This window comes from Lepisma saccharinum, chromosome 6, assembly GCF_977018435.1.
Source record: "Lepisma saccharinum chromosome 6, izLepSacc3.1, whole genome shotgun sequence".
Taxonomy (NCBI): domain Eukaryota; kingdom Metazoa; phylum Arthropoda; class Insecta; order Zygentoma; family Lepismatidae; genus Lepisma; species Lepisma saccharinum.
In genome coordinates this window covers 31,102,398-31,390,755 of record NC_139234.1, presented here as the reverse complement: position 1 = coordinate 31,390,755, position 288,358 = coordinate 31,102,398, and the positions used below count along the sequence as shown (strand labels likewise).

The window sequence follows — 288,358 nt, the reverse complement described above, 5'->3', positions numbered from 1 at the left end:
TTAGACTATATTTTGTCCAAGTTCGTAGTATTTAGAATAATTGTTATTGACTTGTAGATGTAGGGAGTAATAATCCTTTGCAAGATGCCCTATACTTTAGTCTGAACATTATTCTTAGTGTTCACTTTTGAAGCCTTAATATTCTGGTAGTATTATTAATGTAGAGGTAAATTAGGCTGAAATGTAGGCATTTTTCTGATAAATTATACTCACTTAGTTGTTTCAGCAGGTAGAAGTTGCATGATGGTTTACTGCTGATGATGTTAATTTGCTCTTCTTATGTACTACGTATGATGTAGCTTACTTGAGTAATTGGAATTTTCTACTGAAAAAGGATTGCTTGTCTATTTTATTCCTATGTTGTTGAGTTTGTCCATAAGCAAGCCATGTTTTTACTCTATCCTATGCCTTGGAAGAATCTAGATATATTGTGTTTGCAGTTTTATGTTTCTCTAAGCTTTCAGCTATGTAGTTTTTTAAACTGTGCTATGGGTGTGACTACTGATTTCTTTTTCTGGATGCCATGTTGGTTTCTGTGTATTCCTCTTGCTGCTTGAATTTGACTTAGGTTGTTTGTTTTTTTCTTAGATCTTTATTTGTTTATTTGTTCAGTATTTTTTATTTTTTAATATTCTTTTACATAAAAAAATTCAAAGTACATTGTTAAAGTCAAAATGTGTTAAAATTCAATTTTTCAAAGTTGAAGTTTTAAAAATACAATTTTCTAAAATTAAAAGTTATAATAGTATATTTTTGTTAGTAGAAGTTTTTATACTAGGGCGAATTATTTTGTTGTTAATGTAAAATTTGTTAGTTAATGTAAAATTAAAGTAATTAAAATCAATTTTTCAAATTTAAAGTTTTAAAAATATAATTTTCTAAAATTAAAAGTTATAATAGTACATTTTTGTTAGTAGACGTTTTTATACTAGAGTAAATTCTTTTGTTGTTAAAGTAAAATATATTAGTTAATGTAAAATTAAAGTAATTAAAATTCAAAAAAATAAAAAATACTGAACAAATAAACAAATAAAGATCTAAGAAAAAAACAAACAACCTAAGTCAAATTCAAGCAGCAAGAGGAATACACAGAAACCAACATGGCATCCAGAAAAAGAAATCAGTAGTCACACCCATAGCACAGTTTAAAAAACTACATAGCTGAAAGCTTAGAGAAACATAAAACTGCAAACACAATATATCTAGATTCTTCCAAGGCATAGGATAGAGTAAAAACATGGCTTGCTTATGGACAAACTCAACAACATAGGAATAAAATAGACAAGCAATCCTTTTTCAGTAGAAAATTCCAATTACTCAAGTAAGCTACATCATACGTAGTACATAAGAAGAGCAAATTAACATCATCAGCAGTAAACCATCATGCAACTTCTACCTGCTGAAACAACTAAGTGAGTATAATTTATCAGAAAAATGCCTACATTTCAGCCTAATTTACCTCTACATTAATAATACTACCAGAATACTAAGGCTTCAAAAGTGAACACTAAGAATAATGTTCAGACTAAAGTATAGGGCATCTTGCAAAGGATTATTACTCCCTACATCTACAAGTCAATAACAATTATTCTAAATACTACGAACTTGGACAAAATATAGTCTAATACACAACACAAGAAGAAAAATAATTACAAGTAAAACAGCAGACACTCAATATCTCAAAACAATCATGTAAAAATATTCTACAACAAACTGCCTCATAACATAAGACTGCTAAGTCCCCAAAACATATACAAATACAATCAATAAAAACTAGTTGAAATGGGAAAACTGACTACAGTCTCACAGACTTGATGTAAAATAACAGCAAAACTTAGAAGCATGCACAGTCAATAGTGCTCAATTTGCATACAGTTCACATGCAAACTCTCATGAAAAGGTTCGAAACAGTCTCCCAGCTCAGTTCTCATCTATACTTGGACAACAAAATCCTGCAACAAATTCTCAGAAATCCTACCTTTCCTACCCTTGCTTAAATAGCTAAAGTGCAATCTTCATACTAAAATATTGAAAAAAGGCATATCTATTTACATAAAAGTGTGTACACATGTGTTTGTCTGCGTGTACTCTTAGATAAATTGATAAAAAAAGCAATATAGTTATAAATCAAAGACTATACCTAATAATATTAATTTCAAAATAAGCTGATAGAAAAAGATATAATAACTACAGTATAAGCTTTTAATTTTTGTTAATTACAAAAAATAAAAGTTAAATACAATAAATAAACTTGGTCCCTTAGATTGAAAAAGGAACATAAATTGAGACTATTTAAAAATAAAATCCTTAGGAAAATATTTGGACCTAAAACAGATGAGGAGACAGATGAGTGGAGAAGGTTACATAATTTGGAAGTACATAATTTGTATTCATGTCCAGATATTATTAGAATGATTAAATCAAAAAGACTTAGGTGTGTAGATCCTGTGGTACAAATGAGAGAGTAAAAAAGAGTATACAGGATTCTTGTTGGGAAACCTGATGGTAAAAGACCAATAGAAAGACCAAAACAAAGATGGAGGGATAATGTAGAGATGGACCAAAAGGAAATTGGTAGGGAAGGAAAGGAGTATATAGATCTTGCTCAGAACAGGGACAGATGAAAGGCATGTGTTGCTGCAGCCATGAACCTTCGGGTTTAAGAAGGCTAGAGAGTTAGTTAGTTATACATTAAATAAGCATAATATTTGAATTGTAAGTAGAGAATATAACAAATGTACAATGCATTGTGCGAAAACTATGTCAACTTTGCATTATAAGCAGAAAATTAAACCAGTTTGCCTTTGAAATACATTTTAAAAATAGCCCAAAATAGCATGCGTAATAGAAAATTAAAAAAACTTTCTGAAGCATAAAAGTACTGACTAGTGCTGAATGAATCAATTACTGTAAAATATTATTCTCTGATTCAAGTAATTTAACTGTAAACATCATCTTTTGTGTGTAAAATATAATTGTTAGTTGAACTGATAAGTACAAATATTAACTTTATACGCCTTGATACACTCTAAATAACATAACTTTGATATATAAATTAGTAACAATTTGTTAAAATTAAGTTAAACTGTAGAATTGTTTTCTTAAATAAATATAAATATAAAGTAAAAATAATAAACAAATAATTCCTTCTTTTCCTATTTAAAGGATGCCAAACAGTGTAAATCAGTTGTTAGTGGCTAAATAACATAAAATTTGAAGGCAGTAACAATATTTTTAAAAAATACTGCTTTTTATTTAACTTTGTAAATTAAATACTAGTACATTTTGTCAAATCATAAATAAAATATACCTATTTCTTTGGTATTTGTACTAAAGTGAAGAAAATGTTACTAAAACTTGGCTAGTACAGCAAATCTAAGAGTTTTAGCTTTATTTGTCCGTAACTGGATATAATTGTAACTTGTTAATCTCGCCAAACACAATTTTTACCTCAATTTTGGAAGCTAGCTGAACTTTAGCGTTTCGAATTACATATAGTGAAGACCTCTATAGTGGAAAAATACACCCAGTCTGTAAAAATTTGGAAATGTTGTCTCCTTCTCTGTCGAACCAGACCAAGAGTGTTCTCAGGTGTTTCAATATATTTCTTAACATAACTAACTTTTTAAAAATGCAGGTAGCTTAGTTTGTATAGCGCTAGGCTTTTAACCTATCTGTCCAGGGTTCAAGTCCCTGGCAAGGTTGTTACAATTTTAGATTTTGTCATCGGATCTTGTGCAGACTTCAAATTTCATAAGTTATAAGCAATCTAAGTTAATTTTGGGAGTGGGCCAAATTGGTTCCTCATATAAAAAGCAATGACCAAATTGGTCGTAGCGCCTATGACCCTACTTGGGTTCATCCTCCAAAACATCTGCTTCGAGTCTCCGATGCCATGGTGGAGCCCGTTCAGGTTCTACCGCCCACAAGTGCGTTCCTTCGCCAATCCAGCGAAGGTGAGAATAATAGAGCGCAACCCTCTATATATACATTCAGCTCACTGTTGGTCACCCCTTGATCTAGTTATTTTCATGCAATCACCTACATTTAGTGAATTTTGCCGTCTTTCTGTTTGATCTGTTAAATAAGCCAGTCAATAAAAATATACTTACATAGAAAAATCCTGATATAGTTGGATTCTCAAAAATATATACAATCAGTGTTCTTGATACATTTAGCACCTGAGATAGTATAAATCAAAATCTAGTTAGTGTTGGCATGTGTGCTTCTGGTACATGTAGTTACTTGAAAAAGCAAATATTGGTTGTGTAAAAAATAGCCTCCTTGTGAAACAATGAAAAATTAACATTATATCCTCATAGCATTAGTTGCAACTGCTTCTTGCAGATTAACAAAGCTCTGACGTGTGGTCGTACGTCACCTATAATCCTTTGTAAGGTTCGTGTTGTCCTATAAATTGTCGATATACATGCTAAGTCCCTAGTTACAGCCTAAGCTTTTAGCTTCAATAAATGTATTTTAGTCCTCGGAGACATATATTGATCTTAGAGTAAAAAATAAACCTCGTATAATAAACCAAATGGAAATAACCCAAGTGTTGATGCACCCAAAGAAGCCAGTAATACTTCAAAAATACCTTGAAAAAGGCTATAAATCTAAATAATTCTTCTAGAATAGTAAAAAAGTTTGGAAAGTGGACCTAGGCCCCTAAGCCGTCTGTTAACTTCGTATTGTAATTATATTGTTAAATTGTTATATGTAAGGGGGAAAAAACAATATTAGTAAGCGTCCAGTTATGGACCCATCGGGAAAGGGGTTTCAGACCTCATAGACACACAATAATTTTCGTTACACTAAAAATTTGGCTTCGTATAAAAGCAAATAGTTGAAATGTTAAACATTTCGTGTACTTTATCCAGTAAGCCTTAGCTAGAAATACAATAAATGCGTTACAGACATAAAAATTAAGCAAGCTTTGATATTCTAGTGGCACATAATAAGTATAAAATATCCTTTAAAATACTCTGACAAATAGTTGTGGGTTGTCTGAGATCAAAATTTTCAAGTCCTCTCTCCTTTCTCCTGCATAAATAGGCTCTAGAATTCACTAAGCCTCAAAATAATATTGGGTACATAAAATAAAAAGCAGATGGAGAGTGGTGCTGATCGCATCATCTCCAAAATAGCAAAACAAAAGTATATAGAGCTCTATCTGGTATATTTAGAAAACTTTTACCTAGTATAGCAGTAACAAAATACTCAGCAAACTCTAAAATAAACAAACTTTCCAACGTGGCAGGCGTAACCTGCCCTAAATAAATACATATAGAAATACAGAACCAAAAATAGCATAGTGGAAATCAGTAAACCCTAATAATAATAATAATAATAATATATTCTGTGGCTTACATTTTAGCTAAAAGTACTTTTTTTTAGTGTTTTTGAAAAAATTAAATAAATACTAAACTCTAAGTTAAAAATTTGTAAATGTATATATGATACAAAACAAAATAAATAAAAATTAATACATACCCTGCAAAAAATCAATAAAAAAGTTGAAAACCTCTCTTTGTGCATCCAAAATATAATAACAAATCCTTCCTGACTGGATTAAATTGTGTTATTTGAGTAATAATAAGCCTAAACTTGTAAAATAAAAGGGTAGAACTTGTCAAAACATACTTTTGCATCCAAAATATAGTTCAAAACACATCTAAATTGTGTTATTTGAGTAAACTAGAGAATAATCCTGTAAACTTGGAAAAAATCTCTCTCTCTCTCTCTCTCTCTCTCTCTCTCTCTCTCTCTCTCTGTGTGTGTGTGTGTGTGTGTGTGTGTGTGTCTTTGAGAGTCCAAAATGTAATAAAAATGGTGCCTGAATAATATAAATAGTGTCATTTGAGTAAATATTAGGCTAAACTTGTAAAATAAACAAATAAAAGTTGAGAACACACACTTTGTGTGTCGAAAATGTAACTAAAAATCTTTCCTGAACAGATAGAATTGTGTTATTTGAGTAATAATAAGCCTAAACTTGTGAAATAAACAGATAGAAGTTGAGAACACACACTTTGTGTGTCGAAAATGCGACTAAAAGTCTTTCCTGAACAGATTGAATTGTATTATTTTGGTAATAATAAGCCTAAACTTGTGAAATAAACAGATAGAAGTTGAGATCACACACTCTGTGTGTCGAAAATGCGACTAAAAGTCTTTCCTGAACAGATTGAATTGTATTATTTTGGTAATAATAAGGCTGGACTTGTGAAATAAACAGATAGAAGTTGAAAAAACACACTCTGTGTGTCGAAAATATAACTAAAAGTCTTTCCTGAACAGATTGAATTGTGTTATTTGAATAATAATAAGCCTAAACTTGTGAAATAAACAGATAGAAGTTGAGAACACACACTTTGTGTGTCGAAAATATAACTAAAAGTCTTTCCTTAATAGTATAAATAGTGTTATTTAGGTTAAAAATAGGTACAAAATTGTAAATAATAAGTTAAAAAGTTGTAAAAAATGTCTTTGCGAGTCCAAAATTTAATAAAAAATGTTGCCTGAATAGTACAAATAGTGTTATTTTGGTAAAAAAATTAACATAAAATTGTAAAATAATAAGTTAAAAATTGAAAAAATGTTTTTTGTGAGTGCAAAATTTAATAAAAAATGTTGCTTGAATAGTACAAATAGTGTTATTTTGGTAAAAAATTAACTTAAAGTTGTAAAATAATAAGTTAAAAGTTGAAAAAATGTCTTTGCGAGTCCAAAATTTAATAAAAAATGTTGCCTGAATAGTACAAATAGTGTTATTTTGGTAAAAAAATTAACATAAAATTGTAAAATAATAAGTTAAAAATTGAAAAAATGTTTTTTGTGAGTGCAAAATTTAATAAAAAATGTTGCTTGAATAGTACAAATAGTGTTATTTTGGTAAAAATAAGAATAAGCTGTGAAAATGTTTGACATAAAGTCAAAGTTTGGTAAAAAATAAACTCAAAATTAAGTTAAATAGCACACAATAACATACATTTACTACCTAAATCAATAATCAAAGGGTCCTAGGTTCGTTACCCCGTGATAAAAGCAAATGGTGAAAACTGTAGGCCCCGTCCCTAATAGCTCTCCCTTCTTCATAGTACAGATAAAAAAAACCTGCGCTAAAGCGTCCTGTGCCTTGGAGGCAAACCTGAGCGGAATATTAATTGGCGGCGGAAACCGCATAGCTTCAGAGATTTGACCATTGCTGCGCATTCTCAGACATCCTTTGTTGTCTGGTTCAATCCCTCCCCTGCCCTACGGCATTGCATAGCTTTCCCCTGTTCTTGCGTACTGGTTAACCTTGAAAAAACCGGTTCTGAAAATCTACCGACGCGTTCTCTGATTGGTGATTCAGATTCCTTCTTTGTTCTGACGTTCTGACGTCATTTGACCTTCAACGCAGACTCCCCAAATTCCTTTCTCGTCTACCTGCGCGGAGTTCAGATTCTGAGACAGTATTCTGTCTAGCGTCTGAGACCACCGTCTTTAATACAATAATAACATACATTATTACATAGTACTAATTAATAATATTACATATCGCGGGTTCGAGTACCGGGACCGTCTTCTTTCGTAATTGGACCTGTACCTACACCCATTACCACCGTTCATAGCGGTTCATAAACCATAAACTCTTATTTTCAATACTATAAACATTAATATTAACATTTTATACATTACATACTTTGCAGTAATGAATATAAAACCATATGCACAGCGTTTAGTACCTCTAATTACCTTCTATATACATATTTTTCATAAAATAAATAATTATATATTCATAAAAAGTTATAAACATGCAAATACATAAATGTAAAGTATTCTAAGTACTTGCAAATGAATTCTAAGTACATGCGAATTAATTAAAACCCGTGCAAATAAATTCTAAGTACGTGCAAATGAATTGCGAATATTAAATAGCGACAGACGTTATCGTAGATACCTACTACTTTGGGGCTCACGTGAATGTTTTTTGGGGCTAACGTGAATGGTTTGTGGGGCTAATGTCAATGGTTTGTGAGGTATTAGCATAATTTCAAATCCGGGCACGAAAGTAGGTATTTTCCGGTGAACGACGTTGCAACACTGCATAAATCGACAAAACACTCACAAAACGCGCCCTGAACCAGTACGCTATCGCCCGCCATAATGTGTTACAGAATCGAAATAACAAGTAACAGTAACTACTCGTAAATGTAAGAAATAGACATTATCTTAGAAATGCATTATTTCACCTTAGGAAATGTTCCGCATTCCAAAATAGTACGTTAGCAATGTAAAGAGGTCCGAAATATATGATTTATAGTTGTCTCCCCCATACTATAATAGTACCCAATTTTTAACAGTAGCTTGTCTTCTTGCACTTTTTTTTCCCATATTCCTTCCAGTTAGTTAGGAAAATTTTGAGATAATGATGTGTAAAAAACTTTCTAATACTGGATGGACTGCTATACCTTGTCCTAAAACATGATAGCTGAGGATACTTGCTGTTAAGAAATCACACTGAGAAAACATAGGAAACAAGTAATTAACGAAGTATATTGTTTGTATTGCAGATATGTCACACTCATTTCTTTTATACCAAATCAAAAATTTCAGAGCGACGCTCATTTACTTGAAGTATATTTCTTATTATGTATGCATTCTCTTACTAACTTACTGCAAATGTAACCAAAGGTAGCTAAAGGAAAATTACCAGTCCTTATATAAGAAACCATATCCAATGACATGAAGCAAACCTAACTAGCTTCGCCAAAACACTTAACCGCCGAGGGCTAGACCACAACTGTTCTTAACATCAGTTATTCAGCAATTGTAAATTAGGTTTCCAATAAAATGATGAGAAACATTTGTATACCTATTGATGAGAGACTTGGGAAAAAACATGGTATTGAAGATCTCAGAACCATCCAGCAAATTCAGCACAATTAGTTAACAATAGATTATTAGTGTTTTAGATAAGAGAGATCCTGTCAATGAGCCTCCCCCAGCAGTTACTCAAAGTTATACATCAGCAAAAGAAATGGTAGGCGAATTGTCCAGTCCATTACTATTTTCATTCAGCCCGTTTTCCACAACGTGATGGTCGTGAATTTAAATAAAAACATCAATAACTAGAGGGCAACATCTGTTTTAGGACCATGAAAATTCCATTTCTTGAAACAAAACAGGATGCAGAATAAAAAAAGTATAAAAATAGCGATGGACAGTTTGTCTACTACTAGCTTTGCTGTTGGCTACAGTAATTACGTGTAAATCACAAAGGTTAATCATTATAATTGTAACCAATGTTGCATGTATAAACTAAATCATTTCCATCAGACCTCATGACGTAAGCGCCACCATCCTAAAATAAAAACACAATATATTTTTCAGCTCAACAGAGATGACTTCTTGCCACAAAGCATATGCTACAAATGTTTGGCCTCATTGGATGACACATACGAGTTTTGGAAGAAGTGCACAAACTCAGATACAATCATGAGGAAACACGTTCGCTCTAAAGCAGATACGCTGAGTACCGTGTCGTCAATGAAGAGGGTAAGTAATTGTTTGTTTCAAGTGCAGCTCAAATTATTTCTGATTTGTTTTTAGCGTGATAGTCAAATATAAAGCTTTAATTCTCAACAAGGAGGCGTAGCTAGAGATTTCCATGTCGGTGGTGAGAACAGAACTCGCGACCTCTGCACACAATTTGGATATCCTCCATCAGCCAGATTCATTCTCCTTCTTTAATCTCTCTCTCTCTCTCTCTCTCTCTCTCTCTAACATTCGAGAGCGGAAACAGCAATAGCACTATGATCTCTTGGTGCTAAGCCTTGTCTATCAACAGAAAGTAAACTGTCCTTGCCCGCCCTCCAGATTTTGACACCCAATCACCGCTACTGAAGCTTGATCATACCCGACAGCATATAATGAGTTCACTAACGAAAGACATGCAATAATGTTATAGGTATTTGTTACTGCTGGGTAAAAAAAAACAACAGAGTAATACATATTAAATACATTGAAGAAAGGAAACTCTACATCACTGCAACATCCGATATATCCTTGCATGAAAAAGACGGAGTTGGTTAACTCTTCCCGATATTTAATTTATAAAGGTTCAACAAATGCTAATTTAATTTATTCTGAAAAAATGTTATTTTGTTGTGGAGGAACAAAATGAGTAATACACGAGTTGCAAAATAACAATTCAGGAAAGGAAAGAAAAAGATCAGTGCGGATTAACATTGGAGCTGTGAAAGCTCTGTTTGATGAAGTAAATGATTCCTTATGTAAACGCCGTCATCTTGTAATCAAAAGGTCCTGGGTTCGATAAGCTACCCGGCGGAGGCCCATAGTGGTTCGGATCAGGGCCGGATTAAGGTGGGTGCTATTGATGCTGCAGCATTAGGCCCATTCCTGAAATAGGCCCAGATGAAAACAAACGAGAATTTTCCAAAAGCCTAACAGTTTTCTTTTGCTACATTAACCTGAAAATAAATCTTAGAATGAAATTTGGAGCCCCAATTTCGGTTGCCTAGACACAGCGTTACTTATTATACAGGTAGTATTATTCTTTGCGCTGTAACGTAACTATAATGTCGTTGTGTTTAATGTTCACCGAAGATTTCAAGCATCAGGCCCAATTTCATCTTAATCCGGCCCTGGTTCGGATCCCGCTTTAAACTGTAGGTCCAGTCCCGATTAGCCTTTCAACAAACAATTCCTTGTGTTTTTTTTTTTTATTTATTTCGTCCTGTTTTGCTTTCTATTTCATTTAACCATGTTTGTGTATAATTTTTTTTAGTATATTAAATTTGGCAAACTACGGGCTACATTTAATAGTAATAGAAGTAGTAATTTGCTGTTACTTAATGTTAAGCACAACAATGGCCAGATACAGCAGATGAACAAGAAGCTGAGAAAATTTTCTTGCAAATATATGCATTTCTCGTTTATTCCAACATCCTCTAGTGAATATTATACACTAGGGGGTATCGAAAAAAGCAAATTTTTTAAGATGCTTTTGGGGTAGAGCGGAAAAGTTGCCTCTATACATAAGTAACTTCTGTTCAAAATTTCACCACCCTAGGATAATGTCTTCTGTTCTGGCAAGGGACGTGAAATTTCAAAAATTTAGTAAAATCGGCAATTTGTTTGTTTTTTTGAATTTTTTTTCAAATTTCACAGCACTTTGCGGTAGTGTGCAAAAGTTGCACCTATGTATGGTTAATTACAGTGCAAAATTTGGCGCCCCACGGACAATATGTTCTGTTCTGGCAAGGAGCCTGAAATTACCCAAAAATCGACAAATGCACTGTTTTTTCATTATTTAACGAACATTCATTAAACATAAACCAGAATTGTCATTCACTCGCATACTATTAGATATAAGAATTGAGAAATAAGTATTCAAAATTAAAAGTACGAAAATGTGTGTTTTGTAGGTAATAATAATGTAAAATATGTGTCTTTAGGTTTTGTACTGTCTCTTGCACCTAAATTCAGGCATGGCCTTTCTCGATTTCAGAGTGCAGCGAATAAATCCATCCCGTTTTTTATGACCACACACTTTCTTTGAGGCCTCCGTAACCAATTTTACTGTTCTTTCCACAGCTTGTGTGTGGCATGGGAACTTTGTAAAAGTCCAGTCAATTGGCATTGGTTCTTTCAGCATACTTTTCAAATCTTGTGTAGTCACATCATTCAGTATTGGTGGTGGAGTTACTTCGCTGGACGACCAGTCAATTAGTTCGATATAGTCGTTTGCTTCGAAGTTTATTTTTGGAATATCGAACTTTCTAATCCCAACGTGTCCAACCGTCTCACATGATTCTCGTGCTTTTATGACTCTTCGAATGCCAAGGGCTCTGATATGTGTTCTCTTATCAGTCAGCATCGCGAGCAGAATGTTTTCTGGAGATGCGAAGTAAGCATTCCGAGAAATCACTGGGTCGATGACGTTGCGGTTAACTTGATCCAAGTATCTGGATGACTGAATGAAATGGTAAAGATGCCGAGCTCAATCCTTAATTGAATGATGGATTTTGATGCGGAACCAAGATGGCACATACACCCTGATTACGAACTCTACTATGGTACGTAAGTTCTCTGATGGTTCCGTGGTGGAAACATACAGTCTTAATATCCTGTTGGTTGTTGTCAACCAGCGGGACATGTTTAGGGGACCTGGATCGCGCTTAGCAAGACCTGGAGGACACATGCCTGAGCTAACGGCGAGAGCAATATCCCTCAGATACTTCTGGTCCTTACTCAAAGTGGATATATCATCTGATGGCAAGGTGCAGTTAACTGGCTCAAATGTTACCACTGGAAGCAGCTCACACGCCTTCAAAGATTTTCCAATGCAACCAGTGTAGGAATTGGGTCCGGAGGTGGGACCATCGAGGGACTCGAACAAGTGGCGGAGAGGCAATTCGTTGAAATGTAGTTGACAAACAGCCCATTGCACAGCTCTCCCGATCTTCAGTTCAAGACGACGCAGTACCCCATTGTGAACTCCAGTATTTACGACCGTTCCATCACACCCTAGAACAAGAATATGGTTTAAACCTCCGGGCACTTCTGCTGTGATATAGTCGTAAATACTTTCAGCAATGGCCAGACTTGATCCTGAAGCTGGTGTAACATGACCAACGTAGCTAGATCCTGGTTGTTTCACCAAGGAATAGTGTTCCTCTACAATTGTTCTTTGGTAGTATTTATCATCCTCCTTTTCTGTTGACAATGTCTTGTCACGTCGGCCATCGAAGTAAAGACCTGTTAAATGATCATTGTCAATGTCCGAACTCTCACTTTTAAGCTCTTGCATGGTTCGATACCTTTCTCTAGCAATTTTGTTCTTATCAATCACTAAAGATGTATCCGATTCAGAGACTAGGCCTACGTCGTGCAGAACGCTAGAAGTTATGGCAGCCGTGCCTTGAAGCGATACCCCAAATCTTTGGCTTATTAAGGCGGTATTTGAAAGTTTCTTTCGCATTTGCGAAGAGGATGAAGTCGACGGTCCGGGATTGTAGTCGTAGTCATCAGGTTCAGGTTCCTTATCCTCATCCATTGCCTCAGCATCTTCTAAAACGTTGATGTTGATGAGAGCTCATCACCATCAGGCTGCGATGAGCAGGACGCAGTAGATTTAGAACTACGAAGGAATTTTTTTGTCTTCCTTTCAGCACGTGCTTGGAGCTTTTTGGTTTCTTGCAAATCGAGCGATCCAATGCACATTAGGCGCTTTGTTCTCTGATCAGCAAGAAATGTCTGTTCCTTAAAGGGGACCTTGGATTCCTTCGGGCAATTGCAGTCTGTAAACGTGGAGCACTTACAAGCTGCTATATCAAAAAGAAAGCATGATTCTTCTTTAAACTTCTCCACCCTTGCTTTAGTTGCCATGCTTTTCTCTATTCTTTTATAAACAGCCTTGATATCGATATATTTCTTGTGATATGCATGAATCATATCAAGGACACGTTTCTTTGAAACTGTCGGAATGGAAGCATCAGAATACAGCATTTGCAGCTTTACACAAACTTGCTCTGCGATGTAAGAAAAAGCGGGTTCCTTGTTACCAGTTGTTTCAGATCCAAGACGCCACCTTTCGTAAATGCAGCATTTAATAACATCCTCTTTTGTTGGAAGCATCCCAGCAAAATCTGTCGGTGATCCGAAAATTGGGCAGTCTAATGCTCCTCGCTTTGAAAATTTTGAAGATTTTGCCATGTTTTGTTGCTCACTGCTAGCTCAGTTCACGACCCGTAACAAAAAAAATAGTAATAATTAATAATAATTAATTAATAATCATTAATTAGTGGTTAATGATAATCTGGAAAATCTGCTGCTAACATAATTGTTAATAAATCATATTTATATCTAAAAGTATAATGAAAAAACAGTGTATTTGTCGATTTTTGGGTAATTTCAGGCTCCTTGCCAGAACAGAACATATTGTCCGTGGGGCGCCAAATTTTGCACTGTAATTAACCATACATAGGTGCAACTTTTGCACACTACCGCAAAGTGCTGTGAAATTTGAAAAAAAATTCAAAAGAAAACAAACAAATTGCCGATTTTACTAAATTTTTGAAATTTCACGTCCCTTGCCAGAACAGAAGACATTATCCTAGGGTGGTGAAATTTTGAACAGAAGTTACTTATGTATAGAGGCAACTTTTCCGCTCTACCCCAAAAGCATCATAAAAAATTTGCTTTTTTCGATCCCCCCTACCCCCCACAAAAAAAACAATAACAAAAAATACTATGAATTCGTTGTGTATAGCAATGGTATTTCTTTTACTTACAGAGTGATCGTGGCAGAAGACAACTCTTGTCCGACCAAGCACCCTTCCAACAATTTCTGCAAACCAAGATGAAAACCGAGTCACCTGAACAAAGGAAGAAGGTTGAACCATCGCACCAAAGTTCGTGCGACACGATATTTGACACTCTCACCGACTACGGCGGTTCTCGCCACTCCAACTACGGCAACGGAAAGAACAGGGGCGACAACCGTTATCCTTTCGATGGAAGCCACCTGAAGTCCAATGAAGATGTCTTCTCTGATTTTGTGGGAGACATAGAGATCGAATCGCTCGTGGATTCTCCCGTTGCCAACAGGGGTGCAGCTAATCAATTTACCAGTTTGAACATGATGGCTTCAAGACAGGAAGATGCAGATCGGTACAAAAGACCTGATAATCATCAAAAGAAGATGAATAATACGTGAGTATAGAATCAGATGTGTTGAAAATATCACTGCAACCGAATTGCGCACACTTTAGATCCAGGATTGCGCACAAATCTCACTGACCTTTTTTCCGCACAGATTTTGATTTGACGTTGCTACTTTGATAGCTTTAAAGTCTATCCGCAAAACTGTTTTTTTCTTTAGACAAGAAGAGAGAGAGAGAGAGAGAGAGAGAGAAATTAGAAATAAAATAGTAAATCTCTTAAGGATTAAATAAAAAATATAATTTGACCAGTAAATGTAGCAAGTCAAGATACAATTTTCATACCAATTTACCTACAGTAAGTCACTATTGATGTTTTCAAGATACAATTTTCATACCAATTTACTGAAACTCAAAAGTTAGGTTAGGTTAGGTTAGGCTAGAACATTTTACATCTGACAACATCGCCTCATTTTTTTGTGCGCAATCCTGTACATTGTGACAACTTGTCAACGGATTATCAGATACCACTGATAAAACCGGAAAAGTGTGCGCAATCCGGTTGCAGCCGAAAATATTTGCAACTGTCCGAAGTACAGATCGTTCGAAATGTCCTCGCATTGAGAATTTTTTGGCTCATAATTTATTGAACTTGTCAAAGTAATGAATACATGCATTTGTTAACTATATCTTGATATACACAACAAATAATTTGTGAACTAGCCTAAATGTGAGTAATACTGCAATCTCTGAGGTCGGTAACACACTGACATGTATGTGACATACTCAAAATATGCTTCCAACATAGCGATTCTCTGTGTGCGCATCAAGCTTAACGCGGAGCAACGCGACAACAGAACGCAACAGACACGTTTCCGTGCGTTTCCCTGTAGTGGGCGTTACACATTTGATTTCAATAGAAGCAGACAACAGAAGTTCTGTTGCTTTTTGTTGCCGCCTTTCTCCGCGTCCCAGTGGGAGATGTGCTTAAAAGATATTGTTGACAAACTGTGATGTTACGTCTCACACTGTAACAGCGGCACTGCTCTAAATATAGCATAAACTCGTTCTTCAAGGTCACACCAATCCCTCCTGGCGGGCTTGCCAACTCATCCAGATGAATTAGCCTGGTTTACCAGACGTCCGGATTTTCCCGAACATGTCCTACATTTTTGCCTTATGTCCGGCGTCCGGGAGGAATTTGAAAAATATCATAAATGTCCTGCATTTTGAGCGTCACTTAATATTAATTAGGAAAATTCGTGATTCAGTTAAAGTGAAATTCGCGATTAAAATTACCACCCGAGCGCTAGTGTCGCTTCCAATATGGCCGCTCTATGTAGGATAAATCTTTGTTTACGTTCAGGAGTAGTACGAAATAGCAGCGTGTTGTCATGGCTGGTATGGTAGAAACGTTTATATTACGCGATATTTTTAAATATTGCGAATGCGATGTGAATTCCAGGAACTCTAACGAAGGTGAAGCTGTGCTGAGAAAGAAGCATTTAATTATGATAGGCAAAAATTACACGGAAAACGCAGACGAAACTAATGTATACGCACTGGTTCTTCAAAGCAGTGCTATATCATCTGCACCTCATGTTGAAGTGAGGTTCTCGGAAATTATTTGAAAATAAAGCATTTGAAATTGACCTGTACTTGAAAAGCTGGGACAGGAGAAAATTGCGAACATATCGTTGCAGTTCTTTCTCGAAAGAGAAAGGATGGATTAATAATACTATTCACGATTTCATGATCAAGCTATCCTCACTGAAAACTGACAACGTACTGAATGAAACAGCAACATTACCATGTCCATTTTCCTTTTGTAGTTACATTTGACATTAATTTATTCTCAAACTATTTATTTTCATCTTCTCTCTTAATCGACTCGCACCTGTTCCAAATTTCACCCATACATAATTCATCGATGCATTGGGTAAGACGCTTCATGACTTTCCGAAAAAAAAAAGAACTTCATTTATAAAGTACAATTTAAAACTTTATTTTCATGGTAATATATATTTCTCTCTTGAAAAATAAAGTCAGCAGACTCGTGCAATCTTCGTAATTCCCTTGCCGAATTACAGTGTTATCCCTCATGCCAATCTTCTGTCAATCAATTACGTTTTCCCTCATTTATTTACAGATTTTATTTTGTTGATTCCACAGGGTGGAAACACAAACACTTTTATTTTGTTCTGACCCATAAAACGATTTAGAGCAAAATAAACCTGAACAGCAGACGTTACTTTTTCGCATATTCCTCATGATTAAAACTACTTCAACACAATGTATCCTACATAGAGTAGTTCCTGAAAATCTCACCAGATGGCACATCGGTTAATTTTAATCGCGAATTATGCAAGTTACAAGTATATGGACTGCACTCCCAAACTCAATAGTGAAATTTATTTTGATGCAGTCATTGCCCAAAGAGAAAATAAAAGTTTCTGCTAGAACAAAAACGGAAGCAGTTTTGGGGCCACATTCTGATGATGTCACTGTTCAGTGCCTGAGTGGACTTTCTTGCCTTGGTTTTATACTGATGGAACAGGTGTTTCCCATTCTTATTCAATGTTTTGGTTGTAAAGCATGGGGTATAGAGAACAAAGTTATTGAACTAAAAACTACTCTAGATGAAACTTCTGAAACCAATTCAAGTAACGGCAATTGCTCAATATTTGTTTGCCATTCCAGGTCATAATGAGAGAGTACTTTCATTACCATCAGCACAACGGAGTCATGATAGAAATATATTTTTTTTTCAAAAAGTCTGTAAAAAGTTTGGTACTGGAGTTCAGTATAATTTCAAAGAGTTCGACTGTTCAGTCTCTTAAACTTAAAAATTTTGATAAAAATTGGCTCTTCTGAGAAGTGCGAGTTAAAACATGTGTACTGAGAAGTGTATTTTTTAGTATTGATTACAGGTTTGGAAATTTTGCATTTAAGAATTCATTGAGAAATCATGTTTTTTAAAAGCTGCAATGTGTAAACTTTACATTACTTTCTTACGTGTTCTAGATATGTGTATTATTTATTGTGAATCTTAAAGTGTTCTACATTTTAACTTAAAGCCCTACATTTTGAGACATTATGTCCTACTTTCCCTTCATAGTGATCTGGTAACCCAGCAAAGCGAGCTACTCTCCTCGTGTAAACAACTGGGGAGAGTACTGGAGCCAGTACTCGCTCTAGTGGTCAGGACAATCGAGTTGCTTCCTCTCCCAAAGGTTTTTTTCACTCGCGCGTAAAGTCGACAAACCACTCGATCAATGTAAATGCTTTCTGAGGAGAGTATGGAGTCTGTACGGTGGTAGCGTGTTGTGATTTTGCATATTAATTGTAATTGTATTTTATTTTAAAAAATTCAACCATGAACAGGAGGTGATCCAAGTCTGACAACATAAAGTTTGTAGAGGCGTAGGAGAAGTAAAATTGAAAATAAAGAATTTACGTTCTACGTACAACGTGGTACAACCAACAACAATTGAAAAAAGAAAAATAAAGGAAGTTAGTTTCCTTTCTAGACTTGTTCTCGTGCATTGTTGTATTCATTTCTCGTAAAAAAAAAGTGTGAACTGTTTCAGAGCTATTTTTTTTTAAAATCGCCAACGACGTCTACGTGATCATATTGTCAAAAGAGCACCAAACAGCTGCAGCTGCTAGAAAGTGTGTAAACAGCTACTCGCCACATAATGGTCGAGTCGAGCAGACAAGCCAGTAACTCGTCCCAGTAACTCTCCCGCTTACTCGACCAATGTAAACCTGCCTTTGGTACCGCAATGTAATATGGTAGTCGTTTTATGAACATTGTAGGCGTCGGCAGCGGGGTGGGGGTGTCGAACCTGCCGGTTATTAATTTTAAATTACAAAAAGAAATAAACGTATTATGTTGATAGCCAATAACAGAATTAATATTCAATTAATTAGAATTCTAGCTGAAAATTAGCTCAAAGAATTGGGTGCAAAATTCAGGGGCTTGATCAGTAGAATGAATTCAAGAAATTCTGTAATTCAAAATTCTAGAAATGAGATTTTTTCATGTGAAAGGTCGCAGAAAGTAAACTTTATGACTTTCCCTTAACTTCCAAAGCCTCTTCTTGAACGACGTGTGTAATAGTTAATAACAAAAGAGATTAACCATGTTTATAACTATGTAGCCAATTTTTGTACACATTAAATTTGCCAAGTATCGATGTATTGCTTTTGTGTTTTCGTGTATTTTGCATGAAACAACATATCGTCTTCAAAGTGTAACTGTTGAATTAAAAACTTATTTTATTATTTAAATTATTATAATGTTTGTAGGTCCTTGCAGGATGGTCAGAGGCGATTTATTTCCCAATTTTGGAAAGACAATCCACGAAATATTCTTCAATCAGCTCAGGAGAAGGACAACAGTGCGAACAAAAGCAAACTGAATCATTCAACGAACCAAGCCGAGTCAATGGACAGCTCTCAGCAGAGCTCGATCCGTTTGTACAGCAGAAACCGCCCTCCCAGAAACAACAACAAGAAACTCCTCAGCATCAACCTGTTCGGCTCCCAGCAGAACGGGAAGGATGATATGGAGGAACCCGACAATCCTTGGGCCAAGAAGTTTTGTTCCGACTTTTCTCGACGCTTGAGGTCCGACTCTAGCAAGAGCGCGTTCAATACTTCCATGCAGTCGGACAAAGATTTGCCCAACAACATCACCCGAGGAGGATTCGATGGTAAAACGATGGCAAGGAATTTAAATTTCTGCAATGAATGCAACATTCTACTAACGCCTGGCACCAACAGGTTGCAACATTACAGAAAACATCTAAATGCTAATAGTAGAAAAAAGTGAGAGCTTCTGAACAGAATTCCAATATAAATAGTCTCACTTCGCAATTTCCAATACGAGATTCCAGATTCAAGAAGAGAAATATCAATAATTATTATATAAACAAAGGAAAACGTTCATACTATTTGGTTTTAACTGATATACTTTTCCAGTATATAAAGTGGTAATATTTTCAGACAGGAATGGGTATGGAAATCATACCACAACTTTCCACGTAGGTAGTTCATAGTGTTTATTCATTAAGAATTTCTTAAATAATGTTTGAAATTAGTAAACTGTGGATATATCTATCGCTTTAGTTTTTCATAGACATTGAATGTTAATGTACATTTATTTTTCTGCAACTTCCAATAAAATATTTGGAGTATGTATTAAATATAGTAATAATACAATAATAATGAGCAATGTATATAATTGTTCGTGAGTTTATTTTTATATATATATCTGATTAACTTTATATCTAAATATTTTAATTCTTCATGTTAATTGGTTTTCAATTGAAAATACAATGATATATTTTAGTATCTTTTCCTTTCATTATATTCAGCAAAATATGATCTCACATATAATGTTACTATATATTTGCACTATATAATTATAGTTGTTCTTTAGGATAGTTGTCACATAAAATGTATATGAAAACATTTCGATTGTACAATAAAATAATTATATAACCTACACGTACGTAAGTAGAATGGTTTATTTCACAAAAATATGGAAGTGAAAAATGTTTAAAGAAATTAGTTGAAAGAAAGTTTGGTTTCGTATCTCTCACACTATTTAAAGCTTGCCAAAGTTTTAATTAGGTCCACTTTATGCTCACATAAGTTAATCAGGTCTGCACTACTATGCAAAAGGTCACCAAAGGGATTAAATAGAACCTGGGTCATATCTCACCCAATCCCTGATGGTTCTCATGGGAAAAATTCAAATAAGAAATTTGTGCAACATAGAACATTTCTTGTTTCAAGCATTAAACTCCATTTCATAAGAATTTGCATTACTTTGGTTCGCAATTAGGCAAAAGTGGCACAAATGCGAAGTAAAATAAACAAAATCCATCTATAAATCAATCAATCGATGCATTGCTTTGAAGAGAAAACAGGAAATTATGTACTCGAGATTCGTGTAGTAATATTTGATGTTAAAAAATATATTAGGTAATTTGAATTCGGATACTCCATATTAATTTGAATGAGTTGTTTATTCTTATTATGTGACGTTCAGGTATATAATATCTATGAATATGTATGAATTACAACTGATATATGTCACAGAGTTCTGAAATCATTGCATGCATTTCTTCGCGGAAACCCGCATTGGTGTTGAGTTTAGCTTTAGCTACAGAAACTTTTTCAACAAAATACATGCTTTCGAATTTCTCCTTGTCATTGTGACTGGTGGGCAGTATTTCCTCCCTCAGAAGCATCAGAGGTTTGAAGCCAGCACTTACGAGGACACCGTACAGCCGCACAGAGTCGTAGTCCTTCCTTACTTGATCTACTTGTAGTGATTTGACAGATATGTTGAATTTCGCAATACTTTTGTTGAAAGATGAAGCATATTCCTCCAATATGTCGTTCAAATGTTGGTTTCTAATTCTCTTGCTTCCGCTTAAATGCAGAAACTGGAGGATGTCGGTGAATGGCGATGCATAACGACCAATCTGCATGTCGACGATCTTCACGTCTATAGGGTAGCCATTATCGTCAAAACGAAACATCATATTGTTGAGCCAACAATCCGCGTGGCATAATACGTTCATCTGGTCGGTCCTAGGCTGCACCAACTCCTCAAATTGTTCCCAAATGGTGTCCAATTTTTCCTTGAGAGTAGCGACCAAATGTTTGAACTCGGAAATTTCCTCACAAATAGCAAGTACCACGTTCACATTTTCAGTTATCATAGACTTCAGAGTTTTAGACGGAGGTTTGGAGAAAAGCAGGTCTTCCTTGTAAATAGGGAACATTTTGTCTATTGTCTGCCCTACTTCTATCTCTACTGCTACAGACGCTGCGTGGAGCTTGGCTAGTTCTCTCACAACCAATTTGCAGTGCTGAAGTTCTAGAGGGCAGTCGAACCCGAGAGTCTTGAAGTTTGAACTCTGCAGGTCTTCAAGTATCAAGACGTCATTGGAGCCATCATGCAGAGCGTAGTAGCAAGTGGGCAACGGAAAGGGTGGCTCACAGAACCTCAGAAACTTCGGAACGACAGTCTGGTAATAGAACACTTCCCTTGCAAATACCTTCGACATCAACTTCAACTGCGCTTCAACGATCGGCAGGTGTTTGACTATGAGGGACACGGTTCGAACTTTTCCACCGACAGTGAAGTCCACACTCACACGCAAAATGATGGAAGTGAATCCTTGTATCTCGTCAGTGGCTCTGGTCACCCGCATCTTCTGAATGGAGAAAGGCTCATTGTCGACGAAGTTCTTCACCGCTTTCTCGATAGTTTCTTGTGACACTAGGTGGCTCACGTCCTCTGAAGACATCTTCACAGCAATATCTAGATTCTATATCATTTGCTTCTGTAGTAACAAGGTAAGAAAAGGTTTCCCTACACAATTACTTCGCACAAACACATCCTGTGTGAGAATGGAAGACGTTAAGGCTGTACACAATCTTGGAATGAGCACTTGAAATGGATTACGTAACAGCATGTAACTTGGACTCTGTTCCTGATTCTACTCTATTGTTCTGTAGGCTGATATGATTACTTCAGCACTTTGATAATAAATTATGTCCCTTGAATTTTTTAAGGAAACAGTACATGTAGTTATCATATGCTGTGCTTAAATGATAAAGTTGATTGGATGTTCTCTTCTGTTGATTTTTGCAAGTAAACCACTTAATTGGAATCGCAGTGGTCTATTTCGTAGGGCATCCGATTGCCACGCAGCAGATCCAGGTTTGATTCCAGGGGTGGCTGATTTCAGGTGGGAATTTTTCCAGCAGTGTTCCGGGAAATCTGGGATTCACCTAGCCTCTAATAAACAGATACTTGGAAGCAAACTTGGGGGTAAAGGAGACAGGAGCGTGATGATGATCGCATCACCTCCACAAATGGCACTATATGCACATCGCCTCTGCACCTTCAAACATATGAGGTGCAATGATCATGGAGTAACTTTTACCTTTACCTTAAACCATTGACTTTATTATCCAAAAGAGAAATTATCTGAAATACTGTCAATAAACAAACGATTATTTTCGTTTCTACATAAATGAACGTCGTGAGTATTTCTAAATAATGTGCTTACTTTCAATCCCGTCAATTTTCAAGTTTGTAATGCGAAACCCATACATTTTTCCTGGTTTCATTTAGGTGTAACTTAGCGGGACAAGGGGAGCACTTGCCCCCAAAATTTATCACATTTGTTAAAATTTACAGGTTAAGGTTTTTCATTAACCTTCTGGGAAGAAACGTTAATTTTTATGACATTTCAAACGGAACAGTTATTTAGCAAAATAGCCCTGGACACTTATTTATGGGATGGAAAACTATTCGATTCTGGCCCCTCCCCAAAGTAAAGTCCCAAGTAACGCCCAGGCCCAGTATTATTATTATTTTTAACTTTCTAGAAAACTTAAACTGCCGTTCTTTGAAAATGTAACGTTTTGTGATGCGTAAAGTAATAAGGTTTTACATAGACAGTGTTCAGTCGGAAAGAAATATTAGTAACCTGCAAGTTCATTTATCTGACAGTAAAGAGCACTTGAAACAAACTTTTGCTTATCATTTTCCTTCAAAAGTGGTTTAATTAACCTCAACTTAATTTGAAAAGAGAGAGTATAAACTAACTTTTCTTGATTTATTAGACTTTCATTTGCGATAATTTTGATCCTACACTATTCAATGACTGGCCTAGTTCTAACTTCTAACTCTATGTTCGTTTTTTGGCCTAATGTGCCACACAGATACGAAGACGCATTTTTGTGTCTCCAGGTTATTACTCAAGTTTAATGCCCAAAACCTTTGATCACACGCTACTCATCAATATTCCATGAATACAAATTCACACTTATTTCAGTGGAACAGAATTTGCAATACGAAGAGACGGAAACGTATATCCATTGTACTTTGTACAAGTGAACATATTGTGAAATATTTTGAACTCGTCTTTCGAGCAAACCGAACAGGTACCGATCCCCTTATCACGTTGTCACGTGTAAGGTTGAAATGATAATATTGAACGAATAGTTACTTATCTCTTGATAACGTAGGAAAGTAGACAACGGATTGCTTTAATCAAACACTTAGCTCAAATATGTCGAGGGCAATGTATGATATCGAAAGTGTTTACCAATGGGCTGATTTGAAAAGAACTTTACTTCTTAAAGATATAAATAAATAACATTTATGCACGTACACCAATTCAGGTTACGAAAGTTACTGTGGCGTGCCGAGCAAAGGGTTCATAAGGTTGGGTTTATACCTTTTTGTAGCAGTTAATCTTATCCTCTTTCATTAATCCTTTATCATTCTTTTTCTTTTTCTTTATTTCTGAAAATTTTGGTCAAAGGGTGTAAGCATATGATCACAACCAACCCTCTGGATACAGAGCTGAAAATATTACCTGGTTTCCAAGATAATTTAGAATATGGAAAACCTTTACTTCGAGGATGGAACGTGTTTAATTATGGGCAATTCCACGGAAATGTCAACCTCCAGTCCAAAAACTGAAAAGCTTTGTACATAAAAATGAAGATGATATTATATAAGAGTTATACTTGTAGTTAATGGAACATGCCGTTGTTTCATTATAACAATACGGCAGGTGGTTAGAAACAGTATTTTTCAAGATGGCCGCAATACACATGCCATGATATGTTAATAGCGCATTTCAACGATTCATGAACTCACTGTATATGGCAAGAAGGAACTAATATGATAGTACGGTAAGATTAATGTGCCCTAGAAGAACAAATCTGTGTATTTCGCCACGTTATTGTATGTATGTAAACTGAGATATACATGTCTTTTAATACACAAGGCAAAATGGTAATTTCGTCACAATTTTTAAGTTTTTTTCGCATAAAAACGTGGGTTAATGATACACGGAAGTAAAACTTTTCCTGCGAAGGTAGGTTTTGATACTACTCACATGTGTAACACTTACATGTACAGCAATGTTCATGGAATGGCTGTACATCACCGTGACGGAATTACCAGCGGTGTGTGATGGAATTACCAGTGACACCTGGGAATTGCTCCAAGTGGTATTTGTGAGATATCATAATGTTAGCTAATTATCTACATTTTGCTAACTCATTTTCAGTTTAATCTGTAACGTTTCTGGATTATAATGGCTAAGATAGCAGATTAATGTCAATGCAGAAGTAGGCAGAGAAGGAACAAAATTGTTATGATCAAATAAAAGGGAAGACCCATGAACGGAAGCGATTGAAGAGGCAGCACATGAATTCACAACAACTCATGAGATTAAGGGAACATAACCAAATGGCAGTAAGGTGCTATGGACACTCCAAGCAGCTATCTCGCAATGCAATTGGCTGTCATTGATTTTTGGAGTTGCTTTTGCAGGAAGTGTTTTCATTGTACCCTGCAATCCAAGATGTTAAATTCTTCTCAGGTAGCCACTTCAACCAAAGATACCTGTTTGAAAATATACAATAGTATTCTCAGAAACATTATTTAGCTTGACTCTCATGGGATGGAATTTCTTTGCCAGTTGATTGAAGGAGATCGTTTAACACATCTTGACCAAGATCCCAACAAACAGTATTGTTTGTTTTTGAACAGTGTGTTCGATATGGTTTTGAGAGTCCAGTAATTGAAACTTAGACCTATCAAAACAATTATGCCAATATACTTTTCAAATATGTAGATTTCGTTTAAAAAAAAGTGAGAATTTTGGTTTACTTTGTGATTCTTTCTTACCTGATACCAAATATGTTGTCATATTGTTATTGCATTGTTCAGAAGACCTATATTGTATTGCAGTACGATCATTAAAATCAATTTTCAGTTGGACTGCATTATATTATTTTGAAAACAACCCAATTGAATACCCCGATGGCGTAGTGGTATGGCCATCTTCTGAAATCAAGGGGTCCCGGGTTCGATACCCGATGGAGGCACATAGTGGTTCGGATCCCACTTTAAACTTTGGGTCCAGTCCCGATTAGCCTTATTGTGTATAAAGTGAACTTAAAACACTAACTCAACCAATCAATCAATGACAATTTCATGTGTATAGCGTACTTGGACAAATGGTAATTCCGTCACACACTGTTTGGGATAAAAATAAGTATCAGAATACACAAACAATTTCAGTTGTGTCCTGGCATGATGAGTATGCTTTGAACTATTTTCCCAATATTAATATTTCAGACAAAAGTTCATAATTCACAGGAATTGGAAAATGTGAGTATGCACCTGCAAAGAAGGTTTACACGAAGGTAATTCCGTCACACGGATTTTAAACACAATTATCTGCCTAGTACATCCAAATAATTTACATTTTTTGCAAACTAGAAGTTGTACTACTTTGTGTCAATACATATAGCACGACAAGTCACATATTGTACTATATATGTAATCGTATGAGGGAAATATGCAATTACATAGCTGTCCAAAAGGTAATTCCGTCACACATGGAATTGCCCTTATACACTCCTCACAAAAAGTTTGGAATATTGTTATATTAGGCACAACAAGTTTGGAATATTATTATATTAGGCAGTAGGTGATAGTCACAGTGGCATATGTCGGCGAAAAGACGAGAATGTCCACCAGACAGATATCATCGTTGCATTCCGAGGGCGTGTCTATCACCTATTGTCTAACGTAACAATATTCCAAATTTTTTGTGAGGAGTGTATTACATATTTAGAAATTTTAATATCTCTGCCTAGTCAAATACATCTATCGCAGCTTTGTTATAATAAACTGCTCGCCATTAAAAATGCAACACCCAGAAGGAGTAATCGGAATCGGACGAAATGTGCACAGTGTGTAGAGGAGAGGTGCAGAAGGAAATGATTAGGTGTTCAAGGCCGTCATGCGTCATGTGCGCCTGCCATGCCATCTGGTAAGTGGTACCTGTAGCAGGTCAGATAGGTGCAGAAGAGCAGTGAAAGTACATGGTCGTGAGTGTAGTGTGTTAAAATCGGTCAGCAATGCCACGTCGTCGAATACGGCAGCGATTCCAGCAGGTTTCCCAGTTCGATCGCGGCCGAATTGTTGCATACCGTGAATGCGGATTATCCTACCGTGAGATCGGTGCCCGTGTAGGACGGAATGCATCCACAGTGATCCGTGTATGGAACCAGTGGGTCCAGGAAGGCACTGTAGAGGTTCACAACGTCCGCGTCGGACGACGGAACGAGAGGACAGGCGTCTGATACGCATGGCCCTTAGAGACAGAACGGCCACGTCAACGAGGATTGCGCATGAAGTACGGGATGTTTTACAACGTCCAGTGTCCCCACGAACCGTGCTTCGTCGTTTGGCGAACCGGGGAATTTTTTCCCGGCGCCCACTGTTGCGGATTCCTCTGACGCTAGAGCATAAGCGTTTGCGTCTGAGATGGTGCCAAGACCGTCGTGCATGGATGGCGGAGTGGAATGCTGTAGTGTTCTCTGATGAATCCCGCTTCTGTATACAACATCATGATGGACGTACACGCGTGTGGCGGCACCGTGGCACTAGGCTTCATGACGCCTGCATCATGCATCATCACACAGGGCCTTCATTGGGTATCATGGTATGGGGTGCCATCGCCATAGGTGTTCGTTCGCGTCTCGTACGCATTCAAGGGACATTGAACAGCCAACGGTACATCACACAGGTTCTCACCCCTGTTGCTGTCCCATTAATCCATGCACTGCATAATGCCACTTTTCAACAGGATAACGCGCGCCCCCATGTTGCAAGGAATGTCCTTGCATTTATGGAAGCTAACCACGTGCCCCTGCTTCCTTGGCCAGCACGTTCGCCGGATATGTCGCCAATTGAACATGTCTGGTCCATGGTGGGTCGCCGGCTGGCCCAACTCAGGTTTCCGGCACGTAATGTTGAAGACCTCTGGCACCGTGTGGAAGCCGCTTGGGACGCCATACCGCAAGCAGACATCGATAGACTCATTCTGTCCATGCCTCGCCGTGTTGCAGCAGTTATTGCCGCCCGTGGAGGCTGTACACGCTACTAGCTCCTTGGGGTTATGCAACCATGTTCTACGTGTCACATGTCACACCACCGAGCTCTAACTGTAATCATTTTCTTATCTTATTATGAACTACATATTTGCCAAGTTTCGTGTTTCTATCTCATTTCCTTCTGGGTGTTGCAATTTTAATGGCGAGCAGTGTAGGTTGAAAGTGTGCCACCTTGAAAACTTTGACTGATTAACATTGGAATGCAATGTACAGGATCGGGTACATATAAGTTAACAGTCATGATCATCATTTGTTAGTTTGTTATTTCGAGCGACAAGCAATTTGTTCAGTATCATGTATGTTAATTCATATGATACCTATCAAAAGATGGAAACCTTCTTAATATGAGTGTTTTCCCAAAGAGAAAGAAAGGGTTGATAGGACTGCTGTCCAGATGCTATGAAAATTCCAGTATAAAATCTGTTTGTTTTACTCATAAATTGTAGCCCACGTGATTCGCAAAGACTTCTATACACACATTTCAAAATATCAGCATAGTTTGGAATACCCACAACTGTTTCTGCTGCACCAAGAGGGTGATTCTGCAATGTGTACTTTTATATCAAGAGGGATTAATCCACACTTAAGAGTAATAACTACTAAATTCAGTGATCTGAAAATATTTCGTTCTCGTTGTAAAGCCTATACATCAGCGTGACTTGCTAACAATAATACCTGGCAAGTTTGGGGCAGGTGCTCCATTGACCCCCATCCCAAGTTACGCCTATGTGCCAATATGATTAACTCGTATATGGCATGGAGTTTCAGCAACGGTTGAATATATTCTTTACAGAAACCATCATTAAAATTGAACCTAGCTTTTGCTGCAGAAGACCTTTCACCAAAAAAAAATATTTGATCCAATTTCTCGTTTCCATGAACGTGGCATAAAAAAGGAAAGTTTGAAAGATGCATACATGACACCACATAATCAATTTGCGACCTAGTCCAACATGAAGGCTACGTACCTCTACTACTTCAGTGATATCACAAATCAACACACACACAACATATACGAGGCGTGTCAGGAAAGTAAAGATACAACTGATACATTATTAGGGAAAATAAGTAGGGCATAAGTTGAAAACACTGAGAGTAACCTTGATCCTTACTCTTTCCAGCAGCGTTCATTCGCAGCGTTACTATGAGTCTTGTGAGAGTCACACGTGCTGGAAATGGCTGCTGTGATAAAAAATCCTGCCAAACGCAAAGTGCAGGTTATGATACGGTTTCTCTAGAAAAAAGGCGAATGTCCAGCAGACATTAATCGTCAAATGGCGGTAGTTTATGGCAACATTATGAATCGTCAAAATGTGACGAAGTGGTGTCGTGCCTTCATTGACGATGAATGTCTGCCGGAGAAACCTTATCACAGCCCGCACTTCGTATTTGGCGGGATTTTCTATCACAGCAGCCATCATTTCCAGCACGTGTGACTCACACAAGACTCATAGTAACACTGTGAATAAACGCTACTGGAAAGATTAAGGATCAAGGTCACTATCAGTGTTGTCAACTTATGTCCTACATACATGCCCTACTATATATTTTTCCTAAGATATAATATCTTTACTTTCTGAAACACCTCGTACATTTAGTAAAGTTCCCCCTGCGTATAGCACCGTGCCATGAAGGCACATTTGGGGGATGTGGGGTAGGGCCCCACACATTCTCAATCTCGGCCATTTTGGAGGTGATGTGACCAGCACCACGCTCCGGACCTTTTTACTCCCCATGGTTGCTCCCAGGTACCCATTGATTTGAGGCTGGGTGAGCCTCAGAGCCGGTTTATGCGAAAACAAGGCTTAATTTTTTTCTTTTAAGAAAAAGGAATACCCCTAAACTGTAGTATCCCCCGTTATTCACCATTTCTCAATTTTTACATATCTCGTTCTTTCTCAATTATCAGTTTCTTATTTGGACAAACACAAACATCAATGTCTTCCCAGGATTTGAACCCGGGACCCCTGGCGTCGCAGCCCGGGGTTCTAACCACTCCGCCACGAGTATAGTATATAGCTATTGCTAGAGAGAGATTGATTGACTTGCTTTATTTTACTTCGCTTTTTGTGCCACTTTTGGCTAATTTTCGAAGATGGGGATAAGGGATGATATGATGAAATTGATGAATGGTCACTCACAAATATCCATGCTCAGGCCAGGATTCGAACCCGGAACCCCTGGCGTCGTAGCGCGATGTGCTAACCACTCCGCCACGGGGCCGGCAGAGAGAGAGATATATATATACCAATACCTTTTGAGATCTATCAGCATGAAGTAGGCCTCCCCGTGGGTGTAGTGGTATCTTTGTCGCTTTGAAATCAAGAGGTCAGGGGTTCGATACCCGGCGGAGGCACTTAGTGGTTCGGATCCCACTTTCAACTATAGGTTCAATCTCAATTAGCCTCTCTGTGCATAAAGTGGTTGTAAGAACAAACTTAAACAAGATATCAATATGTTACATTACTTTAATTGTTGTCTGTTCTCTTTATCTTTAAGGATCCCACTTTAAACTGTAGGTCCAGTCCCGATTAGCCTTACTGTTCATAAAGTGGACTTAAAAACACCAACTCAATCAATCAATCTTTATGTTTAACTCTATATTAGGTTCCTAGATACTGACAGTTGAAACAGACGGAATAAAATCCGCACATTAGAGTAGATTTGCTGCTTAGTATTAAAAACGAACACACTGCAATATAAATGATTTTCTCTAATGGAATTGTCCAGAATTCTTCACAAATCTGAGTATTAAAAGTTTAAAGCGAACACATTTTCCATTTAAAATTCTATAGTTTAGTTCAAGATGGAGGCTTCCAACATAGAGAAACGGAAGTTTCAGTCAAAATGTTTGGTGGTTCCCTACTTATAACAGAATAATTGTACTGGTAAAGTAAAATATTAAGAAAAGAAATGGAAAATATCAAATAAAGATATTTCTTCCACTAAATATGAAATACTTTACATAATGTTTTATTAATTTTGAGAAAAAATTTTAAAAATCTCTAATCCCAATGTTCTTTATGAAGTGAAATTACTTATAAGATTTGAATGTTCGACACGAACTTACATAAAAACCTGACACTGTTTAGTTCTTGTTCCACAACCTGTGTGATTATGTAAGCACAGTCTCGAAGTGTATAGGATTCATAACTTATAGATGTCACAGATTTCGTCAATGATAGCTATCATTTCCTTGCGAAAATCATCACTGGATTTCAATTTGGCCTTAGCTGCTGAAGCCCTTTCACGATAGAGAAGTTTATCGAATTTGTTGTTCGTGTCATCGTAATTAACGGGCATAACATCGTTCCTCGTAAAAAACATAGGCTTGAAAATAGCATATATGAGGACTCCATATAACTTCACTGCATCGTAATTCCTCTTTACTTGCTCCATTTGTAAGGACTTGACAGGTATGTCGTACTTCTCAATATATCTGTTGAAGGATTCAATATATTCTTCTAATATTTCGTTCAAATGTGGAACCCTAATGCTCATGTCTATAAAAGTATGGAATGTCAGTGAAGGTGACGCATAACAAGGAAGCTGCAGATCAAAAAACTTAACATATATTTGTTTTCCATTATCATCGAAGCGGAACATCATATTGTTGAACCAACAATCGCCATGGCACAATACGTTCATCTGGTCTGTTCTGGGCTTCAGTAATTCGTGTAATTGCTCCCACATCTTGTCTAGTTTCCTTTTGAGAGCAGGAACCAAGTGCTTGAACTCAGGAATTTCTTCGCACACAGCTAGTATCACATTAGCACTTTCGTCAATCATAGACTTCATTCTGTTTCCCTCGGTGAACTCAGTATTGTCCTTGAAAATGGGGAAACACTTGTGCAATTTTCCACCTAACTGAATCTCTACTGCTACGGATGCTGCATGTAGCTTGGCAACTTCTCTCACAACTACCTTGCAATGTTGAAGCCCAAGAAAAGAATCGAACCCGAGTTGCTTGAAGTTCGAACTTTGCAGGTCTTCAAACACCAGAACGTCGTTCTTACCGTCATACCGCGCATAGTAACAGTCCGCCAGTGGAAAGGGTGGATCACTGTACTGCATCAACTTTGGAACCATGGTCTGATAATACAAAGTTTCTCTTTCAAACAGGCTCACTTCCGACATCACCTTCATTTGAACTTCTGCAACAGGGAGACGTTTGACTACGAGGGTCACTATTTATATTTTGAGCCTTGGCAACACTGATTGAAGTTAGGCGCGATTTGACGTTTGCACGGAATCGTCTGGCATTATTGACCATAACGTACTTCAAATGTTTTGTCAATAGCTTCATTTGTGTTGTTTATGTTGCCTTGGAGATTGCGCGAGAATAATAAAATGGAATTAACTCGTGAACATTTTCGTGCCATGATTTTTTACGATTTTCGACGTGGATTATCAAGACAAGAGTGCATCGACCAACTTACTTCCACATTTCGCGATGAAGCCCCATCCTTTGCCACTGTGAAACGCTGGTATAACGAATTTAATCGTGGCCGCCATTCGCTCACCGACCAGATTCGCGAAGGTCGTCCAAAATCAGTTGTTGTTCAAGAAAACATTGATGCTGTGCAAAACCTAATACTGCAAGATCGTCATGTGACATACTGTGAGATTGAGGCAAGCATAGGCATTAGTTCCACCAGCATATATAAAATATTACATGATCATTTAGCTGTGAGAAAGGTATGTTCTCGTTGGATCCCACACAATTTGACAAAAACTCAAAAAGACGCTCGCGTCAATTGGTGCAAACAAATGCTCAATAAATACAATCGTGGTGCTTCAAAAGACGTATATAAGTTTGTAACAGGTGACGAATCATGGATATATGCATATGAGCCGGAACGTAAACAGCAGTCGACTGTGTGGGTGTTTCAAGATGAACCCAATCCAACAAAAGTTGTTCGCGCTCGAAGCACATCGAAACAAATGGTCGCCTGTTTTTTCGGGAAAACTGGTCATGTGGCAACTGTGCCTTTAGAGGAACGTAGAACGGTCAACTCTGAATGGTACACAACAATTTGTTTGCCAGAGGTCTTCGGTCAAATACGGAAAACAAACAAACGCCGTCGGATCATTCTTCATCAAGACAATGCCAGCTGTCACACATCTCGTCTCACAACCGACTTTATGAACAGTCAAAAAATCGAATTGATGGGTCATCCGCCGTACAGTCCTGATTTGGCACCCAATGACTTCTTCTTGTTCCCGAATGTCAAGAATAAATTGCATGGACAACGATTTTCGTCGGCGGAAGACGCCGTTGATGCGTTCAAAAACCATATTATGGAGGTGTCTCAAGAAGATTGGAAAAACTGCTTTGACAAATGGTTCGAACGAATGCAAAAGTGTATTGACCATAAAGGAGAATACTTCGAAAAACAATAACGCAGTTTTCAATGCCAAATTCCTGTTTTTTCATTGTTAGGCTCAAAATATAAATATTGACCCTCGTATGAGAGATACGGTTCGAAGCTTTCCACTTGCAATGAAGTCCACACTCGCACGTAAAACAATTGAGAAAAATCCTTGTATCTCATCTGTGGCTCTGGTCACTAGCGTCTTCTGTATGATGAACGGCTCTTTGTCCAAGTATGTCTTCATTGCTTCTTCTACGGCTTCTTGTGATACAAGGTGACCCAAGTCCTCTGATGACATATTCACTGCAAATATTCAACCTGGTGAAGGGGTTTCTGAGACGGGAGTAAAGACAACTCACTGCTTAGTAACAGGCAAGATTATGACTCAACACTGCGAAAGAGAAAGTAATGCACTTACCGATTATGTAAAAATGTTCAACACAGGTGTCCTTCATGCTGACATTGATGATAATAGCGGCACGTGTGTGAATATAGGATCAAGAGGGAGACAAGCTCGAAGTTCAATCTTGTAGAGGTGGCGCAAGAATTAAAGGATATAATTGGAAAGTATCTTATTACCAGAGCTCGGATTCTTATGTAATATCAAGGTACAAAATATGTACATAATTGATACAATATGTACCTAAATATCCATTATCAAAAGGATGTGTAGATAAATATGTAGTATCATAGAAAATGTAATATTAATAATAATCGAGAATCCAAGCAATTTCAAGAATTCTGCTAGATATTTATTTTATTTGAACACATTCAAAGTAATTTTAAAGGCATAAGTTGTTCAAATTAAAATTTGTATCAAATTTATAAATTCAAAAAAGCACAGCAACGTGCATATATTTGGGAAACCAATTTTGTCAACTATTATTTACTTTTCACATCGCAAATTATAGTAGAATATGTAAATATGTAAGAGAGCTCTTCGTAACACATTGTAAAAAAAAGCGTCTACAGAAAGAACAATCGATTGAAAATACATAGCTACTTTTGTACTTTTTTGTACAAGGGAACATATTGTGTAACTCGCTACGTATAGGAAAGTAGCTTTCTTGCCCACCGATGCCAAGTTTCTAGGTGCTTTGCCTAAACCTAAAAGCGAAACGAAAATATGTTACCAGAAGAAGAGAGGGGAGAGAAACTGCAGGATCTTTGGATAAATAACAGTTCCAGTAATTATTTTTTCTTCAGCCTGTCTTTCGACTTGGCCGTCAAATTTAGGTGACCGTATGCACTATGCATCTCACTGATTTGAAAATATGACATCACATGTTCATGTTTCAGAGATCGAAATTATGGGGAAAAAGGATCAAGATACCTGTAGGAAAAAATTGCCGAAATATGTTGTCCTATGTAAAGTAAATTAGCAAATATGTAAAATATGTAATATCCTGGCAAATATGTAAAAATATGTAACATAAAACTTATGCAAAATGATGTGTTAGACAACTCGTTAACATTTTCGTGTTCAGGGTATGTATCTAGAAAGGAATAGAATATGTAATTACATACAAATCCTAGCTCTACTTATTACACATCGACATAGCCACACGTTTTTATAGTTGTGGGTCAGGTCGTTGTGATGACTTGATATACACAATGTGATTAAAATAGCGCCCACGGACCAAAAGAGCATATAGAGGATATTAAGACGTACAACTCGTTTCAGTACCATCTTTGTCGTTGGTGAGTAATTTCGGCGCCACGAACGTTCAAAGAGGACCGTTATGTGCCTGTATGCTTCCAACCCAACATAACATTTGATTAGGTCGGTGCTTCTAGCGAGTACAAATATATATTTACGCTCTATCAATATTAATTTTCAATATTAGTTTAGCACATTTAAATGTAAACCTTCTTCGTTACCAAATTGAAGGAGGATAGAACAATGATCATATAAGTATATCCATGGCACAGACTTACTTTTGTTACTGAAAAGTATAACAAAGTACACAGGCAAACGCAGAAAACTGTATTTATCCTGCAAGAAGTTTTTTGGTGGGATATGTTGGCGGTGAAGGTCACGCCCTCCACTCGCTAAGAATGAGAAACTTGTAACCATCGTTAAATTCTCCTCTCTTCACTCGAATCACTGACACGCAATGTTGCCGGTTCCACTAACTTTCTGGAGCAATTTGTATGCAAAGGATCAGTCGATGGGAGACTAGTAACTTTTTAGAAAACTGTCAGCAGGTTTTGTACTTTTGTGAAAAATACTTATTGTAATAATAGAATACTTGAACATCAAAGAGGCACGTCCAGTTCATGTTCCAAATATTTCATGTAGCTACATGAAATGTAACCTAATTTGTATTTTTGTTATTTTCCGTCGCTTTTCTGCCACTTTCTGCAAATTGTGACGTCACTAGAAAAGAACACCCATGTCTTGGCCGGGACTCGAACCCGGGAACTTCGGTGACCAAGACGGCAAAATGTAACATAATCCATTTTTGACTGTATATGTACATATCAAAGGTAGCTTCTAGTCCCTAATTGTCAGATTTTGGCAACACCCATGAGATGGTAGAAAAAGGGCGAGTAACCCACAAATTAAACATTCGTCAGTATTAGAGTGACAGTACTGTATATTTGAGAGTAATAAAAGAACATTGCATTGTGTATAAATGCAGGCTCGGTGGCCTAATGCTTTAAGGGGGAACTAAAGCCATGTTAAAGCATAGGCTCAAATTTCCAGACACAACCGTATCACTAATAGAGTGGCAGAAAACCGAAGCTAAATTTAAAAATGCAAAATAAATTGTGTATATTAAACAATTTAGCTTTACAATCAATTTTTGTCTCCACTTTCCTCTTCGGTGCACTCATTGAATAAGGTAATGCATATCACATGACTGCCTTAAAGTCAATCGGAGAACTACACAAATATATTTTTAAACGTTTATAGTGGGAATCAAGGCGTTATAATTACGCATTAGACAATTGACTGCAACTTTTGAAGTATGTTACCATACTCGTCCGTCATTTTGAATTGAACTTGAAATTTTAAATGGAATGGTGGTCGTATAAACTCTTAAATTCATGTAGATTTTCCCAACAAATCCACTGGCGAATTTTTAATTTATAATTATATTCTGTCCCAGGTATCTCTGGAACAAGCGAACGAAAACAAGTCGCTCCGCAAGTAGTGACGACTCCACCAATGAACACGTGAGAGGGAATGGGATTGCGTGGAGGGGGAAAGCGACTGTTGTTACCAGGCTTCGCAGCAACGTGTACTCCTTCGCTCTTCTCACTCGATCCTCCCCTTCTCTGCCGCTATGCGCAGCTTTGCTCCAGAGATAACCAGGACAGAGTATATTTGTTTGAAAATTACTTACTTTGTTAGAACAATCGCAAAAATTACACAGCATTTTGAGAGATATTTAACACATGGTATTCCGAAATTAATAAAAGTAAAGGAAAAGTAATTTCGTCTGTGGATTTGCCGAGAACTCTTGATAAATTTAAGTACTCACGCGACTACTTTTCTATTTAAAATTTTAAATTCGAAATGAAGAAGGCAGCTTCCAACATGGTTACAGGGTCATGTCAAAGTTATAGCCATGGACCTAAGACATAATGATTACGCTTGTCGACCTTCGGGGCACGGTTGTTAGCACAGCGCGCAGCGATGCTATAGGGGTCCCGAGTTCGAATCCCCATCTGCGCATGGGTGTTCTTTGTAAGTGTCCCTTCACAAATTTCATCATACCGTCATTCATTCCCCTCGTAGCGATTAGCCAAAAGTGGTAAAACCGACCATATGTGAAAAAATTAAAAAATAATGATTACACTTATATAATCACCATTTTACACGTTCTAAGAAATCAATGGTTCTTGACTGTTGACAGAATAATTGATTTGCTAGAATATCGAATTCCCACATGCATTTTATCCACAAACTGTTAAATATTTTACATAAATATCCACTATTTCTTATTTTGAAAAACCCATGAAAAATTTTAATCATAATGTTTGTTATGATGTGAAATTACTTACGCGATTTGAATGTTCCACAATAAATTAAAGTTATTAACTTGATTTACCAACTAACTATACATAATCTTCAAATGCTTAGAATTTACAACTTATAAATGTCACGGAGATCTTCGATGATTGCATGCATTTCTGTACGAAAATCTTCACTAGAATTGAACTTGGCCTTTGCCGCTGAAGTCCTTTCACCAAAATACATTTGGTCGAATTTTTCCTCCCCGTCGTTATGATCCGTGGGCATGACGTCAGTCCTCATGAGAAACATAGGCCTGAAAGCAACGTCTATGAGGATACCATATAACTTCATTTCGTCGTAGTCCCTTTTTACTTGATCCATTTGTAGTGCATTGACAGGAATACTGAACTTCACAATGCACCTGTTGAAAGACGAAATGTACTCTTCCAATATTTCGTTCCAATGTTGGACTCTAATGTTCCTGTCTAAACCCATATGAAGAAAGTAAAGGATGTCGGTGAAAGGTGAGGCATAGCGGGTTATTTGCATGTCAATTAACTTAACGGCTATTGGTTGTCCACCATCGTCGAAACGAAACATCATATTGTTGAACGAACAATCACCTTGACACAATACGTTTATTTGGTCTGTCCTGGGACTTACCAGCTCTCCAAATTGTTCCCAAATGGTGTCCAATTTCTTCTTCAGAGCAGGAACGAGGTGCTTGAACTCGGGTATTTCTTCACAGACACCAAGTATAACTTTGACACTTTCACTTATGGTTAACTTCATCCCATTGGACTCAAACTTGGGAAACAACGCATCCTTTTTGAAAATGGGGAACATCTCGTTTAGTTTTTCACCGGAATACATCTCAACTGCTACTGATGCTGCGTGGACCTTGGCTAATTCCCTCATGGCCACTTTGCAGTGTTGAAGTCCGACAGGAGTGTTGAACCCGAGCGACTTGAAGTTTGAACTCTGCAAGTCTTCAAACACCAATAAGTCATCGACACCATCACACTGGTTGAAGTAACAAGCGGCCATTGGAAAAGGGGCTTCACAGTACTTTCTGAGTTCTGGAACAATGTCTTGGTAATATAAAGATTCCCTTTCGAAGAAACTCATCTCCGAAATGAACTTCAACTGCACTTGCACTACTGGAAGGCGTTTCACTATGAGGGACACGTTTCGAACCTTTCCACCAACCGTGAAGTCCACACACACACGTAAAATCACGGAAGCAAATCCCTGTATCTCTTCAGTGCCTCTCGCCACCCGAGTCTTCTGAATGGAGAAAGGCTCATTTCCCACGTAGTTCTTCACTGCTTGCTCGATGATATCTTGGGATACAAGCTTGTCCGCGTCGTTTGACGACATTTTCGCTGCAACCTCGAATTTGGTTCACTCACTTCTAATATCGGCAGTTACGAGCAACGGCAGAGTGAAGAAGCTCTCCACGCCCACAGGCGATAACATAACGGGGCGTGACCATGACTCGCTCGGCGAACCACAAGGAGTTCGTGAATGCGTCAAGTTACGTAATAGAACGTAACTTTGTCCTTGAAATTCTTGTTCAGGGAGAAAGCAAGTTGGAGCTGCGTTTACTGCGTAACCGCGTTATGATCCATGAGTGCTAATCAAAATCTATCATAATCTGAAGAATAAGTTTTAATTACGCCATTAACTTTTCAAATATGCGTAAACATGGGATGAATCATCCTGTAAAGCCTAAACGAAAATAAAAAAACAACATTATGTCAGTGTCATTTCGTGCAAATCTGTGAAGGAAACAAACCACCTTACACGAAAATTCCTAAAAACTAGTAATATCATGGATATGATGTGCTAATTTAACCATCATTACCTCGTTAATGACAAACTTTTATTGCAACAATTTGTGGTTCTACACTCCTGTTCAGATAAAGCGGCACATGTTTCAACCCAACTGTTAAACCGTACAAAGTGTGCAACTTTATGTGAACAGGAGAGTACACCCAACAGCAAAAAATGATAGAGGCGAATTGTCCATCACCATTTTCATTCAATCTGTTTTCAACAATGTGACCATCATGAATTGAAAAGATAAACGTCAATAAGCAGAGGGCAACATCAACTTCTTATTAAAAGAATCCCATTCTTTAAAACAAGACAAGATATAAGAATAATTTATAGAATGAAATAGTGATGGACAATTTACCCGTTATTTACTTTGCCGTTGGCAAAAACCTTATTTAAGAATTTAAGAAGCTTAAAAATTTGTTGCTTTATCAGAATAAATACGAGGTGGTGAATTATATTGTATTATGTAATTTAGACAGAATTATACCCAATTTGAGACAGAACATAACATATCGTAATAATCTATTATTTGAAACAGACTATTACAGACAATTTTACATTTGTATTTCTCGAAGTCTTATAAATAGTCAAATCAAGATAACTAGTGTGTTCCGAAATCATTATTTTAATGAAATTTGACTCCACGAAATATAATATTTATGTTCTTGTTTCATCGTTACTGTCAATTGTTTGCTCCAATTGGAAAATAAAACATGTAGAGCAATTAAGATATTAAAATTTTCATTACACAGAAACTTGGTACTTACTTTGAACAGCATAAGAAATTTAAAAAATACTACGAAAATGAGCTTTTACCCGAGTTTCTATCTAACTTACAGCAAAGATACGATATCGTATAGAAGATCTTAATAAAGAGGAACCAGTAATATACCATGCGAATTATGTTTGGCAAGAGAGAGATAAACTCGTAATAATCAATGAAGAGTAAGCTTAACTCGTTTTCCGAAGAAAAGAGACATTCAAAATTCTGTATCTCAGAAACTGGTACAAGTTTTGTCGAAAAAATTACATGTATGCTCAGAGGACCTCAGAGGACCTAATATCGTCTTTATTAGGAGTGTGTTTCGGCCTTGAGAGCCACCCATACAACTGACCCATGTCTGGGTGATTATTACAATGTAAAAATGTAATATAAGAATTCCGCATATTTGGTCATGATCCGAAGAGATGGTGGCAAATTTGTCCTTTGTTATGAGGTTTTGGCATGGAATAAATTTTACTTTAAAATTTCAAATTGAAATCAAATTTTAGTAGAATTTCCTCACAAATTCACTATACAGGGTGGTCACAAAGTGGGTATACCCCTCCATCCTTTATTTTCGACACGATTGGATGACTTGATATGAACACATACCTGCGTCATTGATTAAATCACCTCTGGGACTTCTTGGAAGCCCTTCAGAACGTTATGGAGGGGAACGTCACCGTCCAGAGAAAGGTCTTATTCACACTTGCACCGCGAAGTGTGCCAAAATATGGCGCAGAGTTCGGCCGTGCTACGAAAAAGACGGACTCCATACCGATGTTCAGGACACTTAAACCATCAGGTACGTGTTCATATCAAGCATTCAACCATAACCATCGTAATGTCGAAACTACGGTGGGTGTACGCCCACTTTGTGACCTCACTGTAGAAATGATTTTAATTTCATAGTCACATTCAATTTACTATTACAATTACAAGCAATGTACAGAAAATTAAGTATGGGTGAGACATTTAACACGTGTTAATCGCTAAATGGATAAGGATAAACGAAAGTGAATTTCACCGAGAGATTTGTCGAGAATTCTACATAGATTTGAGTGCTGGCATGATCAATTTTCCACTTAATTCCAAAGTCTAGTTGAAGAGGGTGGATTTGAACATGAGGAAAGGTGTGATAACATTTGTGAAAGGTATAGCCATGAATCTATCAAATTATAATTTGCACTCTGAAAGTTGGTGACTTTTGATAGAATTAGAGTTCCGTGAAGTTCAAAAACGTTAGAAATATCAAATTCGCAAATATTTCTTCCACTATATATTGCCCTTGTTTTTCCTTATTAATAAAAAAGAGAAAATTTTCTAATCGAGATGTCATGAAACGAAATTTCGTACACGATTTGAATACTCCACACCAATAGCTAAAATGAAAGTGAAAATTTGTTGATTTGTTATTCTCTTTATGCGAAACATTTTTGCATGCAAGTGATTTACAATTTATAAGTGTCAATGAGTTCAGAGATGATTTCATGTATTTCCTTACGAAAATCTTCGTTACTTAACTTTGTCTGCTGTTGTCCTTTCACCGAAAAACATTTTCTCTAATTTCTCGTTCCCATCATCGTGAGTTTTGGGCAAAACTTCGTCCCTCATAAGTACCATTGTTATGAAAGCGACATATATGAGAACGTCATACAGCTTTACAGCCTCGTAGTCTCTCATTACTTGTACCATTTCTAATGGTTGCACAGGTATATCGAACTTCACAACACATCTGTTGTAGGATGACATGTATTGTTCAAGTATTTCATTCAAATGTTGGTATCTAATACTCTTGTCTATACTCATATATAGAAAGTAGAGAATGTCAGTGTAAGGGGGCGCATAACGATTGATTTGCAGATCGAAAAACTTCACATCAACTGGCTGTCCATCATCATCAAAGGAAAACATCATATTGTTGGTTCAACAATCACCATGGCACAATACATTCATCTGGTCCGTTCTGGGTTTCACCAACTGGAGGAGCTGCTCCCACATCGTATCCAATTTGGTCTACAGGGCAGGAAACAAGAGTTTGAACTCGTGGATTTCTTTGCACAAAGCAAGTAGCAGGTTGGCACTTTCGTCTATCAAAGGCTTCATATTACTACGACGGAGGTCCGTGAAGAGCCATAATCCTTCAAAATGGGGAACAAGTTGGCACCCGATCCAATCTCTAATTTTGCGGACGCTGCGTCACATATGAAACGAGACACCTAACCTAACTCTCGCCTCGTGCACTTCCCAAAGTAACACCAGATGACGGAGTGTCCTATTAAATTACTATAGGAATAGATCTTACGTCTTCCAGCTTGTTTTTCATTTTTACCAACGCTTACTAAGAGAATAGGTGAAAAGACTTTGTAACATTTACTCTCTACTTAAGGCAGGGGTGTCCAAACGTTTTGCTATCCAGGGCCAGTAACTACTTGAGCGATTCATTACGCAATACGTTAAAGATAATATCTCAATATACTACAACGCCAAGAGTCTCGGGTTCGAATCCCGACCTGGGCATGTGTGTTCTTTGTGTCTCTTCATCAATTTCATATCATCACTCATCTTCATCTTCGCGATTAGCCAAAAGTGGCAAAAAGCGAAGTAAATTGAACCACTTCAATCAATACTTCAATATACATTTAGAGGGTTTATAAAGTCTAAGAGGGTCTATATAAAAGGTCGTTGCGGGCCGTAGTTTGGGCGTCCCTGATTTAAGGGGTTGAACATAATACGAACTTTAAACAGCTGGAAGAGTAAAGAAGGAGCGAACATGCAGTATTGGTTGCGCAATTTTAAAACGCATGAACTCTCAAGATAATGTGAGTGCACGAACGTAATTTCATTATGAAAGAAAAGGTTCTTAGTTATGATATATATTTCTGTTATCTGGGAAGATTGCATGACAATTTGAATGCCTGCTTAGCCTCTTTTATTTATTTCCTGTTGTTTGCAGCAAAAACAAGTGTTACGCAATGACCCTATTGACAATCATCTGAGTTTCTACTCTTCAGTATAATTAAGCAACGTTTCTGCTACAGTCACAGTGTTATCAACTAGTAATCAATTAGTTGGGAGGAAAAATATCCAGCCAATGGTATCATTTGAACTTTGCATGTGTTTACAATCAGCTAAGCAGTTCGCAGAAACGTATTCAGAGGACATAATTAAGGCTCAATTTGCTGAACTACAACGTACAATCTTCCAAAAGGTCGAAGGACACAGTTTAAATTATGTAATCAATTCCTGTCTCCTTGCCTCTCCACTTCCTCAGAGATTTAAGTGATTCAATTACATAAAGCATTTGCGAGTGCAAACAATTTGTCTTCCGTTCGTGTTTCTTGCTGACATCAGAAGCAAAGTTTCAGTTCTTTCAGTGAAGATGTCTTCAGAAGACGTGCGTCACCTCGTATCACCAGATATCATAGAAGCTGCAGTGAAGAAGTGCGTGAGCAATGGACCTTTCTCAATTCAGAAGACTCGAGTGACCAGGGCCACCGACGAGATACAAGGATTCACTTCCATCATTTTGCGTGTGAGTGTGGACTTCACTGTCGGTGGAAATGTTCGAACCGTGTCCCTCATAGTGAAACGCCTCCCTGTCGTGGAAGTGCAGTTGAAGTTGATGTCGGAGTTGAATCTATTCGAAAGAGAAGCTTTCTACTATCAGACGCTGGTTCCGAAGTTGAAGAAGTACTGTGAACCACCTCTTCCGTTGGCCGCGTGTTACTACTCTCGATATGATGGCACCAATGACGTTTTGGTTTTTGAGGACCTCCAGAGTTCAAACTTCAAGACTCTCGGGTTCAAATCCCCCGTTGGACTACAGCACTGTAAACTGGTTGTGAGGGAACTAGCCAAGCTCCACGCAGCATCCGTAGCAGTTGAGATCGATTCTGGTGAGAAATTGGATAAGTTGTTCCCCATTTTGAAGGAGGATGCTCTTTTCCCCAAGGTCGAGTCCAATGCGACTAATAATTTGAAGCCAATGATAGGTGAAAGTGTCAATGTAATACTTGCGGTCTGTGAGGAGATTCCCAAATTCAAACACTTGATTCCTGCCCTAAAGAGTAAGCTGGACACAATGTGGGACCAATTACGAGATATGGTAAAACCCAGGACCGACCAGATGAACGTACTTTGTCATGGCGATTGTTGGTTCAACAATATGATGTTCCGCTTCGATGACAATGGACAACCAATAGACGTAAAGTTCATCGATCTGCAAGTCACCCGATATGCATCACCGTTCACCGATATCCTATATTTCTTCCGTATGAGTTTAGAGAGAAATATATGGGTCCCACATGTGAACGACATATTGGAAGAATATATTGCGTCCTTCAACAGATGTATTGAGAAATACAACATACCTGTCAAGTCCTTACAATTTCAGCAAGTAATGAGGGACTACGATGCAGTGAAGTTATATGGCGTTCTTATATATGCCTCTTTCAAACCCATCTTACTTCTGAGGGACGAAATTATGCCGACTAGCCACAACGCAGACAACGAGAAATTCGAGAACATGTTCTTTGGTGAAAGGACTTCTGCAGCCAAAGCGAAGTTCAATTCCGATGCGAATTTTCGCGAAGAAATGTACTCGATCATTGCAGAGCTCCGTGACTTTTACAAGTTATAAATCATATTGTATATATAATTATAATCAGACAAACAATTAAGTCAAGTAGTAATGATACAAGTGTTTAAAAAGCTGGCTAACACAATGAATATAGTACGTAAACCAAATGTTAATTAAATTGCACTGAACAGTTAGGAAATATTTCAGTTCTAATTTCTATATGAGTGTTTTTATTTTTTCTCATAAAATAGAAAAGCTCTTTTATAATTTCAAGTAGTAATTGCTCTTAGAAATGTGTATATTGTACGTGAATTTTAGAGTTGTAATTGAAGTCATTGCACACAGGAACATTCAAGATAGGATGTACGAATCCAATGAACGTTTCGTTCTTTAATTGACATTTGTATATTAAGAGTTTCTAAGAAGTATTATAATTCTAAATGAATGTGATTAGTATTTTTTAAATATATTATTATTATTATTACTAGTTGTGTACTTTTTACAAGAAGAATTAAATCAAGGCCATGGTGATCAGATTACAGGAAGCTAAACATGGTTGATGATAATTCAGTAAAAGGGAAAATGAAAGAAAAGCTTCCCCTGTACATTAATTCAAATAATAAGAACTAGAGGTGCATCATACGTTTTCCTATTCTGCAAACCATAGAAGTGGTGTGGAAATTAATAGCATGGATGCAAGTATTACAATTCCCTCCTCTTGAAGCAAAATGTGTCTGGCAAACAAACATCCATTTTCATCTGTACATGGGAAGAATCCATATCATCCGATAAGATAAGGTAGGTGCAGAGAAATACGCCACGTTAAGGGTTTCAGATATTTTTTTTACCTTCTTTTTTTAGCGAATGAAAAAACGGCACATGTGCCTTTTATATATATTTACATTTCAATGTTGCATGTCAAGCCAAGAGAAAGAAGTGTTACAAAGTGGGGTATTTACAAATACTTGCAGATCAGTACTATAAACTTATTATACGTGTTCAATAAAAAAATAATATCATCAAACTAAGTAACCAATAAAAGAAACGAATTTTTTTAAAAAAATTAAAGTTATATTAGCAAAAGTTTCTATAAAACAAAATATGGAAATTTTAAATGTAGAAAAGAACAATTTCAAAAATTGAATACAGCAATATGATAATTTCAATAATTGGGACAATTAGGACAAATGAATATTAATTTCCTAGTTATTAATGCATTTTAAAATAACATTGTGTTGTTCAAAACTTGTTTTTAAAACGTTTTTATTGAATATTTCTGAATGTAGGCAATTACGATATGCTTTGGGCGTCGCTGGCTTGTAATAAAGGGCTCCCGGGTTCAATACCCGGTGGAGGCACATAGTGGTTGGGATCCCACTTTAAACTGTAGGTCCAGTCCCAATTAGCCTTACTGTGGATAAAGTGGACTTAAAACGCCAACTCAATCAATCAATCAACGACATGCTTGGCGTAATAACCTCCAACTCAGTCTTCATTTCTGTAGAGCCTTCATTATTGAAATACCTAAGTTAATCATTAAGTACCATACACCTAAATAGGCATAAACTAAGAGGTACAATCATATTAAATATCAGGTGCTAGGAAAGGATTCATACCTTCAGTGGAGATGAGACCGCCGTTGGAACGAACCTTCCGAAAAACAACACAGCAATCTGGTGGAGTTTTCATACAACACGAGTCATCCAAGGCCAGGCATCATATTTGACCCTCACTCGATTTGATTTTGCTAAAAACAACCCGACAATGCGGGGTTGGCGCATTTACCTTGTTTCTTTTGCGTATGTTCTTATTTCATATAATTTTCTACCTTAAAGAGCTAATGGTAACGACATTGATGAGTGATGATTTGATGATACTGATGAAAGGGACACTCACAAAGGACATACTTGTGTCCAGACCGGGATTCGAACTTCTGACTTGACCACCACAGTAGCCTTCCTGGCAAAACAAGAAAATCTGTAACATTACTAATTAATATGCTACATTCTTCCTAGAAACATGATATTTTCATGAGAGCTCCCATACATTTTCTATCTTACATATTGAAAGCTACTTTTGAGCCAGTAGCTTATTTTAAACTTGCACCAAGTACTTCTGTGTAGAGATACACAATTGTTCATGTATTTTTCTTACTTTACGTCTCTTTTTGCCTCTTCAGGTTAATCGGGACGGTGATAATGTTTAGATGAAACCCATAAAGGCATGCTCACAAAGGAACGCTAACGTTCACGCTGGAACTCGAACCTGAGACCGGTCGGTCATCAAGTTGACCATACTACTTTAAGTTACCATTTCCATTTTCTGACGAGGAAGGAACCATACTGGCTTCATTCTACAGGGGGATGGTGTATAGTGTTTTGGACATATGAAGAATATGAAGACAAAAAAATGTTCGCCTGTAGAGAATAAGTGTTATCTTAAAAGATAGCGTTAGAATATAATTAAGTAGTAGTAGTAGTGAAAGAAGCACTAGGCAATGGACAATGTTCAATTAACATCGTACACCAATAAATAAAAATTTTCATTAACATTAAGAGAGTTAAATGTTCCTTGCATTGAGGCAACACATCGACGATTGGCTGATGAATGCGGATAAAAAATAATGCATGCAATAACAAATTCATGCAAATTTGGTAACCTTGAAGTGATACGAGGAAGTTTATTTGGATGACCAGGCGCTTGAAATAACATGGTCACAAATCGGAATTTCTCCCAGAGTCTCAGCGGAATATACCGGTTGTTCCGTTTGAGATGTCAGAAAAGTAAACCTTGATACACAAGAGGTTGTTAATATACGTATCTCCGAGCAGCTTGTTGTAATATAAGCAGAAAGGATGTAAGTTTCGAATGAGTGGAGATTTACTGATTTCAGATGCGTGGCAGCAGTAGCATGCATGGAATTTTCGCATACCATACGGCATACTGTGTGTGCTGTTGTGCAGTGATCACTACCTTTGTTACCATGCACATTAGCGCCGCCGTGTGGCTGAAGTCTGTAAACCTCCACTCACTCGAAACTTACATCCTTTCTGCTTATATTACAACAAGCTGCTCGGAGATACGTAACCTCTTGTGTATCAAGGTTTACTTTTCTGACATCTGAAACGGATCTCCCGGTATATTGCTTGAGAAAATGATTGATATGAAGGAATTTGCAGAGTATAGTTATGTAACTTTAAGAAGCCGTTGGACTTTTGTCCTGGGCGAAAAGTAGTTTTCGGAAATTTCTCTCCTATCGAAAAACCGCTGTGTCATGACATTTGGAATTTTCTTCGCTACTTTCACATGACAAACTTCTAATTTTCCTTTCCATCACATTTGATATGAGCCCAGAACGAGATCTAGAGCTTTATATATAGGACCATTATTTGTATGAATATTGAATTAAATGAAATAGTGTAAGTAAATCAAATAGTGCAAGTAAATCAAAAATACAATTCCGACAATTGCAATTTCTATATTTTTCATAAAATTCCCTTTTTACCTAAAACTTGACGTGAGTTATCCTTAACTAAGGGAAATTTTTCTTCACTGCCTCTGCAAGCGCAATGTGGTGGAGGCACATAATGGTTCCGATCCCACTTTAAACTGTAGGTCCAGTCCCCATTAGCCTTACTGTGCATAAAGTGGACTGTTCCCAAGCCCGTACCCAAGGAGGGGCAGGGGGGCATGCCCCCACCCCTCGAGCCATGATAAATTTTAATTTGAACGTATAAAGACCTATGAAAATAACATTGATGGTTTTTCAAATTTTGCAAGAATTTCGATTTTGTTCTTACACAAATGAATGGGCTCCAGAATGCTGCTGTCTGCAATATTTGGCAATTTTAGATTTATGACCACTGGTGCAAGGCATCCGATTTAGTCGGGAAAGTCCATTCCTTTCAATCCATGTCCCGACTATTTTCGTCTCGGCTCGGACACTATGTGCTATAAAGGAAGACTCTTGCGCAACTACAGGCATTGTATTGGTTATACAGGACTTTCTGTAGAATACTGTGTACATTTTTAAAATTGTCTGAATTTCTTTTATGAGTCAAAAACAGTTGTTTGACACTCGAGAAATAGGAGTCCCTCCTTGATTATTGAATGGTTCCTTCTGTTACAGTGTCACTAATTTTTAACATTAATTTGCAGAAAGAGGAATTTTGTATGATATTTACATTATGGGACAAAGGTTCCTCAATGACTGCAATACAATATCAACCATATAGGGGGGTCTGGTCCCTTTTCGCCGCCACTGAGCAGAAGCATAAAACCTTTATCTTTCTCCAGCATCAGGGGTTCTCTGCAACTGATATCGATTCTGCCAATCATAGAATGGCTTACGATTATATGTAAATAGGAGAATCCATGTCGCAGAAATCGTTGCTAGATTTTGGGTACAAAAGATTGCCTGAAGTACTTTCAACAGATATTGTTATTTTCCCAAAATACTCAAGAAAATAAGTACAATATTATTTACGAGATTCAGTCAATCTGAATTTATTTTATTATAACTTTTATTCTTTTCTACTTGTAATTGTCGAACATAAATACACGGGGTGTGACCATACAAGACTGACAACTTTTACAGTATGTAGAGGACATCAAGATGAAAAAATTCGATGTTGCAAGATGCTGCAAATTGCATTTTCTATCCCACATCTATGCAACTAAACTTAATATCTTCTTGGTTGCCACTGGCATTTATTTTTACTGTCAAATAAGATTCCAAAAGCGAAAAAAAGCGAAACAATATTTTGCCAGCAGAGACACTGCTAGGGTGAAGTCACATCTGAAGGGAACGGCTAGGATATAATTAATTTACAGGGTTCGCACTGACCTTAAAGTCCTGGACAACTGGAGAAGTCCGGAAAACCAGAATAAGAGTGAGAAGGTAATTGGAAACAAAGGAATTCTTTTAAAAGCGTTCAAAACCCGGAAAAGTCAGGTACATTACATGATGTTTGATTGCTTGCTTGTAACCGAAAATGCATTTCGTTTTATCTTCCCAACAATCTTCCTTTTTTTTTATTAATTCCTTCTTTTTATTTTTCATTTATTTTCAAAAATGTTCAACAAACTTGATTCGTTTGATTAACTTGCAAAGTTGAAGTACAACTCTAATTTATTAGCATGTTAAATCATTATACAGTAGTCTGAAAAGTTATGTAAATTGCCTGGAAAAGTCAGGAACTTTGATTTTGCAAAATGGGTGAACACTCATCTATCACCGCACAAACATATGTTGCTTCTCGTAGGCCATTCTTATTATTTAATTTTTAAAAAATCGCAGGTTAGAAAATGTCGTTCGTCAAGGATTCCTAGCATCCAAGCACCCTCTCCTATATATATATATATATACCTAGGTATGGTGTGTGTGTATATACTATATATGTTTACAACATTAATACATATGACGTGCCTCGTTACAGAAAATTGATAAAATCTGCTTTTGGTTCGCTGGCCGCCCTGAAAAAAATCCTGGGTACCGGCCTGTCTGTTCCCCTCACCTTTAGTTTCCTTCTCTGTGGTTCAAATTAATTTACATATAAACAAGATTTCGTATAGCAGATTCAAAACAACTTCACATAATTTATTTATTCCCAGGCCGGGATTCGAACCCGAGACCCCTGACGTTGCAACGCGCTGTGTGGGTTTATTAATACGAAAAAAAAAACCAACAGAAAAGTACGTTCTACGTTAAATTAAAGTGAATGAAAGACAAAGTCTAAAAAGAACGACGTTTGAGAAATAAAAATTGCAATAGTAACAACAATAACCAAGAAATAATAATAAACAATCCAGATTATATTCTAGGTTATTCTTTCCATATGGCTTCGCACCCAACTTCCCCCCTTTTCTAACTCCGCCAGAGTTCTAGGGAACGATATCGGTGTATTCTTCGATCTCTTCTCATTGCGTCACTACTCGAAGTCACCAAGGCCAGACGGAAGCAAGTCTCAGTTGCAAGGGATTATGCAATCGTTCACTCCCCTATTCCGACGTCACGATTTTGCTCTGTTAAAAGGCTGTGCGTGCGAAAAAAGCTTCCATAGATCCCGTTAACTAGAAACATCAGAAGATTGTGAGTGAATCTGCTTCGAGTTCTTGTAGTCAAGATGTCTTCAGAGGAGCTGAGCCACCTAGTGTCAGAAGAAACTATCGAGAAGGCAGTGAAGAACTACGTCAACAATGAGCCTTTCTCCATTCAGAAGATACGGGTGACCAGAGCCACCGACGATATACAGGGAGTCACTTCCATCATCTTGCGTGTGAATGTGGACTTCACGGCCGGTGGAAAAGTTCGAACCGTGTCCTTCATAGTGAAGCGCCTGCCAGTGGCGGAAGTGCAGTTGAAGATGATGTCGAAGATGGATGTTTTCGAAAGGGAAATTTTCTATTATAATACCTTTGTTCCTGAGTTGAAGAAATACTGTGAACCACCTCTTCCTTTACCCGAGTTTTACTACGGTGTATATGATGGCTCCAACGATGTTTTGGTCCTTGAAGACCTGCAGAGTTCAAACTTCAAGACGCTCGGCTTGGATGCATGTCTTGCGCTTCAACACTGTCGACTGGTTATGAAGGAATTAGCCAAGCTCCATGCAGCATCCGTAGCAGTAGAGAAACACTCAGGTGAGAAATTAATCGACTTGTTCCCCATTTTGATGAATGACCTTGTGTTCTCTGAATCCAATTCAAGTGTGAAGTTTATGATTAATGAAAGTGTCAAAGCGATACTTGGTGTGTGTGAGGAAAGTTCTGAATTCAGGTACTTAGTTCCTGCCCTGAAGGACAAACTGGATACGATATGGGAGCAGTTGCTAGAACTGGTGAAGCCTAGAACCGACCAGATGAATGTATTATGCCATGGCGATTGTTGGGTCAACAATATTATGTTCCGCCTGGACGATAATGGACAGCCAATAGCAATGAAGTTTATTGATCTACAAGTCACTCAATATGCATCGCCTTTCCTTGACATCCTCTACTTTCTGTATTTGACCTTAGACAAGAATACCAGGAGTCAATACTTGAACGATATATTGGAGGAATACATCTCATTCTTCAACAAATGTATCGCCACATTCGACATTCCTGTCAATCCCCTACAAATGGACCAAGTGAAGAAGGACTACGATGCAGTGTGGTCGTTTGGTATCCTCATACAAGCTGCTTTTAAACCTATAGGGCTACTGAAAGAAGAAGTTATGCCCACCAATGACAGTGACTTGGAAGAAAAAATTAATAGAATGTTTTTTGGTGAAAAAGTTTCAATAGCTAAAGCTAAGTACAATTCCGATGCGTATTTCCGCAAGGAAATGAACGCAATTGTTTCGGACCTACTTGACATGTATGAGTTGTAATTGATATGTATTTGTAGGAATTTTGTATTTTTTAGACATTTAAGTCAAATCATACTACGATTTCTATGTTTGGTTTAGTGATCAATCATTCATAACGAAGTACCACCAAGCTCAGAACTACATTTGCTGTCCTTTTTTGAAACTAGATAAGAAATTGATAGTATTCCTGCTGAAGCTGTGTATTTCTGTAGGGCTTCAGTGAGAATTGTTTCATTTGTAATTTTATCATTTCATTATATTGATTAAATTCAGACTGAGATAGAAATGAAACTACAACTATATACACCTGTAATATATTTATTTTTCGACTAACAATGGACATTGGCCATTATACTCTCTGAAGTTTATCGTTGTACATTGTTTTGACATCTTGGAATGATATTGCGTAAAAACTATAGAAATAGAAATATGGTTATTTTAGTGGTCAACAGTATATCCTTTATACAATACTGGAAATACATTTAAGGCAAATATACAATACAGTATACATGTAACTCATCAAGTATATAGTATGAATAGGGCCGACCCGATGGTGCAGGGATAGGGTCGTTGCCTTGTAATCAAGGGGTCCCGGATTCGATCGATACCCGGTGGATGCACATAGTGGTTCGGATCCCACTTTAAACTGTATGAAAAGTCCCGATTAGCCTTACTGTGCATAAAGTGGACTTAAAACACCAAATCAATCAATCAGTCAATATATACGTAGTATGAAGTCTAAACCTAAATCTAATTCTAATTTGGCATAAGTTAATATTTACAGAATTTTCCAAATCATACATAGTGGCCAAAATAAAGCTTTAATGACTTTAACACATTGAATAATATACACAATTAAACATATTACTATTATAATATTCTACCAACTTACTGGCAAGAGGCGAGAAATGCCTGCTAGAATTTAGTGTTACAAACTGGATTTCTGAGCATGTATTTTGGAACTGTGTGTTATGTATGACAAAATTGTATTGATATCATTTGAATCCATTAAAGTCTTCTTTATAAAACTAGAACATACATCTATTATTAGTTCAAAGTTTTCAATTTAAAATTTTGAAGAAAAATAATTATAAAGGTTGTCATAATCATAAGAGACTTGAAACATTTTAAAAAGGTAATATGCAAATCTCTAAAAGGTTATTGCCACATTTTCTAATATGTACGAATTTCGTTTTGTGGAGAATGGAAACAGAACTTGGCAAGCATATTGTAGAGATGAACGAATAGGGTTGTAAAAAGAAAGAGGAACACGCTCAAATTACTCGTACCTACCTAGGTACATTTCTCCATCTTTTGATTAAGTTTTCCATCATTAATCGAGATTTAGAGGTGTGTCCTCTAATTTATAATTAAAGTCTGTTTAATGTGTACGTCTGGCGTATCTCTCCAACATTGATTTCAAATTTGTTTCATAGCATCCATTTGTCAACGGAGTCAAGTTCTTGTAGTAGTAAACAATTTGAATGGTGTTAATTTCTTTGAAAAATTTCAAATCATAAGCATATAATAGCAGATTACAATTTGTGACTGAAATCAATCATATAGAGCAGAACCAAATGAGGACATAACGAGAATACTTGTGAAACTCCGCTTTTCATGCTTAAAAGTTCAGAAAGGCAGCTATTTATTTTCACAGTCAAGTAACTATGAAACCAATGACAATGACTGTCTATAACTATAATTAACTTAGTTTGCATTGGAAGATTTCATGATCCAAATAAAGTGTGTCAACTTATTTCCTTTGAGATAGTGATTCAAAAGTAAATTCAGTTATTTCGCATACATTTGTAAGTACGTAGGTCTGTTCTTCAGAAACCCGCCCATGTTGTTTGTAATTAATGAGAGATTTGCGTTGAAATGATATACATCTATTAATTAAGTTTTAGAAAATCTTTAGTATGAAGTCGATCAGAAAATTACAGTATTACTTTCAATAATAATAATAATAATAAGTTGCATTTTAGACAATTGCAATACGTATTTAAATGTCTATTTGTATTTTTAGTTAATATTTATTTCAATATTGTTTCATTCTATATGTTTCTCCTGTTTCGTCAAATTCACCATTCATCCTTCTGATCACTATCATTTTATGGATGTTTATGAAATTGACATAAAATAACTACTTAAGTAACGTAAAGGTTAAATTTCTATGCTGTATGAATACTTTCTATAATTTTTAAAGCATTCTAAACACCCCTCAAAAAGTATCTAGTTGATAAAGAGTATAAGACATCAACTAACTACTTAGTAGTTCAAATTTTTTCCTCAAGTGGCAAGTGAGTGTGTGAGGATAACTAACTTCCTTTACTATATTCACAGGCAGGTTAATGTGTAAATTATATTTTTGAAATACACCTAATAATATTCTATACGTCCTACAACAATCGGTTATAGCTTGTTGATATGAAAAATGAATTACGTATGTGTAATTTGCTGCACAATATCAGGGTGGCTACTCACTTGGAATCCCTTGAATTCCGGAACTACACGTGAAATTATGTGTGAATTATTGTCTCTGGAAATTATTACTGAATTTTGGCAAAACATGAAGAAAAGGAACAAACGGATGTTTTCTCTATTCCAATTTTTTCTCCGTAGACGTGAAATATTGCAACTTTTTTATTCCATAAAAGGTAAAAAAAAGGTAAAGTGTTCCCCTGTGCTTAGCACCACGCCATAAAGGCGTATAGGGGGTGTGGGGGTAACGCCCCACACTTTCTTGATCCGGTCGTGAGAGGGGGTGATGTGATCAGCATCACGCCCCTGGCCGCCTTTACCCTCCAGGGTTTCCCCCAGGTACCCATGTCATTCGACGCGCCGGGGCCGCTTCCAACGTTAGAAAAGTTCCCGGAATTGAACCGGCCGGGGATCGAACCCGGGACTTTTAGCATGGTAGTCAGACCGCGGCCACATCTTTTTTATTCGATATTCCATTAAATTTATACATGTTTATAAATGCCCTGAGGCAAGTTTCTCTCAGTTTAGCTTTTATTTCATTCATTTCTTTGAGGATGAAAAAGAAAGCTACACAAAAAATAAAACAAAATTTTCTCAATCCGTTTACTTTGTTAGCGTCTTTTACAGAACAATCTATCTGACAAACGGAAGATTATTACAAAATAATATATCTTGAAGTTGATTAAGTAATATTTTTGTTACATTGGAATCATACAAACCCTTCATATTGTCAATATTTTTGTGTATGGAAGGAAGGGTGAGAGTCGGTAATAGGTAAGGTTGGAATAGAGAAAACATCTGCTTGCATCCTTGAATTTTTGGAAAGTTCGCCTTGAAAACCAGGAAATTTAATAGACATACCTGGATTTTAATGTTATCATTTTTCACGATATTTCGAAATTAAGAATATGCATATAAATGTAAAAGGTGATATAATACACTGTATGTATCTGTTAAAATCTAAATCTAAAAATGCCTTATCCTTACGAGTATTAAATATTTTTGTGTTTGGGTGTCAAAATAGAGGTTACTTTAATATTCGGACATATCGTACATGTCTAACGTTCCTGTTACGTAGTTCCTTACTAAGATTCAGGGGTAAGAACAACAAGTGTTGCTTCTTGACTACGCAGTTGTTGCTGCGGTTGCTCCTGACTAAAGTACAAGAGGAAAATAACAAACAAAAAAAAAAAAAAAACAATAACTCAATCTTCTAGCATCGGCTGCTATTTATTTGCATTTATGCAAAAAGATGCTGGAACAGGAAAATTCCACAAATGTTAAATATGTATAAGAGTACTGTAGGTGACACAATAAATAGTTATGAAAAGGAAAATGGGATTCCATTTTCATACCCCAGAAAGGCCGGCCAAGGTAAACAGGCGAACGAGATGAACGGGCTGTGATATGAAAAATCAAGAAAACCCCCAAATTATGTATTCAGAAAGCAGCCATGCAACTTGGAGCAGATACCGAGACTGCTGTGTATCCAGAAACAGGACAGCGACTTACAAGGAATGCTAGTTATCACTGGAAAACAGTCCCCCATATCAGAATGAACAAGGGGCATTATCTGACAACTTTGAAAAGAATATTGCACAGGAGTGCTGAAAAATGGGATAATTTCAAATTTTATAAAGATAATGATTCCAAACACAAATCGTATTCTGTTAAGGAAGTGGCTGCCCTGTAACTGACTTAAGGTTGTGAAAACTGCACGTCGCGATTAGCCAAAAGTGGCAGGAAAGGACGTTAAATAACAAAAATCAAATCGAATACTAAGTGAAACTTGTTTGTTATTACACATAAAAAATAAGAAGCTTTCTGCTTTCTTGCTACTTGAAATGACCAATACCATATTATACTGGGGGGAGGGTTTGACGGACCGGTTCCCCACCGCCCTCCTCCCGCGCCCATGACCGGTTTGTCTACTGACCTAATGCAGACCAGCCTTAAGAGAGAAAAAAAGGGAAAACATGCCACAATTGTATACGAGATGTACACATGCGTTTTCGCAACGAGTGAAATTCAAACCTTTCACATGAAGTTTTGCTTGCTCGCAACGCTGCTTTCAATCGATGATGCAAGAGTTTACGTGCAAATGTGGCCAAGTTGAACGTGCAATAGCGCCAGTGCGAGCGTTGATATTATCTCCCAACAACTTCAGACGCAAAGAGCTCTCTTGAACGAGATTACGCAATCTTCACCTCTTCCTTCACAACGTTGAGTCACAGTGTCATCCCGTTAAAAGTCTGTGCGCGCGAAGAGCTTCGTTACAGGCCAGTGAACCAAGTTCTGATTCTACAAGTGAAGATGTCATCAGAAGACCTGAGCCATATGGTGACACAAGACATCATAGAAGAAGCACTGAAGAAGTACTTGGACAATGAGCCTTTCTCCGTTCAGAAGATGCGAGTGACCAAGGCCACTGACGAGTTGGAGGGATTCACATCCATCATTTTACGCGTGAATGTGGATTTTGTTGCTGCTGGCAAGGTTCGAACCGTGTCCTTTATTGTGAAACGTCTCCCACTTGTGGAAGTTCAGTTGAAGGTGATGTCGGAGATGAAGGTGTTCGAAAGGGAAACTGTCTATTATCAGTCCATCGTTCCGAATTTGAGTAAATACTGTGAACAACCCTTACCGTTGGCTGTCTGCTACTACACCCATTATGACGGTGAGAATGACGTTTTGGTGTTTGAAGACCTAAGCAGTTCAAACTTCAAGATGCTCGGGTTCAATTCCACTGTGGGGCTTCAGCACTGCAAAGTGGTTGTGAGAGAACTGGCCAAGCTGCACGCAGCGTCGGCAGGAGTAGAGATGCAGTCAGGTGAGAAATTGGACAAATTGTACCCCATCTTGAAGGAAGATGCCCTGTTCTCCGAACTCCGACGTAGTAATATGAAGCCAATGACAGACGAAGGCGCCAAAATAATTCTCGCCCTGTCCGAGGAAATCCCAGAGTTCAAGCACTTGATTCCTGCCTTGAAGAGGAATTTGGACACACTGTGGGAGCAACTCCTCAAGTTGGTAAAACCTAGAAGCGACCAGATTAACGTACTGTGCCACGGCGATTGTTGGTTCAACAATATGATGTTTCGCTTCGATGAAGATGAACAGCCAGTGGACGTTAAGTTCATCGACATGCAAATTAGTCGTTACACGTCACCTTACATGGACATTCTCCACTTTCTACATTTCAGTATATCGAAAAGCATTAGGGATGAACATTTGGAAGAGCTATTGGAAGACTACATTTCCTCCTTCAACAAATGTATTGCGAAGTGCGATATACCCGTGCAGCCCCTGCAAATGGATCAAGTGAAAAGGGACTACGATGCATTGAGATTGTATGGTGTTCTCATAGGTGCTTGTTTTAGACCCATGTGGTTGCTGAAGGAAGAAACGCTACCAAGAGGCGAAGGTGACGAGAACGAAAAATTCGAAAATGTGCTTTTTGGCGAGCGGACAACTACAGCCGTTGCTAAGTTTAAGACTAATGCAGAGTTCCGCGAAGAAATGCATGCAATCATTGCAGACCTTTGTGATGTGTATAAGTTATAAATCCTGTCCATTCAGAAATTGTGTGCCATGACAAACATTTCAGTAAAATAGTAAAAGAATGCAATGTTTCAAATTTTGATGCATCTGGCAACACTTATGTGTGCGGCAACGTTCATTAATTTTGCTATTAGGGGATCAATACATCATTGCTTATTTGATTCTGAGCTTATTGTATAGTTATACCTCTCAATACAATGCATAGACATTCATTGTATAAATTACGATATCAAATGTGGATGCTTTTTGTGAAATTGAGATCCATTAATTAAAGACAGAAAGTGAACGAAAGCTTTCTGATGCTCATTTAAATATTTCTGGCAATGTTTGTTCGCAGAGTTTATTTGTAATATATCCTGCAATATATTATACAAAGACACTTTATAGTAGAACCATGAGTTGTGTCAGCGTCTGTAATGGAAGTAAAAATGTACATTGTGAATGCAGCTACTAAATGACTTTTTCACAAAACAAACCATTTTTTTGGCTTAGTATATCTGAAGCATGTTGTGTTTTCATAATCTATAAGTACGTTTTATGCACAAACAGGCAAGTTTAAAGTGGTGCCGGATTTCCTGAAACGTGTTCCACTCAGAATCCAATCCGGGACCCCTTGATAATGCGACAGTGTTAGCAACTACACCAGCAGGGAGACCCTATCGTGTCTTCACATTCCATAAAAACTGGTACGGACACATTAACCAATCTTTCCTGATAGTACCGTTATGATACCTGGAGGAAGACATAATTGCTGGCTAACGTTGTTCAAGAATTTCGTTACGTAAGAGTTTGAAGGTCGATGCTTTTGCGTCACCAGGATGTTAACTTCATCTCCATTTTGCAGGCAAAAACCGAATAACTGCATCGTGGCGTGGAAAGTACTCAACCTAACAGGAAACAAATTAGAAGCGACTGTAGGAAGAAGGAATGAAACATCTACTTTCGAGAAAGATAACGACCGAATTAGTTTGTGCCGCTTGGGTTGCCTAGCAAACTGAGTGGTCGACTCACGATCTTCCCATCGAACGTTCCATGTTCGAGTTCTAGCCTGGTTCTAGCATAATTAATATTTCCATCTGCCTGGTTCTATGTTTCTAAGTTGGAGCCAAATGATTGACAAGTGACAATCGGTATTATAGAGGGCCTTTCCTTAAGTATTGTGCGTTTGAGTTTGTATTTAAGCTGACTTTATGCACGAAAAGAAAGGCTAATCGGGAATGCACCTACAGTTTAAAGTGGGATCCAAATATAGGCGTCGACTTAGGGGGAGTGGAAGACACTTTCGCCCCCCCCACCCCAACTTTTCAAGAAGTAGCTATATACATTACACGTAAAAAAATATATTGTTGTCAATCTTGCCCCCTCCCCCTATTTTTAGATGAAGTTGCCGCCTCTGGATCCGAACCTCTACGTACCGGGTATCGAACCCGGGACTCCCTGTTTAGGAGTAGACTACATTACCACTACGCCATCGGAAAGGCACTTTCCTAAGTAACAAGAAACAATTTGAATAAGTTATCGACTGAGGGTAGCGTTGCATGCGCGCAAGCAAAACTTTACGTGCAAGGCTGAAATTTAATCGACGACAAAACATACGTGGGTCGTACCGAAAGTAATGCAAAAGTGGTCATAACCTCTTTATTAACTGATATAGATCGTTCAAATTACACATGTAGTTGGAGTGACTCTTCCTCTATACAAACCAGCTACTGAACATAGTCTCCATTTAAAGCTATGCATTTTGCGCCATCGTTGAACCCAACTCTAGAATCCTCTTTGAAAAAAGTTCGGTGTGCACTGTCCGACATCCACTTCTTCACAGCCACTTTCACCTCGTCTGTGTCATCAAATCGTTGTCCCCGAAGACTGTCTTTCATGGGACCAAACAAGTAGAAGTCTGAGGGTGCCAGATCTAGCTGTACGGTGGATGGGGTACCACGGACAACACCATTTTGCCGATCATCTGATTTGTTGCCAAAGAGGTGTGTGGTCGCGCATTGTCATGGTGAATGTGGATCGCTTTCAGATTCTTGTGCGGTCTCTTCCTCCTAATGGCTTCTTTAAGCTTATGGAGTATCTCAATGTACCGCTCGCTGTTGATGGTACGGCCGCATTCCAGGAAATGAAGGAGAATGACGCACAATCAACTCATCCACTCACTGACGATTCGTGTCAGTGGTCGCAGTTGATGGTCTCCCACTGCGTAGTTTGTCTTTAATACTGGTTTCCCCTTCTGTAAACTTCTTCATCCACCTGTGCATATTGCTCTTGTCAATGGTGTCATCTCCGTACACATTCTGCAGCCTTCTGTGGATGTCTGACAGTGCACACCGGACTTTTTTCAGAGAGGATTCTAGAATTGGGTTCAACGATGGCGCAAATTCATAGCTTTAAATGGAGACTATGTTGAGTAGCTGGTTTATATACACTCCAACTACATGTGCAATTTGAACGATCTACATCAGTTAATAAAGAGGTTATAACCACTTTTGCATTACTTTCGGTACGGCCCTCGTATATGTCAGTCGTGGGCGTCAGGAGAGGGATCAAACCGGTCGGTCGACAACTCCCCAGGATATGGCATTGCTCACTTCAAGTCAGAAATACGCAGCTTATTTTTATTGCAAATGGTATAAATAAATTTCACCTAGTAACAGAAAAATCAAAGTAAAAACTGCGTTAGATCTAAAGGAAAATCAACGTAAAAGTAGGAACCATGCTATGCTTTTTATTCCACCGTTTAATCCAAAGAATAAATGGTTCCATAGTTCTCAAAACTGTAAAAATTAGTTTCATGTGAGAGATCACACAACAAATGTTTATGAGCATAATTGCTCCTCAACTTTTCAAGGACTTTCTCGAACGAGGTATGTAAAATTTAATAACATAATTGAATAACTATGCATTTCAGTACGCAGAGTGTATGAAATGCTAAAAAAATTAAAAAACAGTTGTGCTGAATATTAAATTTATCTTGTGTAAAGTTTCCTTTTTCAACTGCCTACTTAGCCTTAACTTCCAAATTCGGAAAATACACTTCTGTCGAGTTTCATAGCAACAGAATAGATTAAAACTTTGCTGCCATGCTAAGATGGACAATATTAATTTTTTGCATTACTTGAGAATAAACATATCAAAAAGGACTAAAATATGAATGCTACTAATTTTCTAAACGGCAATTGCCTGATGGAATTTACCAATTTTATGTACTAAGAGCTGGAAATTTTCAATTTTCTTGTAAGGTAAAACCGTATGCATTAGAATTCAACTTTCAAATGTTCAAACATCAACTGACAAGAAATCGTAAATGCAACGGTTCTCTGTATCCGCTGTAAGAACGAAGACAATGTAAGGAAAGGAGACGAGGCATGTGAGGAATCCTATTCTTTATTCCAATGGCAGGACCGTTGCCATATAAAGCCATATCACTCGTCGTAGTTGCTATACTGAAGTTGTTGGAATAAAACTCAATTAGGATCAATGTATCCATGGGGAAAATATTGCCAGAACCATGACTGTATATAAGGGAAGGATTTTCGTTTAATGCATTAATTATTTAATCAAATAAACAACAACTCAAAATTAATAATGACACTATATTAGTTGCTAAGCTTTAGAAATGTATGTTAATATCAAGTAGGTGCTTTAAAAATAAAAGCCCGGGTTCGAATCCCGACCTGGACATGGGCTTTTTTGTGAGTGTTCCTTTATCAATTTCGACGTATCACAAATCATCCTCATCTTCTCGATTAGCCATAAGGTGGCAGAAAAGCTAAGTAAATTGAACCAAATCAATCAATCAATAAAAATAGAAGCTTAAATGTAACAAATTTAAATACATAAAATAATATAGTTAAGTTTAATACAATTAATGTATCATCAAGTCAATATTTAAATTCAAATTGTTCAGAAGATGTTATTGTTTACAATAAAAACTGTTTATTAATAACTGTAAATATATAATAATAAAATTATAACTATTATATTATCTTTGGGCTGCTATAATTTGAACCCCACCTATAACTTCCGTATATATACACACGGCAATTACCGGAATTAACACACAGGAAACGTTCTCAGAAGTCACGTGGTTTTGTTATATTAACATCGTTCACATGAAGAATGTAGTTGAAGAAATGATGAGTTGTGATTTCAATTTCGTGACCGCAAACCTTTAGTGTAGTCAACAAAATACACTCACTTAATGTGAAAAATATCTTGTGTTCTCACAGAAACGGAGCACATGCTTAAGATAAGCTTATCTATTCCCTCTTTATACTTTGGCATATCTTGTTTGCTAGGGAGCACGTGCATAGACCGTTATCATTCAACCTGCAGAAACGCAGGTCCGATACAAATCCTATGTCTGGCACAATCATTGGCAACATCAGCTTGAAGGACAGCCTACGTTGCGCACCGATTACGCAACCAGTCCCTCCCTACATTTCCTGTGCTTTCGCAACGTTGCAAGAGGAGTGTCAGGGTCAATAGAGTTTTTACTCTGCTGTTCTCTCTAACTTGTAACGTCGAAAAGCCAGTGAACCAGGTTCGAGTTTTCTCAGTGAAGATGTCTTCAGAGGACGTGAGCCACCTAGTGTCACAAGAAACCATCGAGAAAGCGGTGAAGAACTTCGTCGACAACGAGCCTTTCTCCATTCAGAAGATACGGGTGACCAGGCCCACTGACGAGATACAGGGATTCGCTTCCACCATCTTGCTTGTAAGTGTAGACTTCACGGTCGGTGGAAAGGTTCAATCCGTGTCCCTCATAGTGAAACGTCTCCCAGTTGCGGAAGTGCAGTTGAAAGTGATGTCCGAGTTGAGCTTTTTCGAAAGGGAAGTTTTCTATTATGAAACCGTAGTTCCTCAGTTAAAGAAGTATTGTGAACCACCCCTTCCTTTACCAACGTTTTACTTCGGTGAGTACGATGGCTCCAACGATATCTTGATACTTCAAGATTTAAGTAGTTCACACTTCAAGAATCTCGGGTTCGACGCTTTTCTTGGACTTCAACACTGTCGACTGGTTATGAAAGAATTAGCCAAGCTCCACGCATCATCCGTAGCAGTAGAGAAACGTGCAGGTGAGGAATTAATCGACTTGTTCCCCATTTTCAAGGAGGACCTTGTATTCTCCGAAGCCAATTCAAACATGAAGGCCCTTATTCATGAAAGTGCCAAAGTGATAGTTGCTGTGTGTGGCGAAATTCCTGCGTTGAAGAGCTTGGTTCCTGAACTGAAGGTAAAAATGGATACAATATGGGATCAGTTTCGAGATTTAGTGAAGCCTAGAACCGACCAGATGAACGTATTATGTCACGGCGACTTCTGGACCAACAATATGATGTTCCGCCTCGACGATAGTGGAGAACCGATTGAGGTAAAGTTCATCGATCTTCAAGTCGCCCGGTATGCATCGCCTTATCTTGACATCCTCTACTTCATCTATTTGAGCTTAGACAAGAGTACAAGGAGTCAATACTTGAACGTTATATTGGATGAATACATTTCATCCTTCAACAAATGCATCGCCAAATTCGACATACCTATCGACCCCTTACATATGGACCAAGTGCAGAAGAACTACAATGCAGTCCGGTTGTTCGGTGTCCTCGTATATGCTGCTTTTAAACCTGTAATCCTTATGAGGGAGGAAGTTATGCCTACCAAACACAGTGAGGGAGACGAAAAGTTCGAAAAGATGTTTTTGGGCGAAAAGGTTTCAATAGCTAAAGCAAAGTTCAATTCAAATAAGGAATTCCGCAAGGAAATGAATATTATCATGGAGGAACTACGTGACGTTTACCAGTTATAAATTAGTGTGTATTGGCAGAATTTTTGTACATTTGCAGGCATTGAGCAAAATTGTAATAATACAAGATCTTTTAAATCTGATTTATTGATAATTCATGCACAAGTACGAACATGCTAGGAGCTACATGTTTCCTAAGCACGATGTTTGCCGTTTGGTTTTAAACACGAAGAAACAAATGTACCTGTAATTATCACTGCCTTATATTGGTTAATGCAAGATACTCTGATAGAAATTAGACTATACCTATGATATGTTAACTTTTCAACTAGTATTCAACTTACAGGTGGAAAGGGCGTCATCTCCTCCTGAAATGTTTCATTATGTGTTGTTCAAACAGCTTCGAATGAGTATTGTATACTACAAATGAACATTACAATAATGATTAACAACCTATTTTGTATTTTAATTCCTAATTAAATGCATGTAATTTAATTTCAGTACATATTTTAAACATTTTAGTGCCTTTTGTGTTCTTATCTCCGAGCATCTTAGTGCTTACTTTATAATTTATAATAATATCCAAAAATGTAAGATTTGAATTGAAGACCTGATCAAAAAGGAAATCGATATAATTAGAAATTCATATCAAAATATTTTGTAAAACAAATTTCAGTATTTTCGTATCATCAATTACAATGAATATGTGTTTTTCTTTCCAATAATAAAACATTTTAATACTGTATAAATTTCAATAACTCCAACTATCAGAAATCAAATTAGGTTGTATATAAATTGTAGGGGAAGATTGCCGAAATTGGACCAGTTTTGGTTTTTCTTAATTCATTTCTCTATTAATGACTAATTCGATTTTTTTTGTTAAAGTATGGAACATTACATGCACTTTCATCGGATAGTAATACATTCTAAAATATATAAGTACTAACATTTATAAAATAAGAAAAACGAAATTGGATAGATGGTTCAAATTGGGAAACCGGTTGCCTAATTTGGACTTACAGTTGCCTAAGTTGGACCTGAGAAGTAAAACTATAAATAACAATTATTATTAACATTAGAATTGAATTAAAAGTGTTTTTGCGTAAAACAACATTTTTAATACAACAATTTTCATTATACTTACAACGTATTTACGTATTTACTGAAGAATAGGAAATATGAAACTTATGCTGAAACGATCTACACATGACCTTAATGTAATGTAACATAAAGAAACACAAATTTTTAAAAGGAAATAATATTTGTATGAACTGTTTTTCACTGATGTGTTAACATATTTTTATTGAAACAAGCAGCTCTTTACATAAGTTAAATATTTTAAAACTGAAGAAAATACATCGGCAACTACATTGAGAGAAAAATGTCACTGTAAACAGCATCGCCCTCTCTTTTTCTCTACTTGCCTGACTGTCCTTAATGTAAAAACAAAATATAAAAATATGGAAAAAATCACTTTGAACTTTTAAGTCAACAGTTTTTCAAGAAGGTCAAAAAATTGTTAACAATCTCCCTATTAAAGCTTGGGCCATTGATGTTCCTTCTGGTTGACGGGGAAAGCTGCGGAATTCGACTCAGAAAAGAATAAAACTACTTTTTTGTATGCCATTCTTTCTTGTTTGTTAAAGCAGTGGTGTAATTCGTATTTCTCGGCAATATCAAAGGCAAGCTTACGAACATCTTTGATTCTGAAGCCGAAAAACCTTTCCTCAAATAACAGAATATGGTCAGCGAGAATTTTTCCATTTCTGCAGTAAAGGTTGCTTGCCTACCGAAGCACTTTATTGTATTCGAAAACGTATTTTTACTGTCAGAGTGTCCCTTTATTGTAACCTTTGGAACTCCATATATGCGGGCACACTCATTGAGTCCATAGTCACCGTTTCTGTAAGCAGCCACAGCCATCTGCAAATCATCTTCGTTCCATTTCCCCTCTTTTCGACATCTTGGGACCTAAAGTAAGACAGTCCTCCAATTACTTCCTGTCGAAATTTAACAATAATTATATTTCCTTACCTAACGTCTCCTAAAATGGACCGGTCAAATTTGGCAAATACGTGGTGGTCCAACTTAGGCAACTATTGCTCGTAAGCACCTGGATTAGTCTCTCATGTTCACAAGTGGATAATTGTTTCTCGTCAGGTTCGTAATGAGAAGCAGGGTTGTTGAAGGTCCAAGAACTCATATATTCTATTGGCTTCTTCTATAGGACCGGAACCTTTTTTCTCGCACAATTTAAAATTCGATCCAAGATGCGTATTGTTTCATTTCAATACGGAACTTGGACTCTATTTTTTTAAAAAAGTTTCTGGACCGTATTTAAATTGATCCTGGAAAAAATGTTCCTTGACCGAATTTACATTGATTCGGAAAAGAGGTTCCTGGACCGAATTTAAATATTTGCAGATAAAAGGATCTTTACGGTCCAGAAACCATTTACGCTTGCTGATTTTCTCTCCTGGACCGGAATTGAATTTATTTAAAATTCCTGGACCTTTAACAACCCTAGTCGTATGCTTGATTGATTGATTGATTTATTAGCTTTATTTTACCGGATTTCTACCACTTTTGGCTAATCGCGAAGATGAAAATGAGTGATGATATGATGAATTGATGGAAGGGATACTCAAAGAACACCCAGGACCTCTGGCGTCGTAGCGCTGTGTACTAACCACTCCGCCACGGAGGCCGGCATGTGTCACATACTCACAATCTTTATTATTATTTTATTATACTGCACCATGCCCTCTAAGTATATAATGTTACCGTAGGCTTTCTTTGTGTGAAGCGGACATTTCCACTTGAACTTTGTCTTTTTCTTTTTTCTTTTTGTTACAACACTTTCAAAATTAAAATTCTTGTACATAGGAACCTCATAGAGGTTACGAGAGTGAAACAGAATAGAAGAACTATTTCTCATTGAAATATTTTATCGTCTTTGTTACAGTCGTAAGACAGTGTAAAATACAATCTTACACTAATCTACACTCAGAGCCGTTTCTGTTTGTTTACACCACTCAAGAAAGTTAATCAAATCAAACTACAGTTTTATACTGGTAATACAACTCGCAAAATAAGTACAATAGATTTTTGAATAGTTAAATTTCTTATGCATGTCATGGCAATCATTGTATTAAAATGGTAATAATGCAGAAACTTTGACCTAACTGAAATACGTACATAATTTCAAGGTAACATTGAAGCTCTGTAAGAAATTTGACTACTATTGAAATACCAAATATCATGTCATAGTTTATTTGAATATCAATTTTGTGCAATGGCTCTCAAGATCAATTAAACTGATATGGAATTCCATGTACTGACTACAATAAGAAATCATATTTAATATCATTAATAAATAAATCAAACATAAATAATATGTTTCATGCTTGATGCTCGTATAATCAATTTATTCTGATGTAATGTGCAAACACGTCTAATCTGCGCTTTTTATTCTTTCTATGGAAATGTTCCTTAACATGGATACCAAAAGTTTGTTTTAAATTAACTTTTTGCACAAATAGGTTAATCGGAACTAAACCAAAAGTTTAAAATGGAGATTGGAATCATTGAAATATGCCTCACCGATAAAATCGTCTCCAGGAGTTTTCTATTCCTTGGTGGCAGTATTAACTACTACATTATGGGGAAATCGTAGCATTTTCTCATTTCACAAACGAGTTTGAGTTTTCGTGTCTCAAGTCCACTTTATGTACAGAGACGATAATCGGGACTGGGCCTACAGTTTAAAGTGGAAACTGAACCACTATGCGCCTCCACCGTCTATCGACGAAGCTTGAGCTACTTGCAGATAACAATGTCAACCTTGCAAGTTGCAGAGAGATAGAATTAGAGATAATTACTCTTTGTGCATGCTGGTAATTGTTTACAGTATACAATAAATAAATAAATTACTCATGGCGCAACAGCCTGTGAGGGCCAGAGCCTAACTACCGACTGCCGGCTTCATCCAACTAGTTCGTGCGATCAGCACGAGGAACCCCCAGTCTCTGTTGTAGGTTTCCATAACCGGGTTGGTCTACTCAATCGTAGCTCCCCAATTTCCTCACGATGGTGGGTGACCACTGGTCCCGTACACAGGCAGAAATCTCAGAAGAAAAGTTGTTACGCTTTCCCCCAGGAGACTCAAATCTGCGTGCGTCCCGAAGCCCGAGCCCAAGGCATGACGCACGGCGACGGTGCGGGACGTTTACAGTATATAGTCGACACTTATTGTTAGACGGGTACGAACAACCTTTCTGTAATATTTGAACCATTTTCATTGGTTAAGCCCCTCATGACAATTCAATTTTTGAATTGTTAAGTCTACTTTATTGACAGATAGGCTAATCGGGACCAGACCTGCAGTTTAAAGTGGAATCCAAACAACTATGCAAGGTGCCTCCACCTGGTATCGAGTCCGATTACCACTACGCCATCGTGAAGCCCTATGATTGATTGATTGAATTAATGTTTTAACCCCACTTTATGCACAGTAAGGCTAATCGGGACTGGATCTACAGTTTAAAGTGGGATCCGAACCACTATGTGCCTCCACCGGGTATCGAACCCGAGACCCCTTGATTACAAGGCAACGACGCAACCACTGCGCCATCGGGGAGGCCATAGAAGCCCTATGAAAATTGAAGGAGAGAGAGAGATAGAGGGGGGGAGGGGCAAATTATCGTTGCCTAAAGATGTTGAAGAATTTCGTTACATAAGGCTTTCAAGGTCGAATTTGTTATGCTACCAAGAAGTTAACGCCACTTCCAACACAAAAACAAACAAACGTATAACTGCACCGCATACACATCTCGGTTCGGAAAGAATTCAGCGTAACGGGATGCAAATTAGAACTGACAATGAGACTCCAGTCATAGACACTTATCTGTAAAGACAATGACAAATGTTGATTGTTTCAAATACGCATTTGTAAAATTCGAGACGAGAACGATACAACACTTTCGAGACGAGACAAGACCGAAGTTCAAGACTTGGGTATGATGTTGAAACACTTACTCGTACTTTCCTATGCGACTTTCTCAGACACACCAAGCAGATAGCTACCTCAAATTAAAGATAAGACAGAGAACGAAGCAGGTATTTACAACTCCTGGCGAAACCGAGACACAATGAAGGGTTGCTGATTTCGTCTCGATACCAGCTCCAGCAGTCCTACTTCCATGTTGATTACATGTGTTGAGTAACGTATAGGCGAGAGTGTTTTCTTGTAGTAAATACTTAGCATTTTTACCCGTCAATTTTTGTTATTTTTCATCACCTGAAAACAAGAGTTCGAATGCTATTTTAAACTGTAGGTTCAGCCCCGATTAGCCTAATGTCCATAAACTGGACTTAGAACAACAATTCAATTCAAGATACTTTTTGTAATATATAATAATTAATATTTGGCACAAACATTCCACATGAATTTGAAAATGTTAACAAACACAAAGTAATAGGATATCGTAAAGGTGAAGAAATAATGGGTCAATATTTGTATGTTGAGCCAGGAAATATCTGTAAAAACATCAGAGGAAGGCCTGCTTTATACGAAAGCATTTTCATATCATTATTTTGAAGAAATATAAATTTACAAATATTATTAAAAGCTGTAAGGAATAGACAATAAATTTTGGGAGACTTCAAATCACAAATTTGTCGTCCTCCACATATGCGAGAATACTTATGGCATATTCGAATTAAGCCCTTCATAACGCTGCCGATAAGATACCTCTTTATCATCTTGATACACTGCCAGCTTTCAGAAACTTGCTCCTAACATAAACAAAAAAAAAAGCTTTTGATACTGATGGCGCAGAAGCGCAAAACATCGTTATTATCTTCAATCAAGAACGTAATCACGAAGGACAGCTTCTTCAATAACGCACTGTTACGCAACCATTAAGGACCTTTCGCAACGTTGCATCTAATAGTGGTGCTTCGTCACATAAAGAGACCTTTAATTGTGAAGACTTTCTTCGCTCGCTCTGTGAATGAAAGAACTTCCTGCAGTGAAGATGTCTTCAGACGACGTGAGCCACCTAGTGTCACAAGAAATTATCGAAAAAGCCGTGAAGAACTACGTCGACAATCAGCATTTCTCCATTCAGAAGATACGGGTGATCAGAGCCACTGACGACGTACAGGGATTCACTTCCATCATTTTGCGTGTGAGTGTGGACTTCACTGTTGGCGGAAAGGTTCGAACCGTGTCCCTTATAGTGAAGCGCCTCCCACTCGAGGAAGCGCAGTTGAAACTGATGTCGGAGGTAAATTTTTTTGAAAGGGAAGTTTTCTATTACGAAACCGTTGTTCCTCAGCTGCAGAAGTATTGTGAACCACCTCTTCCTTTACCCGGGTTTTACTTCGGTGAATGTGATGGCTCCAACGATATTCTGGTGCTTGAAGACCTACAGAGTTCAAACTTCAAGACGCTCGCTTTCGATACTTCTCTTGGGCTAGAGCACTGTCGACTGGTTATGAGAGAATTAGCCAAGTTGCACGCATCATCTGTAGCAGTAGAGAAACAGGCAGGTGAGACATTACTTGATTTGTTCCCCGTTTTCAAAGTAGACCTTGTATTCTCCGAACACCAGGTTAATAATATAAAGCCAATGATAGATGAAAGTGCGAAGGTGATACTTGCTGTTTGTGAGGAAGTTGCCGAGTTCAAACACTTGGTTCCTGCTCTGAAGAAGAACCTAGGTACGATGTGGGACCAATTTCAAGAGTTGGTTAAACCCAGAACCGATCAGATGAACGTTTTATGCCACGGCGATTGCTGGACCAATAATATGATGTTCCGCCTGGACGATAATGGACAGCCAATGGAAGTGAAGTTCATTGACCTACAAGTGACCCGTTATGCATCGCCCTTCCTCGACATCCACTACTTTCTGTATTTGAGCTTACAGAAGAATATCTGGAACCAACACTTGAACGAGATATTGGAGGAATATACTTCATCTTTCAACAAATGTGTCGCCAAGTTCGGTATACCTATGAAGCCACTACAAATGGACCATGTGAAGAGGGACTATGAAGCGGTGCGGTCGTTCGGCATCCTCATATGTGCTGCATTTAAAACTGTAATGCTGCTGAGGGAGGAAGTTTTGCCGACCAGCCACAGTGAGGTGGGTGATAAATTCGATAACATATTTCATGGTGAAAAGGTCTCAATAGCTACAGCCAAGTTCAATTCCAATGCGGATTTTCGCAAAGAAATGATTTCTATAATTGAAGAACTCCGTGGACTTTTCAAGGTATAAACATATTTTGTTGAAATTGTACTTCGACAGACAGTAAATTAAGCAGAAATAAAACAATAACTTGTGCATTTTACGCGCAACATATTGAGAATCGATGAGGAGCTTTTCTAAATTTCGTTATTGTAGCACAACTATACAACTAATTTTTCCTGTAATTGGTTGTGAATACATTTTTGGTAATTTCTTGGCTTTTAATAGCAGTGTAATTGATTCACTATACAATGTACTGATTTCAATTAAAAATCTACATGATTGCTGTGTCTATCACAAAGATTCTATAACTTCCATATCATCGACATTAGCCAATAAATAGAAATGAAGTACTGATAAATAAGCATGTTATTTGGCAAAGGAAATGGCATATCTTTTTGTGTGCATATAAACTGATAGCTTTCCATACGTTCGATGATTTTCTTGCATAGTATCATATTTTTGTTGAAATTTGTTTTATGCACAGAGAGGAAAATAATAAAAAAGAACCTAGATCAGTCAACATCTGCTTTCAGAGTTACAGGTCTAATTTAATATTGGAACTGAAACCATAGGACATACTTAAACTGATGTTAACATAATGTTAGTTTCATAATAAGCACTCGGGTTCGAATCCCGGCCTAGGCATGGATATCTGTGAGTGTCCATTCATCAATTTCATCATATCATCACTCATCCCCATCTTCGCAATTAGCCAAAAGTGGACTCAGAAAGCGAAGTAAAATAAAGCAAATCAATCATAATAAGCAGGAGTGTTGTAATCGATTGCACTAAGTTTGAAAGAAACTATATCCTACTTTTACGTTTAACAAGTTAATAATTTAAAATATAAGGAATAATTTGTTTTTCATTAATAAATAGTATTTTCATCAAGGGCAGATACAAATGTCCCTCAAGAAGATGGCAACTTACCCTTGTTGATAGGTACGTTTTAGTCTTATGGGGGATTCTCCCCAGCTCGACAACAACCTCTAGTGGTGAATATGACAAGCGGAAAACTTTATTTCAATTTATGTTCTGAGATAAGGCCCCAAGTAATCCTTGATGGGCCCCATCTAGTTCGCTGCACTTTTGCACTAGGTGTAGTGAAGATGTATACCTGTGTCAGACTGGTATGGTGCAAGGAAACCGTGTTCAACCAAGCAGACGCTGTACAGTGCTGAAGTTCATTTGGGGGACACCGTCGTATTTTCACATTCCACAAACGAAGCTGGTTAGACATTTGCAGATAAGAATGTCAACACTGCAAGTTTCAGACAGAGAAAAATGGGGATAATTAATCTCGTTGCATGCTGGTAACTTTCGAGATATCTCAATACTGATTTTTAGACAGGTAGGACTTGTAAGTAAATGTTATTTTTGAACCACTTTCACTGGTTAGTGCCGTTAAAAGAGCAATCCCTTCATGAACATTGTAGAGAGATGAAAGAGAGAGAAAGAGAACGGCTCTTTAGCATTGTCTAAATATGTTCATGAATTCCGTTACATAAGGATTTCAAGGCCGAAAAGTAAACAAACAAAGGCTACAGCGCTTATACATTTTTGTGCGGAAAGAATTAAGCGTAACGGAATGCAAATTAGAACTGACTACAGTATAACAATAAGGCTCCAGTCATAGACACTTATCTGGGAAGATAACGACCAATGTTGATTGTTTCAAATACGCTATTGTAAGATTCAAGACGAGACGAGACCGATCATTAGTGTTCGAGAATCTCGATCTTTTTCGAGAATTTAATATTATATTGAAACATTTACTCGTTCTTTCCTATGCGACTTCGTCAGACACACCAAGCAGGTAGCTACCTTAAAATAGATAGAAGACAGAGAACAAGATAGCCAATTACAACTCGAGACGAAACCGAGACGTCTTGTCTCATCTCGTGTCCATACCATTCCTAGCAGCCTTGCCTCTATGTGGACTACATGTCTTTATGGCAAGGAGCTACATTTAACCTTTAGTCCCCCGCCGTTGCATATGTGCACCAAAAAATGTATGTCCCTGTCAGCCGCGGTTGCATATGTGCAACAAACAGCTTTAGATACAATTATCGAGGGTTTGCCACACTTATATTTGTATATTGAGGTTGAAACACTGACAGTTCGGTTCGGGAACATGTGTTTACGAAAATTCCAAATCCCCCCTCCTTTCTCGGAATATGTCACGTGTTTGGGCTCACCCAAACACGTGTTGGCTCTTGACAGACACAATGAATGCTTGGTATTTACGATGCTGTTTTCCTCCAAGCTTCCAACGCTGTGATTTAGTACTGATAAGGCACACATTCTTCTTTGTGTTTAGACCTTGTGATCCAGCCGAAAGTAGTGGCAGGGGGGAGGTCAAGGAGTGGGTGTATTGGAAGAGGTTTAGCGGTGTCAGCTTTCTGTCGCCTCTATGTTAGAAATGAAATGAAGCTTGACGATAGCCAGAGGCGCCAAAAGCGTGAGTCTAAGAGACAAAGTAGACAGAAGTAGAGACAAAACAAACGATTGCAAAGGCTGCCTTCACCCCTCTGTTAGGAAAAACAGTTCGTATCATATAACAGCTCATCGATTTCTTTAAACGCACAATTGTTGCACAATCGTTTCCTAATTCAAATTGGCTAAAATTCGCTAGAGTTTTACCTTTTGCCTTATTATTCAAATTGTATTGCACCCACGAACATGAATCAAGTTTTATTCTGTTGCGGAAGGTCCATTCTTTAAAAAAAATCAAAAGTTCCGGTTTTCTCCCCAAAGTAGCTGGAGAAGAGGGGGCAAACTACACATTTTTATGTTTTTTTTTCATTGAAATTCGGGGGATGCAGCCCCCGCCCGTACCCCCCGTCCCCGCGGTTGGAGCATCCAAGTTTTACATGGTTGCATGCACCGATGTTCTACCTGAAAAACAAAAGTTATCCGAAGTAGATTGGTCCCATAGTGTCCGAGTTATAACAATTTTATGAATAATATGCAAATTCGCTGTTTTGAGGGAAAAAACAGAGTTTTACGTTTTGCCTTATTATTCAAATTGTATTGCACCCACGAACATGAATCAAGTTTCATTCTATTGCGGAATGTCCATTCTTTAAAAAACAATCAAAAGTTCCGGTTTTCTCCCCAAAGTAGCTAGAGAAGAGGGGGCAAACTCCACATTTTTATGTTTTTTTCATTGAAATTCGGGGGATGCAGCCCCCGCCCGTACCCCCCGCCCCCGCGGTTGGAGCATCCAAGTTTTACATGGTTGCATGCACCGATGTTCTACCTGAAAAACAAAAGTTATCCGAAGTAGATTGGTCCCATAGTGTCCGAGTTATAACAATTTTATGAATAATATGCAAATTCGCTGTTTTGAGGGAAAAAACAGAGTTTTACGTTTTGCCTTATTATTCAAATTGTATTGCACCCACGAACATGAATCAAGTTTCATTCTATTGCGGAATGTCCATTCTTTAAAAAACAATCAAAAGTTCCGGTTTTCTCCCCAAAGTAGCTAGAGAAGAGGGGGCAAACTCCACATTTTTATGTTTTTTTCATTGAAATTTGAGGGATGCAGCCCCCGCCCGTGACCCGCCCCCCCGCGGTTGGGGCATCCAAATTTTACATGGTTGCATGCACCGATTATTACCTGCAAAACAAAAGTTATCCGAAGTAGATTGGTCCCATAGTGCCAGAGTTATTACGATTTTTCTCCATTATGTATACGAATTCAAATTTCGCGCTCAAAGCCTCGGTGACACTGGGCTTACTTTCGTCAGACGGCGCGGCGTACTAAAGGTTAAGGGAAAGTGTATCCTTGAAATAAATACTAAACATTTTGTACAGGTCACTTTATCGTTAATTCAACTTCTGGAACTACCAGGATCTGAAATCAAGAGATTGCAATAGGTAATATTCAATATTTTGATAATCTACACTGGCATAACTTTCCATGTCTATTTGAAATGTTACCACACACAAGAAGAAGTAAGATAACTCAAACGTCACTCAACATGTGGATGAAGAAATGATGCGTCAAGACTTGTATGTTGAGGCAAGGAATATATTTTCTTATATCCGAAGTTATCCACTTATATGACACAAGAGCAATGGTACAGGAGATAAATTAATACATTGTAACCTATTCAATTTTTCGACGTAGAGAACCTCACCCCTATAAATTCATCAATGTAACTTGTTGTAACCCATTCAATTTACCTGGCACGTGCAAAAAGCTACATTACAATCAATTTAATTTTAGAGATACGTACAAGAAGTGTTTTTCGTCCACGTCATTTCGAAATCGTGTAACATTCATTATCTGTTCAGAAATGCGAAAAACGGTTCTAATTTTTCTACAAATCGCTTCAGTATTTTCTACTTTGGGTTTGATTGATTTATTGATTGAGTTGATGTTTTAAGTCCACTTTATGCACTGTAAGGCTAATCGGGACTGGACCTACAGTTTAAAGTAGGATCCGAACCACTATGTGCCTCCACCGGGTATCGAACCTGGGACCCCTTGATTACAAGGCGACGACGCTACCACTGATCCATCGGGGAGGCCTACTTTGGGTTTGAACTCCATTTAATGTACAGATAGGCTAATCCGGAATGGAACTATAGTTTTTATAGTAAGATCCTTCAGCTGGTATAAAACCCGTAAGTCCTTGAATTACAAGGCAGCGACGTTGCTGCTACGCTATCGGAGAAGCCCGTTTTTACAAATCGTATTAAATAGTTTGTCTACACATAATCTTTCTGCTTGAAGTGAATTGGTTAATCAGGTTTTGTATGATTAAGGCCCGGATTCTCAGGTTCTCAGGTTTTAACCTGTTTTATTCCTTACTTGATAACGTCACTATTCTAACATATATTTTCGTTTTAGCCATTTCTTAATGAAATACATGAATCCTATAGGTCCTAAAAGCGGCTAAAAGGAGTTAAGATCCTAAAAAAGGCTAAATTCAACTTTTCAGCTAAATAAATGTAAAAACATAATAAAATACTGAAACCTTGTTTTGTTTCATCAGAGTGAACACATTGTTAACTGTACGGCAATATGAAAACGTATTCTCTCTCTCTCCCCTCTCTCACACACACACAGAAGGGGGAATGGAAATGAGAGAGGGGAAAGGGCAAGAGAAAAAAAGGGAAGCAAAGTTGGCATTACAAAAGAAATAGTTTAACAATGACACGTTTTAAATTTTTATTATTTTCTGTATTTTCTAAGAACTGTGTGTTTTTAGTTTGCTTTAAGTTTAGTAAACATGTAATGTGTGAAGGAAAATGTGTTTGCAATATTGATGCTCATGTAAATGCAAATATTTTGATTGATTTCAATAAAAATACAGGTAGGTAAAAAATCCTAAAAGGGGCTAAATCCTCTCTTTATAAAGCCTAAAATTATGTCTATTAAATCCTAAAAGTCCGGGCCCTAGTTATAACAACACTCCAAAACAGCGGGAAAGTTAATGAGCTGAGATTATGTCAGTATTTTGAAAATTGCTATTTTCAAAATATGCCACACTATTTGCTGGTAGAGAAACATAGATTAAACATTTAAAAAATATTTAAAAGAAGACAATAAACATGGAAGACAACGAATCACAAATGTTCCTCCACCACTGCACGAGGGAATACTTATGGGATTTTATATTGCTACAAAAACAGATAGTATACAGCTAAAATGTTGTTAACTGTATCTTGATAATAAGATGGTTACATAGTGTTAGGGGGGTTTCCCCGATGGCGCAGTGGTAGCGTCGTTGCCTTGTAATCAAGGGGTCCCGGGTTCGATACCCGGTGGAGGCACATAGTGGTTCGGATCCCACTTTAAACTGTAGGTCCAGTCCCGATTAGCCTTACTGTGCATAAAGTGGACTTAAAAAACACCAAATCAAATCAAACATAGTATTAGTTTCACGATAAGTGGAAGCGTTGTAGATAGTTACAATAAGTTTGAAAGCGTGAGATGATACCCTCTCTAGTTGTGTGTTGAATAACGGGTACAATTTAAAATGTAATATGAAACGCCTTTTTTAATGTTAAATGTTACTTCGTTCAAGGGCAGAAAACAATTATCTCTCATGGAGAGGAGAAATTATCCTTGTTGCTAGCTATGTTTAGGTCTAATGGAAGAATGGCCCTCTTCATCTTCCAACTTACCCTTCCTGTTGGAGGCCTCCCCGATGGCGCAGAGGTAGCGTCATCGCCTTGTATTCATGGGGTCCCGGTTTCGATACCCCGAGGAGGCTCGTAGTGGTTCGGATCTCACTTTAAACTGTAGGTCCAGCTATCGACTGTGGAAAATACAGCAAGTTGAATTGCTGCTTTGAGTGGTAAGAATTAAATAATGTGTGGTGTCTCGCAACCACAGATTGATTATTCTATTTGTTGTTGCGGTACATGTCTTATAATGATTTCGTCATCAGAAACAGCAGTTTAGAGTTATTAGTTCATTTGCATTAAATTATATTCTAAATGCATCACATCATATAGAACGCACCATTTCCGGTCGATCACACTCGGGTAACTATACTTTTATTGTACAAACACGAATATGATGTGTGGTTTTGGATATTTGGAATAATGACTTCTTCACACATACTTCAGTTCCTACTATTCATGTCCTCTTTTAACTTCTTCTTCTTTTTGCGTTGAATGCTTGATCATCCAAGTTCATCCGAGGTATTCAATGGCTTAAGGACCGTTAAGTGTCGTTTGTTTATCTAGCATAGGACTGGTCAACGCACCATATTTGTGAAGGAGCCCTCTCGTATGCACGTATGAACTGCAGAGCGAGTAATAGCAATGTAGCGTTGTAAGAAGGGCGGAAAGGAGACAGTGGAAAACTTCTCTTTATCTGATTTGTGAGTAACAGTGCGATGTGGCATTGAAATGGGGCTGTTCACTAAAAAACTGTTCCGGTGGCGGCGCCACCTTAGACGATCTCGTTCGTCATTTGGTTTTCCTAAGCTCTACATGGGAGCTCCATAGAGTGGCTACTAAAACGTTATCATCAACGAAGTAAAGAGTTGCCCATATAAATCGATAATAGAAATGTGTTTCATAAACTTAAGATAACATAGCGAGTGGTAAGATCATGTAAATGACATTCTTTTAAAGTAATAATTAATATAAAGCACAACGACAGGATACTTCAAATGGCCTAAATACTGTAGCTTATGTTTAAGCAGAGAGAGCACTAAACTTGGTCTCATTGGGTCGTTCCTAGCCGCCATGGGTTGACAATATAAAAATTCAGATTCGTCACTATGTTTAACGAGTATGTGTAATTCAACAGTCGGTATGGATATCGGAGGAACTCCTCAAGTAATCCAGAACAAACGTAGTTCTAGTGATCTATTTCAATTGAGCATTGAGAGACAGGTATAAAATCGTCTAAAAGAGTTTTCTCATGTATTATTTCATAATTCATAGTCTTGCTTGAAATGAAACTAATGATACAAATATTCAAGTTATTATAACATTTAAATGCTGACCAAGGCAAACTTTTATAGTATCGTACATAAAAACGTAACGTTTCCACCCTCTAACAGGGTCTTCTTCAGACGAAACTTCACAACAAATATCTTAATGTTTTATTAACATGGAAACAAGGCCTAACAGTGTTACCATTCAAGTTATGTAATAATAATATAAATTAGGAAAATGAAATGTTTCGAAGAGTTTAATTTTCTTGCAAAATAAATATTATCTTGGAAGAAAATAATTTTCTTAAATATTAGAATCAACGAAAGTGACTTAGTGAAGTGAAATTCTCCTATTCGTTTGGTCTTTGGAGAACACATTGACCACCTTCGGTACGTCCAAGACTTGATATTCCTTCTTCTCGATAGCAAGGACAGCCAAATGAGATCCACCATCCTGTTTCGAGCAAGGCTTTTCGAAGGTTTCCAACACGAAAAGGTTGTTTCACACGCTGCATTAAAAACTAGGATTGGTACAGAGAATACAACTAGAGTGTGAACCTCGTGAAATGCCAACTTATTCTTTCCTAGAATATGGAAAAAATCCATTAAGTGGACTATTTTCGTTCCATCTTCGTAATGCTGAACAGTTTGGGGAAAAATCTATATTTCATCTTTCAGGTCAATAATTTCACGGAAAAAAAATCTGAAAAAGGTTACAGTTATCTCGTAATTCAAGAAATATTCTGACCCTGGTGCACCTCTCACTCTACCACTCCAACGAATGTTTGTGCCACGCAATTACAGGCATCTATGGGGTTCTTGAAAATTATAACTGTTTGATGTCATTGCACATTCTATGGCATATTTCACAGACAGAATCGATCCTTGCTTTCTCAACATCTCACGTAGCATAACCAATTAGAACCGAGGTGTACGCCACGTGGGCAGACATGGCGACCGAGTAAGACGGAAACAATGTATCACTTCACGTTTTTAAAAGCCGATAACTATTCAACCGAGAGGAAAACTATTTCCTATGAAACGGTTTAAGGTACAAATCGATGGCGCTGCTTAAATACATAATTCTTCCATATGTGTACTGCATTTGCTATGAAGTATTAGTTATTAGATGAAAACCTTGTAACTCGGCACGTCCTTCGTGCTGTATATTTTTTATGCACGCTTCGCATCGCAATCGCTCATTCTAACCAGAATGTTACATGAAATGCTTCAGTGTAAAGTACTGTCTACTATTAAAAGAATGGTATAACACTTTTCGAAGCATTTACGTGCATTTCATGCTAGCAAAAATGTTCAAGGAAATGCTTCCGTAACGCGGATGTAACCAATCAAATTTACGTGGCAAGTGGCAAAGAGCTCCGTTAGAATGAATTGAATGTCAGTGATACAAATATGCGGTTCTTCCACGTCTTCCACTATTGCGTGTTTTCTTTGTGCACAGATAGGCTAATCGGAACAGTACCTACAGTGTTTAAAGTGAGATCTCGGACCTTCTTGATTACAAGGCAACGATGTTAACTCAACACCATCGGGCAAGCCCGTTTTTACAAACCGTAATATATAGTTTCTGCACAATTAATATTAATCGAAATGGAAAAGCGAATGAGCCGAAAAAGTTTCGAGATTATATAATAATTTTGAAGAAATATAAATTTACAAATTTTCTAAAAAAGTTCTAAGAAACAGACAGTACATTTTGGAACACTTCAAATCAAAATTTGTCCTCCGCCACATACGAGAGAAAACGTATGGCATATTAGCATTGAGCCTTTTATAACGCTGCCGATAATAACTTTTTATCATCTTGATTAGTGTTGCCCACGGGACGAGACGGGACAGGCTTTTAAAAATTCGAGACGAGACGAGATTGATCATGTGTCCCGAGACAAACGAATATTTTCGAGACGAGACAGCATTTCACAGCATTTCCACGAGATGAGATAGGCCAAAGTCTCGTCTCGTGGGCAACACTAATCTTGATGCACTGCCAGCTTTCAGAAACTTGCTCTTAATAAAAACAAAAAAGGCTGTTGATATTGGTCGCGCAGAGGCGCTAAACATCGTTATTATCTTCAATCAAGAACCTAATCTCAAACGACAGCTTCAATGACACACTGTTACGCAACCGTCAAGGACCTTTCGCAACGTTGAATCTAATAGTGCTTTGTCACACTTAGTGTCAAGATCTTCCTCGCTCTGTGAACTAGTTCGGACGTCCTGTGGTGAAGATGTCTTCAGAAGACGTGAGCCATTTTGTGTCACAAGAAACTATCAAGAAAGCGGTGAAGAACTACGTCGACAATGAACCTTTCTCCATTTTGAAAACGCGAGTGAGCAGAGGCACCGACGAGATACAGGGATTCACTTCCATCATTTTGCGTGTGAGTGTGGACTTCACAGTCGGTGAAAAGGTTCGAAGCGTGTCATTCATAGTGAAGCGCCTCCCGGTCGCTGAAGTGCAGTTGAAGCTGATGTCGAATATGAATGTCTTTGAGAGAGAAGTTTTCTATTATACAACCGTTCTTCCTCAGTTGAAGAAGTATTGTGAATCACCTCTTCCTTTACCTGCGTTTTACCTCGGTGAGAGTGATGGCTCTAACGATATTCTAGTACTTGAAGACCTGAGCAGCTCACACTTCAAAACACTTGGTTTCGACGCATCTCTTGGACTAGAACACTGTCGACTGGTTGTGAGAGAATTAGCCAGGCTCCACGCAGCATCCGTAGCAGTAGAGAAACAGGAAGGTAAGAAATTACTCGACTTGTTCCCCATTTTGAAGAATGACCTTGCGTTCTCCGAACACCAAATTAGTAATATGAAGCCAATGCTAGATGAAAATGCGAAGGTGATACTTGCTGTGTGTGAGGAAGTTCCTGAGTTTGAGCAGTTGATTCCTGCCCTGAAGAAGAAACTGGACAGTATGTGGGACCAATTACTAGAATTGGTGAAACCCAGAACCGACCAGACGAACGTATTATGCCATGGAGATTGCTGGACAAACAATATGATGTTCCGCCTGGACGACAATGGACAGCCAATGGAAGTGAAGTTCATCGATCTACAAGTGGTCCGTTATGCATCGCCCTTCCTCGACATCCTCTACTTTCTGTATTTGAGCTTACAGAAGAATATCTGGAACCAACACTTGAACGAAATATTGGAGGAATACATTTTATCTTTCAACAAATGCATCACGAAGTTCAGTATACCTGTGAAACCACTAGAAATTGATCAAGTGCAGAAAGACTACGATGCAGTGCGGTCGTTTGGTGTCTTCATATATGCAGCTTTTAAACCTCTAATGCTGCTGAGGGAGGAAGTGATGCCGACCAATCACAATGAAGTGGATGAAAAACTTGATAAAATGTTTTTTGGCGAAAAGGTTTCAATAGCTAAAGCCAAGTTCAATTCCAATGCCGAGTTCCGCAAAGAAATGAAAACAATGATTGAGGAACTCCGTGGGGTTTACAAGTTATAATATTTTTTGTGGAAAATATGGGATGACAGTTAAGTTAAACTGAAAAAAACAACAATAACGTGCCTATTTTAAGTGAATCATACTGAAAATGATTAAGGAAATTTTATTAATTTCGGTACTTGTACAAAAGCATGCAAATGAATCGTGGTGTCATTGGTATTTCTAGTATTAACTTGATTTTGAAAGAAGTGTGATTGACGCAGTTTACAGTGTAGCGTTTGTAGTTAAAAATCTAAATAATTTCTGTGCCTATTTCGAAAGTACTATTCGGCAGACAGTTTCCTTAACATCGACACGTTTTGCCATGAAATAGAAATGAAGTACGGATAAATATTAAACCAACGTTATCTGACCTGTTAAACGGACTGTCTTCTTCGGTGCAGTTAAGTTGCTAGCTTATGGCCGTGTGCACGAACGAAGATCAAATTTTAAACTCGGATCGGGTAAGGATCACTGGAAAATTCCATTGCACGAAGATGGTTCAACACTTGATCGCGATCTAGGAACATCAAAACGAGTTTATCTTCTGATCGGCCATTCACGACCGTTTTGGTGTCTGATCCTTGTTCACGATACTGACGCTTCGACTGCAGGCAGTTGTTTTTTAATATAAAAAGAGCGGAAAGTGATATCGAGGTCGTGCAAACGCTAGAGATGTTGGATGTACAATGCTGATAATTCGAGAACTATGTAAACTAAAAACTGCCAAAATAATAATAATAATTTGTGGTTCTGTGGTGCAAAGTCGTAATGTTTATAAATACTGTACTTTCTATCCCAGAACACAAAACATATATAAATGTCATATATTACGTGCAAGGTAAATTATAACACAGCAATGTTTACGATATTGCTACATGCTGTTGGAAATATGATTGTATAAATTTACGAAAATACATGTTACTGGCTATTTACACCAGTTTACACGACACGACAATATAATTACATAAGAATTAAGAAATGAAAAATTCAAATACTTACCACAGTACAGTAATAATAGAAATAATAATAACATATCTTTAGCGGGCGAGGTTCAGCATACGCTGTTCTCTTGCATTAGGTATGGCATTAAAGTCCCGTAGAAGAAGGTTCCATGCTTTCTCCTTCTCTTTTGTGTTGTACCGTCAGTTCTTTTTTAATATTATTATTTTTTTTACACTCCACTACATACTTGTACATATTGACAAGGTTGATTAGTACATCTCTCAAATTCATAGAAGTTTCCAGCCCGAATTATTTTCTTCTCCTACATGTTGATACTTTAACACATCACATTACTCTATTGGGTTCTTGATTGTCATTTGTTTTATCCAACCAATCAGGTATAGCCTTACAAATTTATCTCGGATCAGTTGAACGGAATCTCCTGAACGTCGTTTTTCGTTGGCGCAATGCAAATCTTTAAACCAAGTTCATTTAGAGTGGATTACAATTGATCTCGTTCATCTGAACTTCGAAATAATCGGCGTTGGTGCACGCGGCCATTAGTGTTTCTTTGGTTAAACCATATTTTGTGTAAACTCTGTCTTATACACAGAGAGGAAACTCCTCAATCAATCAACATCTGCTGTCAGAGTTATAGGTCTGAATTTATGTTGTTACAGAAACAATATACCCTGTACTTAAAATGTTGTAAGTTGGGTACACAGTGTTAGTTTCACAATAAGCAGAAGTGTTGTAAGCGATTACATTACGTTTGAAAATTAAACCGAGTTTACAATTTTAAATGTATTGAATTGAAAAACTCGTTTTCGATAATCCTTTCTCCATTCAGAATTTATTAAATATTATTTTGTTCAAGGGCAGATACAAATATGTGCAGAGATGTAGCATGGTCTTAGTTATACGAGAACATGCCACATTGCATACTTTCAAGATCCATAATTATCGAGCCACTGTCGAGTCATTTGTTGGCGACTGTGGAAAATATAATAAGTTGAATCTCTGCTTTTAGTGGTAAGAATTAAATAATCTGGTGGTGTATCAGAACCACAGATTATTCTATTTGTTGTTTCGGTACATGCCTTACATTTATTCCATCATTATAAATATACATATATAATTTCTGTATTATTTTTGTTCCTTCGCATTGTATTATATTCTAAATTGATCATACAGAATATACAACGGTATTCGTTTAACTATTTACGTCCAATCTCCCTCCACACTGTACTGCCTATATTTTGTGACTTTTATTTTCCAATCCCGAATGTGATGTGTGGTGTTGGACAATTCGAACAATGAAATGTTTATATCCTATTAAATTTTCTACGCTGGATGTTGCTCATTCGTGCAGGTTAAACCAATGCATCCAAATCACTCAATGGCTTAAGAATGTTAAGTGCTGTACTTGACGTAGTCTAGGCCTGATTAACCCACCATATTTGTGGAAGAACGCTTTCGCATGCGCGTGTGGACTGCAGAACGAGCAGCCGTACTGTTGTGTTGTAAGATGGGCGGAAAGGAGGGAGTGAGAGAGACTGGAGGTTTCATTAATCACGCTTGAGTTTTTCGTTTCGACCCTACGCGCTCAAACTTGGGATTTTCTCATATACATACAACAATGGAGCACAGGTTTACAATTGCCACCATTGGACTGACTTTATAATTAATATAAGTAAAATGTATCTATTAAAAACAGAAAGTAAAATGTATCTATTAAAAACAGACTATATCCGCTTCGTTTATCTAAGGAAGTCGATATGTAAAGTAGAGTGAGTAACATTTGAAGATAGCCTGCATGCTAAGTCTCGAACCAGGCCGCGAGTCTTGGTACAACGTTTCGGTCTTTACACAAAGGTCCGTCTAGTTTCTCGTCTTGTGAAGTCTCGAAGAGTCATCCCGAGCTTTACAAGGCCATCTCGGTCTCGTTACCATCTCTAAAAACAACTGACATAAGAAAAATTAACACTCCTGTATGCGATTTCGTATGTCGGAACATTTTTTGATACCTAAATAGTGCAAAGTTACCGCACAGCTTTCCGGACGAACTTCGTGATTAGGTTCCCCCGACGTCGATTACCTACTCAGACTACAACAAGCGAACTGGTCTCTCCCGTCCCGTCTGGCTAAGCATTCGGTTTTGCCTGAGCTTCCTTGCTTGCTTGCTTCATCGTGGCTCACACCGCCTATCCTTTGCGGTTTCTAGCCATCGGGACTTTAGTCTGAGCTCTGGCATGCGCAAAGCGGGAAATGTTTGTCGTCTGCAGAAGACGTCACGGGACTCATAGGAGCAGTGTTGCAATACGCGGAAGTTACAATTCTACTAGACATGAAAGAGACAAAGGTTTGGTTTGAGTTGGTGTTTAAGTCCACTTTATGCACAGTAAGGCTAATCAGGACTGGACCTACAGTTTAAAGTGGGATACGAACCACTATGTGCCTCCACCGGGTATCGAACCAAGGACCCCTTGATTACAAGGCAACGACGGAAACTGACAAAGGTTCTGTAGTATTATATGGGTGTGAACCTTGGTCCTTTACATTGAAAGAGAAACATAAATTGAGAGTATTTGAAAATAAGGTCCTTAGGAAAATATTTGGACCTAAAAGGGATGAGGAGACAGGTGAGTGGAGAAGGTTACATAATATAGAACTACATAATTTGTATTCATGTCCAGATATTTTTAGAATAATTAAATCAAGAAGACTTAGGTGGGCAGGCCATGTGGCACGAATGGGAGAGGAAAGAGGAGTTCACAGGATTCTTGTTGGGAGACCTGATGGTAAGAGACCTGTAGGAAGGCCAAGACGAAGATGGAGGGACAACGTTGAGATGGACCTAAAGGAAATTGGTAGGGATGGAAAAGAGTATATAGATCTTGCTCAAGATAGGGACAGCCATGAACCTCGGGATTTAAGAAGGCTAGAGAGTTAGTTAGTAAGTTAGTTGCGAATCTAAAGAAGCACGCTGTCCTTCATGATCGTGAAATTCGTTAATTGTTCTGCAAATAACACACTTGTCAAATTCGTCCACATCACTTTTAAACTTATTTCTTCTACGTGGTTTGTTAGGCGTTACTAATCCCTTCCCAGTTACTTTGTAGCTATCATTTTCGTTTCAAAGTAATTACTGACGTATCAGTAGCTACGGAAACACTCTTTTGCACTTGTTTCACGTTCAACGCAAGACTACTGTCACCTTCCTTCTTCATAAACTTATGCACGTTAAGATAATTTCTCTACTATATGAATCACTTTGCTTTCTCCAATATTCATTTCAGTTTTCGCCTCAGCTTCCGTTGAATAAAACACAGGTCAACAATACCTTACTCGTGGTAACACGGTCTGCCCCTCCCCCCACCCCGAGGAAGTGGAGCAGAGATAGGATTCCTCTTTCGCCGAGGGGCTTAATCAATGGAAGTTTCAAGGACAAAAAGAATCCTCTGTCATTCTTTTCCTTGAACTATCGCCTTCTTGAACTGTCGCTTTTTTAAAAACAATATATATAAATGCAGTCGGTAAGTATGGAACACACCTACCAATAAGCTCGGAAGTCAGATTATGGATATATAGGTAATTGTTAAGGTAGTTAGCAACTCTGCTCTCAGTGGAACTCTCGCCTCGTCGCTGACGGCAGGTTTCTGCGGAGCTCAAGCTTAAGCTAACCCGAATAGCCTGTAATCGCCAGCCTCAAGGACAAATTCTGATGCGCATTATTGAGCAACCAGTTACTCCCCGCCCCCTTCTCTTTTCACAAACGTTCAGTTCGGTTCAGGGCATTATTCTGTTGCACAAAAGGCTTGTGACATTCAAGAGCTTCTACCGTGCGTACTTTTATGTCAGGCTGTCGAGCTCTTGCAGAGATGGCTTCGGAAGACGTGAGCCACCTAGTGTCACAAAAAACTATCGAGAAAGCGGTGAAGAACTACGTCGACAATGAGCCTTTCTCCATTCAGAAGACGCGGGTCGCCAGAGCCACTGACAAGGTACAGGGATTCACTTCCATCATTTTGCGTGTGAGTGTGGATTTGACTGTCGGTGGAAAGGTTCGAACCGTGTCTCTCATAGTGAAACGCCTGCCGGTCGTGGAATTGCAGTTGAAGCTGATTTCGGGATTGCGTGTTTTTGAAAGGGAAGCTTTCTACTATAAAACCGTCGTTCCTCAGTTGAAGAAGTATTGTGAACCACCCCTTCCTTTACCTGCTTTCTATCTTGGTGAGTGTGATGGCTCCAACGATATCCTGGTCCTTGAAGACCTGCAATGTTCAAACTTCAAGACGATTGGGTTCGAGGCTTCTCTTGGGCTCCAACACTGTCGACTGGTCATGAGAGAATTAGCCAGGCTTCACGCAGCATCCGTAGCGGTAGAGAAACAGGAAGGTGTGAAATTAAGCGACCTGTTCCCCATTTTCAAGGAAGACTTTGTGTTCTCCGGATCCAATCCAATTATGAAGTCCATCGTTCATGAAAGTGCCCAAGTGATATTTGCTGTGTGTGTGGAAATGTCAGAGTACGAGCATTTGCTTCCTGCCCTGAAGAATAAGCTCGACACGATGCGGGAGCAGTTCCAAGAATTGGTGAAACCTAGAACCGACCAGATGAACGTATTGTGCCATGGCGATTGTTGGTTCAACAATATGATGTTTCGCTTCGACGACAATGGGCAACCATTAGACGTAAAGTTCATTGATCTGCAGGTTCCCCGTTATGCATCACCTTTCCTTGATATCCTCTACTTCTTATACATGAGCTTAGACATCAGTAGCATTAAACAATTCTTGAACGACGTGTTGGAGGAATACATTTTATCCTTCAACAAATGCATCGTGAAGTTCAACATACCTCTGAAGCCACTACAAATGGAGCAAGTAATGAAGGACTACAATGCAGTGCGGTTGTTTGGTGTCCTCACATATTCGTACATTAAACCCCTGAAACTTATGAAAGAGGAATTTGTACCTACTAACCACAGTGAGGTGGACGATAAATTCGAAAAAATGTTTTTTGGCGAGAAAGTTTCTGCAGCTCAAGCAATGTTCAGATCCAATGCGGATTTCCGGAAAGAAATGAAGATAATCATTGAAGAGCTTCGTGACGCTTACCAGTTATAAATTAAGTGGTGAACACACAAGAATTCGTGAAACTGGTTTAATGGAAGAATCATTTTAAGGTAACGTTCACAATTATGCCAATTCTAACAAATATTTCATAGTTTTTGAATGTTTTTCAGTAAAGCCCTGGTTCTTGAAAGAAGTTGAATTAACGTGACATTCAGTGTAGTGGTTACTGTAAAACATTTCTGGGAATTTGTGGTCAATAGTTATGAAACTATCTTATGGGCACTATTCGATTAATTATTCTATGTCATTGTCAATATTAGTAAAAAATAAAAAATATGGTACGGAGAAATAATATACCAACATTATTTAACCAATGAGATGGTAGATCCACTTACTTGATTTCTTTGGAAATGAATGGTTGTCATGAATTTTAAAGTTTTGTCTGGTCTGATTGTAATAATATTTTAATTTTTTACTACTAGTTATAGTAAATCTAGGAATTAAGGCTCCCTGAAGGAGGGTTTGTATGTTTTTTTCTCGTTTCATCTGTTACTGAAGATTTATGCATGGCAATCGAATGTGACGTAAATAGCCAAAAAAAATTAAATTCATCTAAAGTTTAAATCGCCAGTTTGAATGTTCTACATACTTTCTAAAAGTTTTAAGCAGAGGTGTGACAAGGAAAATATTTCTTGCAGGGTTTTTGACAGGATCTTAATTTTCACAAATGGTTGATTGATTGATTTGCTTTATTTTACTTCGCTTTTTGTGCCACTTTTGGCTAATTTGCGGAGCTGGGGATGAGTGAAGATATGATGAAATTTATGAATGGACTGACAAACATCCATGCCGAGGCCAGGATTCGAACACGGAAACCTTGGTGACGTAGCGCTATGTGCTAATCACTTCGCCACGGGGGGCGGCTCAAATGGTTATATACGGTGTGTGTATGTATATAAATTGAGAGAGAGAGAGATGTTTATTATTATTATTTCAGCACTCTGATACAGTTCCTAGTATGTACGAGTATTTATACACCAGTAATGTGACGGTGCTACTTTTTTGTTTGTTTCTGAAACAGACCATGCAGCTGTGTTTCAACATGTTGGATAAAGAAAGAATAGATCTTATCTAGAGTAATCTAAGTTTTAGTACGTATCCTGCTGTGTTTCACCAAATCACTATCCAAACATAGATGCTAAACAAAGGGCGTTGGCGCTTTGTCCCTCCTGGGGCCGTATATGCATGCCGAAGACCATATATCCCCGCGTTCCCTCATTGCTTCTATGTGACCATCATCCATTTTCATCGTCTCGATTCTTTGAAGTTCCTAACCTACAGTCTATGAATTGCACTTTTGTTACTTTACGTCGCTTTTCTTCAACTTATAGCTAATCGCGACGATGAGAATGAGTGATGGTCAGATGAAATTGACGGAGGGGAACTCAAAAGGAACGCCCATGACTAGGCCGAGATTCGAACTCGGGAACTTTGGTGGCGAGATCTTAAGTCGACCACTTAACGTGCTTGACCACCGTGCTGGCTGGCCTATACGGTTTAAAGTGGGGGTCAGAACGAATGAGCAATGTACAGTCACAGGCAATAAAAATTGGACCTAGATCCTGAAATACTCGCTTCCTTACAAGGAGTTAAGTGTGTTGCCTAACTCTGTGATGGTGGTAGAAGTTGCCATTGAAAAGTTGCTGTTAAAATCCACTTATCGCCGTCGAGTTAGGCAACACACGTAACGTCTGGCAGGGAAACGTATTTCAGGATCTAGGTGTCCATTTTTCATTGCCGTTGACTGTACCTACACCAGGGACAGATCCAAGAACTCATTGATTACGCCATCCGGGAAACGCTTTCATCGGGTAGCGTCCCTCAGACTTTCAAAAAGGGGGTGTGCATATGACTTCAAGGGGTAGGTTATATCTCATTTCTTTAGGAGTCAGTCCCATATTTTATCATATTTTGCAGTAGCTGATCCCCCCCCCCATGGACGTCCGGAAGGGGGGCTAGGGGGGCCGTGGCCCCCCCCTGGAAAATGAAAGTCAATAAAAAAAATATGTATTTGACACACATAATTTCATTTTAGCCACAATAAAATGTGTTAATTATTGCATGAACACCATAAATTCAAATTAAAGCAATGTTTTTTATGGAACAACACTATTTTTGGTGAAAATTTGCCTTCGTTTGCCCCTGGAAAAAAATACCTTCCTTGCCCCTCCCTGGAAAAAAATCCTGCAGACATCCATGCCCCCCCCCCCCCCTTCTTTTTAAATGATTGCCAGGCCAAAGGGGACAATGTCATTGCTGTTATGGTCTCGACATCGAAGCCAGCATTTGCAATTCAATACGAGATGAAAACCAGACAAGCATTTGCTATTCAGCAACAGAAACATAAACGGACATCAATTTCATCGTATGACCGTGGCAGCGAAATGTATCTGATCAGCGACCTTGTTCGTCACTGCCACGTCAGCCACTGTTTGTGTTAAAGGGGGGAAAAGAGCAAGGAAAATCCGTGTCCTCCAGTTCACCATTCCCGATGCGCGAGACAGAGATGCGCACGTAATGATGCTGTTTCTGTCGATGACCTTCAACGGGCGGATGATGTAAATTGCGATCTCTCCCGCGTGCCGAAAAGAGTGCGGGCGCTTTTCCTGCTTTCTCTCGCCTCCAGTAGCTCCGGACATTTTTTGCAGCGGAGTTGCACCACAGCAGGAGTGGTTGAGTCACTTCAATTTTGCCTCATATAACTGCCAGAGGACGACGGGACAAGGACAGACGCTTGCTTGTGCTTTTCTGCAGCGTTCAAGAGGATTTTCGCCAGTTCTTGCGGTAAGTGAACATTGGTACTATTAAGGCAACAGCTGACTACGGCTGAAGGTCATTGGGTACGCATTCTAAGGCTCTTTCGATGATTAGTGCCCGGATTAGCGACGGCGCCAGAAGAAGTTGATTGGGGAGACAGAAGGGGGCGGGGCAGTCGCGTATTCTGCATGTTACCGCGATTACCGCTGGTAAAGCAACTAGTTCATATATTCTTACATATTTACTTTTAATACGTGTGGTAATTGTTCATTACAACCTATTGAAACAAGGTTCAAACAAGCTGTGTTGCGTTTGGCAGAGGCAGTGTTGCTACTTCAAGGAACATTTTCCTTGGTGCAGAGAAGTCAAGGTCCAATTTTAGGCAAAAAGGGAGATTTTTATGAAAAAAATATAGAAATTTCCGGAAAATTTGAAGTTGTCGGGCTTTAGACGGTTCTTCAACTGTGGTCCGCGAAATTTAATTTTTCCTTCCTTAAATGGTAAAAATCAGTGATGAAACACTAGAAATAAATATGTATGATGCAAATTCCGGGCTTTAAACTTTGAGTTAATTCTTGGGGGTCCGCGAGTGCGAGTGATATCTGAAGGGGGTCCGCGGTGTAGGAAAGTTCAAGAACCGCGAGATGGGGTGGAAATGAATATATACAATAAATAAAAATGTTTCGGTAAATGAGGTCAAATTTTCAGAATACGCCACTGCGGGATGGTGGAGGACGGTTGTATTTATTTATACATATTTCCGAAACTTGCATTTATTTACCTAATTTCTCTTCGGTAAGATGTAGAAGCAGAGGCTGCCCGGGCCACGCTTATCGAGAAAGAAAATGGGAATGTAAAATTTATGGCGTGTATGGTTTCTTTGTTAACATTTTGTTATGAATTTGAGTCCTCCCCGATGGTGTAATGGTAACGTCACTGCCTTGAAATCAAGAGGCACAGACTGTTCGGTTCCCACTGCATGTGGACCAAGAACAAGAACTCCAGAGCTCGTTAAGAAAGAGTTAGTTTTAAAACCAAAAATACATATTTATAATAAACTATTAATCAAATTTAGCCTTATTGTTTTGTGGTTGGGTGTTCAAATTACAATTTCGCCCCCTTAGGTCCCGGGTTCGAGTCCCATTGTCGATATTGTTGTCCCTCTGTATTTATTGCTTCATAAATTCTATGTAATCCTTCATCTTTGTCAAAGTTTGAGTAAACAATGCTAGGCCGACTGTCTCCCACACGGAATCGAACCCGTGATCTGCTGATTACAAGGCGGTATTTTTAGACACTGTACTCTCAGGGAGGCATATTTTCTATGTCCAGTTATATATCCCGAATTTCGCTTCGGGGGAGGGGGGTACAGCGATAAAACTTCTTACAAATGATTTATTCACGAACTACTATTTAGCAATTTCAAATTGGTTTCAGAAGTTGTGAAAATCTCCCCAGTGGCTTAGTAGTAACGTAGTCGGCTTGTAACCAAAAAGTCCCGGAATCGATACCCAGTGGACACACATTGCGCAGCGGATCGGATACCACTTTAAACTGTAAGTCTGTGTATAAAGCACTGTGCGATTTAAACTTTTTGCTTTGGGGGGGGCACTCCAAAGCCTCCAGTAGGATTTTTCCTCAGAGGGAGGGCATATTCAGATTTCATATCACGGAAACTTGTATTATTGTTGTTTTGATGTTATTATTATTGTCATATTATTGTTTCTATATTATTATTATCATTATTATTTATTTACAAATCATAGCATTCAAATCGAATTGAAAATACTTTGGTGTTGTATACAAGTTCAGAATCGAGTCTACTATTTACTGTAGATAGAAACTGACTTCGCCTTTCTTCCTTTTAATAAACATTTGTCACTTCTTTGATTAACAGTTCTCTGTCTTTTTGTACTTTTCACAAAGCGCACATATCAAACACTTAATCTACTGTCCTTCCTGATATCTCTGATCCATGTTTTTACATGGAGAAGGGTAGGCACACTGTAAGAAAAGTAGTTGAAAATGACGGGTTGCGAATTACCGAGGTCAAATGTTTTCGTAATCACGGACAGCCTAGAAATTCCAAAGGATCTAATTTAAAAGATGCTAATTCTTGATATTTTCTGCACTATAAGTGCCTGAAATTTCTTGAAATTAAGTTTTTATTCCCAAAGTGCAAAAAAAAAAAAAACAACAAAAAAACAATGACTTGAAGAGGAAATAGTGTGTACAATTCGAGATTTGAACCGGATCGTGAAATTTCGAAGGAAATAGAGAATTTTTCAGTTCAATCAGAATTATTATTTCCTTCCCGATCCCATCCCGACCAATTCTTTCCGTCCTGCCCACCCCTAGTCACGGCAGTCAGCATGATTCTAATGTCTCTTGTGAAAACGTTCTTTCGTTATTTTCTTCGACATGGCAGTTAATTGCTGTAACTGACAGCCTGTAAATCGTAGAAAACAATATTCTTTGTAATAAAATATCACTACAATTTCATCATTCAAATTACATGAACATTTCCAGAGATCTCGGGTGGGCAAATGCCACCCCCCCCACCCTCCCTTTGCTGGCGCCGTTGACCTACTCAGTGGCGTATTTGTGCTTTCTCTTGGTGAAGAAGGTTTTTTGGGTGTGCAAATTTATATATATGTTACCAGTCAGTGAAATATACTATTGCATTGTGGTTCCAAGTAACTTGAATATTAGTTCTAACCTAGGTCATTAAATCTTACTTAATACATTTATGACGTAATTTAGAAACAGTGCATTTACATTACATGCTAAGAAACCTGAGGCTCGTAATCAAAAAGAGCCATCGAACTATTAACGCCGAGAATCTAAATTTGCATTGCCAGGTATAAATGTAATGTCCATTTAACCACCTACAAGTTTCTTGTGAACACTTGAATACATTTCGGTGAGGTTGGTCAGTTGCAGAATGGTCCTCCTTTAATCCACAAGGCTGGATACTTTTTGGCAAGGGAATCTTGGATGACTTAACAATTGATGGACACGAATAATGTTTTGAATTCAATCTTCTTTGAGGGGGGGGGGGGGTAAAAACATCCCTGGCAGGGATAAAAATAACTTTAGTTTGCCGGGGATAAAGTGTTTTGTGGGGGGGGGATCCTCGGCACCCCCCCCCCCACCGTTAATTCGCACACTGGTATAAAGTGGACTTAAATCCAAACTTAAATAAAAAATAAGTTGTTGTGAAAGCAGACTTTGAACAGGTGGCCTCAGTGACCTAGCCTACTGTGTCTTCGACTCACGATCTCGCCATCGACGGAACTCAGGTTCATGTCCTATTGTGGGCATGGGTGTTACTTTGTAGTATGTCCATCAATTTCATCTAATCATCGTTCTCATTATGGCGAGTAGTCGAAAGTAACAACAAGGCGACTCAAAATATGAAAACAAATACATACAGCTTTTGAAGAGAAGCAGAAGTAAGCAGTGTCAAAACAGAGACAGTGAAGGGTTAGGGAAGATCGGGACATTGAGCTTTCAGATCGAATGGGCTAGTGAAACACGTCACTTATAAACGAACATTCAGACATAAATGAAACTTTCGTACCTAAGTGATACACAAGATGGAGGTTCCACACTGACGTAACAAACGACATGCGTCTATAAGAAAGCACTCGCGCGACAACACGTGTTGCTTGTAAACGAACCATCAGTAATAAATACAACCGTTCTAACAGAGGCTGCACATGCCGCTCATCTCTTGCGTGTTGCTCCGACTGGGCTGTTTTCTCAAGCTGTGCATCGTGTCACTCCGGTGTGCTATATGAAGTGAACAGCAGGTTCCCGTATCGCTTGTATCTGAAAGACACTTTAGGGAGTTTCCAGACCGAAGCGACACGGGAGTTTCACACCGAAGTGACAAGCGGCACGGGCCCCTACAGATATGAAAGCATTCACCGCGCATGCGTGAACAATAGACCAAGGCGACATGATGCACGCCATTTAGAACACGCCCCAATCCAGGCGACACGCAAGCGACAAGCGAAGCTTCGGTTGGGACGGTGGCACTTGTTACTAATGTTTCATTTCCAAGCGATACGTACACTGACATTTGGAATGAACGCCCAAGCAGGGTCAGTATCTAGCAGGTAATCCAGTGATACCAAGCTGGGTTGTAACGATTCCATTCAGAGTCAATGGTATTGTTACAATCCAGAAGTGTCCTTGACTGTACAAAACAATATAACAGTGGCCATGGAATTCGATGCGCTTATTTATTTATAATTGCAAAATCTATAATAGTCGCAAGAGCAACAAGTTTCAAAATAGAACACAGGTTCATCCATTCCTGTATTCAGTGTCAACAATGTACATCTAATGTTATTTCTTTATTATTCAGAATCCAACAGGCAAATACTTAATTACAAGGTTCTAAAGTACAGCTGCTAAACATGAGCTTTACTACAAAGTAAAGTTTCACACACAATTACAAGAGCAAGTTCCTGAAAATTATTAAGTCTCTTGAGTTTTCACACATTGTTGTACAATAAAATATAACAGTTGTTAATAAATACTAAACAAGATAAAACAATGAACCGGAGATAATACAATAAAATTATTGCAATAGTGTGTATGATTAAAATGCTAAACAAATGCCCTCCATATTCGCGAGAACATCTTCTTGACTTAGATTTATTAAGAACGACAATATACGTACAATATGTATTTGTACTATGTACAGCCAATTGAATTGGATTCCTTTCTGACAGATGCGATGCTTTGTGGTCTCTGTGGATGATGGTTGGGCAAGAATTACAATTATGCGTAAAGTTAATGTTTATGTAGATCTGATTTTTATCTTTATTGATACATATATTTATTTATTTCACTATATTTTGCATGGTGTATATCAAAGCCTATGCCTTGTCTTAGTACACTCATGTCTTTATCCGAAAGTTGTCGGCATTTGCCGACTTTCAAATATTCATACATTTCTAGATGCCTGGTATATGTATCAGATTCTGAAGACGAATTCTTTGGACCTTTCTGTACACACTCGAACGCAGCCAGTACACAAACCAAAAATGAACCTAACTTAACCTATCATTTATATAGACCCTAGTGACGGAGTGGTTATCATACGACGGCAGGGGTCCCGGGATACTGGAAACAAAGGACGGAAGTAAAATATTCTGATTTTTTTTTTTTTTTTTTTTTTTTTTTTGTCTTTTACTAAACTGTGGTCATTCTCTATTAATTTTCTCGTAGCACAGCGCGCTACGACGCAAGCGGTCGCGGGTTCGAATTCCGGCATGGGTGTTTTTTGTGAGTGTCCCTTCATCATCATATCATCGCTCATCCTCATCTTAGCAATGAAAAGCGAAGTAAAATAAACTAATAATAAAAATCAATCAAATCTATTTATTTCCAGAAATAACGCTCAGGCCTGGATTTGAGTTGGTGTTTTAAGTCCACTTTATTAGTAAGGCTAATAGAGACTTGACCTACAGTTTAAAGTGGGATCCGAACCACTAACCTTACCATCCGGCGCTACAGCTCCTGTCGGGCCATAGCCTCCTCCACTATGTCCCTCCATTTCTGTCTGTCCTGGCATTTCTGTTTCCATCTTGTTACTCCTATCTTGTTTAGGTCCATGCATACTTCTTCCTTCCATCTGCTTCTAGGTCTTCCTTTCCTTTTAGTTGAATATAGCTTACTCTCTATTATTCTTCTCGGCATGGCTTCTTTTGGTAGGCGGTATACATGTCCTATCCAGCTGATTCTCCTGGCTTTAATAAAGCGTACTATATTTTTATGTTTTATTAGTTCCTCTAGTTCGTGGTTGTATTTTATTCTCCATCCTATTTCTTCTCTAGTTGGTCCAAATATTTTTCTTAATATTGCTCTTTCAAATACCATTAGCCTTCTTTCTGTATCTTTGGTCAACGTCCACGTTTCGGCTCCATATGTTACTACTGGCCTGATTAATGTATTGTATATTTTCATTTTTGTTGTTCTTGTTATTATCTTACTTTTCAGCAGATTTCTATTTGCATAATATGCTCTATTTCCTGCTCTGATCCTTCCTTCCACGCATCTTCCTATGTTATTTATTTCATTTATTTGATTTCCCAGGTATATGAATTCATGTACTACCTCGAACTTCTTATTACCTATCTCTATTTCTTTTCTTCTTTCTGGTTTTCGTGCTATTTTCATATATTTTGTTTTATTTATGTTTACTTCTAGGCCCATTTCCTTAGTATAATTCTCCATGTCGTTAAATACTTGTATTAACTTATTCATAGATCTTGCAATGATTGCTATATCATCTGCATAAGCGCAGATTTGTGAGCTTTTATTAAAGATGGTACCTCTTTGGTCAATCTGTTTTATAGCATCATTCAATGCTATATTAAATAGTGTAGTCGACAATCCGTCCCCTTGTTTTACACCTTTGTCAAATGTGAACTCTTCACTAAGTTGTCCTTTTACTTTTACTCTTGCTGAGGTATCCATCAGAGTCATCTGTACAAGTTGTCTTCGTTTTTTGGGTATACCATCTCTTTCCATTGCTTTAATTAGTTCTTCTCTTCGTACACTATCAAAGGCCTGTTTAAAATCTACAAACAGCACATGTAGTTCGCTCCCATGTTCATAATGTTTCTCTAATATTTGTCTAATTACAAATATTTGGTCTATGGTGCTCTTATTTTCCCGGAATCCTGCTTGATACTCTCCAAGGATGGGTTCAATTATTTCTTGTATCCTTTTATTTAATATGCTCGAGAATATTTTATATCCAACATTTAACAATGTTATTCCTCTATAGTTGCTACAGTTGTATTTGTCTCCTTTCTTATAAATGGCACATATAATCCCTTGTCTCCATTCGTCCGGTAGTTCCTCCTTTCTCCATATTTTACTAATCAGCTCGTGTATTTTCTGGTATAGTTGTGCGCCTCCATGTTTAATCATTTCGGCTACCATATTATCACTTCCTGGTGCTTTATTATTTTTTAATCTCCTGATTGCTTTTGTTACTTCATCTAACGTTGGTGGTTCTATTGTTTCTTCTTCCTCTTCTTCTGTTTCCCATTCTGTATTTCCGGCTTCTATTCCATTTTCTCTTCTTGACAGTTTTTCTTTGAAATTTTCTGCCCACCGTTTTCTGATCTGTCTTTCTTCATACAGCATTTCTCCATTTTTATCTTTACATCCTTCAATTTCTGGTTTATATTCTTTTGTAAGACTGAACATGGCTTGATAGAATTTTCTTCTCTCATTTTTTTTATCTAATTCCTCTACTTCCACTAATCTTTGTTTTAAATATTGTCTTTTCTTTTGGGTACATATTCTTTTAGCAGCTCTTCTTGATTCTGTGTACCTTGCACAATTGCTTCTAGTTTCTCTCTGTAACTTCTTTTTTCTTGCTTCATTCTTCTTCTGGATGGCCTCTTCGCATTCTTCATCAAACCATGGTTTTCCATATTCTCTTTTCTTTTCTCCTATTTTCTCTTCAGCTGTTTTTAATATCATTGATTTTATATTTTTCCATTCTTCATTACTATTCCTCTCTTCTATCTCTTCTGTCTGCTCAGTAATTTTTTCATTAATGGTGGCTTTAAAGGTTTCACACACCTCTCTATCTTTAAATTTATCTGTGTCCCATCTTTTTCCTAACATTCTTTGTTTTCTTCTGTCTACTTTAACAATTTTTAATCTTATTTTTGCTCGCACCATGTAGTGATCCGAATCGATGTTAGGTCCCCTCAGGCTCCTGACATCCATTATCGATGACCTATATCTTTTATTGGTGAGAACATGATCTATTTTGTTTACTTCTTGGGTTCCTGGAATCTTCCAAGTTCCTAAATGAATGTTTTTATGAGGGAAAGTGGTACTACTTATTATCAAATTGTTTCTTAAAGCAAATTGTATTAAATATGATCCGTTTTCATTACTTATGTTGTGGAGAGTATGTTCTCCGCTAGCCTTATATGTGGCTTCCTCCTTCCCAATTTTAGCATTAAAATCACCAATAATTAATATCTGGTCATTTTTAGATATTTTCTCATATGTACTTTCTAGTAATTCATAAAATGTCTCTTTTTCTCTATCTTCTTTTTCTTCAGTTGGTGCATGTATTGACAGCAACGTTAGATTTCTAAACTTTCCTTTTATTCTCAATCTACAGATTCTCTCATTTATTGTTTCTATCTCCAATATTTTCTTGCTGGTTTCTTTCTGAATCATAAAACCAGTTCCAAATAATCCAGTTCTTTCTCTGGTTCCACTATATATCATGATAAACTCTGGTCTTCTTATAATTCCACTTCCCTGCCACCTTATCTCCTGTAATGCCATTACATCTATCTTATATTTCATCATTTCTTGTGCCATTTCCATCATTTTTCCTGCTTGTAGCATAGTTTGAGTATTCCATGTTCCAATCCTTATCTCATAGTCCTTTAGAAGTTTGCCAGGTTCGTTTCCTTTATATCTTCCTTTCCGAGGCATAGTGTTTGGTTTCTGAACCATTTTTTTCTTTTATGGGGCCGGGTTGTTAGCCCTGCGCCCAACCCCCAACCTGGAGGACCAGGTAATTTTCTGTTGGGGTGTTCTTCCCCTAGCCTTTGCCAGTCCCCTGGCTCCTGCAAGGCAGCAGTGCTGATTTTGGTCCGCCCTGGCTATGCCAGTACTATATATATCTATATAGCATTCCCCTATCCGCCACCTGGGGAGGCGCCCGGTTGGAGATCAGCAACTCCTGACCGGGGGATCCGAACCACTATGTTTCTCCAAATCAGGCCTGGACGTCACGAGAGGAGGGAGGTGGGGGGGGGGGGGTTAGAACCGGATGGTTGGAAATTGCTATTGTAATATTGATAACCATTAACACCAAAATAACCACAGTACGAAAGGAAACTAGCTCAAAAACTTAATCTAAGAAACAATTGTTCAACGAGATTTCAAAATTACAAAAATGAGATTTTCACGTGAGTGGTCGCATAATGTAAACTTTGTGAGTAAGATTCTACCCTAACTTCCAAAGATTTTCCGTGGACTAGGGCTGGAAATGTTAATAACAAAATATAATAACGTGTGTTTCAATACATTAGCTGTATGAAACATCATGAAATGAAGAAAACAGTTTTATCGGACTTTCACTCAACCGGATACTGTTGAAAAGTGTAAACAGCCTGACTCATTCTACGAAAACTTCAAGTGGCGCCCATGTTCTCAGATTCCAACAAGCAAGTCATCCTAGAAATGAAGTTCTATAAACCTCTTCAAAAAGGCATACTACATTTATCGGTCACTGAAGCACGTGGCTAGATATGAAATTTTGAAATGATGCTTATCTTGTTTGTCGACACAGTAATTTTATCTCGGCTCTTCACTCGGTCATACAGAAGGCACAGAAGAGCGATAATACTAGCTTCTTAAACACAGAGCAATTGTCATCACTCACAGTGCAGCACGATTTGCGGTCTTTGTTTATGACACTGCATCTTTCTACGACCCTAGCAGTGACAGGTAAGTGTTAATATTGCATCGCCTGCTGGTCAGTGTATTTTTTTTAAAAAAATCAATAAATTTAGGGTAATGAAGTCGTAAAATAAACTGGCAGTTCACCTCATGTTCATTCTACAGTATTTTCACCATGTATGACGACAAAGTAGAACTGTTACGTTTATTGTTATCGTGAGGGTTCGACATTCGCGCTAAAATGCAGAATGATTTACGTAAAAATACATAAAAGTTGATATTCCAGTAATAACGTGTATACAATACCGCACTGAGGGCAACAAAGAAACAAAAGGTGAACGCTTTAAACTCCGTACCAGCTAACTGTAGACCAGGCGAACGAGAACAAGTCTCTGCGCAAGTAGTGAATGAACAGTGAGAGAAACGGGATTGTGTAATGGGCGACGGGAGTTGCCCGATTTCCTCGAGGAAATCTGTAATCTTTGCAAACTTTTGAAAAGGATAATACCGAACGCACATGGCAAACGGACCGTATTTTTGTCTCCAGGTCCGTACGATTGGTTTAAGAATTTCTTAGGGAAATATTAGGGATAAAACTGCAAGAGCAAATTTTGAGAAGCCGTACATTTAGCGTACGGACTAAGGTCTGGACCGTACGGTTGGCAACGCTGCGCTTTCACCACTCAATTTTCCTCCTCCTCCTATTCCGCCGATATGCGCGGCCCTGCTCTACAGTTAGCTTGGACAGGGTATAAGTGGTCGACTTTCGATCTAGCGACCGAAGTTCCGGTATGGGCATGAGTGTTCTCTGTAAACTCAACTTCATCAATTTCATTTAATCATCACTCATCTTCACCATCGCGATTAGAAATGCAACATAAAGTAGCAAAAAATACAATACAAATACTTTGTTCGCCTTTTGAAAATTAGCAGTCAGTAGAGTGGAGGGTTGTAAGGAGTAACTTCTTCAAAAGCATCCAAATATCAACCTCTCTTACACGGGTTAATATACCCTACAGTGGATTAAAGAGGCTCTAGAGTCTGGACTCTCAGTCAGTATAATCCTGTGTGGGACTTGTGTTGGGGAGTCCTGTCCATACCTTGGTGTCCGGCAACAATTTATCTTTAATCTTTCTGCATATTCGACTGACTATATTATTTTTTCAAACATGAATGTGCCCGCCCCATGGCGGAGTGGTTAGCACATCGCGCTACGACGCCAGGGTCCCGGGTTCGAATCCCGGTCTGGGCATGAATGTTTGTGAGTGTCCATTCATCAATTTCATCATATCATCACACATCCCCATCTTCGCAAATTAGCCAAAAGTGGGACAAAAAGCGAAGTAGTGTTGCCCACGAGACGAGACATGTCTAGTCTCGTCTCGTGTCCCGTCTCGAAAACGATGTTACTGATGATCAGCTGTCCGCTCATCCGTGCAATTGTTCATGTTCAACCGTCCGTTCATCTGGGCAATTGTTGATGTTCAACTGTTCGTTCGTCCGGACAAGTGTTGATGTCCAACTGTTCGTTTATCTGAGTTCCTAAATCGATCAGAAAAATTGGCGCCGTTTCTTGACCTACCGATGGATTTAGAAATACTGAATGGGAAATACTTCGGTGATCGAGAGGGGGAATTTACATTTGTAGCACAATCGGGGGTAAATATGCGATATCGCCCGGACGAATTTCTTCAAATTTACAGGAGAAAATACTTACTGAAATGAGTTTCTTTAGCATTCTGGACGTTCTTGGAGGTATTTTCTTTCACGGAAAGTAAAAACTTCGTAGTTTAATGCTGCCGAACAAGAATTAATCACTTTTTACGTAAGAAATTTGCATTGCCTGCCACATTATGCTGTTGTTTATATTGTGTGCATGCAGATGGCGCCGCGCTTTCTTTTTTCGATGAATTTAGGGGTGAAATGAGTGCTAATGGAACCTAACCTAACAGGCCTAATCTAACCTTGTGTGAATGGTTTGTGGGGCTATCCGTGGATGGTTTTTGGGGCTAACGTCAATGGTTTGTGGGGCTACCCATGGATGGATTTTGGGGCTAACGTCAATGGTTTGTGGGGCTATCCGTGGATGGTTTTTGGGGCTAACGTGCATGGTTTGTAGAGGTAAGGCATAACTTCACCTTAAAGAATGTTCCGCAAGGCAAAATAGGTAAGTACCAGTGGTAAAATTAAGGAAATAAATGAGTGAAAGGTGTCCGGGCGTTATCGCATATTTACCCAATCGGGTAAAAGCGTTATTGATTACGCAATTTGCTGCAGGGAATATTAACGGAACTTAGAGACTTCCAAATAGGAGAAACAATTGAATCACATCACTTTCCAATCATTTTGTCTCCGAGATCAGCAACACGGAGGACGGGAGGGGAAACAGAGGCGGGGAAGTCGCCATTATAACAATACCAAAATTTAAATGGAACGAGGCCGGGCGAGAAACAATGAGGGAAATTATTGGGGACGGAATTACATGTCTGCTCAAAGCACAATTAGAGAAAGAGATAGAACGCGGGGAAGTAGGGAGGGCGGTTCAATTGCTGCAGCATAATATAACGAGGGCGAGGCGGCACATGAGAGCAAAGGAAACACATATCTTACTAGGACGGAAGGGTTATAATGCAAAAAAATGCAAAACCAAGAAAAAGCTACTGCAAAAAGCTCTGCTAGAATACTGCAAGTTTAACAGCGAAGATAGAAAGTTTGTTTAATTAGATCTAAGGAAGAAGCGAGTGATGACTGGAGGCGCAAGAATACGATAATTCTAGACGCGGCGATGGCGAACAAAAACAGCGGGGAGATGTGGCAGTTATAAACATATTAAGGGGGGAAAAGGAGGAGGGGGTCACATTGAACCAGCAACCTGGGACAGTTATTTCGAAGAGTTGTGCCGACGGCTAGATGTAGAAAACTGTGGGAATATCATTCAGCGCTTTCTAGGTACTTATATACCAATTCTGGACGAGCAAATTAAGGCAACAGACGTGAAACAGGTAATAAATAATCTTAAAAATGGGAAGGCGGCAGGAGCGGACAGGATCCTAGGAGAAATGGTAAAAACTGGCCTAGAAAGCGACGACATGGTAACCTTAACAACGAGATTGTTTAATAATATGTACAGTAAAGGTACTTTTTTCGGATTGCTGGAGTGAGTCCATTATTTGTCCTATCTACAAGGGAAAAGGGGATATGCAAAACCCGAACAATTACAGGGGCATCTCTCTACTCCCATGACCAAGGTGTATACCAGTCTGTTATGTTCGAAAATTAAGAAGTGGTCGGATATCTTTGACAAATTAAAGCCGTTACAAACCAGTTTCCGGAACAAATGTAACACAATAGGCAACATATTTATACTGCAAACACTGATAGACGAACGGCTAAGGAAAGGGAGGGGATCTATAAGCATGCTTTGTCGATTTCCGCAAGGCTTTCGACACACTAAACAGGGAAAAACTATGGGATAAACTGTGGCACATGGAAATGTCGGCGATTATGGTGATCGCGTTAAGAGCTATATACTGTATAGGACGATGGAGTTCTGTGCCAGGTGCCAGGCAACAACGGTTACTGAAAATCGAAAATCCAGGGCGGGTGTGAAGCAAGGATGTTTTTTTACCCCCACTCCTGTCTATATTCTATATAAATGACATTGTCACATATATAGAGGGGGAAGATACCCCAAAGCAGTGCCGGATCTACAAATCTTGGGCCCTTCCGCCAAATATTACCAAAGGACTCCTCTACCTACCTACCTTTACGCACACACACTGTATGTATGTGTGTGTGTGTGTGTGTGTGTGTGTGTATATATATATATATATATATATATATATATATATATATATATATATATATATATATATATATGCATACCAGGCACGTATCTAGAAATATGTTTCGGGGGTGCGTCCGAACCAAGTGTCACGGTAATAATAGTAATATTTAAAATAAAATGATTATATGAAATCCAATTAATACAAATTACAATACATAAATTAATATTATATTATTACACGAATAGGTAAAGAGATAATAGCTTACCTGTAGTTAAGATCGGAATAAAGTACATAAAAACAAGTGCCCTAGCAATGAAGTTAATATCAAGTAGATTAATAATTGAATATTTATCGAATAACAAAAATGATGTTACATGAAGTTGGAGAAAAGCAAGTTTCTGATTAATATTTTATGCATATTATTTTGAGTAGTAGTGTACATAAATCTTCTTTGTAATGTCATTCAAAGCCGTATGATTCCAATCTAATCCTTATTTTTCAATAAATTCAGAGGAAATAATACAACAAATGTTAAACGAGTATATTTCCATTATTTAATTTCCGTACTTAATAAGTCTATCGGGTGGGGGGGGGTCCGGTCCCCCTAAATACGTCGTTCCTGTACTTGAATGCCGCATGATCCCAATATAATCCTTGTGTTCCAATAAAGGCTAAACGAATATATTTTTCATTATTTAATTTTAGTAGTTGATAAATCTTTCTAAATACGTCCTTGGATATGTATATATCTACAAACACACACATATACATACATACACATATATAATGTGTTTATGTGTGTAATTCTTGATCTCATGTTGACAGTCACATATAAGGGCCTAGAGAGTAAATAAAAAGTCTCTTAACACCCCCTATAAAAAGTAAAGGAGATAGGCTGGGTACAATTGGTCATGATAGAAAAAGGTTAGGTTTAAGTGGAAACACATTGGTCATATTGAATTAAACACAAAATCTTTATTCTTAGTGATTGCTTTTACTACTCTTTTAAGCATTGTCATTGGCTAGTAGCCTTGCGGGGTAGTTATAATCTGTGGTGATTATGTTAGGCTTGTTGGGTTTGGTTCTCTTAGAAGTAGACGACGAAAAATAGTTTTCTGTAGTAGCACTACAGACCATTTTTAAATGGGGAGGGGCTGATGGGATATATATATATATATATAGTAGAGATATGGAGATTATTAAACCGAGAAAACATCGTCATGGTAATATTCACGCTTGTTTATTTCCTGGAATTGTCCGACCAACGGGTGATCCCAAGAATGCGCTAACTTTGTAACTTCCGTTAAACAAGGAACTGAAAGGCAAACGCGTGGATATAAACAACATCTAGCGCGTTCGAAAGGTTTAACAACCTTTCGAAGCCTAAGATTATAAAAGGGAGCTCACTCCCGGAGCTCGCTCTCTTTGGATTTTGAGGCTCATTTGAACTACACCTATCATCGACGCTCTTTTGAATTACTTTTATCATCGACGCTCACATGGATAATTAGTCTCTGATTACTCTACAACACATTAACACTACTGAACTACGACGACGGAACACGGAGTTACGGCTGCCTAGCATGCAGCAAGTCGCAAGGGATTGCTCGGTTTGGTGAGCCAAGGGTCGCAGGATAGAACCTTGGCACCTGTCACAATTCGGTCTGCAAGAAGCATCTGGACAAGAACATCACACACCTACCAGGTATGAACAAGCGTAAATAACCTTTACATTCACATTCCATATCTCTACCCTCTTAATCGGAGCAGGTTCAGCTAACAGATACTATTAAGCTCTACCTAAATGTATAATTGAAACTTCCCTGTGACCTCAGATCCCAGGTAAGACGGGATTACAACATGGTGGAGGTGCTTCAGGCCCTTTTTGCAATTGAGTACCCTTCTGTACGAATTGCTTTACATTAAATTAGACTCCCCCCCACTTTGGGAGCATTTTTTTTAAAGTAAATTTTTAGTAAATTCCAATTCATATTCCCACAGTACGCTTAAGATGCGTCAGACCCACTGACAATTTTGTATATTACCCTATGGAATACAACCCCTCTTTTCTCTTTTTATGCCGAGTCCCCCCCCCCAACAAAATCTAGTTCTTCTGCATAACATTCACTCTGGACGTATTTGAGCATCATTCACACAGGAATAAGAACACTTGCTTATATTTATTTGACAAGCGATATATTAATGACATAAATAACTGCATACCCATACTTTCATTTGTTCTTTGGTCAGCACGACGAACTTTAGTCTATGAATACGTCACAGATAGCATTGCACGAACACCTAGATTCCTCCCTCGACCAAATCATAGAGTTAGCTACTGCAATTACGGCGAACCCAATAAATTCACGACCTTTATCCCCAGTCCCCTCCCCTCCAGTAACACGGTTAAGATCTGCTAACAGAAACTACCCTCAATTTGTCCTAGGACTAGAAACACCCAGCAAAACCCGACCCCAGCCCTTAGCAAGCACTCCAGCTCACGTCCCTACTCCCTCTAACAATACTAATAGCCCTGATAACGTTACAGTAGAAATTCCCACCACTAATATGGCCACCCCAATCCCAACTGCGTTATACCCGGCGCCATTTAGCGGAAATGACCCGAAAGACGTTGACCCATTTTTCCTCAAGTTTCAAAATTTGCACACGCCGCGGGATGGTCGGAAGCTAAGCGTAAAGAGATGTTGCCTTTATTTTTGACTGACACCGCTTTAATTTATTTTCATGACATACAGAAACGACCTAACTTTGTAGACCTGACATATACACACATCAAAAATGAGCTAAGTACTTTATTTAGAGGCTCGTACCTATCAGCGGATCCCGTTCAAATCATTTTAGCAAGGAAGCAAATGATTACAGAACCAATTCACACCTATGTTATTGCTAAGAAGGCATTAGTCCAGCAATACTTCCCGAACGCCACTGAAGAACAAACTCTATCTTATATAATCACGGGACTGCGAGCCAAATACATTGGCTGTTTAACTAATAAGCATTTTGCCAAAACAGAGGAATTAATTGCCCACCTACAGAATTTCGAACGCCAGCAATTACTGATTAATTCCCGTATGATGGAGGAGAAGTTTGAAATTGACCAGGCAATAGCACAAGCAAGCTTGCAGCAACAGACATTGACCCAGACGCCACTTCACAGCTGTTCTCATGCACAGGTTTACTCCCCCCTCCCAAGTAATTCGCAGAACCCGAGTCAGCAGTTTGTACCATATAACCAGAGTCCATCCTTTCTCCCACCCCCCGCTCATCAAGTCCAAAGTCTGCAATCAAATCCCGCTCCCGTCAATAACTCCCACGCAATGTATCAAGGAATGTACCATGTACCAAGTTCTGAAATTGCTCACAGCATGGCACCACCAGCTGTAGCTAACGTGGAACACGCTCCCAATACTGCCTCTAGTGATGAGGTAAATAAGCTTTCGTCACAAATGTCGAACATAGCCCTACATTCACAGGAACAAATGAACACAGCTTCTCTTTTTAATTTTTGCTCAAATGTTCTGGAATTTGCGAAAACGGCTAATCAAAACGCACATGACAGTGGGAATAGAGCTCGCAACAAGGGGAATAATAACTCCCCTTCCTACAGGGGTAATAATAGAGCTAATCATAGAGGAAACTATAGATCGAACTCTCGAGGCCAATTCAGGGGTAGTTATAATAATAATAGGTTTCAACGTCGAGATCAGACTCGAAATATGGGTAATCGCAACGATGCAAATACATCGGCCTGTACGTTCTGTGGTCGCTATAATCATTTGAGCGATAACTGCTTTTACAAACCACACAGCGACAGTAGTTTAAACTAAAATCATCTTCGACTTGCAGGAACGAAATCGAAGATAATAGTAGACTAGACAAAGTTCCTATCATTGAGAGAAATGGCTTATATTATATCAATAGTAGCATACAAGGGAAAGAAGTAGATTTACTTATCGACGTGGGTTCCCAAATATCAATTTACCCTTCTCACTTCCTTCCTTCTGAAAGAAAAACCTACAAGGTAAAGTCCACAATCCAAGGTGTGTCCGGATCAAAACTGAGTGTGTCTGAAATTGTAGTTCTTCCTATCATAATTGGAAAGCATAAATATTCGCACCCATTTAGAATTGTAGATTCAACAAATGTCCCTCCCCTTTTAGGAAATGACTTTTTGCGAACGCAGAGGTGCGAGATGTCGTTAAAAGACAATACAATAATTCTTCATCATTTAGGACGTACTCCAAATTATAGTATTTTGAGGTCAAAGTACAAGACTCACCAGGTGTCGCATGACATATTCAACCAAATTGAAAATGCAAATGTGTATGAGGGAAAAGCTACCCTTTCAAACACAATTCAGTTAAGTCCACGATCCAAAACTTATATCAATTTGAAACTTACCACCACGACACCTAACACCCCTAAGCCTGTACTTTTTACCCCATCTGCTTCCCTTATGGCCCAGCATGCAGTGGTCCTTCCCAATGCTACAGTAAACTCTCAATCACCTGTCATTCCCATACACAACCCTACTGAAAGCACAATCACTTTGGAAAGTGACACGATATTAGGTGAAATATCGACATGTGAAATTTTAAGTGACGTTACTTCCGTTTGGGAAAATAAAAGCGAAGATGTCGCATTTTCATACTCTTGTAATGAAAATAGCACAGTAAAACAACAAATAAGTGAAAGTCAACAGAAATTTGACCCCTCCCTCCTCACAGTTAACCCTGATATTCCCCGAGAAGAAAGAGAAAAAATCCTAAAGCTCGCATACACGTATGCAGATATTTTTCTCTTGCCAGGAGATACATTTACTAAAACTAATGTTTTGGAATATGACATCAAGCTGACAGATGACACCCCAGTGTATGCCAAGACCTACCCTATACCCTTTCATTACAGAGAGCCCATGAAACAGGAAGTTCAGAAATTATTAGACCAAGGTGTTATAGAACGCTGTGAAGGGAGTCCCTATCGACACCCAGTCCTATTAATCAAGAAACCCAATGGCATTTATCGTTTTATTTCTGACCTTCGCGCCTTAAATGACGTAATAGCTCCGATTTCATTACAGGCCCCAGACATAAAAACTATCATGGCAGAGATGGCTGGTAAGAAATACTACTCAATTTTGGACATGTCAAGTGCATTCTTTCAAGTTCCATTAACAGAGCGTTCTAAGGACATTACCGCCTTTCCCATTAACAATCTTGGTAGTTTTAGATATGCTAGGTTATGCCAGGGATTGAAAACATCCCCCGGTGTAATGAACCGCGTAAGCGAACTTGCCCTTAGTGGAATAGACAGTTCAGAACTTTCTGTTTACACTGATGACATCATTATTTACAGCTCAAATCTTCCTCACATGATTAACATTCTGGACAGAGTGTTTCAAAAGTTAAGAAAAGCATCCCTTAAGTTGTCACCCTCTAAGTGTAGGCTAGCTTTTGCCGAAGTAAATGTCCTCGGTAACCTGGTATCTCAAAAGAGAATTAAGATTTCAGAACATATTCTTAAAGCTATTTTGGAATATCCCACCCCTAACACCAAACGCAAGCTTCGTAGTTTTCTAGGACGTGTAAATTTCATTCGACGATTTGTGCAAGGATTTGCAGGACCAACAGAATGTTTATTCAAGCTTCTCAAAAAGAATGTCAAGTTTGAATGGACTGATGCACACCAGAAAAGTTTCGAAACACTGAAACAAATGATCACTTCCGCCCCTATCCTCCGCCCTTATGACCCTAAGCGCCCCTCATATGTATTCATTGATGCCAGCGGAGATGGGATCGGCGGAGCGTTGTTACAGCCCGACGAAGAAGGAAATTTACATCCTTGTGCTTATTGTTCACGAGCCTTAACAGAAACAGAGAAAAAAGCTGACACATTTTCCCTCGAAATTGCAGGTGCATATTATGTTTTGAAAACTTTCAAATTTTTCCTTATGAATCAACGATTTGTGGTTCTCACAGACAACAAAGCCTTATCCTATCTTCGTTCAACTAAACACCATAGTTCTATTCTAGGAAGAAGAGCTCTTTATTTTCAAAATTTTGATTTCGAAATAAGGCATGTCAGCGCCAGTAAAAATGAACTTGCGGATGCACTTTCCCGTGCAAGCTTACCGCTTGAAAAGACTAATCGTGACAAGAAAAATGATGATGATGATGCCTTGTTCTTTCATCAAGTATTTCATGCACAAGCAGCAGATTTTGATATTAGATCAGAACAACGTAAAGACCCTATTTAACAGACATTATTGACATTTTAGAAAACAAAGACAAAGCTAGTAATCCTAAACTAGAAAAACTTTCGTATTCTTATGTACTCAAAAATGGCGTCTTATACAGGACTAATAAAATCAAAACTGGTTATCGGGATAGACTTTGTATTCCCCAGGCATTAAGAAATCAAATTTTCGATCTTATTCATGCACATAAAATCAATGGAAGTCACCAAGGCGCACAAAAGTCATATAATTTAATGCTTATGCGCTACTTTTTCCCTAATATGAAGAAATTTGTGTACGATAAGGTTCGACATTGCATCCCTTGCCAGATCTCAAAGAAACCACAAGGTTCTAAACCACATACCCTGCAAACATTTCAACCTGCCCAAATTCCTTTCCAACGAATTCATATTGACGTATGTGGACCATTAGTCCCTTCTAAAACGCACAAATACAAATATTTTCTATCAGTAGTTGATAGTTGTACAAGATACGTCATTACAGCTCCTTTGGCTAATCATGATGCACAAAACATAGCAACAGCCCTAGTTGAGAAAGTCTTTCTAGTCCATGGCCTCCCGGAAACGATCTATTTAGATCGCTCAACACCCAATTCAAGTTTACTTTTACGGGAGTTAGCTAATATTACAGGCGTACAACTAAAATATGTAGATACTTGTGCACATTTCACGAATGGGTTAGTTGAGAGTTCATTTAGTTACTTAAAGAAAGTCATGAGAGTTTTTGTGTTGGAGAAGAAGGTTTCGTGGTGTGACTATTTAGCTAGTGCGACGTTCAGCCACAACATTACAATCCATTCTGGATCACTCCAGAGCCCGTATTTTACTTTGTTTGGCTACAACCCAAGGATCTTAGCAGACGCAGTCCTTCCATCGAAACCTGGCAATATCTCCCAGACGAACGAACAGAGACTTGAACTCCTGACATCCATACGTAAGACCGCTCACGACAACTTACATAAACGTTACGAACAGCAGAAACAGTACACAGACCACACTTCTAGGCAAATACAGTACTCACCAGGCCAACATGTGTGGATTCTAGATGCCACTCCGACTCCAGGCGTGTCAAAAGCTTTTGCGTCCTCTTATAAGTACAAAGGAACTATTCTTCGGAAAGTTAACGAGAATTCCTATGAAGTTACTTTCATCGACGGAAGAAGCAAAGAAAAGACCGATACTATTACTGTTTCTAGACTTAAAGCCCGCTACGACTAGTGCCATGAAAACCCCACTAACATTCATTAACACTCCACTCCGTTGTCAGTCTCTTTAGCCTCCTCGCTGCGTACATTCCACATGCTAACATCCCATGATCCAGCATTTTCCCACGCTTACCCCCCCCCCCCCCCTTCTTCACTTCCAGTGCTCGCACTGCACTTCTGCGTTAGAACGAACTCATTTTTATTTTTAACAAGACCAGGATTACAGAATGCTATCTCAATCGTCGGAACATTTATAATAAATCTCTTGCCTAATAATTAATGTCTCCTGATATTTTAATGTTATTTTATAATTTGCGATTATACGCATAGTAATAGTCAGAACATATCACTTAGCTGATTTGACTAATAAGTACTTAGCGCGTTTATGCTTCTAACTAGCAAACATTTTTTTCCCCATTTGCTGGTACATATACGCTCAAATGAGAAAAAAAAGAGTACAAAGAAAGAAAGAAAGAACTAAGATAGAACAAGATGAACGATTTAAAGAACAAATGAACTGCGTAGAACTTGCTGAACTTTTGGCTTTTGGCCATAGCAATTTTTTTTATTTACGCTCAGGTGTAACGCGAACTGCTTCTTTGAAAGCTGCAATGCACTAAATATGTTAACAAAAGCATATAATAAATATAGGCAAATGTTCCCACTCTCTCCTTTAATTTTATAGTTCAATTATTGATAGTCTACAACATGGTATAGCTCATATCCCATGAAATTGAAAACCTACTCTCTTTTTCCATGAAATTTTCTATAAATCTATTACTTACTCTTTTTTTTTTTACTTATTTTTCAATTTTTTTTTTGGTTAGCAGCGAATCGAAGGCGCTTAATCTTTTGCCCACAATACACGTAAAATTCTTGCAATTATTCTTATATACGACATTTACACATATTACAGACGGAAATGTCTCGTCATCACTTAGTTCGTTCTATTATCGCTGAACTCCCCTTTCTTTTCTCATTTCATTCCCGGCTAAGCCGGTTCTTCCAACACCAATATATATATATATATATATATATATATATATAAAACACTGTTTTCTCACACCTGGAAAATGATGCATTTATGCAGTCATAACCTTTCCTGATTAAATATAGGTTGAAAAAACGTTCACAACTGCATTTCTCGTGAAATTCTAGCCTGATTTGATTCTAGTCTGACTGCCACGCGGGAAACCCGGGGTGGGTGATCTAAGGTCGGAATTTTTGCGGCTTTGTCCCCGCATAAAGCGGTTCTAGGGCCCACCCAGCCTCAAATCAAGTGCCTTCATGGCACGGTGCTATATTCACAGAGAACTTTACCTTTACCTGCATATATTGTATTAGTTTCTGAACCCCTCAGCAACGACGTTTATTTTTTACATACGCAAACCCTCTACTATGTCAATGGCTGAGGGCCCCCTAGAGGCTTACTTCTCTCTGCCCCCCCACCACGGGTTTTTGCGGCTTGTAGATCCGGCACTGCCCCAAAGATCGGGACGGCCAAGGTTCAGGCTCTCCTGTTCGCAGACGACGTTGTTCTGATCTCGGAGACAAACGCAGGGTTGCAAGGATCGCGGCGGGTTGGAAAGGTTCGGCTGTGACTCTAATTTAGAAGTAAATGAGGCCAACGAAAATTGTTGGGCTTAAAAATGGGTATATTTACGGAAGGGAGAGAAGTGGAACTTTATGAGTCAAGAACTGGAAAAGGTTAAACGTTACCTTCTTCTAACAATTTATATGACATGAACATGGGAGAGACACTTACAAGCAGTGAGGGAAAAGGCGCGAGCCTATAATGGGAATAACGAGGAAACTACAAACTATGAAATGAGCTTCGTCAATAAGCTATATCGAACACTATTAAGAGCTTCCGTTGGGTATGGTTGCAAAATCGAGGGGGTTGGGCAATTACACTGCAATTACACTGCAGCTATTTCGAAAAAGCCCTGCATGTCGCAACAGACAGCGCAAACAGCGAGGTACTATGGGAGCTCGGGCTAGCGAAGGAGAGCACCAGACTAACGTGGAGAAGGGTTAAATATTGGGCAACTCTGATAACAGCAGGGGGAGACACTATCAAAGGGAAGACTCTCATACAAGAAGTAAGGGAAGAGGAAATGGGCTCGTGGGCAAAATAAGGCAAACTATTCGAGATCGGGTTGGGATGGGTATGGGAAGAAGAGCACTTAGACCAAGGCATACTTGAACTCGTTAAACAGCGACTAGAAGATGTAGATCGGCAAGAAATAATAATGGAAATTGCAACGAAAATATCACCAGACCTCTAGACAAGCAAATTATATGAATAAAGTAAGCAAGAGAGGGGTTAGTATGGCTGAGATTTGGAGGGTGGAGACACAGTGCTGTGAAAATAGAGGGAGCGAGAACGATGGGAAGGATCACCTGTTTACCATGTCCGGGAACGCGCGCCCTGCAGGACAAATGGTTGAAGGGTTTGGAAATGAAGGAGCGCTCAAATTAGTTGTGTTAGCTGTGGAACAGAGTGCAGCAAGTGTGGAAAAGTTGGAGAAAGTGGGAGTGTTTTTGGTGAAAGTGAAGGAAAAGAGAAGTGAGGCGAGGAAAAAGGAAGAAAGACTGGAAGAAGAACGAGTGGAGTGAATGTGCTTGTAACGGAGGGGAAAGAATGTGTACATAGGGGACAAACCAAGAGACAACATTAGAGATAAATTCAGTGTATATTTATATATATATATATATATATATATATATATATATATATATATATATATATGTGTGTGTGTGTGTGTGTGTGTGTGTGTGTGTATTGTAGAAGAAAAATTCAAATGTGATGTAGTGTGTACAGCCTATGGCTCGCACATGAAAGGAATAAATCTATCTGTCTACCTACTTGTGACTACAGACAAAATTACACGTGAAAAAGCTTCCGTGCCTTCTGTGGTTTCGTGGTTTGTTGACGGTTCTGTCTTGCTAAAGGGTACTTTCCCCAGGTCTTCCTCAGATGCATCTACTAGGTAATTCCGATATGCTCCATGGGTGCAATTCAGTACATTGGCATATTACCGATTCACTGTAAAACAAATTTGAGGTCATGTTCTGTCCTTTAGTTGAAAACAGGTGATTTTGACTAAATTGGAGGTGCTAAATCGATATGTAAAATCCCCGTTTCCTCCTAACACGTAGCATTTTTATTGTACAGTCACATGACATTTTCTTACACAGACATTAGACAGGTAAATCAACGTATACAAACAAAAGACTAAAAAATGTCTACGAAAATGTCCTTTGGTTGAAAACATGAGAGTTTAAATAAGTTAAAGGTACTAAATCGATACGTGAAGTCAGCTTTCTCCCAAGACATACCATTTGTATTGTACAGTCACATGACATTTTGTTGCACAGACATTAGACAGGTAAATCAACGTATACAAACAAAAGACTAAAAAATGTCTACGAAAATGTCCTTTGGTTGAAAACATGTGAGTTTAAATAAGTTAAAGGTACTAAATCGATATGTGAAGTCAGTTATCTCCCTAGACATACCATTTGTATTGTACAGCCACATGACATTTTGTTGCACAGACATTAGACAGGCATTTTACGTATACAAACCAAAGACAGTACAAACTTCTACGGAAATGATAATTGTGATCTTCTTCTCTTGTATCTATCTGAAGGAGTCTCTCTGATGATAGACCAACAATATTCAGCAAGCATACTGCTGTTCCATCGTCCACTGAACCGCTTTTCAAATGTTGCAATGTCCTGGTGGAACCGTTCCCCATGTTCATCACTAACAGACCCTAAATTTTGTGGAAAGAAGTCTAAATGAGAATCCAAAAAATGTAATTTCAGGGACATGTGGCATCCCATGATTTGGAAGCAGTGCACCATATCACTAACAATAGTTTCATAATTTGGTTCTTTAGTATTACCGAGGAAATTAGAACACACTAACTTGAATGTTTGCCATGCTGCCTTTTCTATGTCCGACAGTGTACATTCAAACTCACTATCCTGCATGGCAGTTCTTATTTGTGGGCCAATGAACACGCCTTCGTTTATCTTAGCGTCACTTAGGCTTGGAACTTTTGTCTTCAGGTGCTTCAAAGCTGGCCCATCTCTATTTAATGCTTTCACAAAGATTTTCATCAAACCTAGTTTGATGTGTAATGGGGGAAGAAAAACATCTTTAGGGTCCACGAGTGGTTGATGTGATATGTTCTTGATTCCTGGTACATATTCTTGTCGTGGTGGCCATATTTTCCGCACGTAATGGTTAACTCGGTCGTGGCTGTCCCATTCACACAGAAAGCAACAAAATTTGGTATACCCTTGTTGCATGCCAGTAAGAATTCCAATTACTTTCAGGTCTCCACAGATTCGCCACTTGAATGTATTATATTTAATGTACTGCAATATGTCACGCATTACCTCATACGTTTCCTTTTTGTGAACAGCATACGCCACTGGCACGGATGGATAAGCATTACCAATATGGAGCAGTACTGCCTTCAGACTTATCTTACACGAATCAATGAACAATCGCCATTCTGCTGGATTGTGTTCATGGCCCAACTCCTGAAATAAAGCATTAATATTGTTACAGAACGCAATTCCTCCAGTCTCCGAAAAGCAAGATGAAAAGTTTCTCTGTCGCGTTCGAAACGTGCTGATTTTGACTTTTTTATCCAATAGATTCCATTCTTGAAGTCGAAAGCCCAAGATTTCTGCTTTTGTTTTCGATAGATTTAAGTCCCGTACCAGATCGTTTAACTCTTCTTGTGTGATGAGATGTGGTGCACTTGAGATGGTTGGTGGCGCAAAGTCGACGTCCTCGTTGCCTGAACTTCCTTCTTCAATTGATGTATCAAATGTAATTACAATTGTCGGGAGCTTTCGGCACAGGTAGCTCTTCACTATGACGCACTGGGCGCCTTTCTGATTCCAAATTAGAATATCGGATGTGATGTTTTGATTTTGAAGAGAAGACCATTACATCTGTCAAACAAAAGTAACAGTCACTTACGTGGTCTTTGGGTTCCCTCCAAACCATTGGTACGGCAAATTTTAGCCCACTTCGCTTTCCTTGCATGCAGTTTCGCAAGTTCCTGGAACAAGAATTGCAGCAGATATGTGGTGCCCATCGCTTATCTTGATCGCCTACTCGGGATCCAAAATACAGTTCATATGCTTTTTTGACATCAGAGGTAAGGCTACTTCTTTGACTTTTACACGTCAGTTCACCACATATATAACAAAATGAATCAGGGTTATTCTTACACTGACGGGACATTATGATCCACTGAACGAAGTCACTTTTTCATACACACCTCACTAACAGAAACCCGCCACAAACGTTAAAACTTTACACAAACACCTGCAATTGCAAAGCACAACCGTCACGTTGGATAGGACAAAACAGATGGCAGCGCTTGTTCGTCAGTAGTGCCAGCACGGTGATTGCTATGTAACAAATTTATCACTAGATGATCCAGCAAAACGTTTCTTTTTGTAACAATGCGAACTCATAGCGATATCATTTTTATCAAGCGCTGGAAAAAAAACAGTTAAAAACAGTTAAAGGAATTTATAATTGTTTAAATGTAATTAATACACATAATGTATAAAGATTGCGTTTTTCAAGAAAACTGTACGTGATACGAAAAATTAATTGCAGATTCGTGTTTTGCATGCAAAAATACATTAGAAAAACATATTTTTAAGCAAAGGACAAATTTCGTGTTGTACAGTAATTATTGGTGATATATTTTTACAAATTGTTAATGATGTTAATTAATATCATAACAAAATTAGCATTTCTATCTGATTTCTTTACAGAAAGTTTTACCTTGTAACATTTATAGTTTCTCCAAATAGGCAATCCATTAAAATTAGTATCTTATCTGTATTTTACCCGCAAAATACTTCGTTCTTTTAATTACGGATAAGTCACAATGATGTTGAATGTCGCCAATGTATTAGGTAGATGTCTCCGTACACCAAATTTTATATTTCTATCTTCTCTCAGGAAATTGAAGCAGGATCTTAAATATAGCAAAACGTACAATAGGATTCCGGAAGTGGGCGGAATAGTTGATTAGTGCACAATATCTGTAGCAAAAATCACAGGTTCATTGCAAATACAAACTTGCTCACCTGATGGCAAGAAAAATTAGGCCTTCTTCAAAGCGTACTCTTAGAATAGAAAAAAGCATTATACAATGGATAATGTCCAAATGAGACTTCATAATAATAAAATACCATATAGGTCAATTAATAACCATGAATCGTCATTAAGTGAGAATTCGTATGAGCTACTCTACAATATTCAATCGGCTTAGTCCCACTTGTGCAATTCCTTCCTGCTTCAGCATTTTCCCCCTGTTTCATGTATAACACGCCACTTGCTCCAAAATTTTGAAAAAAAAAATATATATTGGTTCATTTATACCCACAAGCATATCACTCCAGAGGTTTTTTTCATTACATGGCCCTTTTTCCTATTTACTCTTTCAGACTAACCAAACATGCCTGAAACACTAACCGATTCTGATGGCCGTGCTGCTCACTCATGGCTGGATAAGGATTTCTTCCAGAGAGGGTTGCGGGATGCGGAAAACGATCCTGATCTTGAGGTGAAGAACTGCCAAGTGATTCCTGGGACAGCCGCAGGGGACAACTATGCCACCATTGTGTACCGGGCGACAGTGGTTGCCAGGACCAAGAAGGGAGACCAGGAGTACAAACTGGTGATCAAGTGTATTCCAGAAAATGAACTCAGGAAATCGTTCATTAAGGATATGGATGTTTTTCTGAAAGAAGTGAAAATATACGACATGGTGTTCCCAACGTTTATGGAGTTCCAGAAGAGCAAAGGTGTTACCAAGTCTCTTCTCCCATACGTGGCAAGTTGTGCCTTCTCCACAATGGACGATGACAAGGAAGCGCTTGTCCTAAGGGATCTGACTCCTCTTGGGTTCAAGATGGGCGAAAGGAAAAAGGGTTTGGATTTCGACCATTGCAAACTGGTTTTCAGCGCGCTGGGAAAGTTCCACGCATTGTCCTTTGCGATGAAGAAAGAGAACTTTGAAGAATTTCAAGAGAATTTCAAGCTCTATAAGGAAACCATGTACACCGAAGCAAACAGGGAAAAGTTTTCACCATTCATATCGGGGCAAATGGACTCCGTCGTGTCGACGGTGAAGACTTTTACAGGCTACGATAAATACCTTCCCAAGCTTGAGGAGTTGAAGACAACGGCTTTCGATAAGTTTATAGAGCATTGTCTACCTCAGGAACCAACTGCTCTCCTTATCCATGGAGACTTCTGGGTGAACAATATGTTGTTCTCATACGACTCTCAGGACAATCCGAAGGAAGTGAAGCTGCTCGATTTCCAAATGTCTCGCTACACCTCTTTCGGCCTTGACCTGGTCTATTTCCTCTTTACGAGCACCACGAAGCAGTTGAGGGACGAACACCAGAAGGATCTCCTCAAGATCTACCACCAAAGCTTCACTGAGTCCGTGAAGGCTCTTGGTTGCACTTGTGATGAGATCACGCTGGAAGTTGTGGAGAAGGAGTTGGAATCGAAACTACTCTTTGGTCTAATCACGGCACTTTCAATCTTGCCAGTAATTCTTGCTGAAGAAAACGCGGTCCCTGATATTGATTCGGTAACTGAAGATAACATGACAGAGATATTCAAGACATCGCCGTTGTACGCAAATCCAAAGTTTCACGCGAGACTGAAAGATATATTCGACGAAATTGGAGATAAGGTTTTGTTGTAGAATGTTTGAAGAGTTTACTAGAACAATGTGTTTTTGCCCATTGGTATTTGACGACGATGATTTAGTTACTCAATATTTCTCAGTGTGGCGTGTTATACACACAGGACAATTTGCAAAGATTTTTTTTTCATTCCATCTAACTTTAATTTTGTTAGACTATTCCAAATTTTAGTTCACGAACAAACCGAGTTGAAATTGTTTTCCAACTATTCAAGTAAAATAATTTTGTGGTCTCGATATATTCTACCCATGCAGATTCATCCCTCGATATCCGGATGATGTATGATAAGTAAGTCACTCTCTATTTTTAATTTGTTTTGCTGTTTTAGAAATTCGGTATTTAATTAACTATAATCTAATATTTTCAAATAATGTGACTACAACATACTACTCGTAGATATTCTGGCTACCAAAGTGTGGTTAGAGATTTTTCAAAGAAATGTTGAAATCCTGTATAGTGTACAACATAGAGCTCCTTCTTACTTCATACGTAACATAATGCAAGGTTTTCACCAGAAATTCTGTAAGATAGACAGAAGGTAACGGGTCCTGTGTTTGGCCTATCTGCAGCACAAATCTGACACTGTGTAACTTTACAAATGAAGTTTGACGACATAACTTAATAACTACGAAGCAATATCCAAAATCTAGAAACTTGTCAGGGATGTTCCTTTGAGTGTGATCCCGATCAAATTCGTCATATCATCCAGGGATGGTGTTAGGACGGTATTCTAAAATCAAGACGAGAGGTAGTCAAGATCTTTCGAAATTTGTCGAGATGAGACCGAGAACAAGAAGGACCTGTATAACCGAGATTTAAGTGTCCCAGTCTCTGTCTCGTTAGAGAATATAAATGAAAAATTTAACGAAACCTAATATACTTTACTATGCCACTTCTTCAGACATACCAATATCTACTTAACTATTCAGACATAAGGTGTATATTATTTTCATAGTAATTGAAACGTCAAAGCATTAGTGACTATTTTCGCGATTTTCCAGAAATGTCAAGTAAATATATATATATATATATATATATATATATATATATATATATATATATATATATATATAAGTGAGAATTGTGAGGCTGTGTTGCGTGGTTGCATATATTCAGGATAAAATTCAGTTCGTAGAGTCGCAATGGGGTGTCAATCAGAAAAAACACATATTAGGAAAAATGCTACTTCTTTTGGTAGGTGCGGACTCATAATCTCAGGGTTAATTTACTTGTGTTCTTGTTAATAGCTATCCAATAGATAGAAGAGAATGATCTTTCACATTTTATTGCCAAACGTTATTTCACAATATTCTCCTCGCTAATTATGAACAGTCTCAGTCTCGAGTAGTCTATTTACTGTCATATGCGCATCGTACACACACAACAAATATGCCGATGGAGAGCTCCTCAACTAATTATGTAACTTAAAAACACACGAAAATTATGGAGAATTTTAACAGTATGGACATTCACTAGAGAAACACTGGAGTCTGGAAAAACTCGGACAGTTCCTAAACCCTGGAACTATGAGAACAGTCGAACAGTTTTGGAACCACTGAAACTATGGACAGTTTTCTCATCAATACCAAAGAGTCCTTACTCTACAGATGAACTAATATTTCTGATTCAGCCTATTCTATTCGTCTTCGTTCCTACTCGTTTCCGTGCACGTTTTATTCTTTTTGGTATTAGTTTCTCTATATTTCGTACTTTTTCTGAGATGAGTCGATTGAGACGCTTCGTCTTCAGGGGCTGCGGCTGAAACGCGCCACCTGACAAACAAATGATCCCAAAAGAGTTTTCTTCTCGCAAATCTACCGTACAATTAATCTGCGTCAGTTCTAGAATCGTTACACAGATAAAAATGAAATCTCAAACTCTTATTTAAATAAACTTAATATTTTGAATACGACATATACTCACATGTGAATATCTCACGTACCAAGTCCGTTATTACGGCGAAGGTATTTTTTCTAAATAATTCTTTATTGTTGCACATCCTTTGTTTGTTCTTAGTACAGCGCCTTGAATAACGTAGTGTGGAAAACGACCCAAGAAACTAGTTCCCCAGACGGATGACAAACATAGATGGCAGTGCGATCGGACCAGGTGCTAATTTTGTTATGAAAGTAATGCGGCTTAGTTTGTTTTTGGAATATATTGTGTAGATTTGTTTGTATAGAAAGGCGGTAAGTGAATTGATGGAAACAGTTATATTTGTGGAGTGACTTGCAGTCTCGAAATGACATTAATTTGGAAAGAAAAGTTAAATAAAATTGATAAATAAATAGCATGCGTAACACAAGAAGAAACATCGCAAAGTGATTCCGGACGTCAGGTGTTGGATTGTGTACTAGAGTTTTATTTTTCTATGTTATTAGAATATAAATAGTATAATGAGAGATATTTCATACCGAGGCGACAAACTACAAGTGTCGCTTGGAAGCGAGCAGTCCGTAATCAATGCAGCCTTTCGAACCGTAGGGAGACAAGCTCTGACTGCACCGTTTCCTCAAGGAGATTTTACACCAAAGCGACACGCGACAAACGATACGAGGATTTCACACCAAAGCGACACGGGTTCTTCGGTCCAAGCCTACTTTCATACCGAAGAGAGACGCGACAAATGTTGCTTGGAAACGAGCCAATCAAGAGCAACATTTCACATTGTAAAGGCATGACGGGCAGCACAGGCCAGCGTTCGGTTGGTGAAATCGTCAAGTGTCGCGTGCCGCTTTGGTGCGCAATATCCCTAAAGCAAGACACTCATTGCATCGCGCATGCGCGAACAACAAACCACCAACACGTTGCAAGCTATTGAGGAAATGGCCCAGTTTGAGCGACACACAAGCTACAAAGCGACACGTGTGGCTTATCGTGTCGCCTAGATCTGATGTTCGCACAATTAGCAGCAAACGCTTGCTAATAGACTGAAGTGCCGCTTCAAGGCTGTCGCTTGTCACTTAGTTGAAACTCCCCCTGTAGCGCGTCGCTTCGGGCTGAGCACCCTTCTTTCCGACCGAAAAAAACAAGTAGCATGCGAATACGACATATGAACGTGTCGTTTGGACCCTCATGTGCAATGAATGCTATTTTACAGTCTGGAAGTGTGTGTCACTAGTGCAGTGTGAACATCCCGTGCCGCTTGTCCCATTGGTTTGAAAGTTTCCTTACACTCATGTCGATGGCACTAAGAAAGTTTTGTGGGGTTTCCCTTGTCGTTTCATCCAATCAGCATTATCGCGATTAGTTTAAAGCGGAAGAAAAGAGACAGTAAATATCAAAAATACAAATGCTTCAGTGTGTATATCTTTAAAAGAAAAGATGATGATGATAATAATAATGAACCTAATTCATACACAAAAAATTAGTTGCCAAGAGCATTCCACAGGTATTTTTTTCTCCAGTATTATTAACGAAAGTATGACGATAACAGGACATGGTCGACTGTCTAGAACAGTGTTCCGCAACCTTTTTTTACTCACGGCACACCCCAGACGGGCCTAAACTCAACACGGCACACCAAAATGTCTGTCCCCTCAAAATCATATGAATCTTAATATAATTACGAAATATTACGTCGTTATGTAATCAATTATTATTATTATCATTGTTATTATTATTATAAAACGAATAGACTTATGTATTTATTAAAAATGTATTAACTTTAATTCACTGTAGAAAATACACATTTCTAATACGAATTTTAAAGTAAATAACTCTACTTCAATGCGATACTTGAGCCTGCTTAGCTGCATACAGACGGCTGATTCGTGGCGGAATCGTTGAGAAAGCAAGCCTCATTTCTTCATCGATGGATTTGAGTCTCTCTCTCTCTTTGATGTTTTAATTGCAGTCAACGTCGAGAAGCCCAGGTCACACAAATAAGTAGTTGAAAATGGTAATAACACATCAACTGCCATCTCGGAGATAGCCGGGCATTCACTGCTTATTGACAACCAAAATGTATCCAAAGGCACTTCGAAAAATTTTAATTTCAATGTTCTGTCTGCTTTCAAATCTGCCAGTTCCTCTTAAAAGCGTAAATTTTTCGTAATATATTTCGAATCCATACTAAATGGATCACGAACCCAGTCAAAATCTTCAACGCTCTCTCCAAAATATTTTTGAAAGTCTGCTGCAAGAGTACTAAATGTTCTTTAATTAAGTCCATCAACACCTTGCTATCGTCAGCAAGGGGCCATACAGTTTGGAATATCTCACACGATCCATTTTCAATTGTCTGTATCCACAAGTTCAACTTATTAATAAATCCTTGAATCTTATCCATACTAGTCAGAATATTTTCGTTTCTACCTTGGATTTTTCTGTTTAGTTCATTCAAGTGTACGAAAATATCGGAAAGATATGCCAACTTAGATACCCATTCATCATCTGCAAATAAATCCGCATACTCATGCCCCTCATGTCAAAAACGAAAGTACCTCCTCTTTAAGTTCAAACATTCGCGTTAACACTTTACCTCGAGATAACCATCGTACTTCTGTATGTAGGAGAAGTGTAGTGTGCTCTGATCCCATTTCTTGACACAAAACGTTAAAAAGCCGCATATTTAGGGGCCGCGATTTGATTAAGTTCACGACTTTTACTACTTCGTCCATCACAATTTTCAGAGTAGATGGAAAAGACTTAGCAACAATGGCATCGCGGTGAATGAGACAATGGTCGGTTCGTAAGTTAGGATTTACTTCGCGTACTTTACCCACGAATCCTTTCACTCGGCCTGTCATAGAAGCGGCTCCGTCTGTAGAAACACTAACGCAGTCTTCCCATGTTAATTTATTACGGACCACATATTCATTAGTCGTACGAAATCTTCCTTCACCGGTTGCTTGCTCGGGTTGTTCTTTGCAAAAAAAAAGAAATTACTTGTAATTACATCCCCATCAACATACCTTATGTAGGAAAGAAGCTGTGCGTGACCGCCAATATCGGTGGACTCGTCGATCTGAAGTGAGAACTTTCGACTGCTCTTTATTTTCTCCTTCATAATGTCTTCGACGTCACTGGACATGTCACTAACTCGGCGGTTGATTGTGTCAGCAGAGAGGATTTTTTGAAATATCAGTAGCAGTTTCTGAACCCAGGACTATTTTTACCATTTCTTTACACGCGGGAATTAACAACGTTTGTTATTGTGTGTGGTTTTTTGCCTTTACGATAAGTTCGGCTACCTTATAGCTAGCTTCCTGTACTTTTTGCGAAACACGTACCGACGTAGTCATGCGCGTCACTTGTTTTTTTTATTTTGTTCCAACAACCGACGAAAATAATTCACATCTTTACTTAACAGAGAGGAACGTTTTGTTGACAAATATCGTTGTAATTTACTAGGAACCATAGCAGCATTACTGAGTTTTTTTCACCACACACAACACACTCAGGGATTGGGCATATTTTGTCACCACACAAAGAAAAACCGTAAGATAAATAGTTATCACTATATTGCCGGTGAACTACTTTCTGTTTCTTTTTTTCGGACTCGATGGCGGACCACTCCGTAGAAGGAACTTATCCATATAGAAAAAAGAAAACAGTAAGACTGGTGTAGTAATCCAATATTCGCACTACTGCAGAGCACAGCTGTGATAGAACTGAACTGAAATACTGTAATTGTTGTCTGACAATGTGTGGGTCCTTCGGCGAAGGAAAAGAGCAATAAAGTTTAAGAAGCGCCGACAAACAGGCACAAAACAGCCAGCCGTACACAAAAGATGCAGTGTTACCATAGAATAAAGAACTCGCTTGAATAGCTCTATTGTGTGAATGGTGCGGGCTGCTAAAAGGCTTGCTAAAAGTCCTACGCGGCTTTCTTTGCGGTGAACACAAAGCTTGTCGCCTGTAACCCATCAAACCGGCCCAATATTACAGGCGAGAATACATATAAGATGAGCAAACTATAACAATATTGAGTAAATAAATTACATTTAATTTCTATGAAAATATAACAGTTATCAGCAAGAATAAACAAGCATCTTCTTACTTAAAATCGACAATTAATTTCTTACAATATTACAATAGTAGGTAAAAGTTCGCGTCACATCTTTCACCTTGTGACGGCACACTAGTGTACCGCGGTACACCGGTTGCGGAACACTGGTCTAGAATGTTCGTTAATATCTTCGCGACCATTGTACCAAATATCATAACAATTATCACATTCATAGAAATGCTTCATGTAAAAGAATCAGACGTTGCAGCGAAAACTCCATTTACTTCCATTATAAGCAGACGAATACCAAGCACCGGGTCCAACACCAGCGCCTCTAGCGGATCATTTTCGAGTGAAACCAGCCAGAGAGCGCAGAACCTTGCCGTTTTCCACACTACGTTATTCAAGGCGCAGTCGTTCTTCGTCTCAACTTACCACCAAATATTTGCCAAGATTCCAGTGCTGCCATCTTTCCTCAGCTTTAACATATATTTTTAGCTTGTAACAAAATTTGGTTTAATGACTAACCTCTATATTCTATGACACGCTGCATATGTTTATTATACTATATTTCGAGATGAGACCGAGAACGAGATCGAAGCTCTGCAAGTCTCGTCTCCTTTCGATAACATTCCTCATATCATCACACATTCCCATCGTCGTGATTAACGTGAAGCGGAAAAAAAGGCGACGTAAAAATGAATTCAATTTGTGTGCATCATCAAGAAATTCTGCACCAATATTCCAGAATTCTTGTAATTTGTAAATAATATTTAGTTAGTTTTAATCAAAGAACTTGCCTGAAGCAGTTCGTGAATTTGAAAGGTCTTTCTTGTTCACATTTATAATATCTAATTAATATGTTTACCTGTATCATCATTCCATTTTTTGCCAGCTATGTTTTATAAGTTGTACAGTGTACAAATCTCATTTTTGATATTGCAGACTGAAAATGTAAAATTTTGTTACAAATACGTATATGTATTATAGTTACGTGTAAAATAAAAATATGCCTTTTGCAATGCCTCAAAGAAAAGTCTTGATTTATCATAAACTTATTGAAAATAAATTTATATACGAATTATACTTAATTCTGTCATGAATAATTCTTTGTGAATGAGTGTGATAATTGTCGTGAAGGGAAGTAATACTGTATATTCTTGAATGTACAGATTAAACTTCTGAATTTTCCACAATTGGTCTCTACGTTTGTTAAACGATAACATATTGGAAATATCCGAATCTAAAGATAATTCTTCAACTACGAGAGTAAGATGATTCACATGCAATGTGAATTGTTCATTTTTGAAAAGTTTAATGGAAACTGTGTTACAATATTAATCATATGAATAATATTTAATAGGTCTTTTAGGGGTGGATTATTGCACATAAAAGCAAGAAAACTTTGGAATCTTGTGCTGTCATCTGTGAAGGAAATGTCCATGAAGAGTTCATTTGTATATGATTGATTGATTGATTTGCTTTATTTTACTTCTCTTTTTGTGCCACTTTAGCTAATTTGCAAAGATGAGGATGAGTGATCATATGATGAAGTTGATGAATGGACACTCATAAAAACATCCATGCCCAGGTCGGGATTCGAACCCGGGACCCCTGGCATCGCAGCGCGATGTGATGTGATAATCACATACGTCACGGTGATGCAAGTTTGTAGCGAGAACGAATGTCTAAGACATTAGAGATATTAACAACTGGGCTGTTCTTATGACGAAGGTGTCGGCGTCCTAACAGAAACAGGGCGCCGCCGGAACAGCCGAGTATCTGGAGCCTAGATTTGAGGGGGGGAGGTGAACATGAAACTATTAACAAAAATATCGTTAATATATAAATTTCAATAAACCTGAAAATTTTGTGGGTTATAGTGGCGCCCTTTCCCCAGTGGCATCGCCAGAGGACTTCTGGTTCATGTGCTGAAGATTGGAATCAATAATTTCAGCTGGGCTCACCTTGGGTATCGCTGCTAAGATTCTCTATCATTGTTTGGTTTGAGTTGGTGTTTTAAGTCCACTTTATGCACAGTAAGGCTAATCGGGACTGGACCTACAGTTTAAAGTGGGATCCGAACCACTTGTGCCTCCACCGGGTATTCTCTATCATTGTCTCTTTCTTCATTGCCTCTGTTTCTCTGTCTACCTTCTCTTCTTTCTCTCTCCTCTTCTTTCTTTTTTCTTCTCTTTTTCTCTCTTCCTTGCTGTATTTCTTTCTGTCTCTTTCATTATTTCTATATCTCTCTATTTCTTTGTCTGTTCCTCTTCGTTTCTTGCTCTACGTTTTCATATCTTTCTTCCTCTGTTTCTTCATCTCTTTTCTCTTTCTACACCCCTCTTTTTCTCTACCTGTTTCTTTATTCTACCTTTCTATGTCCCTTCGTCCTTCTCTCTCTCCTTCTTCCTTTGCCTTCTCTCTTCCTCCTTGTTTTCTCTCTTTTTCAATCTCTCTCTTTCTATCTCTATCCGTCTGCATGTGTATGCTCGTAATTCTAGGTCTGCTATCATATGATTTCACAATATCTCATGTGGGTGGACAGGAGATGATTTTACTGTGGACTAGTACCCACTCCCATTTCAGTTACCATGTTCTTGTTGATTCCCCTTCTTTTATTTTTCAACCCATCCCGTCGTTAGGTGGTAATATACAGGCGGGTTCGTTCACTTGGTCTGACGAGTTGGAAAATTGACGTAATCAGTGATAGGTTATGACTCATTTTAGAATATTACAATTCATGGCTTGACCTGATAATTAACGTTGTCTGTGATGTAATTAATATGATATGAAGTAACAGACGTAATATCAAACTTTAAACACGCAGTTTCGTTATTTCACACGCCACTAGAGTTTAACACAAATGTATGTACATAAAAAAAAACGCATCGAGAAACTTGTTCAACTGAAGTTTAGAAACACTAAACTTTCCCTCGAAACTTTCCCTCAACATTGGAGCAAGTAATCCATCCTTCGTTTAATTCATAATAAATGGCGTAACTATTGTACTAGCTCCAAAATCTTGAGAAATAAGTAGATATCCAGTCTCATTCATAACCACAAGCATATCACTCCAGGAGTTTCATTTCATGGACATTTTTCCCTATTTTTTCAGACTAACCAAACATGCCTGAAACACTAACCGATTCTGAAGTCCGTGCTGCTCACTCCTGGCTGGATAAGGATTTCTTCCAGAGAGGGTTGCGGGATGCGGAAAACGATCCTCTTCTTGAGGTGAAGAAATGCCAAGTGTTTCCTGGGACAGACGCAGGGGACAATTACGCCACCATTGTGTACCGGGCGACAGTGGTTGCCAGGACCAAGAAGGGGGACCAGGAATACAAACTTGTGATCAAGTGTATTCCAGAAAATAAACTCAGGAAATCGTTCGTTAAGGATATGGATATTTTTCTGAAAGAAGTGAAAATGTACGAGATGGTGTTTCCAACGTTTCTGGAGTTCCAGAAGAGCAAAGGTGTTTCCAAGTCTCTCCTCCCATACGTGGCAAGTTGCGCCTTCTCCACAATGGAGGAGGACAAGGAGGCGCTTGTCCTGAGGGATCTGACCCCTCTTGGGTTCAAGATGGGCGAAAGGAAAAAGGGTCTGGATTTCGAGCACTGTAAGTTGGTTTTCAGCGCGCTGGGAAAATTCCACGCATTGTCCTTTGCCATTAAGAAAGATAACTTTGAACACTTCCAAGAAAATTTCAAGCTCTTTAACGAAACCGTGTACACCGAAGAGAATAGGGAAAAGATGGCGCCATTCCTATCGGCGCAGATGGACTCAATCGTGACGACGGTGAAGACTTTTGCTGGCTACGAGAAATACCTTCCAAAGCTTGAGGAGTTGACCACAACGGTTTTTGATAAGTTTATAGAGCATTGTCGTCCTCAGGAACCAACTTCTGTCCTCGTCCATGGAGACTGCTGGGTAAACAACATGTTGTTTTCATACGACTCTCAGGACAATCCCAAGGAACTGAAACTGCTGGACTTCCAAGTGTCTCGGTACACCTCCTTTGCACTTGACCTGGTCTATTTCCTCTTCACGAGCACCACCAAGCAGCTGAGGGACGAACACCAGAAGGATCTCCTCAAGATCTACCATCAGAGTTTCATTGAGTCCGTGAAGGATCTGGGTTTCAGTTGCGAAGAGATCACCCTGGAAGTTGTAGAGAAGGAAGTGGAGTCTAAACTGCTCTTCGGTGTAATCACGGGGTTTTGCGTACTGCCAATCATCCTTGCTGAAGAGAACACCATCCCTGATATCGACTCGATAACCGAGGACAACATGAAAGAAGCATTCAAGATGACGCCGTTGCACGCAAACCCAAAGCTTCATTCAAGACTGAAAGATATATTCGACGAAATTGGAGAGAAAGTTTTGGTGTAGACTGTCTGTAAGGTTCACCAGGGCAATGTTTCTTTACGCATTGTTACGTTATGAAGGTGATTTAGTCACCTAATGTATTTTAACATCGAGGTGTTCTGGGAAGAAGCTTACATTCCATCAACTTGTACTTTTCTCAGACCATTCCAAATTTAATTTAAGAATATATTCAAATCGGAGGCCTAAGTAATATTGCAAGTTCGATCAATGCTACCCATGCATATATATAACTCGCTACCCTCATGCTGTATGATAAGTCCCTCTCTATTTCATAATTATGATTACACTTTTAGAATTGAAGTAAATAATCGAACTGTAATTTACAAGGTTTCTTGTTTTCGAACTTTTATTGTTCGTGATATAATACATCCACAACCTACTCAGATATAGTGCCGAGAGATGTTTTTGTTCTGGGGAGTACGGGATTTCTACTTTACGATTAAGCTCCTCCTAACTTAACACTTAACGTAATAAATTGTTTTCATTAGAAATTCTATGATTCGCAGCTCAGATCTCACACCTTGTTGCATGTAAGAGAAGAGGTTTGTAAAACGAAAGCTCCAGTATCTACATGCCCTTTCAGAACGAAGAAGATCTGTTCTCTTCCCTAGGATACAAGTAGAGTTTGGCGACAGAACGTAATGTATACGAAGCAATGATGAAAATGTGGAAACTGGTCTAGCTGTGGAACCGAAACAGCCTTGCAAAACTAGAGACGAGAATGAGAATAGTATATTTCCTCTACTATAGACCTCTCGAGACTTTTTGAGACGAAGCTGAGAACGAAACTGCCCTCTGTAAAATCGAAGCAACTTGTTATTGGAGATTTGCTCCTTCAGTTTCTTCATCGCCGTAGGGCTAGTCAACAAACATAACTCATTCCAAATAAGGGAGTGTTTCAGGATATAGATATCCATTTTTTATTGCAGGCGATTGTACGTTGATTATGATCCCACTCTAATCTATAGATCCAGTCCGTATTTGAAAAGCTGTGCATAAAAGTGAACTTAGAAGGGACGTCGTGAGTTTTCTGGGGTTAGCTCAAGTGAACCCTACTGGCTGTCAATATTCTATCTGTGGTTGTTTGTTATTTCTTTATATTTGTTTCTCTATGACATTTTTCCTCTCTTCCTTTCATTGTTTCTTTATCTCTCTCTCTCTCTCTCTCTCTCTCTCTCTCTCTCCTTGCATGCGATTCTCGCTATACCATATATGATTCTGAATATTTCTCATGCAGGATGGGGAGGAAGCTGGAATAACACTATATCACGTAGGTTACGCCTCTGTCTGTTGTGTCCGCCGTGCCTTAATTCTGTATTATACGTATTGAACATTTCTTTTATAAGGCTACGTTTGGCCAAAAGCGACTTGAAACTACATGTGTCTGTGCGTTGGGGTTAAACATAAGATAAGTATATTCGGCAATTTGAAATAAACCTTGATTAAGGCAGATGTTGGCTTCATAACTCAGCTATTAGTAAGTTGATACGATTGAATACTTCTTTCCATAAGTGCTCAGTCGGTTTTAATCAAGGCACTTTCCTGGTGCAATTCGCGAATTGTGAAGATTTTTGCTGTTTACATTGATAATATTTATTTAACAAAGGATTCGAAATACAGCATCAGCCGTTTTACATTGAAATATACTAATAAAAATTAACAACAATAACACAAAGAATAACATAACTATTTGGCTTCCTAAATTACCGTATTATATTTTATTAATATAATTACATACCTGCACCATCATTTCATTATTTTTACTAGCTAAGTTTTATGTTGCACAATGTACAATTCCCATTGTTAAAAGTGAAGACAGAAAATGTGAAATTTTGTTACAAATATATGTATTTACATATGCTTTATGTCCTTCTATCACTTAATCTTTCACTCTCCATATCTCTCTCTCTCTCTCTCTCTCGCTCTCTCTCCATGTGATGAATGAGAGTAAATCTCACACTCTACCACAAATGATTCTGATTATATCTCACACAGAATGGAGACACTATTTGACGTTGGGCTTAGTGTGTTCCACCTTGCTTCAATTTTGTAGATTTTGTACAAATAATTCATAAGGTTAGGTTTTTCCAAGAGCAACTTGTGCTACAAATGTGTTTACATTTTGGCTTCTGTATGTAGTTACTGAGGGCATTTTGAACCTCTCATACATTCATGTTATATAGTTTTAGATCGGTGCATAAAATGCTGTTCCACCATAAGATTTCCTCCTTTTGGAAAACAACTATCTCTTATAGGATATCTAGAACATCACGGTTCGAATTCAGAAAAATTTGTGAAATATAGGAAATTCAAATTGTGTCATAATGCAATAATATGAAAATGTATTACTTAAGATCTACGTGCTTATCAAAAGCCGTAGTTAATATTTTATTAAATAAATACAAAATTTCTTCTTTCATGTTCAGAATATATTTTTTTCAACAAATACCTGAAAATATCCCAATTCCATGGCTCTACCCTGTGCTGTCTTCTCTTCTCTGATTACAAAAAGAACGAACCGGCCTCCGTGGCGGAGTGGTTAGCACATCGCGCTACGACGCCACGGGTCCCGGGTTCGAATCTCGGCCTGGGCATGGATGTTTGTGAGTGTCCATTCATCAGTTTCATCATATCATCACTCATCCCCATCTTCGCAAATTAGCCAAAACTGGCACAAAAAGCGAAGTAAAATAAAGCAAATCAATCAAACAAAAAGAACGAAATTAATTAATAAGGAAATTATGTGCTGCTGTATTGCAATTAAAAACAGTTACTATTAAAATATTTACATAAAAAATAATAGTCTACTGGAACTTTCTTTCCTTTTTAAAATTTACACGGACGGGAATAGTGAATGGTAGTCAGCTCAACCAACTGGGGAATTAAAAAAAATGTAGATACATAACCGTAATATGTTTTCTCAATATTACACTTATTTATTTTTTAAAAAAAACAATTTGTACAAGTGAAGGAAATTTCCAAATTGTTATTTCGCGCGTAATCAGAAATTGGATTTATTTTACTGTTTTGAAATTTTGCTGGTGGATTTATCTGGAGTAAGAAGACAGAACAACAGAAAAGCACTGATAAATGGAAATTTAAGAAAAATAGGAATACTGCAGACGATGTGCTGCTTGTATTTCCAGCGCTCTGTACTTGTCCGAAACTTATTAACAAATAAGGTACCTTTGCTTTTTGGCAATGGGGTTTAGAGGGGGCACGAGTGAACGAAGATGACGAATGGGTGATATCCACGAATAAACAAAAACATATCGATTGGCACAACCGCTTGTGGAACTGTACCACAGCAACTTCTGGTTCACTGCAGCTGGGTAATTCATGCACGTACTTGTGGCCATCTTTTCTTTTTGTGATTCAGATAAAATGGATCATACACAAGCACTTAACGACGAGAAGGAGAGAGAGAGAGATCTGGACAAAGTAGATGGTTTTCCATATCCATTGGATGAGCAACTAGGAAGTAATTCGGGATTATTCCAGGATGAGAATTACATTTGGCGATATTTGTATGTACATATTTTACTTCGTTTCTTGTCCCACTTTTGGCTAAGTTCCGAAGATGGGGATGAGTGATGATATGATGAAATTGATGAATGGGCACTCACAAACATCTATGCCCAGGCCGGGATTCGAACCCAGGACCTTTGGCGTCGTAGCGCAAAGTGCTAACCACTCCGCCACGGGGGCCGGCGTATGTACATATTTAATTGAAAGTATTTTTTTCCAATGCAGCGCAAGCGCTTAAAGCGTATAATATTTGGATGCCTACATTATTATTAAATGAAAAATGCGAGATGTACGGACACATAAAAAAGCGGAAAAAAGGTTTTTTTTCTTCTTCTTTCTTCAGTCAGGGCAAGTCAGCGGGATGCGGTAATGCCTACTTGCTACCTTCGTTACCGTTTGAACGCAGAAATACAAAACACTCATTGTCATTTTCAGTCAATTTTCTATTTGTGTTAATCATGACGATGAAAATAAATAATAAACTCGAAAAATGAATGATAGAACAAACACAATGATACACCATTGCCTGACCAGGGTACAAACCAGGACCCTTTCTCTATCAATGTTGCAAAGATTACCATACGCAAAAGGCAAAAATTAATATTAACACCCCGATTTAGTTTTTTGTTACACAAAATAATTTTTTTCTGGTTACACAAAAATTTAGTACAGTTCGTGTGGTCTTCAAGAACATAACGTGTAATCTAACTATGACCTAGTATCTTTTGAAATGAAAAATAATAGTTTTGCTCATTAAAACACAACGAGATTTCCATGATTTCACTTTTACGTTTAATGATGTGATAGGGGGTGTGGGAACCAAAATTTTTGGTCGGGAAAGAATAAGCACGAAATATTTTTAAAATCATGTCTAGACGGGAAAAAATGTTATTTCCCGACTAAATTGGGAGATTCGGGACGGGAAGTGTTCAGAATTACCCGACACTGAAAAATTTTAATCATACATACAATTTCACCCTCAGGTGATGATTAATTTTGCATTTCTGGAATAAAAACTGCTAATTTCTATAAATTTCTGACATTTATAGTACAAAAAAAATATGTAGGAATAAACCAGTTAAACACTATTATTTAGATTTTGCCATAGTTGCGATCGGGAGGGAATTTCTTCCCGGTCGCGACGTTTTCTGCACATCCATTGTGATTACTGCAGAGAGTACTGGTAGTAGCCAGGCACAGGCCAGGGGAGGCTGAGCCCCCCACTACCATTAGCCCCCCTGGTACTGCCTTCAGCCTCCTTGACATTAGGTAAAACTATTTTGTATAATTTTTTTGCAGTGAAGGGTGAAAATGTAGACAGCAGATATTATTTTGCTCACAACTTTGGTGAAGGCTAAATTCACAAAACATGAACAGCAGCTATTACATTATTTATCTGTACCTTTGCTGTCACTGTTGCGACCTCTCTCTTAGACAGAAATCTGTGACTTTGACGTCATCATCCAAGTTCCCTCCGCATCTGCGTCAAAGGTCAACAGATCCCAAGTTTTGGGAACGAAGAGGAGTTTCATTGCTTCGGCCAGGGGTAGAATGTACTGTAAGCAATATGATTTAATATTATACATTTTTGTGTGATTATAAATATCTGTATCATCAAAAGTAGTATGGATTGTGTAGTAAGGGATGATTTCAATGGCAGTCAATTAACACTTCAAGCGAAGCGAAGTTTTTGTATATTTCTAAATTTTATGTAACTTTATGACCCCCCACACGCACATAATTCACCTTCATTTAACACTGTTAAACTTTTGAAAAATGGACTTTGTTTACAAAGCCCCCCTGATAACCTATGACCCCCCCCCCCCCCGGAGATCAATTCTAGCTACAGGTCTGCGCCTGACAGCTTGAATACAATACTTTTGGCACCCTAGATCTCGAGATACCAAAATACCACCCCTCCTTCTCCCAGGAGATTCGGACCTGCGCGTCCCGTATCCCGGGCCCAACCAATATCTATGGTACTGCATATATTCTCAGGGGGTGGAAAAATTTATCAACATGGTTGAGAACGATTGATTAATTGATTGAATTTCTTTTATTTTACTTCTCTTTTCTGCCACTTTTGGCTAATCGCGAAGATGAGGATGAGGGATGAAATTGATGAAAGGACACTCACAAAGAACACCAATGCCCGAGCTGGGATTCGAACATGGGATTGATTGGGAACAAATTTCGAGATATAGTCTCCCTGTGTGTGAGGGGGGGTATTCCCTGACTTCTTTCTCTTCAATTCAAATACTGACTAACAACCAAGGAACCCCGTAGTATTCAACTCATCATTGTACAAACAGTTTGTTTAACGTTGGCAAACGTCTAGAAAATTGCAAAGTTGTTCATTGATTGCATAACTTCCTTCAGCTTTAGTGTACTGGAGACTAATATTGCCTCTGAGCAGCCGTCCAACATGACGGCTTTTCCTGTTAGAATAGTGCCAATGAACATTAATCTCGACAAATTGCAGACGCTCTTGTAACACTTTGGTAACACTCGAGGACATGATAATATCTGATGCCACACAATTGTATTTCTCAAAGCTCAATGAAGTTAGATTTTGCAAAACGTCTTGAAATTGTTTCATTTTTACAGCGTAGCTTGATGTTGAGTACATTTTTTTTGTACTTGACTTTTTACTTTGCATAATTTCGTAATACGCTAAGCACGAAGGTAGTTTAATAACAACGGAGCCTTGTTTCACACACGATTCTGTAAATGCACGAATCTTTTATTCCTCTTTAGTAGTGTAATTGATGCTATAATAAACCCAAGAAAGTATGAACCCCCCTCAAGCAGATTTGTTTACACTTAAAACTAGCTCAACATGAGCATATGAGTTTTTTGCTCAAGTGTGGAACCCTGTCTAATCCAAGATTTTTGTAAAAATGCCCTCAAAATTTTCCTGAGAAAGTATGACCCCCCTCAGATTGATTTGTTTACACTTATAAAAGGCACTTCTGTGAGATTGTTGTCCATAATCCTGTCAAAAATATGCCCCTCTTGATATTTTTTTTTTGGCCACACTTAAAACTAGGCCAAGACACACACACATACACACATATACACCCACCCATACACACACATATTTACTTCTGGTTTAAGTTCAATTGGATACCAGCTTCAATTTGTTTATCTAATATTAAAACAATGTAATATGCAGAGACCCTCTAGAATTGCTCCGTGACTCTCTCATTTTTTACATCATAAACATATGATTTTTCACCTATGAGAATAACACTACATATAGTGTCATCAGGTAATGCCTCATGGAATTCACAGATAATTTTAATGTTTGTCCTGTCATTAACCACAACTTGTTTCCTTTTTGAAGTGTTAATTACAAACATGGGCCTCTGTGCTTTGAATTCATCTGGTGTGTAATACATGTCAGTATTGCCAGTAGTGACCCTTTTGAAGGATGTAAATGCCTCATATAATTTGAGGAAATCATTCTTGGACATGTCTAAATTGTAATTTTCTCTAGGAAATACCTCATTTCTGCCATTTTTAAGATATATGTTCTTGATGTTGCAGTTATCAAATTTGCTTGAATTTTTTTCCTGATTGTTGTGTCTTCCAGTCTGAAACAGTACCACTACAAAATCAGGCATGTCGTATTGAATACTGGAGAATGAATTTGTAGCATCAAACTCATAATATGCACCAGATGCGGGCTTCTGTACACATTGATATGTATAAAATTGCAGAGGAACCTGTGGATTTTTTATTATATCTGCTTTGTATTTAAGAGCATAACTGGCCTCATATTCAACAACAGGGATTCTTAACTCCATAGTCTGAATAATGCATTTGCCTGCATCAGGTAGGGTATTGGGCAGAGCTTCCCCTGTAGAGTTTATTGCACTGTACCTCATCAAAGCATTATTATCATTTGCAGCTCTTCTAAATGTAATTCTTAACCCACCCTTCCACATAATATCTTTGAAATCCGAGAAGAATCCTGGCAATAGGCGCATCGGGAACAGCACTGTATGGTTCTTAGATAATATCTTATCACCAGCCTCAAATCCACCGATTTTGTAGTATGAAGCCTCGGTTTTGGATAATTTTAATGTGGCCAAAGCTGTGGAGGTAATGCCGGGATAATCCACTCTGTTTATAACAACACCATGCTTTCTGATCTCAATTTCAGAGAATAGATGTGGCACAAAATTATCTACCAATCTTATATTTGAATTTGCCGGATAATCTGTTCCATCGAGCTTTACAACATCAAATTTGATGTATAAATCTGCTCTGTGAGGGTGTATAAATCCATCCCCTACATCAGGATCAACCTCAATCTCTGTGTTGGGTTGATTTAAATTTGCAAATGTCCTCCTGTTTGGGGGGAATGATTGTAGCTCATAACTCTCAATATTTTCCATTTTCTTCTTGTATGTATTTTTATTTAAATGTTAATCTCTATGATTGCAGTTGTTGTGGCTCCAGTAAAATCAACTAATTCTTCTTTTTCATTAGTGACCATCAATTCAATATTATCTATTCTATTATGACATACAGGAAAATATAATGTTGGGGATGGATTGTAGATAATAGGCTCCATAAATTCAGAATTAGGCTTGAATGTTGCAATGATGCCTGTTTGTTTGTGAGTTCCTATGCCATTTGATTTGGTGATCATACCCTCAGCCACATTGCAGTGAATATTCAGAGTTTCTATGGCTAAGAATTTGGGTATATTCATAGCAGTGTGTTTGATGCCTGCTTCAAGTTTTGTGTTGTTCTCAAAGCCCAACAGCTCTCCTATAGTACCTAGATCTATTGTTTCTGTAGCAGATACAATTTCTACTCTGTGAGTGACAGAATTTTGACTTAACACTACACCTCTGGGTAATTGAGCATTTAGAGTGGATAGATTATATTGCCCTGGAGTGATGACAATTTTTTCATCCCCAACTGCAATTTTGTTGTTGTGGTGTGTAATATTGGGGATTAGGTACATGCCATAAAATGCTCTGAGAGCTATTGTTTTGGGATACACTATGTCATCATGCAATTTGAGTTTCAATATTGAATTTTGGCTGGTGAGATGAAATACCCCCATGATGTTTCAGATACCACAAGGCTTTTTGAAAATCTTCAATTGATGGTTTATTTATTTGAGACATGTATCTAAGAACAGATAAACACAAATGTCCGCAATTAACATCTTTGAAGTTTTGAACACGGGCATTATTGTAATAAAGATTAGGTGATTTTAGATATTTTATTAAATTTTCAGGAGGAACACCTCCAAATGAATCAAACACAAATGCCTTATTTTTTAAATATTTAAGATAACAAATCCAGTGAGTGCCCAGATTTTTGTACTCATCCAAATTAACAATGCCACACTCTTTGTTGAGTGGTTGTTCTGGTAAAGAATCAGACATGTACACACCTCTAAAATGTTTGATGCCCAGTGGCTTGATTAAAGCTTCAATATCTTGGTTTGTAAGCGGCTCTTGTTTTTTTTAAACTTATTCATGGCTCTCTTAACACCTTTGCCCTGTTTCTCCATTGCCAGGTTATGGCGCTTCTGCTCATCTAATTCTGCCCTATTTTTCTTGGCATCTATTACTGTTTTTGCTATGGCAGCTGATCCCCCCGCCAAGCTCCCAACAGCCCCGAGAGCAGCTAAGATGGCAGGGATAGTAAATATGAATCCCCCCACATGTGATTTTTTTCTTGATTGCTGTCATTTTTTTAATTGGGGGGTACTAAGTAATAATTTCATCCCATGCCCCTTTGCAATACAAGAATTTTTTTTCTTGCGCTGCTTCTTGGTCAAAAGACTGTCAATAGTTTTAAGAGATTTGAGACCTGCATAAGGTATTTGATACATAACACCCTTGGCCTTTATTGTAGGTTTATTATATACATATTCACAGCCCCCACCCCAGTTTTTGTTTGGTGCTCATAGCTATGGTGGTTCCCAATGCTGCTATTTTTTCACTCAAAGATGCATCTTTGCTTACAAATCTACCAAATGCAGCCTCTTCTAATTTCTTGTCTGCAACATGTCTCTTGTCAAGATCAGAATGTGTGTTGTATGCAATATCATGGTCTCTACAAGCAGCATCTAAGGGATTAACACCAGGATCACCTCTGTTTAATCTATGATCCAGTTTTGTGCCTGGACCACAATACTGATAGCCTGGAATATGTAGTTCAAATGGCAGCTTGTTTATAATGTCATTAACAAGGCCCCGACCCTCAGAAATATTCCAAAATTTAGGTGGTAGAGTATTAATAATTTTTATGAGATATCCAATCCCCTTAGTGTCATTCACTATAAAATTAGACAATTTGGTGCTTATCATGTCCATAATTCCAACCTTTTCATTGTAAAAATTGTGGTTCCCAGCATTTTCCTCCCCAGCTATCACCAATAACCTATCTACAAGTTTCCTGACATCATCAACCCAGACAAATTCTTTAGGCAGGGTGTTGTATTGTTTGATTCCACTGCCAGTCTTGATCTGTGACCATATGGGCTTGATAAAATTGTTGTATTTTGCCCCACTGCTCGACTTGACTCTTTTTTGTGTGGGATCATTGTTCTGGTATAGAGCATCTGATTTTATTAATATTTCTTTGTAATCCTCATAATCTTGATCTGTATAGCTGCCAGGCCTTTTCCTAGTCATCAATTCCCACAATCCAGGTGTTCCGAGATACTTAACAAAAGCACCTTTTTCTCCAAGTCGAGATTCTGAATATACAATTATATCATCTCCCATAAATGTTACTCTGAAATTGCCAATTCTATGTATGATGCTGCCATCAAGCTCTGTGTCGGCATATAAGCCAAACACCTCATCTTTATTGTCTTTAGGTGTGGTTAAATATTTTTGAGCAAGAAGACCCAATTGAATAGGATCCTGACTAGCCTCAATTCTTCTAGGAGCAATAGGACTAGGTGTATGAATACTGGAAAGTGGGGTGAATGGATAATCTAATATGTTCCTAGCAGCTACAGGTACAAGCTCTGTGAGCAAATTTTGATTTTGCTCTGTAACAGTTTTGATATTCTTACCTAAATTATTAATAGCATCAATTACAGGCTGTTCTGTTTGTTTGTGTTTTTCATAAATTCCACGGTTCTCTGATTTCCATCCCTTAAATCTTTTTACAAGATAATCTCTTAACTTAAGATCATCAATGATTGGCCTTTTCATGGTTATTTATTTATGTTTCAATGTCTAGAAAATTGTTGATTTTATTTCTGTATTTGCCACTATTGGGTGTTCTTGTCATATCAATTGTGACAAACCCATAACTGTCCTGGCTCCAGCACTTGCTGCAAAACTTGGAAAAATAATTGTAGCTCAGGTCCCCACCTACATATTCATCATGTATGTGTTTGAGGTTGGTATGGTCTTGATGAAATACACATATAAAATTGCTGTTGTCCCGGATCAGTTGCTTGGGTATTTTTGAAAAAGTCTGTGCCAGGTAGAAGCAATCAATGTTTTTGTGCCGGCCCTGTGTAAAGAAATTTCTAACTTTGTTTTGATTATCCAATATAATGTCATCAAACACAACAACAGAATTATCGAGACATTCATGAAGTGGCTTAACATCTGGTTCAAAAGTGGCAATATCCAATCCATCATATAGCTTCATCAGCTGCTGATATTTTAATTGTTCCAAGCTCTTAGAGAAGATATACAAGTGCCTGTTTTTTCAGTCTAACCAGTTGGGTGCCAATAAAAAATTATCAACCATTAGTGTAGTTTTACCACAAGCAGATGGCCCAACAATAAGACACCTAATATTATCAGGCAGCAAGTTGCCATTTCTCTTATTCTGTTGTTCAGGTTCTGGCAGCCTCTTTATAACATCCCAGGTGCTCATATTATTATTTTGTTTGCATCGATCCAGCTGTGTTCTGGAAGTCCTAGCCATTTGACAAGTAACTTGTTGCCTTTTCTGCGGATGATTTTTTCTATGAGATATGTGTCAGGCTGTTTAGTTTTGCTGAGCTCTTGTTCATAGAACCTGCCTTTGAGAATTTCTCCTCGGTGATCCTTTATTATATATGTGTTAAGGGTCCCGGGTTTAACCTGAACCACTGTAAATAATTCAGTGCTCCAGTTTCTTGTAAAGCCTCTCTTGAATAAGTGCTTATATTTGCTGATTCTTACTTGATCACCCACCTTGTATTTGGCCTTTCTTGTTGTTGGCTGGTATCTAGGATAATAAACAGTGCTGATCAATTTTTGCTCATCAGATGAAGTTACTTCAGAGGGTTTCATGTTGATTGTGGAATGGACAGAATTGTTATATTTATGTAGAAGTTCTGGAAGAATATTAATCCATTTATAATTACCCTGCAGTGTAAATTGTTTATACATAAGATCTTTTAAGGTTCTGTTGAATCTCTCTACAATTGAGGCTTTGAGGTCAATGTAACTCGAATAATGTTTTATTGCCTGGCTTTTAATAAATTGTTGAAACACTGAATTATAAAATTCTTTGCCATTATCTGTTTGCAAATAGCGCGGGGATCTTCCACTCTGATTGATGATTGTCCTGAGGGCTTCTGTAACACATTTTCCAGTCTTGGATTTGAGTGGCACAGCCCAGGCAAATTTTGAAAATGTGTCTATTACAGTGAGTAGATACTTGTAGCCCTTGTTGATTTTGTCTAAATTTTTCAACTGCCCACTTGCCATTTCAATCAAGTCGCTTTGCCATAAATCATCTATGCCCTTTGTGACTACTGGGAGTCTCTTAAATTTATGTCGGGCTTGTCTGTGTAATTCATCAACAATAATTTTTCTAGACATAATATGTAAACAAGAATATTGCAACTATGGGGTGTTCAGCAGCTGATACTGCGGGATTTTCTAAATATAATTTGTCCCCTATTTGTATTTTAAATTCCAAAGAGCCATCATCTTCAACATATGCTGTTTCTAATGTATTGGGGTCTGTAAAATCCTCTAATTCTACACGGGTGATTTTCACTTTGTTATCATCATTTGTTATTGATAAGGTGGGGAAGTGGTGTGCCTGTGGCTGTAGCCAATATTTGATCTTGATTGGTCTCAATGTACCCCCAACAAAAAATTGGTAATAAAATTGTGCAGGGGACAGCATATATATTTTGCCACCTGGTGTAAATGGAGAATCATATTCTTTGTTGGGGATGCTGTACAATTCAAGAATTACTGTATGTTTAGGATTTTCAATTATGCCTGTTATTTCTTTTTCTGCTGTGAGCAATCTCCTTGTTACAGATTCAAGGTGCTCATTGATGGTCCTAACAACATCATCATGGCCTGGCTTGATTTTTATGTCCACAACAAGTTTTTTGTATTGCTGCACAATTTCTTGGAGCTGGGTGGCAAAAACAGACAGAGCATTTGCTTGATTGGATTCCATGGTCCCTAGCTGTTGCTTGATATTAGCTACAATTTGTTGCAAATTTTCAACAACTGCCAATTTTGAATTTTGAGCTGTAAGATCATGGACCTGTCTTCTGATATCCTCAAACAGGGCATGCAGTTCATTAATATGTTGATTTGTTGGAAGAGTGGCCACTGTCTGAGTGAGATGTTTGATCTCTGCCTGGATATTCTTGATATCTTCTGATTTCAATATCCTATTCACTGCTCTCTTAATATTTTTAAGTTCCTGTGATGTAGGCAAATTTGATACTGTATTTTGCAAAAATTCAAGTGCCAATTTCACATTGTTTAATTCAGAAGCATCAGCCACATTTTGCATAGCATTTTGGAGCAAAGCTATATCTGCCTGAGAGGGTGTGGATTGTTGTAAAATTTCAAGTTTTGTTTGGATATCATCTATCAAGTGATGAAAATGAGATAGTTCAGATTCAGTGTTGAGGTTTTCAAGCTTTGTGATTTGGTGCTGGACACTAACAAGGGTATCTACAATCCCAGGCAATCGGGATTCTAGTACATTTGCCAAATCACTTTGCACTGCTGCTATTGTACCTTCAAGATGGGTTATGGAACTTTGAATTTTTCCAAAATCTTCATATGTTTCAAGTTGCAGCTTAATATTTGCAACACTCCGAGTTATTGCATTCAAAGCATCAGAAGATGGCAAATTGTTCATAAAATTTTCAAGTGTCTCAATTTCTTCTTTAACCTCGGCTATGGCATTGTTCAGGGGGTCCAGATTAGGTATTTGGAGTGACTGAATCTGTTCTTTTAGAGTGGAAATCACTAGATCAAAATCTTCTTGTGATTTTATGCTTTTGACAATTGTTTGGAGCTGTGCCTGGACATTATTTATTTGCTCTTCCAATTGTTGTTTCAATTGCTCAGAGTTGTTAGCCTCGGTCTTAAATTTGGCTTGAAGAGCTGCTACAGCTTCTTCCAAACTTTGAAAATTATCTAATGTGGCCAAATCAGTATATTTCTGAAGCAACAATTTGAGTTCAGAATCAATTTTAAGAAGAGGGTCCATGCATTGTGATTGCAAATTTGTAATTTCTAATTGAAGACTGGCATTGAGTGTAGTTTGTAAAGCTTGTAAATCACTTCTTAATTTCTTGACTCTGACATCAAGCATCAAAATCTCATCACTGTGATCTTCATGTCTTGTATGGCCAAAAATATCATTAGGCATTTTGTTTAGTGGTTATTTATTATTGAATATCTGATTCTTAATTCTATAAAAAAGGGTATAAGCTTGTCATAAAATCCAGGGACCTCAATATATAAGCAGTCACCAGCAGAAACAGTATAAACAGTGCCAGAAATCATGTTTGAGTGCTTAATTCTGTAAATATTTCTCCCTACTGAAATTTTGACATCACCCTCAGGAGTTGTAATAAATTGCAATTGCCCACCTACAGGTAATTGGTAATGATTTAAATTATTGTTAAATATGTACAATATTTTGCCTGTTTTATCATCAACATCTGTAAGTATGCTGTTCAGATGAATAATTAACAAGCCACTCAGTTTAGACAGCATAGACTGTATATCAGGAGAGGCTTGTGGTGTTGGCAGATCCATAATATCTTGTTTTTTGAACCCAAATAAGTTCATAGGCATGTTTATTTATTTCAAATCATGCTCTGTGTTTGGGCATTGTTTCCCACTTTTCAAATCACAATGACCCCATGGTAAAGTATGTATGCCACATGATAAAATACATCTCTTATCATCATGTGGGTCCAGAGCCACTTTTCTTACAATATTGCTAGTCAATAAGTGATCCACACTCTGGATTCTGGATTCTGATGTTTTGATTAAACTCTGGGATTTGAGACAATTTTTATAATCTTCAAATTGGAGCTCTTTTTCAACAGTTACTCTGCCAATGCCCTTGGCTTTTTTGACAACAGCACTACATGTTTTAAAACTGTACATCTTGGCACTTAACCCAGCAAATGCCACAATAACATCACCATGTGTCTCATCTTTTAACTTGCCAGGCACCTTTTTGTTGTGGGGTTGAATATTCAAATAGCCTGGCAATTCACTGGTATCAAAATATTTAAACAATTCAGGCTGGGACATATCTTGATAAACATCTTCTGTTTGAATATCAAGAACAAAACTATCCGTATCCATGTACATCAATTTTATATTATCACCATAAAAAGGTTTCAACACATCATAATACAATATTAACATATGTAATTTGGCCAATTCCAATATTGCAGCCCCTACATAAATAGGTTTATCAAACTTAATTTTTGTTTTTTTCATGTTGAAAAGTGCCATATTTTCATCATAAATTCTTCTATAATTGAAATTAGGCTTTGCAACCAATTTTTTGCTCAGGCTGGGGTCAGTAATTATTTTAACATCGGTATGTTTTCTGACATTTTCAATTGTTTTGCCATACACAGAATTGACCATCAATTTAAACAAGGCCTTATCAAATTGGCTCTTTGCAGATGTTCGAAGCTCTGTATTTGTATTAATGTATGGTTTCAACCATTCTGAGTGCCTGAACCTCAAAACTTTGCCAATTTTGGTCACTTGAACACCATGTTTCATCAGGAACTGGAGGTTTTTGTAATATATGACATAGCCTTGTTTTGGCTCCAGTGTCATCATGAGCTTCTTCTGTTTAGAGCCAGGTGAGCACTGAACCTCAGGAATTGGGGGCAGATCAGAAAATTTATTGTGCAAATCATCAGGAATTGTCAGATCAACCTCTAAGAAGAGGCCATAATTACTGTCATCAAAGTCCTGAAGATCTTCAATATTGAAATCTTCAACCCATTCAAGCCCTGCATATGGCAGTTTTTGCATCATGGCATAACCATAGAGGCTGTTTGCATCTACATACAGTATATAATTTGATGGCAATTCTGGATTATAATCAGGCATATATTTGTTATTTGCTCTGGCATATCTCTGAGAACATTGCACCATGCCTCCTCTTATATCTTGCTCCATAAACAGATACATATTTTGATCTTGGATCAGATCCAATGGCATTTTAGTGTTTAAAAACATTGCAGCCCATGCTAGGCCCGGGGCACTGTAAAAATACACTGGGTCCAGCCTATAATTTTGCATAGAAGATTTTCTGAATGCCTGCAATATATCAGCTAAGAGGGTCACATCAAGTTTCAAATAAGCCATGTGATAATCACCAAATGTCTGGCATTTTAAATTGTTCCACATCAATTGGGCATGGTGATAATCTTCATCAGTGATTCCAGATCCTCTGATTTTGCTGTAAAACTCATGTTGTGGAGGCAAAGAACATTCATCAAATTTAGAAAAATCTGTAACATAATCATATGGATATACACCCTTCCGCCTAATTAATTTCAGGTCCTGATTTGGAAACAATGCACATGTGATTTTGAATTGATCATCAGATAATTGAGTGGCCAGTGTAGCCAGGCTAGCAGATAAAATTCTGTAAGAATCAAGAAATCTTATGTGAATAGGAACACCATTAACTTTAATTATTTTGCTAATAGATATATATTTCTCATCATTTTCAGCTAAAATATTGAAATTCTGCTTGTCAAACCCCTCATATCTGATCAGATGATGGAAATCATAATTGGATGCTCCATGGCAAAATATGGGGACAAATTTTGGTCTCTTGATCTTAATATTACAGCTATTACACAGGGCCATTTTGAATTTACCATCTGTATGAGAATGGTGTTTCACCTTGATATTTGTATCTGAAAATTCAGAATCACATACCGGGCATTTTTCTGCATTGTTGAAATCTTCAATCTGTTTCTCTGTTAAAGGCAACATAGGCTTTGATTTTAATAAGATGTTAGATGCTATGTCATGGCACTCACTTTCTATTTTATGTGCAAATTTTTTGATGGCATCTGGTCCCATGTATGAATATTCTTTACTAACAACACCATCCTGTACAACAACATAATAAAAACTAGAAGGTTCATGTAGCTGGTATGATGTACTTGAAGATTCTTCAGGATCTGGATTGCAGAATTCAAAAGGTTTGAGGATTGATTCAAAATCACAGACAATATATGCTGGGTGTTCCAACAAGGCTTCAAACTTTTTGAATTTGCAATTTTCACTTGGCATTGGCATCACCATATGAACAGGTTTATGATTTTTACAGTATTTCAGATGCTCAATTAACTTGTTTTTAGCAATTTCTGCATTTTTTTCCCGAACCCATTCACCATTTTTTGACCATCAAGTACAGTTAAACATCTTCTGCACAACTTAAATATTCTATTAGATTTGTCTAGTTGTGTTCTGACTAAAGCTTCAAGATTATGTATCAGAGTGTAATGATATGTGCCATCCCCTTCAATTAAGAGCAAATCAATCGGAACAGCAGAATCATCATCAAATATACTGATTCTGAGAGGTTCTATCAAGCAATTGCCACGGCCAGTGGAACAAATAAATACATTAATAGATAATTGTTTGCCATTAATATCCATGGGCCTTTTTTTCAAATTTATCAATATTCTGAACAGACATTGGATATTATAAACCCTTCATTGCATCGTCAAAAAAGTGTTCATGTTGTTTATAACAACTTATTCTCTCAGGATACCTTGAAACTAGAAACAAAGCAGCTAAAATACACCACAAAAAGCATTTCTCATCATTATTTTCAATATTAACCACAGCTCTTTTGTTTTTAATATTGGCAGGTAATGGCAAATATGTAGATCCTTGTAATGGGCTGAATTCAGAAATATTAACATATAACTTGTGTGGAGATCCGCATAGGCTCCATCCAGACTCTTTTGCTGCAAATTCAGAGTGTTTAATATTCAATTGATCTATCAACCTGCTTATTATTGTATCTGAATTTGCATTTGAATATACAGGTACAGTTTCTGTTATGTGGGGCTGTGTAAATTTTGTGCCATTTGGTTTCTTATATTGTGTAAACAATTTGAGGGACAGCTTATAAGGGCTATTTTGTGCATTTAGAATTGCCTGCACATCAGGATTTACACTGTTCAAAAAATTGTTAATACCGCATCTTGGCTCTGATACAAGCCGATAATCCCTAAGTTGGGCATTAAAACTGCTATGGATGGGTTCATAGCGTGGCTGTTTTGCCGGTCCAGCATTAACAGGTGCTTCATGCTTCCTTTTCAGACCAGATGTAGATGCTTGTGGGGGCAATGTTGATGACTGTACAGAACAAGTATTTTTATGTGTATATGTGAAGTATTGCATGTTATATTTTCTATTGCATTTCGGGCATATTTTTGTGGGAGTTCTGCATTTGTCTGGGTTACAAATCTTTTGGTGCTTAGCCCAATTGGGGCTAGATATATTCTTATTGCTTGATTGATTGATTGATTTAGTTTATTTTACTTCGCGTTTTGTGCCTCTTGGCTAATTTGCGAAGATGGGGATGAGTGATGAAATGATGAAATGGATGAAAATGGACATTCACAAACAACCATACCCGACCGGGATTCGAACCCGGGACCCTTGGCGTCGCAGCGCGATGTGCTAACCACTCGGCCACAGGGACGGGCGCGTATTCTTATTGCATTGATTACAATATTTTTGACTTGGCATTTTTGTTGTTGTTTATTATATACAATTTCTTGGGATTCAAATCAAAATTCTATGCTTAATCAGTTGGGTTCAGCACTGTGCTGTGTGTGTATATGTGTGTGTGTGTATGTGTGTATGTGTGTATGTGTGTTAATATTTTTGGCTTTGGTATTTATATACAATTTCTTGGGGTTCAAATCAAAACTCTATACTTAATAAAAAATATCAGTTGGGTTCAGTGCAGACAAAAAAACTGCATAGCTCTATGTCAATTAGTTCTTGAGATTTTGTATTTAGGAACCACTTTGACCCCCTGCCAAAAATTGGCTTTTATTGTATCAGTGTATATTGTTTCTATGACCTTACTTGGGTTATTCCGCCAAATTATATGCTTCAAATCTCCTATACTTTGGTGGAGCCTGTTCAGGTTCTGCCCCCCACTTGTGGGTTCCACTGCCGATCCAGCAATGGTGAAGAATCTGCACTGTGCCCTGGCTTATATAGATTTACAGAGCCAATAGAAACACTGCTTATTTAAACCAATCAGAATATAACACATAATCACATTATGTCATAAGCAACCAATCAGAAAACAACACGTATCTAATAATTTATTGGATAATAATTTGTTGCACAGCATGATGCAATATAAATAAACCAGAAATAGGCCACAACTTGGCCACAAGTGGACCGGAAGTGGGCAGAAATAGGTAGAAATGGCCAAAAATAGACCGGAAGTGGACCGGAAGTGGGCAGAAATGGTAGAAATGGCCAAAAATAGACCGGAAATGGGCAGAAATGGGTAGAAATGGCCCAAAATAGACCGGAAGTAAATATGGGTGTGTGTGGGTGTGGGTGGGTGTGGCTTTTTGGCCTAGTTTTAAGTGTGGCCAAAAAAAATATCAAGAGGGGCATATTTTTGACAGGATTATGGACAACAATCTCACAGAAGTGCCTTTTATAAGTGTAAACAAATCAATCTGAGGGGGGTCATACTTTCTCAGGAAATTTTTGAGGGCATTTTTACAAAAATCTTGGATTAGACAGGGTTCCACACTTGAGCAAAAAGCTCATATGGGCATGTTGAGCTTGTTTTAAGTGTAGCCAAATCTGCTTGAGGGGGGTTCATACTTTCTTGGGTTTATTATAGCATCAATTACACTACTCTCTTTATTTCTTTGTTGATTTTCTGGAATTTATGGTGATGTGCGTTTTCTGAAATTAATCATCCAAATAGTAATAAACAGTTACTGTACAAAGGAAATATTTCTCCCATCACTAAGTAGATACACGAACGTCAACTTGAAATATAATTTCCTTCCGTTCATTGCGAAAATTCCTCTAATGTCTGATATGAATCCTCTGCTCTGCAAATAACTCAACGCCCTATTCTGTGTGAAATTACGTAATGCAATAAATGAGTAAGAACGGAAGTTTGATTTAAAGTACTTCATCGAAAAAGTATTATTTATTCTAAGAACCCAAAACCTTACATGCCTAACCTAACAACTACAGTATTTATTCTGACGTCAGACAGACGAAGGTCAGTGCAGCGCTCAATACTGTGTGTATGATAAGTGAGATCCGCAAGAACAACTGATAAGTAGACAAAAGAACAACACACTCTCGGTGCTGCCATCTACTGTTGAGTAATCAAGCTTAGAACGATAACTTATCATTATGACTTGGTGCTAAGATCGATCAGAGAGAGACGTGTCACTTTGCTTCGCTTCTAGAGTTACAGTTCCAGATTTTAATAGGTAAGTTGCTACCTCATTAGACTAGTTAACTACTTAAACAAATCGAAAGATTAAACTCTTTCTTTTGATGTAAAAGCATTAGTTGGAAAACCGTTCTTTCGAATTTGATGGAATATTCAAATACACCTATGAAAAGTCATTCAGTTTTTGATGTATTACGTAGCCCTGTTATTTGACATTATCTTCCAGGCTACCTCCAGTGTAGGAACATAGGTAAATGCTTCTTTAACAGTATTTATCAAAAGGTTAAAAAGTGGAATAATGTAAAATGTAATTGATTGAGTTGGTATTTTTAAGTCCACTTTATGCACAGAAAGACTACTCGGGACTGGACCTACAGTTTTAACTGGGCTCCGAACCACTGTGTGCTTCCACCGGGTATCGAACCTGGCACCTCTTGATTACAAGGCGAAGGTGATACCACTGCGCCATCGGGGAGGCCAATGTAAAATATAAGACTGGTTCCTATGTCGCCCAACCCAAAATTACTCTACCCAAGCGGACAAATTCAATAAATATAAATACTTTAGGAAAATGTGAATGATTCAATAAATAATAATGTTCTGCTATTTCATCCATTAATATTTTGCTCGTGAATATTGTCGCTACAAATTCACAAGTTATCATCCCATAAAAAGCTTTGCTGTTCTTTAACCAAACATTCGTTTAGTGAGTAAGTTTACGTAAATTGTAATAAATATAGCGTTGAATGAAAATAATTTAAGATTTTCTTTCAACTCTCTAAATTCAGCTTCACTTTGTTATTGGAGAGTGAACGAGCTATTGAAACAAAAATTGTGATCTAATGAACACTTCCGTGATTATATGCTGTAGCCAGACGTCGGTTTTATAATATCGCAAAATTATATGGGGTATTAACAGGCCTGCATTTAGGATGTTTGGAGGGGGCTGCGGTTCCGAGTCTTCACTGGAGAAAAAATTCTTTAAAAAAGGCCGCATGATAAAGACGGAGTGTTTTTTATTCACAGAAAGGCTTATCGAGACTGGACCTACAGTTTCAAGTTGGACGCGAACCACTATGTGCCCCCACCGGGTATCGAATCCGTGGCCCTTTGATTACAAGGCAACGACGTTACCACTACGCCATCGGGGAGGCCAGCCATATAACAGAATATTATACTTGTGGTAATAGTATCAAAATATAACTAATCATCTTGCATAACTTGGCTTAAAAATTAGGGGTCGAAATGGAAATTTTATGAAACGAAACGTTTTATTTTCGTTAACATAGAGTTGTCTTTTTTTGTCCCTGGTTACTAGAGCGAGGAAATAACTATACTGAAATGATGCGCTGCATTACAATTAATATATTTAACATTAAAATATTGGCATAAATATGAAATAATATCAAATACATTCAGTGGCAGCAATTCAGGGAACCTGAACCCAGTTTTGGTAAACTGTTTGGTAAACAATATACGAATTGGTGACCGAAGTTCCTAGATACGAGAACGTGAAAGGCAATCTGTGCCAAGAACGCAGAAAAGCTCTGGGGACTATGCAAAATCAGGCCGATAGTTCCGAAATTTCATTCGATGATGAGATGCTGCGACATTTCCGACGGGACGAGCTTCCTTATGTTCGACATAACTCTGGATAATGGAAATAAATGCATGATATTTGTAAATGACAGTGGAGAAAGTTATTAGAATCCAGAGACTCTTTTTTCTTAGACGGCACATTAAAAAGCTGTTCTAAACAGTTTCAACAGATTTATACAATACATGCTGATTGTGGAAGTTCAGAAAAAGAAACAATTTTTTTTCAAGCGGTGTACGTCTTATTGAAGGATAAGAAGAAATCGACGTACGTGCAACTTTTTGAACCGTTAAAACGTCGGGGTTGGTCTCCGAAAACCGTTAAATTGGACTTTAAGGTAGCGGTGATACAGGCGATCAGAGATGTGTTCCCACAGACTTTCGTGTCCGGTTGTAATTATCATTTTAACCAGTGTCTGTGGAGGCAGATACAGCAACTAGGCTTAGCAAAGGAGTACAAAGAAAACGAGGAGATTAGGAAAACACGTAAGATGTGTGCTGCTTTGACGTTGATACAGACAGAAAAAGTCGACGAAGCCTGGCTCGGGACCGCGCGCCACAAAATCTAAAATAACAAAATTCCTGCACTATTTTGTGGAGCAAAGGTTCAACAACGAGCATATTGGAATGTTTCCGGACAAATAATCCGGTTGAAGGATGGAACAACAAGTTCAAATGGATCGTTGGAGATGGAATCCGAACGTTTACCTACTTCTCCAGAAAATGAAACAAGAAGCAAGTGGAAGAGATAAGCAGCAGGATAATGAGTATTGTAAGTTAAGGGGTTCAAGGCAATACTTTGTAGGTATCCCCTATTTCTATAAATTTAGCCTCAGTTGTATCATATTATGACAATTTTTTGTGGATTTGATAACGTTCGAGGTCGTCCCAGTACAATTTTTACCGTAACTCTGTTTTTTCACCTCATACTTTGTAGGTATGCTACTATCTTACGTGATAGAACTTAACTTATTCACTTTTTTACGTTTTAGGTAACATATATTCACTCCAGTTGTGACCTGTCAGGAGGATTTTTTTTTCTTACAGCCTTTCGCCTTTCACGATCTTACATGATATAACTTCACGTATTCATTTTTTACGAGCTTTCACGAGGATTATATATATACACACACACACAATCTTTTACGGACTTATCTAACCTACATGGGAAACAGCTGAGCTATACGTATGCATATTTTTTCTAATTCGCAAAAACAGATGTTGACTAAGTGTAACCGTTTTCGAGATACATTCACTTCCGGTCGCCATTTTCAATTGCTTCCAGTCAGGGAGAACATCGAGAAAGGATGCTAACACACCAAACCTGAGTCCTGTGCGACCATCCGTTCGGAAGTTAAGAGCAATGAAAAAAAATTGGCAATTGGTGTTTGGACCAAACACCCCTCCCTCTTGAACTTAGGATCACCAAAATTGGTATGCGTGCTCTACATCACGAAAATCGACAAGTGGTACCTAACCTAACGGTACCCAACGGGGAGATTTTTCAATTTGTTTTTGCCCTATCTCTTACCGTTTTCGAGTCATTTGCAATTTTAGGTTTTTTAGCACGGACTTGGAAAATTTTCAGAGGGTATAAATTTGGTTCCATGACGACCTATAGCAATTTTGGTAGGGGAGGACAGAGGACACCGAGACAATGCTAACGCAAAAAACCCCGTGTTTCTACAATCGTCCCTTCGAAAGTTACGAGCGATCAAAAAATTGGCAATTGACTCATCCCTTGACCTCAGGACCACCAAATTTTGCACGCGTACTCTACACCACCAAAATCGGCAAGGGGGTGAACGGGGGAGATTTTTCGAGTTATTTTCGCGATATCTCTTACCGTTTTCGAGATACGTCCACTTCCGGTCGCCATTTTTATGATTTTTCGGAAATTTTACCGGAAGGATCGAGGAATTTTGATAGACGATGACAGAGCAAAAACTCGGATGTTGGAATTTTTTTAAGTACATCAACATTTCTTTTTTTATATTTTGAATTTTTGATAATTTTTATGCGAATTTTTACGATTTCTAAAATGGTGATAGTTGTTCTTAATTTTGAAACTTCTTGGCGTTAAAACTGTTCCGTGACCCTCTCATTTTTGACATCTTGGATGAATGACTTCTCTCCCACCAGGATTACGCTGCACACGGTGTCGTCAGGGACTGGATTGTGTAATTCACACACTATTTTGATGTTGGTGCGATCGTTGGCCACTACCTGTTTTTCTTCTGTGTTGATTACGAACATGGGTCTCTGTGCTTTGAATTCGCTTGAAGTGTAGTACATGTCCACGTTACCCGTGTTTACCCTTTTGTACGCGGTGTACGCTTCGTAAAGCTTGAGATAATCGGTGGTGTTAATATCTAGGTTGTAATTCTCACGCGGGAAAACTTCGTTTCTTCCGTTCTTGATTTTGCAGTTGTCGAATTTGCTGCAATCTTTTTCCTGGTTGTTATCGCGTCCAGTCTGAAAAAGCACAACAACGAAATCGCGCGTAATTGGTTTCGTATTCTACCACTGGAATTCTCAACTCCATGACGCATTTGGATGCTTAGGGTAGGGTGTTGGGTAGTGGCGTGCCGTCGGCGTTCAAGTTACTGTATCGCATCAAAACATTGTTGTCGTTCGAGGATCTGCGAAAATTGATTCTCAAACCTCCTTTCCAAATGATTTCCTTGAAGTCCCGGAAATAGGCGCATGGGAAACAGTACCGTGTGATTTTTTGTCAAGATTTTTGTTCCTGCTTCGAATCCTCCTGCTTGGTAGTAAGTGGCATCTGTTTTCGATAGTTTCAATGTTCCCACTACTGTGGAAGTGATCCCGGGGTAGTCAACTCTATCGATGATCGTTCCATGTTTTCTAACTTCAACTTGCAAGAACAGGTGAGGCACGAAGTTGTCTACGAGTTTCAAATTTGCGTTGGTCGGGAATGCTTCTCCGTTTTCCTTTTTCACCACGTCGAATTTAAGGTAAAGGTCTGCTCTGTGAGGATGAACGAATCCGTCTCCAACATCGATGTCCACCTCTATTTCTCGGTTCGGTTCGTTGAGATTGGCGAACTTGCGACGGTTGGGAGGGAAAGATTGCAATTCGTAACTTTAGATTTGATTCATTGTAGTTATTTATATGTTGATCTCAACGATGGCCGTTTACGTGGCTCCTGCGAAATCCACATCATCATCTTTTTCGTTGGTCACCACCAATTCTATATGATCGATTCTGTTGCGACACACAGGAAAGTATATCTGTGACGAGGGCGTGAAGATGATCGGTGCCATGAATTCTGAATTTGGTTTGAACGTTGCGTTTTTTTGTGACTACCGATATTGTCTGCTTTTGTGATCATGCCTTCTACCACGTTGCAGTGCATATTCAAAGTCTCGATGATCAGAAATTTAGGAATGTTGGCGCCGAAGTGTTTGATGCCAGGTTCGAGTTTGGTGTTGTTCTCGAAACCCAAAAGCTCTCCGATAGTACCCAGCTCCACGGTTTCTGTTTCGGATACCAATTCGACTTGCAAAGTAGACAAATTGTACTGTCCCGGCATGATGTTGATTTTTTCTTTTCCGATCTTGATAGTGTTGTTGTGTTCGGTCACATTTAGAATCAGGTACATGCTGTAGAATGCACGAAGAGCGATGGATTTAGGATAGACGATATCGTCGTGCAACGTGAGTTTCAAGACCGAAGTTTCGCTTGTGAGATGGAACACTCCCATGATGTTTCAGGTTCCACAATGCTTTCTGGAAATCTTGAATTGATGGGTTATTTATTCGAGACAAAAAGGCGAGCATGGAAATGCAAAGATGACCGCAGTTCACTTCCTCGAAGCCTTGGATTCTCTCGTCGTTGTAGTAGACATTGGAAGCTTTGGGATATTTTACTAAACTCGACGGTGGAACACCTCCGAGAGAATCGAAACCAATAGCGGTATTTGAATGTTTGAGATAACATATCCAATGCGTACCTGGATTTTCGTAATTGTCCAAGTTGACGACTCCACACTCTATTCTTTTAACTGTAGAGGGTAAAGAATCTGACATGAAAACTCCTCTGAAGTGTTTTACTCCCAACGGTTCGAACAGAGATTCAATGTCGCGGTTACTGAGTGGTTCTTCTTTTTTTAAAACTTGCTCAAAGCGTTCTTTTTGAGACCTTTACATTTTTTTCCAATTCCAGGTTGTGACGTTTTTGTTCTTCCAATTCCACCTTGTTCTTTTTCGGGTCAATAACGGTTTTTGCTATGGCTACGCTACCACCCGCCAAACTTCCCACTGCACCCAAAGCTTATAAAATTGCTGGAATGCTGAATATGAAACCTCCCGCGTGAGATTTTCCCTCGAACGCTGCAATCTTTTCAATTGAGGAGTGCTGAGCAACAATTTTATTCCGTGACCTTTGGACAAGCAAGAACGTTTCTTCTCGCGTTATTTTTTGGTGAGTAACACATCGAGGTCACCCAGATTTTTTATATTCAAGTACTGTACTTGGTACACGTCACTCTTGGGCTTCATGATGATGCTATGTTATTTATATATTGTGGGTGTCGAAGAAGAAAGTTCACATTTTGCATGGTGGTCGAAATTCTGATGTTACTTTGATCAAATCGAAATCCTCGTCACCTCCGTTGAACGTATTCGTAAATATTTTATGCAACAGCTCGGGAGGAAGTTGTGTTATTTGAAGCTGTGTCATTTTCTTTATGTGGTGTTATTTATAGACCCCATCCCAATTTTCGTTTTGTGTTCGTGGCGATGGGCGTGCCCAAAGCTGCAACCCGTTCACACAGAGAAACGTCCCTGCTCATAAGTCTCCCGAATGCTGCATGTTCCAATTTTATATCTGCTTCGTAACGTGCTAGATTTGTTTGAGTGTTGTAAGCGAAGTCGTGATCCTTGCATGCAGCTTCCAACGGATTCACTCCCCTGTCTCCTTTTTCCAATCTTTGTTCGAATTTGGTACCCGGTCCGCAGTACTGATAACCTGGGGTATGCATTTCGAAAGGTAATTTGTTTATGATATCGTACACGAGACCTTTGCCTTTGGCCACGTTCCAAAATTTTGGTGGAAGAGTGTTGATTATTTTGAACAGGTAACCTACTCCTTTACTGTCGTTCACGATGAAGTTGGAGAGTTTGGTGCTGGTCATGTCCACGATGCCTACCTTTTCTTTGTGAAAGTTACGGTTACCTGCATTTTCTTCGCCTGCTATGACAAGTAAACGATCCACCAGTTTCCGAACACGAATTCCTTTGGCAATGTGTTGTAGCGTTTGACATCTTTCCACTTTTTATATTGTTCCCAATAGGTTTGATGAGATTCCTGTATTATTCTCCGCTGCTAGATTTCACTCGGTTCTGAGTGGCGTCTTTGTTTTGGTACAGAGCATCTGACAATATTAAAATGTCCGTGTAACTTTGATAATCTTCGTCCGTGTAATCTTTCGGATGTTTTTTGGTGATAAGTTCCCACAGTTCCACCGTACCTGGGTACCTGGACCAACTATTTTCTTCACCTAAATTAACTTTTACGTCGTCTCCTTCGAAGGTAACGTTCGATTTTCCAATTTTCCAAATCACTCCTTCGTTATTTTCCATGGTACGAACCGAACACCTCAACCTTGTCGAATTTCCCGGCGCTCAGGTAATGGACCTAACTCGATCTTATCCGAAGAGGATGAAGTGCTTCCTATGGCTTGACGCTTCGGAGGTTGTCCGAGTTCGAGAGGAGTGTGAATGTTAGAAAGAGGCGTGGATGGAAAATCGACATAATTTCGAGCGGCAAGACGTACGAGTTCCGTGATGAGATCCTTGTTTTGTTCTGTAACTTTTTTAATCTCCTTACCGAGACCGATGATTGTTTGACCTTCGCGCTTGTTCTATTCGTAGAATCCACGATTCTCGGATTTCCAACCTTTGAATCGTTTTCCAAAGTAATCGCACAATTTCAAGTTGTCTTCGATTTATCGTTTTGTCACTTTTTAATTTTTTTTTATATGGGGTTATTTTAAACGTCGTGTGACGTTGTAACATTCACAAAGTCGTTGATTTTGTTTCTGTATTCTCCGTCGTTCTGTTTTCGAGACATATCGATTGTAGCAAATCCAAAATCGTCACTGTTCAAACAACAAGAGCAGAGTTTCGAAAATTCATTGTAGTTTAAGTCTCCTCCTACGTAGTCATCATAGACATGCTTGAGGTTAGTGTGATTTTGACGAAACAAACAAATAAAATTAGCATTGTCGCTTAGTAACTGTTTGGGAATTTTGGGAAACGTTTGAGCTAAGTAAAAGCAATATATTCTCCTGTGACGACCTTGAGTGAAAAAGTTGCGAATTTCATTTTGATTGTCTAAAATTACATCGTCGAAGACCACGACTGAATTTTCGTGACAACAGTCGAGTGTTTTATTTTGGATTCAAAAGTTGCTATGCCCAATCCCTCGTACAGTTTCGTAGGTTGCTGATACTTTGTTTTCTCCAAAATTTTTGACAACACGTACAGCTGTCTGTTCTTCCAATTAGGTGCGAGCAGAAAATTGTCCACCAGTAACGTAATTTTTCCAAAATCGGAAGGACCAACAGTAAGACAACGAATGTTATCGGGTAGCAACTCGCCGTTTTTTCTTTTAGTTTGAAATTTGAAAGCTGGTAGGTGCTTCACCACGTTCCACGTACTCATAGAATTACTTCGTTTGCATTGATCCAACTCTTATCCGGAAGTCCCAACCATTAGACCAACAGTTTGTTATATTTTTTACGCAATACTTTCTCGATGAGATACGTGTCGGGGTATTTAGTTTTAGAGACTCCTCTTCGTAAAAGCGACCTTTCAAAATCTCTTCGCGACTATCCTTTATTATATACGTGTGACGGTTTACGGGTAGAACTCGAACTACAGTAAAACGTTCTGTACACCAATTTCTTGTGAATCCCTTCTTGAATGTACGTTTGAATTTGTTGATCTTCACCTGGTCTCCTACTTTGTATTTAGGATTTTTGGTCGTGGCACTGTACTTTGGACAACAAACCGTAGAAATTAAACGCCGCTCGTCAGATTTAGTAACGTCAGCTGGTTTCATACCGATTGTGCGATGTCCTTTATGATTGTAATTGTTTACGAGTTCCTGCAGGATGTCGACCCATTTGTAATTTCCCTGAAGCGTAAATCGTTTCCACATGCGCGTTTCAAAGTTCGGTTGAAACGTTCCACTATGCTGGCTTTTATGTGACTTAAGGTCGAATAATTATGAATGTCGTGCTTTTTATTGAATTGCCGAAGGACGGAGTTGTAGAATTCTTTTCCGTTGTCTGTTTGCAGAAAACGTGATCGTCTACCACTTTCATTGAAAATTGTTTTGAATGCTTCCATTACACATGTTCCAGTTTTGACCTTGAGGGTCAAATTTTGCGAATTTTGAAAATGTGTCGATGACGGTTAGGAGGTACTTATTCTCTTGTTTATTTTATTAAAATTCCTCAAATTACCCCTGCTCATTTCGACGAGGTCACATTGCCAAAAATCGTCGATGCCTTTTGTCACCACCGCTAACCGGTTGTAATTGCGACGTGTAGGTTTGTCGTCAACGATGGTCTCTCGACATAATGCAAAAACAGGAACATGACTATGATTGGGTTTTTGACCACCCAAAATATCACTAGGCATTTTGGTGATGGTTATTTATTTATTTATTATCGGATGCGTGATTCTCAATTCTATGAAGAGAGTAATGAGTTTGTCGTAATCTCCCAAAAGCTCGAAGTACAGGCAATCGTCGGCAGAAACGTCGTACGTGGTGGTGGTGTCCATCTTATCGTGCTTGATTCGGTAAATGATTCGCCCCCGTTCTCTGGATTCACGGTTATCTGAAGTTTCCTGCCGATCGGAATCTTGTAGAAATTTAGGTTGTTGTTGAAGACGTAAAAAGTTTTACCAACTTCGTCATCGTATTTCATCCAAATGCTGTCTAAGGGAATAATCCATAAACCGTTGAGTTTAGATAATACTGAAGGCAAGAGATCCAAGCTCGGCGATGCAGTTTGAATAGGTACTTCAATGGTAATTTGCTTTCTGAAACCGAACAAGTTGATAGGCATGGTTATTTTATGAAAAACTAAATATGCTGACCAAGGCAGTAATTTATTTTATTAAAAACAAACTAAACTAAAGACTTTTGTACTTGATACAGAGTCTGATGAAGACCTTGCTAGAAGGTTGAAACGTTACGGTTAGTTTATGTTTTTAATAAAAAAAATTACTGCCTTGGTCAGCAAATTTAGGTTTTCATAATCATGGAAACAAGGCTTAATGGTGTTATAAATGGTTATTTTAGTGCATGCGATAATTTGAGACAGTTTTTTAGATGTTGTTTGTTTGGTTATGAATATTCAATACATTTCTTTCCATCTTTCAAACGATAATAACGCCAAGGCAATGTGTGAATACCGCCCGACGGAATGCATCTTTTATCATCACGAGCATCTACTGCAACTTTTCTAACTTTGTTTGTGGTGAGGATGTGGTCAACGCTTTGAATCATTTTTTCTAATCGTAGCATTGTCGACTGTGAATAGAGACAATCAATATAATCTTCAAATAAAAGTTTGTTTTTTACTGTATTCTTATCCACTCCTTTAGCTTTCTCCGTGATGCTACTATCTGTTCTCATTGCATACATTTTTGAACACAAGCCGGCAAACTTGGGATGATGTCACCATTTTTCTCATCTTTCAATTTGCCAGTTATTTTTTTTTTACGGGAAGGAATGTTGAACCTGTTCGGTTGGGAATAGGAAGAAGTATGAAAATACTCGAACATGGATGGATTTTTTACGTCTGCATAGAGGTTAGGCGTTTGGATGTGGTAGATGAAGCTGTCGGTGTCCATGTAGAGCAGAGAAACGATCGTCATAAGAGAGCTTTCGTAGCATCGTAGTGGCGCTAAAACATGTGAAGCTTCGACAAGTCGAGAAACGTAGCTCCTACATATATGGGCTTATTGAAACAAATATTTTTTTTCTCCATGGGGATCAGTGCCAGTTGTTGGTGATAAATTTTTCGCGACTTGAAAGTTGTAGTTGCTATCAACTTCCGACACTTCCTGGCATCGGAGACCAACCTCAAGTCCACACGATTTCGCACGATCTCCATTGTTTTTCCGAACACAGCATTATCATCAACTTATAAAAATATTTTTCCAGGTCGGAAGTGGCGAGGGTTCTATGTCGCGTGTTGGTCTCGATGTACGGTCTCAGCCACTCGGAATGCTTGAACTTGATTATTCTTATCACATTTACTATCTGAAGTCCCTTCCCAATCAAAGACCGTAGACTTTTGTAGTGGACAACGTATCTCTGTTTTCTCTCCACAGTTAATAAGAGCTTACATTGATTAGATTCAGGTGGACATTTGAATTCGGGTGCCGGCGGTAGATCGCTGTACAGTTCGTGCAGATGGTCTGGGAAATCAAGATCTACCTCTGCGAAGGAACCACAGTCCCTTATGTCGAAATAGCCAGCATCTACCGAAGCAGGATCAATCCATTCAAAACCACCATAGGGTAGCTTCTGCATCATGGAATGCCCATACAGATTATTTACATCATGATGTGAGTTTGGAACAACATGACCGACCTCCCCAAACAAGGAAGGCTGTTAAAATGTGCAGGGTCCAACGTGTAAATATTCACTGGCGTTTTCCTGAACGCCTGAAAAACATCTCTGCGAGTATTGTTACGTCTAATTTCAAGTATGCGTCGTGATAATCCCCGAGAGTATTGCATTCCAGTTTATCCCACATTAATTTCGCGTGCTCATATTCCTCCTTTGTGATGAATGTCTCTCTGAGTCTGCTGTAGAATTCTCTTTGAGGTGGGAGAGTGTTGTCATTAAATTTAGATTTATCAGTTACATATTCTTTACGTCTAATAAGTTCTATATCTACGTTGGGAAAACTAGCTCTTGTTATTTTCAATTGATCATCGGTGAGTTTGCTTGTGAGAGCGTCGAGGATAGCCGAAAGAAATCTATACGAGTCGAGAAAACTTATTTCAATTGTATTTTTCTTTCCTGGAATCGACACTTGCTTGCTGAGACTGATATATCGTTCCTCATTCTGGGCCAAGACACCTATAAGTTTTCTATCATAACCAAGATGCCTGACCAATTGTTGAAAATCGTAGCCGCTGCCGTTGTGAAAAAATATGGGGACAAATTTAGGTTTTTGAGTTTTTAGGTTACAAACATTGCATAATGGACTCATATAGTTTCCGGTGAAATGATCCTGGTAGAATATTTTCCAGTTTTCATCTGTAAAGTGTTGATAACACACCGGACAGACAACCGCAGCTTTGTGACTTTGCAACTCTGTGGTAGATAATGGAAGCATTGGTTTCGATAACACACCGGACAGACAACCGCAGCTTTGTGACTTTGCAACTCTGTGGTAGATAATGGAAGCATTGGTTTCGATTTATGCAACACACTACCAATTTCTCAACCTCATGAAGCTGATACGGCGTGGTGGAGGAAATTTCACGATCCGGCTCGCAGTAGGACAGCGGTTTGAGAAATGCCTCAAAATCTACGGTGATTATTGTCGGGTGTTCCAACAAGGCCCTGTGAATTTTGAATTCTCCGACCTCTTTCGATTTTGGCAATAACATTCAAGCTGGTCTGTTGACTCCACGATATATTTTATGCTCGGCAAGTTTTTGAGCAGCAATTTGGCGTCCAGTGTATTTCCGGTAGTTGAGTTGTTTTTGATCGTCGAACACGGTTAAACACCTTGGACAAACCCTGATTTGACTTTTATACGTATTTAGTTGTTTGACTTCTGACCAAGCGTGAGAGTGAACGAATAAGACAGTAGTGATGACGACAATGCTCGATGGAAATGACAAGAAGATTTATTGCGCAAGCTTTGTCGTCGTCAATATTGCTTATTCTGACGGGATGTACGACATGCTTGTCCGGTGTGTAGCCATACACATTTATGGCTAAGCGTTTTCTTTCTGCATCTTGTGTACGCGACTCTAATTTTGATATATCTTTAAGAGCAACTGGATACTCGATACCCCCCACAGCATATTTAATCTCATCAACATATTGCGTATAATGAGAAACCTGCTCTGGATGATTTGATTGATCAACCGGTTACGGAGCCGCCAAGATGCACCAAAGAAAGCATTTGTTATCGATGTTTTGAATGTTCAGCACAGACCTCTTATGTTGTCCGGTGGAAGAGACACGTAGCTGGAAGCCGAAAGAGGTGCGAATTGGTTTATATAAACAATTAATTTGTGAGGACTCCCACATAATGACCATCCTGATCCCTTAGCCTCGAAATCATCGTGTTGCTTAGCAAGTTCGTTGCAAACATTAAAATAGAATTCGTCCAAATTATCGATGTCTGCCAAATTACGAACCTGTTTTTTTTCTGTGATAAAAATTATTCGTTGTGCCATCGTCTTTCTCGTATTCAGAAAATAGATCAACATATACTTTAATGGAATTATTTTCCAGTCTATCTTACAGAATATTTATTATAGATGTTTCTATTTCACCCAGAAAACTAGGAATGCCACAGCCTCGTTCCGACGTAAAACGGTGATCCTCGAGCTGGCCGTTAAATGCAGACCTACTTGGTTTATGTTCATTTGAAAACTTAATTTGTTTAAAAGTAGAAGCTTCAGTTCCTGGAATATGAATTTTCCTTTTCAGTACTTGTCCGGTCAATGGTTTTATAATTTTCAGATGCTTATTTAGATTAGGAATGCTAATTATCTTTCTGCATTGTGGACAGGGCTTAGAAGGTAACAAACGATTTATTCTTGAACCTGTTTCACTACACCTTGGTCTATGTACTGATAAATTGTTTCTTGAGATTAGCTTCTCACAAGTAATGCATTTGGTTTTATCATTTTTACGAGTGAAACTGGTGGATGTCATTTTTAATACGCTTTCACACAAATCAAAGAAAAAAGTAAAGTAAAAAACGATAGAATTTTCAGGTATCTTATTTATATAGAATTTCTTGGGGACAACAAGTAAAATCCGATCATGTAAAAAATTCAATGTGGTCGAAATCACTAGGAAACACCTTCTAAAAAGACACTTAAAACTTGAAATAATTTTTCGAATATAGCTTTAAAACAAGTTAAAGGACTATGGTCGCAAATACGATAGAATTTTCAGGTATGTTATTTATATAGAATTTCTCGGGGATGTAACAAGTCTGGTCCAGACAATTCAATTTCTAACATGTTTATATTTTTTTTAAAAAAAATACAAAATACGACTTGAAAATTTCACCCAACCTATCTAACTAGATTGGGGAAACCTCTAACTATTGTCATTTATGAACTTTTAATTGCCATCTCCATTGTTCTTTTTGGCTCAATTTTCAAATTGGCCATAACCAAATTTATCACAAGGAGATGGCGGTTCCTAAATGGCAATAGTTACAGACATATTTCAGTGAAATACGCCGGCATAAGCTAAGTTCCTGTTGCTACAAGGCCTTCGTCGTTGCAAGTCACCTAACCCACTCACTAAGAAGAAAAAATGTCGACGTACTGAAAAAAGTTGACAGAAAATTCCAACATCCGAGAGTTTCAACGTTTTGCTCGAAGTTAGCTCTGTCGTCGCCTATCGAAATTCCAACATCCGAGTTTTGCTCTGTCGTCGCCTATCAAAATTCCGCGACCCTTAGGATAAAATATTCCGAAAATCATAAAAAATGGCGACCGGAAGTGAACGTATCTCGAAATCGGTAAGAGATATCGCGAAAATAACTCGAAAATTCTCCCCCGTTTACTCTCCTGTCCATTTTGATGATATAGAGTACGCATGCAAAATTTGGTGGTCCTGAGGTCAAGGGGTGGGACAATTGCCATTTTTTTTCGATTGCTCGTAACTTTCGAAGGGACGATCGTAGAAACATGTTGTTTTTTGCGTTAGCATCGTCTCGGTGTCCTCTGTCTTCCCCTAGCAAAATTGCTATAGGTCGTCATGGAACATAATTTACCCCCTCTGAAAATTTTCCAAGTCCGTGCTAAAAAACCTAAAATTACAAATATCTCAAAAACGGTAAGAGATAGGGCAAAAATAAATCGAAAAATCTCGCCGTTGGGTACCGTTAGGTTAGGTACCGCTTGTCGATTTTGGTGATGTAGAGTACGCATACCAATTTTGGTGACCCTAAGTTCAAGGGGGTGTTAGGTCCAAACACCAATTGCCATTTTTTTTTCATTGCTCTTAACTTCCGAACGGATGGTCGCACAGAACTCAGGTTTGGTGCGTCAGCATCGTCTCTCGATGTTCTCCCTGACTGGAAGAAATTGAAAATGGCGACCGGAAGTGAATGTATCTCGAAAACGGTTACACTTAGTCAACATCTGTTTTTGCGAATTAGAAAAAATATGCATACGTATAGGTCAACTGTTTCCCATGTAGGTTAGATGGTGTCGTGTCGTTTGCGCCGAGTCATTTGCGCCGAGGCTTCTTATCGATTCATTTGCGCCGCGACATATGTCAAGACCTTCCTTGGTGGGTTTTCCCACAATCGGGAGTGTCATTACCGCCGCGCGCACGTGTGTTTATGGGAACATGGTGCATAGTGCATGAAATCAATCAAACAAACAAACAAACAAACAAACCATCGTGTGTTTATGACGTTGCACAGCTGTGTTTACACTGAAATGTTAAACCTATCCACAGAGTCAAATATGACTTCTATTTGCTTATTTCAAAAGACGTTACACAGGATTACTTGTATCAATTTTATTCCACAACACAAAATACGTAAATCAGCCTATTAACTATTAATCATTTATACACTACATAAAATCGTAAAAAAACATTGTAAATACAGTATTGTTAAAATATTGCAAGCATTCTACAAGTACGCTTTGGAAGAACATAAATGTGCCAGTCTATTACACTTAATTATTATACACTACATAAAATCGTCAAAAATATTATAAATAGTGTAATTTTTGCAAACATTATATAAGTACTACGTATATGTACACTTTGGAAGCAACATAAATATGCCAGTCTGTTACACTTAATTATTATACACTACTTAAAATGGTCAAAAATATTATAAATACAGTGTTATTTTTTGCAAACATTACACAAGTAATAGCTACGTATATATAAACACAATATTTCTATACACTTCCACAACAATAATACAAACGTTATTTGAATTCTTGTAGGTATGCAAATGCTCGAAGGCATCCTCGAAGATCGCCCGAGCTTCTGTACTTCGAAAGAACACACTGAACACGTTTGTCTATTTCGATGTATTGATATTTTCTTCTCTGATTATAACCTTTATGATATTTGGAAAGAAATTTGCATTTCAATCGTGTCAAGAGTCTAATAGATGAGTTATCAAGCCAACACACCTGTCTAATCACAGATTCCATTAGCGTACTGTCACATTGGATCAGGTTTCGGTCAATTAGCGTGTAATAAATTAAGCCTTGGTCTTTCTAATTCACATTTGTAATATTTTGTTAATATGTTTACTATATTACCAATTGATATATTCTGCCTGCCAAGTGGCACACAGGTATGTTCCTGGATGAGTACACTTCTTCCATCTTTGACGATTAACACACCTCGACATTTAGGGTTATCCTTATCCTTAACGCAAACCTGAAAGAAAAATAACATTGCAACATTATGTCTCAAGAATTTTATGATGAGATGTAACACACGTTTTCTAATAGGTATAAAAGTTTACATGTGGAAATTTGCTTACCCAAACTATCGAACCATCCTTGTTCTCCATCTTCTTCCTATACTGCTGGCCTTCGTAAATAAGGGACGGCTTTCCACGCTTAGTTGCTTCAAATATATTGAATATTATGTTAAGAGGGAAAGTAAATACTTTTATCCACAAATATACCGAAAGAGCTCCTGCCAAGCATTCAAAGCTTAACAAAGCCATCGGGAAAAGGCAACCCAATGTATACGTGCTGTTTGAAGCCTTAAAGGCGGAAACAAAGAGAAACTGGTCTGCAATTGAGATGGCAGAATTGGGTCTATTGTCTGGGAGGAGAAGACGGGAGAAGAGGTTCTCTCTCGATACGTAGTGTTAGAATAAGTATGGTTTAAAGCACTAGACAAAGGATAATGTTTAATTAACATTGAATGCTAATGTAGAACCATTGTGATTAACATTCAGAAAATTATTAGCTACGGTGTTCACCCAATCTGAGAATCTTCATGAGCTGCTCTACAATTTTCAAACTGTGCAACATCTATTTAGAACATCTTCAGTTCTATTGGTATCATACTACCCGCGAGCAAGTTCTCCCTGCTTGAGCAGTTTCCATTCCTTTCAGGCATATTGCCTCCCCGATGGCGCAGTGGTAGCGCCGTCGCCTTGTAATCAAGGGATCCCGGGTTCGATACCCGGTGGAGGCACAAGTGGTTCGGATCCCACTTTAAACTGTAGGTCCAGTCCCGATTAGCCTTACTGTGCATAAAGTGGACTTAAAACATCAAATCAATCAATCAATCAAACCTTTCAGGCATAACATGCTACTTGTTCCAAAATCTTGAAAAATGAGTGGGCTTTCAGTTTCATTCATAACCACTGGAGATTTTATCTCATGGTCCTTTTTCCTTATTTTGTCTTCCAGATTAACCACCATGTCTGAAACGCAGTCCGATTCTGATGTCCGTTCTGCCCACTCCTGGTTGGATAAGGATTTCTTCCAGAGAGGATTGCGGGATGCCGAAAACGATCCTGATCTTGTGGTGAAGAGCTGTCAAGTGTATCCTGGGACAGCTGCAGGGGACAATTACTCCACCACTGTGTACCGGGCGACAGTGGTTGCCAGGACGAAGCAGGGAGACCAGGAATACAAATTTGTGATCAAGTGTATTCCAGAAAATGAATTCAGGAAAGCGATTGTTAAGAATATGAACGTGTTTCCGAAAGAAACGCAAATGTACGATACGGTATTCCCAACGTTCCTGGAGTTCCAGAAGAGCAAAGGTGTTACCAAGTCTCTGCTCTCTTACGTGCCAAGTTGCACCTTCTCCACAATGGAGGAGGACAAGGAGGCGCTTGTCCTGGGGGACCTGGCTGCGCTTGGGTTCAAGATGAGCAAAGGGAAGATGGGTCTGGATTTCGATCACTGCAAACTGGTTATCAGCGCGCTGGGTAAGTTCCACGCATTGTCCTTTGCACTGAAGAAAGAGAACTTTGAAGAATTTCAAGAAAATTTCAAGCTCTTTAAGGAAACCATGTACATCAAAGCGAATAAGCCAATGGTGGAACCACTTCTATCGGCGCAAATGGATACCATCGTGACGACGGCGAAGACCTTCGCCGGCTATGAGAAATATCTTCCGAAGCTTGAGGAGTTGAAGACGACGGTTTTTGATAGGTTTATAGAATATTGTCAACCTCAGGAACCAACTGCTCTCCTTATACATGGAGACTGTTGGTTGAACAACATGTTGTTCTCATACGACGCTCAGGACAGTCCCAAGGAACTGAAACTGCTGGACTTCCAAATGTCTCGTTACGCCTCTTTCGCACTTGACCTGGTCTATTTCCTCTTCACTAGTACCACCAAGCAGCTGAGGGACGAACACCAGAAGGATCTTCTCAAGATCTACCACCAGAGTTTCACTGAGTCCGTGAAGGCCCTTGGTTCGACTTGCGATGAGATCACGCTGCAAGTTGTGGAGAAGGAGCTGGAGTCTAAATTGCTCTTCGGTATAATCACGGGTTTTTGCATGTTGCCAATGATTCTTGCTGCAGAGAACGCTGTTCCTGATATTGATTCGATAACCGAAGATAACATGGAGGAGATATTCAAGACGTCCCGCTTGAACGCAAACCCTAAGCTTCATTCTGCACTGAAAGATATGTTGGACGAAATTGGAGGAAAATTTTTGTTGTAGACTGATTTCAAGGATCTTCACGACGATGTGTCTTTATACATTGGTACGTGATGATGATGATCTAGTCAGATGATGTATTTTAATATCGAGGTTGATTGATTTTGTTTATTTTACTTCGCTTTTATGCCACTGTTGGCCAATCGCAAAAATTAGGATAAGTGACACTCAGAAAGAACATGCCAAGGCTGGGATTTGAGACCCCTTTAGCAGACTGTGCTCACCGCTCCGCCAGGAAGGTAGTAAAATATGCAAATTTGAAGATCCATATCATTTGTATTTTTTAAATTACTGTGTTGCAAACCATGCGATTTTTAAAATTTTTTTCCAACATCTTGTTAACTTTAAATTGCAATATTTCAGCAATGAGGGCACCTATACAAGTGATTGGGAAGGCGTTGGAAAGGTCATGAATCGCTCTTTCACACGAGATATTGCATATCCATGTCATGGTAAAAATAATTGAAGGTGGTGTAAAGCAAATTTCAGTAGCATTTTCTCAAAAACGGGTCTCTTAATTTTTTTCAAAAAATTATAAGTCATACATATTACTCAATAACTGTACAAAATTTGAAAATGGGACGCCAATGGGATCCGTAGTTATGTTAGATTTAGGGTAGGGTAGAGAAGGTTAATTAATTCATGATTACATATTTTGATAAACAAATTCCTAATATTCAAAAGTAAAAGTCCATCAGAAATGAAATACAATATTGTTTTAATTATTGTACAGGTATCTAATGTTTTAATTCGCAGACCCTGATGTCACGAACGCCTAGTTTTGTAATCCAGTATTTTGGTAACAAAAAATGGCTGGTTTGGTAATCCTTTGTTTGGTTAACAGAAATTAGAGCATATTTTGTATTTGATGTTGTATTACAACTAATGTGATCTAAGTCTAATGCATATTATTTATCTGGATGAGCCAGCCGCTCGTCTGATGAAAATAAAATTACAATTTTTCACAATTGCAAGTCCATATTTAATTCCATATTTGATCCATCAGTTTTTTCATGCATAAAAATACGTTCCCAGTTCATAAGGCTGTATTTGACCAAAATCAACTTAATTTTACGTATGTTGTGTCAAATTGAACAGAAATCACAGAGTAAGGGTATGGTCGCATTGGAATCCGTTTCGGTCAAGCTTTTAAGTTAGTGTACAAGGCAGATCGAACAACACCATGCAAATATATGTGAGCAATCACACTGGTTACGAGCAACTCGGGTGTGAACGGGACTGTTTCACCGTCCACAGAATTTAACTAAATCGTTTCGTTTTTACTTTCTTACAAGCAAATTCGCCAGAAATAGCCCTTGCACTATTTATACCTGGCCTCTTGCGTTATTTGCATGACAATATTGGACAATTGCGGTTTAGTGACTTGTTACACATCAATCCATGACCATAGTTTGGAGCCAGGAGCAAAACAATAAATACGATTTTTTCGTTATTACAAATACACACAAATAATAAAAACCTTCCAAAAATCTCAATAACTCACTCCTATCATCTCTCCAATGATATTTCCAGCAAAAGTTTTTCAATGTTAACATTTCATACGCCATTTCGGTGCATTCTACATACCAAACACTCTACCATGAACCTGACGATATTTCTTATGTAATGTGCACTGTGACTACATCGCCAGAACGTCCGTCAGTCGAACACAGAAGTGTAAAAGTTTGACCGAAACCTGATCCAATGTGACAGTACGCTAATGGAATCTGTGATTATACAGGTAGCGGTTGGCTTGATAACTCATCTATTAGAGTTTTGACACGATTGAAATGCAAATTTCTTTCCATATATCATAAAGGTTATAATCAGAGTACTTTGTAAATTTGAAAAAGGTCTTTCTAAGTCACACTTGTAATATTTTATTAATATGTTTATTATATTACCATTTCTCTTTGTGCCATGGAAGTTCTATAGGTTCTACAGTATAGTTAATATAGCTAATAAAGTCTCACTTTTAAAAGTGCAGACGATAAGTGTGAAATTTGTTACAAATATATTAACATGTATTATATTTATGTGTGAAATAAAAATACTATGTATCGAAGGTTTCCTGGCTTTACTTGCCTTTGCAATATCTCAAAGCCAAGTTTTGCTTTATTACATGCTGATTGAAAGTAAAGTAAATTATGCACAGTCTATACTTAATTTTGTCACAGACAAATCTTCGTGAATGTGTATGATAGTTGTCGTCAAGGGAATTGATATAGCCTATTCTGCCTGCCAAGTGGCTTTTCAGTTGGTAAGTTCGAGTTACGTCGCCCTTATTTTCTGGTTTCCTACACCGGAACTGCCTCGCGATGCTGAGTGGACGTCGAAATTTTTGTAGGTCCCGCAAGGCATCGACCAAACTCGAGAATGCTAAAGTGGTAGCTTCGTCGCCTTGCAATCAAGGGGTCCCGGGTTCGATACCCGGTGGAGGCACATAGTGGTTCGGAATCGGATCCCACTTTAAACTGTAGATCCAGTCCCGATTAGCCTTTCTGTGCATAAAGTGGACTTACAACAATAAATCAATCAATCGAGAATGCTAAGTATTTTTACGCAGGAGCTCTTTTGGTATATTTGTGGATAAAATTATTTATTTTCCCTCTTAACATAATATTCAATATATTTGAAGCAATAGTCTGTATTCCCCAGATATTCCCTCAAGATAACATACTAAAGCTAAATACAAGCCTAATAGGTCCCACGCTGATGCCCCCTCAAACAGGTTCCTCTGAAAAGAATGAGGCACCGCCAAATTCTTTGAGTTTCAAGTTCATAACTACATTGTAAGTCACAGTGTCAATAAAATGGTATCCAATTCTAGTTGTTAAAGAAATAAACAAACAACCACGCGTTAACGATATTACAAAAAAAAAACAAAAAAACACTTCCACACTGTCCTCTTGTTTAACCGTGCCATCTGACATGACATTAACCGGACATATTTAAACATAAATCCATATTATTTAATTTACATTAAAAAATATAAAATTATACACTGTGAACTTAAAATCCGCTGGAGTGGGGGGAGGGGGGCGGAAGAGGGTGACATTGTTCCAGTTAGGAAAATCTGTGTAAGTAGTATGTCCTCATCTGTCTTCGAAAATTTTCCTGACAAAGGTGGGGACAAATTTTACAATGCATAGTTAAAAAAAAATTGTATCTATGATGGCCTGGAAAAATGTTAATGCATTTTGCATTAATAAACTTAAAGTTTATTTTAAAAATGTAATTCTCGATTCAGTTCCGATTACAGCAACCACTCTTAAATCATGAGGATATTAAATGTAAGTGCCAAAAATTAGCAACCAAATGGGGATGCAGAAACCAGAGAGTGAATTCCACCTTACCCCCTCCTTCAAATACTACCCTGGTTGTTCCCATATTGAACTATACAAACATGCCTTTTCAGAAAACGTGTGTCAACGTCACTTCAAATCAGCCAATCATTGAACCATCCAAATCTAGATCAACACACATACACACCTAGAAATTTCGATGTTGAGCATTGATTCGAAGTAAATAACGATTTGTGTTTATATTTTGTCCTTTTTAAGTAACTTTTTTCACCATTTTAGGTTACTATGACAATGAGGGAAAATTGTATTAATGAAATAACACGAAAGGGGAGGATGTATGTCAAGGCTGGGAATCGAAACCAGGATTTTCCATGTTTGGTCTTTGCTTTTGTAAAACTACAGTATGACATATCGGAAATAACCATATCTAAAGATTGTTCTTCTACAACGAAAGAGTGAGGATATGTTTCAAATTCAATGCTGAATTACGTTTCAAATCTAGGAAAATATGTCTGTAAGCAGATAGACAAGAAATGTGTTGATTAACCGGAAAAGAAGTTATTGATAAGCGACCACAATTTTGACAAATCATTTCTCTTGTTTATCCGATTACACTGTTGTTATGTAGGTTTTCTATGGAAAACAATCTCAAACAAGATAAATGCCACTTGAGTTAAAAATTGTCCCGGATATGAACTTTCATAACCTCTTGCTATCTGATAAGCAACGGAATATTCCCCCTTAAGAGTTTTACGTACAGAAAAGTACACTTCAAGAGCCAAACTATAATTTTCTATAGCGTATCTGGTTATAATCAATTGGGAACGAAAAACGACAAACTTACGTGTTGAAATGAAATACTCGTGTTTCAAGACATGAAGGGTGCTTCAATAAAAAGGTCATTCTTGTTTGCTGCGGGAAATTTTCCATCGCTGCGTTGGCAGCACTTACGTATTTGTTAAGCATAAGTAAGTCATTTTCGTAAGTTGTAAATTTGATGGAATTGATTGCAACATCCAGTTGATGTTGTTTTATAATCCTGGTGCTTGTGTGCAGACCCATAGGCATATTTTTATTTCTGGAAGGGACTCATCCCATATCTTGTTCCTCCATCTAGAGGCGAAAAAGATGGAGGTAGATGACTTTCTCAGTATCTTACAAGAGATTCCAAATACAGTGTTAGCCATTTTACATTGGAACGTAATAACAACAGAAAATAACAACAAAAATAATAGTATAAAATAAGAAAAAGAATAACATGAACTAAACTTACATTTGGTTAAGAGATTCACATACGGTGAGTCACATAATTATTCGGACAGATAAGATTTCTGAATATTTACTGACGTAGTCGTGATATAATACGATGATAAATGTTTGATATTTATTTAACAAATAAAACACAATATGAGCACACTGTTAATTATCTTCAATTATATTTAATATAATATATTAGTAAAATATTTTCATTAAACAAAACAAACATTTTTTGTGGGTTAAACAAAATTATTCGGACACATGGAAGGAGAAACAGGAAAACACGCTTGAAAAGCAACGAACAGAAATGTCAGTATCTGGTAGGCATCCCTTTCATTTTTAACACCTCGGATAAAGGATTTGGCATACTTTCTACCAATTTTCTGGTGTACACTGACGATATATTGGCCCATTCATGTTGAAGTCTCTCCTTGAGGCCTGCCTTCGAGGTTATAGGTGTTTTCCTCACTTCTTTTTCCAACTTACACCAGAGGTGCTCAATGACGTTCAAGTCTGGAGACTGCGGTGGAGGATGGAGCACTTTTGGGCAGTTGTACAACAACCATTCTTGTACTACGCGGGAAGTGTGCTTCGGATCATTATTTTGATAAAACATAAAGTTACAAAGAATGGCCATCATTTCAGCACTAGTCTTTAGATTTGACTTCAGAATGTGAAGGTAACGGTACCTGTCCATTGTCTGTTCGATGAAAGCCAATTTATCAACGCCTTGGGCCGACATTCAGCCCCAAACCATTACGTGACCACCCCCGTGCTTCACTGTTGCTTGCAAATTTTTCCCTCGGAGCTCTTCATTTGGTTTACGCCACACTGTTACCCTCCCATCTGACTCACAAATATTGAATTTACTCTCGTCAGTGAAAATTACCCGATTCCATCATGTCTGATCCTTTCCTAAGTGTTCCTTTACGAACACCAGTCTTTTTGTCCTGTTTGGCTTACTTACAAATGGCTTTCTCCTGGCTACACGGCCATGATAGTTTGCCCTTCTGAGCACTCTTCGTATAGTTTCAGGATGACTATGCTTTCCACTCCTCAGCTACCTCAGCACACATTATTGGAGCACTCACCTTTGCTTTTTTTTTTAAATTTTCCTCACGATTACTGTCTCTTCTCTGGGGGAAAAAATTCTTGGTCTCCCTGTATGACCGTGGGACTCGATCCTGTCTTCATCTTTAAATCGCTTAATAATATCTGCAACTGTACTTTTTTTCATTTTCAACATTGAGGCAATTGCACGGTAAGCTTTACCCTTAGCGTGGTGCCATATCACGAACTGACGTTGTTCAAATGAACTTTCCTTTCCTCTTCGCTCCATTTCTACATAGAAAATGTTCTTATATCACAACTTTGTTAAACAAAACGCGATCGTAATTGCTATAGAAACCTACAGGAAACCAGAGTTAATATATATGAACAGAGTATCAATCAATCCGTAAATCGAAATTGTCACTGTATCGCAAACTTACGTTAACATTTACTATGTGTCCGAATAATTTTGTGGCACTATTTTTGCAACGGTAGGGATTCATCCTTCGTTATATTGTTGCTGATGTTTGTTTTTTAACATTTTATCGTACAATTTTGTGCTAAACATGACATTTTTTAAACGAAAATCAACTTCAACGCTGTACACAGATTTCACTCCCTTCCCGCTCTTAAGCGTTAAAAATTTAGTGTGTGTCCGAATAATTATGTGACTCACTGTACTTCTAGTCAACAGTCTTCTAAAATGTGCCAGATTGTCAAATATGTCCATTTGGCTTGTCAGATTATAATATTGGCTGGGCAGTCTATGGAACAGGGAACGCTGGATGAGGCACAATCTTGGCTTCTGAAAAGCGAAAAGTTGAGTGCTTCTTGTTGAAGCGAGGAGGAACTCGAAGGGGAATTTCCTGAAGAAGGCGGTCACTTCTGATGTTCCTATTCACTATTTTATGCAGGAATACGCGTATGTGATCAGCCAGTCTATGTCTCTCGTGAGAAGTTTGGATATTTAACATCTTCAGAAGATCGAGCTTTTTCAAGTGTTTTGTGGATGGAATTCAGTGACGCACAATGGCCAGGAAGAAATTTAGGACGGAATTAAGTCTATCTAAATTTGAGGGGCATGTCATAGACCCATTCAATTTTTGGTGAATCAAAAAAGTACTGAGAGCAGTCAGGTTGTTTATTTCGGTGAAACGGTAGAGTAGACCCAGCATAGCACGGAACCCTTAGCGACTGCAGAGATGTGGTCAGAAAAGGAGAGTTTCTCGTCAAATATAACGCCCAGGTCCTTCTGTGCGGCAACTCTTTGAACACAATGATTTTTTATGAAATATTTAGTATTTAATGTGTTTTTCTTTAAGGAGAAGGTCATCATGGTACATTTTTGAGGATACAGTTTTAAGTTCCATAATTCACACCACTTTATTAGAGAATCCAAATTCTTTTGCAGTGCCATGTCACTGAAATTTGAGTTTTTGCTATATATTTTGCAATCGTCAGCGAGCAAGAGAAGGTTTTTAGATGAGTTGGAAAGATATTCTGGAAGGTCATCAAGGTACAGGATGAAGAGAAGAGGTCAAAGAACACTGCCTTGGGGTACACCAGAAGATACAGCTTGATAGGAAGAGGAGATTCCGGAAAGAACAACTTTTTGTTGTCTAGTTTGGAGATAGTGTTTGATTAGAGAGATAAATTTTCCATGAATGTTGAATCGATGAGATAATTTATGTAGCAGGCAATTGTGGTCTATGGAATCAAACGCTTTCGAAAAATCTAGATATATTACATAGCTACAATTGGGAGTTTTCAGATACGGAGTGGATAGCGTCAGATAGTAAAATGCTCAAGTTAGTTAAGCAGGAGCTGCCTGGTAAGAAGTCGCCGTGCTGTGCTGTATTTAAATATTGAGAGGTAAATTTGAAGAGTCGGTCCTTTATTATCTTTTCACGTGCGATGGAAAGTGGCGATAGAAGAAAAAATGGGTCTATAAGAAGAAACAGCACAGTTGTCTCCAGATTTATATCATGGCACCACGTTAGCAATTTTCATTGAATCTGGGAATGTACCCTCATTGAAAGATCTTCTGTTTAATAAAATAGAGAAGGGGATAGAGAGAGAATAAGCTGAATTACCACTACATACAATTTCCAACAAAATATTTGTAGGATTTCGGCGGGTGAAGCTTCAATCCCTCGAGCCCAGCCCCTAGTTGCTTGCCTGTCTGGTTGCTGTAGAGACACCTGATTTAATTGTTTCCTGTGTGGAGGACCTGATAAGCAAGGTTTTTGTATGTCTGCCACAGATCATTGAGGAGCTGAAAAACATGTATGTGAAAATCGGCACTATTTCTTTTGAGATGTTGGAACCTGTCGTGGCTGATATTGTCAGGCTGTTTGAGACTGAACATGGTTACTGATTTGATTTGCTTAATTTTACTTCATATTTTGCCACTTTGCGCGAAGATAAGGATGAATAATGATATGACGAAATTAATGAAAGAACACCCATGCTCAGGCTGGGATTCGAACCCGGTACCCCTATCGAAGACAAAATATTGAGAAGAAATGTGATTGTTTCACAAATGACAAAGTGGAAGGATGCGATTATTGTGCTGGTATGTTTGTCTTTTGTTGCATAACAATGCCCGTTCATTGATTCGGCCTGTGCCCAGAAGGAAGCGAATACAAGGCGGAAGTGAATAGCTGTACATGAGATAGAGAAGAGAGGAAAAGAGAGATGTGAGCCATAAAGAAAGAGAAAAAAGAAAGGCAATGATAGAAAATGAAGGGAAGCGAGTCATACAGAAAACCGAGAAGAAAGACAGTAGATAAGTATAGAGAACCCCTTCATTCAGCTTTTATCTCTACATTTGGTGATATCTGTCCAGTACAGTGACGTCACCAGATAATGTTCTCCGGATGGGTTCCCTGCCTTCTCTCTTTCTCTCTCTCTATCACTTCTTTCTTCTAAACGTTCTATCTATCTCTTTGTCTTTCCTTTGATTCAATATTATGTTCTTCTGTATTTCTCTTTCTCTCTCTCTGTTTTTCTATTTCTTTCATTCCTTCTTTCTCTCTCTTTCTAACTTTCTGTTTGTCATCCATCGTATCTCTCTTCCCATTATTTCACTTTCATTTTTCCCTCTTTCTTCATCTTCCATGTCTCCTTTTCCCATTCATTCTATATCTCTCTCTCTCTCTCTGTTTCTTTATTACTTTCATTCTCCTTCTCCCTTTTCCTCATCTCTTCCTCTGTTCATCTCTTTCATTTTATTTCTAATATATAATTCTCTCTATCTCATTCTCACTCCTTATGCCACATATTATGTTCTACTCTCTGAAAATTCACAGATATGGTATTAGGGTGGACTGGCTGGTGCACTAGAGCCCACCCTTGCCCACTCAATGGCGACGCCACAGCCCCCTCACGTTCGCCTCGTTGAGGTTCCAGATGACATAGTCAATTCTGGACACACAGGAGAAAAAAAAACTCTTACGCAGGAATCAGGGCAAATGAAAAGCTCACAGGGAGCTTTCAGACCGAAGCGACATGTGTCGGCAACCTTTCGTACCAAAGTGACGCTTGTCGCTTGCGTGTCGCTCGGACTGGGTAGTTTTATCTATAGCGTGCATCTTGTCGTATCGGTCGCACATGCGCAACAAATACCGAAGGAACCCATATCGCTTGTCACGTTGGTATGAAACTTCCCTTCGGTCTGAAAGTTTCCTACAAAACTTAGCGGCTTTTCTTGTCAAGTGGTACAATGACCATGAAAAATATTGCTAACTAAATTAACCCAATTCTCCTTTCTTTCATCACATTGGCTGATCGTGGCAATGAGGTTGAAGCCGGACCCCGTGGCGGAGTGGTTAGCACATCGCGCTACGACGCCAGTAGCCCTGAGTTCGAATCCCGGCCTGGGCAAGGATGTTTGTAAGTGTCTATTCATCAATTTCATATCATCGCCATTCCCATCTTCGCAATTTTGGCAAAAGTGGCACAAAAATCGAAGTAACATAAAGCAAATCAATCAATCAATCAGGTTGAAGTGATTACGCTCGCAAGGAAAAACCCACGCACATGCCAGGATTCGAACCCTAAAATATCGCCTCTATAATCGTATGTTGACACAGGGTTACTAATTTTCCTTGCCGCTGTGTCAGAGATGTTCTGTGATGAAGAATGATACATGATCACTCACCAAAAGTAGTAAGCTAATAGCCGGCCTCTGTGGCAAAGTTGTTATCGCAGCGCACTATGGCGCCAGTGTTCTCGGGTTCGAATCCCGGCCTGGGTATGGGTGTTCTCTGAGAGTGTCCCTTCATCAATATCACCAGATTATCACTCATTCTCGTCTTCGCTATTAGCCAAAAGTGGGCTTTCATTCTACAATATGTATTTACAATAAAGGATATTCCAACAGTGAGTTGGACATCAAACTCTACACCGGAACACTGACAATTTTCCCGATGAAATATGACAACCACATCACTAGAATGTCAAAAGGCAGAGTAAAATTTCGGTTAAAATCTGATCCAATGTGACCATGTTCCATGCTTGTTCTGAATTATGAAATCAATAACTTAAAAATACAGGTAGGAAAATCTGAGGCAAAAAAGGCTTCGGAGAAAATGTTGGCAAATGTGGTAATTGAAGACTATAAAGTTGAAAACCTGAAAGCTCTAATTAATGACATCAACGCATCTTAAACAGAAGAAATTGCATGATTCTGACAAGTCAGGAGCGGGAGAAGGGAACTGCTCATCTCACCTATGTGACCCTTGCCACACGAGTCAGCATATGACCCACCGGAAAACTATTTTTAATTTCTAATAATCTAAGTGAATTTATATTAGTTTGTGTGCGGTTATACTCAATGTAAATCGAAAAGTTACACAATATACAAAATTTTCATATAATTTGTTCATTACATGCGATTTTTAAGACTTCTGCCACGTATGTTGATGAACAATTTTGTTTAAGTTCGTTTGACGCTCAGGAAGTTAGCGTGAAGACCTTAGCGAAGGAGCGTATGGAAAGAAGCAAACTTGCCTTTCATCGCGCACCACGAAGGTGTACATTTATTCCTTTCCTTTTCACGGTGAGAATTTCTCCATATATGGCATGGCACTTAATAATGGCTCTTCAAATAATCCTTCATTGTACTTAGTGCGAGTTACGTAATGCAATGATATGCTGGGAAGAGAATCGTGGCTTGGCGGAATAATCTGTGAGAAGATAAAAAAGGAAGAAAAAAACATTTTCAGTGCTGCCATCTGCAGATGAATCCTTAAGCTGTTGAGCTCAGAATGATAACGTTTTTTTATTGCAATGACTTGGTGTGAAGTTCGGGGAGAGAAAGGCTGTACTTTATTTCGCTTCTAGTATTACAGTTGCTGATTTTAAAAGGTAAGTTGTCAATTAATTGCAGATGGAAGTAGTACATAAACCTCAAAGTAAAGTTCTGTCTCTGGATACATAGACATTAGTTTTATCAAAAGTACTTCTAGGTTTGGTAACAAACACAGTTACGTGGAACACCACTCGATTTATGTGCTGAATGTTAACGACCATTTTTTGTTGTGACGGTATTTTTCTCTTATGCATTGCATCGCTGCATACAGAAGGTGATATGATCAGCACCACGTTCAGGGTCGCCTTTACCCTACAGGGTTGACCACAGTTATTCATTGATTAGAGGCTGGGTGATCCCCAGACTCGCTCTATACAGGGACATTGTCAGAAAACTTCCCACCCGGGACAATTTCTTCCCTCCTTCAGCCTTAAGTTTCCAACTACCTGGCAAGAGTGTCCACATTCCAGTCACTGGCGTTCTCTTTTTGCCAATGTTTACCACTTTCATAGCGTGTCCTTCCCAGACATCCAGTCTGGAATCTTTTACCTTTGAAATATTAAATAATGACTTCGGTTGCAGTTTTTCTAGGGAGGAAAAGTGTGGTAGCTTCCCTTACTTTCTGCAAACCTCTCTCTGTCGCATCTTGGAAGAAACAAATGACACCAACACGAGCGTGAGGAGAGGGGATTTGACTAAATTGAACCTTCTGGACTTCACAGGAATTCCTGTTTTAATAGAGTTTTTGATCTGAACAAGATCGGGAAATCCCAGTGATTCTTGGCTAGGGTGTCTGTGAATGAGTGTTTATGTTTCAAGTCGACTTTTTTCACAGATAGGCTAATTGCGATTAGACCTACGTGGAATCCAAATCAGTATATTGTTCCACCGTGTGTCGAATCTGAACACCTTAACTAAAGTTACGAGTACGTCATCGGGGAGGCCCCATATATATATGTGTGTGTGTGTGTGTGTGTGTGTGTGTATATATATATATATATATATATATATATATATATATATATATATATACAGAGTGTCCGGCTTTGACCTTTAACATTACAAAACAGTATAACTTTAGTTACATTCAATTTCAAATGAAACTTATTGTTTGTATGGGACTGGCAACTGTGGCCATTTTTGAGAATCATCAGTACTTCGAGTTGACATGACGCGCATGCGCGTGTAACGCATAAATTCCAAGATGGCGGAGTTGATGGTTCAGCAGAAAGTGTTCTGCGTTCTTTCACTGGCAGAAAACAAATCTGTGAAGCTTGTTCAACGTGCTTTTCGGTGTGAATTCAATCTTCAACGTCACGACAATGTTCCTTCCTATTTGAGTATTGCTAAGTGGGATAAATAACTAAGAGAAACTGGAAGTGTTGTGTCAGTGGGCGTGAAGTACGCGAAGCGGAAGGTATCAGAGGAAAACATTGAAGTGATTCGCACTGCATTCACAAGAAGTCCAAGAAAATCAATAAAACATACAAGTTTAGAGCTCAACATTCCTCGGTCTACTATCCATGACGAAGTGTACAAAAGGTTACGTCTACGGGCGTACAAGATCCAGTTATAATAAGGAATATATCCTGATGATAAGCCTAAAAGACAGACGTTTTCGGGCAAAATGTTAACCGAAATTGACAACAACAATGCTTTTGTGGACAAGGTGTGTTTTTCTGCTGTAGCTGCATTCCACACGTGTGGCAAAGTTAACAAGCAAAATTGCCGTATTTGGAGAAGTGACATTCCTCATGCGTTTCGTGAAATTATGAGATAACTGCCAAAAGTTAATGTGTGGTTTAATGAAAGAGAAGATAATAGGCCCGTTCTTCTTTGCTGAAGAAACAGTGAGAGGAACGAATTATTTAGACATGCTTCAGCATTACGCTGTGCCTCAAATGCCTCCAGAAACCATTTTCCAACAAGACGGAGCCCCGGCATATTTTGCTATCATTATACGAGAATTTCTCAATGAGCATTTTCCAAGAAGATGGATAGGAAGATGTTCTAAACCACTTACTTGGCCTCCGCGCTCGCCAGATCTCACCCCCCCCCCTAGACTCTTTCATTTGGGGGTTCATCAAGGACCAAGTCTGCAGTATGCCCGTCGAGAACTTGGAAGATCCGCGTATCAGAATTCGTCAGGCGATTAACGATGTGACCCCTCAAATGCTAGTGAATACCTGGAAGGAATTGGAATATCGGTTCGACATCTGCCGTGCCACAGGGGGGGCTCATATCGAGGTTGTCTGAAGTGCTGGTGCTGGGACAAAAAAATGCATGAGTTTTTCTACCAAAATGAACATTTTGGTAATAAAATTGGGTTTCTCTGCAAAATTATTCTCATTTTTAATGTTAAAGGTCTAAGCCGGACATATATATATATATATATATATATATATATATATATATATATATATATATATATATATATATATATATATATATATATGTGTGTGTGTGTGTGTGTGTGTATGTGTGTGTGTGTGTGTGTGTGTGTGGGTGTGTGTGTGTGTGTGTGCGCGTGCGCGTGCGCGCGCACACATACACACGCACACAAATTAATCTTGTTGCGTTGTAACAAGTTAATAGTTTCTAAACGGATAACGGATAATAAATTGCTGTTTTCAAGGTTATCGTAATTATGGGCAGGCAGTGTCCAAATTAAACATTTTTTTTGCTTTCGGGTGGTGGGGGGATTCGATCACCTGGTGGAATCAGCTGTGTATACACAACACGTTGCACATTCTCTGTTTGGGAGAGGTAAATGCATATTGTTAACATTCATAACAACAATAATAACAAAATAATACATTGAAAATGACATAATTTCATAATGAATAATGAATTAATGTCTGCGCAAGCCCTGAGAGAGTTACCCTACACATTTCTCGAGCATATGTTTGTTCCAATTTTGTACTTTCCGACAATGATGGCAATTTGATAGTTAATTTGTTAACGAACTCATTTGAACTGATTGATTCAATAGGCCTAGAAGAGTAGTTTATTTAAAGGAAATATGTTGATAAGCAGGTTAAATAAATATGGACGATAAGAAGTACTTATCTATTAAATGCCATTTTGTTTAGATGGGAGTGACAAAGTTCAGAATACTTCACGAAAGAGGGGAAGTGTGGAATCGTTCGTTCTGAAATCCTTTTATCATTCTCAAAGCAGTTGTTATCACATTGCAAAACGTCCAGTGACCTTATTCTCTACCTCAGCTTAATCTTGTATGCGTACATGTGTGTGTGGGGTTTCGGTCATGGGCGTAACTTGGGTCCTAATTTTGAGGGGGCAGAATTAAACTGGGCCTAATTTTGAGGGACAGAATTAAACTTGGGCCTAATTTTGAAGGTGTAATATCAAACAGGGCCTAATTTTGGGGGGCAGGGATAAACTTGGGCCTAATTACGCCTATGGTTTCGGTCATTTTATGCTTTCTTAAAATGTTTACGGTTAAATAAATTATCGCTCTTATTGTTAACTGTACGTCGCTCTTCTACCGCTTTTAACTATCACGATGATAAATGATGATATATATATATATATATATATATATATATATATATATATATATATATATATATGACCCCGTTGGAGTAGAGGTAATGCTGTCGCTTTGTAGTGAAGGGTGAAAAAACAAGGAAATAACATAAGAAACAAGGCAAATTACGTTCTACTTTATCTATTAAAACTCTAGGACATACGAGGAACCAGTTTGTACGGATGGTGGCGTGCTCGCACAAAATAAATCCTTATGATGAATTAAAGGTTTCCCCCACATTTTCCTAACGTTATAAGTCATCTGACGTTACGTGTTTCATAGCAGCACGCTGTCGTTCGCTTTGTGATACTAAGTGAACTTTGGTATACTCGTCAAGATTTTGTGTCGAATGTCATTAGAGCCAAATTTTAGAATTAAGAAAAGGAAGAATAAAAAAGGCCCAAATTTTCTTGATATTTTCGAACCTCTGTCCGGTCTACATTAAGATATGCGTTTGGCATCAATTTTAGGGAATACCTTAAGTTTCAAAATTTTCAATTTTAGTTCGTGGTTGGGGGTAGGAAACAAGGGGTGCGTCGAATCATCTTTTGATCTTAAACATTCATAGGAGCCGTACACTTTGAACGGCTACTCTAAAAATCAGTCAAGACGATTACAACTTACCTTATCAAAACTTTGAAAAATGCACTTAAGGCGCACAAGATAAGACATAATATGATTTGGTTTATTTTACTTCGCTTTTCTGCCACTTTTGACTAATCGCGAAGATGGAAAAAGCAGTGATGATAATAAAATTGATGAAGGGACACTCACAAGGAACGCCCATGTCCAGGCCGGGATTCGAACTCGGGACCCCTGGGATAGTAGCACCATGTGCTAACCACTCCCCCATGGAGGCCTACAAGACAAGTCATAACAGTACATTCTGTTAGCTGCCACCGTTCGTATCCACGGCAGAAACGTCTCATGTTCCTAGGTACAATCATTTACATGCAATAAGCGTGTATATGTACTATCAGTGTCAAATAGCTGAGAGCGGGTTGGTTGTCTATGCCTAAATTTTAACCTTTCCAGTATTTATGAATTCATTTCTACAAGACATTTATTTTACTTTGCTTTTCTGCACTAGAAGAATGTACATGAAGTAGAAGGGCAAAAAATATTACTTTGAAATATCAGGAACAATTATTTCTGGTGTTGTTATTGTCATTGTCGTAATTATGCTGAATGAAAGTAACAAGTAAAAGTAAAGTGAAGGTACCCCTGTGCGTGTGCACACATGCCATGAAGGCATACGAGGTGATGTGGAGGTAGAGAGTAGTTGGAATGATGTGATCTTAGCAAGAAGCTACAGAATCCATGGATTTAGCAGAAGTTCCGTTTTATATGGTAAAATAGCACATATACCGTATATCGTGCACGTGCATTTCAGTACATCAAGGCCAGCAGTGCTGACCCACATTATTTCAGTTGCAAAATACTTTATTTTTACTAAATTTTTTTCCCCTATAATAATTTTCTAGCATATGAAAGGAATGAACTTGTAGTCCACCCAGTAGGTTCATTTTTGAGATGAAAACTCTTGGGAAAATCTCGTGTCGATTTAACATAACATCTGTGCATTTCGCCTAACACTCCAGACCCAGGGGAAGCAAGAAATGAAATGAAATGCATAGGTCTGCTGATGTAGCTACCGTAGTGTTTTAAACTGTGCGGTTCAACATCTACGTACAGGGATTTTTTTCTACCAATGTCAATGTCATTGCCAGCGTTGAGACAGATCATCGAAGCATTTTTTTAAAATTACAATTAAAAGCTTTAGAGCACAGTGGAGATGCAAAAACTATGATTTTTTAAAGAAGAATAACAATGCATGAGCGTGATCGTTTGAAAAATCTTTTGCAAACATTCAAAGCAAAGGACATTTTTATAAAGAGTTTGCAAGGACAGAGAAAGATTACTTTCCACCTTCAAATAGCAAGTTATTAAAGATAGTTGTTTTGAAGGTAGAAAGACCGTAAATATTCTTGAGTTTCTTGATTTTTCTGTGGCTGCTTCCCCAATAATTAATGTACATTTAATAAAACCATGATATATTTCTCCATAAAATGTTCTGAATATGGCCCTGATTAGCAGAAATTCCAGAACCAAGTGTTTATTTAACAGAGGATTCCAAATACAGCATTAGTTGCTTCATATTGGAATGTACTAACAATAGGAAAATAATAATATAAATTAAAATTACATGCTGTAAAGTGACAAGTTTTTGCACAAGAGTCATCTAAAACTTGCCTAATTTATTAATATGTATAATATAGGTTTCTGACAAAAGTAGAGAGCTTCATGTATTGCGAGTTGGCACTCGAAAGGAAATTTCCTGGAGTTGCCACTTGCTTCTGATGTTGCCATTGGCTATTTTATGTAAGAATATGTGATCTGCCAGTTTGTATCTCGTGGAGAGAGTGGGTATTCAGCATATCCAGATGGATGGAATTTTTGCGGATACCTTGTAGATGGAAGTGGATGGCGAACAGTGGGTACGGAAAATGTAAAAACCAAGCAAAGTCTATCTGTATTTCAAGGACATGCCAGATCGGAGACCAGAATTCACTTCCAAGTTAAATCACAGATTATTAAAAGTGCTGGGAACAGAGAGAGATTGTTTATTACGGTACTTCAGCCTCAATTCGTCGTTTGATATGACATGCTAGTAGTAATGTCTAAGAAGATGAAAGTGTTAACGGAAAATATCTGTTCCTATCGTTTCAGGAACCTGAAGAGCCATTGTATCAAGCTAGATCTAAAATGACAGAACATCCATCAATTAACCATTCGTGGTTGAACAAGGAATTCTTCACAACTGCTTTGCGACATGGAGAAGGGGACCCTAACTTCGAAGTTTTGGACTGCGACGTGTATCTAGGGACAAGCGTTGGGGACAATTACGTTAGTGTTGTGTACAGGGCAGCTGTCGAGGTCGAGACGACCAATGGGAAGAAGACGTACAAGTTAGTGATCAAGTGCGTTCCAAAGAACGAAGTGCGAAAAAACTTCGTTGATGAACTAGGTTTGTTCATGAAGGAAATTGAAATGTACAATGTAATTTTTCCAGAGTTCCTTAAATTCCAAGAAAGGAAATGTGGCAAAGAACTTCTTACTTCCGCTCCTCACTGTTACTACACTGTCCTAGACAAGGAGAGGGACTGTCTGGTTCTGGACGACTTGGCTGTTTATGGATACAAGATGGCCGACAGGAAGAAGGGATTGGACTACCCCCACTGTCGCCTGGTGCTCAGTGAATTAGCTAAGTTCCACGCCTTCTCTTATGCAATGAAATGCGATGATTTTGAGTCTTTCAAAGAGAAGATGGAATGCTTTAAGGAATCACTATTTTCTGATAATAATAGGGAGATGTACTCATATTTCTTGAAGGAACAAGTTAACATGGCAATGAATTCAGTAAGACCTTTACCTGAATGCGAGAAGATTCTTAAGAAAATTGAAGTTTTGAACGAAAACACACAGATATTTGAGAAGATTCTTGCTTTGTGTGTGCCTGAAGAACCCGTGTCTGTCCTGTGTCACGGTGATTTCTGGGTGAACAACATGCTATTCTCATATGAGAACAAAGAGGATGGTGCTATCCCCACGAAAATCAAGCTACTAGATTTTCAAATCGCCCGCTATGCGTCGCCAGCGTTCGATCTTCTGTACGTCATCTACACAAGCACTACGAAGGAGTTGAGAGATAATCATCTGGAAGAACTGCTCAGAATGTACTACAACACCTTTGTCCACACTGTGGAAGAACTTGGCTTCGTTGTGAAATTTTCCCTTGAAGATTTGAAGCAAGAGATCGAAAAGAAGCTTTTGTTTGGTTTTGTAACATCTTGTACCATTCTTCCAGCTGTGCTAGCAAATCCAGAAAATATCCCAGACATGGATTCCTTGACTGAAGAGGATATTAAAGCTCCAAACCCAGAAAAATTTAGTTCTTTTTACAATAGCGACGAATTGAAAATAAGGCTTAGAGATATTATATGTGACATGGATGCCAAAGGAACTTTTGACTGTTAGTGCACAATTTGAATGTATTTGGGAAATCGTGTTTGATTGAGATTTACATGATCCAAATTTCATTGAAAAGTCATGTTTTTGTTTTTTAATTATGCTTTTGGCTAATATCACACAAAATAGCAGTAATGACAAGATATGAACTTTAACAAAATTCTCTAAAACAATTTAAATAGCCTCTATAATGGTCGATATTTTGAGTAAATCATATCTGATTTATATGTGTCATGACTAATATCTAACAAATAAAAGTACATGAATTACAAATACCTGCTGACTGTTTGCCGTATTTACATATATCAAATCATAGCAATGATCTACTACTTTACAGAAGAATTTTGCGGTAATTTCTGCATTTGAAATTAGAAGCATGCTGTTTGGCACAGGTATGTGCCATACCCAGTGGTCGAATTGGGCCGGTATGGCATACGGGTAGTAAATTAAAATGCCAAAAACATAACAGCAGTAAATTCTTAAAATTGGCACTTATTTATTGGAGCTGAACACACAAGTAGCTACGCAATGGCCAACATCGTACTCGCTCATTTCTCTCTCTTTCTCGTTTGAGTTCTATCGTACAGCACTCTGCACCCTTCTCCACGGCCGAGCGCTCCTTGCCGACCATATGTCATGACTAGACCTCGGATTTTTAGGTTCTAAAAAGTGTGCTTTTAGGTTCCTAAAATAGGCTCTAAAAATCCTAAAATAGGTCCCAGAAATCCTAAAATAGGTTCTAAAAATCCTAAAATAGGTCCGAAAAACCCTAAACTAGGTCCTAAAAATCCTAAAATAGGTTCTAAAAATACTAAAATAGGTTCGAAAAACCCTAAAATAGGTTCTAAAAATCCTAAAATATTCTCTAAAAATCCTAAAATAGTTCTAAAAATACTAAAATAGGTCCTAAAAATCCTAAAATAGGTTCGAAAAACCCTAAACTAGGTTCTAAAAATCCAAAAATAGGTCCTAAAAGTCCTAAAATAGGTTCTAAAAATACTAAAATACGTCCTAAAAATCCTAAAATAGGTTCGAAAAACCCTAAACTAGGTTCTAAAAATCCTAAAATAGGCTCTAAAAATCCTAAAATAGTTCTAAAAATACTAAAATAGGTCCTAAAAATCCTAAAATAGGTTCGAAAAACCCTAGAATAGGTTCTAAAAATCCTAAAATAGGTCCTAAAAATCTTATTAGGCTCGAAAAATCCTGAAGTAGGTTCAAGAAAGCTTAAAATAGTTCAAAATTCCTGAAAAGTACTGATTAGGTATAGTCACCAGCAATGAAAATGGGACACCTATATCCTGAAATACGCAGTATCTTGCATAACGTTATGTGTGTTGCCTAACCCTACGGTGATGGCAGAACTTACCACTGAAAATTTGCTATTAAAATCCACTCCTCGACGTATAGTTAGGCAACAATCCTTTTTCATGTTATCCAGAGTCAAACTCCGCAATTTTGTCTGTGAGGATCATCAAATATGCTGAAAATAATATTTCAACAAAAACATAGTCAGTGGTGCAAACTTCAATGTTGAAATGTTAGTTTGCAAGGCGTGAATGCCACAAACCACCGAAGTGACGAGAAAGTGAGCAAGACCACTATCAGAAGTTTGCACTTTGGATTGTACAAGTATCAGTGGTATCCAGAGATGCGGCGATGACCAAGCAAATACTAAAAATATTGCATTTTAAATATTTTAGAGAAGAACTAAAAATAATAATAATAAGTGAGGATATTCGCATATTTGTGCGAAATAAGCCTAGCGACAGCATGAAACAGCTCGAAATACGCAAGAGATTCGCTAAGTTTAGCGCATCGAAATAAGGGCCAGGTACTGCCCCTCGCACCGAACCCTCCTGCGAAGTTTCCTATAAGTTGGTAAAGTCGTCTGCTAGTCTCGCGCATGGGTGCGGCCATGTTAGCTGTATACAACCGGTTGCTATGGTGGTTGCTAAGCCGCCAACAAAGGGAAAGGCTATTTCGCGTTGGTGCAGTTTGGAAAGATGATCCGAAAACAATGAAGAAGGGAGAGTTAGCACATAAGGAAAACCACTTGCAGAGCTTTAGATACGTAAAATAAGAAGGTGTCTTCGAAGGAAGGGTGCAAAGAAGCATGAAAGAAAAATAATATGATATTAAGCAAAGTGCTACTCAGATGATGCACATGTTGCGACTAGCACTTATTCGAAATGTCTACAGCAGTTTTCTTAATAATGACTTTGTGTGTGAGCGAAGAGATGTTTACGGGAGCCAGATTAATTATTATTTAACCAATGTGGTCTGTATTCCTTTGTTTCGAGGTAATCACGGGGACAAAAGGGTTGAACACAATATGTGCCGTTTCCTCTATTCGTAACTATTTTGTCGTTCTTATTCCAATTTATCACGCTCTTTTAAGCAAGAAACATTTGAATGAAAAAAAATTGTTGTAAATAATAATGGTCTACCAAGCTAGAAACATCTTCAGGCCGATCCGAATTAACTAAGAAGTGGGCGAGTTTATGGAACTCTGCAATTTCTTTTTCATGCGATTGTAGGTTTGTTGTTGTTGATGTTGATTTAGTGTTTTAAGTCCACTTTATGCACAGTATGGCTAATCGGGACTGGACCTACAGTTTAAAGTGGGATCGGAACCACTATGTGCCTCCACCGGGAATTGAACCTGGGACCCATGGATTACAAGACGACAACACAATATATGGGATAAAAATATGTATTTTGTAGAGCTTTGGTATGAGCTTTTACGTTGAATGGAGAATGACCTTGGAGTTTACCGCAGAGAAATATTATACCCCCCTCCTTTGAAAGATCGACCCTGACGTTTAGTAAATCTTACGATGACTTCGTGAATATGTCACGCTTCGCCACTGGTGGTATCAGACATTTTGCTTTGTTTAGAGCTTTAAAAAATCAGCATGGACTAGGAGGAAGGAAAATCGGCAGAGAGCACGTTTCAAACACGTCCGTTATTGAATTTTTCGTGACTAAACAAAGCAAATACCTCTGTGTGACATAAAAATCGTGTAAAAACCTTTAAAAAATATAAAAACTTTTTAAAAAAGCTTGATTTAGACACATAAACCTAAAATAGGTTCTAGCAAGCAAAATAGTTTTTTTAGGCACTATAAATAAAACTGCATCAGTTGTTGCGATTTTTAACGAAACGCTGACATAACTTATTATTTCTTACATACCTGTAAAGGAAAAAAAATAGGTTAAAAACCTAAAATCCGACGTCTAGTCATGACTGAGAAACGCTACAATAACGTCTGCAATAAAATAGTAATTTAAACAAGGGCTGATGATGTAAACGTCGCATTTTGAACAGGAGAATTAAAATTATAGCATTAACTATTTGTCTCTTTATTTCATTGATCCAAATTATTTTGTTGCAAGAAAAATGTACAGTCATGTGGATTATCCGTTTACTTATCATAACAACCCACGCGCATTTTCAGTTCTGATATCGATTCTTTTGGTCGTGGATTGAAATGTTAAAACAAAAGCTTTAAGTTCTTATTGTATGTACTGTACAAAGTGTGTGTTTTTCGTCCAGTTGGTGTAAAGGACTGATTTGTGCGACATATTCATTTTGCGGATGAGTATCACAAGTGAAAAATGAGTTTAGATTTGTGGCTGAAACGTACACCTTCCAAGAAACGCGATACAACTGAAGTTGAACTTCAAGCAAGTACTGAAAAAATTCTGACAAGGAGAATTTATATATAAGAAATCACAAATAAATAAAAAATTGTATCAAAAGACATGTCTGAGCATACCGGCAGTAACTTATTTCCAATTCGGCCACTGGCCATACCCATAGAAACACTCAAGATCGTAACTTACAAAAAAATATTACTTAGGATTCAATATGTTGACCTTCTGTCGAAGTAGAACATGTGTTTATTCTTTCACCGTGTCAGGGTTAGAGTAATCAACTTCAAATATGCGTGTAATCTCTTCCATTTTCTGATACATGCTACTATCGGGTTTTGAATGGTTGTCACCGTACGGTGCACTGTTCCTCGAGTGTACGTTAGCTAGTTAAAGCAGAGTTGGAGAGTCTCCTTAAGGAATATAAAATACCACGTACAGAGGTTAAAAGTCCAAAGCGTCCATCAAGAATCAACCACCAAAGATCACTTGTAGAGAAAAATATATGTGTCGAAGAAAACGTGCTCTGAAATCCATATAGAAATTATAATACCGGAAGAGTAGAGAAATCCTGTGTTAGTGACGAGAATGAGAAGTAAATACATACTTGTAATGCTTTATAAATCCAAACGAGAATATCAGTCTATTGCTTGGTTCCGCTTTAAAGATGTGTAAAATGTGAATGTTTAGTTGTACAACGCTATAAGGTCATCTTACATAGTTACACAGTGTTCATTGCAGTAAAAAAAGATACAATTAAGGCATCCACACTAAGTCTGTGTCCATAGCACTATGACCATGGTAGAAATATTGTGCTCTAGGGATTGGCGCCAACTTATATCCCTGTGGGGCTCGAGCCCACCCAATAATTTTGCTGTTTTTAGGTTTTATTGTGTAAATAATGTTCTCGCGGTTTTTAGAAAGCAATGTTTGATCATTATACATTTAAAAAAATTCTCACAACTTCATTACTGACGTATCTAAATATTTCATAATAATTTGATAGAGGAAGGGGGACAAATATGGAATACCATTTTGTTTTTGACCATTCAATGGCACATTTTTTGAAGAATGTACGTGAGAAACTATCCTCTTCTTCCTTAATTAGTTCTTTAATATAATATAAGGTTTAGACTACGTAACATTATAGTAAGTATATGCAAATAACATTTTCCTAAAAGTTGACATGATTACTCCAAAAGAAAATGGGGTACAAATATGGAATACTGGCAACATTGTGCAGAACATGAACATGTAAACACAATAAACACAATTGTAGTGAAAACATGAAATAAATTAACACTGTAAAGTCACAAATATGAGAAAGTTTCTGAATTGTACATGTCTGTATTACTATGATTATAAGGGCACTATTTACCTACTTACAAAAATGGCAAATGTAAAGTCCATTATCATATCCTGCATATTCAGTATGAGCCCACATGTCACACATTTCGCACGTAACCCATTCTTCTCCATTGCTTATCATCAGAAAATTGTTCAGAACAGAAGGGACATTCAGTATCATCACTACTTGGTGTTCTGGCATCTGACATACTGAGATCAGAAGAGTCATCTCGCACGCTGAATACGCCGTCGCTGTCCGAGTCTGATGATTCGCAGTCTTTTGGTAATGGCGGTTTCCGCTTTTTTCCATTGTTTTTAGCAGGCTTTTTCTTAACAGTAGTGGACATTTCAATGGAAGTCTTATATGGTGATGAAGTCAGGATATGAGAGGTCCCTGCTTTCCTTCCCCTACTTCTTTGCCTCTTCTTAATTGCAGGAACAGGTGAGATGTCCCATGGGGTGGCCACTACACTTCTAACAGAAGGCCCTGCTCCATCTTTGGGTTTGGATCCAGATGCAAGTTCATTGCCAGCTACTGTCTCTAGGGAGACGTCATGTGTGGTGGAATCAGTTGTGTTCTTGTTGTGGTCTCCTTGACTCCATGCAAGGAAATCTGCATCTGTAAAAACATTGGGATTCACTGGGTAGAGTCCTGTCACACGAAACCCCTTCACAGCAATCTCATCGGTCTGGCATTTGAGGTATGCCTTACCAAAGAGTTCGGTGATGTCCATGTTTGTCAGTGGCCGAGCATTTTGCCTCATCCAAATACGCACTTCCTCGCTGCTGTAGTACGCTTTGAAAGGACTCATGGAATGTCCTGTCCAAGGGCTGCATCTTGTGAGTGGAGTGCGGAGGTAGACATAACATGCACACGTTGTTGTCACGAGCCAAATTTATGACATCCAAATTTCTCGAATGGGTGTAATGTCCGTCTAAAATGAGGAGGACTGGCGACTCAGCTGATGGTTGTACCTTCTCTATGAAATGATGGAACCACGTGGTAAACAGATTTCTCTGTATGCACCCTGAGGGATGGCCAGCAGCAATGGATCCTGGTGGAGCTCCCCTCATTAGCTGGATGTTCAGATTTTTTCGAGGGAAAATTATCATTGGAGGTACAAAGATCCAACTTGCATTCATGCATGTGGAAATGGAGAAGAAGAATTATCCACCAGACAGAATCTTCAATGTTGAAGAGACTGGCCTGAGTGTTGTGCAGAGTTGTGCTCATGCCCTTGCTTTAAAAGGGAAACGACAAGTAGGAGCGATCAGTTCTGCAGAGCGGGATCACTTGTTACAAATCCGATTCACTTAGAGCCATTTGATTCGTTTGAGAAACTTTTAGGAACAACAAATTCATTGCTTCCACGTTAATAATTTTTGTACATATATGTGGTATAAATATGGAACACTACTATTCCATATTTGAGCCACTGTTACCTTCGAGTATCGAGGGCCAAAAGTGTATTCAAACTCACCTCAACAATATACGCAAAATACCAGAATAAAGCCTGATTGATATGCTACAAAACTGTATACCATGTATTTTCATTCTGTGTACTAATAAGAAGCACAAGGCAAAAAGGTATTTACCTCCAAACGTTCACTTTGGGCGGGAACCACAACAATCGTTCTAACGCGCCCTGTTCAACTGCTTCCTGTGATGGTGAGGAACACTGCCCAGCTTTTCACGTAGTTCTTGCTAGAGTGCAGCACTTACCAGGCGAGATATAATGGTATTCCATATTTGTACCCCTATTTCATATTTGTCCCTCTTCCCCTACTTTTCAGGATGAAGATAGGCACTAAAATCTTTCAAAATAAGTAGGGGGAAAAGCCTACATGTGATATACCTAATTGCAGAAAATTATAAAACATGGTTCAGCCCACCCGAAGTTGATACTATTGCCCCTAGGAACAGTCATTCCTATACTACGAAGGAAAAAAATATGACTTTCAAAGACTAAGGTTTAGACTCTCCTTTAAGATTTACGTTACACTCACCCTATGTTCCACTTCCTAAGGTAAAAAGCTCATAATATATTTCTCTTATTGAATTCAAACTAAAAATTCCAGAACCAAGTTTCAGATATGATTTATACGTAGTAATGTCCATATAAATGAAAACGTTCATAGGAAAATACCTCTTCCTATCGTTTCAGGAACCTGCAAAGCCACGTCGCTACAATGACGGAAGATCCATCCATTGACCATTCGTGGTTGAACATGAAATTCTTCACAACTGCTTTGCGACATGGAGAAGGGGACCCTAGCTTGGAAGTTGTGGACTGCGACGTGTATCTAGGGACAAATGTTGGGGACAATTACATGAGTGTTGTGTACAGGGCAACTGTCGAGGTCAAGACGACCAATGGAAAGAAGACGTACAAGTTGGTGATCAAGTGCGTTCCAAAGAACGAAGTGCGAAAGAAGTTTGTTGATGAACTAGGTTTCTTCATGAAGGAAATTGAAATGTACAATGTAATATTTCCAGAGTTCCTTAAACTTCAAGAGAAGAAATGTGGAAAAGAACTTCTTACTTCCGCTCCTCACTGTTACTACACTGTCCTAGACAAGGAGAGGGACTGTCTGGTTCTGGACGACTTGGCTGTTTATGGATACAAAATGGCCGACAGGAAGAAAGGATTGGATTATCCACACTGCCGCCTGGTGCTCAGTGAATTAGCCAAGTTCCACGCATTCTCTTATGCAATGAAATGCGATGATTTTGAGTCTTTCAAAGAGAAGATGGACTGCTTTAAGGAATCTGTATTTTGTGATAAGAACAGGGAGATGTACCCACGTTTCTTGAAGGAACAAATTAACATGGCAATAAACCCATTGAGATCAATACCCGAATGTGAGAAGATTCTTCAAAAGATTGATCAATTGAACGAAAACATGTTTGAAAATATTTTTGTGTTATGTGTGCCTGAAGAACCCGTGTCTGTCCTGTGTCACGGTGATTTCTGGGTGAACAACATGCTATTCTCATATGAGAACAAAGAGGATGGTGCTATCCCCACGAAAATCAAGCTACTAGATTTTCAAATCGCCCGCTACGCGTCGCCAGCGTTGGATCTTCTGTACTTCATCTACACAAGCACTACGAAGGAGTTGAGAGATAATCATCTGGAAGAACTGCTCAGAATGTACTACAACACCTTTGTCCACACTGTGGAAGAACTTGGCTTCATTGTGAAATTCTCCCTTGAAGATTTGAAGCAAGAGATCGAAAATAAGCTTTTGTTTGGTTTTGTAACATCCTGTACCATTCTTCCCGCTGTGATAACAAATCCAGAAAATGCCCCAGACATGGATTCCTTGACTGAAGAGGATGTGCAAAATCCAAACCCAGAAAAATTTAGTTCCATGTACAAAAACGACGAGTTAAAAACGAGACTGAAGGATATCATATGTGAATTGGATCTCAAAAGAGCTTTCGACTGTTAATGCTAACGTCGCTTGATATTCCATGCTAGACTGGTACGTTCCATAAACCTGTTTCTTTCAGAATGATCAATACTTTTCCAAATTATGCTTGTAATATGGGACAATGGAAGATGATTACGAGTATTAGTGATAAAGAATAATCTCTAAGATAGAACATGAAAATATTAAATAGCTTCTCCAAAATGTATATGTAAGTTAAAAAACAACTGAAGTGAACAAGCAGACAATTTTGGCTGGTTTTTTGCCATTCTTAGTTTCTATAATTATAAACTAGAAATTTATTTCCTTTTTTTCGACCATCTTGCAGCAAATATGGCCGCCATTTAGGCGCCTTTTCAATTCATATTTTTTTCTCCAAATTTTAGGGTTCGATTCCCGGTGGAGGCACAAAGTTTCACGTTTAAAACTGTAGGTCCAGTCCCGATTAGCCGTAATGTACATAAAGTGGACTTAAAACACTAAATCAATGAATCAATCCAAATTTTAGGGATTTGGCTTCTCTCTCCATCGCAGGTTCGGAGCATATACTGTTTCTTTTCTCTTTCCAGCAAATAAAATGACACCAAATGCTATACTGCTTTGCAAAATTACACACAGCACCTCCCCCCAAAAAATAGCAATTAGAAAGAGCACTATTGTTCTAATAATCTTGGTCCAACTGTATTTCAAAGGTAAAACTTTTTTCAAATATTTCAATAAATCTATGAAATAGATAAACAAAGGCTGGGACATGACCCACTAAAACCCGCCCTTGGTCCCGCCTGTCAACGTTGAGGGTTGTAAATAGAGCCCGGAAGTTTGGCAAAATGCCTCTTTTTATCTACTGCATATATTGATAATTTTTTTCCGGATATGCGTTTCTTATGTTGTTTCGAATGTTTTGGAAGCCTTTTCATTTTGCCTATTTTGCCTATTTGGGACCCCACTGAATATTTTTAATTATAATGCCTTTTTTCCCTTTTTCAATGAAATTTGACATTTTTTTAAAAAAAAATGTGTATATAAATTATTTTTCTCCCAAAAAACGTTGTTGGCATTTATTTTTCTTCCGTTTATTATGTGAATAATTTTCGCCTTATTTAAGTAATATTGAACTCACGCATGTTTCAACATTGCTGAAGGAGAAAAGTGTGAGAAAAAAGTATTTCATGCTGAGTCAGGATATTGCCTTTCGGTTAACATTTCTTGTGCATGATTGACTGCTGAAGTGGACAGGTTGATTTCGAACACAAAGAAGATATTTCTGAAATCTCCATCTCGAACCCGAAAATTTCAGGAAGTTGCGATTGAGCTTAGTTTACCTCAGCAACCAGTCTTGACGAGATGGGGAACCTGGATATCAGCAGCTATATATTATGCTAACAACCTTCAAAAAATCAGTGAGGTGATCGATGCTGATTTACCTACAACGATGCCGAAGAAAATTGAACCATACTGGGAGGGCTACATAACAGTCCTTTCCGATGCTAAATATAGCTATTCGGCAATCAAAGGAATGTGCAAGAAGCTTGGTTTTGTGATATCGAAGAACGGGATCGGTGCGGTATTGAACAAAAAAGGCAAAGGCCGACTGGGCCTAATTCCACAGGGGAAGAAACAGGCAAATCCACGAGCAGCTACGAGTCGTACACAGGACATAGTGAGAAAAGTGAAGGCCCTTGTGTCAGGTGGTAACCCTGCCCCCCAAAGGAGTATCGCACGTAAGTTGGGAATGTCTGTGTCAACATTGAACACCATAATCAAGAAGGACCTGCAAATAGAAATGCGCTCACGAACGCTAGAAAGCTCTATGAGACCTATCTTGCAGGGGAGAGATGGAAAAATGTGGTGACAATAGACGAAGCATATGTCTGCCTTAGTGACTGTCACAAACCTCGCGCGATTTACTACCGCCCTCGCGACAGAAACAATTATCAAACATTGTATCGAGAATGCCAGGAAAGTTTTCCACGGGGTTTCATGATCATCGCTGGATACTGCTATAATGGCAAGCTAGCAATTCGCCGTGTAGCTAATAATGTGAAGGTGAACTCCACGTACTATCAGGATGAGGTTTTAACACCCATTTATAACATAGATATCCCGGCACTGTATGGGGGGGGGGGGCAAAACCCAGGTCTGGGTGCACCAAGATAAAGCATCCAGCCATACCTCCCGTTCGACTCGTCTGTTCTTACAGGGAATGGAGGTGGAAACTGGCATCCGTGCAATTCCTTACAGCGACATTCCGGTCAAGGCGCCAGATGGGTCACCCATGGACTTCTGTGCATTTGGACTCCTAAAACGGGCCTTAGGAAAGAGACGTCCACCCACTCTCAATGGCCTCTGGAAAGCCTGTCAGGAGGAGTGGGAAAGGTTGGACATGATAACTCTTCGGAAAAGTCTGTTGCAATGGAAATTACGTTGTCGGGCTATAGCGCGGAATGCTGGTTTTCCAATTGAGCATGATCGTTGGTGGCGACATGGCTTTTCATGAACTTATCACCCTTCTATCATTGTCCTCAGAGATCTCGAACGACCTTCTGTACCTGTGCAACAAGTTTCCAGAGTTGAGTTATGGGAAAGTAAAAGAAGGTGTGTTTATAGGTCCACAAATAAGGAAGATCATTACTGACAGCCACTTCCAAAACTTACTGGCTGGCACTAAAAGAGATGCATGGGTGGCATTCAATTCAGTCGTAGCCAATTTCCTTGGAAATTATAAATCTGCTGACTATGTGAATGTTGTGCAGAAGTGCATTAGTGTGTACAGAAGACAGCTGGGTTGCAACATGTCCCTCAAAATTCATCTCCTCGACTCACATCTCGACTTCTTCCCCCAAGAACCTAGGTTCATTCAGCGACGAACATGGTGAACATTTTCATCAGGTCATCTCGGTGATGGAATCATGCTATCAGGGTCGATGGAGTGCAGCAATGTTGGCTGACTACTGTTGGATGCTTCAGCGCGACATGCCAAATGCTCAGCACCAACGCAACTCTACAGCCAGGAAATTCAAACCAAACACACCTTAACTTAAGGAAGTATATTCTATATGTATGTATTTTATATGTGTATTATACCTTCAACTAGATGTTACTACGAGGGCGGATTGAAAAGTTCGTGGCCTGAGTAGGAAGGAAGCTTTTAATTTTAAGTTTCATACATTAGTTGCATAGCTATATCCTTTGGTAGTCACCGTGTAAAATTTCATTTCATTTCATTGCTCTATTGTTTCAGGTGAGGACTTTTAGTAGGCAGAAGTGACGGAAATTTGTGACATGGAGAAAATAGAGCATCGCGCTGTCATTAAGTACCTGCATAAAAAGGGTTAAACACCACAGCAAATTCATACGGATATGGTAGAGACGCTTGGAGACTCCGCGCCCTCGTATTCCATGGTGAAAAAGTGGGTGGCTGAATTTAAGCGTGGAAGAAACAGCATTGAAGATGACCCCCGCAGTGGCAGGCCTGCAACGTCGACCACAACAGAAAATGTCAATAAAATTTGTGACCTGATTTTGAGTGACCGCAGAATCAAAATCCGCGAGATAGCCGAGACTGCGGGTATTTCCTATGAGCGAGCACAAAACATTATCGTGAACGATTTAGGGTTTTCTAAGGTGTCTGCGAGATGGGTACCCAAGTTGCTTTCAGTTGAACACAAACGCACTCGACTCACCCTTTCCCGTGATTGTTTGGAACTGTTTGAAAGTGATCCGGAGGAGTTTATTGGCAGATTTGTGACTATGGACGAGACATGGGTGCACCATCATACACCGGAATCAAAACGACAATCAAAGCAATGGAAACGACAAGGATCTCCTACCCCAAAGAAAGCCAAACAGGTGTTGTCGGCAAACAAGGTTATGGCATCAATATTCTGGGATGCTAGGGGCGTTATCTTAATCGATTTCTTGGAAAAAGGAAAGACTATCAATTCTGAATACTACTGCACCCTGCTGCGACGTTTACGCGAGGAAATTAAAATTAAGAGGCCAGGAATGCTGCGAAGAAAGGTGTTGTTTCACCAGGATAATGCGCGCGTTCACACGTCCCTTGCATCCATGGCAGAAATTCATTCCTGTGGGTTCGAACTGTTGCCGCACCCGTCCTATTCGCCTGATCTGGCCCCCTCGGACTTTCACCTGTTTGGAAACCTGAAAAAGTTTTTGGGGGGTCAGCGATTTTCTTCGGATGAAGAGGTGAAAAGTGCTGTACTGGGGTATTTTGCAGACCTTGAGGAATCATTTTTTAAAAGTGGTATAGCAGCGTTACCGGAGAGGTGGCGTAAATGTATCTCCCTCGAGGGGGATTACGTGGAAAAATAAAACATAACTTATCCAAATATCTTCTCGTTTTCTAGGTCAGGCCACGAACTTTTCAATCCACCCTCGTATATAGTATGTGTGTCATGTGACACATTTGCACTATTTTCTTAGCTAAAGCCATTCCATGTAGCAATAAGTGCTCTAGTGAAACCTATGTCTGCGAGTTGTTTGCCTTGACACAATGTTCAACATATATAAATGGTTTATGTCGTATATCTCAAGAATGGTGGGTGTTACAGACAAATGGTTTGCATATTTTGAATAAGCATGTTTCAATTGTCTTAGAACGCGTGTTGGATACCAAGATATCCGCCGAATAATTTTTTTTGTTAATCAGTGTAATAGGAATATTATTATTATTGGCATTCTTCCTGGAATTTCTTCAACACGTTCAATTTCACATTAGCTAGTAATGGAAAACAAGCACACAAACTGTATTTTTGAAACACAAGAATGATTAATAAATGATTAATATAATTGTATTAGTATACATGTAACGTGTAATTTTCGGTAGAACATATGTTTTTCACATATGCAACATGGAGCAACGTAAAATAAGAAAATACATATGCAACATGCTAACACTAAATTGTGCACGTATTCAATGTTTCTATATACATTACATAATCAATTCATCCACCTCATAACACACCAACAGCAAAAATGATATAAACTGTATCTCACATGTGTGCTGCTTTTCCTCAAAATAATTGTACATACATTTAAAACAAAACTCTTTAGCAGCAGCAGTCTGAAGCACATATTTGGTCATGCTTCTCTCTCTAGTAATTCGCAATGTATTAGAGAAAAGAATCAAATTGGGAGCGAAGCGAGGAAGAAAATTTTTTGATCCAATTTTTGCAAACTTGATGAGACTGTAAGAAAAGCAGATAATGCGAGCGAAGCGAGCAAGAAAATTTTACGAAACGTATTTTTATTTGCATCAAGTTTGAAATCGAGGGGTGGGGAGGCAATTGTCTCTCTGTGCCTCCTGCAAGTGCCCATGGCTGTCAATGTTTGCCCTCCATAGAATTGATTTCCGTCCAAGATCAGAGGGGCAATGCCCTCTCTGCCGCTCCCCACTGTGGTTGCGCCACTAATACTGTCCCTTCTGTTTGAAACATGTCGGTTAGTGAAGCAGGAATAGGATCTTGGCATAATTTTAAGTTCGAAGGCGTCGTAAATTGAAAAATTTGGTCTATACGCTGGTAAAGCTATTTACGTATTTCCATTGTCTTTACATTCCAATGTAAAATGCCCAACGCTGTATTTGAAATTCTCTGGTAAATAAATAAATAAATAGAGCGAACGAAATTGCTAGACTAAAAAAAATGATATTAGCATGAATTATGGGCGTCGGAAAGGGGAGTCGAATCGGTTCTTGGACACCCATCGAAATTGACACAGTTCATTTCAAGTAAGGAAAAAAAAAAGCAGAAAGGTTATTGTTAATAAGAAAAATAGAGAGCAGAATAACCAAAGTAAAATCTGTATTGGGTTGGAAAAATACAGAAACCAGGTTACGTTTTCTCATTCTACAATTTCATTCAAGGAATAAATGGTTTCTCAGCTTCCAAAAATTAGAGTTTTATATGAGAGGTCACACAAACTTTAGGATTCAAATTTAGTAACAATCTAGAATAACTACGCATTTCAGTACACCAACTACATGAAATGTGAAAAAAAAATGAAAAACATTTGTGCTAGTTATTCACTTATCTGGTGGATCGAGTAGAAAAATCTTCCGAAGGATATAATAATAATATTTATTATTATTATTGTTATTGAATAGAATTGGTTCATATCCATGAGTTTATAATAGTCCTTGTATAACAACAATTATAACCGTAATAATAATAATTATTAGTAATACTCAGGGCACCGGAATACATCGGAACTCCGTTCCGATAAATCAGTTCCTGCTGCGGCATTGCACATTTGTTTTATTTTTTTAATAACTGTATAAAAGTCAATCCTTTATGACGTGAATTCCTATTGTAAACAATAGAGGAAGAGGAACAGAAACAGTTCATGTATTAAATTTGTGTGCTGTCGGTGAGCAGTCAGTAGGTTCCAGCCGCCAGCATTTCAGGGCGACAGGTTTTTCACATGTTTAATCTTTCCTGGGATAGTCCTGAAATGCCCAAAGCGATATGCATGCCTTGGAAGAGAGTGTAAATTTCCCAGAAGCGAGAAGAATTATTTCTTATTGCTGTCAGTTTAACATTGTCAGTTGTGTACTTGTATAAATAACATCACTTAGAAACAATTACATTATTTTATGTCAATCCTTGATAATAAATTGAAGTAAATATTTCCGGTTAGTATTCGCTTATTTAGGAGTTACGATTATTCAGTATTTCCGGAAATTTAGAAAAATATTATATTTTGGTAAGTGCTATTCCTTTAAGATGTAAATGGGAACCAAATTTCCTGAAACGACAGACGTGACAGAGCTTGTGTGTGTATATATTTACTTTGAATGGAGTACTAATGCTATTAATAATACCGTTGTTACCTCAATATGCATTTATTATTGTTGTTATGTCGTGTCTATTCATTGTGGTTCGCGTTCAGGTTGTTGAATGAAACCACTTCAAGCACTGCTAATACTACTACAACAGACAAAGAAGTATATGTTCTTTGTCTGTGCTGCCAGTAGTAGTACTACTACTAGTAGTTTTCTGGGGATATCCATTGACTATGATAGACTAATATAGGCCTACACATATATTCTTCTGAGCGAGAAAATGCATTGTACTATATTTGAATGCCCAGTGGTGTAGAAGGCAGGAAATGTGCCTAATGTTTGCAATCGCACACAAAGCAGAAATGCATATCTGACTGCAGGCAAAGAACCATGTGACTTCACGTTCCTTTACTCGCCAGCAAGCCTATGGCAGCTAAACCGAAGAAATCGTAAGTTCCGATCAATTGTTTGTCGGTCGCTTTCTTGATAAATGCCTGCTTTGTTTCTCCATTTCTTCTTTAACTTGTCGCCTGTAAGCAACCTGTATTTTATCTATGTATTCTTCTGAATCTAATCTTTCCAATGGTGCAAGATACATATTGCAATTTTCTTTGATAAACGCTATCACTTACAACAAAATGTATCCCTCGCGATCCGTTTCCATACTAACTGCATGGGGAAAGTACGGAGAGCGACAGCGCCGGAAGTGACGTTTGTGACGATCAGTGTTGCCACATGAATGAATTTTCCCCGGGCGCAGTCAAATTCAGGTGCTTTTGGTGAAAAGGGAGAAGAGAATATAGTAAAATTTCAGGGGAATTTGAAAATGTAGACACACAGCCCTTGGAAATGGCAGATACATTTTTCGTTTCTTTCGACAGGTAACTTTTCCACCAGGCTTTTCGTCCGAAAATTTCTTAAACTTCGCGGTTATCGTGATATAAGTTCTGATTATTATTTCATTCTCTGAAACACTAAAGGAAATCTTTAGTACTGAGTCACACAGCTAGAAATAATTTGAGAACAATGAAAAAACAACAAGTAAAATAACAAAGAAATTGATGTTGTGAACATATTCATTTCTTCTTACCTTTGGTCAGTTCAGCGATGTCAGTCTTTCTTGAGCATGCCATGTTCCTGTAATTTTGTTTTTCCATATTTGTTCAGGTTTTCTAGGACCTCCACCTTCTCATCTTATCTTGTAACCTGTAAGAGCGAAGAATTCATTTGAATATGTTATATTTGGCAATTGGTACGGATAATAATAGTCAAGACAATAATGCAATCGGTAGGGCATGTAACTGTCACGCAGGAGGCCAGAGGTCGATTCCAGGGGGTGGGTAATCTCAGGTGATTGCAGATATAGCGTTTATCTTGCCTGTAATAAGGGGTACCTGCGGGGAGAGGGGCTTAAAAGCTATCGGAGCTTGGTGCTGAAAACATCATCCCTAGTATGGCCAAAATCAATAATGTGCGAGTAACAATTTCGAATCATTTAGTATTGTCATTGCAAGGTGAAATATACTGGAATAGCATGGAAAATAATATTTAATTGAAAAATAGTGGATGTATTAATATTTTCAAGCCAGCTTTACTCAACAAGAAGATGGTGAAGTACAGGAAAAGTTCGTAAAATCCTTTATATATCACAATTTTTCAAAAGAAGCCATAGCGCCCTTCTGAAATTCTTGCGCACGCCCTTGTTTAGGAAAGGTTCTGTGTGCTCACTTAGGTGAATGGAGGGAGACTTCTAACCACTGTAGCTACACGTACTTTATTTCACAGGTCTCTACCCCTATTATACTCCTTATATACGACACAGAAGGCTCAGATAGTAGTACTTTAACCAGAAATCAACTATAAGTCAACAGCCATTCGTTAAATTACGTTACAGTCTGTCCTACGCCCATGATTACGTCTATACTAACCATTTTTGTGTGCAAAATAATTATTTTATTTACAATACAAACATTGCTACATGTTCCTAAGAACTATCATGTATGTCAATGTATTATCAAGAGATCCGTCTTCTACACGTGAATATAGGCTGGCCTAGATCACACAAATCTCCCTCTAGAAGGCGAGTTCATAACATTTGTTTGCTTCTTTGAGTTTTACTTTTTAGTCGACTTTATGCACAGATTGTCTAATCGGGACTGGACCAACAGTTGAAAGTGGGATCCGAATCACTATGTGTATCCACCGTGCGACGATGTTACCGCTACGTCATCGGTGAGGCCTTGTCTATTAAATTTAATTGCATTTAAAGAAGCAGAATATGCCGGAAAATTATGATTTGTTATTGTTGTTTTTAACTGAACTGGTACACTAGCGTAATGCAAATTGCTTTGTGAAGAGTAAAGTCATATTTTCTCATAACGATAAGTCTGATAAACTTCGAAACAAGGTACGATTACCACCAACGATTCGCCCGGTGGACGTGCATAGTAGTTCAGATTGCACTTTAAACTACAAGTCCAGTCCCGATTAGCCTCTGTGCAGTGGCGGCGATTAGGGGTGTGTGGGGGTGAGTTGACCCCTCCCCAACTTTTTGCCACTTTGCCCCTGCACTACGTTAAACTTTATCTTCGAGGGAAAGTAAACTGTCTTTGCCCCCCTCCCCCCAGTTTGGGTACCTTGCCCCTCTAGTTTTGGAACCCAATCGCCGCCACTGTCTCTGTGTGTAAGTGAACCTAAAAAACTCAAACAACTATTCTGTCATAACAACAGACAAAGTATGTATTACAATAGTAGTAAACCAGCAATATAGTTTGTTACTGATAATTTGAAGATAATGGAATGGAGAATGTGTATTTCCCTGTACATTCAAAAGTAAGATATTAAGAGGGAAAGTCTAGAGCAAAATGAGACCATGAAACGTTTCTCAGTGTCCCATATTTTCAGACAAGACAAACTTCTGGTTCTAGTCTGTCCTGGGTGCTTTATGACGTCATAATTAATGAAACGTTTATGGATAATTATATCTTCATTTCATTTCAGAAACTTGGACAGCCAACGAAAACCAGTCTACGTCGCTGAAATGGCAGAAACAACTAATGAACATTCGTGGTTGAACAGGGAATTCTTCAGAACAGCAATGCGACATGGAGCAGGTGATCCTAATTTGGAAGTCGTGGACTGCGACGTATATCTCGGGACAAACGTCGGGGACCATTACATCAGTGTTGTGTACAGAGCATCTGTTGAAGCCGAGACGACCAATGGAAAGAAGGGGTACAAGTTAGTGGTGAAATGCGTTCCAAAGAATGAAGTGAGAAAGAGCTTTGTATATAATATGAACTTGTTCTTGAAAGAAATTGAAATGTATAATGTCATTTTTCCGGAGTTCTTGAAGTTACAAAAGAAGAGAAGTGGCAAGGAACTTCTTTCTTCTGTTCCTCGCTGTTATTACACTGTCCTAGACAAGGAGAGGGATTGTCTGGTTCTGGACGACTTGGCTGTTAATGGATACAAGATGGCCGACAGGAAGAAAGGACTGGACTACTCACACTGCCGGCTGGTGCTGAACGAGTTAGCCAAGTTCCACGCTTCCTCTTACGCTATGAAATGTGATGATTTGTCGAATTTCATAGAAAAGATGGACTGCTTTAAGGAATCTACTTTCACTGCTAAAAACTGTGAGATATTCCCACGTTACTTGAGGGAACAGATTGACAAAGCATTGAGTTTAGTAAAATCTTTACCCGAATGCCAAATGATTGTTGAAAAGGTTGTTCCTTTGAACGAAAAGAAAAACATGTTTGAAAAGATTCTTGTATTATTTGAATCAGAAGAGCCAGTGTCAGTCCTCAATCACGGTGATTTCTGGGTAAACAACATGCTGTTTTCATACGAAAATAGAGAAGATTGTGCAATCCCAACGAAAACAATGCTCCTAGATTTTCAAATGGCCCGCTACGCGTCGCCAGCGTTGGATCTTCTGTACTTCATCTACACAAGCACTACTAAGCAGCTGAGAGATAATCACTTGGAAGAGCTGCTCAGAACTTACTACAACACCTTTGTCCACACTGTAGAAGAACTGGGATTCACTGTTGAATTCTCCTTTGACATTTTGAAGCAGGAAATTCAGAAGAAGCTTTTGTACGGTTTTGCAACAGCTTGTACCATTCTTCCTGCTGTGATGACAAATCCAGAAGATGTCCCTGACTACAATAGCTTAACAGAAGAGGACTTGAAGAATCCAGACACTGAGAAATTTAATTCTATCTACAAAAGCAATGAATTAATTATAAGGCTTAGAGATATTATATGCGAGTTAGATTTGAAAGGATCTTTTGACAGTTAATATTGTGTTTGCAGTGTTTTGATGTGCATGTTTAACATTGATTTCTTTCTTTCTTGCAAGCTTGAGATGTACGTAATCAAAGTTTTCTTCAAATAATGTGTCTTTATATTTTATAAATTGTGTAATGTTGTATTAGACTAGATTTAATGAAGATTTGAAAGAATCTTTTCACAGTTGATATTGTTTTTGTAGTTTTTGATGTACATGATCTACATTTATTTTTTGTAATGTTTGAGATGTACAAAATCAAAGTTTTCTAATAATGAGTCTTTGTATTCATAGCTTATGTAATTTTGTATTAGATAAGAGTATAAGACAAAAATGAACTGTAAAGTATTTCACTGAAGCATTGCAAATGGTCTATGGTGTTCAATTTTATATAGGCTATGATTTGTATCTAATAATCATACGTTTATGCTGAATTGCTGAATATTTAGATTATTATAACTGTACAGTTACAATAATTAACCTAATTTGCACACAAATATTTCATAATTAATGTAAATAAAAACATGTTCTTGCACATATTTTCATTTGTGGTATTTTGTGCACAAGGTCTCCCAAGGCCAGTGTGTTAGTATTAACACTACGAACCAAGGTTTATATGCACGAAGATGATGATGACCTAAATGAGGGTGTCACTTAGTTCGCTCTCGATTTCACCGTTCTTCAGGAGTGTCAGTGGTGTTGAAACGCAAAGCCAGAAGTAATAAATTAGAATTATACATTTTACCAAATGTATGTATGTGGTAGCTATGCATGAGTAGGCACCATTTATTATTCATAATTACAGTACACGGATGTGTACTATTTATTGTATTCATCTATTGATCTACAGATATTATTAGAATAATTAAATCAAGAAGACTTAGGTGGGCAGGCCAAATGGCACGAATGGAAGAGGACAGGAGAGTTTACAGGATTCTTGTTGGGAAACCTAATGGTAAGAGACCAGTAGGAAGGCAAAGACGAAGATGGAGGGATAACGTTGGGATGGACCTAATGGAAATCGGCAAAGATGGAAAAGATTGGATTGATCTTGCCCAGGAGAGGGACAGATGGAAGTCTTGTGTTGCTGCAGCAATAAACCTTGTGGTTTAAGAAGGATAGAGAGTTAGTTAGTTAGTACATGATTGTACTTAGGTTTCCACTGGGCAACTACCTAGGTACTTGCATAAAAGAGATGGTAAGCACAAGTGGAAACTAAATGGAATCGTGTTATTTGTATGGACGTTCTTTATTTTTATCGTACTGTTCCATAGTAAATCAATTAAAAATACGTACCAGAAAGCAAGGATTATCTCGCCCTAGGCAGATAATATAGTACAATGTTAGCTCTGGTTAGAATTTGTGTCGTTATAGTTTAATTTGCATGTCAGCCAAAGCAAAAGCAATGTGTTTGCTAGAATGAAATTCGCCCAGCAAAAGTGTGAAGGTGATGTATTGTCTAAGGTTCCTGCGTAGCCAAATTGTTAAAATTCACACTTTAGTGCGATTGGTCGCGGTGGGAGCTGTAAAATTTCGGTGTTGACCCTGCATCGTGAGGAAAATTGGGAAGCTACTTGAAAGCAATGCACCAGGGGCGCCGAAACCGGGGGGGGGAGCTCCCCCCAGTTCTCTGTTGGGCCCCCACCCTATAAGGGGTTCAATGTATAACCACAGATAAAGATATATCTGTGGTATAACTTTCAACACAATTTCACTTTGTAACAAAATATTATTTGCATGATGGAAATTTCATAAATTCATTATTTGAGGGCTCTGTGGGAAATTACGTAGGATTCTGCTCTGAAACGGACGTTTTGCTCTAACTCAGTATTTATTTTTCCAAATACACAGTTAATTAAAGAAAACGCAAGGTATATTATGATTAGGTACCAGAATAGAGAAAGAAACATGGGAATACTGTAGTCCTCGTGTTCTTGAGTGAGAGCGCATCCCTTAATTTTCTTCCGCACCCCCTAAGTTCAACTGAAACATATTGAACGCCGAATGTTAGGTACTGATGCAACAGGCAAGCACTGAAAGAGATTCCAATATACATACTTTCTTGTACTGGCAGCAGCCTCTATAAGATCAGCATTCCTTTGTTTTTTTTTAATTTCGCCACTATAGTTGTTTTGAATATTTCCTCTTTTGTTTCTTCAAGTGGTGTGTTTGGCTTTCGATAATTGCCTATAGCTTAATGTGAGTTATGTTTTTTTTCGTTTTGGCATTGTTGATAAACGGTTTATTTTCCGCCTGCTTGTTCTTCCTCGCACCGAAGCAAAAATTTCAGCTGCTATCAAAGATATCCTCTATATATATTTGGTATCACCAGGTCGTGTTCGGGAAATTGTATTTAATGCGAGTTGTAACCTGAAGGGTAGTTTTGTTAATACGTATGTTCACGAATAAACTTTACAGTTCGTTGGGATAGTGCGGCAGAAGGGATTTTAAGGAAGACGAAGTTGCTGTGCACTTCGCGTTTTGTCCTAAAGTGGCAGATGGAAGATACATAATAATGTACTATGTATTTTGTACCTCCATTGGTTACATTGAAAAGGTTCAAAAATTGTTTTTAAAAGCAAGGATAATTTCATTTTGTATTTCACTACATAGTTCAATAAGACTGCAACGTGTGTCTGAATGTGTACATTTTATGACCACTTTCTTAGATTATAAGACTTATAGCCCAACATGTATATTTCTGCCGTGCGATGCGCGACACAACTCAAGAAGCAGTGTTGCTAATGGAGCAGATAGAAAAATCGCTGCAGTGCACCGATGCACAGCTGTTACGTACAACAATAAAATTAGAGAATTCAGGTCTATCTAACATTGAGTTTAAACGTCGTGCATTATACCAGGACTAGGATTAATATGTACTAACAAGTGGCTTTGTATGTAGCTACATACATATGGACTAAAAATTTGCAAAATATGGACTAACATGCGTAAAATTACCAAAAATGCTGCAAAGAAGACTTCTTCATGTGATTCCTTATTTGAGTGATTTCAAACAAAATAAACACTTTATTATTTTCCATTGCATTAATGCACTGGTGGCGTTCAAACTGTTCACTCCCAAAACCCGTCTACACTGGTACGAAACTCAGGCCCGTAGCCAGGAATACTTTGTAGAGGGGGGGGAGGCAATCCTAGAGGGGTAAATTTTTAATATATTGTGTTGCATTGTCAGATATAGCAGGATACACAGAGGGACCTTTTCCCCCTCCTCCAAAAGATATAAGTATTAGAAAAGGGATGATATCTTGAAACTGCAACGAACAAAAAAAACATTCCAGCAACATCAAATAGCAATAATTCGATGATAACCTTTCCAGATTGCTAAACAATATAAAGTTTAACATAAATAGGCTAATAGGGACTGTATCTACTTGATATTTACAGGTCGATAATGTTAATAGGCGAATTAATATGTATTACCAACAGCTTTGGGCCTCTCTGCAACTGATTAAGGGAGCCCTTTATAAATCGTGCTTGATAATGTTTCCCTCTAGTTTCCAATATGGAAGATTTTTACGCACAAAGGAATCTAACGAGAATCCAACAACACCATCGTGTTGTGTTATGCAAGAAAAAAAAATTAAATAATAATGGTTACATATTATCTACACTTTGATGAATTGTGTAAATATTTGTAGTACTTTTAATGTACTTGCTAATACATTAAAATATGGGTCCTTAGTCCACCACGGACTCTATTTCCTTCAAAGGAGAGACTCTTGCATCACTACAGACAATGTTGCCTACTGGTTACGTTAGCAATTTTTCTAAATAGTGTGTAAATTGTATTATATTATAGTTGAAATACATGTTTTGACACCTGACAAACAAATAGGAATCCTTTGATTGATCAAAGACTTCTTGGATTACAGTGTCATCATTAATATTTCATATTAACTTTCATAGAAAGAAATTGTTTTAATAGGGCCCAATAATTTACGGAGCGCCATGGTATTGTGTTTAACATTTTTTTCATATAGATCGTTTGGCTCCCAGGGCCGCCTCCCGCCGCCCCATAGATTTGGCTTTGAACTTGGACGAGCGAAGCGAGCAAGAAAATTTTATGAAATGTATTTTTATTTGTATAAATTTTGAAATCGATAGGTGGTAATTGACCCTTTGTGCCCCTTGCAAGTGCCCATGACCGTCTGGAAGAAAAATGCAATGAACACGTAAAAACTAATTCCATCATGGGTATCCAATTGTCCTGCTATTCTTAGATTATCCTAGTCTTGTTTTTTCTTTTACTTCAATGTTCCGTCCAAGGTCGCGGGGGGGGGGGGGCAATGTCATCTGCACACCTGTGGTTGCGGCACTGTTTATGAGTGTCTCTTTATCAATTTCACGTCATTACTCATTGTTGCGATTAGCTAGAAGTGGCAGAAAAGCAACGCTAAGTAACAGAAATCAAATATCCACTCCCTCTCTCTACCACATGAATCACTATTACCAAAAGGTATACTTGGGAAACAAAACTTTAAGCAGCTCCAAGTTCATAGCAACACATCCAAGAAAAACATCCGAACACATTAGGCACCTTTAATACAAAAATACTCAAAATGCCACAACTGTTCTAGATACTGAAAATTGCGAAATCATTTACCGAAGTCTGAATCTGGAAGGAAATCACCCCCAGATACATTATACGGAATCCCATACACCCTAATAAATCACAAAATCTTTGTTATGTTGCTAGAGTAACACATGATATAATTGTAAAGATTAGTGAGAATTCCAGGTAGGAATGTGTTCTGTATTTTTCACAGGGGGGGCAAAGCAGGCTCTCAGGCGGGGGGGGGGCTGCCCCCTCTAGCTACGGGCCTGACGGAACTGCAACGGCAGATAATACACGACCGACACTACCACTGCTTTGAGAACTAATAACATGTGAACGTGTTAAATTGCGACAATTGGACCGCAACACTCCTCCTCAAAAGGTAAAGTGCTCCCCTGTGCTTAACACCACGCCATGAAGGCGTATAGGGGGTGTGGGAGTAACGCCCCACTCCTCCTCAAGCAGTATTATTGCCTCTCTGTGATCAGCGACAGTCGGTTGCTTTTGTTGTACATTTACAAACGATGCCGGCTTCCACAACAATAATAAGTACATATACTGCCACTAAAGTGAGAATCATAGAACTTAAGACCTTCTGTAAACAAAAGCACGTGTACCCTAACAGTGTTGCAAACTTATGAAAAAAAATAATCCACATAGCCTACAAGGTGTAAAAACATTCCATTTGTCAACAGATTCGGAATAAGCATTGTATCACTGATGACCTGTCGAAAGTTTTTGAATGTATGTAAAAAAAATAAAAAATAAAAATGTACATTTTGCCTGGTGGCCGACTTTCAGACTCATCGCCGAATTTCCCTCGCTCGAATCCCGGCATGAGTGTTATTTGTGAGTGTCCCTTCATCAATTTCATCTTACGATCACTCATTCTCATTGTCGGGATTAGCCAAAAGTGGACGAAAAGCAACGCTAAATTAAAAAATCAAATACAAAATTCACATCTTATCCCCCAGAAGTAAGACGGTTCCTTACCAAAGGATTAATTTTCTCTCATATTTTACTAAAAAAAACTTGCTAGAAGAATGTGACACATAGAGATAAATTACGTTTTGAAACCAGGGTTTCTTCATTAAATTTATTTGATGTTCGAAAGTGTTATCATTTTAATATTATAGATAATGAAAGTAAGCTAATACATATGATTTGATTGACTAAATTAGTAATTATTAGTTAGATAAAAATAATGGAAATAACTCATTTGGTTTGATTTATTTGCTTTATTTTACTTCCCCTCTTGTGCCTCTTATGGCTAATTTGCGAAGATGGGGATGAATGATGATGATATGATGAAATCGATGAATGGACATTCACAAACATCCATGCCCAGGCCACGATTCGAACCTGGGGCCCCTGGCGTCGTAGCGCGATGTGATAACCACTCCGTCACGGGGGCGGCTAACTAATTTGGAATTCAAATATCACCTATCCCTCATCGTCTCGTAACTAATGACAAATGTGCGTGTCACAACGTGGTCGATCTACACCTCAATGTCACAAATTTCAGTATCCTCCAGAGTGTACTTCAACATCTGTAAAGTTACTTTATACCAAAACACACTCGTATGTCCTTTTCTTCCCGTTCAAAAATGTTGGATTATGCAGCAAAGACACCAAGGGAAACTAAAACGGCAACTTAGAGAAGCATAAAAGTGGAGAAAGAAGACTGTAGAATACAGAAATATTTTGAGGCAGTCACATTTTATTGTACGCTACATATAAAATAAAATGCATATTTGGGGATGAATTTTTAAATATTGTCATATTTTTCTTCTCTCTTGTTGAGAGGTGTTCATTTTAAATCAACCTCCCTCACCCTACGGCCTGCCCTCCTTCACCTGCAAAAGTATTCCGGAGTGTGAGGATGTCACCATCCGGACGGTGAACATCTCCGGATTATAGATCGACTCCTGTGTCCCACCCCTCCCCCATCCCCGGAGGATTGTCACTGACAATGTGAAATCACACCATCATATGCCGACATTCGACATCCGACTTCCGTTTCTGTACTTGACTTAGTGTTGGCAACAGCCTAATAACGGATTTCTTCCGCATCATGTAGTCCGTTCTATGACAGTACGCTAATGGAAGAAAAACGTGTAAATTACATTGGATTATACATTTTAAAATATATTTTCATTAAAGGTTTCTGTTCATAATAATAATAATGCGTGATTTTGGTATAAATTACAATCGATCACGTGAACAGCAAGAAAATAGCGCCATTTTCGAACATGGCGACTTCCATGCGTTCAGGAAGGTCTCCCGTGTTTTCATAGTAGTCATTCAGAAATAGAGCCGTTTGAAAAGTGGCAAGAAGCAGGTTGTTCTTAACGTTTATGTGACGTTGTGTCGGTGCTATCCTGAGCAAGCAGTGAAGTTGGTGTCCAAGTGTAATTGTGTGTCTGCGTCTTTGTGTTTTCGGTGTGGTGAAAGGAAGGAAAACGACCGGTCAAGTTGTGAGTTCCGCGAAAAAAACACGTTGTTGCTCATTTAAACAAGTACACCGATTTTGAGATAAGCTCAATACAACGCGAGGTGCTCTCGTATTCTTTCAATCAAAGAGCCGTCCTATCCACTGTGAAGAAGATGTTGATAGTGATGATTGATGACGATCTCCCCAATTTTAGCAGTCGACGTTAAATCGCCTCTTGTGCCACGTTGAGTTTGGGAAGCAAATTTGACCACGACAAACCGAGAGAAAGATAAACAATCTCTTTTTATTCCCCGGCTTATCTTTGATTAGCTTCTGCTAAAACTGGCGGCATATTTGTTGCACAAAGGAGAAAACAATACTCTACATGTCAACAATGTTGGGCAATAATTTGGTGGAAGAGGAAGCAATAAAACCAAAAGGCTTGAATTTACTGAAACGAATCGCTGTCATACTGAGAAACGAGGGGGGGGGGGAAGGGGGATCTGCTAACCCAGTGTCAGATAAATGAGACTTTTGGCGTAGAAAAATATGTTCATTCTTGAACAAGAACACGTATTTAATCACTTGTAGAAAATTTATTATACTTCAAAGTATAGATTATCAGTTAAAATAAGAATACGTTTTTCCATGTTACGTAAAATTAAAGGTTGCGAGTGAGCAGCATATGATGGCCGCACCATTCACGAACAGCTGGCGCGGAGTGATACGTTACTCGAAGTGAGACGGTTGTTTACAGAAGGTCGGAAGGTTCGTGATTCTTACTTTAGACAATAAGCTGCGCGGCTTTTTTTTGCTATGAACTTGTCACCCATCAAAGCATGGCAATTTTAACACAGAAAACAATATGCATCGCATTTCTACAAGAACACGTGCCGGAGCCAAGAGTTGAAATACTCATGGAGCCACATAATTTATTTCTTTTGAACAATTCCAAAATTATGAAATATGAACAATTTGTGAATTTCCCGAGTTTGGCTATGCAAGGTTTTTGATTTCAACTTTGACAGAACTGGAGGCATTATGGAAGTTAACGTTAATTAACAAACACACACTTTCACATACACACGCAATACACGCACACAACGTCAAACCGGTCAAATACTTAGTATAAAATAAAAATATGGTGCTTCCAAACCAACAAAACTCACCGTCACTTTAACTGCCTTTCTCCTTCAGTGACAGAAATAGTGCTTCATTGTTACAGTTGGCAACACTAGTTAGTAGCTACCCAATGGATATGCACTGCATAAAAGAAGCAACCACTTCGTCATGCTATATTGCCACATTACCGTCCCTGCCGAACGGTGTGAACCGCGAGCTGGAGCGCTATTCAATTGTTTTCAATGATGTTTGCGCGAGTGTGTCCAGGAATGGAATGACAATATGGCAACAATGGCGAAGGTTGGCGAGCAGCGTAGAACACGTGATGCTAAGAGAGAGGGAGGCGAAACGAAAATTGGTATGTGAGCAACGGCAAAGATATGTGTGATGCACTCTATCAGTAATTTAGGTTAATCAGAGGCGGCGAATAGGGGTGCAGTTGCCCCCCGCTCTTGCTATTTTTGCCCCCGCACTATGCTAAACCTTATCTATGAAGGGAAAGTAAACTGTCCTTGCCTCCCCCCCCCCCCCGGGTTGGCACCTTGCTCCCCCAGTTTTGAAAGGTTGCATGCATGTTTCATGTTTTCCTTATTTTCAGCATCGCACCCCCTAAATTTCTTTCCGCATCCCCTCAGCACCCCTACATGATTAATCCTGGCGCCGCCGCTGCTTGTCAGTTCTGCTTCTTAGCGTCTCATTTTTGTGCAACCCCTGGTCTTGCGGCCCCCGCGCTGTAGCCTAGTAGCAAATACTCACTGCTACTATTTAAGAAAAGCAGAAAGACTAGTGTGCTTGCTTTTACGCTATATTTTTCTTGCGAGGCTGAAAGTAGTTTGTTCTTTGCATCGCCTCAAGAACTATTTACGAAGCATGATGACACAGAAGCGTCTCAACTTTGTGGCACTGTGTCAAATACATGAGGAGAAACAGGATAATATTACTACTAAAGGGAGCATGAAATTTTTCATTGAACGTTGTTTCCTTTCGTAAGAAGTTGAAAATATTTTGTTTTAATGCGACTGTATTATTTAATCAGGATTAGTAAATTTTTTACTCATACGATATGCATGTAAACGTATGTGTGCTACTTCATACTGCATTACTGTAGCTAGTGTCACTTATATAATGCGTAACCAACGATAAAAAAATATGTTTGTGTGTATATGTGTGAGCATGTGCGAAGATATTAAACTCCCATAAAGGATTGTGGGAAGAAGTACAATATGTAAACAGTAGGTATATGATAATAAAATTCTCAATCAAAAGTTGCAGATAAAATATTGTTACATAATTATGTAATCACAATGTTGAGATTTTTTTGTCTAGCTCATAAAGTTCGATGTACAATGTGTTTCAATAAAATGGTAACTGAATAAGGAGTGTTTTGGATACTTTGTTATATTTTTATTGAAACACCCTGTACCTTGATAGGTAGTTGTTGTTTGAGCTAGTAATTGTAATTACAAAGATTCAAATGTTGAATCAAGTGTGTATATTCTTAGGTCTCTATAATAAAAATTACTACCCCTCCCGCAAACTGAAAGAAATCTGTCTTTACGCTTTGCTTAGCTTTGCCTCCCTCAAATGTTTGAGAGAATCGGCGCCTATATAGTGAACTCCGATCTCGAAAGACAGATCGACAGATTGGATGTTGGCCTTCTAAGTCAGCGGATCATTATCTTCTGGTAACATTAATGATGCCGTGTATCCGCTACTGTTGTCCAATACTCTCCAGATAAGCTACAAAATCGCATCTGAACTTCTGAGAAGTCAGCGATAACGAACATATTGGAGAGAGTAATGGAAAAATTCCTCCATCACCTTGATGTCATTCGCTTAACTAGAGGAGGTCGCATAGAGAACTTGTAAGGCGTGATATACCATTTGAAACCGGAAGATACTTTTTAAACATATTGAATATCTTCACAAAGTTGCAGTAACATTAATGACGCCTATTAAGGTTCACACATGCCGTAACTTTAGTTTTTACCAACGTTTCCTTACACTCGCTGCCTCACATCCGGCCCTGGTTCCAACAAAAAAACAAAAAAACAACTAAACTAAATTTTGCATTGTTGTCTGCAAAGTTACATTGTGTTTTCAGCTGTCTCTCCTCTTGCGAAATATTTCACTGTTCTATCCCGTTCCCCATCTATCGTGCCGACAAAAAGTTATTACGTAACATCACGTAATAACAGCAATCACGGACTTAGCCCTGAGGAACAAATTACTAGACGGGATAAAAGTCGACGTTCGTGCTGCCATCTGCAGTTGAGGTATGAAGCTATTTGAAGCACCAAGCGCTTAATCGCATTATCTGTTGGAATTCCACGATAGGAAGGCAGGAGCTTCTTGCGTGTCATTTCATTACTCACTGGTCTACGGGTAAGTTTTTCTTAAAGACTGCAGTCTAAGGATATGTAAATTCCCTTAAAAGTAATTCCAAAACCACTTGACTGTACCTCCTCGAGAATTATGTCCCATTTGTTTTTAATTGATAGATTTCGAAGTTTTATGTAATAAAAAATGTGTTTAGTGCAATGAAAGAATAGATAACAGAGATATTTGATCCCAAAGTACGGGCCGAGTAAGTAAAAAAAAAGACCGCCTATCTCAGAGTACTTTGGCCCTTTTCTATTCGTAAGAACTGATTGTATGCACACTCAAATAGCGTACAAACACGTCCAAATGATAACGTCATCAAACGTAGCACTTTTAACCTAGCAAAAACGTCGAAAAAATTTCTATGAGCGTCAAAACTAACATTCATAATCATAACCTAACAACGTATAATTACGAACAGCAATAAATCTAACACTCCTAACGATAGTTTCATTTCTATTTTGGTTTCGTAAGTTTTCAGTCCTTCATGTTTATGAATCTGTAGGCAACGTCCTGTCTGGTGTTGTCTTGGATTGTCGTTTTCGGTGTTATATTCACTTGCGCGAAGACTTTGCGCAGGCGCTGTGCTGCTTGAGGTTAGGGAAACAGAGGTATCCTGTAAGTTCACCATCACACAGCTCCGCCAGCTAAAGACAACAGGAAACAAACAAAATAATCATCTTAAACAATACATTTTTTCTTCACTTTTAGGGGGATACAGAGGGTCATACGTGACTATGTAATACACAGGTCCGGACTTTGGGAGGGAGTTGGGGGTACGAACTCAGGCCGTGTCCGAAAGGTGCAAGACCGTCACTTCCGCCAAGACCATACTCCAAGCACGCACTAGCCCCGTATAGTTGGCTGCACTTTTTGAGACTCGGTGTAGTGCAGGTGCATAAGTGTCAGGGTGGTGCAAGAAAATGACGTTCAACCAACTAGACGGAAAGCGGTGTTCAAGTTCAGAAGATTCAACAAATGCCTGTCTGCTTCTTTAAACGGTCATCTGATTAGTTAGCACGCACCACGTGACCATACACCAAACATACACATACCTTTCGGACAGAGCCTAAGGCTTCCGGCTGCAAAGGGGCTGGAGGAAAATTGCTTTGGAAAGGACCGCAAAATAGACAAAATAATATGCATTGTAAATGTACTAAACATATAAAATATCACCTGAGGAACTTTATTTTACTTTATTACTTATTCTTCTCTTTATATTATTTACGTCCTTTTTCTACTTCTTGGGTTAACGCGACGATGAAAACAGTAAACGTATGTCTTCACCAAGGTTCGAACTGGGGCCTCGAGATTGACGATGACCACTCTGTCATTGAGGCCCTATTATTAATAATAATTTGAAGTAGAGAGTAGTACTTGAAGGGGGATGAGGATAAATTCCCCATCTCAGGTTGCTTTATCCTCCCTTCTGGTTACTAATTTTGGTACTTTGATAAGGTTACTGGAATTTAACCTTTACTGGAAATTCATCAAATAGCACACTAAGTAAGATTACAGTAAAACTTAAAAAAATATTTGTAGACCAGCTCTTTGCCCTGCTATACAGTTATAATGTATTATGAATGTACAGCATATGGGAAGTGGTCCAATAAAGACAATTATAGCTACTTAGAATTTTAAAAAAACATACTAAAGCCCGTGACTTTATGTCCTATAAAATGTAATGTATGTAATTATGTCATAAAATGGGAAAATATATCATGAAAAATTAAAAATATGTCACCAAAATGCAGAAATATTCCCAGTAAAGCCAAAAATAAGCACAACAGTACTTTCAAATTTCTCATTATATGGGAAGTCAGTTTGTTTCAGGGAAGATCGACTAGCTTGGGGGTCAGAATCCCTTTAACTGAAGAATGTATTGGGAAAGTACTGAAAATATCGTGAGGTTCACTGCAATTATCGTAAGGTTCTTACTATTATGTCGGATTTACATCTTTGTGGAAACTGAAGCATAATGCTCGCTATGAAAACAGGAGGTAATATTGTTCTGTACTAGTTGGTAAGAAAAAACAGCATCTGCTCTAATTTCCTTATCCTGCCATCAATAATATGAACAATCAGTTGCGCTAGAGGTACGAAGAATAAATTATAAAATAACCGATTATATGAACGAAAATTGGAAATTATTCAGGAATGTGTCTTATTATTGAAGAAATATGTTGTAAAAACCCGAAATTGGTCAAATATGTCAAAATATGCCGCCTTATAAACTTCGTCTATTTCGGCTGATTTCCATCAGATATGTAAAGATCTCATCCCAGTATTCGATCCGATATCCTAATAAAAAATAAAGTCCCGCGCCCTAGTTATGGCAAAAGTTGAATAATGGTACATTTCAGCGTGACGGACGTAAAATTCAAAAATCCCACTTACCCTTTGATTTCTGGCATAGGTGTTCCGCAGCCCCTCTGATTAGGGGCGGGAGCAAAAAGCCAGTTCAGTTGGGAAAGAAAAACCTCATTTCATCTTACATGTAATATATATATATACATATTACATATCTAGTAATTTACAATGCACTACAGGAAACAATAAAATTGCGAGCGAAGCGAGCAAGAAATATTTTATATCCAAATTTTTGCAAACTGAAAACAATATTGCTTTAATATGGCACAAAAAATGTCATGGGGGCGCCATGGCACTCTCTTTTACAATTTTTTTTTCATGTAGATCGTTCGGAACCCAGGGCCAGCTCCCGCCGCCCATTATCAATGACTCTGAATAAGAAGAGCAGAAATTTTGAGCGAAGCGAGTAAGAAATTTTGGGAATTGTATTTTAATTTGTATAAAATTTCATATCGATGGTGGCCCCTTTGTGCCATCCTGCAGGTGCTTTTGGCCGTCTGCAAGAAATAATGCAAGAAAGACGTGAAAACTAATTCCATCTTGAGTATCCTTTTGTCCTGATACTCTTAGATTCTACTAGTCTTGCTTTCTTTTACCTCAATGATTGCCCCTCTAGAATTTATTTCCGTCCAAGGTTGGGGAATGGCAATGCCCAAAGTGGTTGCGCCCCTACCCCTGTAGTTGCTTTGAAGTTTAATCGCTTTATTTTCTTTTTAGAGTATAATGTCGTTAATACAGGCGATAAGATTCCTCTACACTAAATTTCTAGGTGAAAGTATAATAATGTAGGGACATGGAAGGGAAGGGGGGGCAAGGATGGCCACATCTCCCCCTTAGAAATCGAATGCCAACCTAAAAGTACATATTTAACACGTATAATTTGATTTCAGTCATAGTAATTTACATTAATGCGGTAATTTCAAATTCAAGTGGTGTTTCTTGAGGGAGCAACACTATTATCGAGGTAATATGCCCCGTGAAAAAAATATCTTGCTTTTCCCTCCGTGAAAAAATCTGTAACGGACGCAACTTATATCCACGCAGTCAGTGCCTTATTCAGAATTTTCTATCTGGGAAGGGTAAGATCGTAATTAGGGGGCGTAAGTATAAATTTAGAACCCAAAGGTGCAATGAATTGGACCTTTGTGAAAAACAGCATCGTTGCTATATACCGTGCGTCCATTTCGATCTGCAGCCGAGAGATCGGGAGAAACGTGGCTGGCGGCGCTGACGGAGGTGCCGACATTTGCGGCCTGTAATGCCCGCATATTTTTATGGACATATGCAGACATTTATATAAATATTGCAAAACTAGCACTAACCTGTGTTATAAGAGTTGTTCAAAGTGATGTCCACCTACACGCCTGGGAATTTCTGTACAAATTGCCTACACACGTCTCGACACGAGTCTGTTTTCACGTAAGTGTCATACATAAAAATTCTTTGTTCTAACGTGAACCTTGCGGCTGGCATTCCAATCGTCTGACTGACACAACACACATACACACTGCAATAACACAAACAAGTAACGGCAAGTAACCAAGAATAACACTCTTACGCACAGTACGAAATTAACACGCTCTTGGTTTACATCTGCCTGCCACTATATTCACAGCTCTGTAGTCGCGAAGGAACAAAAAACTTGAGCTAGGAGATTTCGGATTGCAAGAAAGCTCACGAACACCATTAGCTTTTAACGGTTCGTCTGCAGCGTAATCTTGATACAGTGTTGCACATTCGAAACCTCCAAACGATCCCCATCGACACAAAATTCTTTCAAGGATATAAACTTAAGCAGGACGTTACTGGTCAAAACTATGATTAAAATGTTTTACAGAGTATTATCTGTGGCTCTTAATATAATTTCTAAAGCGTATTTATTTGTGTATATAAGGGTGGAACTTGGAAGAATTACAGAAGAACTTTTGCGTGTTATAACACAGGTTAGTGCTCGTTTTGCAAGATGTCCACAAAAATAAGCGGGCATTACAGGCCTCAAATGTCGGCATCTCCGTCAGCGCCGCCCGCTACGTTTCTCCCGATCTCTCGGCTGCAGATCGAAATGGACGCACTGTATTTTTGTTTCCTAGGCAAGATTGTGGTTTGGCTCCTCCCCCACCCCTCAAACCGGAATACCAAGCACAGACATTTCATAAGCGCTCTTCAATATCTTCTTCATATATCATGGGTTTGTGACATTACCTACAAATTCTGAAATTAAGAAAGAGAAACATAGAAAATAATATAGGTTATATTTAAAGATTTAAAGTTTGCATTTCTTATCAACAAAAAATTAGCATATTTAAGAATATTCCAGTTATGTCTTAGCGTCTGAAGAACATTTTTAAAAACGTAGATCACTTTGCGAAAAATAAAATCATCTTCTTTACTTCTAGGTTTAGGATTCTGGTAACACACTGTAACTTTTCGTTGAATTTGATTTGTCCTTTTAAGTCCACTTTATGCACAAAAAGGTTAATCGTGACTGGACCTACAGTTTAAAGTGTGATGCAAAAGCACTGTGCCAAGTGGCTCCAAAGGGTATCGACTCGGGACCTCTTGATTACAAGGCGACGATGTTACCACTGCACTTTCGGGGAACCCCTTATCAACATGATAAATCGAAAAGGATATATGATAGAGATCCTTTTGTGGTTGAATAGGGGACAACATCTTGTACCAAGTTGAATGTATTTTCAGGTAGTGATCACGCAAAGGGAAGTTACTTCATCACTTGAAAAATACACAATGGGAACAAGGGTTGAGTAACACCTCTCCCAAAGTGTAAGTTTCACGTCGCATATTCTGACTTCATTGTCTCTCTATAAAAACATTTTGAAAAGTAAATTAAAAAACTGTTAATTTCGCCTTAGACTTCAGCCCCCTAGCCTGTCCCTCGCTACGAACCTGGTGAAGAAATTTAGAGCGTTGTCGGGGTAACTGTGTACGCGTTTCCTTCAACGAACCATATGACTGACATATCACGTGACGTGGTCTGTGGTATTACCTACCACCTGTTTCTGGATTGTTGCAACCATACACGGGTCATCTAATTATTATTTATGTACCAACATTTTAATGTCATGTCGACATTCTGCTGGAATGTACCATATATTAACTGTCTAGGGAGGCGGATGGCTCAAGATGTTGTAAGCCCCAGATATCCACATACCCCAAGAGCCTGTTGAAATTTTTTTTTTTTAAAAAAAAAAAGGGCGCGTTTTAAAGCCTTAAATCTCGAAAGATTATCAGCAAAAACACGCCTGTTCCGTTAAGGGTTTAAAGAGCAGAAGTAACAGTTGAAAACTCAATTCAGGTGCATTTTTGAAACATGAACACTTATTAGGGGCCCAGTATAGCGAACCAAAGTGCTACCACAGTTAATTCATTCATTTTCACACTGAAATACTTTAACCCGCCTGATTCTCTAAAGAAGGTGGGTTGAAACCAGGTGAAACGTGGTGTGTCATATTTCAGACATATAGTACGATATTTGTATACTTTTCCTTGCAGTACAGGCATGGACATTTCTGGATTACAACAATTACACTGAAATTCAATGGGGTCATTACAACCCAGAAGTGTCCGTGACTGTACCATCCCTAATAATAAGATGTCGTAGGGAGAAACAAAATAAAGAAATGCACTAAAAACTGTGTGTTCAGCTAGCACTCCGTTGGATGCAGTAGCAATGAAAATTCTGCAAATTAGAAGCGACCATTTAGAAGCAACCAAAATAATATAGTTAACTTTCTCAATACATTCTCCAGCTTTTTCGCTTAATGTGTTTTGCACTTTGTGTGAACGAATTTGTATTATGTAACGTTTACTTTTCTGTGTGTACTTTTTCACCATATATCTGGTTGCTAGCACATACAAATATGCCCATGGTTGCTGGGTATATTCAACTATCAGGATGAGGATTTCAAAGCTTATCAAGCCATCTGAAAATTCCCAGTAGATGAAATTCTTCAACCTTCTGTGCCTGCCTGTTGTTTACATTAGAGGAACATCATGAATATGCTTTCGGTTACAGTCAAGGTTCTGGGTACTTCATAATGGATTACTATCAATGCTATTATTTCTAGGGTATTTCTGAGCGTTTATCTCCTCAAGACAATGACTCAGGATCTTAATTATTGATTTTTTTTATCGAGACATAAAAATAAATCTGTGTGTGTTCATTCAATTAGTTGAGAGCTAAATAAAATTCAAAAGTGTCCTTCAAATTTGTATGTAACGTCATACAAATCCTGTTATCCTCTTTCAAGACACTAAGTTAATAGTGAACCTATGTGCTCTGATGTTGCATTTTGTAAAATAGCTTTCGATGGAGTAATGAGGCTGGATTGATTGATTGATTCAGTTTGTTTCACTTCTCTTTTCTGCTGATTTTGGCGAATTGCTAAGATGAGGATGAGTGATGATATGATGAAATTGATGAATGAACACTCACAAACGACCATGCCCAGGCCGGGACCCCTGGCGTCCTAGCGCTAAAGACGCAGGAAATATTAGCTTCCGCTCCATCATAGCTTAGGGCCTGGATCCCACAGTCAGTACAGGCTTCTGTGGGAGTTTGTGTTGTGTTGTCAACATGTGTCGCTTCATCCCTTTGATACTACCACCATTCATCCCCATCGTCGTTATTAGCCAATGTGGCAGTAAGGCGATGTAAATTAAACCGAATCATAATCAATCATCGACATCTTACTCAGGACTAACTGGGGAAATGAAGCAGCATCCTACTAGTAACGATGACAAATCAATATTCATTGCCTCTTGATAACCAAATTCTTTGTCTAATTTTAGTTTCTCTCGTATATGCAATCCTCTTTAAGTAAATATTTTATAATTAATTATAACAATATTTACAGCTAAATTCGATATCATTACAGGCGAAACAATTCTTCGGGATGACAGGAAATCCACCAAATGATCACTCATGGTTAAATGAGGAATTCTTCACAGCCGCTTTGCGTCATGGAGAATCGGACCCATATTTGGAAGTTATCAACTGTGACGTTCATGTTGGGACAAATGTCGGAGACAATTACATTAGTATCGTGTACAGGGCAACCGTCGAGGTTCAGGCGACAAATGGGAAGAGGAAATATAAGCTAGTGGTGAAGTGCGTTCCAAAGAATGAGGTGAGAAAAGGGTTCGTCGATGACATGAGCTTATTTCTGAAAGAAATTGAAATGTATAATGTAATATTTCCAGAGTTCTTGAAGTTTCAGAAAGAGAGGATTGGCAAGGAACTATTCTCCTCTGTTCCACATTGTTACTACACTGTCCTAGACAATGAGAGGGACTGTCTGGTTTTTCACGATCTAGCTGTCCAGGGGTACAAGATGGCTGACAGGAGGAAGGGACTGGACTACAAGCACTGCCGCTTGGTGCTGAGTGACTTAGCCAAGTTTCATGCTCTTTCTTACGCAATGAAATGTGATGACTTCGAGAATTTCAAAGAAAAGGCAGAACGTTTTAAGGAATCTGTATACTGTGAGAAGAATAAGGAGATGTATTCTCCTTTCGCAGACCGACAGATTCAGATGTCGTTGTCGCTTCTGGAGTCTCTACCGGAGTGTGAAAAGTTTGTCAGGAAAATGGACGGTATCAAGGAAAACATATTTGACATGATTATAGAATTATGTGAGCCTGAGGAACCACTGTCTGTTCTTGGTCATGGTGATTTCTGGGTAAACAACATGTTGTTTCTATACGAGAATAAAGAAGATGGTGCAATCCCTAGGAAAACAATGCTCCTAGATTTTCAAATCGCCCGCTACGCGTCGCCAGCGTTGGACCTTCTGTACTTCATCTACACAAGCACAATTAAGCAGCTGAGAGATAATCACTTGGAAGAACTACTCAGAACGTACTACAACACATTTGTGCACACTGTAGAAGAACTGGGTTTCGTTGTCGAATTCTCCCTTCAAGATTTGAAGCAAGATATCGAAAATAAGCTTTTGTTTGGTTTTGTAACAGCTTGCACCATTCTTCCTGTTGTGATAACAAATCCAGAAGATGTTCCTGATTTCGATTCCCTGACGGAAGAAGATTTGAAACATCCAGACAATGAAAAATTTGATTCATTTTTCAAAAATGAAGAATTGAAAGTCAGACTTAGGGACATTGTATGCGAGTTGGATGGTAGAGTAAAGTTTTAATTTCAATGTCATGTAAATATAATATTGTATTGATACACTATCATTATTTGTAAGTTTTAAGATTAATTTCTTTTAGTTTCTGCTTTACCTCTGTAATTAGCGCATTGTCATGTTTATCGAACTTTCTGTTCTGCAGTGTTAGAATAATGGAGAGAGTGTATGTAGCTACATGATTGAGACGGAATCTCCTAGAATGTATTTAATAAACATATTCTTGTCGATCATGTACAATATCTCCGATTTTGTTATGTAATCAAGGTTGTTTCATTTTCAATCATTTATATGTACAGTAGCGCTAAAAAATTACATACATTAAAATTATTTTTGAAAACATTATATATTATTTAAAAAAGAAAGTCATTGATATATTAAACGTTGTGTGTGTTATGTTAGAAATATTTATTTCTTATGTGTAAATATTTTTTTTTTTAGCTAAGTAGATACGATGCATTTTCTTTTTAACGCAAGACTACTGTATTTTCAAATTGTTACTTTCAATGCTAGTTAGTTCTAATATTTTGAATATAATGGCAAAATAGATTCGTGCAGTGTGATGTATGTGTAAGTATGGTAAAAGAAAGACTGAAGGTCACACTTTATATGTCGAAAAGCAAACTTCCATATACTGCGTTAATTGGCAATAACAATAAGCTGACAAGTTACTTTACTACAAGTTTCCACTGCAGCGATTCGTGTCTGAGGTGTCAATATTCCGAGGCAAACTGTTGTCGACCCTTGCTTCTCCCAAAATGAAACCCTGCATTCGGACAGGGTTTGTAAGCCATCCTGTAGAATACACGGCATTTTGAGAGGAGGTGCTGTATCGATTACAATCTTCTTAGACTCGCAATTTATGTTACGTGATCAACAGAGCACTGATTTGTAGGCACTAAAAAACTATCCAAGTAGGCAGGTTAGAAAGGAAGAAAAATTGGGGAAAAGACCAGAATATACCCACTTACTACAAAAGGACTTAATATGCCTAGCTATTCTTCCTAACACATTATTCGATCATATTTATATAGAGCAGTTTCTGCAAAGATGTAAAGTTGTTTTTGACCTTAGGAATGTGAACTATTTTTCAATTTTGCTGTTGTACTGTCTTGTTGGTTTGGAATAGAATTTGAGATCACTTATGATGCATGCAAGTCAATAGATCTGATAATACTTAATACAATTCTCACAAAAAGTTTGGAATATTGTTATGTTAGACAACAGATGATAGACACGGCCTTGGAATGCAACAACACATGGTATCTGTCTGGTCGACGTTCTCGTCTTTTCGCCGACATATGCCACCGTGCCTATCACCTATTGCCTACTATCGGATTAAGAATTATAGATACTCCAGTTTAGACTGCAATTAAAAATAACCAGTAGACCTACATAAATGGGACGAATGGGAGAGGAAAGAGGAGTTTACAGGATTCTTGTTGGGAAACCTGATGGTAAGAGACCTGTAGGAAGGCCAAGACGAAGATGGAGGGACAACGTTGAGATGGACCTAAGGGAAATCGGTAGGGATGGAAAAGAGTATATAGAACTTGCTCAAGATAGGGAAAGATGGAAGGCCTGTGTTGCTGCAGCCATGAACCTTCGGGTTTAAGAAGGCTAGGGAGTTAGTTAGTTAAACCTACATAAAAACGATTTCATTTGATTTAATTTGCTTTATTTTATTTCGCCTTTTGTGCCACTTTTGGCTAATTTGCGAAGATGGGGATGAGTAATGACATGATGAAATTCATGAATAGACATCACAAACGTCCATGCCCAAACCAGGATTCGAACCCGGGAACCCTGGCGTCGCAGCGCGATGTTCTAACCACTCCGCCACGGGGGCCGGCTACATAAAAACGAGTTACATCACAATTTATCTTATACAATTCTGCGTTAGTGTACGTATGCTAACCAAATTCTTTTTTGAGGATGCCTTCTATTTTTTGTCGTCGCGAAAACAAAAAAAGGGCCGGTTATTTTGAGTTTTGGAAACGATCGCTCTTTTTGAAATTCTATAAATAAAAAGAGGGTTGTCCGATCGTAATGGAATTTTAGTATGGTGCAGATAGTTTTGAACACAAATCATAATTTTGAGATTTTTAAAATGTGTCAAAAAAAATGTTATCATAAATTTTGCGAGACAACTTTTTCTTAGTATTGGATAGTCCTACAAATACAATATTGGTCTTGCTTTGAAGCTCTTTGCATCTGTTTTTAAAATGCACTATTATTGTCAATTCACATTGCGAAATCGATTTTATACGGATTTTTATTCAGCGGAGTAACTGTGTACATGGAAGATGGCAACACTACAAGAACTGACTCGCAGCGCCAGCCTCCAGTTTTCACGGTTCAACGTAGAACGCTGTGTGCCGCGTTGTCACGTTCTGCATACACATTTACTCCGCTGATTGAAAATCTGTATAAAATGAATTTCGCAATGTGAATTGACAATGATAGTGCTTTTTAAAAACCGATGCAAAGAACTTCAAAACAAGACCAATATTGTATTTATAGGACTAGACTACCCAATACTTAGAAAAGGTTTTTTTTTCGCAAAATTGATGAAAACTGTTTTTTGACATTTTGAAAATTTCAAAATTACTATTTGTATTCGAAACCTTTCTGCCTGCACCATACTAAAATTTCATTACGATCGGACAACCCTTTTTCATGTATAGAATTTCAAAAAAGAGCGATCATTTGCAAAATGAAAATAACATCCCCCCCCCCTTTTATTTTTTTCTCGCGCCAATAAAAATAGGAGCCATACTCAAAAAAGAATTTCGTTAGCATAGATTAACGCAGATTTGGATATGCTAAATTCTCATGTAACTCGTTTTTATGTAGGTCTACTTATTAATTTTTAATTGCAGCCCAAACTCTTGTATCTATAATTTTTAATCCGACAGTAATATAATAATATTTCAAACTTGTGCCTGCAAATGTTCAAATATCGCGTTAGGTTTCGTGAAAATATTTGAGGACATGAATTAGCTGTTTACAAACAGTAACCTGAGATCCTATAATTACACTTAAAGGAACACTTACGTCATTCTAACCGGAAAATCACACGCAATTAAACGTGGGGAGATTATGGGAGCGATCACCTCCTTCCCTAGGCATCTAGAACAGGCAATAAAGTGCCAATAAACCTTGGTGTAAAAGTTGATGTGAATCATGCCCCTCGATCCTCGTAACAAGATCGACCTGTAGGAGGATGATATTTTCCCTAGTTGGTACCAATTATATAAATTGATGGTGACGTCACGGGGACGATCACCCTTTTATCTTTATGTTATTTCAAGAATTATTGCACATTGTGGCAATCAAGAAATCACCTCATCCCCTTAACGTGCCCATAGAAACACCTAAAAAATCAATGGTGTGATTTCATCATTGCATCCCCAAATAGGATGACACAAAATCGAACCCTTCTACACTTTAAGCTGTTCCTCTTTTGATAATTGTTGGCCTAATAGAAGCATAACATAGTGATCCTTGAACTCCCCAAACTAATTTCTGTAACGACATTCTAAAAATCATTTAACGGGAACAAATAACTTAAAGAGAACACATCCATTGATCCATTTAGTATTCATCACGTTCCTCAGTCAATGGACTCAATCACATTATCTAAAGATGAGAGTTTAAATTCATATCGGCAATTTGCGCACATGTCGTCTGTTTGTATGTCGTCATCATTGTTTGCTAGGAAGAAGTTATGTAATGCGATGAACTAGCAGGAATCATGACCTTCAAAGAAGGCTCGAATACTGACATATAGATAAAGCAGTATGATATTGATGCAGCCATATCGTGGCAAATTTTAAAATTACTTGTTACCAGATGCATCTTGTTCGACATTTTGCCACGTAAAGACCAATGGAGTACATTCCTCACCTACTTTGACAGTCCGTAATACTAGTTACCGATTTCTGAGGTAAGTCGTTCATTTATTATAAATAGCCATATTTTCAGTAATTGTATACCTTGTCGCAGTTACGTGCCTAGAAATTTCTGACCATTTGCATGATTTCTTCTTTTAGTAGTCACTGCCTTACTTAACCTCCTTGTATCCGACGTTCATTATAATTATTATTATTTATTTCTAGACGGAAGTCTTGAGGATATATTTGCTTTCTTATGTTGTGACCGTTCCCCTCAATATGGTGGAGCGGACACCAACCTCTCAACAGGTAAATGCATACATTCTATATCCCAATATAAACACACACACACACGTTTATATTGGGTGGAGGCAGATTGAACAGTGGTTCGGATCCCACTTTAAACTGTAGGTCCAGTCCAGATTAGCCTATCTGTGCATAAAGTTGACTTAAAACATTCAAACTAGCAAATATACGTATATATTGTGGTATCGAAGGTACAGTTTTTGAATTTGAAACCCAAATATATATCAATCAGTGTAGTGAACTGCGCTATGAATCATGCAACTGTAGTCATAAAAATTTAACGATAACTTCCGGAGTATGGTTTGATATATTTTGAAGACATCATGTATTTTATTCTTTTTATCTATTTAGTGTATGTCTGCATGGGGAAAGGAGTACGATTTGTCTCAGCTAAGCAAGAACTTAATCAAGCCAAAGATAAAATAAAGGCAATAAAAATAAATCATAAATTATCGTGAAAAACTGTAAATGAAAATAAATTATACCCCCAATTAAAAAAAAGTGATGATAAAATCAAAACCAAGGACCAACAATGATTTATTAGTATTAAGAATATTACTGTTCTCTTTTAAAACTTTTGTTGTGTTCAAATACCTTCATTATTTAATTTTTTTTTAAAGTTTACAAGTACACAAAATTTCTAGGCAATACGTGAGGGTGGTTGGGATGACCAGGGTAATTTGATGTGAAATTACCCTTTCCACTATTGACCAGCCCTGATAACTTTTAATCACGTGGAATATTTCAAATGTTTTTACTGTCATATACAGCCCAAGTGATGAGCTGAACTTCGCTGTGCAGAATTCTCGTTACAGAAGATTCCTGGTTCAATACCCGGTCTGGGTAACTGTACCTTATGAGTGTTCCTTCTCCACCTGCACTTATTAGCATACACTTGCGATCACTTCAATGAGAGTTTACATTTATATGTATGGACTTGCTTTTACTTCAATGCACTTGAATTTACTTCAATTTGCTTGTTTTGCACTTGCATTTACTTATGAGCACTTGTATTTACTTCTCGGTTGGTTGGTTGATTTGGTGTCTTAAGTCCACTTTATGCACAGTAAGGCTAATCGGGACTGGACCTACAGTTTAAAGTGGGATCCGAACCACGTGTACCTCCATTACTGATTACAAGGCAACGACGCTACCACTGCGCCATCGGGGAGGCCCATTTGCATTTACTTCTGGGCATTTGCATTTATTCTCGTCGTCGCGATTAGCCGAAAGTAGAAAAAAGCGACATCAAATAAGAGGAATACAAAGTCTAATATCGTCAGTTCGTTAAAAGGAATTGCGCATAAATTACGAATATGCCAGTATCCATGGAATATATCAGTGTTGCACTATAAAAACAGCTCCAAATATATACTATATATATATATATATATATATATATATATATATATATATATATATATATATATATATATTTAAAAATGAAGAAATTTCCGAATATGTATCACCTCAGATAGGAGGCTGTTGCAATTGCTCGTCTCCCCCATTCCCCATCATTACGCCACCAAGGTCGACTCTTATGTCCTTGTGTAATGATACTGAAATGCATTTCACTCCCCATTTATTTACAATGAAGATATCGTAATATCAGGATATTTGCTTTTTGCTCACATTTGGAAGCAAGGAAGGGAATTCCTCTCCCGAAGACTTATTCTGCGCTCACAGCGGATATTACGCAACTGATGCCCTAGGGAGTTATTTCACAGGCTGGATGCAATGATGACGCAGGAGACCTTTGGAGCTAAAGCAATCACGTGAGGCAGCTGGACATTGTGTTCGTTTTGGAGGTCGGGGACGTAGTTAGCAGGAATTTTATTCAAGGTGAGCTCTTAATAGAGTCCATAGTTGTATTTAAGTAGTCTAGTTTAGCCTGTCGCTCACGGAGCTTGAACCAGGACGTTCTTCCAATAGTGGAGTTAGGTTCCTCATAAATGTTACTATTCTTTCAGTGCTGTCATTCATTTTAATCTGTCCATGAGAACCATGGCGCCGCCGGAAATCTTTCAAGGAGTGATCAGACCGTGACATAATATGTAATTGTACAACGCTACTATTATTACAAACCAATTAAGAAACTATTGCTTTCTTGCAAATTTATTATTGTTGTAACCCTGGAAGAGACTTCTACTCAAGCCACTACACGAGTGACAATCCTACAAAACTGCTATATTTTTGTTTCTTACATTTAACATACTCAAGTTCATAGTTATTTGATTTTGTTATTAAATTATACACACCTCATTCACGAAAAATCTTTGAAAGTAGAGAGGAAAATATTAATTATAGGTTTATTTTACTTGCATTTTTTTTACTTTTGGCTAATCACGACGATGAAGACGGTGATGAAGAAATTGATGAAAATTATTATTATTATTGATTTGTTTTATTGTACTTCGCTTTTGTGCCACCTTTGGCTAATTTGCGAAGATGAGGATGAGTGATGATATGATGAAATTGATAAGAATACATTCACAGTGACCACCCATGCACAGTCTGGGATTCGAACCCGTAACCCCTGGAGTCATAGCGCGCCGATAACCAACAATCGCTGAAAACTGACCTCACGATATCTCGAAAACTAGGAAATGTGACCATAATTACTGTCATATGCTAATTTAACGGGATATGAACTACTTTGATTAACCCGTTCGTCTGTCTATTGAGGGCTCGAACAATCGAAAGTTAAAAGTGGGTGGATATTTAATGCTGTGACATATCCGGAATCATTCGAGTTACAAATGTGAGACTTCACCAAGTTGAACAGATGTGTGTGATTAAGTAGATGTGAGATTCAATATCTTGGTCAGTTCCACTTAACTATAAAATCGATCTGTTCGACAACTGCTGATTGATGGAAAACTATCACATGTGTAAGGATGTAATTTCTTGAACTGAAGTAACAATAGGTTCTACTATAATGGGATACTTAATATCTCGACCGAATATATCTTGTCTGCCGATGTCCGTGGCGAATACGTGTACAATGAAAACTGGTAGCCGTAGACCATCTTTTATGACCTTGCAGGAAACTATGCAGTTCCACAATTAGTTACTAATTTGTGAAAACCAAGAGAACAATTTGCACATGACAATTTCAACAACATGTTTAGTATTTTTTTAAGGCTGTGACTCTTTTCACCAGGTGGTGAGTATAGCATGTGCGTCTATTTTCACCAGGTGGTGAGAATAGCATGTAGGGCTATTTTCACCAGGTGGTGAGAATAGAATGTAGGGCCATTTTCACCAGGTGCTGAGAATAGCATGTGGGTCTATTTTCACCAGGTGGTGAGAATAGCATGTAGGGCTATTTTCACCAGGTGGTGAGAATAGAATGTAGGGCCATTTTCACCAGGTGCTGAGAATAGCATGTGGGTCTATTTTCACCAGGTGCTGAGAACAGAATGTAGGGCTATTTTCACTAACAAAATAATAACATGTATCATAACATAACATTGTCTTTTATCTTATTATATTATCACTATTATCACCAGGTAGTGAGAATAGCAGAAAGTGCTGAAGACCAGAAATTACATGACCAGTTGTTGGAGAGTATTTACCGAAGTGATTTAAATGCTAAAAACCCTAAACCTGACCTGCCTAACCTAACAACGAAAGCATTTAGGAAGGTAATATCCCTTCGTACTTATGTCATGTGACATACTAACAGCACCAGTCTACATCAGAACACCTTGCAGTGTTTTTCAACTCCATGATGTGCAAAAAAAAAAGAAGTACTTGTCTCCTGCACGAAAATAAATGCACACCAACATAAGCTTCATCCACATCTACAACGTGTAGCAGGCCAGGTTGCAGATCATGCACATACAGTTTAAAATCTGGTGAAAACAGCTCAAAAGCTAGCCTCACCACCTGGTGAAAACAGCTCAAAAGCTAGCCTCACCACCTGGTGAAAATAGTCATTGTGGTTAGCACATCGACACCAGGGTTCCCGGGTTCGAATCCTGGCCGGGGCATGGATGTTTGTGAGTGTCCATTCATCAATTTCATCATGTCATCAATCATCCCCATCTTTGCAAATTAGCCAAAAGCGGCACAAAAGGCGAAGTAAAATAAAGTAAAACATTTCTCTTGATTGATTTGGCTTATTTTACTTCGCTTTTCTGCCACTTTTGGCTAATAGTAAAGATGAGGATGAGTAATGATACGATGAAATTGATGAAGGAGCACTCACAAAGAACACCCATGCCCAAGCCGAGATTCGAACCCCTGTGCTATGCACTGCGACACAGAGGTCGGCATGTGCAGTTGGTACGTGGGATTCGGATATGAATAAGTGGCAAGAGTTCGGTAGTGAAAAGTAGTCCATTCATGATTTTGAAATGAAATGTTAGATCTAAATTTATGTTAACTATTCTGATTAAGAAGTGTACTACTTTGTCTGTTCTCTTGATATTGCTTACACAGGCCATAGACCAAATCCAGAAATCATATTGAAGAATAGGTACAAAGTACGTTGTAAAGAAGCTTTAGGAGGACAGAAATATTGTGTCTATAAGTCTGTAAATTAATCCAAGAGTTTTTCATGGCTTTTTAAGTTATTTCATCATTATGGAGACTAAAAGTCAGTTTTCTGTCGAAAATAAGAGGCCAATTGTGACATTGAGATGATTATGAACTTATGAATTACGTGACAGACACACCCCATGCTTTTTCAAGGTTCGAACCTCTGATATGTAGTTTTGTGGTGCTTTACACTGGTCGCTCCCCACGGAGAGCGACATACACACATGTTTTAGTTCTGCATGCACAAATCATTTGCGTTTAGCGATGACATTCAGCCTTATTACAAAGCGAAAACCTTTTTTATCTAATCTTAGACGATTTTATAAACATTGGGAGCTACCTTCTCTTTTGCAACAGCGTTTATGTGATCAGAGAAACATAGAAAACACAAGTCTACTAACTAACACACATATTTAATAAAACGATCTTAACAAGCCTTGAAATGTAATATTGCACCGGGAAACATTATTTAGCAAAAGCGCGCGCGCACACACACACACGCACACAGTTGCATACATACGTACATACGCACATATCAGAATCTCCAATATCATATTTTCGGCGTTTAATTTATTCCTAATGTCTGGGACACCCATCCCCCAATGCCATGGACGGATCCCCCCTCAAATTCGTTCATCAAAATCCCCCCAAAAGAATTGTTTTATCATAAACTCCCCAAAATATAGTTTGAATAAATACGCAGTAATTGGTTTTTATTTGAATGTTGATAATTTGTTTCCATTTTTTAAAAAAAAATTATCCAAGTACTTTGATTGGATAAATACTTAAGTTAATCTGACTTGTTAGAAAGTAAATTACACACGTGCGTTTAAACACTGTTCATCATAGACGGAGAATAAGATTTCTAAAATAAAAATTTGACTGTTTAATACAAACTGTTTTCAACTTAAAGATAGAAATTTCAAGCTGGGCACACTAAATATTCGTGCTGTAGTTGCCTGTTAACCAAAAACTAGTTTCTTCCCGTAACCGATTCACTTTGTTATTTCACGAGGCATCAAAAGGCGTAGCCAGAAATTTCTAAGGTCGGGGCGATAAGGTGCCCTTTCTACTTGGGATAAATATTATCATTTTTGTAATTAATAACAACAATTACATAGCATTTATGTTAAGTGCAAATTTCACTTGCTAAAGTAAAATTTTCCTGTGACAAGAAGTTGGAAATGCTTGATTGATTGATTTGGTGTTTTACTTTATGCACAGTAAGGCTAATCGGGACTGGACCTACAGTTTAAAGTGGGATCCGAACCACTATGTGCCTCCACCGGGTATCGAACCCAGGACGCCTTGATTCCAAGGCGACGACACTAGCACTGCGCCATCGGGGAGGAAGAAGTTAGAAATGCGAGTTTGATATTTAGAATGTGTTACTATACAGTACACTTTGTACAATTATTACAACATGCAGGGAATCGACAATACAATAACATTTCTAATAGAACAACACCATTAAAATAATGTACTTACCTCCTCAAAACGCCATATACGGAGTAGCGGCCAGTTTGGTGCCCAAACTGGCAAAAGGAGAGGAGGCGACCGCTAGCTTAATCGCCGCCAATGCGTACACGTATTGTGTAACGCACTTTTGCCAGCGAAGCGAGCAAAAACATTCTTTGATCTTTTTCTTTCCAAACTAGCCAGAATATTAATTTAATAGGTAGTCAAAACTTTCACAAGTTGCGGCGATGTTTAATCTCCATGCTAATTTTAGACTCACTCTTTACATTGAAGAGAAGATATTGCCCCCCCCCCCTTAAAAGTAATAATCAATCCCCACACCAGAATTCACCAAAAAATCTAAGTGATATTCAAAAAATGAATTTACTGCTCAGTCTCATCTAACTAATATTAACGTGAAAATCTAAAATTTAACACTCACATTCAAGAGTTATATGCCCTCACCCCCAAAGTTTAATCTTCAATTCCACACAAGAATGTAAGGCATAACGTGTAAGAGATGGATATTGTCCTTCCTCCCCCTCCCCCAAATAATACTTAGTACCCTATTCGTTGTAGTCACAAATTGAAATCAACTTCCGCCCAATGCTGTATTGTTTATTAAGTCAAATTTCCATCACAAAACTTGGATGGACGCAACCTAAGTCCATAAGCCCTGCCTAATATGCTACGATCTGAGCACAGGCACTGTTGATAGTCACAAATCAGTTTATCTTAATTTATTTTGTTCTAATCAGGAAATCTTATTTATGGCAAAGTTTTGGTTGCGTCAACTTTGCAGCTTTAACTATTAAGTCTACCACAGAGCGACCACAATGAAAATAACCTTCGGCCAAAAGTCTTCCCGCACATTTCCCTCCATCGATTCAACTCGGGTCAAAAGGAAGCATGGTCCACCCTGCCTCTCCCCTCTTAGCGGGGATACGATGCTCTTTTGCCTGTGGTTCCACAATATAGGGGAATTGAGTCGATTCTTCTGATCACGTGAGTTACTCATTCAGAGACAAATTTGTGTTTAACCCTTCTCCTTCATTCCGTTTGCTTTTTGCCGTGGGGGGTGGTTAGCACAACGCGCTACGACGCCAGGGGTCCGAGTTCGAACACGGCCTGGACATGGATGTTCTTTATGGATGTCTCTCCATCAACTTCATCATATCATGACTCACCCTAATAGTTGCAATTAGCCAGAAGTGGCCGAAAAGCGACGTTTAATAACAAAAATACATTTGTATTTGCTTCTTAGCTCAAGTAATTTGGGTTGAAATATGAAAAAAAGAATCAACTACGTTACCAATTAGAATTCTCCTTCTTTTTCATTTTAGGAATGCCAATATGTCAACCAATGACCACTCGTGGTTGGACCAAAAGTTCCTGACAACGGCGCTGAGACATGGATTGGCAGATCCAAACCTTGAAGTCCAGAAGTGCGATGTTTATCCAGGTACGGACGTAGGTGATAACTATGGCAGCATTGTGTACAGAGCGACAGTTGAAGCAGAGGTGGTCAACAGAAAGAAGGTATACAAGTTGGTGATAAAGTGTGTTCCAAGGAACGAGGTTAGGAAAAGAATAATCGATACCATGTGCTATTTCACTAAAGAGATAAACATGTATGAAGTCATATTCCCGGAGTTTCAGATACTTCAAAGGGAACATGGAGGCAGAGCTATGTTGTGTAGTGTTCCTCGATGCTACTACACCCTTATGGATCAGCAGAGGGACTGTCTGGTACTGGAAGATTTGGGGCCTCTTGGGTACAAAATGGCGGACAGGCTAAAGGGGCTCGATTATCAGCATTGTCGATTGGTGTTTGCAGAGCTGGGGAAGTTCCATGCCTTCTCTTACGCCATGAAGGTTCAGGAACCAGAGAAGTTTAAAGAGAAGTTAAGCTGGTGCAAGGAAACACTGTACTGTGAGCAAAGCAAAGAAATGTACGAGCCTTTCTTTCAGCACCAGATTTACAGCTCAATGTCTCTCGTCAAGCAGTTTCCGTGCTGCAAGAACGTGGTTGAAAAGTTTGAAAGTCTGAAGGGAAAAGTCTTTGATCGCCTGGTGGAGTTGTTCGTGCCGGAAGAACCTTTGTCAGTTATCTTGCACGGCGACTTCTGGCTCAACAATCTCCTATTTTCATACGAGACCAAAGCAGGTACGGATGTTCCTAAGGACGTAAAGCTTCTTGACTTCCAGATAGTACGCTACGCCTCACCAGCCTTGGACTTGGTCAATTTCATCTACAGCAGCACGACCAAGGAAGTTAGAAGTGAACATCTACAAGAGCTGCTGGAGTTATATTACAGCAACTTTGCTCGAACCGTGGAAGCACTGGGAGCACAGGTGGGTGAGTTCACCTTCGAAGCTCTGCAACGGGAAATCAAAAGGAAAACCCTCTTTGCATTCACCACGGCGTGCGTCGTCCTTCCCGTAATGATGACAAAAAAGGAAGACACTCCAGATATGGATTCAATTACTGAAGCTGATGTAAAAAATCCTAACAAAGAAAGGCTTGGTCGAATGTTCAGAAACAACGAGCTAACCTTCCGCCTTAGAGATGTCTTTAGTGAGCTGGATGAAAATTATATCATGTAAAATCACTGTTTCATCCAATAATTTCTGACTGTACTTGTATTTTATAGATGTAATATCGAGTATTATGCAATTTAAATGTTCTTTGTTTTTTAACATACCCTTCATGTAAAATTCCTTTGTAAAATGCAGAAAACCGTTATTGTTTCAATCCATCATCATTTACTTGCAATGAAACAATAAATTGTATTAAATGATTAATTATTTTAAGATAAATATCTGCTGCTGTGTCTTGATAGTCTAAGCTATATAATAATATCCACAATGAAAACATTCTAAGATTGAAATAGAAATGGAATGAAAAGACCTAATCAATGTAAAATTCTCTGTATTTCTGTACCATTTCATTAAACAATAACATAACAGATATTTGAAAAAAAATCAAATTATCCTTTAATAAAACCAAGGAGTTAGTAAAACATAGATTTTAATGTTAAAACTCATTTCATGATTTCTGGATTGACATGGCGATTTTATAATGCCTATAAATTCTTTTTTCCAAGTTTAATGTCCACTTTTGTCTAAAAATGCTTGTTTTCGCTTTCTTTATCTTTTGTTTTGTGCGTGTTCCTTCATCGATTTAATTTAATTTTAATTTCAACATCATCGTCGCGATTAGTCCAAGGAAACAGAAACCCAATAAAAATACAATAATATTACAATAGAATGTTAAACCTTCAAGTCAATAAGTGTCTAACTGACTGAGAAAACTATTCATGTTTACTGACAATTTGGGTCCGCATTTTATTTTTATGTCTTCTTCAAGTGCCTGTCTTCATACTATCTAATTATTTACATTGCCTGCCTTTGCCCACAAATCTTGCAAGAAATTGACTGAAAATGAATTTTAAAAATATGAAACTTGTTTCTTGCTTAAGTGTAACTTAAAGATGTCCCCCCATCCCCCTAAATAACCTCAGAAGAATAAAAATCTTCTTTTTACAAGCCGTCAGCAAAGGAAAGTGACTGAAAATGTCAGTTATTACTACAAGATACGTGCTCGGATTCAGTGGTAAGGAAGGCAATGACTCTTGCAGCCAGAAATGAATTCTTGCACGTAGCTCTACAAGAAACATGTCGAAGATGATGCCCCAGGCTGCCTCCTTGATTGTACAGTAGTTCTTGTTCTCGTCTACACTGAGGTGTCCTTAAGAAAGTGTGAAAAAAAGTTGTTCCCACAACATAAATTTGTGAAAATGTTCTCTGCATGAGCTCCAAACAATTTACCCGAAGTTAATGGATAATAATGAAGATGAAATCTACAATCGACTTGTGCCTTACACAAGTAGTAGTATATGTTGCTATAAGGCCCGTTCCCAGGGTTTGTTTTTTTACAAGGGGAGGGGGGTTAGATCCGAAAATTTGGAACAAAGAGAAGGCCATAAATGCTGTGAGTTTGATTGAACTAGGTTGTTTTGCATTGCTTTTCTGACAAGTTTGTCTAATTGCGACGGTTAGGGTGAGCGATGATATTGATGAAGGAATACACTCACTATGCCCAGGTAGGGATTTGGACAACGTAACGTGCCTCTCTACACAACAAACACATTCATTTATGCAAGGACAAAATTGGAATTTTTACAAGTTTGAAAAATTGTCGATGCTATTATCGTAGCTTTTTGTAGGTTCATATTTAAATATTTCATGGTTCGAGGGGAGTCATGGCCCCATGGCCCCTCCCCTGGGTACGGTCCTGACCAATAGTGTTGGAATAATGAATCTTCTGATTTGTGTCTGTGGAGTATATTACAGTGTCTTAGTAAACGAAGCTCCATACTGTATATTATTTGGGTCGTATTAGATGAACGGAAATGCCAGCTACACTTTTGGCATCATCAATGAATACAGACTGTTGTAGAGAGAAAGCTACAAGAACCTGTTTGCACCCGAACTTCCATATGGGTACGTTATATAGTTAGCAAACTAAAGCTACTTACTACATATTACAGGGTGCGAATTAAACAATTTGGTTTCTTTTATGCAAAGTTGTATATGTTAGTAAACTCTACTATTGCCTTCAGTACGAAGTATCTAGGACATTAAATGGTTACATACGGAAATAGCCCTATTGAATTATTAAATAAAATTATTGAAAATGTGCTAACAAATATTAATGTTCTACCTTGATGGTTGAACATTCTCAGAAATGTTTTAAACTCTTCATGTAATTTTGATGTTGTTATACATATTATATATCGGGTGGTCCAAAAGTCCCTGAACGGTCACATATCGTGATAAATATACATCGAATCGGGAAACGAAAAAGTACGTGTTTAATAAGTGAAAGAAAGCTATTCAATGATATCACACTTGATTCCCCCACTCCCGCCCCCTGAGGGTGGGGCGAGGGGCAACTGTGAAATTTTAAATGGAAACCCTCATTTTGTATTGTAGAATCGGAAAGAGGACTTAATTCCAAGTCCAACAAGCTATCAACCATCCTCCTAGGGAACGGAGATATGCGGGTTTTAAATTTTCGCGGGAGAGAAAAAAAAAAAGTGAAAATTTCATAGAACCGCAAAAAAAATCAAAGGACGATCTGCCCCTATTTGAGCTAGAGTGAAAGCGATTGGAGATTCGGAATCTGCACGTCAAGACCTTTCAATAGAGTATATGGAAGGAGGTCTACCATGCGAAAATTTAAAATCGCCATATCTCCGTTCCTAATTAAGCTAGGAGAATGGTTGATAGCTTGTTAGACTCGGAATGAAGTCCTCTTTTCGATTCAATGATACAAAATGGGGTTTCCATTTAAAATTTCACAGTTGCCCCCGCCCCACCCCCAGGGGGCGGGGGTGGGGAATCAAGTGTGATATCATTGAATAGCTTTCTTTCACTTATTAAACACGTATTTCTTAGTTTTTCGATTCGATGTGTATTTCTCACGATTTGTGACCGTTTTTTGAACCACCCGGTATGTAAGAAGTCCGTGATTGTCAGAAGGGAGTGGGAATTATTAATAATCCTAAGAAAGTTCTTATTCAGTTTAGTGATTATAATTGATGATGTATTTTTACATTCTAAGAAAACCCATACACAAAAAGAGCTATTCACACCGAGAAAACATGACCAAATATCTCTTGCACGTTCCACTCAATGGCGGTGTGCGGCGAGAAATGGGATGTTCGTACCTCCAAACGAATAAAGCTGAAGAAATCATCTTGCCATGGCGGCAGTTTATTTGACAACCGATAGAGCAACAGCGTTACCCTGAGAGCTTTTTGTAAAACCTTTGCACACAACGACAATAAACAATGGGTTATATAAAAATAGAACTTCAGACACGAAGTAGAATGCAATTATTTTAAAGGTTACTTAACTGTTTTCCCGAATACTCTTTCAGTGGTGTTTCATTCATAGTTCAGAAATTGTTTAAATATCCTTTCCATTCCTTTTCCTTTGGCGGGGATAAGAACATCCCTGGCAGTGATTACAAAATTTTCTTTCTTCCGGGGATGAAAATTCTTGAGGGGGGGAATCCCTGGCATCCCCCCGTTAATTCACACACTGCATTACTACATGCCATGAATGCTTGTGGTGGATGTGAAGAGGCTGTCTTTCTCTCCAGTGTTGTCCCATGAAACCGCTCTTTTGGGCTCAAGGTAACGTCTGTAAAACTTTCAATTCGCCCTGAAACCGCTTCTCTCCGTCAAATAAATAATCAGAACTAATCTCTCTCTCTCTCTCTCTCTCTCTCTCTCTCTCTCTGTGTGTGTGTGTGTGTATATATATATACATACATACAGTGCATACATATATACATAAACCAAACAGTATATAAGGACCTCCTCGATGACGCAGTGGTTGTGTCGTCGCCTTGTAATCAAGGGGACCCGGGTTCGATACCCGGTGGAGGCTCTTAGTGGTTCGGATCACACTTTAAACTGAAGGTCCAGCCCCGATTAGCCTGACTGTGCATAAAGTAGATTCAAACAGTAGAGGTTTGGCATGGACAATTCGTCCACTGTTAATTTGGTCATCGGTTGTACAATTGCTTTTCAGACACCCTGCGCAAATGCCTACAATTGCCAAAATGGTTACGTAACTAGAAAATTGTTTGTAATGTTGGAGGAAGTTGCTGATAGGCCGACGTGTCAAGCTATGGTTCAAGCTGTATTTTAATTTGCGTTTGCTGCCTTCGGTTCATCGTGTTCTGCCGAGATTGCAAGATCCGCTCTTATCTGAAGACTTCATTCCTCTTCGTGGACACAAGTACTTGATTCCAACAGGTAAGAATAAGTTTGTTTAGCAAAGAGTGTGCAATTTTGGTAAGATTTTTTGAAATTTGTACGAGACATACGACTGCATTTTACTCAGGACATTTTCGTAAGTATCCCAAAGTTAAAAATCTTGCTTCTTTGCGTCACGTTTCTTCCTTTCTGGGTGAAACCAAACGATGAAGAAGAATGGTGAATTGATGAAACAGACGAAACTAACACAATGAAACAAACGTTCATGCCTTCAAAGAATTCGGATTAGCTCGCCACTCTAACTACAGAGCAAAAGCTTGACAAAATTCATAATCAGATTATTACCGCAATTGCACGGTTGTGAATGTATTTGTTAGGTTGTAATTGTTGCAATGAGTATCAAAAGGCTCTTTGGCGAATACGAGGCGAAAGTGATTTTGTTAGCCTGTTTGTATGTGCAAAACATATTGATTCAGAGTTTCCGAAATGGATTTTTTAATGTCTAAGTATTGTAACTGAAGGGCTGTGGTCGAATATATACTGGGGTATATTCGGTATGTCTCCACTGGCCAGGGGTGCCCATCCCCCCCCCCAAAAAAAAGGTAGAACATTCTTCTTACACCCTCCCTTTATGCCGAATTATTTACTTAAATTATCTTGGTCAGACAGAATTTGCGGAACAATATAATACAGACATATTTAAGCAATATATGCTTACTGTAGGTACTTTAAGCTTTCATGTTTGCTAACATTAAACGTACAAACCTGCTCAGACTCACTGCCATTGTTAGTGTACTGAACCTTATTCTTAATAGTTTGTCTGCTTGACTAATGTTGTATTAATGCAAACAGCACGTCTCCTCCTTTCAAACCGATTCTAAAGGCATAAGAGGCGGTGTTTCATTTGAAATCCATCGTCGCGATCACCCACAGGTAGGTAGAAAAACTGTACATAATAACCATAACTAAAAATGAATAAATAACAAGTCAATCAAAGAACGATTTTTGTGTGAAGTAGAATTGATATAAAATGCTTGTAGTCCCCCCCCAAAATACCATGACGCAGGTGGGTCATGAACAGTGGCGTAGCATGGACATTTCGGGTGAGAACGCCAAGTCCGAAGGAAGAGTCGGCCCTTTCTTGCTTAATAATTTACTTATGGTATTAGTCGCCACAGGTATTATTTGCCTGCAGTAAGCTGGGTTTTCAATAAAACATCATCATTGCATGTTTTAGCTAGAAAATTAGATGCCTCACTATGCCACAGATGTTTTGAACTCTGGTGTTCTATACCTTTTTTTATATCTTTCTGCATGACGCAAGTCATTAAAAACCTACCTGAATCACAAGCGCCTCTGCACAACAGTAGATGTCATTGTTGTGGGCGATCCAACTACTGATTGATTTGGTTTATTTTACTTCGCTTTTCTACCACTTTTGGTTAATTGCGAATATGAATATGAGTGATGATATTGATGAAGGGACACTGACAAAGAACACCCGTGCTCACGCCGGGATTCGAACCAGGGACCTCTGTCGTCTTGGCGCACTGTGAAAAGCAGAGTGGATGATCCAAATATTGTACACTCTACTGACGTAACAGTGCCGATTAGTAATTCAGACCACTGTTTATTACATCTTGAGAATGCTGATAAACATTTTAAAATAATTTTGTCCAGAGACAATTCGATGTTAAGAGTTTTCAAATGAATGCTAAACATTTCCATTCACACAATATTAAGTAGTTAGATAATAACGAAAAAATACAATAAAAAAATAATAGTTTTGCGGGTTAAGTGGTAGAGCAGCCACAGGCTGAATTTCTACCACGAGGACTTCACCAACTTATTTGACAAAAACTGTGTTGATCTTTTAGTTTCTAATAAACATCGCTGTTCGTGCGATAAATTATACAATGCAGTGGCCATTAAGAAGCGGTATATTTGAGATTGGTAAAGTTACGTCAGTCAATATTGCGTATTGTAGCATCACATAGCACGAATTGCATGAGCGCGAAGAGCGAAGAACCGGGTAGGAATTCTGCCGCTGTCGTCTGCTTCAGAAGGGAGGAAGGGTCACATGAACCAATCACGGTAGACCTCTCGTACGCTGGCGTAAGAGAGCCCATTTACGCGCGTGCTGTAGAAATGGAAGCTTTCCCTCCATAAAGACAGCAAGGAATATAGGAGTCCTGTACGCCGAACCTGCTCGGCGTCCGGCCGGGAAAGGCATTGAAAAGAGATGCTAGAACGAGTGTTGAGAGTGGAGCGTTGCAAGCGGATCGCGAAAAATAGCCATTATAATGCCATGAAGGTCAAACATATATGAAATTAGTCACGTTTTACTTTATAATCACAGCATTTAAGCATTTTTGAAATTTTAAATCTGGGAACGCCGGGCGTACTATAACGCTACGCCACTGGTCATGAATCCCCTCTGCGGGCACCCTGCCACTGGCCCATTCTCGTAAATGTTACTCTGTACTACTTCTTTAACATCTGTTCTCTTCGACATTTTCATTGTTCAACAACATCTCGTATTATTAACTTTCCTGATAGAAGTGAATATCCTTGATAAATATTGCATTTCTACCAGCTACTTCTTACAAAAAAAAATCGCACATTTCAACAATACGTTGTTTTTAGAGTAGACGACGCTAATTTTGAAGAGTATTTCACAGTTACATCTAACTAACTCTTGGTGTTCCAAATATCGGAGGTTTCTTTCCGCAGCAACACGAGCCTTCCACGTGTCTCTGTTCTGATAAAGATCAGTTCAACCTTTACCATCTTCGTCAGTCTCTTCAAGGTCTGTCTCAATGTTGTCCTCCCAGCTTTGTCTTGGTCTTCATGCAGTTCTAATACCATCAGATTTCCCGACAAGATCAGGTTTTTCTAAGGATTTTATTTTCAACAATTTGTCAGTAGAAAATAACATATACTATATTATGCTAATGAAATCTGTTGTCAATTTCCTGTTTTACAATATGTATAATTTGATTTGATATTGTTAATTTTGTAAAACTCTTAGAAAAACTTGACCTTGTCCGGAAACTTGATGATATATGAAGGTTAAGACAAGGCTGTAAGGACAACGTTGAGATAGATCTTGAAAACTGGCAAAAATGATAACGATTCAACCAAGTTGTTATCAGTAATTATAATAAATTCTGATCATTAACTAATACTGGCGTACAGCATGGGTTTAGTTGTCTCTTCGCTAACTTCCACACCAATCTCTTTTAATGCTTTTAGAAGTATTTAGTATTATTCTTATATTATCCTTGTATATTTATATCATCCATAAACCATAAGACTCCACATGGAAAAATGGCTTAAAATTTCAAAATGGTAATGAAAAAACCAAATATGCTGACCAAGGCAGTAATTTATTTTATTAAAAAACATAAACTGAACGTAACGTTTCAACCTTCTAGCAAGGTCTTCTTCAGACTCTGTATCAAGTACAAATGTAACAAGATACAAAAACAGGGCATTATATACACACAAAACATTACTCCCTCCAGACTATTAGAAAGTTGTTCTGGAACTTTCTAGCAGGTGGCTTCCCATTGTCAAATGTACTTTCACCTAAAACGCTAAACATTTTTACTTCCATATAGAATGTGGTTGGACTTTCATGTCATTTTTAATTCATTTTTCTTTCTTCTCCTCTCCTCTTTCTCTCTTGTCCTTTCCACTCTTTCTAACATCTTCTTCCGTTATTTGTGAAGAAGACACAATGAACTGGAATGGGGGACTGAAGTTAAACAAAGAATGGAAGAAGGTGTTAGAAAGAATGGAAAGGACAAGAGAGAAAGAGGAGAGGAGAAGAAAGAAAATGAATGAAAAAGAGCGTGAGATGAAAGTCCAACCACATTATATATGGAAGTAAAAATGTTTAGCGTTTTAGGTGAAAGTACATTTGACAAGGGAAAGCCACCTGCTAGAAAGTTCCAGAACAACTTTCTAATAGTCTGGAGGGAGTAATGTTTGTGTGTATATATAATGCCCTGTTTTTTGTATCTTGTTACATTTGTACTTGATACAGAGTCTGAAGAAGACCTTGCTAGAAGGTTGAAACGTTACGTTTAGTTTATGTTTTTTAATAAAATAAATTACTGCCTTGGTCAGCATATTTAGTTTTTTCATAATCATGGAAACAAGGCTTAATGGTGTTACAAAATGGTAAGTATTATACATGTATCTAATGATAACTTACTCTGATTTTTTTCCTTTTGTGCTATGTCACTAATATCTTTTTGAATGATAGTATTAAAGTTTTTGTCTGGTTTTGTGTTTGTTTCCAGATCTTATTGTAGAGTGAATGATGGCCCAAGAGTCCCATTTCTGGATCAATAAGCAATTTCTCCAAGAAGCCATCAGAATTGGAGAACAGGACCTCCAGCTCGAAGTAGAGGAGTGCAGAGTGTATCCTGGGACAAACGCAGGAGACAATTATGCAACCATAGTCCTGAGATCATCAGTGAAAGCCAGTTCGAGCCGTGGCTTCAGAGTTTACAAGTTAGTGATCAAATGCGTACCTGAGATCGAATTGCGACGGAAGTGGATACGCGAGACTGGTGTGTTCGACCGGGAAGTGTCCATGTACGAGGAGGTGTTTCCAGAGTTCATCAGGCTCGAAAGGAAACAGAATGTTTCTGCATCTCTCTTGAGTTCAATTCCACGCTGTCTTTTTACCCAAACCACCGAAGGGAAAGAGGCAATCGTCTTTGAAGATTTAGCTCAGTTCGGGTTCAGAATGGCCGACAGGAGGAAAGGGGTTGACTTCCACCACTGCAAAATGGTTATGGAAGAACTCGGCAAGTTCCACTCCTTGTCCTATGCTCTGAAGAGTGCAAACCCAGTAGCATTCGAGCAGACGGTCAGGTGCAAAAAGGACAAGCTGTACTGCCCCGAATGCAAGGAGATGGCAGGACACTACACGGTGACAACAATCAACTCCATCTTATCTTTGATCAAACAATACCCGGCGAGGGCCAAGTTCATCCCAAAGCTGGAGGTGTTGAAGCATGCATGCTATGACCTGATGAGCGAGTTTTGCAAACCCAAGGAGCCAATAGCAGTGTTGAATCATGGCGATTGTTGGATCAACAATCTTCTGTTTCGCTACGAAGAGGAAGGAGGTTCTCAGGTGTTAAAGGAAGTGAAGTTCTTAGATTTCCAGATATCCCGGTACGCTTCTCCTGTCCTGGACATTCTCTATTTCCTGTTCCTGAGCACCTCTAAGGAACTACGTGATAAGCACTTGGAGGATCTTCTTCGGATTTACCACAAGAGCTTTTCGGTGTCCTTGAAGATCTTGGGTGTGGACACCGGAGCATTCACTTTCGAAATGCTCAAGAAAGAAATGAAAGACAAATACATGTTTGGGATTCTTACTGCGCTGACCATCATTCCTTTCATTGTAGCTGAACCTGATAAAGTGCCTGACTTGGATTCCATTACGGAAGAAGAAATTTATAGTGCGGAGACGAACCCTTTTTACACCGACTATGAACAGAATCATATCTTGGTATCACGCATAAATGAGGTCCTGGACGATATGGAGGAAAACGGATATTTAAACGTTTAACGTTGCTGTAAGAAGTCCTAAATGTAGAGTGTCATTTATGCACTTTAAATACTAATAACTGGCACATTTGTAACGGTTTGAACCCTTAGTAGTATTTGAATTTCATGTTATTTTAGATAAAATAATTGTGTCTAAGATAGTAAAATCTCTTTTATAGTTATTATTCGAAAATCATTGTCGAACATTTGTTCGAAATATCATTGTATATTCAATCATAAACACACACTCACTCACCAACACTGGCGTAAGCAGGAGGGGGCTGAGGGGTTACATCCCTTTCCAAAATTTTGAGAAAAATCTAATTTTCCAATGATAGCAGTAAAGAACTCGGGAAAAACCAAAGAGGTAAATGAAAACTACCCTTAAAATTATCCCCTATTACGTATCACTTTTTTCTTTGAGCAATTTTTAAAACTATGATTAAAAGTGGTAAATACGAAATATTGTATTGTGTATTCCCCCAAATGCAGATATCTAATATCCATTTACAATTGCATCTCCCTCCGAAAAAAATCCAGTGTACATAAATAAGGTCAGCTTGGAAGAAAATGCGCTATTCGTTCTCATCGTCGCGGTTAATGTTAAGGATGGAATGTGACGCAACAAAATATACCCACTTTTTGGCTAATTGAGACTACGAGGATCAGTGATGATGCGATAAAATTGATGAAGGAACACTCATAAAGAACACCCATGCACACGCCAGGATTCATTCCTGTAACTTCGGTGACTGAATCGAAAGTCAACCACTGAAAGCGTTCCGCCATCTAGCCGCCACACACACACACACACATACAAGTATGCTACAACTTCAATATCTTTGCTCCCAATTTCTGTGGTATTCAAACCTTAGCTAGGATACGCAGCGAAAGTAAGAGGCTACGTGTTTCCTTGAAGCACGATTCATGCTGCTCGTTTATAAACACTAGGAAACAAATTAAAGGATTCACACTGAAGTGACACTACAAGACTTTAGTGTGACTGCCATCATTTGTTTCTGCACGTTTTAACAATGAATAACATGCATCGTGCTTCCGGTGTAGCTTGGTACTTTAGTGTGTTTCCTCACTTATGTAGGAGTGTAGTAATACACAATTAAAAGTATACAAGAGAATTTCATGCGACAATGTTTATTGTTTATTACATATTACAGGGCAATGAAAAATAGCGTATTAATAAAGATGACTTTTGAAGAAAGATCTATAAAAGCTATGAAATATCACTTTCCCGAAAGTTATTTTTTTAAAAGTACGTAACGCATTAAAGTCACAATTACTTCTTCAGAAAGTAACTCTGTTATAATTACCACATTTGAAAAATAACTCATGTCCGTTACAACTAACGCAGCATCAAGTAAGATTAATTTCGTGAAACATAATTCACAGATCAATTACAATAAGGCTGTCCCTTTTCCAGTGATAATTATCTAAATTTGAATTAATTTTGTTAAATTATTCAGTAAAGAACCCCATATTCTAAATATGAAAATACAGAGGTAATTTTTTCCTAAATGCGAGCTTTCTTCCATTCGAAAACGTAAAGAAGAGTTACTGTTGTTTTCGTTGTTTATTAACAGAAGTAACTGAGCTAGAGTTACCGTTACCAAAAATCAGAAAATGTTACTTGTAAGTGCGTTCGTTATATCATGTTAGTATCTGTAGAACTTAGACGACTTGTTTGTTCATATACGCAGTTTCCAAGCAGAAAATATTATCTACTAACAATGCGTGAGCGGGTAAGTTCAACGTGTATGTCAAGTATAGTAACAATTCATCAATGGTCTTTTTTTTACCGGCCGTTTGAGTACTGATAACCCACGTTGTTTTTATCATTAAAACTTGGGATTTATGCCAACGGTCACGTTCTGCGTAAAAGTCGAGTATAATCAAATCTTAAGATGATTGGTAATATATTGATTGATAAGGAATGATAATACTGTCATTTTAAAGTTCAGAAGTGGAAGAATTCTCAGCAAGATTAAAACATGAGTGATTACTCACAGTTTCATACATTCGCACAAGTCCAATGGCACAATGAAATTTGCAAGTTCCATGAAATGACGACCAGTTAGAAGCTACAATTATGTACTTAGCTCTAAGACTTCTGATTGGTTGTTCCGATCTGTTTTTAAGGGAAAGGAATTTGTATAGAAATATATATGAGATAACTATTCTACTAGAAATTAATTGGAAATTTAATCATACTTATTATGATGTAAGTACTTTCTTCAGATACATGGTACGAACACAGTTTTTTAAAAAAGGTAAATAAGGTGGAGGTTGTGGAATATGGGTAAAAAAAGGTAAAGCTCTTTTGGTTCCCTAGGGTGTTCCCGACGTTTCTGTATTGCTGTAGTTGCAGTGTATAAACAAAATAAATGCCTTCATGCAACATTAATATGTTTCTTTCTTTTTTAGATTTAATGAACACTCACCCAATAATTTGTTCTTAATTTTTATTAATGATGGTAATGTTTGTAAATATTATCACTATTATATAACTGAACTACATAAGCAACATGAGAAGCAGTGATTCAATAAGAAATGCTTTCTTAAATTTTAGTAAAAAAAGAAGATGTATGGGCCTCGTAGGTGTCTCGTACGGCACGAGTAAGCTAGGGTTAAATTTACAATACTTTGGAGGTTATCAATATTTTATTTACAATACTGAAAATACTGTGTAATCCGTATTTCCCAAACTCTAGGGCGAAAAAATGTGATCGGAACAAGATCAAGCGGTTGTTACTTGCGCAAACATCTAGGCGTTTTAAAAAGACCTCTATCTAGTAATGTGTTAGAGGAATGGTAGACTACCGTTCTTCTCCCAGAGAATTTCGAGTCGGAGTACCAACCTAGCCATGGGTGTTCTTCTGTGACTGTCCGTTCATCAATTTCACCTAATCATCATTCATTCCCATCATGGTTAGCTAAAAATGGCCGAAAAGTAATCTAACATATTGAAAATACGAATACAATACAGATGAATGAAAAATTGGCACTCAGGACATTTTCAAGACAAGGACACCTTTTCATTATTTGCTTGATTGAATTGGTTTATTTTACATCGCTTTTCTGTCACCTTCGGCTAATCGCGAATATGAGGATGAGTGATGATATATTGATGAATGGATACTCGCAAAGAGTGTCGGGACTCCTGGCCTTGTACCCCGCTGTGTTAACACATTCGGGTCTGGTCTCATAATACAGCAGTGGTCTGCGGTTTTTGGTTGTTTTTCAAAAAATCATAGAAAAAATATTTTTAATTTGTTTTTATTTATAACATTTTTCTTAAATCTACAAAACTTCCTCTTTTCAATGAACAAACATTTGTTAAATTTTATTTTCATTTTCAGACGTTTTTTAATATTTTTTTCAGCAATGTTTTGTGAAGAAGAAAAAAAGTACAACATTGTAACAAATGTTAATATAGAGATATTTTAAGTTCGTAATCTGGAAATTTCAATAATTAACTACATAAACTATCAATACATCTTTTGAATCTTGCATAAGAATAATTCTTATGTGCACATAACAACAAATAATTACAAATTGCAAGTAATTATCTTTTGTATGAAAAAGTGGCTGCAGGACAGGACCAGACGATGTATCAGTTGGTTCTGCGTCATCTGTAAAAATTAAACAAATAAATAAATAAACTAAATAAATAAAATAAATTTTCATTTTACATACACTATACAAAATAATAAATGGAAAAACTAAAAATACATCAGTGCATGTAGGAGAATCAAGGAAGAGGCAAGATGAATAGACCCAAAAAAAATACCTCTTCTCACTTCATTCATAAAATAATAGAGTTTGCAACACTGTTTATATTGTCGACAATAATTATTACGAATATAACCTACCTTCCAAATCTTCAAATTCATCTGCATCATCAAAATCGTCGCTAACTTCAAACTCTGAGGCGGAATCCTCTATGCAGTCTGGATCTAAAGACGCCATTCTAAACAATGCACAGTACATCAACCCGACAACAAACAGTCACAGGTTCGAGATAAAAATAGCACATGAGTCACCTAGCATCGGAATTTCAACAGAGCGGCTTCAATGAACACGCGCATGAGACGAAGTACGAGCATAGCCCGTCGTTAAATCGGCAAAGCGATTGCATACTGCAGGATGGGCTATGCCCGTCGTTCGTCCACATTGACTTTAAGTGCACTGCGGGCTATGCCCGTCGTGAGACCCCAATGTGTTAACCACTCCGTCACGAAGGTCGGATATTATCATCTTGAGCCTTGAGAAGAATTTAGTATATTCAGTCTTCAAGAGAATTGTGTCGGCAAATCTCATTAATGTTCTTTGTGTTTTTCATTGCGCATTGGAAATCTTCGTTGGATTTCAACTCGGTTTCATGGTAACTGCAAGGTTTCTGCTCATTCAATATCTGAAGCTAGTCACCTCAAAATATACGCTACATCACATGATTCTGCCCATTCCACGTAACATCTGAGTGTCTACAATTCAAATGTTTCCGGAAATGGTGGAACTCAACTTGTCCTGTACAGAGATATAAAAGTAAATTTCCCAGCCTTATATGATTTTTATAACCAAGAAAAAACTCATTCTTCTGTGCTGCCATCAATGAAGTAAGTAAGTTTGATATTTTAGGGACTAATTCAGTTCATTGTCAATCGAGAACGGGCAAAAGGAGGAAGGGGTATCTAATATTTACTGACTCGTAAAGTGTATTACAGGTTCTTAAATCTTCTTACAAAAGTCTTTACAATTTATCCCCTTATATTGTAAATTGTATACAATTAGTTCAAACAATACAAAAATCTGGAAAAACCATTGAGTTTTCTTGGGTTAAAGCTCATAGCAATATTACAGGTAATTCACATATAGATGAATGTGCAATAAAGCAGTGCGTCTTCCAAATATTACGAACTTATCATTATACTATACGGATCTTCTCCCTAGAGTAAAGAAGAAAATTCTGAATGGTTTGATTGGTTTCGAAATGAACTTACAACAGTTGGAGAATCATACAGAACATTTGCTGAATTCAAAACACAAAAACCATGGTTTCATCATGTAAGTGCTGCAAGAAATGTAATTGCATTAATTAATAGAATGAGAACGGGCCATTTGTGTACTAGGCAACATTTATCCAAAATTGTAATAACGAACAATAAGAAATGTGAATGTGGCTGGGAAAGTGCAGATGCACAACATATAATACTGGAATGCTCAAAATATAATAGAGAGAGAAATATCTTGTATAAAACTTTAAATAATCTAAAGGTTCAGTTTCCAACAAATTTGTTAAGTTAGTTGTTAATCCAGATGTGTGGATTGGTTATAGTTTGTTATCATTTTTAAGGAAGTGTAACATATAATTGTAAAAGGCAAAGTGTTCTTTTTTTAGTAAAAAAATGTAATATCTGTAAATTTGGGGGAAGGACTGATAATTTTATTGTAAAACAATTGTGTACATTTTATATGTGTATTATTGTTATGGACAAAAAACGGCATAAAAGCTGTTAGGTTCCAAAGAAAGGAATGAATGAATGAATAGATGGAGACAGCAATAGGTACTTTTCTATCCGTTTGGCAAGGAGTAATGACAAATATGCAAATATTTTTTGGGGCGAGGGGTCGATTTTTTTATTTTCCTTCAATGCCTCGTGTCTCGGTAACTGTAAAGGTTAAGAATGTTTTATGATTTTTTTCAAAGTTTCACAGGAGAAAGACGAAGTATCGCAGAATTGTGGAAATCACCGTTACACTAAATTTGAACCTTGGCCTTTGCGTTCGGCGAAAAACACGCAGCAAGGGAAAACACATTCGACTGAAACAATAGGAGATTTGTCAAGGCCAATCGGCACGGTGCGCGGCAGTAGTCGCATGTGTCGGGCGAAAATTCTAGGAAATTGTAAGCAAACATTCAGCTTCCCATCGACAAGGCTTTCCACAGACTACTGCCGTATTTACTTGCTCACACGAGGCTGGCTCGAAGGGGTGTCGTGACTCGGCTATACTGAACGCAACTCCAACTGCCGGCTGGGAAACAGCGAATCGGCGATCAGTTGACTGAAATCGGGCATTGTCAAGTCACAAGCTACCGAACGTTGTTCGCTGGACGAAACAAATGGGTCCACCACATGTTGCCAAACGTACTGTAAAGCGAGAAAGACTTTTCTCGGGCAGCACCAGAAATCAGCGGGGTTAATGGTACAACTGCACACGTGGACCTACATGAGGGAGTTTCACATGCAAACACTCTACAAACACGCAAATAGACTACTGGCAAAACAGAAGTACGCTTGGGAACGTTGCTTCGGGAGAGAGATGTTACCCCTACAGCTTTCACTTCGCAACTAAGTTTGTTGACACCCATCGAGCCACACACCCCCGAAGACGATTGGAGGACAGAAAGGGCCAGAAATATCCGTCAAGGTCATCCGCCTGTTGGAGTTGCGTTCAGTATAACCTAACTATGAAAGCATTTAGTGACGTTTCTTCAATGGTAAAGGCCCTAATCTTGACCAACCTTAACTATACACTATCTCCAATATCTGTGGAGGAAGACCTAGGTCATAGCGGCAGAGAAGGAGGGTGGATCGAGCGGGCAGAGAGAAGCAGTACACGCTGCTGCGAAAGCTGGTACTGCAGTCGTTTTCCTCTCCACGCAATCCCATTTCTTTTCACGTCTTCATTGGTGGAGCCGTCTCGCATCGCTACTTCCGCAGAGACTTGTTTTCGTTCGCTTGTTCCAGAGGTGCCCGGCACAGAGGATACCAAACTCACATGGTAAACGGACCGATTCAGAAACCTCTTCGCACTCCACACGTGACGTAGATGGCAACAGTAGTCCGTAACAAGAACGACAGTAAACGAATGGCTGGAGGCAAGAAAATAATCAAAGAGTAGTATATGGAAAGGGAAAACCCATTGTAAAGCAAACACGCAGTAAGTAATCGCTAAAACTCCGAAGTATATGTTAACAGACATAAATAAAAATCGAACCATGTAAAAGTACCTGTGTACGTACCTTGCCCTGATGAAATAGTAATTAATCGAAACTTGGGCCCAAATCTTGTCTTGAAGTTTAAACGGTGTGTTCAAACTGTTCAACGGTTCTGGTATATTTAATGGAATTGAAACTAACTTTTGTCCATTACTTCATAGCTTCAATTCAACACTAATTCTCAAGCTAAAGAGGTTCAAAACATAGCCACGTAAAATTTGTAAGATACAATGAAATTATAATATCCCCCCTCCTCGACACATACACAGTAGTTGTTTAAATTGTTGTACTGAATATCTAGTAGCATAACATGCCTGACTTATATTTCTAAGGTAAGAATGAAGAATACAGAGAATGTCTCCAATTTCGTTAATATTTGGTACATTAACTAATTTTGGCCTTCTAATCACTAATCTGTTGTTAAAATGCGGGGATTACGTGTAGAAATTTTACATTATGTACGGGTAGCCCCACAAACCATTGACGGGCAGCCAAACAAACCATTCACGAATAGCCCCATTTCCGGTAAGGTTAGGTTAGGTTAGGCAAGCTTAGTTAAATTTTGTTCGTAAAACAATGCGATACAGCTCTAAAAAAATCCACTTATATGGGCTTTTTCCCCGATTTCCACACGTGACCCTCGCATTCTAACAATAGATTCGTGATTAGAAGACCAAATTTAGTTAGTATACCAAATATTAACGAAATTTGAGACATTCTCTACATTGAACATTCGCTCCATTTCTAATACCCCGTCCGCGTACATACAGACATCCATAATATATTTTTGACATTGTATTTCATTTTTTAAATTCCTTTTCCTATTTATGTAAATTCATCGCAATTATGAATCAAGACACGGATTGATGAGATACATGAGGCGCAAAACGAAAGCGAACAAATATAACGTACCTGATATGAACCGTGAATTAGAATTATAAGGAGAATGGTTGATTATTGACATCGATATAAACAAACGAACAGCAAAAACGTATACATACCCACAGAACAGCTTCTACACAGGATATTTCTGCCCGGGAAATCGCTGAATGATAGGTCAACATAACACAACTGTCACCTTATATGAACTCTTCACATGAAGTACAAACGCACAAAGACACACTACACGCCAAAAATCAGTTATCTGATATAAATGTACGGAACACAACGTTCGATTCGACCTCGTGGTGGATGTCAACCGAGCTACCTATGGAGCGGAAGCAGGAGCACGTGACTCTGCCAGTGGGTGCAGGAAGAGATTGTCTGCTCTCCTTAGTGAGTGGGTTCTGTGCAGTGTGCCATCTTAGAAGTTGATTTCATTGATTCGAATTTGGCTGCTCTAAGTCGCTTTCCTGCTACTGAATTTTAAAAACTGTTTACGTTATATAATTTCTGATTGCCGATTTTCAAAGATCGTGTGAATCTACGTATTTTATTCACAATATACTTACATTTATCGTGGATAGTTTGAGAATGGCATACGGGGAACACTGCGTAAGCTTAGCGTTTGAAAATGTTGACACTTTCTGTGTCAGTTTCGTTCTAGCAGGGCTGAACTGACTCACAGGGTTCGCCCTTTTACCATTAGACCCTATTGTCAAACGCGCTACGCTTGGGTTCGAATCCTGACGTTCTCTGTGGGTCTCCCTTCATGAAATTCATATCATCACTCACATCGCGATCAGTGACAGAGAAGCGACGCTAAAAAAAAATAATAATAAAAAAAAATCGCCGTCCTTTTCTGCTTCCACTTCGACGCTCCATTCTAGTGAGTACTCTCTCAAACAGTGTTCGAAACTCGACCTGGACACTTAATCGCCATTTGATGCCTAATACATGAAACATAGTCGTCAAATTTGAAAACATAGTTGCGAATAAGTGAAATTAGCAGCCCAAAACATACCTCATTTAAGAGAGACCCAATACCAATGTATGAAAGACATAAACGTTAGTTTGCACTTTGCTGGTGATTATGTAATCAAAAAAATAACATTTGGAGTGCACTTAATCGTATTCATTCAGTGTTTGGCAGGTGTCCCGACAGAACGTACAAGCGAGCGACAAAACGCACCACTTGGGCTTTCACGACACAACGTACCACTCAGATAAACACCTACCTTGAAAATATTTACTCCGCGACAAAACGTACCACTTCAAGGAAAACGCTTGAACTTAAAATCAAAAGAGAATAAAGTGGTCAGTGGCCCGTCGAGTGATCACGTTTGTGGAGTCCCGAATGATGCTCAGTTAGATGTGAAGAAGCGTATGCAACAGGCGAAGAAAAGGGTTCGAGAGGAAGACACGCCAATTACCAAGATTTACAACGATACTCTAAGCAACCTACACGACAAAGGTTAGGTTAGGTTAGGTTAGGTTAGGCTAGGCTAGGTCAGGTTAGCTGATTTTAAACACGCCAAAATAGCTATATATGCATTTGCCAGTCCAAAGAGTGGATAAAGTGAAGAAGACCCTTAGAAGACCCTTCGCAGGTAGCCGGCAGGTGGTACGTACGTTTTGTCGGTGGTACGTTCGGTCGCGTATTCGCTTGGCAAGTGCAATTTGATGTTTAAAAATAGACAGAACGTGAGTGGGAATTTGTAACAACTTTCTGAAGTCACGATCTGAGTCATTTACATATTTCACCATATTTTGTTACATGTGTATGCCGCACACCCAGCGTCGAATAACATGGGTACCTGGGGGAAACCCTGGGGGGTAAAGGCGGTCAGGGGCGTGATGCTGATCACATCACCCCCACTCACGACGACCGGATCAAGAAAGTGTGGGGCGTTACCTCCACACCTCCTATACGCCTTCATGGCGTGGTGCTAAGCACAGGGGAGCACTATACCTTTTTTGTATGTGCATATTTCGAAAGTTAAAGTTACAAAGAAAGTCAGAGCTCTAGTTTTGGCTGCGGGCATTACAGCAAACTCGTCGATTAAGAAATTAGTGAATTACTTTGGGAACAGCTCACATCGTGCAATGCAGCTGCTACCTAGTCATCGTCAGAGGCCGTGAATCAACTCGCCAAATGAGGCGACTTGAATTAATTGTACATAGGACCAAAACTAAAACTTCTAGTCGCATTTTGGGACTTCAGACCGGTATTTTCGAAGACTGCTCGCAAATATATCTTACTCACGTCAAAAAACTTGTAAAACAAAGTGTTCGGCCTTCACGGACCGGTATAACTACGTATATCTACCGTGTCCAAATGTGTCCAAATGTTGGAAAATACATCGTAGTGTACGCCCGATTTGGAATAAATATTCCAACCCTGCATATACGTCAATGTACAGTCACCGGCAATAATAATGGGACACCTAGATCCTGAAGCAAGACAGTAATTTCTCTTATTGCTTTATACGTACACAATTCTTACCTAAATTTCGAAACTCCCAGCTCCTTCTTATCAATATGTAGCACATTATGGTTGCTAAATAAGAAGTCATCACGCTAAAGTTGTTAAAATTAATATCACATCAAAATACATTAGCCATTGAGACTAATCACATCCAACATGCAAAAATAAGAGACGCAGCTGTCACAAAAACACTTTTTATATAATTTTCCTTGCCTCCTCGATTAGAAGTTTCTGCCGGTCTCCGGTGTGGAGTGAACAGCGGTACGCGCTACGAAGCTAAAGGTAACAGGTTCGAACTCTGAACATTATCATTGTGTGTCTCCATAGTTTATCATTCATCGTCATCGTCGCTATTAATTCACGAGGTAGAAAAGTGATGGAAATTAACTGAAATTAAAAAATGACAAATAAGTTTATCCTCAGCACTAACACCAGCCAGTCGTTCATCACACAAACGCTGATTAATCCGTCTTGAGAGAAAATTTCATATCGTTTCTTACACTTGGGGAAAACACTTGGCGTTCGTTCATATGACACCAGAGGATATGTTATCAATGAGAATATCCACTATTCTTTCTTCATAGTCCGACGTGATGGCTGAGTTCCATCTGTTTGCTTTCCCCACTTTGGCGACATCTTCTTCAGTTAATTCTTCCACACCTGGTACAGCTTTAGTGTCAACAAGCACATGTGGTAAGATCCACACTGCTGAGAACAATCCATATATCTTATAGTCGTTAAACTCTTGTTCGATAGTGCTGAAGGAGATGTGCTGGTTGGACCCCAAAACCTTGAGGAATCTCTTGATACTTTCGTGGTAAACGTGCAGAAGCTGATCCAGATGTTTGCTCCGAATATTCTTCGTTGTGCTCATGTTCAGAAAATACTGGAGATCGATGGCTGGAGAGGCGTAGCGAGAGATCTGCAAGTCAAGTAACTTTACTTCAGACACTTCTCCATTGTTGTCGTACTTGAACAATAGGTTGTTGCCCCAGCAGTCTCCGTGAGAAATGACAGATAACCTACTCTTTGGTTTCACTAAGTCACATAACTTCAGGTAGTATCCGTTCTTGAGTTTCGCTATTCTGTCCGGTACAGTGGTACCAGGGTATTTGCTCTGAAACGCACGTATGGCTAGATCTACACTGTTAGTAATGGATGCTGAGAAATCTTCCTCTTTTTCAGGTATGTACAAAAACTCATCCATATCCCTGCAAAGATCTTCGAAACTTTCAGGATCTTCCTGTTTCATGGCGAGGGAGAAGGCGTGGAATTTACCGAGAGCTTTCATCACCAACTCGCACTCACTCAAGCCAAGACCCTTCCCCTTCTCGGCCATCTTGAACCCCAAAGGCTTCAGGTCTTCCAGCACCAGGAAGTCGTTGACGCTGCCATCCGCCATCCCTCCGATGCACTTGGGGAAGAAGGACAAAGGGTTCTCGACACGTTTTCCCTTAGCAAAGGTCACGAAGGCTGGAAGGATGTGTTTGTACACCAACACCTCCTTGCAAAAGGCTCTTCCGGTCATAAACCTCTCCCTCATGACTGCGTTGTTCGGCTGCAACTTCACGATCAGATGCTTCTTCGTTTCTTCATTGTCACAGGAAGCCAGTTCCACATCCACTCGGAAGGTGAGAGACATGAAATTCTCTCCGCGAGCCACGGCATCGCTCACTTTATACTGGGCGATCTTACAGCTGGGCGATTCGTCGCTGAGAATTCTCTGCAGGAAATCTTCCGTTATTCTCTCCATGAGATCTAGGTCAGAATGAAAGCCGTACGATGTCTTTCCCTGTTATCATCCAAGTTGACCTTTCGCTCAAGAGGAGGCAATCGGTCAACCAGAAGCAAAGGATACTCGTTTGAATGACAACAGATAACGACGAAGTCAAGGAAACAAGATCACTGCCCTAAGCGGAATCTTATATTGGCACTACCGTTATCTTATAATACGTATTAACTACATAATTAAAAAGCCTACTAGAATAAAAACTAGTTCCGAAACTGCAATTGACAATATTCTCATTATGAGATCTCATCAGGCGCGGAGCGTCCATGTAAGCCGTGTAAGCCGGGCTTACACTTTATTAGTTCTAGTAAAATGTATGTAATTATATGGCAAAATTCCTAAAAACTTCAAAGTTCAACTCGGACCGATACCAGTCTTCGAGATCCTGTTTGTTAGATTGCAACACTTCAGCACCATGGGAACTCCCGCCTTCTGCTTGCGGAAAGTTGTAAGCCGTCTGAATGTTGACTTACAAATTTCTGACCAGGAAGGAGCAGTGCCTACCGTATCTGGATCGAGAAGAGCGGGCCAAACATGGCCAAACCCTAGGTTTGTAAACCTACGACCACAGGCTTACAGCAGAGTTGCAAACCTCATGTTTAGAAAAAGTGTTGTTCATGGACGTCCGCAGTATTTCTTTCCACCAGGGCGGATTAAGCAAAGCATTTTTTTTTTCAAGGGTTGGGGTAAACTAGGTATATTTCCCTTCTTAAAATATACTAATTCAAGTTGAAGTTAACATTTTTCTGCAACGCCCTTACAATAATTAACAATTTGATGTGACTGAAATGAAATTGTATATGTGAAAATGGTTGACATTCATTTTTCAGGAAGTGTCTCCTTGCCTTGCCCCTTCTGGACATCCATGGTGTCGTTTAAACTCCGAAATTATGCTACATACTACTAAATTGTTTTGTGATTTTCATATTATTAATATTAATTTATAACAAAAACATAAATATAAATTCGAATGTTTCAACCAACGGCATGGGTTCGACGTTATACGTGAAAAGTTTGAGAAAATTCAACCACAACGAAAAGTGTCCCTCTTGTTTTATTTATATCCCCAACATACAAACGACTTTTTAAACTTGTGCGAGATTTAGCACCATCATGCTTGGATTGGCTTCACTGAATACGCGCCAGCGAGACACAGTTCCTGCAAGAGGAGGAGGGGCTCCAGCGTTGTCGGGTATGAATGGTTGACTGCAAAGGAAATTTGAGCCGGTGGTGCTTGAAGGAGGGTTTTTTTTTCCAGGAACAGGGAATTCTGAAGCAAAAATCTAACAGGAAGGGCAAAAACGAGAAACCTAAATATGAGCGGGAAACGGGAAAACTAGATACACATTGATGTGCTAAATTCTTGTTTCTGTTTTTAGCTTGTAGGAGGGCATAAACATCAGAAATATTAAGATCTCTGTTTTCCGTTTATGTATGAACTCAGCTGGTAATAATTGAGCTAAAAAGTGGAAAAATTAATAAATAAATAAATATGTTAATGAAAGCTGAAGATTGAACCAATTTTACAAATCTCATATCAAATGTGAACCAAATATTATTAATTACGTAGTCCGTGGTTCAAAACACTCTTCGAACAGCGTTCGAAAAGCCTGTTTATGATCTTTTAGGTGCTGGATTTGCTTTTACATTATCCTAAGAAAGCACTTACATGTCCTTTGATAGAAATTTCTGGATATGTCCCTAAAATTAGTGATCATTTCTTTTATAATTAATATTGTATTTTTTTTTTTACTAAATATAGGGAATTTTAAGGCAATAGAGGGATTTATTTATATCCGATATTCCCATCACAGTCCGAAAGATCACTGCTCAAAGCAGTGATCGATTTTGGATCTGGTTTCTTTTTGTTTCCCCGTTCTTGTTGTCGAATATTGCTTTTGCGAATTCCATCTATTGAAAGCGGACTGTCGGCCCTGTGCTGTGGTGTGATAGTGAAGTGCATTATGGAATAAAATGAGTGTGATTGTGCGGTGGGGTGGAAAACTTGTTATCCAGCAAGGATTTTGCTGCCAAGAAGAAACTTGTGGATGTAGGTAGGCCCACCCCTTCCTTCTCTAGCAGGCACAGTAACAGAAACGAAAAATAAAGTGCGCCGATTTTGTGATTCAGGGTACGAAGCTGATACTTGGTTATGCGGGTGTAAAAATTATTCAGCACTTTTCTGTTTTAGTTATTATTATGATTATTATTATTATTATTCATTTTATCTAACTTTGCATATTTTTTATCGTTACGTTACTCATTGTGATAGGAATAAGATGACTTAATTATCAGTTGAAATGTAGGAGATACACAGCCTAGCAAAGAAAACACCATTCCCAGGGATTTAGGCAGAATTTTTAATTTGGTGAAAAATTCCAGGGAAGTGTTCTGTAAAAATGGGGGGGGGGGGTCGATGAGTGTGGATAAATCACTAACCATGTCAGCCCAAAAATAAGCACAACGGGAAATAACCTTCATCATGATAGGCTTACACTGTTGGAAAGGTCACACTCCGCCACTGGATCCCATAAAACATCATAAACTGTCTCTCTTACCACGCATGCCAAATCCTGCTCTAAAAACTATAAGCGTGTTATCAAACAATCTATCATTTATGAAAATAGGATCTATAGTCAACGAAATATAAAGAAATTTAAATCCTTAATAGAAAAAGAATCTTGGAGCCAAATATATGTAAGTGAAATAGACAATGATCAAACGTTAACAATTTTTACAAATACACTCTACAATATACTGAACACAGATTTCACTAAAAGGAAAGTGCAAGCTAAAAATGGCAAAAAAAAAAAGAAATGTATAACGAGATAGCTAAAACAATATAGTAAAATAAAAATATGCCTAATAAGCAAATATCAACGCACTTCCATCAATGAAACAATAAATAGACTTTACATAAATTACTATTAAATAGAAATATGAAATGCCAAATAACAATATTATGTAAATAAGATGGCATCTTCAAATAACAAGAGCAAAGCAGTGTGGCACGTTGTAAATGAAAATACAGTAAAAAAAACAAAAATAGGCAAAAAAAAAAACATATCGTTATGCACAAATGACATTGAAATAGATTATACATTTGCAGTGTGTGAAACATTTAACACTTCGCCAAATACGCACCGACTCGCAATGACAGCCTGCCGTTTCCACTGTTCAACGGACATCACTGTGTGCAGTGTTGCCACGTTACACTTACATCTTTATTCCGTGGAATAAACATCTGTATGAAATCGGTTTCGCAATGTCAATTGACAATTATAATGTACTTTAAAAACAGATGCAAAGAATTTCAAAACAAGGCACATATTGTATTTGTAGGATTACCCAATACTAAGAAAAGTTTTTCCACAAAGTTGATAAGAACGGTCTTTTGACCGATTTTAAATATCCGAAAATTAAGAATTGTGTTTAAAACCTTTCTGCCTGCACCGTATTAAAATTTGATTACGATCGGACCAAAAGACATTTTTTTTATTTTTAGACTAACAAAGAGACTGAGAGTGATCGTTTGCAAGACTTAGAAAAACGGCACGTTTTTTGTTTTCACGACGATAAAAAATAAACTGCATATTTGAAAGAAAATTTGATTACCTTACCATAGATGAACGCAGAATTGAATAAGTTAAAATTTGATATAACTCGGTTTTATGTAATTCTTCTGGTAAATTGTTAATTTGAGTCCAAACTCTAGTGTCCATTATTTTAAATCCGACAGTAACAGTTCATATTCTACATGCCTAGTTGCCCAGAAAAGAAATTGCGTTTTTGGGCAGACCCTTGATTTAAACTTCTATAAATTCTACAACTTTCTTGGTTAAAGCAAAAAATTACCATGGAATAGTTCACGCTTTCTATTATTTGCTTTTTTTACAACACCACACAAATAATGTTTATAATTTCCGTTGCAAGAAACTTGTTATATAATATTACATATGCAGATTGATTACATTATTACCTTCAACAGTTCACATTAGTACCAGGATATGTTATACAATATTTGAAAATGTCAGTCCTGCTTATGAGTTCAATTCATTATCACTCACTTAGTTTGTGAGTGAGTTTGCACAATTTTTCATCTTGAGAAAGTTTGTATCCGCCAAATCGAAGTAAAACAAAGCCATATTAATACTGCAGACTAATAACAACAACACTTGCAACATTGAGACCTGGCCAAACACTATACTTTTTAAGCAGACTTAAGTTATCGGTTGTTTAAATAATCCCAACTGAGATGTATTCAGTTAGAAGATCCGATATTCTTTCTTCATATTCAGTAGTCAAAGCTGCACGAAATTCTTCTCTTCGTCTTCGCCTGGAAAGATCATCCTCAGTCATTCCCTCCAAATTTGGCATGGATTGGCTATCAACGAGTACATGCGGCAAGACCACCATTGCCATGTACAGACCATACAAGCTGTGGTCGCTGAAGTCCTTCTCAATATCGCTGAAAGGAATGTCTTGCTTTGATCCTAGAACTTCGAGAGTATCTGTGAGGCTTCCATGGTATACTTTGAGAAGATGTTTCAGATGATTCTCTCGAATACTCTTGGTGGTGCTGGTGCAGAAGAAATACTGGAGATCAATCGACGGAGATGCGTACCGAGATATCTGCAGGTCAATCAACTTTACTTCCCTCACTTCTCCCTCCGTGTTGTGCGAAACTAAGAGGTTGTTAACCCAGCAGTCTCCGTGAGTTATTACTGACATTGGCTCCCTTGGTTGGATCAATTCAAGAACTTTGGAGAAAGACTCGATCTTCAGTTTGGCTATTCTTTCCGTTAGTACTGTGTCTGGATTTTTACTCTTGAAAGCTTGTATAGCTAAGTCTACGCCATATGCAAATGTTGATGACATGTTAGTCCCTCTTCCGGGTCTGAACAGGACTTCGTCTAGGTTCCTCCTGAGAGCCAGGAAACCTTCTGAGTTTTCCTGCTTCATTGCGAGGGAGAAGGCGTGGAATTCCCCGAGAGCTTTCATCACCAACTCGCACTCCCTGAAGCCAAGACCCTTTCTCTTCTCCAGCATCTTGAACCCCAAGGGTGCGAGGTCTTCCAGTACCAGGAAGTCGTTGACGCTACCATCCGCCAATCCTCCTAAGCATTTGGGTAATGAGGACAACGGGCACTCGATGCCCTTGCCCTTAGCGAAGGACACGAAGGCTGGCAGGATGCGTTTGTAGACAAGAACCTCGTTGCAGAAGGCTGTTCCGGTTCCAAATCTCTCCCTCCGGACCGCGTTGTTGGGCTGCAGCTTCACGATCAGATGCCTCTGCGTAATTCCTTTATCGGGACAATTCAGTTCGACTTCAACTCGGTATGTGAGGGACATGAAATTGTCCCCAGGAGCTACGGCGTCACTCACCTTGTGATTATTAATCTTACAGTCGGGGAAGACTCTTTGGAGGAATTCTTTAGTTATCCTCTCCATGGCACTATCTCGAAGCACAACACTACGAAGGTTCAAGTACACTCAAGGTATTGCAAGTGAGATAGATTGCGTTACGTAAAGTAACTGCTTTCTGCTTTGTATGTAAGTCTGCAACAGAAAGTAAGAATAAATAAACAGGATGGCCTACTTAGTGAAGATAACACATTATTCAGCGAGGAAATAATTCATTTTGTTAGCTTTGAGATAAGGATAAACAGACATTCTGTTGAGATTGTGTAACATTTTTCACCCATTTTCAGTTGTCGCCACCACAGACATTTGCTTTGATTCTAATTGGAAAGGGACCTAGGGTTGTCCAAATATTACATAAACTTTCTGGTAGATGATTTTGTTAATTTCACTATTTGTCTCACACGTTTAATCACAACTATCATGACGAAACATGAAATATCAACTGCAAACAACTCCTACCGTACTCAGGATCAGGACTCTGGACCATTTGCTTTGAAACATATTATGGTAACAACTACATAGGGCAAGTCAACAATATCAAAGATTCTTTTTAGTGATTTCTTTCATTCGGAAAGTAATTGTGTATCAATTCTATCCCTTCCAAACCCACCTGCAGGAATTTTGAATCAAAAGTATAAGGCAAAAATGAATGAATGAATCGATTTATTTTACTTCGGGTTTCTACCACTTTGTCTAATAAAAATTCAGTACGTCTATAAACGTTATTGTTGTAAATTAGCACCACGGTAGAATTGAAATACCTTTGATTGATTGATTGATTGAGTTGGTGTTTTAAGTTCACTTTATGCACAGTAAGGCTAATCGGGACTGGACCTACAGTTTCAAGTGGGATCCGAACCGCTATGAGCCTCCACCAATTGAAATACCTCTCCTGGTATAACCAATTTATCCTGATAGTATTTACGCGGACCCGAGGTCGTACATTGAGAAACAAAAATGATTTGATGTTCGAACTTAAAATTTCAATCAACCACTCAATCCCGACAACGATCAACTACATCTCCCTAAAGAAAAGACCAAGTTGTATTAACTTACTATAAAATATGTTAATGGTGAAGAAAGAGCTGAATGTGCCACGTGATTCATTCATGAGCAGGAAAAAAATCGCAAAAGCGCACATATTTTCATCCGTGGACAATGTTGTCCTGAATATAATCCAGCTATTCGAATTCTATCTGTCAATGTACTTAGTTGAGGGTTCGTAGTTATAGTGAATTAATCCACAGTGCTAGGAATGGAAGGATACAGGTGAAAGTAGCTATTACCCAGGCGGGAAAAGTTGCGCAAATTATCTCCAAAATGTCTCATTGTCACGATAAAAGCTTCCTGCTCCTGGACCAAGGATTGACATCCCTATCCACACACACATACATTGAACACGTTCCATTTCAAGCGCTGATTATATCCACACGTGTGTATGGTTTGTATTGTGTATATTTTTCGGACCATATGACGTACTCTTAATTTTGAGCTGAGAATTCAGAATTAAAAAATACAACACTTTATTCTCAACTACCGGTAACTTACCAGTAAAGGAATCGCCATTACTCTTCATTTTCACTTACTTATATGCAACACTGTAAGAAAATCTCTTTTGTATTAGTAGCATTGCACAGAAATTTACTGTAGCCTTAAAAGCTTGATAACTGAACACAGAGCAAGTGATTTGAGGCTGCGGAAACAGTATTGATGGACCTTCGGACAATAAGATGCAGCTCAATTTTAGACGGATTTTTTCAAAGGGAAAAATGCGTCTTGTGTCCGAAAGATATGCTATATTTACTGATGGCGAAACCAAAATTATTTGAGGCACTTTTCGCTCCTCTGAACAACTATCTCTGCAGCATTACCATACCCAAACATTTATTTTCACTAAAACAAGCTTTATATACAGCCTATATTTATCGTTGCCAATGTCAATCGAATCTTCACCATCGTTCCTCGTTTTCCTTGGCTCTCCACCAGCTCTCACTGGTGACAATGGCAGCATTGGATCAATATTCTCAATAAGTACCTTCCATCCATAAGTCAACAGCTGCTCGAATTTCCTTGGTTCAAAGGCGTAAAAGTGGTGTACCAGTACCTTCAACTCATTTGTAGTCGTGTGCAATCTTCAATGTTGATAAGGATGCACATTATTTATTCATGTAACCCTTAGCTTCCATATCAAGCAACACCTCCTTTAAGCGTGACACTAAAACCTCATTTCCTTCATTAGCCGAATACATCGGATTCTTCTCTGCGTTAAAAAAGTCCTCTTCTGTCATGGAATCCAAATCGGGCACATTGTTCTTCTCTGCAACTATGAAAGGGATTATGCTTATGGTGGTTAAGATTCCAAACATGTATTTTTCGTTGAGTTCTCGCTTCAGGGCCATGTATGTGAATGGTCCAGGGTCTACGCCAAGCAACTTCATAGATTCTGTAAAGCTCTGGTAGTACACAAGGAGAAGATCCTCCAGGTGCTTATCACGCAGTTGCTTGGAGGTACCCAAGAACAGAAAGTAGAGGATGTCGAGGACAGGAGATGCATAGCGGGATATTTGGAAATCAAGAAACTTCACTTCCTTAGGCACCTGAAGGCCTCCCTCCTCCACGTAGCGAAACAATAGATTGTTGATCCAACAATCACCGTGGTTCAGCACGGCGATGGGCTCATTGGGTTGGCAAAATCCATTCATTAGGTCGAAGCACTCGTCCTTCAGTTTTTCAATCGTAGGGACGAACCTGCTGCAGTCAGGGTGGCTTTTAATGATCGTCAAAGCAGAGAGCATGGCACCTTCCGTGAAAGGGGCGGCCTTCTCTTTGTTGTTTATATCGTATAGGAGGTCCTTCTTCGGTCTCACCAACTTGTCGAATGCTTCACGGTTGTACTTCTTCATCGCGAGGGACAACGAATGGAACTTTCCTAGCTCCTTCATCACCAACTGACAATGCAGAACATCGACGCCTTTCATTCTGTCGGCCATTTTGAACTCGAAAGGAGCCAAGTCTTCCAAAACAATGGCTTCTTTCCCCACAGCGACCTCGGTGAAGAGACAACGAGGAACGGATTTTAACAGTGACACGGACCGCCTCTTCTCGAGTCTTTGAAACTCTGGAAACACTTCCGTGTACATCGACACTTCCCTCTCGAACAGCCCCGACTCTTGAATCATCTTTTGCCTCAGTTCGCTTTCCGGGACGCACTTCACCACCAACTTGTATTCCTTTACCCCACGCTTGGTTTTCGCTTTGGCGGTTGCCCTGTAGACCACGGTGGCATAATTATCACCTGCATTGGTGCCACGGTACACCTTACACTCTTCCACCTGCAGCTGGGGGTCGTGGTCTCCATTCCTCAGAACATCCTCCAAGAAGTCCTTGTTGATCCAAAAATGGGACGTTTGGGCCATTTTCAGTGAAAGGAGTAGCCTGAAACGAAGATTAAATATTTTTTAACTTTAAGCACCTTCATTTCTCATTGAATTTAGTATAGCTGAGCTTCGGTGTGGAGAGCATCCAACACTTCTAACACAATTGCAAGTAAAATAAAGACTCTTGGCCAAGGTGGATTCATGTAAATCAGGTGATTTGTTTTTGTAAAAAATAAGTAAATTATAGAATAATGAACATAAGGATTTTGTAGATATCGGAATCACTTTTGGTGAAAATATATTAATCTCGTAATCATTTAATGGTGTTTATTAGGCTATAGGAAAGGAAAAACAACAACATATATGGACTGATGAGGTGAAAATATACGTAGCTCTGCCCTCTAAAAAACTTTCGATATCTTGAAACAGCCGGCCCTCGTGGCCTTGTATGTAAACTATAAACACACTTAAATTTTTCTTGATATAAAATTGATATACAAAATACTAATCATGTTAATCATACTAATCATGTTAAACGGTAAATAGTGCCATTATCATTAAACTGTAAATTAACATGGCAGCTGATATTTTTCAAACTATCATTAAATAAATTCCCAAAATTCAGCTACAAAGAATATAAAAAAATATTTTAAGTTACAGTTATTTGTAGAGTACATGAGTACCAGAATGTTTCACTGGAAGAAATGTTACTGAAATTTTTATTGTTATAGTTATTATAGTTACTGAAATCATTATAGTTTCAATAACACACTCAACAAAGTTCACATATACAGTATCAGAAACAGAAAAATGTATATTTACATATAACTTTTTATTTGCATTAATCAAACTGTTCAAATATTTTACTAGAGAAAGCCTTTCTATAGAAACATGTATGGTGTCAAAACAATACAAGCAATTTTAAATGTATTTTTTTAAATAAAAAGAAATATCCACCCTGCTCTTGGCATTTTTGCTATGGCACTGGGCAAACATTAAAAAATGCCATTACTGAAACTAATTCATTATTTTTTAATTGAATTTATTATGCCCATATTAATACTTGTAATTCAGAGCACTATAATTGGACTCGACCGGTTGGATTCTATCATAAGTAAATAAATATTCAAGTTCAAGTTGGTTTTCCGGAGACCTTAGACGCAACACAAAATGCATATCCTGTTTTCAGATCAAGTTTTCCATTGCTTTTAATCAAAATGCCCTTGACCCTGGACAAGAGCTCAGTTCCTGGGCGCTACACTTATCTTACACAGGCAATGTGGAACTTGTCTGCACATTAGCGGAAGCAAGCTGACCTTTCGGCTTTGTGGAAGCTGCTTGCCTCAACGCAGTCCTGCCCTTCACCCATAAACGCCTACAATTATTCGAAATCCCAATGTGGAAGGGACTGCAGTCAGGAACAATGTTTGAGGGGAAAATACAAGTATTACATAATTTTGGCATTGTTATATGTGTTATATGTACCCTACAAGGTAAAACTTATTAATTAATACTAATAACCATGTACAGCTAACTGCAAATATACGTATTTGTCCACCACTATTTTAATTTTTTATTCTACATCCTGTGTTGTTTTAAGGAATAGAATTATTTTGATGCGAAGCAAATGTTGTCCTCTACCGATTGACGTTTTTATTTCAATTCATGATCATCATATGTAGAAAATACGTAGAAGTGCATGAAAATGGTGATTGGCAATTTGCCCACTATTTCTATTGAAGAAATCATCTATCAGGAGGAAGCATTAACTGTACAGCCAATGGCAAAGATAATGGGAGTTAAATTGTCCATCATCGTGTTCAATAATTTTGTTTCTCACAATGTGGGGTTCAGGGTTTGAAACAAAAGCACCAATGAGAATATAACAATTTCTACTTCAAGATAAATACAATTCAGTTCTCTTCAAGAAACATTGAACGAAGCAGAAAAAAGAATGCAAGTAGTGATGGACAATTTGCCTACTATTATCTATGCAACTGATTCTACAATAGAATCTCTGAAAGGACACTGAGCATATTCCGTTCGAAGCATACAAGAGAAAGCATTCAATACGTGGAAGAACAAATGTGGATATTGTAAATGCAAAGCATAAATTCATAAATATGTTTTCATGGTTCTGTAAATTGTATGTTCATTACGAAGGTTATTGCTTTCTTAACGCAGAATTGAATAAACTAAATATTCATGTACTCTTTTTTACGTAGATCTACTGATTAATTTTTAAATACAGTCCAAACTCGGGTAACCATAATTTCTAATCCCATAGTAGACCTACAGTTTAAAGTGGAATCCCAACCACTATGTGCCTCCACCGGGGATTGAACCCGGGATCATAAATATGTTTTGATGGTTCTGTAAATTGTATGTTCATTACGAACGTTATTGCTTTTTTATTTGTCTCATAATGAATAATGTAAATTGGTTTATGTATCTGTTGTATTCCGTTCAACAAATTCAAACATGAACAGGCATTTACTGAAATTTAATAATACAGATTTGTGTTATTAATTTAGTAAAATGCTACGATTTTGTAGGGCAAATGCGTGCGTACGGGTGATTGTGTGTGTATGAGAGAGAGAGAGAGAGAGAGAGAGAGAGAGAGACTGCGCATTTCCAGAGGTTATAAGTCAGTTCTAACTATTGTTAGATTAATTTGTGCGGGTCTCGAGTTGTTGTACTCCCAATATTAACTTTATTTGGGTATAAAAGTTCGTTAAATTACCAAAATTTTTCCTGTCTGTTTAGAGGCTGTGGAATGGAATCCCTCTCTTATTCTTCCAGTGACGTCACTGGTGCGGAATCTTTAGATTGGGATCCAAAACTAGGGGAGGGGAGGCAAGGTGTCAAAACTGGGGGGCAAAGTCAGTGAAACAGAAACAGAGGGATATGGTGACGGAGAAAGAGGGGGACAGGAGAGGGAGACAGAAATAGAGAGAGACATAGAGGGAAAAGAGAAAGAGAGATTGAGAGGGTAAAATACATAAGGAGATAGAGAATGAAAAATAAATATAGACAGAGAGAGAGAGAGAGAGAGGAGAGAGGAGAGAAATAGAGAGATATGTAGACGGAGAGAGGGGGGGAGAAGGAGACGGGAGACAGAGAGAGACAGAGAGGGAAGAAGAGAAAGAGGCAGAGAAGGAAATGGGAGACAGAAATAGAGAGGGGAATGAAAGACAGAAAAAGAGAGAGAGAGAGAGAGAGAGAGAGAAAGTGACGAAGGGGGAGAGACAGAAATAAAGACAAGGAAGGAGACTGAAATAGAAACAGACAGAGACGGGAGAGATAGAGAGACGGAGAACCAGACGCAAAGATAGAGGGAGAAACAAAGATGTACACACAGAGGGAATAGAATCGAGAAGGGAATAACAAGTAAGCACTTTCTTGTCATTGATCATACCTGCGGGCGCCCACGTTCGTGATAAACCTAACAGGTTGCAAAACAACATAAAATAACCAAAACTGGTAGGAATTACAAATTTATGAAAATTCTGCGTCAAAAACTGAACTCACTTGCTTACCAGTTCTCTTTTGGAGATCTCCGTGGCCGTTAGCGACGCTCTCAGAATTGAGAATGACTCGAGGAAGCTTGAAAAGCGCTTGTCTTGCATAAGTGGAGGATGACTAGCATTTACTAGATTGTCCTGTCTCTTAACAACACCTGATAGCAGCTGAAGGACAGGAACATTCTTACCTTTACAATCCGTATGACGATTTAATTTTCAACTATAAATACATCACTCGAATGCCACTCATTCTGTTGATAAGTTCGGGTCCAACACGCCTGATTAGTGAACAATGGCAAATAATTGAAAGTTCACTTGCTCCGTTGTGCGAGCGAGTGGAGTGGTCGATTCAGGTTCTCGATAACGGAAGTTTCGATTTCGAATCGCCTTTTAATCAAGGGATCCCGGGTTCGATACCCGGTGGAGGCACATAGTGGTTGGGATTCCACTTTAAAGTGTAGGTCTACTATGGGATTAGAAATTATGGTTACCCGAGTTTGGACTGTATTTAAAAATTAATCAGTAGATCTACGTAAAAAAGAGTACATGAAAATTTAGCTTATTCAAGTCTGCGTTAAGCTATGGTAACCAATTGTTTCTTGGACTGTGCCTTCGATTTTTTATCGTTTTGAGAACAAGAAAGTGTCGGTTTTTTATGTTTCCCGAACAACTGTTTTCTTTGAAGTTCTAAAGATCACGATCAGATCACAAGTTTTTTTTATTTATAGAATCGAAGGCATATTTAAAAAAATTGTTATCATAGCTTAACGCAGAATTGAATAAATTTGATGTAACTCGTTTTTAAGTAGATCTACTGGTTAATTTTTAATTAGAGTCCAAACTCGTGTATCCATAATTTTTAATCCGATGGTAGTCCCGATTAGCCTTCTGTGCATAAAGCAGACTATAAAAATAACTTAACAAGAACATATTGTATGATTACTTTCTGTATACATAAACGTCATCTTTAACGCTCTGTTCATATTAATGATGTGTTCTAAATTTGTTGTGCTTACGTTGATCATCATCCATAACAGAGACTGTCTGACACACGTTTCCCTAAATTTCCCTAATTTTAAATATTTTCCTTTCAGCTTAAATTAGACGAAATGGGAAATAGACAAAACAGGAAACGGGAATATCCCTAAAAATATCTTCGTCATTTGTCGCCAGGAAAGTTTCAGAAAATTATATTTCTTTAAACTGTCGTCCGATAAACTGATGAAATATAGAAACGCTGAAAGAATTCTTAAAATCCTCTCTCTCTCTTGAGATCCACATCTTGTTAACCAATGATGACCATCAATTAAAACAACAGTGTATCTGTAACGAGCATTTCCTGTGATGTGAATAATAGTCGTGTATGTTATAAACACGTTCTATATTTGATATTTACGTGTTTTTTTATCTTGTTTTCTGAATGTTGTGGTGAATCGCAATGTTGAAGATAAATGATAGTGGATTACGTTCAACGATGCACAGGATTCGTACCCAGAATCTTTGGTATGAAGATTGTCATTCAACCATTTAACCTGTTCTTCAACTTTATTTTCTTTATGGAAGTTTTCAGACCGGAGACACACGCTACACACGCCAAGCCACGCATGTCACTTGGAAACGAACCTTCAAAATAAATGCAACCTTTCTTACCAAAGTGTCACGATAAGCTGCACTGGTCGCTCCGACTGGGCTGTTTTGGCAATAACGTATATCGTGTCGCCTCGGTTTGTTGATCGTGCATGCGCTGTGAATGCTTTTAAAAAAAACATTGTATTTCATTTTAGCAGGAGCCTGTTATATACAGGATAAAGAAACTGATGGTTCATGTGACCCTCAATAAGTTAGCTTGATTATTTAAGGATTTTAATCGATGCAACAGCTTGGGAAAAGATAGTAACAACTAGTACTTATGGTCATCGATTTTTTTTCATTGACTGTAATTGTAATTTGGCTGTTTCAGTTTTTAATTATTTCTTTTCGGGTACATGAAAGCCCGATCCTTCTCATTAAATAACACAAAGAATCCTCCTTCCACGGGAAATCAATTTTTTGACGTATGACACAAACATTTACGACAGGTCGGCACACTTTTTTCACTTATGTACGTACATAGCAGGAATTGAATTGGTGCTCTGTGTAATTGGCACCAAATATTGCTTCTCCTCCGATTCACGATCGCAGAAATCAATTACTTTGCTGACAATTTCACGCGCTTCACTATGCACAGTAGCATATTTCCTCCTTATACATGCCAAAACTCTCACAACACCATGAAAACCACAAGAAAACTAAAAAAAATCACAATTCAACACCCACACACACGCACTTCCACAAGGACATTGACGGCAGTGGGAGACTTCCTGCTACCCCTAAGATCTGCAAATAGACCGGCCTTCCCCTGTCCCCCCCCCACGCCGTCTCCCCTCGTTTGGGGTTCTTCTCGTGAGCTGACTGCTGTATAAACATTAACTCGTTTTAAATGCAGTGTAAAGCAAAAATCGACAGATACATATCTTTATCATTCGAAATGTTAAAGTGTGAAGAGATTACCTTAAACTGCATTCAGACCTTGGATTGCTGAAATAACTCATTAAGAGCTCGTTAAGTAGCTTCTCTTAATGAAACTGTAACTGTATTTAACATAGATCATAAGCATAGATTAAACGTAGAGCAACTGCTACGTTAATCTTGCAAATGTTCGCAGAAATGGAATGTCATTACCCATCCATATACCCTTTCTCTTCCATTTCATCCAGCACTTCTTCTATGCGTGACACTAATACTTTGTTTTCCTCAGGCCGTGAGTAAAATGGATTATCTTTCTCATTAAAGAAAGCTTCCTGTGATGTCGTATTCATATCTGGGACTTTATCCGGTTCGGCAGTAATGAAGGGAAGTATGGTGAAACCGGTGATGATCCCGAACATGTATTTCTCTTTCGTTTCTTGCCTTAGGGCTTCGTACGTGAACTTCCCAAGATCACCTCCAAGCATCTTTAAGGATTCAGAAAAACTCTGGTAGTAGACACGAAGTAGATCCTCTAAATGCTTATCACGTATATTCTTGGAGGCGCTGAGGAAAAGGAAGTAGAGAATGTCAAGAACCGGAGACCCATAACGTGATAGTTGGAAGTCCAGAAACTTCACTTCCTTAGGCACCTGGGAATCCCCTTCGTCCTCGTACCGAAACAAAATATTGTTGACCCAACAATCACCGTGGTTCAGTACTGCGATTGGATCTTTGGGTTGGCATAAATCGTTCATTATGTTCAAAACTGTGGTTCTCAAGGTCTCAATTTTATGAATAAACCTACTTAGATGACTTAGTCTCTTAACCAACAATAGAACACAATTCATTCCTGTCAATGTTACAGCACCGCAAATTTCTCTGAGTTCTTGACAGTACAGAATGTCTTTCATGCATTTCACATTTATCTCGAAAGCTTTTGGATTTTCGTTCTTCAAGGCAAAGGACAAAGAATGGAACTTCCCCAACTCTCTCATGACGATCTTACAATGGAGCAAATCAACCCCTTTCCTCCTGTCGGCCATCTTGAATCCAAACGGAGACAAATCTTCCAGAACAACCAGTTCCTTCCCAGCCTTGGTTTGTGTGAAGTAGCAATGTGGGACTGACGTTAAAAGAGAAGAGGCAACGCTCTTGACTTTCTCAAAATTAAGGAACTCTGGAAATACATCCTCGTACATGGACACTTCTCTATCGAACGCTCCTGAATCCTTTATCATTTTCTGACCAAATTCGCTTTCTGGTAGACACTTCAGAATAAGTTTGTAATGTTTGGGCCCATTCATCGTATCCGCCTCCACAGATGCTCTGAAGACTATGGTTGCGTAGTTGTCGCCCGTTTTGGTTCCAATATACACATTGCAGTTTTTGACTTCCAGACATGGGTCCAGTTCACCTTTTCTCAGAATGTCCTGGATATATTCCTTGTTGATCCAGAAGTGGGAGGTTTGAACCATGTTGCTACGAGGGAACCTGGAATAAAATAGAATCTTATGTAATTGGGTAAACATATTACTATTTTGAATCAATTAAAGAATTTCTACGAAGCATAACTTTAGTTCAATAATTTTTACGTCATTTACTATCTCTCCGTTAATCGTGGCAATGATAACGGTTAATGGTCTCGTAACTACTCTTGATATTGCAACTAAAGGGACGCCTGTAAATGTTGCACTCAAGTTTCGCGCCGATACACATGCATGCAATATCTACTGGTGAAGACAGAGGCGATTCCTCCATGTAGGAAGTAAGCAAGTTCCTACAGTTTATTTATACTTATTTCTAGTTCGAATTTCATTAACTATTTCCAGAAATCTCAGGGGGGTCGTTCGTGTGTACTGCGATTAGTTATTTGGCCAGTTCGCAACTTGAACCTAGTGCAGTTCTCTGCATAATGTTATGAAAGTAAATACTATCTTTTATTCGTCGAGACTTTTTGTTAATGACATATTCAATGGGCTGGCCCCATTGTCATGCCCCATACATTAGCTCTTGTTGCTGTCAACATTGAAAATAAAATGTTAAAACGTTTTAGGCACTAGGCCTAATTGTAATGGCACCTACAGTTGAAGAAGAATGCGAATTTCTTAGGTGTGTTTCCAGCGGGTATTTTGTTGTATGAACAGGTTCCATAGTTTAAAATGGGATTCGAACCACTATGTGCTCTCAGCGCGTATAGAAAACTGGACCCCTTCATTGCAAGACGACGTTACCATCACACCATACGAGAGGTCCCCCAGGGTATCAAAGGTGGAATTGTTTAACTATTACAATGTGCAGACCTAACTGTTGAGAGCCATTATTTTGAAATTAAAACTGAGATGCATTCCTTGTTTGTCTTCAGTTGTTCTTAATGTTGAAGTACGGACTTTGAAAAGATTTCCCCTCCACTGTAGAAAATGTAAAAAATGTATGGTCATGCCCTCCGTTTTTCACAAAAAGTGAAATAGCCCCGAAGAATGACTATTTTGATATGCGCACGATGATCACGTCGGGTCATGGCGGTTAACTCAACAATAAATTACCACTGCCCTCTTTACGATAACCATTCGTCACACTGCCATCTAGTGACATGTTCACATAATACGGTCATATTGCAGTAGCACCATTTAAGTTTGAGTAAAAAATGTTATTGCCATGACTTATGTCCCAGTCTTTGTATATTAATTTGATATACATTTCGAAACTTAAAAGTATGACATTAACCTTGAGACAATTCTTGTTGATATTTTTCCTCTGCTCGCCGCCGCATTGTCAAGGTCAAATTGACACAGATTACATTCTTCGATTTGCAAGAAATTCGACTCCGCAGCGTTAGGGCAAATGGAATAATATTAGTGGGGAGGCTATGAGTTCAAAAATTTCGAAGTCGAAAAATAAGGGACAGTCTATCATATACGTGCGTTTTTAAATTATCCCTAAATCAAAATTACCTTAGCATGCGACTCCTTCAAACACACGAAATTTTTGTAGATGCATTATAAATATTGACTTCAGTAAGCAAAAAATATATTTTCACTTTCTATTTATAATATTTTTCGTTTTTCAATATACAGGGTGGATCAAATGTCAGGCTACATAGGTAAAATGTAGTCTTTTCTCTTTTTTTGCAGGTTTCTAACATGTTAACGAAAGACGAAAGAGTGGAAGTGGTTTTACTGGCGATCGAGCGTAGCTACAGAGATACAGCTGCGGAATTTCAGTGATGAAGCCAATTTTTTTCATTAATGACGAAGTCAATAAGCAAAATTTGCGGTATTGGATTGATACAAACACCAATTGGATTGGTCCGTGCAAAATGCAAGGGGCAGGAAAGTTGATGGTTTGGTGTTGCATATCAGGAACAACCTTTTTCATCGAAGGTAATCTCAATGCTGAAGGGTACAAGGAAGTGTTTCAAGAGAGTGTTTTCCCGAGCATCCTCAATGAACAAGGGAGCTCTCCCGACATGTTCCAACATGACGGTGCCCCACCGCATTACTCTATCGTTACTCGTACGTGTTTGAACGAACAGTTCCCAGGAAGGTGGATAGGTCGTCGAGGTCCTGTTGAATGGCCAGCACGGTCACCGGGCCTAACATCCCTGGGTAATTATCTGTGGGTCACGTAAAGGCCAGGCCATGGTGTAGGCCGAGAAGATTAACAACATGTAGCACCTCAAGGAAAGGATCACAGAAGCCATTTCACAAATCACTCCCACCATACTAAAATACGTATTACGGAACTGAGATAATCGAATTGAAGCATGCTATCAAGCCGCCGGTGATCATATTGAACACATACTGTAACTTTCATTTTGCTCTTTGTAACCTGACTTTTGGTCCACCCTGTATAATTTCGAAACTGTAGATGACAATAAGGCAGTAGGCCTAACTAACGACCCCGCAGACACTACGGCAAGGGCGCCTCTCAAGATACAGGAAAATATGAAAGCGTAAGTAAAACATATATTTCACCGAACATTTCTAGCGTATTTTACTACATTACGGTGAATTTTGAGTATCTTACTTTAATATGTTTGTTTGAGTTTTTGTTTTAAGTCGAGTTTATGCACGGATAGGCTAATCTAGTGGGACTGGACCTACAGTTTACAATGGGATTCGAACCACTCTTTACCTCCACCGGGTATCTAGATTACAAGGTGATGACATTACCACTATACCCTGCCCCAGGTAGCTGTGGAGCAAGGCCGCGCATAGCGTCAGAGAAGCGAGGGAAATCTATTGGCCAGAGAGAAGTAATAGACGCTGAGGGGAAGAAGGCTGGTAACTTCAGTCGCTTTCTCATTCTCCACGGAATTCCGTTACTCTTAAGAGTTCATTGGTGGAGCCTTCTCGCGTCACTACTTGCGCAGAGACTTGATTTCGTTTGCCTGCGCCACAGTTAGCTAGGACGGAGTATACACCCTCGGGGAGGCCCTTAACTTGGCTGATGTTGTTTATTATTATTATTATTATTAGCTTGCTGAAATGCCTTTCACAAGAGGCACTTGTGACAGGCAATGTCAAAATGGATAAAATATGACAATTTGTGAATCAGATTTAATAGCGCAAGAGATGTTGCTCTAATTTCTCCGTTACATATTCTTACTTTACTTTAAGAAAAATAAGAGAGAGCTTTACAAAGCGCCCTCTGTGCATGGTGCTCTAAGCTTCACTCCCCTCCCTTCACCCCCCTGCCTACCCATCGCTACGAGCTGCTGGGACGAGAACCGAGAACAAGACGAGCTTCTCGCATCAGACCCATTATGCTGCGTGCCTTAGCAGTACACTTTTGATTTGCAACAAGTGAAGGGCGTCCGCCCGTTGCCACTTGCAACACACAACTTGTTGGCCCCACGTTGGGCGCCACTTGCAACAAGTAGGCGGTTAGCCCACGTTGCCTAGCACACGACGCACCGACTCGATCCCCTCGACAGACAAAGACCGGGCGTCGCTGCCTACCAAATATCTTTCTGTTATAAATATATAAATGCCACGACTACGCTCAGTTCCTGCGGGGCATGAGACCCCGCATCCCAAAGTTCGGGTAAGGGTCTGTTTCAAGATAATAATATAATCAAAAGTTAAATTTACACTTACATAACCAAGACTTCAAATTATATTAGTCCTTTCTCATGCTTGAACTCCACCGCAATCGCACCCGCATCCCACTGACCAGTGAGGATACGCATACGATTCGCGATTGAAATCAGCATAATCAATTCTGGCGTCCTTTGGATTGATAAGGCCTCCGCCTCACTGACCAGTAACGGCGGGACACCTCTCCAACCAAAAGGAAGTCAGTTAATTTATACTTATTAGGCAAACTTACTACAAAGAAATACCAAATAACGATTATAAATTTATTTACTAATCCATATATATGTTAGGATAAAAGAAAGTATACAATCTTCAGATCGAGAAAAATTTACAATGCCAAAATTTAATTTCTGTTCAAATAACTTCCGAAAAAACATAGACTGAAACTTGCTTTCTCATAAAATACAATCCAGAGAGCTCCCTCTTATATATATATATCGTCCATATCCCAGCTTAACTTGGTTTCAATAAACAGGTGACAAATTAACAGCAATGATCGACAATTTCCATTAACCAAAACCAAAAGAAAATTACATAAACTTCTTATCCGTAAATATCTATTTGTGCTTCTGTCATATTTTCACTTCAGTATTATGTTCTTTAGAACTCTCGAGGTATACTACCCTCTTCGGGGCCAACCTCCAATAACATTCATAACTAAAGATAAGGGGAGCCTGTCTCTACCCAATTACCAAAGCCATCTCTCGGCCACAAACTACAAATGTTCGCTTTGAATTCCATAACATAACAGGGGACACTGTCTACCCTCTTTGGCTACTTACATTGCAAAAGCAAAACAATAGACTTTTACATAAAACGAATTTCTATAAAAACATTTACTCGACCGGTCACCTATTATAACTGTTTCAAAATTATATCTAACATAAAACCAAAATAAGAAAAACCAATAAACGTTCCGGATACTCAGACTTTAGAAACGGACGTGAAACTATATAAATTATTAGATTTAAGATACATCCTCTGACCAGAGGTATGCTCTCGGATTTAAGTATCAAAGAAACAAATTTATTTAAATGAACCTCCTGACCAGGAGAATTCAAAATGATTTAAGAATTAAAACAAATAAGTCGACGAGAAGGATGTATAATTTGAATTTATACCGGAGTCACACTGACCAGTGCCAACTTCGATAGAATTTATGAAACAAAATTTTAAATAATTAAGATTAATTATGTATAAATCAAATTATTTACAAGCCTGCCTAAGTCCCCTTTAAGGATCATGCTGACCAGCACAAATCCAGAAAGGTAGCTTACGGAAAACGCAGGACATTGTAGAAGGGAGAGCTGACCAGCCACTCCCCTCACAATGCCTGTGTTCTCCCAGCCCTGGACCTCGACAAGCGATTTAATCACCTAACGATTCCGGAATCTACTGCTATACTGATTTTTTTTTGCCAGCGAGAAGGCTGATATTTATACTTGCGAGATTGCGCAATCCTATTTCTCAACAAAAGATTTCGACAAACTGAAAAGTTATTTTTAGCATCTAACAATTACCCTTTCCAAAAGACATATCCAGAAACACAATGCAAGCTAAACTTATTTACAAACCCACGCAGCGCCGAACGAAAAGAACTCATTGTTGTTAAGGAAGAAAAACAACGCAAGCTTCTACTTGCTTTGCGTTCTTTCTCGTTGGGCCGAAACTGCGTTACAATGTTAACAAAGATAAAAAAAATTGTACATTCAAAAGATTAAAACTCCAAATGAATTTATACGAGGGCTATTAAATATTAAAAAGATTTGCCAAAATTTTTCAATCGTTACAGATTCGATGGAGTTATTACACCCATAACGGCCGTAGAGCTAAGGTTAGTAGAGGAAATATACGGTTTCACCCGAAAATAATTGCAACACAAATGTTTTGTGCCAGATTGTGCGGAATGGTATAGTGAATAATATATTAAAAATCCGTCATCCAAATGTTTGGGGAACATCCGCCATCTTGGTTTTTGATTGATTGATTTAGTTTATTTTACTTCGCGTTTTGTGCCTCTTGGCTAATTTGCGAAGATGGGGATGAGTGATGAAATGATGAAATTGATGAATGGACATTCACAAACAACCAAGCCCGACCGGGATTCGAACCCGGGACCCTTGGCGTCGCAGCGCGATGTGCTAACCACTCGGCCACAGGGTCGGGCCCGCCATCTTGGAAAATGGCTGCAAAAATTCAACTTAAAAATTTTAAAAAATTAATATCTCGAAAACGGTACATTGTACACAAGAAGTGAAGATAACCAAAATGAAAGAAAAGAAAATTTGCTAAATTATGGTTTTTATTTGATATAGCTACCATAAATCGTGATTGAAGTAGAAAGATTCAAATATTTTCCTTAATTTTTTGAATTAGCGTAAAAGATGGTTTCTGACACAAAGAACAGCAAATATGTAAGAAACTATGTAATTTGCGTCCTAAAGTCACTGAACCAAATTCATAGCTTATGATTTCCTCTAGAGATTATTTTTTATTTCGTGCCTTTAGAGTCAGGGGTTGAGGAGACATGTAGCTTTATGCAGAGTCATGTGTTTCCCTAAATTTACGTGTTCAATTTCCTATATTGGGTGATTGAATGATTGATTTGATTTTTTTTACTTCACTTTTGTGCCACTTTTGGCTAATTTGCGAAGATGGGAACGAGTGATGATATGATGAAATTGATGAATGGACACTCACAAACATCCATGCCCAGGTCGGGATTCGAATCGTCGTAGCGCGTATTGTTGAGAGCGTAATACATTGTTTTATGCAGTGGTTTATGCAGACGTGCATTGTAGCACAGGTGTTGCCCCTGAAGCAACAAAAGGAGAACATTGGCGTAACTGATTGAAGATTTGAACCCCACTTCCCAATACGCTCGGATTTAATGAAATTCCGACGAATATCGAGCATCCTAAACTATTGCAGCCATAGAACAGCAGTATCCTGTTATTTTTAAGAGTTGAACCAAATGTAGATAGAGATTTTTCAGCAACTCAAATCTTGAACTTACATTAGAGTCTATTTCTGAATTGAACTGGCCAACGATTTATTGAACGTATCTCAGAAATATGCTCATTTGCTTATTCAAGTACCGTGAAAAGTGCTGCATAAACTATGAAATGGCCCGTTGTGCCTCTGGCTATGGATTTTTCGGATTTATTTGATTTGTTTTAGTTTATATTAGGTTGTTTTCCTGCCACTTTTGGCTAATCACGAGAATAATTGATTGAGTTGGTATTTAAGTCCACTTTATGCACAGTAAGGCTAAACGGGACTGGTCCTACAGTTTAAAGTGGGATCCGAACCACTGATCAATGTGCCTCCACCAGGTATAGAACCCGGGATCCCATGATTATAAGGCGACAACGCTACCACTGCGCCAATCACGAATGTCTGAATGGACAATCACAAACATATATGGACGACACAACAAGAGTCCTTCTGTTGCTGGTCCTGCGGCAAATAAACGAGAAACCAGGGAAACTAGCGATTTCTTTACTTCCAGATTTGCCTTGAATCCACAGTGCACTGTATTTGTGGGCAATCAAAGAGGTAAATCACACAAACATCATCACATTTGATCAACCAATATTTCTGAAAGCTCTCTGTATCGTAGCCAATGAGAACTCGGATAGTCCTCTGAAGAAGCCCATACTAAGGCTGGGTGGTCTTCATGTCAAGATGACTTTCCTGAGATGTGTTTATCTATTGGCAGATTCATGTCTTCAACAAATCCTTGTGATCATTTACGGATGTAATACTGTTAAACCTATGATCACATGAAAAGCAACTCACTTCCAAGCAGTACACTTTAGACTGCATTTTTAAGACTAGCGAAGCTCTGGGGTCTGGATTCACAGTCAGTATAATCCTCTGTGGGGCTCGTGTTGTCCATAATGTCCCTTCATCAATATCACCTTATTATCATCATCAGTCCTCGTCTTCGCAATTACCCAAAAGTGGCAGAAAAAGACGTAATATAAATTAAAACGAATCAAATCAACCCCAAAAAGCCTTAGCCAGAGGCACAAGGGCTCATTTCATTGTTTATACAGCACTCATCACGCTACTTAAAAAAGCAAAGTGCATTGTAAATGAACATACTTCTGAGATATGTTCAATAAATCGTTGGTCAGCTCAATTCAGAAGTAGACGCAAATGTAAGTTCAAGGTCTGAGGTGCTGAAAAATCTCTGTCTACATTTGGTTCAACTCTGAAAGATAACAGGATAGCCTACTGCTGTTCTGTGGCTGCAATACATTAGGATGCTCGATTTTCGTCGGAATTTCATTAAATCCGAGCGTATTGGGGAATGGGGTTTAAATCTTCAATCAGTTACGCCAATGTTCTCCTTTTGCTGCATCAGGAGCAACACCTGTGCTTCAAGTGCACGTCTGTATGTAGAGGAAATGGTGCAATTTAACATGCTAGCATCAGGTATCTACGAAAATTTCTGCAATTGACTCTAAGGCAATGTGACCAGTTTAGAACAGTATTTTACCATATCATATTGGTTCAGTGTATTGACAGTAGCGGCGATTAGGGACGGGCGGCATTGGGAGCAGTCCCCCCATACACACTTGTCCCCGCACTATGGTCTCATAATGCTAAGCCTTGTCTACCAGTGAATTTGACCCTAAAAACATCTGCCCTATTCCATTTTCAATACGCTTCTCTCTAATTGCATTCAGTAGAAAGTAAACTGTCCTTGCCCCCACCCCCTCCCTCCGCCGGAACAGTTAAGACACCTAATCGCTGCCAGTGTGTGCATACATTTTTAAACAACAAAAACAACATGTAAGTAACAAACTCCACATGAACGAAACACTGTATAAAACAATGCATTACGTTTTCAACAATATAATACGTAATCGCGCTACGATGCCAGGGGTTTTTGATTCGAATCCCGACCTGGGCATGGATGTTTGTAAGTATCCATTCATCAATTGTATCATATCACCAATTCCTATCTTCGCAAATTAGCCACAAGTAGCACAAAAGTGAAGTAAAAAAATCAAATCAATCAATCAATCAACCAATATAGGAAATTGAACACGTAAATTTCGGGAAACACATGACTCTGCATAAAACTACATATCTCCTCAACCCCCTGACTCTAAAGGCACGAAATAAAAAAAACAATCTCTAGAGGAAATCATAAGCTATGAATTTAGTTCAGGGACTTTAGGACTCAAATGACATAGTTTCTTACATATTTGCTGTTCTTTGTGTCAGAAACCATCTTTTACGCCAATTCAAAAAATTAAGGAAAATATTTGAATCTTTCTAATTCAATTACGATTGATGGTAGCTCTATCAAACAAAAACCATAATTTAGCAAATTTTCTGTTCTTTCATTTTGGTTATCTTTACTTCTTGTGTACAATGTACCGTTTTCGAGATATTATTTTTCTAAAATTTTTAAGTTGAATTTTTGCAGCCATTTTCCAAGATGGCGGATTTTCCCCAAACATTTGGAAGACGGATTTTTAATATATTATTCAGTATACCATTCCGCACAAGCTGGATCAAAAAACATTTGTGTTGCAATTATTTTCGGGTTAAGCCTTTTTTCCCGTTCGTTTCCACTATTAGGTGAGGGTACTACAATTGCGAGATTTACTTACTGCGATTTTAAAGTTGCCTGCGTAGTCTCTCCACGACAGTCGGTGCTCGCGTCTGCAAATTGCGTTGTGTGATCATGCACAATGGAGCACGAGGAATCAGCTTCATCGTGATTGGTACAGAGAAACGAGATGGTTTCTAACCTCATAACATCTCTGATGGAGCTCAAGGACAAAAGGCCATCGTGCAATCTGTCATTACATAATGCGGCTACCAAATCTGGTTTTGATGTATGCAGAGTTTGCTTTACACCAAGGTTCAAAATCCTAGGGGGAAAGGGGAGAATGTCCCCTCACCAACAATCTTGGCCTCAAAACTTCCCCACCCAAAATTTCCAGCGGGTGATACTTTTTGTTGCATCAACAAAACATAAGCAATTAGTTTTGACTTCAAATATACTTTACTGAGGCTATAACACATACTATATAATCTAAATTAAAAAGCGTAAGAGCCGATCCTGTATCCACTTCACATTGTATAATACAGCCATTAATGTTCAATTTTACCAAATAAGGCTTTGCTGTAACTACACGTATTGTGTTGGAAGATGAGTTAGGATTGTTAGGACTCGGTCTAACCGGACCTTAATGATATAACAATAAGACATCTATGTTGCTTTGCGTTTTGTATAATAACGAGTTATGATTACAAGCATTATCCTTTTTTAATGGTTGAGACTTATTCACCGTAGAATCTTTGAATCGCTGTTTCTTGCTACAACGTTGATGCCAGTGACCTTCTATCCCACAATATGTACACATATGAACCTATTCCGTGACTCCTTGTACATTTAGTACAAGGGTGAAACTGTTTACTATACTCCGGTGAGGAGAGTACTTTGGATGAGGAACTTGCCCCGTCAGATTAGTTACGAAATGGAACTGAAGTCGGCCTGTTGCCTGACCCATTTTATTTACATATGTTTCCCGACTGTCCTGCTAACATAAGAAACGTCGTTCGTAATTTCATTGCGGACAAACATTCTAGCTTCCTTTTGTAATGCTTCCCTTTGCAAAGCAATATCCTGGCTTTTACTAAACGTCAATGAAACGTCAGATAACTTCTTTCTAGTAGACTCGGAACGAATTTCCACTGTGAACTGTTCAACTAAAGCTTCTTCTAAATATTGCTCGTACATACATTTTAGAGCCTGTTGCTTAAGCCTAACCATGAAATCTGCTACTGATTCACCAATTTCTTGCACACATCGCCTAAATTTAAATCTTTCGACATACTTAGTCTTAGGCTTAAAATGAGACATCAACTTATGTTTCAGTACTGAATAAGGCTGTAACTGTACTTGTTCAGGAGCCAGCAGATTTTTCAATACTTTAAACGTTGCAGCTCCAAACACAGAAATCAATGAAGGCACTTTGTACTCCTTATGTAACTTTTGAACAACACATAATTGTTCAAAACGAAGTAAGCAATCATCGATATCCTCTGTTTCAGACCGATACTCAACAAATGTTATAGGAGTCGACATAATGAGATTTAATAAAAATAGCTACTCACATGAATATCAACAATCGTTGTACCATATGTTGTAAAGACAAATAATGTCATTGTGACTTAATCAGTACCCGTACTTAAGCGATGTAAATCCTGCAAATTAGTAAGTAATACATGAATACACCTGTAACCACTTCATGGCAAATCTTCCACAGTTTTCCATCCTAAACGACTGCGCGCATAAAACTTGGGTCACATATTATTTTGGTTCTGGACAGCATACTAAAGCTTCTATGCTCTGATTCGTTTACCACTTATTAAATATCCCAAATATTCAACATGTTAAGAAATAAAGGTACATTTCTCCAAATTAGCTTTCACATTGTATGCTTGTAATCTAGAGAACACTAAACAAGTTCTCTCGTAACATTCATTCTTCGATCTTCCACCAATTATAAGGTGGATATTACAGTCTTGTTCGGTAATTGGCTTACCTAAAACATTGACTAGTCCGCCATACCACAGTCCAAGTAATGGGTTGGCAGAGAGATACGTCCGAACGGTCGAGGATCATCTTTACTTCAGCAACATCCTCACTTAACGCCCTTGCAGCTTGATATAAACATTTCGGAACTGTTGCTGCTGTAACGTAATTCAAGATTAGGTGAAGAAAGAACTCTTCCTTCAGCTTCTGTATTAGCTTTTACACCTAGAACTTGGTGGACAATAGAGGATAGTTGCGGAGACATTATAGGAAGTGACAAAGCTCCATTTCTGAAGGCTCGGAAGCCGGGAAGGCGACCAGAAGAAGAGTATAGAGAAGATGATTTAGTCTGGGTACAATCCCCTATATATATGAGACCTGCCTTTTCACCGGGAGTGCTACACCGCAGAATAGTGCTACTTGTCTCTACGAAATTCAGATGTTGGATGGTACTCAGAAATTGGTGCACATTCGATGGATGCGTCGCAGATGGGACAACTCTTCCAAAGAAGACATAAGCTGGAGTGATGGTTTATCTTCCCCAGATGTTCAGCAACAATCTCTGCCTGTTGTCCAGGCAGAAGGTAGGAACATTACTTCTGCTCCGTTCAACGATGGTACAGCTACACCCAGAACACTTAGGAGGTCTACTCGATATCGGAAACCTCCCGATAGATATCTATGCAATAAAATATGTCAGTGGTGTGTTCAAATTTTTGATTTTCTTGTTTTCTTTTTTTTAGTCCGGGAGAAAGATGATAGATGTAAATTATAAAGAAAAGATAACCAACTTTATAGTATGTATGGGTTACCATGACTACAGGACTTTGTTATATGGACGGATGAACATGGAGTAAATGTATACATGAATACGTTTTTATTGTGATATATTATGTGTTAGTTTTACACTATTAAACAGGTGTTATCATCGTTCGGTGTTGTATTCAATGACTTTTATGGGGCCTCCCCCATGGCGCAGTGGTAGCGTCATTGCCTTGTAATCAAGGGGTCCCGGGTTC

The 288,358-nt window shown here is 38.3% G+C and overlaps 22 protein-coding genes and 1 long non-coding RNA gene across 25 annotated transcripts in view; 15 read left to right on the top strand and 8 right to left on the bottom strand.

Annotated features, from left to right (window-relative positions):
- LOC145988671 (uncharacterized) overlaps nt 1-20,048 on the top strand; it is a 27,276-nt gene extending 7,228 nt beyond the window's left edge. Inside the window, exons 2-4 of the mRNA XM_083123734.1 lie at nt 9,379-9,543; nt 14,306-14,724; nt 18,984-20,048. Of these exons, the coding sequence (XP_082979860.1) occupies nt 9,484-9,543; nt 14,306-14,724; nt 18,984-19,509 (1,005 nt within the window). The 5' untranslated portion in view covers nt 9,379-9,483 and the 3' untranslated portion in view covers nt 19,510-20,048. The remainder of the gene's footprint in view (nt 1-9,378; nt 9,544-14,305; nt 14,725-18,983) is intronic.
- Nucleotides 19,946-22,119, bottom strand: LOC145988670 (uncharacterized). Its single transcript, XM_083123733.1, has one exon. The coding sequence runs from the start codon at nt 22,001-22,003 to the stop codon at nt 20,762-20,764; it is 1,242 nt and encodes a 413-aa protein (XP_082979859.1). The 5' UTR covers nt 22,004-22,119; the 3' UTR covers nt 19,946-20,761.
- Nucleotides 22,120-30,839: 8,720 nt separating this feature from the next.
- Nucleotides 30,840-31,829, bottom strand: LOC145989037 (uncharacterized). The gene has a single exon (XM_083124335.1). The coding sequence runs from the start codon at nt 31,827-31,829 to the stop codon at nt 30,840-30,842; it is 990 nt and encodes a 329-aa protein (XP_082980461.1).
- Nucleotides 31,830-36,932: 5,103 nt separating this feature from the next.
- On the bottom strand, nt 36,933-38,490 carry LOC145989301 (uncharacterized). Its single transcript, XM_083124633.1, has one exon. It carries the CDS (start codon nt 38,412-38,414, stop codon nt 37,164-37,166), a length of 1,251 nt encoding a protein of 416 aa, XP_082980759.1. The 5' UTR covers nt 38,415-38,490; the 3' UTR covers nt 36,933-37,163.
- A 4,185-nt stretch (nt 38,491-42,675) lies between these two features.
- On the top strand, nt 42,676-44,696 carry LOC145989300 (uncharacterized). The gene has a single exon (XM_083124632.1). It carries the CDS (start codon nt 43,022-43,024, stop codon nt 44,279-44,281), a length of 1,260 nt encoding a protein of 419 aa, XP_082980758.1. The 5' UTR covers nt 42,676-43,021; the 3' UTR covers nt 44,282-44,696.
- Nucleotides 44,697-50,346: 5,650 nt separating this feature from the next.
- Nucleotides 50,347-51,594, top strand: LOC145989036 (uncharacterized). The gene has a single exon (XM_083124333.1). The coding sequence runs from the start codon at nt 50,347-50,349 to the stop codon at nt 51,592-51,594; it is 1,248 nt and encodes a 415-aa protein (XP_082980459.1).
- A 4,773-nt stretch (nt 51,595-56,367) lies between these two features.
- LOC145989035 (uncharacterized) lies at nt 56,368-57,618 on the top strand. Its single transcript, XM_083124332.1, has one exon. It carries the CDS (start codon nt 56,368-56,370, stop codon nt 57,616-57,618), a length of 1,251 nt encoding a protein of 416 aa, XP_082980458.1.
- Nucleotides 57,619-62,090: 4,472 nt separating this feature from the next.
- Nucleotides 62,091-63,977, top strand: LOC145989299 (uncharacterized). Its single transcript, XM_083124631.1, has one exon. It carries the CDS (start codon nt 62,183-62,185, stop codon nt 63,428-63,430), a length of 1,248 nt encoding a protein of 415 aa, XP_082980757.1. The 5' UTR covers nt 62,091-62,182; the 3' UTR covers nt 63,431-63,977.
- A 5,401-nt stretch (nt 63,978-69,378) lies between these two features.
- On the top strand, nt 69,379-70,910 carry LOC145989298 (uncharacterized). The gene has a single exon (XM_083124629.1). The coding sequence runs from the start codon at nt 69,382-69,384 to the stop codon at nt 70,654-70,656; it is 1,275 nt and encodes a 424-aa protein (XP_082980755.1). The 5' UTR covers nt 69,379-69,381; the 3' UTR covers nt 70,657-70,910.
- Nucleotides 70,911-80,280: 9,370 nt separating this feature from the next.
- Nucleotides 80,281-82,090, top strand: LOC145989297 (uncharacterized). The gene has a single exon (XM_083124628.1). It carries the CDS (start codon nt 80,291-80,293, stop codon nt 81,539-81,541), a length of 1,251 nt encoding a protein of 416 aa, XP_082980754.1. The 5' UTR covers nt 80,281-80,290; the 3' UTR covers nt 81,542-82,090.
- A 4,178-nt stretch (nt 82,091-86,268) lies between these two features.
- Nucleotides 86,269-87,888, top strand: LOC145989296 (uncharacterized). Its single transcript, XM_083124627.1, has one exon. The coding sequence runs from the start codon at nt 86,320-86,322 to the stop codon at nt 87,592-87,594; it is 1,275 nt and encodes a 424-aa protein (XP_082980753.1). The 5' UTR covers nt 86,269-86,319; the 3' UTR covers nt 87,595-87,888.
- A 2,258-nt stretch (nt 87,889-90,146) lies between these two features.
- LOC145988940 (uncharacterized) lies at nt 90,147-225,445 on the top strand. The gene is made up of 4 exons (XM_083124246.1): nt 90,147-90,387; nt 204,749-206,052; nt 222,443-222,522; nt 223,828-225,445. The coding sequence occupies exons 2-4, from the start codon at nt 204,789-204,791 to the stop codon at nt 225,103-225,105; spliced, it is 2,622 nt and encodes an 873-aa protein (XP_082980372.1). The 5' UTR covers nt 90,147-90,387; nt 204,749-204,788; the 3' UTR covers nt 225,106-225,445.
- Nucleotides 99,792-131,589, top strand: LOC145988667 (uncharacterized). Its single transcript, XM_083123731.1, has 2 exons — nt 99,792-99,876; nt 127,945-131,589. Exon 2 carries the CDS (start codon nt 127,956-127,958, stop codon nt 129,219-129,221), a length of 1,266 nt encoding a protein of 421 aa, XP_082979857.1. The 5' UTR covers nt 99,792-99,876; nt 127,945-127,955; the 3' UTR covers nt 129,222-131,589.
- Nucleotides 117,607-118,872, top strand: LOC145989034 (uncharacterized). The gene has a single exon (XM_083124331.1). The coding sequence runs from the start codon at nt 117,607-117,609 to the stop codon at nt 118,870-118,872; it is 1,266 nt and encodes a 421-aa protein (XP_082980457.1).
- On the top strand, nt 149,447-170,035 carry LOC145988666 (uncharacterized). The gene is made up of 2 exons (XM_083123730.1): nt 149,447-149,505; nt 166,730-170,035. Exon 2 carries the CDS (start codon nt 166,740-166,742, stop codon nt 168,003-168,005), a length of 1,266 nt encoding a protein of 421 aa, XP_082979856.1. The 5' UTR covers nt 149,447-149,505; nt 166,730-166,739; the 3' UTR covers nt 168,006-170,035.
- On the bottom strand, nt 164,894-255,902 carry LOC145988669 (uncharacterized). The gene is made up of 3 exons (XR_014441774.1): nt 255,686-255,902; nt 202,839-202,954; nt 164,894-165,737 (listed from the first exon to the last, which is right to left on the bottom strand). It is a non-coding gene; the product is annotated as an uncharacterized LOC145988669 (long non-coding RNA).
- LOC145988665 (uncharacterized) lies at nt 178,893-195,980 on the top strand. Of its 2 annotated transcripts, none has more exons than XM_083123729.1 (2): nt 178,893-178,984; nt 193,677-195,980. In XM_083123729.1, exon 2 carries the CDS (start codon nt 193,702-193,704, stop codon nt 194,965-194,967), a length of 1,266 nt encoding a protein of 421 aa, XP_082979855.1. In that variant the 5' UTR covers nt 178,893-178,984; nt 193,677-193,701; the 3' UTR covers nt 194,968-195,980. The 2 variants fall into 2 exon arrangements, with proteins under 2 accessions (XP_082979855.1, XP_082979854.1); XM_083123728.1 differs by lacking the exon at nt 193,677-195,980 and adding an exon at nt 185,209-186,698 and having other exon boundaries at nt 178,915-178,984.
- LOC145988668 (uncharacterized) lies at nt 228,940-238,226 on the top strand. Its single transcript, XM_083123732.1, has 2 exons — nt 228,940-229,045; nt 236,645-238,226. Exon 2 carries the CDS (start codon nt 236,655-236,657, stop codon nt 237,906-237,908), a length of 1,254 nt encoding a protein of 417 aa, XP_082979858.1. The 5' UTR covers nt 228,940-229,045; nt 236,645-236,654; the 3' UTR covers nt 237,909-238,226.
- LOC145988939 (uncharacterized) lies at nt 246,426-247,691 on the top strand. Its single transcript, XM_083124245.1, has one exon. It carries the CDS (start codon nt 246,426-246,428, stop codon nt 247,689-247,691), a length of 1,266 nt encoding a protein of 421 aa, XP_082980371.1.
- Nucleotides 255,903-258,577: 2,675 nt separating the features above from the next.
- On the bottom strand, nt 258,578-259,804 carry LOC145989032 (uncharacterized). Its single transcript, XM_083124330.1, has one exon. The coding sequence runs from the start codon at nt 259,802-259,804 to the stop codon at nt 258,578-258,580; it is 1,227 nt and encodes a 408-aa protein (XP_082980456.1).
- A 3,895-nt stretch (nt 259,805-263,699) lies between these two features.
- On the bottom strand, nt 263,700-265,732 carry LOC145988664 (uncharacterized). The gene has a single exon (XM_083123727.1). It carries the CDS (start codon nt 265,289-265,291, stop codon nt 264,077-264,079), a length of 1,215 nt encoding a protein of 404 aa, XP_082979853.1. The 5' UTR covers nt 265,292-265,732; the 3' UTR covers nt 263,700-264,076.
- A 302-nt stretch (nt 265,733-266,034) lies between these two features.
- On the bottom strand, nt 266,035-272,384 carry LOC145988660 (uncharacterized). Of its 2 annotated transcripts, none has more exons than XM_083123722.1 (2): nt 272,173-272,384; nt 266,035-268,699 (listed from the first exon to the last, which is right to left on the bottom strand). In XM_083123722.1, the coding sequence occupies exons 1-2, from the start codon at nt 272,268-272,270 to the stop codon at nt 267,421-267,423; spliced, it is 1,377 nt and encodes a 458-aa protein (XP_082979848.1). In that variant the 5' UTR covers nt 272,271-272,384; the 3' UTR covers nt 266,035-267,420. The 2 variants fall into 2 exon arrangements, with proteins under 2 accessions (XP_082979848.1, XP_082979849.1); XM_083123723.1 differs by having other exon boundaries at nt 266,044-268,699; nt 272,181-272,220.
- Nucleotides 272,385-274,601: 2,217 nt separating this feature from the next.
- On the bottom strand, nt 274,602-285,451 carry LOC145988661 (uncharacterized). Its single transcript, XM_083123724.1, has 2 exons — nt 285,406-285,451; nt 274,602-276,164 (listed from the first exon to the last, which is right to left on the bottom strand). The coding sequence occupies exon 2, from the start codon at nt 276,146-276,148 to the stop codon at nt 274,883-274,885; it is 1,266 nt and encodes a 421-aa protein (XP_082979850.1). The 5' UTR covers nt 276,149-276,164; nt 285,406-285,451; the 3' UTR covers nt 274,602-274,882.
- Nucleotides 285,452-288,358: the final 2,907 nt, after the last annotated feature.

Bases quoted from the DNA above. Each gene is read 5' to 3' on its own strand.
- LOC145988665 (XM_083123728.1), top strand. From the start codon at position 185,245: ATGACAGAACATCCATCAATTAACCATTCGTGGTTGAACAAGGAATTC.
- LOC145989296 (XM_083124627.1), top strand. From the start codon at position 86,320: ATGTCAGGCTGTCGAGCTCTTGCAGAGATGGCTTCGGAAGACGTGAGC.
- LOC145988660 (XM_083123722.1), bottom strand. From the start codon at position 272,270: ATGCAAGACAAGCGCTTTTCAAGCTTCCTCGAGTCATTCTCAATTCTG. The intron at 268,700-272,172 runs GTGAGTTCAGTT...TCTTCGTTTCAG, and splicing joins AAAAGAGAACTGGTAAGCAA to GCTACTCCTTTCACTGAAAA.
- LOC145988940 (XM_083124246.1), top strand. From the start codon at position 204,789: ATGGCAGAAACAACTAATGAACATTCGTGGTTGAACAGGGAATTCTTC. The intron at 206,053-222,442 runs GTTAATATTGTG...TTTTCCTTGCAG, and splicing joins TTTGAAAGGATCTTTTGACA to TACAGGCATGGACATTTCTG. The intron at 222,523-223,827 runs GTACCATCCCTA...ATATCATTACAG, and splicing joins ACCCAGAAGTGTCCGTGACT to GCGAAACAATTCTTCGGGAT.
- LOC145988668 (XM_083123732.1), top strand. From the start codon at position 236,655: ATGTCAACCAATGACCACTCGTGGTTGGACCAAAAGTTCCTGACAACG.
- LOC145989037 (XM_083124335.1), bottom strand. From the start codon at position 31,829: ATGTCGGAAGTGAGCCTGTTTGAAAGAGAAACTTTGTATTATCAGACC.
- LOC145989036 (XM_083124333.1), top strand. From the start codon at position 50,347: ATGTCTTCAGAGGAGCTGAGCCACCTAGTGTCAGAAGAAACTATCGAG.
- LOC145989300 (XM_083124632.1), top strand. From the start codon at position 43,022: ATGTCTTCAGAAGACGTGCGTCACCTCGTATCACCAGATATCATAGAA.
- LOC145989034 (XM_083124331.1), top strand. From the start codon at position 117,607: ATGCCTGAAACACTAACCGATTCTGATGGCCGTGCTGCTCACTCATGG.
- LOC145989297 (XM_083124628.1), top strand. From the start codon at position 80,291: ATGTCTTCAGAAGACGTGAGCCATTTTGTGTCACAAGAAACTATCAAG.
- LOC145989299 (XM_083124631.1), top strand. From the start codon at position 62,183: ATGTCTTCAGAGGACGTGAGCCACCTAGTGTCACAAGAAACCATCGAG.
- LOC145988667 (XM_083123731.1), top strand. From the start codon at position 127,956: ATGCCTGAAACACTAACCGATTCTGAAGTCCGTGCTGCTCACTCCTGG.
- LOC145988939 (XM_083124245.1), top strand. From the start codon at position 246,426: ATGGCCCAAGAGTCCCATTTCTGGATCAATAAGCAATTTCTCCAAGAA.
- LOC145988664 (XM_083123727.1), bottom strand. From the start codon at position 265,291: ATGGAGAGGATAACTAAAGAATTCCTCCAAAGAGTCTTCCCCGACTGT.
- LOC145988670 (XM_083123733.1), bottom strand. From the start codon at position 22,003: ATGTCTTCAGAGGACGTGAGCCACCTAGTGTCACAAGAAACTATCGAG.
- LOC145989301 (XM_083124633.1), bottom strand. From the start codon at position 38,414: ATGTCGTCAAACGACGCGGACAAGCTTGTATCCCAAGATATCATCGAG.
- LOC145988661 (XM_083123724.1), bottom strand. From the start codon at position 276,148: ATGGTTCAAACCTCCCACTTCTGGATCAACAAGGAATATATCCAGGAC.
- LOC145989035 (XM_083124332.1), top strand. From the start codon at position 56,368: ATGTCATCAGAAGACCTGAGCCATATGGTGACACAAGACATCATAGAA.
- LOC145988666 (XM_083123730.1), top strand. From the start codon at position 166,740: ATGTCTGAAACGCAGTCCGATTCTGATGTCCGTTCTGCCCACTCCTGG.
- LOC145989298 (XM_083124629.1), top strand. From the start codon at position 69,382: ATGAAAGAACTTCCTGCAGTGAAGATGTCTTCAGACGACGTGAGCCAC.
- LOC145989032 (XM_083124330.1), bottom strand. From the start codon at position 259,804: ATGGAGAGAATAACGGAAGATTTCCTGCAGAGAATTCTCAGCGACGAA.